This window comes from Mustela lutreola, chromosome Y, assembly GCF_030435805.1.
Source record: "Mustela lutreola isolate mMusLut2 chromosome Y, mMusLut2.pri, whole genome shotgun sequence".
Taxonomy (NCBI): domain Eukaryota; kingdom Metazoa; phylum Chordata; class Mammalia; order Carnivora; family Mustelidae; genus Mustela; species Mustela lutreola.
The window spans coordinates 5,517,246-5,805,603 of record NC_081309.1 but is presented as its reverse complement, the minus strand read 5'-3'; positions in this window follow the sequence as shown (position 1 = coordinate 5,805,603).

Sequence of the window (288,358 nt, the reverse complement as noted above, 5' to 3'; positions counted from 1 at the left end):
TGGAATTCTGGAACCACAATGCAGCCCTATGCTGGCTGTCCAGAAGAAAAACATTGCTTTATGGGGATCTGCATAAACCCCAAATGAGGATCAACCTGCTCGGTTCTCGACCTCACCCCAATTGGATTGTTCGGGTTGTCCATTCATCCCTCCCCAGAGCTCTGCTTTGTAATCCCTTTTGGTGGGACACCTGAGGTAACAAAACTAAAAGGACTCCTCCCATCCTTCATATTGACCCAAAAAAATTTGGATTGGTCCAAATTCACAGAGAAGAAGTCTCCTCCATGGCCCATGAGGCCTCCCCGAGATTCCACAGCCATCGTTGACAACAAATCCAGAGACAAAAGCCTGAGCAAGCGCCTCACACTCGCTCTTTTGTCGTATCCCGAAGAGTTCTCCTCACGGTCTGTAGATCGGGCCTGCCATACCTACGTCCCAAACCTAAGCCGAGTTTGTGTTTTCAGACTTCTGTCCCCACATTCCTGGCCCACAGACCCTTCACGCTGGGGCCCCTGGAGCCACACATCAGGACTCTGCCTGTCCATACCACGGGAATTCTGCCCATTCCATTGTCCACAATCATACAAATTATGAAAAACCTCCAGAGTCCCCAAGGACATCCCAATAATGTAGGCTGCCGAGGACAAACAAGGGTCATCTGAAACCAGCTGAGCATCTACCTCTACTCAGCATAGATGGATGTCCCCAGAGAAGAAGATTGAATCAGACAGGCCCCTAGACCTGAATCAGATTCATTGCTTTAGTTTACAGGTATCTCTCCTCAGAGGCCTGGTTTCCAATATTAGCATATGGGGATTTCATGAGGCACCAATCAGAACAAATCTCGTCTCCACATGGGAAAATTATCCTTTGAAGATGTCTCAAAACCTCCAGTTAGGAGAATCCTTCAGGGCCTGTGTGCCACTGCCCCATTACAAGGTCTCCATGGACAGAAATCTGCATTAGAACCCATCTGAAGGAAATTCCATTTCAACTCAGCTCCCTTGGTTGCTCCCCCAGAGCGAGCAGACTGAACCTGTATTTTTACTAGGAGACAATTGGAATGCAAGGCGGGCTGCCCAACCATCCATCCTTAGAGCTCAGCTCTGGCGTCATTCCGTATGGGATGTCCTGGAGCCATCCAACAGGTCTCAAATGTCCCCCAGAAGGAATCCTTGAGTTTTGGAACATCTCACAACACCCAACATTGGAAAATATATATGACTTTGTGATGCCCCCCTCCCCCATTTATGAAGGGGAAATCATGGACAGGAACTCCAACCTAAGCCAACGTCTGATCTTCACCCTGAATTCAGATGCACGAGATCTCGATGCAGCTCTGCAGAGTGTGCTTTCCTTGCTCTCGCCCTGAAACCTATGTCTGGCTTGTGTTCTCAGACTTCCGTCCTCACACTCCTGGCCCCCAAGCCCTCACATTTGGGAATTCGGGACACAAAATGCAGCATTCTGCCTGCCTTCCAGAAGAAAAATTTTGCCATATGGAGTTTCTCACAAAACCCAAATGAGGATAGACATACACGGCACTCGAATGTACCCAAATTAGATAGTCTAACCTGGCCACTAATACACTGTCTGATACAGAGTGAGGCCTGACCTCCTAACCAACACCAAGAGAGCTAACCGCACACTGAGAACAGCAGACCCGCCATGGCCTTAGCTCGTTATCTCTTCCCGACCTAACTTTTTAGGCTTCAGAACTTAGACCTTAACTCCAAGCCCTGAAAAGGGTTGAATGTGATGCAGAAATCAGAACTCCTCCTTACCCATGGCAAGAAACCTTGTGGTTGGCATGTTGTCCAACGTTCAGTGTAGGAGAAACCAGCATTCACCCTGAGGCCCCGCCCATTCTTGAGTGCGACGAGAGAATAAACACGCATTGTGACCCTCAGCGTGAGTCCTGTCTTCTAGTAAGTCCTCTCAGTGGATGGACCCTTAGATGTCATAATGGGCTTGACATGTCCCTAGGCCCCAATTTTTAACCAGATTTCTGGTTGTCCAGTCGCCCCTCCCCAGGGCTCTACTCTAGAATCCCTCATTTGGTGGGACACCTGAGGTTGAAAAACAAAACAACAACAACAACAAAAAAAAAAACAAAAAAAAAAGGACTTCTTCCATCCCACAGAAAGACCCCAAACTCTTTGGACGGGGCCAAACCCCCAGAGAGTAAGACTCGTCCATTTCCCATGAAGTCAACCGGAAATTTCACATCCATGAGTGACATGATATCCAAAGACAAAAACTTGAGCAAGAGCCTCACACTCGCCATTTTTTCATATCCCGAAGAGTTCTCCTCATGGCCAGTAGATCAGTCCTGCCATACCTATGACCCGAAACATAAGAAGAGTTTGTGTTTTCAGACGACTGTCCAAACAGCTCTGGCCTACACACCCTACAGGCTCAGGCCCCTGGAGCCAAACCTGAGGACTGTACTTGCCTCTCCAAGGGAATTGTATGTGCCCATTCCAATGGCCACAAACTTACTAATAGGATAAACCTCCAAAGTCCCTGAGGCCATCACAATAGTTGTGGCTTCCCAGGTCAACCGGGGGCAATCTGAGCCCATCTGAGCACCTACCTGCACTCAGACCCATAGACTGATGTCTCCAGAGGTGAAAAGGAACGAACAGGTCCCTAGGCACTAATCGGATCCATTGCTTTGGTTTGGAGGCATCTCGCCTCAGAGGCCTGGATTTCAATACGAGAATTTGGCTGTTTCTTGACTCACCCATCAGAACAAATCTCACCTACACATGGGAAACTTACACGTTGGATCTGTGTCAAAGCCTCTGTTTAGGAGAACCCTTCAGGGCCCCAGTGCCATCGCTTCTTTCCAAGGTCTCCATAGACACAAAAACACATTAGGACCCATCCACAGGAGAGTCCATTTCAACTCAGCCTCCTTGGTTACTCCCCCAGATCCTGCAGATCTTACCTGTCCTGTTGCTAGGAGACAATTGGATTGCCTGGAGGGCTACCCAGCCATCCATCCTTAGAACCCTGCTCTGAATCGGTGGCCTGGAGCCAACGAACAGGTCTCAATTGTCCTGCAGAAGAATCTTTGCAGATTGTAGGTTCTCACAACTACCAACGTGGGAGAAACCCCATGGCCTCGTGATCACCCCCCCTTCATGAAGGGGCCATCAGGACAGAAAGTCCAACCTGAGCAATCATCTGGTCTTCGACCTGATTTCAGATGTACGAGAACTCGATTCAGGTCTGTAGATTGTGCCTTCCATGTCCTCAGCCAGAATCCTAAGCCTAGATTTTATTCTCAGACTTTCATCCTTAGAATACTGGCCCACAAGCCCTCCAGTTTAGCAATCCAGAACTACAATGCAGCACTTTGCCTGCCCTCCAGAAGAAAAACATTGCCCTCTGGGGCTACCCAGAAACCACAAAAGAGGATCAACCTGCACGCCGCTTGACAGTACAACAAATATATAGGCTGACCTGGGCACTAATGCCCTTTCTGACACAGCCTGAGTCTGGACCTCCTGGCCCCATCCAGACAGCTGGCCTCACACTGAGCACATTGGACCCGCCATAGCCTTAGGTCGTCATCTCTTCCCAACTTCGGTGTTCAGGCTTCAGAACCTAGACATTATCTCCAATCACTGCCCAGGTTTGAAAATGATGCAGATATCAGAACTCCATATTCATGCCAGGAAACCTTGTGGTTGGCATGTTGTCTAACGTTCAGTGTAGTTGAAACGAGTGCTGCACATGAAGCCCCGTCCATGCTTGTGGGCCACCTCAGTCAAAAACACACATTGTGACCCTCAGCCTGAGCCCGGTCCTCAGGTAAGGCCTCTCAGTGGCTGGATGAAGAAACAGCATATAGGGCTTGCCATGCCCCTAGGCGCCAATTTTAAACCATAGTCTGGGTTGTCCCTTCACTCTTCCCCAAGGCTCTGCTTTGGAATTCCTCTTTTGGTGGGACACCTGAGGTAACAAACCTGAAAGGAGTCCTACCAACCCACAGATTGACGAAAAACAATTGGGAACAGACCAGATCCACAGAGAGGAAGATTCGTCCATGGCCCTTGAGGCCTCCCCGACATTCCACGGCCATCACTGATACAATATCCAGAGACATATCCTGACGAGTTCTTCTCATGGTTTGTAGATCGGGCCTGTCATACCTACGTCCCCAAACCTAGGCTGAGTTTGTGTTTTCAAAATTCTGTCCTCAAAGTCCTGGGCCACACCCCCCCCCCCAGGCTGGGGTCCGTGGAGCCACACATCAGGACTGTGCCTACTCAATCCATGGGAATTCTGCCCATTCCATTGTCCAAAATCGTACAAATTAGGAGAAACCTCCAAAGTCCCTGAGGCCATCCCAAAAGTGTAAGTTGTCCGGGACAAACAAGGGCGTTCTGAAACCAGCTGAGCATTTACCTCCACTCATACCATACATGGATGTCCCCAGAGAAGAAGATTGAACCAGACAGGACCCTAGGCCATAATCGGATCCATTGCTTTGGTTTACAGGCATGTCTCCTCAAAAGCCTGGATTCCAATACTAGCATAGGGGTTTTCCTGAGTCACCCATCAAAACAAAACTCATCTCCACAAGGAAACTTGTGCATGGGAGCTATGTCAAAAGCTTAGGAGAATATTTCAGGGTCCCGGTGCCACCGCCTCATTCCAAGGCCCTCATGGACACAAACACACATTAGGACCCATCCTCAGGAAAGTCCATTTCAACTCAGCCAGCCCGGTTGCTCTGGCAGAGCCATTGGATCTAAACTGTCTTGTTGCTAGGAGAAAATTGGAATGCGAGGCGGGCTTCCTACGCATGCATCCTCGAATGGTGCTCCGGAGTCATTCCATATGGGATGTCCTGGAGCTGTCCAACAGGTCTCAATTGTCCCGAAGAAGGAATACTTGAAGGGGGCATCCCACAACTCCCAACGTGGGAAATCCTCCTCGGCCTTGAGATTCCGCTCCCTTCATGAAGGGGCGGTCAGGCCCAGAAACTCCAACCTGAGCCAACGACTGATCCTCTCCCTGACATCAGATGCATGAGATATTGGTTCAGATATGCAGGGGGTACCTGTCGTGCCCTCACCCTGAAACCGAAGTCTAGTTTGTGTTCTCAGACTTCCGTCCTCACACTCCTGGCCCCGAAGCCCTCAAGTTTGGCAATTCTGGAAAAACAATGAAGCACTCTGCCTGCCCTCTAGAAAAAATATATTGCCTACTGAGCTGCCCAGGCAGTTTAAATGAGGATAAACCTACACGGCACTCGAATGTACCCAAATTATGTAGTCTAACCTGGGCACTAATGCAATTTCTGACACAACCTAAGCCCGGACCTCCTGACCAACACCCAGACAGCTGACCGCACACATCAGACCCGCCATGGCCTTAGGTCATCATCTCTTCCCGACCTCAGTTTTCAGGCTTCAGAAGCTAGACCTTATCTCCAATCCCTGCACAGGGGAGAGTGTGATGCAGAAATCAGAACTCCTCCTTACCCATGCCAAGAAACCTTGTGGTTGGCATGTTGTCCAACGTTCAGTGTAGGAGAAACCAGCATTCACCCTGAGGCCCCGCCCATTCTTGTGTGCGACGGGGGCTTAAAAACGCATTGTGAACCTCAGCGTGAGTCCTGTCCTCTAGTAAGTCCTCTCAGTGGCTGGACCGTTAGATGTCATAATGGGCTTGACATGTACCTAGGCCGCAAATTTTAACCAGATTTCTGGTTGTCCAGTCGCCCCTCCCCAGGGCTCTACTCTGGAATCCCTCATTTGGTGGGACACCTGAGGTTGAAAAACAAAACAATACAAATCAACAACAACAAAAAAACGGACCTCTTCCATCCCACAGAATGTCCCCAAACTCTTTCGACGGGGTCAAACCCCCAGAGAGTAAGACTCGTCCATTTCCCATGAAGTCACCCGGAAATTTCACGACCATGAGTGACACGATATCAGAGACAAAAAGTTGAGCAAGAGCCTCAAACTCGCCCTTTTTTCATATCCCAAAGAGTTCTCCTCATGGTCTGTAGATTAGTCCTGCCATACCTATGACCCGAAACAAAGCCGAGTTTGTGTTTTTAGACAACTGTCTAAACAGCTCTGGCCTACACACTCTACAGGCTCAGGCCCTGAAGCCAAACCTGAGGACTGTGCTTGCCCTCTCCAAGGGAATTGTATGTGCCCATTCAAATGGCCACAACCCTACTAATAGGATAAACCTCCAAAGTCCCTGAGGCCCTAATATTTAACCAGATTTCTTTCTTTCTTTTTTTTTTTAAGTTTTTATTTTTTATAAACATATATTTTTATCCCCAGGGGTACAGGTCTGTGAATCACCAGGTTTACACACTTCACAGCACTCACCAAAGCACATACCCTCCCCAATGTTCATAATCCCACCCCCTTCTCCCAAACCCCCTCCCCCCAGCAACCCTCAGTTTGTTTTGTGAGATTAAGAGTCACTTATGGTTTGTAACCCTCCCAATCCCATCTTGTTTCATTGATTCTTCTCCTACCCACTTAAGCCCCCATGTTGCATCACCACTTCCTCATATCAGGGAGATCATATGATAGTTGTCTTTCTCTGCTTGACTTATTTCGCTAAGCATGATACACTCTAGTTCCATCCATGTTGTCGCAATGGCATGATTTCATTTCTTTTGATGGCTGCATAGTATTCCATTGTGTATATATACCACATCTTCCTGATCCATTCATCTGTTGATGGACATCTAGGTTTTTTCCATAGTTTGGCTATTGTGGACATTGCTGCTATAAACATTCGGGTGCACGTGCCCCTTTGGATCACTACATTTGTATCTTTAGGGTAAAAACCCAATAGTGCAATTGCTGGGTCATAGGGCAGTTCTAATTTCAACATTTTGAGGAACCTCCATGCTGCTTTCCAGAGTGGCTGCACCAGCTTGCATTCCCACCAAGAGTGTAAGAGGGTTCCCCTTTCTCCGCATCCTCGCCAGCATCTGTCATTTCCTGACTTGTTGATTTTAGCCATTCTGACTGGTGTGAGGTGATATCTCATTGTGGTTTTGATTTGTATTTCTCTGATGCCGAGTGATATGGAGCACGTTTTCATGTGTCTGTTGGACATCTGGATGTCTTCTTTGCAGAAATGTCTGCTCATGTCCTCTGCCCATTTCTTGATTGGATTATTTGTTCTCTGGGTGTTGAGTTTGCTAAGTTCTTTATAGATTCTGGACACTAGTCCTTTATCTGATATGTCGTTTGTAAATATCTTCTCCCATTCTGTCAGTTGTCTTTTGATTTTGTTAACTGTTTCCTTTGCTGTGCAAAAGCTTTTGATCTTCATGAAGTGCCAATAGTTCATTTTTTTCCCTTGCTTCCCTTGCCTTTTGCGTTGTTCCAAGGAAGATGTTGCTGCGGCAGAGGTCGAAGAGGTTGCTGCCTGTGTTCTCCTCAAGGATTTTGATGGATTCCTTTTGCACATTGAGGTCCTTCATCCATTTTGAGTCTATTTTTGTGTGTGGTGTAAGGAAATGGTCCAATTTCATTTTTCTGCATGTGGCTGTCCAATTTTCCCAGCACCATTCATTGAAGAGGCTGTCTTTTTTCCATTGGACATTCTTTCCTGCTTTGTCGAAGATTAGTTGACTGTAGAGTTGAGGGTCTATTTCTGGGCTCTCTATTCTGTTCCATTGATCTATGTGTTTGTTTTTGTGCCAGTACCATGCTGTCTTGATGATGACAGCTTTGTAATAGAGCTTGAAGTCCGGAATTGTGATGCCACCAACGTTGGCTTTCTTTTTCAATATCCCTTTGGCTATTCGAGGTCTTTTCTGGTTCCATATAAATTTTAGCATTATTTGTTCCATTTCTTTGAAAAAGATGGATGGTACTTTGATAGGAATTGCGTTAAATGTGTAGATTGCTTTAGGTAGCATAGACATTTTCACAATATTTATTCTTCCAATCCAGGAGCATGGAACATTTTTCCATTTCTTTGTGTCTTCCTCAATTTCTTTCATGAGTACTTTATAGTTTTCTGAGTATAGACTCTGTGTCTCTTTGGTTAGGTTTATTCCTAGGTATCTTATGGTTTTGGATGCAATTGTAAATGGGATTGACTCCTTTATTTCTCTTTCTTCTGTCTTGCTGTTGGTGTAGAGAAATGCAACTGATTTCTGTGCATTGATTTTATATCCTGACACTTTACTGAATTCTTGTATAAGTTCTAGCAGTTTTGGAGTGGAGTCTTTTTTGTTTTCCACATATAGTATCATATCATCTATGAAGAGTGATAGTTTGACTTCTTCTTTGCCGATTTGGATGCCTTTAATTTCCTTTTGTTGTCTGATTGCTGAGGCTATGACCTCTAGTACTATGTTGAATAGCAGTGGTGATAATGGACATCCCTGCCGTGTTCCTGACCTTAGTGGAAAAGCTTTCAGTTTTTCTTCATTGAGAATGATATTTGCGGTGGGTTTTTCATAGATGGCTTTGATGATATTGAGGTATGTGCCCTCTATCCCTACACTTTGAAGAGTTTTGAACAGGGAGGGATGCTGTACTTTGTCAAATGCTTTTTCAGCATCTATTGAGAGTATCCTATGGTTCTTGTTCTTTCTTTTATTGATGTGTTGTATCACATTGACTGATTTGCGGATGTTGAATCAACCTTGCAGCCCTGGAGTAAATCCCACTTGGTCGTGGTGAATAATCCTTTTAATGTACTGTTGAATCCTATTGTCTAGTATTTTCTTGAGTATTTTCGCATCTGTGTTCATCAAGGATATTGGTCTATAGCTCTCTTTTTTGATGGGATCCTTGTCTGGTTTTGGGATCAAGGTGATGCTGGCCTCATAAAATGAGTTTGGAAGTTTTCCTTCCATTTCTATTTTTTGGAACAGTTTCTGAGAATAGGAATTAGTTCTTCTTTAAATGTTTGGTAGAATTCCCCCGGGAAGCCATCTGGCATTGGGCTTTTGTTTGTTTGGAGATTTTTAATGACTGTTTCAATCTCCTTACTGGTTATGGGTCTGTTCAGGCTTTGTATTTCTTCCTGGTTCAGTTGTGGTAGTTTATATGTTTCTAGGAATGCATCCATTTCTTCCAGATTGTCAAATTTATTGGCGTAGAGTTGCTCATAGTATGTTCTTATAAGAGTTTGTATTTCTTTGGTGTTAGTTGTGATCTCTCCTCTTTCATTCATGATTTTATTTATTTGGGTCCTTTCTCTTTTCCTTTTGAAAAGTCGGGCCAGGGGTTTATCAATTTTATTAATTCTTTCAAAGAACCTCCTCCTAGTTTCGTTGATTTGTTCTATTGTTTTTTTTTTTTTTTTTTTTTTGGTTTCTATTTCATTGATTTCTGCTCTGATCTTTATGATTTCTTCTCTCCTGCTGGGCTTAGGGTTTCTTTCTTGTTCTTTCTCCAGCTCTTTTAGGTGTAGGGTTAGGTTGTGTACCTGAGACCTTTCTTGTTTCTTGAGAAAGGCTTGTACTGCTATATATTTTCCTCTCAGGACTGCCTTTGTTGTGTCCCACAGATTTTAAATCGTTGTATTTTCATTATCATTTGTTTCCATGATTTTTTTTCAATTCTTCTTTAATTTCCCGGTTGACCCATTCATTATTTAGAAGGATGCTGTTTAGTTTCCATGTATTTGGGTTCTTTCCAAAATTCCTTTTGTGGTTGAGTTCTAGCTTTAGAGCATTGTGGTCTGAAAATATGCAGGGAATGATCCCAATCTTTTGTTACCGGTTGAGTCCTGATTTAGGACCGAGGATGTGATCTATTCTGGAGAATGTTCCATGTGCACTAGAGAAGAATGTGTATTCTGTTGCTTGGGGATGAAATATTCTGAATATATCTGTGATGTCCATCTTGTCCAGTGTGTCATTTAAGGCCTTTATATCCTTGCTGATCTTTTGCTTGGATGATCTGTCCATTTCAGTGAGGGGAGTGTTAAATTCCCCTACTATTATTGTATTATTGTTGATGTGTTTCTTTGATTTTGTTATTAATTGGTTTATATAGTTGGCTGCTCCCACGTTGGGTGCATAGATATTTAAAATTGTTAAATCTTCTTGTTGGACAGACCCTTTGCGTATGATATAGTGTCTTTCCTCATCTCTTATTATAGTCTTTGGCTTAAAATCTAATTGATCTGATATAAGGATTGCCACTCCTGCTTTCTTCTGATGTCCATTAGCATGGTAAATTCTTTTCCACCCCCTCACTTTAAATCTGGAGGTGTCTTCGGGCTTAAAATGAGTTTCTTGGAGGCAACATATAGATGGGTTTTGTTTTTTTTTATCCATTCTGATACCCTTTGTCTTTTGACAGGGGCATTTAGCCCATTAACATTCAGGGTAACTATTGAGAGATATGAATTTAGTGCCATTGTATTGCCTGTAATGTGACTGTCACTGTATATGGTCTCTGTTCCTTTCTGATCTACTACTTGTAGGCTCTCTCTTTGCTTAGAGGACCCCTTTCAATATTTCCTGTAGAGCTGGTTTGGTGTTTGCAAATTCTTTCAGTTTTTGTTTGTCCTGGAAGCTTTTAATCTCTCCTTCTATTTTCAATGATAGCCTAGCTGGATATAGTATTCTTGGCTGCATGTTTTTCTTGTTTAGTGCTCTGAAAATATCATGCCAGCTCTTTCTGGCCTGCCAGGTCTCTGTGGATAAGTCAGCTGTCAATCTAATATTTTTACCATTGTATGTTACAGACTTCTTTTCCCAGGCTGCTCTCAGGATTTTCTCTTTGTCACTGAGACTTGTAAATTTTACTAATAGGTGACGGGGTGTGGGCCTATTCTTATTGATTTTGAGGGGCATTCTCTGAATCTCCTGAATTTTGATGAGCGTTCCCTTTGCCATATTGGGGAAATTCTCCCCAATAATTTTCTCCAGTATACCTTCTGCTCTCCTCTCTCTTTCTTCTTCTTCTGGAATCCCAATTATTCTAATGTTGTTTCGTCTTATGGTGTCACATATCTCTCGAATTCTCCCCTCGTGGTCCAGTAGCTGTTTGTCCCTCTTTTGCTCAGCTTCTTTATTCTCTGTCATTTGGTCTTCTATATCACTAATTCTTTCTTCCGCCTCATTTATCCTAGCAGTGAGAGCCTCCATTTTTGATTGCACCTCATTAATAGCTTTTTTGATTTCAACTTGGTTAGATTTTAGTTCTTTTATTTCTCCAGAAAGGGCTTTTATATCTCTCGAGAGGGTTTCTCTAATATCTTCCATTCCTTTTTCGAGCCCGTCTAGGACCTTGAGAATTGTCATTCTGAACTCTAGATCTGACATATTACCAATGTCTGTATTGATTAGGTCCCTAGCCTTCAGTACTGCCTCTTGTTCTTTTTTTTGTGTTGAATTTTTCCGTCTTGTCATTTTGTCCAGATAAGGGTATATGAAGGGGCAAGTAAAATACTAAAAGTTTGGCAACAACCCCAGGAAAATAAACTTTAACCAAATTAGAAGAGACCCAATATCATGAGGGGGGAGTAAGGGGATAAAAAGAGGTTCAAAAAGGAAGAAAGAAAAAAGAAAAAAAAAGAAAAGAAAAGAATTAAAAAAAGAAAACACCTAAGAAAAATGTAAAAAAGAAAAAATATATATATTAGATAAACTAGTAAAAAATCATTAAAAAAGAAAAAGGTAACAGTTAAAAAAAAAAATTTACCCGAAGGCGAGAAAAAAAAAATGAAAAAGAAAAAAAATTAAATTAACTGCAAGACTAAAAAAAAATCACAGGTAAAAAGCCATGAGTTCCGTGCTTGGCTTTCTCCTCCTCTAGAATTCTGCTGCTCTCCTTGGTATTGAAACCTCACTCCTTGGTAGGTGAACTTGGTCTCGGCTGGATTTCTTCTTGATCTTCTGGGGGAGGGGCCTGTTGTAGTGATTCTCAAGTGTCTGCCCCAGGCGGAATTACACCGCCCTTACCCGGGGCCCGGGGTGAGTAATCCGCTCGGGTTTGCTTTCAGGAGCTTTTGTTCCCTGAGCGCTTTCCGTAGAGTTCCGGAGGACAGGAATACAAATGGCGGCCTCCTGGTCTACGGCCCGGAGGAGCCGAGAGCCCAGGGCCACACTCCTCAGTGCGCCCTCAGAGAACAGCGCACAGTTACTCCCGTCTGCCTGACCTCTGGCCGCGCCCTGAGCTCACCGAACCTGCAACCTGTGCAAGGTAACACCGAGCTGCGAGCTTACTGTTGGCTCTGTCTCTGTAGCCAGCTTTACCGTTCTAATACCTGCAAGCTCTGCGACACTCAGACACCCCCGATCCGTCTGTGACCCTGCGGGACCTGAGGCCACGCTGACCCCGCGTGGGCTTCACTCCGGTTTAGCCTTTGGAGCAATGTCCCTCAGCGGAACAGACTTTTAAAGTCCTGATTTTGTGCGCCGTTGCTCCGCCTCTTGCCGGGAGCCGGCCCCTCCCCCCGGGGTCTGTCTTCCCATCGCTTTGGATTCACTTCTCCGCCGGTCCTACCTTTCAGAAAGTGATTATTTTTCTGTTTCCAGAATTGCTGTTCTTCTTGTGTTCGATCTGCCGATGGATTCTCAGGTGTTTGCAATCTTTAGATAAGCTATCTAGCTGATCTCCGGCTAGCTGAAGTAGTCTCAGCCTGCTACTTCTCCGCCATCTTGACTCCTCCTTAACCAGATTTCTGGTTGTCCAGTCGCCCCTCCCCAGGGCTCTACTCTGGAATCCCTCATTTGGTGGGACACCTGAGGTTGAAAAACAAAACAAAACAACACCACCAACAACAACAACAGAAAAAAAAAAAAAACGGACTTCTTCCATCCCACAGAATGACCCCAAACTCTTTGGACGGGGCCAAACCCCCAGAGAGTAGGATTCATCCATTTCCCATAAAGTCACCCGGAAATTTCACGACCATGAGTGACACGATATCCAGAGACAAAAACTTGAGCATGAGCCTCACACTCCCCCTTTTTTCATATCCCGAAGGGTTCTCCTCATGGTTTGTACATCTGTCCTGCCATACCTATGACCCGAAACATAAGCCGAGTTTGTGTATTCAGACAACTGTCCAAACAGCCCTGGCCTACACACCCTACATGCTCAGGGCCCTGGTGCCAAACCTGAGGAATGTACTTGCCCTCTCCAAGGGAATTGTGTGTGCCCTTTCCAATGGCCACAAACCTACTAATAGGATAAACCCCCAAAGTCCCTGAGGCCATCCCAATAGTGGTGGCTTCCCATGACAAACAGGGGCAATCTTAGCCCATCTGAGCACCTACCTGCACTCAGACCAATAGACAGATGTCCCCAGAGGTAAAAATGAATGAACTGACCCCTAGGCACTAATCGGATCCATTGCTTTGGTTTCCAGTCATCTCTCCTCAGAATCCTGGATTTCAATACCAGCATAAGGCTGTTTCTTCACTCACCCATCAGAACAATTCTCATCTACACATGGGAAACTTGCACGTTGGAGCTGTGTCAAAGCCTCTGTTTAGGAGATCCATTCAGGCCCCCAGTGCCACCGCTTCATTCCAAGGTCTCCATAGACACAAAAACATATTAAGACCCATCCACAGGAAACTCCATTTGAACTCAGCCTCCTCGGTTGCTCCCCAAGATGCAGCAGATCTAACCTGTCTTGTTGCTAGGAGACAATTGGAATGCGAGGTGGGCTACCCAGCCATCCATCCTTAGAACCCTGCTCGGAATCGTTGTCCTGGAGCCAACCAACAGGTCTCAATTGTCCTGCAGAAGAATCTTTGCAATTGGGAGCTTCTCACATCTCCCATCGTGGGAAAACCCCCAATGGCCTCGTGATCCCACCCCCCTTCATGAAGAGGCCATCAGGCACAGAAAGTCCAACCTGAGTGATCGTCTGATCCTCGCCCTGACTTCAGATGCACGAGATCTCGATTCAGGTCTGTAGATGGTGCCTGCCATCTCCTCACCCAGAAACCTAAGCCTAGCTTGTGTTCTCAGACTTCCGTCCTTAGGTTTCCATGGGCACAAGGCTCTATCTGACACAGACTGAGCCACGACCTCTAGTCAGCCACCCAGAGATGTGCCCCATTTCCTGAAGGTGTGACTTCCTGTGGCGTGAAACCAACATCTCTACTCAACCTGGATATTCAGCCTTCTGTCCCAGACCGTAGTTCATATCCATGCCTATGGGTGAACCTGACACACAAGAGTACTCCTCCTTCCCAACTCTCTGAGTGGCAACCAGCTGCATGGCCCACGAGACCACGGTCACACCTGGAAGTCTCCCTGGATACAAACAGGCAGCATGAGCCTGCTTTCAAACAACACCCCGCAGTAGCTGGATCAGGAGCCCACAGAGTGGGACTTCCAGGACCCTAAGGGCAAATACTCACCCTTGTTAATGTTTTCAAGTCACGCATACCCAGAACCTGTCTCTGGAATCCCTATTTGGGTGTCCTCTGAGACGTGAAACAACAGTCTTCCCTTCCCTCAGAGACACCAAACTCTTGGGAGCTGAGCAGAATCCCCAGAGATGAAGAATTTCTCATGGACTCATGAAGCCACTCCTACCTTTTGCGACCATCCAGGACACACACCCGACAGAAGAACCTGCACTATGACACCTTAATTTCAGTACACTAGGAGCTGCCCTCTGGGCCTGAACATCGTACCTGTGATCACCTCGGCCCTCAATCTAACCCTAGTTTGCTTTTGCAGATATCTCTCCCCAAAGCACTGGCCCACATGCCCCCCCAGGATGGGGCCTATGGTGCCACACCAGATGACTGTCCTTACACTCCCAAAGGAAACTCAGCCCTTCACGGTTGCCCAAACCCCGAAGATTAGGAGCAAAGTAAAATCCCCTGAGCCCACCTCAATTTCTAAGAAGGCTCTGGACCCAAATGCACATTCTGACACACAATGAGCCACTGCCTCCAGGCAGACATCCAAATCCAAGGGCCTGAGTCAGAAGTTTGAACCTGCCATGACTATAGGACTTCATTGATACCCCAGTTTAGATTTTTAGGCACCTGTTCCCAGAGGCCTGTTCTCCAATACTGACTTATATTCCAATATGTGTTACTTGAGCCACACAACAGAACCGCTTCTTTCCCCAAAAGGATACCTTGCTCTTGGTAGCTGTGTCCATGTCTCAGTGAAGGAGAATCCTGCATGGCCTCTGACCACCCCAACATTCTAACGTCTCCCTGGATACAAACCAGCATTATGATCCAACAGCATGAAACTCCATGTCAACTCAGGCCGCTTGGAACTTCACCCCAAAGCCACCATATCGAAACTGCCATGTTCCTTGCCTGCAGTGGTCAATGGAGTTGTGCTTTTCAGGCATCCATGCGGGAGAGCTCTGCACCCAAACTTTCCATATGGGGGACACTGGAGCAAGCAAACCAGACTCACCCTGTCCAGTAGAAGGAAACCTTGCTATTTGGAGCATCTCACAAGCCTCAGGGTGGGAAATTCTCCATGGCCTCGTGACACCACCCCTCCATTTGGCGGTCATTGTAGACACAAACTCCAGTGTGAGCAAGCATCTGACATCTGCCCTTACTCAGGTCCTGGGTACCTCACATCAGCCGCTGCACACTGGAACTGTCTTTTGCTTGGCACTGAATTGAACCATAGATTATGTTTACAAGTCCATCTTCACCTTCCTCGTCGCCAAACCCTCTTGATAGAGAACTTTGGAGCCACAATGATGCATTCTGCCTACCACCAAGAAAGATGACGTGCCTGTAGAGTCTGCCTGAAACCCCACATGAGGATCCACCTGCCTGGGCCTTGACGGCACCTTAATATCATAGGCCAATCTGGGCACTCAGGCTCTGTCTGACACATTTTGAGCCATGACCTCCAGACAGCCACGCAGACAGTGGGCCCCATATCCTCTATGTGGGACATGTCATAGCCCAAAACCATAATCTCTATCCAACATGAGTATTCAGGCATCTTTCCTAGACCGTAGCTCAAATCCCTGCCTATGGGGACCTGAAGCACAGGAGAACTCCTCATTCCTGAGGGCAGGAAACCTGGCTGTTGAGATGGGTGTCCAACCTTCAGAGTTGGGCCCATGGGACCACTGTCACTCATGGGTGCCACCCTGGACACAAACAGGCATTGTGCCCCTAAGCCTGAGCATGCATTCAAATATGCCCTCTCAGTTGCACCACCAGGATACCGCATTGCAGGCCTGGTACTCCCCTAGTTCCAAATACTAACACTTGGCGGGATATTCCAGGCACCTAGACCCAGAGCCCGTCTCTTGAATCCCTGTTTTGAGGCACCTCTAATATGGAAAACAGCCCTATTCCCTTCCGCGAAAAGGCCACCAAACTATTGGGAGCCGCTAGAATCCTTAGAGAGGAAAAGTTTCCCATGTATCCATGAGAACACATCTGCATTCTGAGGCCATCCGGGACACACAATCCAGATATAATAGCATGTACTACCGCATTCGTATCACCCTCTTTACAGTTCCTGATGAGCTGCTCTCCAGGTCTACGCATTGGGCCTGCGATCGCCTTGACACTAACTCTAACCCACGTTTTTCTTTGCAGACGTCTCTCCCAAACCATAGCTCACATGCCCTCCAGGATCTCGTCTTTGGAGACACACCACAGGACTGTGCCTGTCATTCCCAAGGAAACTTCGCCCATCATAGTTGCCCCAAACCTCTAGATTAGGAGAAACCTGCAAGGTCCCTGAGCCCACCCCAATATTGTAGGACACTCTGCATGCAAATGCACACTCTGAAACACCCTGATTCCCTACGTCCAGTCAGACACCCAAGTCAATGGTCCTGAGTCAGAATATTGAACCAGACATTGAACAAGGACCTCATTGGAACCCCCCATTAGTTTTTAAGGCATCTGTCCTCAGAGGCCTATTCCGGAATAAAAACTTATGATACAACATGTGGTCCCTGAGCCACACAACAGAACAACTCTTGTCCCCAGAAGAAACCGTGCTCTTGGACATATGTCAAACTCTCAGGGTAGGAGAATCCTGCAAGGCCCCTTTGCCAACAGTGCATTGTAAGATCTCCCTGGTAACAAACCAGCATTGTGACCCATGTGCAAGATATTCCATGTCAGCTCAAGGCCTTGGTACTTCGCCCCAGAGTCATCAGAACGAAACTGCCATATTCCTCAGCTGCGATGGTCAATGGAGGTGTGCTTTCCAGGCATCCATGCCGAAGAGCTCTGCTACCCAAGCATGGGGTACTGTGGAGCAAACAAACCAGACTCCACCTGTCCAGTAGAAGGAAACCTTGCTGTTTGGAGCATCTCACAAGTCTCAGAGTGGGAAATCCTCCATGGGCTCTTGATGCCACCCCTCCATTTATTGGTCATTGTAGACACAAACTCTAGTGTGAGCAAACATCTGACATCCGTCCTAACTCAGGTGCTGGATATATCAAAAAAGACGCTTCACACTGGAACTGCGTTCCGCTTGGCACTGAATTGTACAGTAGCTTGTGTCTACAATTCCATCCTCACCCTACTGCTCCCCAAGGCCTCTTGATATTGAATTCTGGAGCCGCAATGCAGCATTCTGCCTCCCTCATAGGAAGAAGTGCCTGGTTAGTCTGCCCAGAATCCCCACATTAGGATCAGTCTGCTTGTACCTGGAGGGAACACCGATTTATAGACTTCTCTGGCCACTGGTGTTGTGTCTTACAGAGCCTGTGTCCCGACCTAGAGTCAGTCACAGGGAGTGCAGGTCCCATATTTAGCATGTGGGACTGGCCATGGCCCAAGTCTGTCATCTCTACCCATACTTGGTATTCTCGCACCTTTCCCCAGATTTTGCTGAAATCCTTCCAATGGGGGAACCTGAAACACTATAGAGTTCTACTCCTTTTCCATGGAAGGACACCTGGGTGTTGAAATGGGTATCCAGCTCTCAAAGTGGGAGCAAGGTACAAGGCCAATGTGACCACGCCAACTCCTGATGGCTCCCCAGGGCACAAACAGGCATTGTGACCCTCACCCAAGTATGCTTTCAAACAAACTCTCTCAGTTCCACCACAAGGTTCCTGCATTGCAGGCCTGGTACCTCCCTAACCCCAAATTCTAACCCTTGGTGGGATTTTCCAGGCGCCCAGACTTAGAACCCATATCTAAAATCCCTGTTTTGGGGCACCTCTAAGATGGAAAACAGCACTCTTATTTTCCCCGAAAAAGCCACCAAGCTAAGGGGAGCCGCCAGGATCCTTAGGGACAAAAAGTGTCCCATGGATGCATGAGACCTCACCTACATTCTGAGGTCATTCTGGACACACAATCCAGATGGAAAAGTCTGTGCTACTGTCTTCTAGTCATCCTAATTACAGTTGCTGATGAGCTGATCCCCAGGTCTATGCATTTGGCCTGTGATCACCTCGCGACTAATCCGAACCTGTATTTGTGTTTGCAGACTTCTTTCCCAAAACCATGGCTCACATGCCCTCCTGGATGGGGTCAGTCGAGGTGCACCAAAGGACTGTGGCTGAATTCCCCAAGGAAACTGTGCCTATCACAGTTGCCCAAACCTTCCAGATTAAGAGAAACCTGCAAGGCCCCTGAGCCCACTCCAATTTTGGCGGCTGTCTGGATGCAAATGCACTGTATGAAACACCCAGATTAGCTACATTCAGATGGACAGCCACGTCAATGGTCCTGAGTCAGAAGATTGAACCTCACATGCCATTGGACCTCATTGGAACACTTGATTAGGTTTTAAGGCATCTGTCCTCAGGGTTCTGTTCTGGAATACCATCTTATGATACAACGTGTCCCTGAGCCCGGAAAACGCCCGGCAAACTCTCTTCGGGCGCCACGCGTCTGAAGGGCAGCCCCACCGCGCATGGCCGGCATCGGGAGCGCTCGAACATGCACCTCACCAGGAAGCCCTCCGTGAGGCAGGCTGCAGTGAGGCCGACGCCTCCTGCTAATCCTTGACCTGCGAGGGTTCCCTCCCTGGTGCTGTCCCATGGGGCCGGGCCCACCAAGAAGACTGGGCTCAAAATTTCGCCTGCTTCACAGCCTTCTTCTTCCGGGGTCCTGTCCCTCAGTGCCTCCAACTGGGGAACCCTGGGTCCCGCAGCCACGCCTCCCCCTCCCACCCCAGCGCAAACGGTGCCTTTGGGTGCTTCGGACAAGACTCGGAGCGAGAGAAACCTGCATGCCCCAACTGAGGTCAGCCCCATCCTTGGGTGCCCCATCTGCCCTAAAGACGGAGGCGGAAGCCCGGCCGCCACCTGTCCTTCAACTCTGCTCTGGGAACGCTCCTATGCACTGGGGCCAATTCTCACGAGCGTTCTGCCCAATCCAGGATCGGTTTAGGCAGAACGCTCGTGAGAATTGGTCGGCGTTGGGCAGCCCTGTGTACTGCCCTGCTCTTCGTGGCCCAGGGCCCTTTCTCGCCCGGAGCATGGGGCGGCTGCCTGGAAAACGCACGGAAACGACGTGGCCCACGTGGGGCCTCTGGCCCAGGGGATGTTCCCGGAGTAGAGTTGAAGGAAGGGTGGCGGCCAGGTGTGCGCCTCCGTCTTTCGGGCAGATGAGGTGCCTAAGGATGCGGCTGACCTCTTTGTGGGCATGCAGGTTTTCTCGCTCCCATGGTTGTCCGAAATGCCAAAAGGCACCATTGGCGCTGGCGTGGTAGGGAGATGCGTGGCCGCAGGACTCAGGGTTCCTGATATGGAGGCCATGAGGGACAGGACGCCGGAAGCAGAAGGCTGGGGAAGCAGGCGATAGTTTGAGCCCGGGCTTCGTGACGGGCCCGGCCCCATGGTATAGCGCCAGGGATGCGACTCCCCGCAGGCCCAGGATTAGCAGGAGGTGTTGGCCTCGCTGTAGCCTGCCTCGCAGAAGGCTTCCTGGCGGGGTTCCTACTGGATTGCTCGCAATGCCGTGCCAAGCCCCGGGGGTGGGGAGGGGCAGCCTTGCAGACGTGCGGCACCCGAAGCATGTTTGCCGGGCATTTTCCAACCAATTCTCATGAGAGTTCTGCCCAACCCGGGATCGTTTTGGGCAGAGTGTCCGTGAGAATTGGCCGGTGTTTGGCAGCCCTGCCGACCGCCCTGCTCTCCGTGGACCAGGGCTCTTTCTTGCCCGGAAAACACACAGAAATGACGTGGCCCACCTGGAGGCCCTGGCGCAGGGGTGTGTTCCCGGAGCAGAGTTGAAGGACAGGAGGCTGCCCGGGCGAACGTCTTCATCTTTAGGGCGGATGGGGCGCCCAAGAATGGGGCTGACTTCAGTTGGGGCATGCAAATTTCTCTCTCTCTGAGGACTGTCCAAAGCACCCAAAGGCAGCTTTGGTGACGGTGTGGGAGGGGGAGGCGTGGCCGTGGAACTCAGGGATCCGAAGATGGAGGCACCAAGGGACAGGACCCCGGAAGCAGAAGGCTGGGAAGCAGGCAAAATTTCGAGCCTGGGATTCATGGCAGGCCTGGCCCCATGGGACAGCGCCAGGGAAGGGAACCCACTGGTCGATTCTTAGCAGTGAGGTTGGCCTCACTGCAGCCTGCTCGGGGAGGGCTTCGTGGCGATGTGCGTGCTCAAGCGCTCACGATGCCGGCCATTCCAGGTGGGGCGGCCCTGCAGACGTGCAGCGCCCAAAGCGAGTTCGCCAGGCGTTTTCCAGCCTATTCTCACGAGGGTTCTGCCCAAACTGGGATCGGGAGAATTGGCGGCGATGGGCAGCCCTGCGCGGCACCCTGCTCTCCATTACACAGGCCCCTTTCTCGACCAGAGCAAGGGTCGGCTTTCTGGAAAACACATGGAAACGAACCGAGTTTCCTCCAGGCCCACCCGGAGGCCCTGGCCAGGGAAGCATTCCCGGTGCAGAGTTGAAGGACGGGTGGTGGCTGGGCATACTGGGATCGGTTTGGGCAGAAAGCTCATGAGAATTGGCCAGCGTTGGGCAGCCCTGCGCACCGCCCTGCTCTCCGTGGCCCAGGGCCCTTTTTCGCCCGGGGCATGGAGCGGCTGCCTGGAAAAGGGGCAGGAAGCGGCGTGGCCCACGCGGGGCCCCCGGCACAGGGGAGTGTTCCCGGAGGAGAGTTGAAGGACGGGTGGTGGCAGGGTGTGCGCCTCGGTCTTTTCGGGCTGAAAGGACGCCCAAGGATGGGCTGTCCTCAGTTGGGTCATGCACGTTTCTCTCACTCGTAGCCTTGTCCGAAAGGTGAAGTGCACCGTTGGTATCGGGTTGGAGGGGGAGGCATGGCCGCGGGACTCCGGTTTCCTCAGATGGAGGCACGGAGGGACAGGACCCTGGAAGCGGAATGCTTGAAAGCAGGCGAAATTTCGAGCCTGAGTCTCGGGGCAGCCCTGGACCCATGGGACAGTGCCAAGGAGGGGACCCCCGCATGCCAAAGAGCAGGAGGCGTCGGCCTCCCTGCAGCCTGCGTCACGAGGGCTTCCTGGGGAGGTTCGTTCTCGAGTGCTTGTGATGCCGCCCAGGCCCGGGTGGGCGGCCCTGCAGAGGAGCGGCGCCCAAAGCGAGTTCGCCAGGTGTTTTCCGCATGCTGAGGAGCCGGAGGCGTCGGCCCCGCCGCAGCCTGTCCCACGTAGGGCTTCCTGGCGGTGTTCGGGGGGCAATTGCTCGAAAAGCCGGGCCAGGCCCAATGGGGCGTCCGTGCAGACGTGTGACACCCGAAGCGGGTTTGCCGGACATTTTCTAGCCAATTCTCACGAGCGTTCTGTCCAAACCGGAATTGGTTTGGGAAGAACGCTCGTGAGAATTGGCCGGCGTTGGGAAGCCCTGGGGACAGCCCTGTTCTCCGTGACCCACGGCCCTTTCTCGCCCGGGGCATGGGACAGCAGCCGGGAAAAGGTGCGGAAACAATGTGGCCCACGCGGGGCTCCGGTGCAGGGGACCGGTCCCGGAGCAGAGTTGAAGAACGAGTGCCGGCAGGGCGTGCGCCTCCATCTTTTTGGTCGGATGGGGCGCCCAAGGATGGGGCTTCCTCAGATGGGGCATGGAGATTTCTCTCGCTCTTAGGCTTGCCCGAAGCACCGAAATGCACCGTTGGCGCCAGGGTGGAAAGGGGAGGAGTAGCCGGGGCACTCAGGTTTCCCCAAATGGTGGTACGGAGGGACAGCGGAAGGCGAAGGCTGGGAAGCAGGTGAAATTTCGAGCCCGAGTCTCAGGGCATCCCTGGCCCCATGGGACAGTTCCAAGGAGGGGACCCTCAGAGGCCAAGGAGCAGGAGGCATCGGCCTCGCCGCAGCCTGCCCCGCGTAGGGCTTCCTGGCAGTGATCGGGCGCAATTGCTCGAAAAGCCGGGCCAGGCCCATGGGGGCGGCTGTACAGAAGTGCGACACCCGAAGCGAGTTCGCTGGACGTTTTCCGGCCAGTTCTCACGACCGTTCTGCCCAAACTGGGATCAGTTTGGGCAGAACGCTCGTGAGAATTGGCCGGCATTGGGCAGCCCTGCGGACCACCCTGCTCTCCGTGGCCCAGGGCCCTTTCATGCCGGGGCATGGGGCAGCCACCCAGAAAAGGCATGGAAAGGACATGGCCCATGAGGGGACCCGGGGCATGGGAGCGTTTCCACAGCAGAGTTGAAGGACCGGTGGCGGCAGGGCGTGCACCTCCATCTTTCAGGCGGATGGGGCGCCCAAGATTGGGTCTGACATCAGTTGGGGCATGCAGGTTTCTCTCACTCCGAGGCTTGTCCGAAGCACCGAAAGGCACCTTTGGCGCTGGTTGGTAGGGAGATGAGTGGCCGCGGGACTCAGGGTTTCCCATACTGAGGCCACGAAGGTAGGACACCAGAAGCGGAAGGCTCGGGAAGCAGGCGAGGGTTGGAGTCCGGCGAGGGTTGGAGTCCGGGCTTCGTGCCACGCCCGGCCCCATTGGACAGCACCAGGGATGGAACCACCGCAGGCCGAGGATCAGCAGGCATCGGCCTCGCCACATCCTGCCTCACGGAGGGCTTCCTGGCCGGTTTCCGGCGCGAGTGCTCGCGATGCCAGGCTAGGGCCGGTGGGGGAAGGCTGCAGACATGCTACACCCGAAGCGAGTTCGCTGGGTGTTGTCCGACCAATTCTCCCGAGAGTTCTGCCCAAACCGGGATTGGTCTGGGCAGAACACTCATGAGAATTGGCCGGCATTGGGCGGCCCTGCGGACCACCCTGCTCTCCATGGCCCAGGGCCCTTTCTCGCCCGTTGCATGGGGCGGCCGCCAGGAAAAACCGTGGAAATGACATGGCCCACCCGAGGGCCCTGGTGCAGGGGAGCGTTCCCAGAGCAAATTTGAAGGACAGGTGGCGGCCTGGCATTCGCCTCCGTCTTTTCGGGCTGATGGGGCGCCCAAGGATGGAGCTGACCTCATTGTGGGCAGGCAGGTTATCTCGCTCCGAGGGTTGTCCGAAGTGCTGTAAGGCACCATTGGCGCCGGTGTGGTAGGGAGATGCGTGGCTGCGGGACACAGGGTTCCCGATATGGAGGCCACGATGGATAGGACCCTGGAAGCAGAAGACTGGGGATGCAGGTGATGGTTCGAGCACGGGCTTGGTGCTGGGCCCGGCCCCATGGGACAGCGCCAGGAAGGGGACCCCTGCAGGCCATGAAGCAGGAGTAGTCGGCCTCAACACAGTCTGCCTCGCAGAGGGCTTCCTGACCATGTTCGGGCGGGAGCCCTCGCGATGCTGGGCCAGGCTGGGGGGGGGGGCCCTTCAGATGTGCCAGTCTGGGGGGGGGGGGCCTTCAGATGTGCGGCACCCGAAGCAAATTCGCCGGGCATTTTCCGGCCTATTCTCAGGAGCGTTCTGCCCAAACCGGGATCGGTTGGGCAGAACGCTCCTGAGAATTGGCCGGCGTTGGGCAGCCTTGGGGTTCACCCTGCTCCCCGTTACCCTGGGTCCTTACTTGCTTGAGACTTGTCACGGACACCTGGAATATGTGACAAATGACGTGACCCACATGGGGGCACCAGTGCAGAGGAGCATTCTTGGAGCAGAGTTGAGATACGGGTTCCCCTTTCTCCACATCCTCTCCAACACATGTTGATTCCTATCTTGCTGATTTGGGCCGTTCTAACTGGTGTCAGGTGCTATCTCAATGTGTTTTAATTGGAGTCTCCATGAGGGCTAGTGATGATGAACATTTTTTCATAAGTCTGATAGCCATTTGTATGTCTTCATTGGAGAAATGTCTGTTCCTATATTCTGCCCATGTTTTTATATGATTGTCTGCTTTGTGTGTGTTGAGTTTGAGGAGTTCTTTATAGATCCTGGATATCAGCATGTTGTCTGTACTATCATTTGCAAATATCTTCTCCCATTCCCTGGATTGCCTCTGTGTTTTGTTGACTCTTTCCTTTGCTGTGCAGAAGCTTTTGAATTGATGAAGTCCCAAAAATTCACCTTTGCTTTTCTTCACTTTGTTTTTGGAGACATATCTTGAAAGAAGTTGTTGTGGCCAGTGTTGAAGAGGTTACTGCCTATGTTCCCCTCTATGATTCTCATGGATTCCTACCTCAAGTTTAGGTCTTTTATCTATTTCGAGTTCTCTGTGTTTGGTGTAAGAGAATGGTCGAGTTTCATTCATCTACACATAGCTGTCCCAATTTTCCCAGCACCATTTATTGAAGAGACTGCCTTTATTCCACTGTATATTTTTCCTACTTTGTTGAAGATTATTTGACTGTAGAGTTTATTGGCCATATCTGAGCTCTCTACTCAGTTCCACTGGTCTATGGTTCTGTTTTTATGTGAGTCCCATGCTGTATTGGTGATCAGAGCTTTGTATAACACTGGAAATCAGACAACGTGATGCTCCCAGTTTTGTTTTTCTTTTCGTCATTTCCTTAGCAATACAGTGTCTCTCTGATTCTACACAAATTTTTGGCTTGTGTTGGCTCCAGCACTTTAAAACATACCGGTGGAATTTTTTTTTTTGGAATGTCATTAAAAGGATCAATTGCTCTAGGCAGTCCCTTAACATTAAATGTCTAGACCTATTAGCAATGTTTATGCTTCTGATCCATAAGCATGAAATGGGCTTCTGTCATTTTTGTTTTCTTCAATTTCTTTCATGAGTGTTGGATAGTTCCTCACTTACAGATCCTTTACCTCTTTGGTTTTGTTTATTCCCAGGTATGTTATTGTTTGGGTGTTGTAGTTAACGGAATCAATTCTCTAATTTCCCTTTCTGTATTTTCATTGGTAATGTAAGAAAGCCAATGAGTCCTGTAGCATGATTTTGTATCCTGCCACATCATTGGAGTGCTGAATGCGTTCTATTAGTTTGGGGGTGGAGACTTTTGGGTATTCCATATAAAGTATATCAAATGTGAAGAGAGAGATTGACTTCATTGCCAATTTGGATACATTTTATTTCTTTTTATTGTCTGTTTGCTGATGTGAGGACTTGAAATAATATGTTGAACAAGAGTGGTGAGAGTGGGCATCCTTCTCATGTTCCTGATCTCAAAGGGAAGGCTGTCAGCTTTTACCCATTGAGGAGGATATTTACTGTGAATTTTTCATATAAACATTTTAAGAGGTTGACAAATATTTCCTCTATCCCTATACTTCGAAGCGTTTTAATCAGGAACGGATGCTGCCAAATGCTTTTTCGTCATCAATTGAGAGGACCATGTGGTTCCCTCACCTCTCTTATTAATTTGTTCAATGACATTGATTTGCAAATGTTGAACCACCCTTGCAACCTAGGCATAGATCTCACCCGATCATGGCAGATAATCTTTTTAATGTACTGTTGGATTCTATTAGCTAGGATCTTGCTGAGAATAGTAGCATCCATATTCATCAATTATATTGGTTTGAAATTCTCCTTCTTGATGAGGACTTTGCCTGGTGTGTGGATCAGGGTAACGCTGGCTTCAAAAAAAACTGTCTGGAAGTATTCCTTCTATTTCAAATTTTGGAAAGAGCTTCAGGAGAAGAGGTGTTAGTTCTTTTTTTAAAGTTTGGTGCAATTCGCTAGGGCATCCGTCAGGACCTGGGGTCTTGTCTTTTGGTAGGCTTTTGATCACTGTTTAAACCCATTACTGGATAACGGTCTATTCGGGTTGAACATTTCTTCCTTGTGCAATTTTGGGATTTAAGAGTTTTCTAGGAATGCATCCATTTCACCTAGGTTGCTTAGCTTATTTCATATACTTTTTTCCCAATTTCTTTTCAGTTTAACCATATTCATTGTTTTAGCACCACACCCAGTGCTGCATGCAATCCATCCCCTCTCTATTACCCACCAAGTATTTCCCCAACCTCCCACCCCTGCTCTTTCAATGCCCTCTTAGATTCTTTTTCAGAGTCCATAGTCTCTCATGGTTCCCCTCCCCTTCCAATTTCCCTCCACTGCCTTCTCCTCTCCATCTCCCCTTGTCCTCCATGCTATTTGTTATACTCCACACATAAGTGAAACCCTATGATAGTTGACTCTCTCTGATGGATTTATTTCACTCAGCAGAATCTCTTCCGGTCCCGTCCAGGTTGCTGCAAAAGTTGGGTATTCATCCTTTCTGAATGGAAGCATAATCCTTCATAGTGTATATGGACCACATCTTCCTTATCCATTCTTCTAAGGGCATCTAGGTTCTTCCCACAGTTTGGCAAGCGTGGCCATTTCTGCTATAAATTTGGGTTAGATGGCCCTTCTTTTCACACCATCTGTATCTTTGGGTTAAATACCTAGGAGTGTAATTGCAGGATTATAGGGAAGTTCCATTTTTAATTTCTTGAGGAATCTCCACACCGTTCTCTAAGGAGGCTGCACCCCTTGCATTCCCACCCACAGTATAAGAGGATTCCCCTTTCTCCACATCCTCTCTAACACATATTGTTTCTCGTCTTGCTAATTTAGGCCATTCTAACTGGTGTAAAGTGACATCTTAATATGATCTTAAGTTAAATCTCACTGATGCCTAGTGACGATGAACATTTTTTTTCAAGTGTCTGATAGCGATTTGTATGTCTTCATTGGAGAAGTGTCTGTTCATAACTTCTGCCTATTTTTTTGATATAATTATCTGTTTTGTGTGTGTTTATTTTGAGGAGTTTTTCATAGATCCTGTATACCAACCTGTTGTCTGTACTGTCATTTGTAAATATCTGATTTTGACGAAGTCCCCGAAGTTTATTTTGGCTTTTGTTTCATTTGCCTTTGAAGACATATCTTGAAAGAATTCGCTGTGGTTGATATCAAAAGATTACTGCCTATGTTCTCCTCTAGGATTCTGATGGGTTCCTGTCTCACCTTGAGACAGGAATCTTTTTATCCATTATGATTTCCTCTTTGTGTATAGTGTAAGAGGATGGTCGAGTTTCATTCTTCTACATAGAGCTGCCCAATTCCCTGCACCATTTATTGAAGAGACTGCCTTTTTCCCAATGTATATTTTTTCCTGCTTTCTTGAAGATTATTTGTCCATAGAGTTGATAGTCCATATCTGAGCTCTCTATTGTGTTCCACTAGTTTAGGGGTCTGTTTTTATGCCAGTCCCATGCTGTCTTGGTGATCACAGCTTCATAGTAACCCTTTAAATCAGGCAACGTGGTGCTCCCGTTTTGTTTCTCTTTTCAGCAATTCTTAGCAATACGGGGTCGCTTCTATTCCCCACAAATTTTAGGCGTGTGCTTGGTCCATCTCTTTGAAAGATATCGGTGGAATTTTTATTGCAATGGCATTAAATGGATCAATTGCTCTAAGCAGTATACACATTTTAAGAATGTTTATTCTTCTGATCCATGAGAAATCAATGGTTTTCCGTCTCATTGGTTTTCTTGCACTTCTGTCATGAGTGTTCTCTAGTTCCTCGAGTATAAATCCTTTACCTCTTTGGTTTGGTTTATTCCCAGGTATCTTATGGTTCGGGTGCTGTAGTAAATGGCATTGATTCTCTAATTTCCCTTTCTGTATTTTCATTGATAATGTAGAAGAAAGCCACTGATTTCTGTATCATGATTTTGTATCCTGCCACATTCTTGAATTGCTATTTGAGGTCTGATAGATTGGGGGCGGGGTCTTTTGGGATTTCCATAACGATTATGTCATGCTTGAGGAGAGAAAGTTTGATTTCTTCGTTGCCAACTTGGATACCTTTTATTTCTCTTTGTTGTCTGATTGCTGTTGCCGAACTTCACAGCCTATGTTGAACAAGGGTTGTGAGAGTGGGTGTCCTTGTCATGTTCCTGATTTCAAAGCAAAGGCTGGGATCTTTTACCATTGGAGGAATCTCTACACTGTTCTCCAAAGAGACTGCACCAACTGGCATTCCCACCCACAGTGTAAGAGGATTCCCCTTTCTCCACATCCTCTCCAACACATGTTGTTTCCCGTCTTGCTAATTTAGGCCATTCCAACTGGTGTAAAGTGACATCTTAATGTGGTTTTCATTTGAATCTCCCTGATACCTAGTGATGACGGACATTTTTTCAGGTGTCTGGTAGCCATTTTTATGTCTTCATTGAAGAAGTGTCTTTTCAAGTGTTCTGCCCATTTTTTGATATGATTATCTGTTTTGTTTGTGTTGAGTTTGAGGAGTTCTTCATAGATCCTTGATATCAACCTTTGTCTGTCCTGTCATTTGCCAATATCTTATCTTATTCCATGAGTTGCCACGTTTCTTTCTTTATTGTTTCCTATGCAGTGCAGAATCTTTTGATTTAGGTGAGTTCCCAAAGTTTATTTTGGCTTTTTCTTTTCCTTTGGTTTGGAGGCATGTCTTGAAAGAAGTCACTGCGGCTGATATTGAAGAGATGCTGCCTATGTTCTCCTCTAGGATTCTGATGGATTCCTGTCTCACATATCCATTATGAGTTTATCTTTGTGTATGGTGTAAGAGGCTTGTCGATTTTCATTCTTCTAAATAGAGCTGCCCAGTTTCCCCTGCAACATTTATTGAAGAGACTGTCTTTTTTCCACTGTATATTTTTTCCTGCTTTCTTGAAGATTATTTGGCCATGGAATTGATGGTCCATATCTGAGCTGTCTACTGTGTTCCACTGGTTTATGGGTCTGTTTTTATGCCAGTCCCATGCTGTCATGGTGATCAGGGAGGCTCTCCTGGGACTTGGGACTTAAGCCCCTGTCCCTAGCTGCCCCGATTCCCACAATTTCCCCCCACGATCCCTTGCTCTTTTGGAGTGCTTTCAACCAGTCTCCAAGTTAATGCTGGTCCCCAGAAGCAGGGCACTCTTGCTCGTATTGGGGTATTACTTTCCAACCAATCACCTTTGGTGGCTCCCTCCCCCTTTTGTTTATCTTCCGATATCAGTCGCCATTCCCACTCTGCTTTACTTGCCCACTGGTGCCTTCTGCCCCAGTAGAGATCCAACGTGTATAATTCTGATCTCAGGCTGATTTCATGGGTGATCGGAGTTCTTTGGTGGGTAATCAGCTCACTTTGGTGTAAGGGCTGAAAAGGCGCCTCCTCTTACTTCCCTGCCATCTTGTCCCTCTGAATACCCAACTTTTATATTAACATAGATGGGACAGGAGGAGATTAAGCTGAGTGAAATAAGTCAAGCAGAGAAAGTCAATTATCATATGGTTTCACTTACTTGTGTAACATAAGGAATATCACGGAGGACATTCGGAGAAGGAAAGGAAATGTGAATTGGGATAAATCGGACGGGGAGATGAACCATGAGAGACTGTGGACTCTGAGAAATAAACTTAGGGTTTTGGAGGGGAAGGGAGTGGGGGGATGGGTGAGCCTGGTAGTGGGTATTAAGGAGGGCATGTATTACACGGAGCACTAGGTATGGTGCATAAACAATGAATCTTGGAACACTCAAAAAGTAAAATTAAAAAAAATTAAATGTGACTTTACTACAGATCCTAAGGGTCAGAGAGGGAATCACAATGGAGATTCTCAACCATTCTTACATCAGAGCTCACAATGACACTCTATCTCTGAAGAGCAGTATAAATAAGGTAGGCAGGATTTGAGCCTTAAGTCAGAGTTCTTCCTGCTTCAGCCATACCTGGCAGCCTTGGCCTGTGTCCCCCTCCCACGATGCCCTTTCTGGTGGCCCTGAGCTAGTGGGGACCGCATGGTCATATGGAGATGGGAAGCTTCACACCCCTATTGATGATGGCGCTATTGTATTGTTCTCACCAGTCCAACAACATGATTTCTGAGTGAAATAAATAGCAGCTTCTTGACCTTCTTAAGATTTGAAAATCATCTTGAGTCATCTATTAGAAATATGATTTCAACATGTCTTCTTTTTCTGAAAAAAGAAGGAAAGAAAGAAAAAAGAAAGAAAGAAAGAAAGAAAGAAAGAAAGAAAGAAACCCAAATAGTAATCATGGCTTCCTGAGCACCTGCTCTTGAGAGCCATAACAGTGGCTCTTTGTGGAATTGTCCCTCATAAACTTCTAAACTGTGATGTAGGTATTTTAGTAGGCACATTTTCTAGGTGGTTAGATAGGGGCTTAGAGATGACTCCAGTAAGAGTGAATTTTAGTGTCAGAAACCTAAATGGCATCCCCAAACTAATTGAAAATCCCTTGTTATTCCATACAGGGTACTATTTCCCTCCTATCCATGTGGTCTTCATAATCTGAAAACATCTCAAGTCTCAGGGTTTTCTTTCGTGGCCAACTGGAACAGATCCATCTGGCTTTTAACGTCTGCCCATCATGATCATTAAGATAATTATCTCAGTGGAGGACCTCCAGTAAGATACTCAAAGATCTTTAAGAATACAGACATTATAATACTTTTCTGATATTAAAGTAACTGAAATTACCTTTTTAAAATTAATTAACACTCTGGTATGTTCAGAATGTTCTATAAGACAGATCAGAGATAGTATTTAAAAACACTCAGCTCACCCTCTTCTACAAAGGGAGACAATGCTTGTAAACATTGCTGAACTATTCCTTTACCTACGGTTACTTATTACCAACCACCATAGTGTTTATATGGTATGACTATGACTTACATTAGTCAAAATCTGCAAGGAAAGAACATAGACATTGTACCCAACTTCAGGGACACTTCATGTTAATACTAGTGTTGTGACAATGAGCTATGCTGTTTTGTTCTATAGTACAAGGGAATGGTACCAGACAGCTTAAAATTCTGACTTTAAATTATCTGTGTGCTTCAGAGATTTGGGCAGGAGAAGGGTAGGAGCCCAGCGTCTGTGAACATTTCTGTTATCTGTGTTGACCATGGAACAGGTAAACTTCTGTAGACATCATTTTGATTTCTTGGTACTATTGTTAAAGATGCTTTTGTCTCAAGTTCTTCCCTTCAGAAGTACTTAGAATGATAAAGGGAATTTTTATCTTTGACCATCCATGGGGCCAGATCCTGGGCTCCCAGGGAAGCTATCCCTTAACATTTTACCAAGCTCAAAATGATGGGGAAAAACCTCAGTGCATAGGCCCTATTTCTGTCCTAAGCACATGTTTCACATCTGCTTTCAGCAGAAAAAGATCACCAAAGACTGCCATTGCAAACATAAAGATAAGAAAAAACAGAAGAACCTCTCCTGCTCCCATAAGATTAAAGTCATACTGATTTGCACAAACTGAAAACATATGAAAAAGTTCTGGAATGTTCTTCCTCATGATGATGTGTACAAACAAAACAGAATATAGAAATTTTCCCCAAATGCCCCTTCCCTGGAGTCCTCCTTTTCTTTAAGATTTTATTTATTTATTTAAGAGAGAGAGAGAGAGAGAGAGTGCACACAATCCAAGGGAGAGGGAGAATCAGGTTACCACTGAGCAGGGAGCCTGATGTGGAGCTCAATGCAGGGCTTGATTCCAGGACCCTGGGATCATGACCTGAGCTGAAGGCAGACACCTAAAGGCTGAGCCACCCAGGTGCCATGGGCTCTCCCTTTTTTGTGAAGATTGTGTCTCCCAGGCAGCTGTCTTGACTTGGGTTTGAATAAAACTGTCTTCCTTTCTCTCTAAAATGTTTAAAAGGGTTTGTCATTTAGTGTGAATAATAGCAATATGTTTTATTTTTAAGTGAAGAGTATTCCTGGTTTACAACTCCAACAGCACAGAAGGGCGGTTGTTCTCATTCATCCTGGAGCTTCCCTGCAGAAGCAAGCACATGTATATATATATTGCAGCACAAATGGCTCATCCTAGAGGGTGCATTGAAGGTCTAAGAAGTACTGCCCACTCTAGGGGTGAGAGTTCTTCCCACTTGGAGCATTACTATTTGGGTCTTAAAATTGTCTTGGAAATGTCGGAAACCATTGCATTTCCTGAAGCCCAAGCCTCAGAAGGTCTGAGAACAGCTGACCTGTTCAGGAGCCAGGCACAGCTCCTCAGGTAGTGTTGGTGCATGAATGGAAGGGGCAAGGCTCTGAGGGTGGTCTGCAGCTAGAGGGATGTGGGGAATGGGCCCTGTGTGAGGGGGCCCTGCTCCAAACTCCTCCCATGCCTGTGTGTCCTAGTCAGCTGTACACGTGGGAAGGGACTCTAGGACCACCTGCATATAGAGGAAGGCACCAGTATAAGTTCCAGTGGCTGGATGCAGGCAGTCACAGCAACCAATGGGCTTGGGGCACCACCCTCCCTTACCAATCATCCTGTGGGGGTGAAGCTACCTTTCTGTGGGTAGGCCCCCAGCTGCCCAGGATGCAGCAGTGAGGTAGGAGAAGGCAAGATTGACCTGTGGGGGTACCCTCGTGTGTGAATAGACACTGTGGACCAGGGTAGGGACCTGGGGGGTAGGTTAAGCCCCACGTGGGAGGTTGGGATATGGGAAGGGGGCATGGAATGAGCTAATTCTGGGAGCTCAAATGAGTTCTCCTTTTTCCCTTGAAAGTCTCTTCTGCCATATATCCGTTAATTGGCCGTATCCCCAAGATCCCTGAACTCTAGGGTGCCCACTCACTCCAGGTTTTGTGGGGTGAGTTGTGGACATTTCAGGTTTCCCAGTGTTCTCCAGGAAAAGTGGATGTAAGGATGGCACACAGTCCCCACGTCATTGAGTTGCACCCCGGTCTCTGACACAATGCAGGTAATGGACCTTGAGCAGCACCTCCAGTTCAGCAGGGTCCCCCTGTTTAGGCACAAGTGTGGCAGCACCAACCTCAGAGGCACCCCCCAACTTCAGCATTGTTCCCTGCGTCCCTAGGAGATGATGGTAATGTCCTGTCAGGATCATGCAGGTGGGTCCTCCAAGTTCCTTTCACTGGCCCCATTCACAGGTGTGGTGGTAACAGCCCCAGAGGCATCCACCCATTTTATCATTGTGCCCTGTGTCCCTCATGGATGGTGGCGATAGGCTGTCAGGATTGTGCAGGAGAGTCCTCCAAGTCCCTGTTCTCCCAGGCACAGGTGTGGTGGCAACAAACCTTAGAGTAGTACCCCATCTTCAACACTGTGCCTCGTGCCCTGGGGTTGGTGGTCATAGGCTGCAGGATCCTGCAGGAGAATCCTCCAGTTGGGGGCCTGGAAGCTGGAGTAAACCAGACCCCACTCAAGTTGCACAAGGAACAGGTGAGTTGAGGTGTTCATTTGGAAGAGTAATCTCACTTTTCCAACAAAGACAGAGTCATCAGTCTACTTTTGATGAACATAATTACTACTTAAGAAAAAAATGTGTGTGGGGCACCTGGGTGGCTCAGTGGGTTAAGCCTCTGACTTCCGCTGAGGTTGTGATCCCACGGTCCTGGGATCGAGCCTCAAATTGGGCTCTCTGATTAGCAGGGAGCCTGCTTCCTCTTCTCTCTTTGTCTGCCTCCCGGACTGCTTGTAATCTCTCTGTCAAATAAATAAATAAAATCTTAAAAAAAAAGAAACAAGTGTGTGTTTCCCCTTCTCCCAGGAACTGAAACAGATGTGCAGGCCATAGATTGCAGATGCCTATTTGCGCCCACCTGACAGCATTTCTCTGCTCTGGCTCCAGAAAACCTGAAGTTTTGAACACCAGCATCTGGGTCAGTGATGCAACTTGTCACAGGACATTTATGTTCAGAGAAAGCAGCAGATACAGTGGGCGCAATGTCACATCCATGTCAGGAGTAGAGGTAAAACTTCTCATTAACTCAAAATCTCCTGAACTTTTCTCTTTCCTCTAGTTGAGCCACGAAGTAAAACTTAAGTCATTGTCAGCATTCTGGATTTGGTTCAAGAGTTACTCACTTTCCCTGCAGGTAGACCATTTCAGGGAATACCCTTTTATCTGTTGATTTTTTGCTTACAAAATATCATCGGAACATCTGTTTCTGAGGAAATCACTTATTGGAAAGGAGTGATAAGATTTACCCCTTGTGCGTGTGTGTGTGTGTGTTTAAAGATTTTATTTATTTATTTGACAGACAGAGATCACAAGTAGGCAGAGAGGCAGGCAGAGAGAGAGAGAGAGAGGAGTTAGCAGGCTCCCCGCAGAGCAGAGAGCCCCATGCGGGGCTCAATCCCAGGACCCTGGGATCATGACCTGAGCCAAAGGCAGAGCCTTTAACCCACTGAGCCACCCAGGCGCCCCAGCTCTTTGTGTGTTTTTAACATACAATTTCATCCCTTATCTAACAAGGTTTATACCGTTGGGCCTAGGGTATAGTTAGGTGGCCAACATCTAGAGTTGGGTGGCTTTTTGTCATCAGATACAGACTTGGATGATGTCTTGTCATTTGTCAAAGGTGATGTTTCCTAATTTATCAGTGTTTTCATCAGAAGAGTTATAATTAACGTATAGGGAAAATTCAAAGTTATTCAAGGTAGCCATTTACTGTTTAAAAGTTGACCTTGGTTTTCTAATTTAACTAAATGCATCATCCAGATACTTTGCCGTGCTGTATTTTTTCTGCAGTTTCTTTGATGGTAGAGTCAGAAGGAGAGACTTTGGAAATTCTTATGGATAGATGCATGCTGTTGGCTCCAAGGAGCTTGGTTTCAGGAGCCCTGGGGTGAGTTCTGCAACTGCTTCCCTGACCTTAGGTGAGTCAGGTTATACCACAGAGTTTCTGTTTCCTCCTTATGAATCTGCTGGCAGGTAATATCTATGGAAAGGCTTTTTACACAGAAACTGTAATGTATATTGAAGAGCAAATTAAAATCAGATGATTTGGCTGTATTGTTCTGTAAATAATAGTTTTAATCCTTGCCCCCGACAGGATGCCTGGGTGGCTCAGTGGGTTAAAGCCTCTGCCTTCTGTAGAGATCAGATCATGATCTCAGGGTCCTGGAATTGAGCCCCACATCAGAGCCTGCTTCCCTTTCTCTCTCTCTGCCTGCTTGTGATCTCTGTTTAAATAAATAAATAAAATCTTTACAGAAATAGTTTTAAACCCTCCTGTCATGAGATATGGTATTTTATTGCACAAGGAGTCCTCAGAAGGCTATAATGAAAGTGTCAGATCACAGAGCACATTCAGGTTCCATTGGTAGGTTAGTGACCATTTACCAGGTAGGAGGTAAGGGGAGAGAAATATGACAGAAGGCAAAAGTAGGTGTTAACCATTCATTACGTAGCATTCTGCATTTCTCATGAAAGCCTTGGGCCAGTGTAATTTTGGAAGAAGGAGAAGGAATCCTGGAGCTTTCTGGCAGACAGGGGAATTCCAGGTCTGAGTAGAGCTGACAGGGGTCCCAGAGTAGAGCTGAGTGCATTCTGCAAGAGGTTGTGGGCAGGACTGGCTCCAGGGGGTGGTGTGTCTCCCGTGTGACGGTTGTGACAGGTCAGAGCTGTGAGCAGTTTCCTGGATGAGGACAAGTGAGCCACAGGCGGAGAACTGGCAGAACACCTTCTTCTGTGCCACCAGCCTCACCCAACACACACAACCTCATTGTCTGTCCCTGTCACTCCAATTCTGACTGCTCTGTGCTGCCAGGATGAGATGTTGGTTTGTGCTCCTTTCTTTGCATGTCAGTGAAGTTTCAAAACTTTGATTATGGAAGGGACGCCTGGGTGGCTCAGTTCGTTAAGCAGCTGCCTTCGGCTCAGGTCATGATTCCAGCATCCTGGGATTGAGTTCCACATCGGGATCCTTTCTCAGCAGGGAGCCTGCTTCTCCCTCTGCCTCTGCCTGCCTCTCTGTCTACTTGTGCTCACTCTCGCTCCTCTCTCTCTCTGAAAAATAAATAAAATCTTAAAAAAACAAACTTTGATTATGGAAATGGCGGGTCATCAGAATGGCTATTATTCTTATTTCCTGCTCTTTAATTCACCACAGTGAATCATACCTGCTAGTGGAAGGGGCGATCTGTGTGTTTTTATTTCCTGTTTAAATTAAACAATGGGAAAACAATCTTTTGAGGAATTAAAAAACCCTTCATGGGGACTCATGTTTTTCTCTTCTGTGAACCACTTTCTGATAGGAAAAATTTTTTTTTAAATTAAAGCTCAGACTCAGAGCTGTAACAGGGTGCTGTGCCCTTTGTGAGGGGGAGAAACAGAGGAGGAGTGTAGGTTGTTTAGGAGCTTGGGGGGTGGCTCATTATGCTCCCACTGGAACATAAGACCCTGTTAGCCTTCCTTGACAGTGGGTGGGGAAGATAGGGGTTGCTGCTCACCTGGTGGACCATCCTGGTCTCTGAAACCTGACCCAGTGAATCACTATTGACTTGAACTGGGGAATTTATGAAGAAAACAGAATGAACCCTGAAGGGTGCCTATATCCTTTGCACTCAGACAATTCCATGGAGCAAAGGAACTCATCACCCATGAGACATGTCAGGATCCCTGAGGGTGTGGGCTTTGCTCCCTGGGAAGAGGTTGTGTCTTCATCCTTATCTGAACCAGAACCATGTTGTCTGGTTACCAAGATCCAGACTTTTATGTGACCATGGAATTATGATTATTGTTATTTTAAGGAAGCAATGTAGGCACTGTCTTCAAGATACAAATGTCAAAAGGAAAAACAAAAGGAGATATATATATATATATATATATATATATATATATATATATATAATGACTAAACTTGTGTTATCTCTCATTAGTAAGGGTAACTTAGGGCTGCCCATATGAGAAAGACCAAGGAATTATATTTTGATCGAAGTGTGCTCTGCAAGTGTAGTGTATGTGTGGATTTTTTATTTATTTTGTTTTATTTTTTAATTTTTTTAAATGTTTAAAAATTTTTATATAAACATAAAAGGTAAGTTTAGCCCAAGGGGTACAGATCTGGGAATCACCACGTTTACACACTTCACAGCACTCACCATAGCACATACCCTCTCTGATGTCCATAACCCCACCACCATCTCCTGACACCCCCTAGAAACCATGTTTATTTTGTGAGATTAAGAGTCACTTATGGTTTGTCTCCCTCCCGATCCCATCATGTTACATTTATTATTTTCCTAACACCGAAGCACCCCCACGTTGCATCTCCACTTCCTCATGTCAGGGATATCATATGATAGCTGTCTTTCTCTGATTCACTTATGTCACTAAGCATAATACTCTCTAGTTCCATCCATGTTGTCACAAATGGCAAGATTTCATTTCTTTTAATGGCTGCATATTATTCCAGTGTGTGTGTGTGTGTGTGTGTGTGTGTGTGTGTGTGTGTGTGCCACATCTTCTTTATCCATTCATTTGTTGATGGGCATCTAGGTTATTTCCATAGTTTGGCTATTGTGGACATTGCTGCTAAAAACATTCGGGTGCACATGCCCATTTGGATCACTAGACTTGTATCTTTAGAGTGAATACCCTGTAGTGCAAAAGTTGGGTCATAGGGCAGTTCTATTTTCAACTTTTTGAGGAAATTCCATGATGTTTTCCAGAGTCGTTGCACCAGCTTGCATCACACCAACAGTGTAGGAGGGTTCCCCTTTCTTTGCATCCTTGCCAGCATATGTCACTTCCTGGCTTGTTGATTTTAGCCATTCTGACTGGTGTGAGGTGGAATCTCATTGTGGTTTTGATTTGTAATTACCTGATGCCGAGTGATTTGGAGCATTTCTTCATGTGTCCGTTGGCCATCTGGATGGCTTTATTGCAGAAATGTCTGTTCATGTCCTCTGCCCATTTCTTGATTGGATTATTTGTTCTTTGGGTGTTGAGTTTGCTACGCTCTTTATAGATTTTGGATACTAGCCTTTTATCTCACATGCGGTTCGCAAATATCTTCTCCCATTCTGTCAGTTGTCTTTTGGTTTTGTTAACTGTTTCTTTTGCTGTGATAAAGCTTTTTCACTTGATGAAATCCCTATAGTTCATCTTTGCCCTTGGTTCCCTTGCCTTTGACGATGTTCCTAGGAAGAAGTTTCTGCAGCTGAGGTTGAAGAGGTTCTTGCCTGTGTTCTCCTCAAGGACTTTGATGGATTCCTTTCTTACCTTGCGGTCCTTCATCCATTTTGAGTCTATTTTCATGTGTGGTGCAAGGAAATGGTCCAATTTCATTTTTCTACTTGTGACTGTCCAATTTTCCCAACACCATTTGTTGAAGAGGCTGTCTTTTTTTCCATTGGACATTCTTTCCTGCTTTGTTGAAGATTAGTTGACTATAGAGCGGAAGTCTACTTCTGGGCTCTCTCTTCTATTCCTTTGATCTGTATGTCTGTTTTTGTGGCAGTACCATACTGTCTTGATGATGACAGCTTTGTAATAGAGCTTGAAGTCCGGAATGGTGATGCCACCAACTTTGGCTTTCGTTTTCAATATTCCTTTGGCTATTCGAGGTCTTTTCTGGTTCCATATAAATTTTAGTATTATTTCTTCCATTTCTTTGAAGAAATGGATGGGATTTGGTAAGCATGGCATTAAATGTGCAGATTGCTTTAGGTATAATAGACATTTTCAAAATAATTGTTCTTCCAATCCAGGAGCATAGAACATTTTTCCATTCCTTTGTGTCTTCCTTAATTTCATTCATGAGTACTTTATAGTTTTCTGAGTATAGATTCTTTGCCTCTTTGGTTAGGTTTATTCCTTGGTATTTTACGGTTTGGGGTGCAATTGTAAATGGGATTGACTTCTTAGTTTCTCTTTCTTCTGTCTTGCTGTTGTTGTAAAGAAATACAACTGATCTCTGTGCATTGATTTTATATCCTGACACTTTACAGAACTCCTGTACAAGTTCTAGCATTTTTGGAGTGGAGCCTTTTGCATTTTCCACACAGAGTGTCATATATCTGCAAAGAGTAATAGTTTGTCTTCTTTGTTGATTTGGATGCCTTTAATTTCTTTTTGTTGTCTGATTGCTGAGGCTAGGACTTCTAGTACTATGTTGAATAGCAGTGGTGATTATGGACATCGCTGATGTGTTCCGGACCTTAGCAGAAAAGCTGGGTTTAGGCTTCCTTTGTTGTTCTTTCTCCAGCTCCTTTAGGTGTAGGGTTATTTTCTGTATTTCAGACCTTTCTTGTTTCTTGAGAAAGGCGTATATCACTATATATTTTCTTCTCAGGACTTCCTTGCTGTGTCCCACAGATTTTGAACTGTTGTGTTTTCATTATCATTTGTTTCCATGAATTTTTTCAATTCTTCTTTAATTTCCTGGTTGGCCCATTCATTCCTTAGAAGGATGCTGTTTAGTCTCCATGTATTTGTGTTCTTTCCAAATTTCCTCTTGTGATTGAGTTCTAGCTTCAGAGCATTGTGGTCTGAGAATATGCAGGGAATAATCCCAATTTTTTTAAGTTTATTTATTTATTTATTTATTTATTTATTTGACAGACAGAGATCACAAGTAGGCAGAGAGGCAGGCAGAGAGAGAGGAGGAAGCAGGCTCCCCACTGAGCAGAGAGCCTGATGAGTGTTTCGATCCCAGGACTCTGGGATCATGACCTGAGCCGAAGGCAGAGGCCTTAGCCCACTGAGCCACCCAGCCGCCCCGATCCCAATCTTTTGATACTAGTCGAGACATGATTTATGACCCAGGATTGATCCATTCTGGAGACTGTTCCATGTGTGCTAAAGAAGAATGTGTATTCTGTTGCTTTGGGATGAAATGTTCTGAAGAGATCAGTTATTTCCATTTGGTCCAGTGTGTCATTTAAGGCTTTTATTTCCTTGTTGATCTTTTGCTGGAAGATCTTTCCATTTCAGTGAGGGGAGTGTTAACGTCCCCTACTATTATTGTATCATTGTCAATTTTTTTCTTTGATTTTGTTACTATTAATTGGTTTATGTAGTTGGCTGCTCCCAAGTTAGGGGCATAGATATTTAGAATTGCTAGATCTTCTTGTTGGACAGACCCTTTGAGTATGACATAGTGTCCTTCCTCGTCTCTTATTATAGTCTTTGGCTTAAAATCTAATTGATATCCTATAAGGATTGCCACCCCAGCTTTCTTCTGATGTTCATTAGCATGGTAAATTGTTTTCCACCTCCTCATTTTAAATCTGGAGATGTCTTTGGGTCTAAATTGAGTTTCTTGTAGACAGCATATTGATGGGTTTTGTTTTTTTTATCCATTCTGATACCCTGTGTCTTTTGATTGGGGCATTTAGCCCATTTAGATTCAGGTTAACTATTGAGAGATACGAATTTTGTGCCATTGTATTGCCTGTAAGGTGACTGTTCCTGTGTATTGTCTCTGATCCTTTCTGATCTAGTACTTTTAGGTTCTCTCTTTGATTAGAGGACCCCTTTCAATATATCCCGCACAGCTGATTAGGTGTTTGCAAATTCTTAGCATATTCAGTTTTTGTTTGACCTGGAAGATTTTTATCTTTCCTTCTATTTTCAATGATAGCCTAGCTGGATATAGTATTCGTGGCTGCATGTTTTTCTCGTTTAGTGCTTTGAAGTTCTTTCTGGCCTGCCTGGTCTCTGTGGGTAAGTCCACTGCCAATCTAATATTTTTACCATTGTATGTTACAGACTTCTTTTCCTGGGCGGCTTTCAGGATTTTCTCTTTGTTGCTAAGACTTGTAAATTTTACTATTAGGTGACAGGGTGTGGACCTATTCTTATTGATTTTGAGGGGGGAAATCTCTTGATGCTTGTTCCCTTTGCCATATTAGGGAAATTATAATAATTCCCCCTAATATACTTTCTGCTCCCCTCTCTCTTTCTTCTTCTTCTGGAATCCCAATTATTCTAATAATTTCATCTTATGGTGTCACTTAACTCTCAAATTCTCTGCTCATGGTCCAGTATTTGTTTGTCTCTCTTTTGCTCAGCTTCTTTTTTCTCTGTCAGTTGGTCTACTATATCACTATTTTTTCTTCTGCCTCATTTATCCTAGCAGAAAGAGCCTCAATTTTTGATTGCACCTCCTTAATAGCTTTTTTGTTTTCAACTTGGTTAGATTTTAGTTATGTCATTTCTACAGAAAGGACTTTTATCTCTCCAGAGAGTGTTTCTCTAATATCTTCCATGCCTTTTTCGAGCACAGCTAGAACCTTGAAAGTTGTCATTCTGAACTCTAGATCAGACATATTACCAATATCTGTATTGATTAGTTCCCCAGCCTTTAGTACTGCCCTTGTTCTTTTTTTTTGTGATGAGTTTTTCTGCCTTGTCATTTTGTCCAGATAAGGAAAGTCTCAATCACTTCTTGAGATGGTTGATCTCAAGAAGGGTGGCAAAGGGTGGCAAAGACCCCAGGAAAATGTGCTTTTACTAAATAAGAAGAGACCCCAAATCGTTGAAGGGAGATATATATATATCTAATATATATGTATAATATATATTAGACTGGTGACTAGAACAGGGTCACCCACTTAATTACTTAATTTTGGGAGTATTTTGGTCTCTTAGAAGAAACTACCTCCCAAAATTTTAAAGAATGTAGAACATATTTAATGGTAAACACAATGAAGGGATGGAATATACCTATAAAGATGAAAAAAAAAATTTCTAAAAAAAGGAGTTGATAAAGTAAGTTGGTTGGGAGAAAAAAGAAAAAGAAAGTGGGGAGAATTTGCTCGGGCTGGAGACGAGAAAAAGCCCAAGATAGATTTAGAGTGTATTTTGATCTATTAGAAGAAATTGTACACCAAATCTTTTTAGAAGAAAAAACCCCATGTGTATACAAAAATAATGTTGGATACAATGAAGGATAAAATATGACTATAATAATGAAGGTTAAAAAAGATTATTTTTCAATGAAAGGCATTGTTAAGATAAACTAGTTAACATTAAAAGAAGAAAGGGTAAAAGTTAAAAAACAATTGCAGAAGAGAAAAAAGAAAATTAAAAAAAAATCATTAACTGCAAGACTAAAGAATCATGGGGGGAAAGCCATGAATTCTATGCTTTGCTTTCTCCTCCTCTGGAATTTTGCTGTTATCCTTGGTAAATGAAGTTGGTCTTGGCTGGATTTCTTGTTGATCTGCCGAGGGAGGGGCCTCTTGTAGTGATTCTCAAGTGCCTTGCCGGAGGTGGAATTACACCGCTTTTACCAGGGGACAGACTAAGTAATCTTCGGGAGCTTTTCTTCCCTGAACACTTTCTTTAGAGTTCTGGAGGACGGGAATGAAAATGCCGGCCTCCCAGTCTCTGCAGCCCAGAGTAGACGAGAGCTTGGGGCCCCACTCCTCAGTGCGCCCTCAGAGAAAAGTGCTCAATTACTCCCGTCTCCCTGGTCTCCAGCCACACTTGGAACTCACCCAGCCTGTGCCCGGTTCAACGTAACCCCGAGTTGAGAGCTCACTTCTCTGCTCTGACTCTGTAGCCGGCTTCCCCACTCTAATACCTGCGAGCTCTTTCATAATCAGACACCCCATATCCTCCTGTGACCAGAAGGATCTGTGACCGATCCTTCTGGGGCCAAGCAGACCCCGCATGGACTTCATCCCAGTTTAGCCTCTGGAGCAATGTCCCTCAGTGGAACAGACTTTTAAATGTCCTGATTTTGTGCTCTGTTGTTCTGCCACTTGCCAGGAGCTGGCTCCTCCCACCACAAGTCTATCTTGCTGTCACTTTGGATTCACTTCTCTGCTGGGCCTACCTTTCAGAAAGTGGTTGATTCTCTGTTTCTAGAATTGTTTCTCTTCTTCTATTTAATCTCCTGTTGGGTTTGTAGGTGTTCACAATGCTTTGACCAGCTTTGTAGCCCATCTCCTGCTACCTGATGTTGTCTTAACCAGCTGCTTCTCCACCATCTTGCGTGTGTGTGTGTGTGTTTGTGTGTGTTTAAAGATTTTATTTGACACAGAGGGAGAGACATCACAAGTAGGCAGAGCAGCAGGCAGAGAGAGGAGGAAGCAGGTTCCCTGCTGAGCAGAGTCTGATACGGGGCTCAACCCCAGGATGCTGAGATCATGACCTATTCTGAAGGCAGAGGCTTAACCCACTGAGACACCCAGGTGCCCAACACATGTAGTGTTTTATTATATCATTTTCCTTACTTTTCTGCAGGGAAAAGGAAGTGGTGACTGGAGCCTGGTTTCTGATTTGAAGGAATGGGATATAAGAGATTTGAAAAAATAGTGTTCATGCTGACATGGTCCTCAGTGCACAGTGAGGAAAGGTTTGAATCTTGGACTTGGAGGTGTTGGTGTTCTGGGAAGATGATGTCCAAGTTTCCAGCATGTAGAGTCACATGGCTGGTCTTCCTACTCGGACCAGTTACTGCCTTCCTAAGGGGAGCTTGAAAGTGGCTTGGAACCCTAGGGCACTTGAGGAATGGTTTGGAAGAGACACCTGGGTGGGCCAGTGTAGACAAACTAAGGGAATTCCAGAGCTAATGATGAATACATTTCTGAGGCTGGAGTTTTCTTCTCTGTGAGTAGCATTGAGCTTGGGCGGAAAGCAGTCTCTGGATCTTAGGACTCATCGTGTGAGCAGGTCTGAGCCGGGATGCATTGTCAGATCAGAGAGCTGGGAGATGGTGAGGCCATGGTGGTGGACCATTACTCTTGAGGGAAGGCCATACTGCTCCAGGGATAGAGCTCTACTACCTGGTCAGCCCTACTACTGCAGATGTAACACGAAAGTTATTTTCTCTTCGGTTCTCCTGCTCTTGGCTCAGCAGGGCGGTTGGTGGGAAGCCACCCACAGGCAACCTTATTGATTCTTGCCCAGGTGCCCCTTGCTTCCTCAGATGAGGCACAGCAGGTATTCTCTACCTGGTGCCTATTAATTCAACCATCAGAAGCACTTCTTCCAGAGCCACACCCCTGAGAAATCCTCCACTTTCCTGTGCTGTGTGGAAGAGGCCAGTTTTCATTTGGAACTGAAATCTCAGATCCTGCTATTAGATTCCAAGGCCACACAGTACTCCATTCTCCATGATGCTCTAGTTGTGCTTGAGTCCTGATGTGCAAGACTGAGGCCAAATCTGGGCAGCCTGCTGGTGCTGCTCAATTTGTTTCCCAGAGTCAAGAGTCTAATATGTTTTTTCTCCTTCTCAACTATCTTCCAATTCCGGTTTCCCACCCTGTCCCTATGATCCTCTCTGTTGTTCCTTATATTCCACATATGAGTGAAACCATATGATAACTGTCTTTCTCTGCTTGACGTATTTCACTTAGCATAATCTCCTCCAGTTCCAGCCATGTCAATGCAAATGGTAAGTATTCATCATTTCTGATGGCTGAGTAATATTCCATTGTATATATGAACCACATATTCTTCTTCTTTTTTTAAAGGATTTTGTTTATTTATTTGACACACAGAGAGAGAGACAACTATCACAAATAGGCAGAGAGGCAGGCAGGGATAGCAGGGGAAGCAGCTCCCCACTGTGTAGAAAGCCCTATGCATGCTCGATCCCAGGAACCTGAGATCTTGACCTGAGCCACAGGCAGAGGCTTAACACACTGAGTCACCCAGGGGCCCCTGAACCACATCTTCTTTATACATTAATCTGTTGAAGGACATCTCTGCTCCTTCCACAGTTTGGCTATTGTGGACATTGATGCTAGGAAAACTGGGGTGCATGTGCCTCTTCATTTTACCAAATCCATATGGTAGATACCCAGGAGTGCAATTGGTGGGTCATAGGGTAGCTTTATTTTTAATGTCTTGAGGAAACTCCATGCTGTTTTTCAGAGTGAGTGTACCAGCTTGCTTTCCAACCAACAGTGTAAGAGGGTTCCCTCTTACATTGTTGTGTAATATGTTTCACATCCTCATCAACATTTGTTGTTCCCTGTCTTTTAATTTTTGCCATTCTAACAGGTGTAAGGTGGTGTCTCATTGTGGTTTTGATATTTATTTCCCTGATGGCAAGTCATGTGGAGAATGATTTCATGTGTCTGTTAGTCATCTGTATGTCTTTGTGGAGAAGTGTCTTTTTAGGTCTTCTGACCATTTCTTGAGTGGACTCTTTGTTTTTTGGGTGTGTCTTTTTAGGTCTTCTGACCATTTCTTGAGTGGACTCTTTGTTTTTTGGGTGTTGAGTTTGAGAAGTATTGTGTAAATCTTGGATACCAGACCTTTAACTGTAATAGCATTTGCAAGTATCTACTCCCATTTTACAGGTTGCCGTTTAGTTTGCTGATTGTTTCCAAGCTTTTCATCTTGATGAAGTACTGAAAGTTTATTTTTGCTTCTGTTTCCCTTGTCTTTAGAGACTTGTCTTGAAAGAAGTTGCTGTGTTGGAAATCGAAGAGGTTGCTGCCAGTGTTCTCTAGGATTTTGGTGTGAGACAGGAATTAATCATCTTTCTTTCCTGATTGTATTTGAGACCTCTCTCCATCTTGGTGAGTCTAGCTAAGGGTTTCTTAGTTTTGTTTATCTTTCCAACAAAGGCAATTCTTATTTTCATTGATCTTTTGTCTTTTTAGTCATCATTATTCATTTTCACATTCCGTTTTGTTATTTCCTTATTCCTACTGATTTGGGGATTTCCTTGTTTTTTTTTTAATACTTCTTTATCATGTAAAATTACAATGTTTGTAGGAGAGCTATCTTGTGGACTGACGGCGACCAATTTCTGTGAACTTCCCCCTTAGAACTAATTTTGCTGTATCCCTTACATTTTTGTAGGTTTTTCTTTTTGTCTCGAGGTACTTTTAAAATTTCTTAATTTCTTATTTGACTGTTGGTAGTTTATTACCATGTTGTTAAATCTCTACATAAATTTGACTCTCGCATTTTCTTCTTGTGATTGATTTCTAGTTTCATATCATTGTGGTTGAACAATATTTGAATCAGAAGGTGAGGGTAACATTCAGGATAAAGTTTTGTTTACTGGGCTTTTTTTCTGAGGGCAGAGAATTAGCTCCATACAGTGGAAGGTGTTGGGTTGGCAAGTTCCAGGAGTGCAGGAGGAACAATGGAAATGACCGCCGCCGGGTCCCGCCGTCTTCCAGCCTCCACCCCCAGTTTCCTTCACCCTTGACTCTCCCGCCAAAAGGATGTATGCCCAGGTCATGTCCCCATAGGTAACCTGATACCTATGAGGGAAACAGATGAAAGACCCCTGCCAACTCCCTCCCAGTGTGACTTCCCCTACTCTCTTTCCGGAGTCAAGGAACCTTGACAGACAGTACCCACCTCCTCCCGGAGCAACTTTCCTGGTTCCCCTTCTCTTGAGTCCTGAAACTTTGCAGGAGAGTGCCTTTAATAAATCTTGCCTTGCGCCCACTTCGCCTGGCGTGTTTATCTCGCCTATAAAACCTTACATTTGGAGCCCAAAACCCGGGAGGGTTTTGAGAGCCTCCCACCCTGGTGAGGAGGCTCTCTCCTCTCCCTAGCCAGACCTGGACCTGCCTTTCCCAACGCCACTTCTGAAGCCATGGTGAGTTTCCCCGGATTCCGCGCCTCTGTCTGGAAAGCCCTGCCCTAATCGCGCCCACGTCAGGGCGGACCCCACTGGTCACCAGGTGACCTCCGTGACTCTGAGAAGCTGGGAGACATCCTAACCTCTAGGGTATTTGACACAGTTTTTCTGCAACCCAGTGGTGGATGAGGGGATGCCTTCCTCCTGCCATCGGGTTGTCTGACAAGGAGTCTTGGGGACCTCCCAATCTAAATTCAACCCTAAAACATCCCGGGGGTGTTTTAGGCCTGATGGACAATCTTAAAACCCTGGAACTGGACCAGGACCTGCAAAAATGACGTTACTATACTGTAGCTTGGCCACAATACTGATTAGACAGTCAGTCCCACTGGTCTCCAGAAGTCACGTATAATTATCAGATTTTCATGGACCTAAATAACCTCAATAGACACCAAGGCAGATGGGCCAAGGTCCCTTAAGTTCAGGATTTCTGAACCAGCGCCCTTGTTTACCCGTCCCTCTCCCCACTCCTATCCGAACTCCTGACAAATTTATCCACAGTAAATATGAAACTTTAATCAGTTTACTGAAGCTCTTGTTATTTGTTAATATCTGTTACCAAAGAAATGACTAAATGGATGGTTAATTGTCTGTCTCAAAGTTTTAATGGGTGATTGCTGAGATAGCTTTCAAAGTCTTTGGTAACCTGAAGGTTTATGTATTGCTTGGATGACAAATGGGATTAAATCTGTTGGATATTTAGGTCTTTTCCAAAGGGATAAAATGCCAAGTCATTTATTACTGAACATAGCTTTGTGCTTTTGACTTCTTACAGCAAAGAAAATAAGAATATTTAAATCTGTTAGTAAGCATGGTTTGTGCTTAACTGATTCATAAATTGGCATCTAAAGAATTCTGTTCTAGCCGTTCATGATTAATAACTGACTAGAGGTTAATAACTAAAGGTGTTTCTAAGAGTACAAAATTCTCCTAAATAAAGGAAGCAACTCTGTATGTAGGAAAGTAGAAGATATATGAGAAAGATTTAAGGAATGAGAGTATATTTTATCGAAAGTGAAAGGAGATAATTTTGTCCTAAGTGAGATGGCTTTTTGAGACAAAACCTGAATGCAAAGGAAAGTTGTAGAAGGTTTGTGAAGGGAAATCATTCAGGAACCCAAGGAAAACCCGGCCATGTTTCTTAACCAACTTACTGAGGCGCTGACTCAATACACTTACCTAGACCTGGCCTCTCCAGCAGGGGCGACTGTTTTAGCTACTCACTTTATTTCTCAGTCAGCCGCCGACATTCGGCAAAAATTAAAGAAAGTGGAGGAGGACCCTCAAACTCCCATTTTTGATCTGGTGAAAATGGCATTTAAAGTCTTTAACTCCCAAGAGGAGGCAGAACTTAAGCACCAAGCCAGACTCCAACCGAAGGTCCAACTGCGGACCCAAGCCCTGGTAGCAGCCCTAAGGCCGGCAGGTTCTGGGGGTCAACAGAAGGGAGCACCTAACTGTGTCCCTCTGGGGGCCTGTTTCACGTGTGGAGCCAAGGGATACTGGGCCCGTCAATGCCCCAATCCAAAAACGCCTACTAGGCCGTGCCCTCAATGCCGCATGATGGGCCACTGGAAATTGGACTGCCCCAGCCTCAGAGTATTGCGGCGCCTCCACGTGGGGGAGACTCTGAGACGGTAAGTTCTGTCTTCCAACTTCTCCTATTGGATGACTGATGGAGCCCAGTATCAGACACCCCTCTCACCCGTGCTGAGCCCAGGGTCATGCTCCAGGTAGTGGGTAAGTCCCTTTCCTTTCTATTGGACATGGCACATGCTGTCCTGCCTTTGTACTCAGCTCCTACTCATCCCTCCTCAGTTGCAGTTATGGGAATTGATGGTACTTCCTCCACTCCAAAGGCCAGCCAACCCCTTACCTGCAGCCTGTATGGGTTCCCCTTCTCACACTTCTTCCTCATTATCCCTTACTGCCCTGTTCCCTTACTAGGCAGGGACATTCTCCACAAACTTCAGGCCACCATTTGTCTCTCTCCCTCTCCCTTGACTTCTGTTCACCTCATCCTTCCTCTACTTCCCTATGACTCGTCCTCTATCCCAGAATGTCTCCCCTCTGTAGACCCACAGATATGGGACATTTCCAGACCTGTGGTAGCAACCCACCAGTGAGGACTCAAGTTCATCAGTGACCGCCTTTGGCAGCAGGGTCTCCTTATTCGCATTAACTCTCCAAGGAACTAGATGTCACTGTCCAGGGATGGCAGCCCTGCCTCAAGGCCCTAGCGGCAGCCACTTCTCTGACAAAGGAGGCCCTCAAACGTACCTTAGGACAGCCCATCATGGTCTTCTCCCCCCATAGACTGATGGACTGAATCAGCCAAAAATACTTGGCACAGATCACTCCTTCCCATCTCCAAGTCTACCACCTGCTGTTCATAGAAAACCCCCAGGTCACACTCTGTCTCCCTTCGCCTAAATCCCACCCCTCTCTTGCCGACACCTTCATCTACCCCCACTCCTCTCCACTCCTGTGCTCAACACCTGGAAGAACTCTCTCCCTCCCATCCAGGACTTTGGGACAAGCCGATGACTGAACCTGATCGCATTCTGTTCATGGATGTGAGCTCCCTCATAGCTCCATATGGACGGCGATGTGTGACCTATGCAGTGGTCACCCTGGATGCAGTCCTATAAGCAACCCCCCTTCCCATTGGGACTACTTCTCAAAAGGCAGAACTCCTGGCTCTTACCAAGGCCCTTCACTTATCTGAGGGCCAACGGGTCACTATTTATACTGACTCCAAATATGCTCTCCTTATTACCCACACTCACTCTGTCCTCTGGCGAGAAAGGGGATTTCTCACAACCAAGGGAACCCCCATAGTCAAAGGGCCTCTTATTGCCAAACTCCTTGACGCTCTCAAGTACCCTACTGAGGTGGCTATTGTCCACTGCCATGGCCGTCAGGACTCCAGAGACCCCATCTCTTTGGGGAACAACAAGGCTGACTCTGTTGCCTGACAGATGGCCTTAAACACCTCTCTAGCCCCTCTCCTGTTTCTCAACACTCCTCACAGACCCTGTACACTGATGAGGAGACTCGGGCCCCTATAACATTAGGTGGCAGCTTGGATGACAAGGGATGGTATTTTGTCCAGGACAAAATTGCCCTCCCAAACAGCCTAATCCACACCCTCTTTACTGACATTCACCAGTCTCTCCACACCGGTCCAAAGGCTCTATACCAACTTCTCCAACCTCTCTTTCACCACCCCCTCCTCCAAAAGACTATTAAGGAGGGACACAAGGCCTGTAGAACCTGTCCTGTGGTCAATGCCCAGGGCGGCCTCCTCAGACCAGGACCCACCCACCAGCTCCAAGGACATCAGCCAGGCAAGGTCTGGCAACTTGACTTCAATCACATGCCTCGACACAAAACCTTTAGTTATCTACTAACTCTTGTGGACACCTTCACAGGCTGGATCGAGGCATTCCCCACCACTAGGGAAACAGCAGAGGTGGTTGCCGCTGTTCTCATTAAGCACATCATTCCGAGGTTTGGACTCCCTCGAACCGTACAATCAGACAACGGACTGGCCTTCATCTCCAGCATCACACAACAGATCTCTGAGAGCCTCAACATCACCTGGAAACTCCATAACCCCTACCATCCCCAATCGTCGGGTAAGGTCAAGAGGGCCAATGGCCTCCTCAAGGAACAAATCATCAAACGCACTCTTGAAACCTGACTGTCTTGGCCAACCCTTTTCTCACTAGCACTCACCTGCCTTAGGGCCTCCCCTAGCCACCCATCAGGTCTCAGTCCCTTTGAGCTCCTGTACAGCAGGCCCTTTCTACTCAATCACAACATGCCTGCCTCTTCTCCACCCCTCCTATCCTATCTGCCCTATCAGACCCTCTTACAAGCACTCCTAAGGGCTCATGCAGGTTCAACCATCCTCGCCCCTGACAGCCCGAGTGGAGACTTCCCCCAGGCCCTAAATGCTGGGGACCAAGTTCTCCTAGGAGAACTTCACCCAAAATCCTTACAGCCCAGGTGGACTGGCCCCCATACTGTTATTCTTACAACTCCCACAGGGGCAAAATTCCTAGGAAACCACCCATGGGTACACATCTCCTCTCTAAAACCAGCCCTACAACAGGATGGCTGGACTTCCCAAACCCTGGGGCCCACGTGGTTGCAAATTTCCCGCACCACTTCTTCTCACACTCCTCCTTCTACACCCCCCATAGCTGTCCCTCAGGTGACCCTGAATTCAGGTGGTACTTCTTCCTAGTGGAAACTTGGGCACCACACGGTCTAGTCAGCTGGTCACCACAGATTACCAGTCTGGAGGGTGCCAGCCCAAGCGGAAATGGCCGTCCTCTCCACCCCCCTCCTGTGACAAAAAAGGGCTGTGTCTCTTCCTCTTGTTATGGGGTTCTCCTTGGTGTCTTCCCTAGTGGCCACCTGGCTGGGCACCGGGGCAATAGCTCACTCCACAGGTGCTACCTGAGATTTATCTGAACAGCTCTGAACAGCCATGGAAGTCTCAGCTGAGTCCTTTGCATCTCTACAATGACAGATTATTTCAGTGGCCCAGGTAGCCCTACAGAACCAGCGAGCCCTGGACCTGCTCCCTGCAGACAAGGGAGGAATCTGTTTATTCCTCAATGAAGAATGCTGCTATTATATCAACGAATCCAGTGTAGTTGAAACCAATATCAGTGCCCTGACAAAAATCTGCGACTCCCTTGGTGGCCAGCATCACCCTGTAATAAAACCCTCTCAATGGTGGTTCTCCCCCTTAACGACCTGGCTCCTTCCAATCCTAAGACCCATTATTCTCTTCCGCCTATTAGGACTTATCACCCCCTGTGTTCTTTGCTTCATTCAGGAACGCATACGTGAGGTTTCCAGGGTCACTGTCAACCAACTCCTCCTGGATCCCTATACCTGCCTATCCACATACAAAGGACCCTATGATGTCGCCCCTTTACCAGCAGGAGGTAGCCAGATCTGAGTCGCTGCCCCCATTACACCAAAAAGGTCGGAATGTTGGGTTGGCAGGCTCCGGGAGTGCAGGAGGAACAATAGAAATGACCACCGGCTCCAGAGGCACCTGGAGTGCAGGAGGAACAATGGAAGTGACTGCTGCCGGGTCCCGCCGTCTTCCAGCCCCCCATTTTCCTTCACCCTTGACTCTCCCACCAAAAGGATGTATGCGCAGGTCACATCTCCATAGGTAACCTGATACATATGCAGGAAACCGATAAAAGACCCCCACCAACTCCCTCCCAGTGTGACTTCCCCCTCTCCCTTTCCGGAGTCAAGGAACCTCTCCAGAGGGTGCCCACCTCCTCCCAGAGCAACTTTCCTGGCTCCCCTTCTCTTGAGCCCTGAAGCTTCGCAGGAGAGTGCCTTTAATAAATCTTGCCTTGCACCCACTTTGCCTGGTGTGTTTATCTCGCCTATAAAACCTTACAGAATGTTTTGCGAGATGGTGGGGAGTGGTCAACCCTTGTTAGAATTAATGATTACCATGAAGGCAGTGTACCACTGTTTACACCTTATTCCTGATGGATTTTCACTTCATTAGAAACATTTTCTTTTCTTTTTTTTTTTTTTTATAAGATTTCATCCATTTTTTTGACAGAGAGAGAGATCACAAGTAGGCAGAGAGGCAGGTAGAGAGAGAAGGGGAAGCAGGCCCCCTGCTGAGCAGACAGCCCAATGTGGGGCTCGATCCCAGGCTCCTGAGATCATGACCTGAGATGAAGGCAGAGGTTTAACCCACTGAGCCACCCAGGCGCCCCAATTATGAATATTTTCTATGAGTTGCAGGGTTGACCTTCTCTAATAGAAAGGTGCCATGTGGGTTCATGGCATGGCCCCAGGTCAGCAGCTTGGATGTATGGTATTGTACGGGAACAGATCTGTCTTTGAAAGTGATAGAAACACATCATGGTGAGCTCCATGACAATAGCCGAGGTCCAGAGTGACCCACTGGGTGTTGGTGGTGGGTGGGGTAGTGGGGTCTGTTAATCTGTCTCATAAGGTCCTGTGGAACTCAGGGACACCCTCCTGTCTGTTGAGTTGTGTGGATACAGGTAGACAGCAGTATCTGGTCAAGCACAAGGGTTGCACTGGACCACCACCAGAGGGGCAGTGTGCCCGGGTAGCACTCCATTTCCATAAAAATAGACCAGGGTCTGTGACCATGATTCTTAGCAGCAGCATGGGGAAAGGAGGTCGGTAGTGGTGCACACTTCCTAGGGTTGTGGTCAAGACTAGTTTGGAGCCCACTGACGTCAACCATACCTGGCACAGAATGCATCTAGTCACTGTAGCTGTGAGCACTGTGCCAGCTCTGATGCTGCTGCCTCCTATTTTTCATCATCTTTATGGACATGAGCCTCTGCTTTTGCCCCATGGCCTCCAGGGCATTGCCCTCCCTCTATCTGGCCCTCTCCTCTGCCCTGTGTAACCTGATGCCAGGGTACCTTCTCAAGAGGCAGCTCAGTCAGTCCCTTGATGGGACACTTCCATGGATCCTCTGTGAGGTGAGGACGATACCTTGCCCTGGAAGGGGGTTGCAGGTCCCCAGTCAAGAAAGCCACATCTCTCTTTTCAGCCTGACCTCCCCTCCCCTCAGTCTTCCTCAGGGAAGGTCTTCTCACTTCATGAGCTGAAAGCTCTGAACTTAAAAACGAATATCGTTTTATATTCCTCAATGCCTTAGTTCATCCATGGCATGACTTTCAAAACTGCCAGTGGGTTTTTAGCAGTCCTGGAGGTCTGCCTGCTCAAGGAGGGGATGACCTGGGAGTGGCAGCCTTCCTTCCCATCTTCCTCAGCATGTCCCTGATCCCTGGAGCCATCTGTCCCACTGAGGGTTGAGGGACCCAAGACAGCCCATCTTGAGCCCAGGTTGGGTCAGCTGCGTAGACTGATGTATATTAGTAGTGGTGGGAAGCTGGCATGGGCCAGGTGCAGACAATTTCTCCTTCTTTTTCCTTCTTCCCTTCCCACACAGAGGTAGCTCAGAACAGTCTTCAAGGCCTATATCTCAAGATCCCATGACCCAGGCTCCCTGCTTTCAGCTGGTGACCTTAGTGGTTTCCTGTCGCTTCTGCCTCCCATACCCACTCCCATGGCCATTCCTAGATCAGGGGAGGGATCCAACCCTTGACTGTACTTGGTCTTCCTCCTGTCCCACACCCAGCCCACCCACATTTGTCTTCCAGGTATGTGCTTGGAAGCAAGCCCATCAACAGGAACTTATCAGCCAACAGAACCAGGTAATGACCACTGAATTAGAGATCCAGGGTGCATATCAAACCTGCTCTGGAAGCTGTCCCATACTCTATGACAATCTCACACGAAAACAGAAACAATAATAGCTTTCTGGACAGTGAAGTGACATCCTTCTCTACTTACACTCTTGAAAGCATAGGTGCTGACCCTGGATGGAAAGGGACCGTGGCTCCTGTGGGCTACCATTAACAGGAGAAGTATAAGAATTCAGTGAAATTTGAATTCCAAGCATAGAGTGAATAATTATTGTACAGTAAATACTCTCACAAGTAAGTCTTTTGAACATTGCATATCAAAAGTTTACATCCAAATAGTTTACTGAAAGGAAAAAAACTTTTTTATTGTTTATTTTAATTCAGGGAGAGTTAACATACAGTGGTATATTAGTTTCAGGTGTACAATGTAGTCATTCAGTGATTCTATGTATTACTCAACGGATATCAAGAAAAGTGTACTCTTAGTCCCCGTCATCCATTTCACTCATCCCTCCATCCACTTCCACTCTGGTAACCACAGAGTCGGTATTTTGCTTTGTATCTTCTTTCTCCTTTATTTATGTATTTTCGTTTCTTAAATTCCATGTAAGAGTGACATTGAAAGGCATTTGTCTTGCTCCAACTGATGGGTTTCACTTAGGACAGTATCTCTAGCTCCATCCATGCGTCTGCAAATGGCAAGATCGCATTCTTTTTATGGCTGAGTAATTTCCCACTGTGTGTGTGTGTGTGTGTGTGTGTGTGTGTGTGTGTGTGTACATATATCATCTCATTAATCAAATTATCAAGAAATACTTGGATTGCTTCCATATTGTAATATTGTAAATAATGTTGCAAGAAATATAGGGGCTCATGTATCCTTTTGATTTATTGTTCTCATATTCTTCGGGTAAACACCCGGTAGCGTGATTGCTGGATTACAATGAAGTTCTATATTTAACGTTTAGAGGAACAGTCATACTGTTTTCTAAAGTGGCTGCAGCAGCTTGCATTCTCACCAACAATGTAAGAGGGTCCCCTTTTATCCACATCTTCCCAACATCTGTTTTCTTCTGCTGGTGCTGTCAGCCATTCTGATAGTGTGAGGTAGTATCTCATGGAACTTTTCATTTGGATTTTCCTGTTGATGGGTGATGGTGAACATATTTTCATGTGACTGTTGACATCTGTATTTCTTCTTTGGAGAAATGTCTATTCATGTCTTCTATTTTTTTAACTGGATTATTTGTATTTTGGGCGTTGCGTTGTATCAATTCTACATATTTTGACACTACCCCATTATTGCATATGGTATTCGCAAACATCTTCTCCCATTAAGTAGGCTGTCTTCTATTTATTACATTTTCATTGTTCTTCTGCTGTGTGGTAAGCTTTCATATTGATGTAGTTCCAGTAGTTTATTTTTGCTTTTCCTTCCTTTTCCTTAGGAGGCATGTTTAGAAAATGTATGGTTCATGGCAGAGAAGTTGCTTTCTGTGCCCTCTTGTAGGATTTTTATGATTTCAGGTCTCACATTGAAGTATTGAACCTGTTTTGAGTTAATTTGTCCATCTGGTGTAATAAAGCAGATTAATTTCATTCTTTTGTGCATAGCGGTCCAGTTTTCCCAAAACCATTTGTTGTAGAGCCTGTTCTTTTCCCTTTTAATACTTTTGCCTGTTTTGCAGATGACTACTTGGGCACGTGATTGTGGGTTTATGTCTGAGCTTCTATTCTGTTCCCTTGGTCACTGTGTATATTTCTGCACCAGTCCCATACTGTTAGGATGCCTGAAGCTTTGTACTATAATTTGAAATATGGAATTGTGACGCCTCAAGCTTTGTTTTCAATCATAACATTGTGTTGGTGCTTCAGTATCTTTTGTGATTTCATAGAAATTTTTAAGGTAGTTTCTTTGAGTTCTTTCATTTTTTAAAAAATTTAAATTCAATTAGCCAACTTATAATACATCATTAGGTTCAGATGTAGTGTTAAATAATATATCAGATGTGTATAACACCAAGTGCTCATTGCATCATGTGCCCACCTTAGTGCCCATCACCCAGGTACCCCCTGCCCCCATCCAGCAACCCTCAGTTTGTTACTACAGTTAGTTACTATTATGTTTTTTTCCCATCTCTGATGACTTCTCATTCTGTTTCCCTTTCCTTTTTCTATGGTTCTCTGCCCTATTTCTGATATTTGACAAATGAGTGAAACCATATGATAGTTGTGCTTCTTTCATTGCCATATTTTACTCAGCATAATATCTTCCACACCCATCCAGGTTGATGTGATGATAAATAATCATCCTTTCTGATGGCTGAGTAATATTCCATTGAATATATGAACCACATCTTCTTTATCCATCCCTCTGTCCATAGGTATCTGGGTTCTTTCCATAGTTTAGGTATAGTGGATATTGTTGCAATGAACACTGGGGTGCAGGTGTCAGTTCTTTTCATTACATCTCTATTTTTGTAGTAAAAGCCCTGTGGTGCAATTGCTGTGTTTTAGGGTAACTTTACTTTTAACTTCTTGAAGAAATCCTGTACTGTTTTCCAGAGCGGATGTAACAGTATGCATTCCCACCAGGAGGGTAGGAAGCTTCCCCATTTTCTGTATCATCACCAACACTTGTGGTTTCATGTCTTGTTAATTTTAGACGTTCTTCCTTGTGTGATAGGACACCTTAATGTGGTTTAGATTTGCGTTTCCCAGAAGCCATGTGATGTGGAACATTTATGCATATATCTGTTGGTCACATGTGTGTCGTCATTGGAGAAATGTCTGTTCATATTTTCACCTATATCTAGACCTTACATTGGGTTAAGGCCCTGAAGCCTGGAAGATACAATCATCCAGAACTGTGGAGATCTTCACAAGGTCTGAGTTAAAATGGAGTTTTAGGGTGTATATGAAGCTCAGGGATTGTGTTCGGAGTGTGCATGAAAGTGTAGGTTCACTGACATTGTCTCAGGTTTGCATTCAGATTTCTCATGCTCTGAATCCAGTCTGGAGTGAAAAAGGGAATTTCCTTTTGTGTGGCAGGCTGATCCTCTGGTGTTGTTCAAGTGTTCCCAATACCCGGTGCTTGGGAGCCAGGCCTCTACAGATGGTGCTCTCAGAACTCCAACTAGGGTTATGGTTAGCACATAGGAGCATGGAAGGTCCGAACTGCCAACCATGTGGTGAGTGTCCTGGAGGGCTGAGTTGAGGGCATGGGTTAAGGTGAGTGTGCGGCTCAGGGTTTCAATCCATGAGCCATTGAAAGTGGGAGTTCAGTGGGATGGAAAGAGATGGGCCTTCATATTTCTACTGACCTCTATACTTATTGGAGTCCATTATGGAAAGATTTCCTTCTGGGTGGGAGGCTGAGTCCTCTGGTATTGCTCAGCCATCCCCAAATCCTGGGGCTTTGGAGCCCTCCCTTAAGAGACAGTTACCTGAGAGCCCAACATAGGGATAGAGTTAGGGTCAAGGGGCATTGCAGGGCCAAAGAGCTGGCAGTGTGTGTGGAATTAAGAAATGAAAGATGAGTGTTCCCGTTCAGGTCAGGCACAGGGTTTTTAGCCTAGAGGCCACTGAAAGTGGTGGTTTGCTGGGATGGGCTCAGATGGGCAGGCATTTTCTCCTGATTTGAATATTTCTAGAAGTCTACATGGCACACTTTCCTCCTGTGTGTTAGGCTGAGTCCTGTTGTATGGCTAAGGTGACCCCAGTGCCTGGGGCAGGGGGCCAGGCCCCTAGGAATGGAATGCTCAGGACATGTCAGGCTCAAACTGCCACCCTGAGAGGAGCGACCTGGGGAGCAGAGTTGAGGACGTAGGTCTGTGTGAGTGTTAGGATCCAGGTAGTGAATAGGGGGTTGCTGAGAGTGGGATAGTCTCACGGGGCCACGAAATATTCTGGTATAGTTCAGGTGTAACCCATCAGTGGGGCTTTGGTGTGGATCCTCAGAGGACAGAAGACTGAAAGTATAGCCTAGGGCTAGGGATAGAGCACAGGGGCATGGCTGGCCTGATCTGCTGGTGCTGAGGCGGATGCCTAGGGCAATGAGTTGAAGGTCATGGTCAAGTGGTGCATTACACTCTGGGTTTGTGCCTGAGGGGTGGCCGATGGTGGAGGTTGCTTCATGGGCTGTTCAGGTTTCTCCCATTCTGAGGGTTCTGTGCAGCTCCAAACAGAACAGTTTCCTCCTGGGTGACAGACGGAGTCCTGGTTTGGGGATCAGGGGTCCAAATATAGAGGAAATGGGGGCCCAGCCTCTGGGGAGGAAGACTGAAAACCCAACCTAGCGTTAAGTTTAGGGCCAGGAGCATGGAAGACCTAATTTGCTGGCACTGAGGAGGGATCCCAGGGGGCTGAATTGAGGGCAGGGGTCTGGTGGCATGACAGGGTCCAGGTTTGTGGTCAGGGGACAGCTGACCACAGTGGAGGAGGGTGTGCTCAGGGGGACATGCAGTTTCTCCCACTCTGAGGGTTCTACTCAGCTTCAATTGGCACGGTTTCCTCCTGGGTGTCAGGCTGAGTGTCAGCCCCCGCATTTGTTGCCAATGGTGTGCAGAAGGTGGGGATGGTCTCAGGTGGGGCATGCAGATTTCTCCCGCTCTGAGGATTTGGCACAGCTCCAAACAGCATGTTTTCCTCCTGCATGGTGGGCAGAGTCCTGGGGTGTCACCAGGGGTCTTTAATATTGGGGGCTTGGGGTCAGGCCTCTTGGGATGGAAGCCTGAAAACCCAAATTAGGGATAGGGTTAAGGCCTAGGGGCATGGCAGACCTTATATGCCAGTGCTGAGGCATGTGCCCTGGTGTGCTGAGTTGAATTTGAGTTTCAGACAGTACGTTACACTCTGGGTTTGTGTCCAGGCATTCACATAACCTGGGAGTGACTTCAGGGCTCCATGGAAGTTTCTCCAGCTCAGAGGGTTCAGCGCAGCTCCAAACAGCACAGCTGTGCCCTGCGTGGCAGGCAGAGTCCCAGCATGAGTATCAGGCATCCTTAATCTGGACTTAAGGACCAGGCCTCTGGGTGCAGAAGCCTGTACACCCCACCTAGGATTAGGATTAGGACCTAGGGACATGGCAGGCCCGATCTGTCAGCACTGAGACACGATCCCCTTGGGGCTGAGTTGAGGGGATATGTCAGGCGGTGCCTCAGAATCCGGGTTTGTGGCCAGGGGGGCTGCAGATGGTGTGTGGGGGGGGTCACTTTAGTGGGGTATGCGGGTTTCTCCCTCTCTGAGGTTTCTGTGAAGCTTCATATGGCACATCTTCCTAGGACATGGGAGGCTGAATTCTGGGATAACACTCAGGGGTCCTTAATGAGGCTGGTTTGGGGGCTAGGTCTTTTGGGATGGAAGCCAGAAAACCCAAACTAGGATTAGGGTTAGGGCCTAGGACCATGGCAGGTTCTCTGGTGGGCTGAGTTGAGGGCACATGTCTGGAGGTGCATCAGATTCCAGGTTTGTGTCAAGGGGTTCCACAGAACCTGGGGTGGCCTCATGGGTTCATAGAGGTATCTCCCATTCTGAGGGTTCTGTGCAGCTCCAAGCAGCAGAGTTGTGCCCTCAGTGGGAGGCATAATCCTGGTGTGAGTCTCAGGGGTCCCCCGTCTGTCTGGGTTGTGGTCCAGGTCTCTGAGAATGATAACCTGTGCACCTCACCTAGGTTTAGGCTTAGGGCATCGGGGCATGGCAGGCCTGATCTGCCATTTCTGAGGCATGATCTGCTCAGGGCCAAGTTGAGGATTTGTCAGTCATTGCATCAGAGTCCGTTTTTGTGGCCGGGGGGCCACCGAAGTTGGTGCTGGCTTTACGAGGGAGTGCAGGTTTCTCCCACTCTGAGAGTTTGGCACAGCTCGAAATCGTCTGGTTTGCATCCACATTGTGGACTGAATTCTGGGGTGTTAATTGGGGTTCTTAATCTGGGGGGCTTTGGATCCAGGCCTTGAGGGTGGAATCCTGAAAACCCAAACTACTACGTTAGGGTTAGGGTCTAAGGGCATGGCAGGCCAGATCTACTGGTGCTGAGGCGGGCTCTCTGGTGGGCTGAGTTGAGGGAAGGCATCATGCAGGGCCTCAGTCTCTGGGTTGGTGACCATGGGTGCCACCGAAAGTGGGCGTGGCCTCAGGGAGGCATGGAGATTTCTTCTGCTCTGAGGGTTGGGCACAGCTCTAATGTCACAGTTTCCATCTGGGTAGCAGGTGGATCCTGGGGTGTGGCTCTGGAGTCCTCAATCTGTAGATGGAAGCCTGAAAACCCAACCTAGTGTTAGGTTTAGGGTCTGAGGCATGGCAGGCCTGATCTGAAATCGCTGGGACTGGCGCTCCAGGGGTATGAGTAGAGTGAGGGTATGGCCATGTATGCACCAGGATTTTAAACTGCTTTCTCATGGGATTTGGACCGTGACCACTTGAGATCATGGGCCAGGCCCAGGTGGCCGCCCTGCATGTCCGTGCTGCCAAAAGCCATTTCAGTGGGGGATTTTCTGGATAATTATCATGAGCGAGAAGCTCGTGAGAATTGGCCGGCATTGGGAGGCAATTTGGGATGCACTCACACCCATTGTTTAGAGTGCTTTCTTCCTAGATGCTCCTTATGACCATCCAGGAACTTGGACTGGTCCCACGGGGCTCCCCTGCGGTCCCCAGCTGATGGGAGATTTCCGGAGGTAGAGTTGTGGGAGGGTCTCGGGCTGAGAATGAGGCTTCATGTTTGTGGTTCCTTTGGGTGCTGAAGGTGGGGGTGGCCTCAGGAGGGTATGAAGGTTTCTCCCCATCTGAGGGGTTTTCTGCAGCTCTAAACAGTAATGTTTCCTGATTTCTGGCAGTGGAGTCCTGGGGTGCAGCTCTGGGGTTTCCAATCTGGAGGGCTTGGGGACCAGGTCTCTGGGAATGTAAGCCTGAACCCCCAACCTAGGCCTAGGTTTAGGTCCTAGGGGCATGCACACCCATTCTGCCAGTGCTGAGGCTGGCCTCCCAGGGGACTGAGTACAGGCCAGGACTGCCAGCATTCTGGGGCAACTCTGAGCATGTTTGCCTCTGGAGTTTAGAGCTCTTTCTGGCATGGTTTGGGCTGCGAACCCTCAGGAAAATGGTCCAGATCCAGGCAGCTTCTCTGAGGGCTCCCACCTCTGGATGCAATTTCAAAGGAGGTTTCTGGCCATTTCACATGAGATTTCTTCCCAAATCGATATTGATTTGGGCAGAAATTTTGTGGGAATTGGCCGGCAATGTGGAGTGATTTTGGTCACGTGTGCTCCTAACGTCTGGATTGCTTTGTTGCTAGGTTCACGTAGCAGCCACCCGTGACCATGGGCTGGGCCTGCACAGGTCCCTGAGAACTCACACTGATGAGGGCAGAATTGAGTATGGGGGTCAGAGTGAACACCAGGCACTGGTTTTTTGGCCTGTGCAGGCTCTGATTGTGGTGGTCACCTCAGGAGGCATACAGTTTTTTCCTGCTCTGAAGGTTTTGCACATCTCCAAAAGTCACAGTCTCATCCTGGGTGGCAAGTGCAGTTCTGTGGTCTGTCTCAGGGGCCCCCAGTCTGGAGGGACAGTGCCATTGTGGCTTGAGACCTGTGAGGCGTTGTGAGCTGGATTAGGAGACTCGTGCCAGTTCGTGAATCACAGATGAGATTGACTTGGTGTGTGTTTTGAACATAGAATGTGTTCCTTCATCTAACAGTGTTTATCCCAATTGGCCTACACGGTGGGGGAATGGCAGGCGTCTAGAGTTATGTGGCTGTTTGAGGTCAGATAGTGACTTGGATGATGTCTTTTCCTTTGTCAAAGGTGATGTAAACTTATGGATTCATCTTTCCATCCCAAGAGTTCCAGTGAGGGCAGAGAGCACATTCAAAATGATTCCAAGGAGGCTCGGATGATTTAAAAGGGAAACATGACCTTCTAGTTTTACTAAATAGATACTTGGACAGCTGTATTTTCTCTGCAGTTCATGGGTGGTGAAGTCAGAAGGAGAATCTTTGGGAATTCCCCCAGATAGAGGCATCCTGGTGGCTTCAAGGGGCTTGGCATCAGGAACCCTGGGGTGAATATCTGGGGCTGCTTGCCTGATACTTGCTGAGTCAGGTTATCCCACAGGTTTTCCATTCCCTCCTAGGGAATTGCAGGAAGGTAACGTTCTGCTTAAAGCAGAACCCTCCCGCACTGTCAGTGGGCATGCAGATTTTTGCAGCCTCTTTGGAAAAGAATATGGAGTTTTCTCCAAAAGCTAAAATCTGAACAACACTAGGACCTAGAAATTGTACTCCTAAGTATTTATCCAAAGGACACAAAAGTGCACATTCAATGGGGTACAAGCACCATGATGTATATAGCAGTATTATCAACAATAGGAAAACAAAGGAGGGAGTCCTTCTGTCCATTTTCTGATGAATGGAGAAAGAAGATGTGAGAGATCTATCTATCTATCTATCTATCTATCTATCTATCTATCCAATAGCATAGGACCCAGCCTCAAAAATAATGAAATCTTGCCATCAGCAAGAATGTGGAAGGATCTAGCGTGGATTAAAGTAAGCAAAACCAGTAAGAAAAGAACAATGGCCTATGATTTGACTCCTATGGAATTTCAGAAAGAAAACAGATGAACATAGTGAGGGGAGAAAGATAGGACAATGAGGGAGCAGTATCAGCCTTAGAGCACAAACTGAGGGTTGCTAGAGGGCAGGGGTGTTGGCAGGAAGGGTTAAATGGGTGACGGCTATTAGGGAGAGTACTTGTTGTGATGAGCTCTGGGTGTTCTATGCAGGTGAGAAATCACAAAATCCGAACTCCTGAAGCAAAAGAATGAACAGTGCATGGAAACGAATTGGAATGGAAGTCAAGGAAGGAAAGAAGAAGACCATGTTCTACTTCATGAGGAGTGGGGCAAAAATGGAGGGGTTATCGCTGTCCTGTTCTACTAATGATCATTTCCAAACATGGTATGGTACAATACACTAGTTTCTGTTTGCATAAGGAACCCTCAGAAAGCTTGCAGGAAGATTCAGATGTCAGAGCATATCCATGATCCATTGATATGTCCCTTCCAGTCTGCCCAGGTACAAAGGTAAATGGAAACAAATATGGCAGAAGAGGTAAGGAGGTGTTAAGCATTCAGGAGGTAGCCTTCCCCTTTCTCATGAATGCCTGGACGAGTGTAAATTAAGAAGAAGGATGGGGGATCCCTGAGCTTTGCCGCAGACAGGGGAATTCTAACTATGCCTAGAGCTGACGGGTTTACCGAGGAGAGACAAGCTATTAGCATGGCAGGCCAGAACTGCTGGTGCTGAGGTGAGTTCCCCGAGGGGCTGAATCGATGATGGGGGTCAGGCCATACATCAGGCTCCGGGTTTGTAACTAGGGAGCTGCACAATGTGGGGGAGTTCTCATGTGGGCATGCAGGTTTCTCCAGCTCTGAGGGTTCTGCACAGCTCCAAACAGACTGGTTTCCTGCTGGGTGGCAAGCAGACACCTACAGTGTAGCTCCAGGGCTCCCAATCTAGAGGTCTTGGGGGAAAGACCCCTGGGAACGGAAGCCTGAAAATGCAACATAGAGTTAGGTTTAGGGCCTAGGGGTATGGCAAATCTGATCTGCCAGTGTTGAGGCAGGCTCCATGGTGGGCTGAGTTGATGGTGGGCATCAGGTGACATGTCAGACTCTGGGTTTGTGTCCAGGGGTGCCGCAGAAGCTGAGGGTGCCTCGGGCGACATGCAGGTTTCTCCTGCTCTGAGGGTTCTGGACAACTCCAAAGGGACACGTTTTTCTCTGGGCAGCTGGTGGAGTCCTCGGGTTGAGTCTCAAGGGTCCCCAATCTGGTGGGCCGAGGGGCCAGGCCTCTGGGCATGGAAACCTATACACCATACCTAGGGTTCGGTTTAGGGCCCTGCGGCATGGAAGGCCTGATGATCTGATGAGGAGGTAGGCTCTCAAGTCAGCTGGGCTGACTTGGGGGCGGGCATCAGGCAGCATGACAGAGCCTGGGTTTGTGTCCAGGGGCTGTAGAAGCTGGGATAGCCTCAGGGTGACATGCAGGTTTCTCCTTGTCTGAGGGTAATGCGAAGCTACAATGGCATGGCTTCCTTCCGCGTGGTTGGTGCAGTCCTGAGGTGTCACTCAGGTGTCCTTAATCTGTGGGGCGTCGGGGCCAGGAATTTTTGGTTGGAAGCATGAAAACGCAAACTAGGGTTAGGGTTAGGGCCAGGGGGAATGGCAGGCCCAATCTTCTGGCACTGAGGCGGGATCACTGGGGGGCTGAGACAAAGAAAAGGGTCAGGCGGGGAGTCAGAGTCTAGCTTGAGGGAAGGGGTCCGGCAGAGGGTCAGCCACCGTGTTTGTGACCCACTCGAGTGCTGAAAGTGGGGGATGGCCTCGTGGGTGGGGCATGCAGGTTTCTCCTTCTCTGAGGCTTTTGGTCAGGTTGTAATTGCATGGTTTCCTCCTGGTGGCAGGCGGAGGCCTGGGGTGTGGCTCAGGGGTCCTTAATCTGGAGGGATTGGGGGTCAGTTCTAGGGGACAGAAGCCTGAGAGCTCACCTTATGGTTACCGTTAGGGCCTAGGAGAATGACAGGCCTGATCAGCCAACTCTGAGTCGGGATCCCCAGAGGGGGGTGTGTGTTGAGGATGAGGGTAACGCGGCGTGTCAGACTCCAGATTTTATGGATGGGGCGGGCCACCAAAGCTAAGGGTGGCCTCAGGGGTGCATGCAAGTTTCTCCCAGTCTGAGGGTTCTGCACAGCTCTGAAGGCCACGGTATCCTTCAGGGTGTCAGGTGGACTCCTACAGTGTGGCTCCGGGGCCCCCAATCTGGAGTGCTCAGGGGAGAGATCCCAGGGTCCGAAGCCTAAAAATCCAAAGGAGGCTTAAGGTGAGGGCCTGGGGCCCTGGCAGGCCCAATCCAACAGCCCTGGGGCAGGCACCCCACAGGACTGAATAACAGGAGTAGTAGGCTGTGCATGGCCCTGGCTCATAGAGGGCTATATCACAGGGTTTGTGTCACGACCACTCGGGATTCAAGGGCAGGCACAGGCAGCGGCCTGCGGCGCTGCCAGATAGTTCACTGGGGTTTTTCTGAACAATTCTCATGGGTTTTCTGCCTAAATCAATATTGATCTGAGTAGAAAGCTTATGAGAGTTGGCCAGTGTTGGGTGGCGATTTGGGCTGTGCTGGCGCCCATGGTCTAGGGCAGTTTCTCCCTAGGTGAGTGTCCTGGCCATCCGGGAGCACTGGCTGGGCCCACGTGGCTCCCCCAAGGGCCCCCATCAAGTGAAGCTTTCTGGGGGCTTTGCTGAGTCAGGGTGTCTTGCTGAACATCAGCCTCCATGTTTGTGGCCCCGTGGGGCAATGAATGTTGGGGTGGCCTCAGGGAGTCATGCAGGTTTCTTCTGCTCTGTGGGTTTTGTGCAGCTCTGAATAGCACAGTTTCCTCCTCGGTGGCAGGAGGAGCCCTGGGTTGTGGCTCAGGACTTCCCAATCTGGGGGGCTTGGGGGCCAGGTCTCTGGGGATGGAAGCCTAAAAAGCCAAACGAGGGTTAAGGTTAGGGCCTAGGAGCATGACAGGCCCGATCTTTTGGCACTGAGGCAGGATCCCCAATTGGCTGAATCAAGGATGGGTGACCAGCGTTATGTCAAGCTCTGGGTTTTGTGACTGAGGGGTCCCCAGATGTAGGGGTAGACTCAGGGAAGCATGTGATTTTACCCCAGTCTGAGGGTTTTGAGCAACTCTGAATAGCATGGTTTCTTCCTGGGTGCCAGGTAGACTTCTGCAGTGTGGCTCAGATATCCTCCATCTTGAGGGCTTGGGGGACAGGCCCCTGGAGATGGAAGTGTCAAAAGCAAACTGAGGGTTAGTACGAGGGCTTAGGGGCCTGGCAGGCCCGAACTGCCAGCGCCAGGGTAGGCACCCCAGAGAAGTGACTAGCAGGAGGGATTGGCCACCCATATGCCGGGCTCGAAGGGGGCTATCTCTCAGGGTTCAGGCTGCGACATTCGGGACCCTGGACCAGGCCCAGGCACAGCCCTGTGGCCCCATGACACCAGAAGCGAGCTCCTGGGTTTTTTGTGTCCAATTCTTATAAGCTTTCTGCCCAAATTGATATTGTGGTTGGGCAGCGAGTTGGGCCATGGTGGCACCCACTCTACAGCTCTTTCTAGCTAGGTGGGTGTCTCGGCCATCCAGGAACATGTGTCAGGCCCACCCGGTTCCCCTGAGGGCCCCCGTGCACCGGAGCTTTCCAGGGGTAGAGCTGAGGGAGGGTGTCTGGCTGAGTGTCACCCTCTGTGTTTGTTGCCCATTGGGATGCTGATGGTGAGGGTGGTTTCAGGGGGGTATGCAGGTATCTCCTGCTCTGAGGGTTTTGCACAGCTATTAATGGCATGGTTTCTTCCTGGATGGCAGGTGTACTCCTGGGATGTGGCTCTGGGGTCTCCAATCGTGAGAGCTCAGGGGACAGGCTCCTGGGGATGAAAGTCTGAAAACCAAACTAAGCTATGGGTCCAGGGCCTAGGGGCATGACAGATCTGATCTGCCAGTGCCACCGTGGGCATCCCAGGGGGCTGAGTAGCAGGAGTGGTTGACCCACATGCACCTGCCTTGCAGAGAGCTTTTTCTCAGGGTTTGGTCTGCAACCAATTGGGACTCTGGCCCAGGCCTAGGCCACAGCCTAGTTGCCCAAACAAGGTCTCTTGGCATTTTCCTGACAATTATGACAATTTTTCTGCCCAAATTGATATTGATTTGGGCATAAAGCTTATGAGAATTGGCCAGCATGGGCGGCTTTATGGGCTGCACGTGTGGCTTGGTCTAGAGCACTTTCTCACTAGGTGCATTTCACGGCCATGCGGGAACACGAGCTGGTCCCACGTGGCTCCACCGAGTAGCCCCACCAGGGGAGCATCCCAGGAGCAGAGTTGAGGGAGGGGTAAGGCTGAGCATCACCCTCTTTGTTTGTGGCCTGTTGGGCCAATGGATGTGCGTGGCCTTAGAAGGGCATGCAGGTTTTCTCTCACTCTGAGGGTTTTGGGCAGCTCTGAACAGCAGTTTTATCCTGGGTGGCACTGGAGTCCTGGGGTGTGGTTCAGGGGTCCGGAATCTGGAGGGCATGGGGGCCCAGGTCTCTGGGAACAGAAGCCTGAAAAACCAAGCTATGGTGAGACTCTCTAGAGGGTGAATTGAGGATGGTGGTTAGGCGGTATTTCAGGCGCCGGGTTTTGTGGCCAGGGGGCTGCCACAGGTGGGTCTTTCCTCAGGTTGGAATGCAGGTTTCTCCCTGTCTGAGTGTTCTGCACAGCTCCAAAAGGCCCGGCTGTCCTTCTGGGTGGCAGGCGGTCTCTTGGGGTGTGTTTTTGGTATCCCTAATCTGGAAGGCTCAGGGGACAGGCCCCTGGGGATGGAAGCCTGAAAACCCAATTGAGCATTAGGTTGAGGGTCTGGGGGCATGGCAGGCCTGATCTGCCAGCACCAGGGTGAGCACACCAGGGGACTGAGTAGCCAGAAGGGTTGGGCATATGTGCACCTGGCTCGTAGATGGCTTTCTTGCGGGGTTCGGGTTGCACTACTCCAGACCCCATGCCAGGCCCAGGCGGTTGCCCTCTGGCTCCGAGTCACTGGCAGCAAGTTTGCTGGGGGTTTTCCAGCCAATTCTCACAAGCTTTCTGTTCAAGTCGATATCAATTTGGCAGAGAGATCATGGGAAATGGTTGTTGTTGGGTGGCAATTCAGGCCACACTGGCACCCGCAGTCTAGAGCAATTTCTCACTAGGTGCTTATAGTGGACATCTTGGAAACATGGGCCAGGACCATGAGACTCCCTCGAGGGCCCCCACATAGAGGGTTTTCTGTGGACAGAGTTGAGGCAGGGGTTCTGGCTGAGCATCAGACTCCATGTTTGTGGCTCAGCTGGGCGCCGAAGGTTGGGGTGGCCTTGGGGGGACATGAAGATTTCTCCCGCTCTGAGGGTTTTGGGAGGCTCCAAAAGGTACAGTTTCCTCCTGGGTGGCAGGCAGAGTCTTGGGGTGTGGCTCAGGGGTCTGCAATCTGGAGGGCTCATGGGCCAGGTCTCTGGGGACAGAAGCCTGAATAGCTACTCAGCCTCCGTTTTTGCAGCCCAGTGGTGAGTCAAGGGTGGGGGTGGACTGGGAGGGCATGCAGGTTTCTCACCTTCTCCCACTCCCACAGCTCCTAACGACCCGGTTTCCTCCTGGGGGCAGGTGTACTCCTGCAGTGTGGCTCTGGGGTCCCTGGTGTGGAGGACTCAGGCTACTGGCCACTGGAGATGGAAACCTGAAAACCCAATCTAGGTTTAGGGCAAGGGCCTAGGGGCATCGCAGGTGTGATCTGCCAGTGCCAGGGCCCGCACCTCAAAGGGAGCAGGAGTGGTTGGCATCACGTGCACCTGCCTCACAGAGGGCTTTTTTGCAGGGCTTGGATTGCAAATATTGGGGCCCCAGGCCAGGCTCAGGCAGTGGACCTGACAGCCCATGCTGATAAATGCAAGTTCGCTGGGTTTTTCTGGCTAAATCTGATGTTTTTCTGCCCAAATTGATATCGATTTGGGCAGAAAGCTGTGAGAATTGGCCAGCATTGGGCAGTGATTCAGGCCATGCTGGCATATGCAATCTAGAGCTCTTTCTCACTCGTTGTTGACGTGGCCATCCGGGAACATGGGTCGGGCCCATGCGGCTCCCCTGAGGGCCCCCAGGAAGGGAGAGGGCCCCGCAGGCAGAGTTGAGGGAGGGGGATCCAGCTGAGCACCAGTCTGCATGTTTGTGGTCTGGTGGGGAGCCAAAAGTGGGGGTGGGTCTCAAGGAGGGTATGCAGGTTTCTCCCACTCTGAGGGTTTTGCACAGCTCCAAGCAGCACGGTTTCCTCCTGGGTGGCAGGCGGAGTCCTGGGCTGTGGCTCAGGGGTCCATAATCTGGAGGGATTGGTGGCTAGTTCTATGGGGACAGAAGCCTGAGAAACTACCCTAGGGTTACTATTCGGGCCTAGGAGTATGACAGGTCCAATATGCCCATATTGAAGCAGATCCCCAGGGGGTTGAGTTGAGGACAGGGGTCCAGTAGTGCATCAGGGGCTTGGTTTTGTGCCCGGGTGGGCTGCTGTAGGTGGGGGTGGTCTGAGGGAATCATGCGGGTTTGTTCTGTTCTGGGGGTTCTGCATGGGTGTGGTTTCCTCCTGAGTGGCAGGCGAACTCCTGGGGTGTGGCCCTGGGGACCCCAATCTGAAGAGATTGGGGGACAGGTCTCTGGGGACAGAAGCCTGAAAAGCCAACGTACGATTAGGGTTAGGGCCTAGGGCCATGGCAGGCCCAAACTGTCAGTGCTGAGGCGGGATCTCCCATGGGCTGAGTCAAGGATGGGGGTCAAGTAGTATGTTAATCTCTGGGTTTTGTTTCCATGTGGGCCATCAGAGGTGATGGCGGCCTCCGGAAGGCATGTGGGATTCTCCTGGTCTGAGGCTTCTGGTTAGCTCCGAAGGGCACCCAGGAGAACATGGATGGTAGGCGGAGTCCTTGGTTGTGGCTCAGGGGGTTCCCAATCTGGAGGGATTTTTGGCCATGTCTCTGGGCATGGAAGCCTGAAAACACAACCTAGGGTTTGGGTTAGGGCTTAAGGGTATTCTGGTGCTGAGGCTGGTGCTGAGGCTGGATCCCCAGGGGCTGAGTCAAACATGGGGGTCAGGAAGCACATCAGAATGAGTTTGTGACTGCGGGGACCATCGAAATTGGGGGTGTCCTTAGGGAGTCATGTGGGTTTGTTCCATTCTGAGGGTTTTGCTCAGCTTCGAATGGTACAGTTTCCTCCTGGGTGGCAGGTGGACATCTGGGGTGTGGCCCAGAGGACCCCAATCTGGAGGGACAGTGCCAGTGTGGTTTTACACCTGTGGAGGGTTTGGGGGCTGCTTTAGGAGTCTGTGGAAAGCCCAACAGTGCCAGTTCATGCCACTGGAGGTGGTGGGTGAGCTGTGGTGTGAGAGAGCACGGTAGGGGTGGCAATGCTGCTTGCGACCACTGGAGGCTGTGGTGAGCTGCCATGGGAAACCCACCTGAAGAAGAGTCAGTGCTGCCTGCTGGCTCTGAGGGCAGTGGGGAGGTGCTGGGTGAGAGACCCTGAATCCTGAGGAACTACAGATTGTTTCTGCAGGACGGAGTGGTGAGCTGTATAGTCTCTGTTTCTCCAGGCTTAAGAGTGGTCATAAGAAACACTGGAGCCGGGCCCCCACTCAGCATTGTGCCCTGTTTCCCCAGGTTTGCTGGTAGTCTGCTGTCAGGATGGCTCAGGAGGGTCCTCCCAACTGGGCTCTGGAGCCGGGGGAAACCAAAACTGACTCATGGTGCATTTGGAACTGAGGAGTTGAATGTTTGTTTGGAAGAGTATGTTTGTTTCTTTAAAAAGGACAAGGGCATTGGTCGGCTTGAGAAGTAAGTGGATGACCACTTAAGAAATAAGCATATGTCTCTCCTTCTCCCAGGAATTGGAGCAGGTGTGAAGACTAGGTGGGAGACGCCTGTTTATCCACACCTGACAACCCTTCTTCACTCTGGCTCCACAAGACCTGAACTTTGAAAATCAGCATCTGAGTTAGACATGCAGCTTGTCCCAGGACGTCAGCATTCAGACAAAACAGCAGGCCGGTGGGGCACAATGTCACATCCATGCCAGGACAGGAGGTAAAACTTCTCTTTCACCCCAAACCTCCTGGGCTTTTCTCTTGTCTCTGGTGGAGTTCACAATTGGCACACTGGACCAGCTGTAAGCAATCTAGTGTGGGTGCTAGAGTTCCCGAGTTTCTCTGCAGGGAACATCTGGCAGGGATATCATTTTCTCTGTTTATTTCTGGATTACAAAGGGATTTGGACCATATCTTTCCTAGGTAATCCCTTGGATTCGAAAGGGAAGATGAGATTGACTGGTGTGCGTTTTGAATATAGAAAGTATTCCTTCATCTAGCAGTGTTTATTCCACTGGGCCTAGGCTGTGGCCGGCATCTAGAGTGAGGTGGATGTTTGGGTCAGATAGAGACTTGGATGATGGCTTCTCCTTTGTCCAAGGTGATGTATCCTAATGGATTGGTCTTTGCATCCAAAGAGTTCCAATGAGGGCCGAGGGAAAATTCAAAATGATTCCAAGGAGCCTTGGACAATTTAAAAGGGATGCTTGTCTTCCTACGTTCACTCAAACAGCTATATATGGTTGGGCATTCTCTATTTTCTGTGCAGTTGGTGGGTTCTGTGGGTGGTGAAGGAGAGTGTTTGGGAATTTCCCTGGATAAAGGCATTCTGGTGGTTTCAAGGGACTTGGCATCAGGAACCCTGGGGTGAATTTCTGTGGCTGCTTGCCTGATGCTCAGTGAGTCAGGTTATCCCTCAGGTTTTACATTTCCTCCATAGGAAATGGCTGGCAGGGAATGTTCTGCTTAAAGTGGAACCCTCAGGAGCACCTGGGTGGCTCAGTGGGTTAAGCACCTCCCTTTGGATCAGGTCATGATCCTAGGTTCCTCTGATGGAACCCTGCCATAATCTCTCTGCTCAGCAGGGAGCCTGCTTCACGCTCTCTCTCTCTGCCTGCTTCTCTGCCTACTTCTGATCTATCTGTCAAATAAATAAATAAAATCTTTTAAAAAACACCCTAAAATGGAACGCTCCTACACTGTTGGTGGGCATGTGGGTTGTTGCAGCCACTCTGGAAAAGAAAATGGTGTGTCCTCCAAAACCTAAGAACAGAACAACACTAGGATTCAGCAATTGTCCTCCTAGGTATTTGCTTAAAGGGCACAAAAATGTACATTCTGTGTGGTACAAGCACCGTGATATTTACAGCAGCATTATCAACGATCGTAACATTATCAACCACAGCACATTATCAACCATAGTAAAACAATGGAGGGAGTCCAAATGTCCATTCAATGATGAGTGATTTTATATATATATATGTGTGTGTGTGTGTGTGTGTGTGTGTGTGTGGTGTGTATTCATTCACCCACATCATCTTCTTCTTTTTTTAATTAATTAATTTTTTATAGAATAACAGTATTTATTGTTTTTGCACCACACCCATTGCTCCATGCAATCCGTGCCCTCTCCAATACCCACCACCTGGTTCCCACAAACTCTCACCCCGCCCCTTCAAAACCCTCAGTTTGTTTTTCAGAGTCCATAGTCTCTCATGGTTCACCTCCCCTTCCAATTTCCCCCAACTCCCTTCTCCTCTCTAACTCTCCTTGTCCTCCATGCTATTTGTTATGATCCACAAATAAGTGAAACCTTATGATAGTTGACTCTCTCTACCTGACTTACTTCATTCAGCATAATCTCTTCCCGTCCCATCCATGCTGCTACAAAAGTTGGGTATTCATACTTTCTGATGGAGGCATTATACTCCATAGTGTATATGGACCACATCTTCCTTATCCATTCGTCTGTTGAAGGGCATCTTGGTTCTTTCCACAGTTAGGCGACCATGGCCATTGCTGCTACAAACATTGTCTCCCACATCTTCTTAATGGAATAAGAGCAAGTTTCAAAAAGGATGAAATCTTATCATCTGTAAGGATGTGGATGGATCTACAGTGGATTTAGCTAAGTAAAATCAGTAAGAAAAGACCAATAGCCTGTAACTTGGATTCTATAGATTTTCAGAACGAAAACAGATGAACATAGTGAGGGGAGAAGGCCAATGAAGAAACACACTCAAACTTAGAGCACAAACTGATCGTTGCTAGAGGACAGGGGTGTGGGTGGAAGGGTTAAATGGGTGACAACTATTAGGGAGAGTACTTGCTGTGATGAGCTCTGGGTGTTCTATGCAGGTGGGGAATCACAAAATCCTACCCTTGAAGCAAAGGAATGAACACTGCATGGAAACAAATTGGAATGGAAGTCAAGGAAGGAATGAAGAACACCATGTTCTACTTCATGAGGAGTGAGGTAAAAATGGAGGGATTTTTGCTCTACTGTTTTGTCAATGATCACTTTCCAACACACTGTTGTATGATACACTAGTTTCTGTTTGCATAAGGAGCCCTCAAAAAGCTTCCAGGAAGATTCAGATGTCAGAGCATGTTCATGTTCCATAGATATGTTCCTTCCAGTCTGCCCAGGTACAAAGGTAATTGGAGAAAAATATGGCAGAAGAGGAAAGGAGGTATTAAGCCTTCAGGAGGTATCTTTCCCCTTTCTCATGAATGCCTGGGACAGTGTAAATTGAGAAGGAAGAGGGGGGATCCCAGAGCTTTGCCGCAGACAGGGGAGTTCCAGGTCTACCTAGAGCTGACCGGGGTCTTTGAGGAGAGCTGAGCTAGTGGAATGGTGGGCCCGAACTGTTGGTGCTGAGGTGAGTTCCCCAAGGAGCTGAGTTGATGATGGGGGTCGGGTGGTGCATCAGGCTTTGGGTTTGTAGCAAGGGGGCTGCAGAACATGCAGGGGTCCTGATGGGGGCATACAGGTTTCTCTGGCTCTGAGGGTTCTGCACAGATCCAAAGGGACTAGTTTCCTGCTGGGTGGCAGGTGAACTCCTACAGTGTGGGTCCAAGGTTACGAATCTAGAGGGCTTAGGGGACAGGCCTCTGGGGAAGGAAGCCTGAAAATGCAACCAAGAGTTAGGGTCATGGCCTTGGGGCATGGCAGGCCTGATCTGCTGACACTGAGGTGGGATACCCTCGGGATTGAATTGAGGCTATGTGTCCTGCAACGTAGAAGAGTCAGGGTTTCTGGCCAGAGGGATGGCTGATGGTGGGGGTGGCTTTAGAGGGGCATGCTGGTTTCTCCCTCTCTGAGGGAACTGTGGAGCTCCAAATGACATGGCTTCCCCCTGCATGACAGTCAGGATTCTGGCTTGTTACAGAGGGGTCCTGAATCTGGGGAGTTTGGGGACCAGGCCTCTTGGGGGGAGCATGTATTCAGGAAGCCTGAATTCAGAAACTAGAGTTATGCTAAGGTCCTAGGGGCATGGCATGCTCAATCTGCTGTTGCTGAGATAGGCTCCCTGGTGGGATGACTTCAGGGTGGGTATCAGGGGGCATGTCAGACTCCAACTTTGTGCTCTGGGGGTGAACTCAGGGTTGCATGGAATTTTCTCCCACCCTGAGGGTTCTGCAGAGCTCCAAATGGCATGGTTTCCTCCTGTGTGGCGGACGCAATCCTGGGGTGTCACTGAGGCATCCTTAATCTATACCGGCATGAATCTCAGAAGTGGCCAATCTGGTGGGCTTGGGGGACAGGCATCTGAGCATGAAAGCCTGTACACCCTACCTAGGGTTAGGGTTAAGGGCTAAGGACATGGCAGGCCCAATGTGCTGGTGCTGATGTGGGCTCCTCTAAGGGCTGAGTTGAGGGCAGAGATATGGTATCACAGCAGAATCCGGTTTTATGGCCATGGGGGTGACTCATGGTAGGGATGGCGTTAGGGGGGTTTACAGGTTTCTCCTGGTCTGAAGGTTCGGTGCAGCTCCAAACCACAAGGTTTCCTCCCATGTGGGAGGTGGAGTCCTGTGGTGTCGCTCAGTAGTCCTTAATCTAGGGGATTTGGGGATGGAAGCCTGAAAACCCAAACAGTAAGGGCCTAGGGACATGGTGACCCAATCTGCTGATGTTGAGTTGGGGTCCTCTCAGGGCTGAGTTGAGGGCGTGTGTCCAGCAGCTCAGCAGAATCCGATTTTACGACCGGGGGGCCACAGATGGTGGGAGTGTCATTATAGGGGTAGGTTTCTCCCCCTCTGACGGTTCAGCACATCTCCAAATGGCATAGGTTTCTACTGTATGGCGAGCGGAGTCCTAGGGTGTATGTCAAGGTTCCTTAATCCAGGGGGTTTGTTGCCTGGAATCTCAGAATGGAAGCCTGAAAACCCAAACTAGGGTTAGGGTTATGGCCCAGGGGCATGCCAGGTCTGATCTGCCAGTGCGGAGGCGGGCTCCATGGAGGGCTGAGTTGAGGGCGGGTAATAGGTGGCTCGTGTGAATCTGGGTTTTTGTTCAGGAGGGGCTCAGATGCCGAGGCTTGCCTTAGGGGACACGAAGTTATTCCCTGCTCTGAGGTCTGACTAGCTACAAATGGCTCCATAACAACATAGGCAGCTGGCAGACTGCCAGAGTGAGTCTCAGGCATCTCCAATCTGGCCAGTTTGTGGGCTAGACCTAAGGCTACAGAAGCCTGTACATACAACCTAGGGTTAGGGTTAAGGACTAGTGGCATGGAAGCTCTGATATGCTGGTATTGAGGTGGGCTCCCTCGGGGCTTAGTGGACATGCATCTGGCTTGTGGCAGAATCCGGCATTATGTCCGGGGTGCTGCAGATGATGCGAGTGTGTGTAGGTGCTCATGCATCTTTCTTTCTGGAGGGCAGGCAGAGTCTCCTGGTGTGGATGTTGAATCCCCTGTCTGGAGGGTTAGAGTTAGGGGTATAGGTTAGGGATAGGGTTAGGGTTAGGGGTTAGGGTTAGTGTTATGTCTTAGGGACAAGAATTAGGGTTATGTCTTAGGGAAAAAGGTTAGGTTTAGAGTCAGAGTTAGGGATAGGGTGGGGTTAGGGTTTAAGATTAAGGTTAGAGTTAGGGATTAGGGTTACAGTTAGGCTTAGGGTTAGGATTATGTCTTAGGGACAAGGCATGTCGGATCTGGAAACACAGATATAGGCTCACACAAGCACTGAGTTGAGGACGGGACCCAGGAGGCTCCTCAGGCCATGGGTTTTTGGCTTGGAGGGGCAATAATGGCGGGAATGGCATCAGGGGAGCATGCTGGTTTCTAGGGCTCTGAGGGTGTTAGAGAGCACCAAATGAAATCGTCTCCTTTTGTCTGAGACTCTGAATATGGGTATCAGTCTGATGCTCCCATCCATGGAAGGGATTGGGTGTCATGTCTCGGGGTCCTGGTCCTTAGCACCCAACCTAGGGTTAGGGTTTGGTCCTGGGAGAACAGCAGGCCTGATGTGCCAGTGCAGACTTAGGCTCTCTGGAGGGCAGAGTTGAGGACATTGGTCTGGCTGTCCATCAGGCTCTGGGACTGTGGTGTGAGGGTCCTCGGAAGGTGGGAATCTTTTAGGGGCCTGGAGTTTTCTCCAGCACAGGAGGTACTGCACAGGGCCATGGGGTCCAGTTTCCTCGGGGTTGGCAGCCAGATCCTGCATTGGGAATATGGGGTCCCCAGTCTGGAGGGGTAGGGAGCCAGACCTCTGGGCGTGGGAAGCCAGAATACGCAAAGGAAGCTTAGGGTTAAGTCATAGAGGCATGTCATCCCCTACCTGCCAGTGCTGTGGTGACCCAGCTCAATGCCTGAGTTGGGGGCGCATGTCTACAAGACCGTGAGACTCGGTTCCTTGTCCTTGGGGCCGCCAGAAGTGGGGATGGCCTCAAGAAGTCATGCAGGTTTCTTCTGCTCCGTGGGTTCAGTACATTTCCAAATGGCAGTGTGTCCTCCTGGGATCAGGTGCAATGATGGTGTGCAGCTCACGGGTCCCCCATCTCGGGGCTTTGGGGACCAGGTATCAGAGGATTGACAGTGGAACACACAACCTGGGCTAGTGTTAGTATTAGGGTTTGGCTTAGGGATAGGGTTATTGTTATGTCTTAGAGACAAGGCAGGTCGGATCTGCCAGCACAGATATCGACACATCCAAGGGCATAGTTGAGGGCGGGCATCAGGAGGCTCTTCAGTCTTTGGTCTGGAGGATCAAAGATGGCAGAAATGGCCTCAGGGGAGCATGCCGAGTTCTAGGGCTCTGAGGGTGTTAGAGAGCACAAAATGAAATGGTCTCCTCCTGACTAAGAGTCTGATTAAGGCCATAAATCTGATCCTCCCATCGATGGGAGGGATTGGGTTTTAGACCTCTGGGGTCCAGAGCCTGAACACTGATGTACGGTTAGGGTTTGGTCCTTGGAGAATGGCAGGCCGGATATGCCAGTGCAGACCCAGGATCTCCAGATGGCTGAGTAGAGGGCATTGTTCTGGTGGCCCATCAGGCTCCAGGATTGTGGTGTGTGGGTCCTTTTAAGTTGTGGGTGTCTTTAAGAGGCATGGAAGTTTCTCTAGCCAGGAGGGTTTTGCACAGGGCCATGGGGTCCAGTTTCCTCATGGGTGGCAGCCAGAGTCCTTTGTTGGGAATATGGGGTCCCTAGTCTCAAAGTCTAGGGAGCCAGGCCTCTGGGGATGGCAGCTTGAACACCCAAACTAGGGTTAGGGTTAGGTGGTAGGGGCAGGGCAGCACCTATATGCCAACACTGTGGTGACCCACACGGAAGCCTTAGTTGAGGGTTAGGATCAACCCTGTAGAACTGGTGCGCCTAAAGTGAGTTAGCCAATAGGGCCGCCAATTCTCACAAGCATTTTGCCCATATTGTTATCTATTTGAGCAGAATGCTCATCAGAATAGGCCGGCATTGGGCAGCCCTGTGGATGCTATGTCCTCCATGCTGAGGGCCCTTTGTCGGCACCCGAAGCGAGTTCGCCAGGCTTTTACCGGCCAAATCAATACTGAGTTGGGCAGAACGATCGTGAGAATTGGCCAGCATTGGGCAGCCCTGGGGACCACCCTGTTACCCGTGGCTGAGGGCCCTTTCTTGCTTGGGAAATGTCCCGGCCGCCCGGAATATGCGTCAAGACGATGCAGAACACCCGGGGGCCCTGGTGAAGGGGAGCTTTCCAGGAGCAGAGTTGAGGGGTGGGTAGTAGCCGTTCATCTTCCTCCAACTTTTCGGGAGGCTGGGGAGCCCAGGGATGGGTCTGGCCTCTGTGGGGGAATGAATGAGAATGTATCTCTTGTTTGAAGGCTTCCCTAACCCTAACTTTAACCCTAACCCTAACTTTTATGGTTCCTCTGTGAAGTGAGGACAATACCTTGTCCTGGAAGGGGGCTAGAGGTCCCCAATCAAGAAATTCACATCTCTCTTTGCAACCTGACCTGCCCTTCCCTCAGTATTCCTCAGGGAATATCTTCTCACTTCATGAGCTGACAGCTCTGAACTTAAAAACGAATATTGTTTTATATTTTTCAAAGCCTTAGTTCATTTATGGCATGTCTTTCAAAACTGCCAGTGGGGAGGCACCTGGGTGGCTCAGTGGGTTGAAGCCAGGGTCCTTGGCTCAAACCCTGCATTAGGCTCCATGCTCAGTGTGGAGCCTGCTTCCTCCTATCTCTCTCTTCCTGCCTATCTGCCTACTTGTGAGTTCTGTCTGCCAAATAAATAAATAAAATCTTTAAAAAAACTGCCAGTGGGTTTTTAGCAGTCCTGGAGGTCTGCCTGCTCATGGAGGGGATGACCTGGGAGAGGCTGCCTTCGTTCCCATCTCCCTCAACATGTCCCTGAGCCCTGGAGCCATCTGTCCCTCTGAGGGCTGAGGGATCCAAGACAGCCCATCTTTACCCCAGGCGGTGTCAGCTGTGTAGACTGATGTGTACCAGTAGTGGTGGGAAGCTGGTATGGGCCAGGTGCAGACAATTTCTCCTTCTTTTTCCTTCCTCCTTTTCCACCCAGAGGTAGCTCAGAACAGACTTCAAGCCCTGCATCTCAATATCACTTGACCCAGACACCCTGCTTTCAGCTGGTGACCTTAGCGGTTTCCTGTTGCTTCTGCCTCCCATACCCACTCCCATGGCCATTCCTCGATCAGGGGAGGGATCCAACCCTTGTATGTACTTGGTACTCTTCCTGTCCCACACCCAGCCCACCCACATTTGTCTTCCAGGTATGTGCTTGGAAGCAAACCCATCCATAGGAACTTACCATCCAAACAGATCTAGGTAATGACCACTGAATTAGAGATCCAGGATGCATAACAAACCTGCTCTGAAATTTGTCTCATACTGTATGACAATCTCACATGAAAACAGAAACAATAATAGCTTTCTGGACAGTGAAGTGACATCCATCTCTACTTACACTCTTGAAAGCATAGGTTCTCACCCTGTTACAGTTAACAGGAAAAGTATAAGAATTCAGTGAAATTTGAATTCCAAGCATAGAGTGTATAATTATTGTACAGTTATACTCTCACAAGTATGTCTTATGAACATTGCACAGCAAAAGATTTTTCAAATAGTTTACTGAAAGAAAAACTTTTTTATTGTTTATTTTAATTCAGGTAGAGTTAACATACAGTGGTATATTAGTTTCAGGTGTACAATGTAGTGATTCAGTGATTCTATGTATACTCAGCTGTCATCAAGAAAAGTGTACTCTTAGTCCCCATCATCCATTTCACTCATCCCTCCATCCACTTCCACTATGGTAACCACAGATTCAGCATTTTGCTTTGTATCTTCTTTCTCCTTTATTTATGTATGTTCGTTTCTTTAATTCCATGTAAGAATGACATCACAAGGCATTTGTCTTTCTCCGAATGATGGATTTCACTTAGGACAGTACTCTCTAGCTCCATCCATGGGTCTGCAAATGGCAAGATTTCATTTTTTTATGGTTGAGTAATTTCCCACTGTGTGTGTGTGTGCATGTATCATCTCATTTATCAGTTTATCAAGAGATCCTTGGATTGCCTCCATATTGTAATACTGTAAATAATGTTGCAAAAAACATAGGGGCACATGTATCCTTTTGAGTTATTGTTCTCATGTTCATTGGGTAAACACACGGTAGTGTGATTGCTGGATCATAATGTAGTTCTATATTTAACGCTTTGAGGAACAGTCATACTCTTTTCTACAGTGGGTTCAGCAGCTTGCATTCCCCAACAGTGCAGGAGGGTCGCCTTTTATCCACATCCTCCCAACATCTGTTTTCTTGTGCTGGTGCTGTTAGCCAATCTGATAGTGTGAGTTAATATCTCATGGAGATATTTTATTTGGATTTTCCTGTTGATGGTCGATGGTGAACATCTTTCCTAGTTGGTTTTCTGGGGGAGGGGCCTGCCACGTGGGTTTTCAGTCAATGGTGTTCCCTGCGTTAAGTCCTCCAGTCCCCCTCAAGAGGGTGGGCTCTGAGGAAACCGTTTTTTTTTTTTTTTTCAGACTTTTGTTCTCTGGAGGCTTTTATGTTTGTTCACTTTTTTTTTTTTCCCTCTCGCCCTGACCACTTTTGATGGTTTTTGTAGTTTTAGAGGAAAACAGAATGCACCCTAACCTCCCTCTCAGAGAGAAACCTCAGTCTGGCTACAGGGCCCAGATGAGATCCCCCTTGGCCGCCTGCAGAGCAGGTTTTGAGTCACGGTCCCTGGAGACTCAGGATCTTCTGCTTGTACCACAACCCATGGCAGTGGTGGCTGTCTGGACAGCTCCAGACCTTCAGAGAGGTTCCAAGCAGCGATCGCACACTGAGATTTTCCCACTGGCCGGGGCTGGGAGTGCCTGGTCTTTCTGGGTCTAAGAGCGCCAGGCTTGCGCAGGACTCTCTCAGGAGGGCTGTGGGTCCTGCACATGTCTCAGGCTCTGAGAAGGGGCGCAGGTCCGAGAGCACCAGCCTGGCCCTTCACGCACCTCTCTCACAGGAGAGTTTGGTGCGCACGTCTTAGGCTCTGAAACAATGGCGCGGGTCAAAGAGCGCCAGCTGGGCTTTTGTGTACATCTCTCAGGGGAGGATGTGGGGTGCGTGCATCTCAGGCTCCGTAGCAGGGCTCGAGCATTCTGTCCTATGATGTGACTCCTGGCCCCTCCCAGGAGCCAGACCCCAGGCAATCTGGCATGATGGTGGCTCAGGTGCCAAAACCTGGTTTCTCAACCGCACTCCATCTGGCTCAGTGCCAGGGGAGGCTGTCCTGGGACCGGGGACTTAAGCCCCTGTCCCTCGCCGCCCCAAATTCCTACAGTTTCCCCCCACCATGATACTTTGCGCTTTTGGAGTGCTTTCAACCAGTCTCCAGTTAATGCTGGTCCCCAGACTCAGGGCACTCTCGCTCATATTGGGGGTATTAATTTCGAAACAGTCGCCTCTGGTGGCTCCCTCCCCCTTTTGTTTATCTTCCAATATCAGTATGCATTTCCCACCGCAATTTACCTGCCCACCGGCGTCTTCTGCCATTATAGAGATCCAGACGTGTATAATTCTGACCTCAGGCTGATTTCATGGGTGATTGTAGTTCTTTGGTTGGTAATCAGCTCACTTTAGGGAACAGGTTGAAAAGTCGCCTTCTCCTACTTGCCTGCCATCTTGTCCCCTCCCCCCAATGTTGAGCTTTTTTATCCATTTCGAGTTTATCTTTGTGTATGGTGGAAGAGAAGGGTCGAGTTTCATTCATCTACACAGAGCTGGCCCAATTTTCCCAGCACCATTTATTGAAGAGACTGAATTTTTTCCACTGTATATTTTACCGCTTTGTTGAAGATTATTTGACCATAGAGTTGATGGTCAATATATGAGCTCTCTACTCTATACCACATGTCTATGTGTCTGTTTTTATGCCAGTACCATTCTGTCTTGGTCATCACAGCTTTGTAGTTACCTTTGAAATTGGGCAAAGTGATGCTCCCAATTTTCTTTTTCTTTTTTTTTAATTTATTTTTTATTTCCAGCATAACAGTACCCATTATTTTGCACCACACCCAGTGCTCCATGCAATCCATGCCCTCTGTAATACTCACCACCTGGTACACCGACCTCCCACCCCCTGCCCCTTCCAAACACTCAGATGGTTTTTCAGAGTCCATAGTCTCTAATGGTTCACCTCTCCTTCCAATTTCCCCCAACTCTTTCTCCCTTCTATCTTCCCATGTCTTCCATGCTATTTGTTATGCTTCACAAATAATTGAAACCATATGATCATTGACTCTCTCTGCTTGACTTATTTCACTAAGGAGAATCTCTTCCAGTCCCATCCCTGTTGCTCCAAAAGTTGGGTATTCATCCTTTCTGATGGAGGCATAATACCCCATAGTGTATATGGACCACATCTTCCTGATCCATTCGTCCATTGAAGGGCATCTTGGTTCTTTCCACAGTTTGACGACCATGGCCATTGCTGCTATAAACATTGGGGTAGAGATGGCCCTTCTTTTCACTCCACCTGTATCTTTTGGGTCAATACACAGGAGTGCAATTGAAGGGTCATAGGGAAGTTCTGTTTTTAATTTCGCACAAGTTCTGTTTTAATTTGCACAAGCCAATATTAGTGGCTTCCCAGGACAAACAGGTGCCATCTGATCTCTTCTGAGCACCTACCTGCACTCAGACCCGTAGACAGATATCCCCAGAGGTAAAAAGGAACAGACAGGCCCCTAGCCAGAGATCGGATCCATTGCTTTGGTTTCTGGACATCTCTCAGAGGCCTGCATTTCAATACCAGCATATGGCTGTTGCCTGACTCACCCTTCAGAACAAACCTCTTCTACACATGGGAAACTTGCACGTAGGAGCTGTGTCAAAGCCTCTGTTTAGGAGTATCCTTCAGGGCCCCCATACCACCACTTCATTCCAGGTCTCCATAGACAAAACACATTAGGACCCATCCCCAGGAGAGTACATTTCAACTCAGCCTCTGCGGTTGCTCACCCTGATCCAGAAGATCTAAACTGTCTTGTTGCTAGGAGACAATTGGAATGAGAGGAGGGTTCCCAGCCATCCATCCTTAGAATCCTGCTCGGAATCATTGGCCTGGAGCCAACCAACAGGTCTCAATTGTCCTGCAGAAGAATCATTGCAGTTTGGAGCTTCTCACAACACCCATCGTGGGAAAACCCCCATGGCCTCGTGATCCCCCCCCTTCATGAAGTGTCCATCAGGGACAGAATCTCCAACCTGAGCGATCGTCTGATCCTGGCCCTGACTTCAGATCCACGAGATCTCTAGTCAGGTCCTTAGATTGTGTCTGCCATGTCCTCACCCAGAAACCTAAGCCTAGCTTGTGTTCTCAGACTTCCGTCCTCAGACTACGGGCCCACAAGCCCTCCAGTATGGCAATCCATAACTACAATGCAACACTCTGCCTGCCCTCCAGAAGAAAAACATTGCCCTCTGGGGCTACCCAGAAACCCCAAATGAGGATCAACCTGCACGCAACTTGGCTGTATCCCAAATATATAAGCTGACCTGTGCACTGATGCCCTTGCAGACACACCCTGAGCCTGTACCTCCTGACCCACCCAGACAGCTGGCCGCACTCTGAGCACATCGGACCCGCCATGGCCTTAGGTCCTCATCTCTTCTCAACCTCGATTTTCAGGCTTCAGATCCTATAACTTAGCACAAACCACTGCCCACGGTTGAAAATGATGCAGAAATCAGAAATCCAACCCCAAGGCAAGAAACCTTGTGGTTGCCATGTTGTCCAACGTTCAGTGTAGTTGAAACCAGTGTGGCCCATGAGGCCCCGCCCATGCTCGCGGGCCACAATGGTCACAAACAAACATTGTGACCCTCAGCCTGAGCCCAGTCCTCAAGAAAGGCCTCTCAGTGGCTGGACCCTGAGCCCGCATATGGGGCCTACAATGCCCCTGGCCCCAATTTTTAACCATAGTTCGCTTTGTCCCTTCACTCTTCCCTAGGGCTCTGCTTTGGAATTCCTCTTTTGGGGGACCCCTGAGGTAACAAACCTGAACGGAGTCCTCCCATCCCACAGATTGAAGAAAAACAATTGGGATCGAGCCAAATCCACAGAGAGGAAGATTCGTCCATGGCCCATGAGGCCTCCCTGACATTCCACGGCCATCGCTGATACAAAATCCAGAGACAAAAGCCTGACAAGCGCCTCAGACTCGCTGTTTCTTCATATCCTGAAGAGTTCTTCTCATGGTTTGTCGACCGGGTCTGCCATACCTACATCCCCAAACCTAAGCATAGTTTGTGTTTTTAGACTTCTGTCCTCAAAGTCCTGAACCACAAACCCTCCAGGCTGGGTCCCCTGGAGTCACACATTAGGACTGCGCCTACCCAATCCATGGGAATTCTGCCCTTCCATTGTACCAACTGTACAAATTAGGAGAACCCTCCAAAGTCCCTGAGGCCATCCCAATAGTATAGGTTGCCCGCCACAAACAAGGGCTGTCTGACACCAGCTGAGCATCTACCTCCACTCATTCCATAGATGGATGTCCCCAGGGAAGAAGATTCAACCAGACAGGACCCTAGGACATAATCAGATCCATACTTTGGTTTCCAGGCATCTCTCCTCAGAGGCCTGGATGTCAATTCCAGAATATGGCTGTTTCTTGACTCACCCATCAGAACAAATTTCCTCTACACATGGGAAACTTGCACGTTGGAGCTTGGTCACAGCTTCTGTTTAGAAGAACCGTTCAGAGCCCCAGTGCCACCGCTTCCTTCCAAGGTCTTCATAGACACAAAAACACATTAGGACCCATCCACAGGAGAGTCCATTTTAACTCAGCCTCTGCGGATGCTCCCCCAGATCCAGCAGATTTACATTTTCTTGTTGCTAGGAGACAATTGGAATGCGAGGTTGGCTACCCAGGCATCCATCCTTAGAAACCTGCTCGGAATCGTTGGCCTGGAGCCAACCAAGAGGTCTAAATTGTCCTGCAGAAGAATCTTTGCAGTTTGGAGCTTCTCACAACTCCCATCGTGGGAAAGATCCCACGGCCTCGTGATCCGCCCCCCCTTCATGAAGGGGCCATCAGGGACAGAAACTCCAACCTGAGCGATCGTCTGATCCTCACCCTGACTTCGATCCACGAAGTCTCGAGTCAGGTCTGTAGATTGTGCCTGCCATGTCCTCACCCAGAAATCTAAGCCTAGCTTCTGTTCTCAGACTTCCATCCTCAGACTACGGGCCCACAAGCCCTCCAGTTTGGCAATCCAGAACTACAATGCAACACTCTGCCTGCCCTCCAGCAGAAAAACATTGCCCTCTGGGGCTACCCAGAATCCCCAAATGAGGATCAACCTTCACGCCACTTGGCTGTACCCCTAATATATAGGCTGACCTGGGCACTGATGTCCTTGCAGACACAACCTGTGCCTGGACCTCCTGACCCACCCAGACAGCTGGCCGCACTCTGAGCACATCGGACCCGCCATGGCCTTAGGTCGTCATCTCTTCTCAACCTCGATTTTCAGGCTTCAGAACCTATAACTTATCTCAAACCACTGCCCACGGTTGAAAATGAAGCAGAAATCAGAACTCCAACCTCAAGGCAAGAAACCTTGTGGTTGCCATGTTGTCCAACGTTCAGTGTAGTTGAAACCAGTGTGGCCCATGAGGCCCTGCCCATGCTCGCAGGCCACATGGGTCACAAACACACATTGTGACCCTAAGCCTAAGCCCAGTCCTCAAGTAAGGCCTCTCAGTGGCTGTACCCTGAGCCCGCATATGGGGCCTGCCATGCCCCGGGCCCCAATTTTTAACCATAGTTCGCTTTGTCCCTTCACTCTTCCCTAGGGCTCTGCTTTGGAATTCCTCTTTTGGTGGGACTCCTGAGGTAACAAACCTGAAAGGAGTCCTCCCCTCCCACAGATTGACGGAAAACAATTGGGATCGGGCCAAATCCACAGAGAGGAAGATTCGTCCATGGCCCATGAGGCCTCCCGGACATTCCAGGGCCATCGCTGATACAAAATACAGAGACAAAAGACTGAGCAGGTGCCTCAGACTCGCTGTTTCTTCATATCCTGAAGAGTTCTTCTCATGGTTTGTCGATCGGGTCTGCCATACCTACATCCAAACCTAAGCTGAGTTTGTGTTTTTAGACTTCTGTCCTCAAAGTCCTGGGCCACATGCCCTCCAGGCTGGGTCCCCTGGAGTCACACATTAGTACTGCGCCTACCCAATCCCTGGGAATTCTCCCCATTCCATTGTCCCAAAACGTACAAATTAGGAGAACCCTCCAAAGTCCCTGAGGCCATCCCAATAGTGTAGGTCGCCCGGCACAAACGAGGGCGATCTGACACCAGCTGAGCATCTACCTCCACTCATTCCATAGATGGATGTCCCCAGGGAAGAAGATTCAACGAGACAGGACCCTAGGACAAAATCAGATCAATTGCTTCGGTTTCCAGGCATCTCTCCTCAGAGGCCTGGATTTCAATTCCAGAATATGGCTTTTTCTTGACTCACCCATCAGAACAAATTTCCTCTACACATGGGAAACTGGCACGTTGGAGCTTGATCAAAGCTTCTGTTTAGGAGAACCCTTCAGGGCCCCAGTGCCGACGCTTCATTTCAAGGTCTCCATAGACACAAAAACACATTAGGACCCATACACAGGAGAGTCCATTTCAACTCAGCCTCCTCGGTTGCTCCCCCAGATCCAACAGATCTAACATGTCTTGTTGATATGAGACAATTGGAATGCGAGGTGGGCTACCCAGCCATCCATCCTTAGAACCCTGCTCGGAATCGTTGGCCTGGAGCCAACCAACAGGTCTCAATTGTCCTGCAGAAGAATCTTTGCAGGTTGGAGCTTCTCACAACTCCCATCGTGGGAAAACCCCCATGGCCTCGTGATCCCCTCTCTTCATTAAGGGGCCGTCAGGGACAGAACCTCCAACCGGAGCGATCGTCTAATCCTAGCCCTGACTTCATATCCTCGAGTTGCGAGTCAGGTCTGTAGGTTGTGCCTGTCATGTCCTCACCCAGAAACCTAAGCCTAGCTTGTGTTCTCAGACTTCCGTTCTCATACTACGGGCCCCAAAGCCCTCCAGTTTGGCAATCCAGAACTACAATGCAACACTCTGCCTGCCCACCAGAAGAAAAACATTGCCCTCTGGGGCTAACCAGAAACCCCAAATGAGGATCAACCTGCAAGCCACTTGGCTGAACCCCTAATATATAGGCTGACCTGGGCACTGATGCCCTTGCAGACACAACCTGAGCCTGGACCTCTTGGCCCCAACAGACATCGGGCCTCACTCTGAGCACATCGGACCCGCCATGGCCTTAGGTCCTCATCTCTTCTCAACCTCGATTCTCAGGCTTCAGAACCTATAACAAATCTCAAACCACTGCACAATGTTGAAAATGATGCAGAAATCAGAAATCCAACCCCAAGGAAAGAAACCTTGTGGTTGCCATGTTGTCCAACGTTCAGTGTAGTTGAAACCAGTGTGGCCCATGAGGCCCCGCCCATGCTCCCGGGCCACATTGGTCACAAACACACATTGTGACCCTCAGCCTGAGCCCAGTTCTCAAGTAAGGCCTCTCAGTGGCTGGACCCTGAGCCCGCATGTGGGGCCTGCCATGCCCCTGGCCCCAATTTTTAACAATAGTTCGCTTTGTCCCTTCACTCTTCCTTAGGGCTCTGCTTTGAAATTCCTCTTCTGGTGGGACACCTGAGGTAACAAACATGAAAGGAGTCCTCCCATCCAACAGATTGACGAAAAACAATAGGGATCGGGCCAAATCCACAGAGAGGAAGATTCGTCCATGGCCCATGAGGTTTCCTCGACATTCCACGGCCATCGCTGATACAAAATCCAGAGACAAAAGCCTGAGCAAGCGCCGCAGAATCGCTGTTTCTTAATATCCTCAAGAGTTCTTCTCATGGTTTGTCGATTGGGTCTGCCATACCTACATCCCCAAACCTAAGCTGAGTTTGTGTTTTTAGACTTCTGTCCTCAAAGTCCTGGGACACACCCTCCAGGCAGGGTCCCCTGGGGTCACACATTAGGACTGCGCACACCCAATCCATGGGAATTCTGCCCATTCCATTGTCCCAAATCGTACAAATTAGGAGAACCCTCCAAAGTCCCTGAGGCCACCCCAATAGTGTAGTTCACCCGGCACAAAGAAGGGTGGTCTGACACCAGCTGAGCAACTACCTCCACTCATTTCATAGAGGGATGTCCCCAGAGAAGAAGATTGAACCAGACAGGACCCTAGGCCATAATCGGATCCATTGCTTTGGTTTACAGGCATGTCTCCTCAAAAGCCTGGATTCCAGTACTAGCAAAAGGGTTTTCCTGAAGCACCCATCAGAACAAATCTCGTCTCCACAAGGAAACTTGTGCATGTGAGCTATGTCAAAAGCTTAGGAGAATACTTCAGGGTCCCGGAGCCACCGCCTCACTCCAAGGCTCTCATGGACACAAACACACATTAGGACCCATCCTCAGGAAAGTCCATTTCAACTCAGACACCCAGGTTTCTCCCGCAGAGCCATCAGATCTAAACTGCCTTGTTGCTAGGAGACAATTGGAATGCGAGGCGCGCGTCCCAGGCAACCAATCTCGAATGGTGCCCTGAATTCATTCCATATGGGCTGCCCTGGACGTCTCCAACAGGTCTCCATAGACCCGCAGAAGGAATTCCTGAAGGGGGCATCCCACAACTCCCAACGTAGGAAAACCTCCATGGCCTCGAGATTCCGCTCCCTTCATGAAGGGGCCGTCATGCACAGAAACTCCAACCTGAGCCAACGTCTGATGCTCGCCCTGACTTCAGATGCATGACATCTTGGTTCTGATGTGAAGGGGGTACCTGCCGTGCCCTCGCCCTGAAACCAAATCTAGCTTGTGATCTCAGACTTCCGTCCTCACACTCCTGGCCCCAAAACCCTCAAGTTTGGTAATTCCGGACCCACAATGCAGCACTCTGCCTGCCCTCTAAAAAAAAAAACATATTGCCTAATGAGCTGTCCAGGCAGCTTAAATGAGGATCAACGTACACGGCACTCGAATGTACCCAAATTATATAGTCTAACCTGGGCACTAATGCACTTTCTGACACATCCTGAGGCCAGTCCTCCTGACCAACACCCAGACAGCTGACCGCACACTGAGCACATCAGACCCGCCATGGCCTTAGGTCATCATCTCTTCCCGACCTCAGTTTTCAGGCTTCAGAACCTAGACCTTAACTCCAATCCCTGCCCAGGGGTGAGTGTGATGTAGAAAGCAGAACTCCTTCTTACCTATGGCAAGAAACCTTGTGGTTGGCATGTTGTCCAACGTTCAGTGTAGGAAAAACTAGCATTCACCCTGAGTCCCCGCCCATTCTTGAGTGCGAGGAGAGCATAAACATGCATTGTGTCCCTCAGCGGGAGTCCTGTCCTCGGGTAAGTCCTCTTAGGCACTGGACCATTAGATTTCATAATGGGCTTGACATGTCCCTAGGTCCCAAAATTTAACCAGATATCTGGTTGTCCAGTCGCCCCTCCCCAGGGCTCTACTCTGGTGTCCTTCATTTGGTGGGACACCTGATGTTAAAAAACAAAACAAAACAAAACAACCACAACAACAACAACAACAAAAAAAAACAGACTTATACATCCCACAGAATGACCCCAAACTCTTTGGACGGGGCCACACCTCCAGAGAGTAAGACTCGTCCATTTCCCATGAAGTCACCCGGAAATTTCATAAACATGTGTGACACGATATCCAGAGACAAAAACTTGAACGAGAGACTCACACTCGCCCTTTTTCCATATCCCGAAGAGTTCTCCTCATGGTTTGTAGATCAGTCCTGCCATACCTATGACCCGAAACATAAGCCGAGTTTGTCTTTTCAGACAACGGTCCAAACAGCCCTGGCCTACACACCGTACATGCTCAGGTCCCTGGAGCCAAGCCTGAGGACTGTACTTGCCCTCTCCATCGGATTTCTGTGTGCCCATTCCAATGGCCACAATCCTACTAATAGGATAAACCTCTAAGGTCCCTGAGTCCATCTCAATAGTGGAGGCTTCCCAGGACAAACAGGGGCAATCTGAGCCCATCTGAGCGCCTACCTGCACTCACCAGTAGACTGAAGTCCCCAGAGTGAAAAAGGAACGAACAGACCCCTACGCACTAATCGGATCCATTGCTTTGGTTTCCAGGAATCTATCCACAGAGGCCTGGATTTCAATACCAGAATATGAGTGTTTCTTGACTCACACATCAGAACCAATCGCCTCTACACATGGGAAAATTGCACGTTGGTGCTTTGTCAAAGCTTCTGTTTAGGAAAACCCTTCAGGGACCCAGTGCCACCGCTTCATTCCAAGGTCTCCATAGACACAAAAACACATTAGGACCCATCCACAGGAGAGTCCATTTCAACTCAGCCTCCTCGGTTGCTCCCCCAGATCCAGCAGATCTAACATGTCTTTTGCTAGGAGACAATTGGAATGCGAGGAGGGTTACCTAGGCAAACATCCTTAGAACCCTGCTCGGAATCGTTGGCCTTGAGCCAACCAACAGGTATCAATTTTCCTGCAGAAGAATCTTTGCAGTTTGGAGCTTCTCACAACTCCCATCGTGGGAAAACCCCCATGGCCTCGTGATCCCCCCCTTTCATGAAGGGTCCATCAGGGACAGAACCTCCAACCTGAGCGATCGTCTGATCCTCACCCTGACTTCAGATCCACGAGATCTCGAGTCAGGTCTATAGATTTTGCCTGCCATGTCCTCACGCAGAAACCTAAGCCTAGTTTGTGTTCTCAGACTTCTGTCCTTAGACTACGGGCCCACAAGCCCTCCAGTTTGGCAATCCAGAACTACAATGCAACACTCTGCCTGCCCTCCAGAAGAAAAACATTGCTCTCTAGGGCTACCCAGAAACCCCAAATGAGGATCAACCAGCATGCCACTTGGCTGTACCCCAAATATATAGGCTGACCTGGGCACTGATCCCGTTGCAAACACAACCTGAGCCTGGACCTCCTCGCACCACCCAGACAGCTGGCCACACTCTGAGCACATTGGACCCGCCATGGCCTTATGTCGTCATCTCTTCTCAACCTCGATTTTCAGGCTTCAGATCCTATAACATAGCACAAACCACTGCCCACGGTTGAAAATGATGCAGAAATCAGAACTCCATCCCCATGGCAAGAAACCTTGTGGTTGCCCTGTTGTCCAACGTTCAGTGTAGTTGCAACCAGTGTGGCCCATGAGGCCCCGCCTATGCTCGCGGGCCACATTGGTCACAAATATACATTGTGACCCTCAGCCTGAGGCCAGTCCTCAAGTAAGGCCTCTCAATGGCTGGACCCTGTGCCCGCATATGGGGCCTGCCATGCCCCTGGCCCCAATTTTTAACCATAGTTCGCTTTGTCCCTTCACTCTTCCCTAGGGCTCTGCTTTGGAATTCCTCTTTTGGTGGGACACCTGAGGTAAAAAACCTGAAAGGAGTCCTCCCATCCAACAGATTGACGAAAAACAATTGGGATCGGGACAAATCTACAGAGAGGAAGATTCGTCAATGGCCCAATAGGTCTCCCCGACATTCATCGGCCATCGCTGATACAAAATCCAGAGACAAAAGCCTGAGCAAGCGCCTCAGACTCGCTGTTTTTTCATATCCTGAAGAGTTCTTCTCATGGTTTGTCGATCGGGTCTGCCATACTTACATCCCCAATCCTAAGCTGCGTTTGTGTTTTTAGGCTTCTGTCCTCAATGTCCTGGTCAAAACACCCTCCAGGCTGGGTCCCGTGGAGTCACACAATAGGACTGCGCCTACCCAATCCATGGGAACTCTGCCCATTCCATTGTCCGAAACCGTACAAATTAGGAGAACCCTCCAAAGTCCCTGAGGCCATCTCAATAGTGTAGGTCACACGGCACAAACAAGGGCGGTCTGACACCAGCTGAGCAACTACCTCCACTCATTCCATAGATGGATGTCCCCAGAGAAGAAGATTGAACCAGACAGGACCCTAGTCCATAATCGGATCCAATGCTTTGGTTCACAGGTATGTCTCCTCAAAAGCCTGGATTCCAATTCTAGCATAGGGGTTTTCCTGAAGCACCCATCAGAACAAATCTCATCTCCACAAGGAAACGTGTGCATGGGAGCTATTTCAAAAGCTTAGGAGAATACTTCAGGGTCCCGGTGCCACCGCCTCATTCCAAGGCCCTCATGGACACAAACACACATTAGGACCCATCCTCAGGAAAGTCCATTTCAACTCAGCCACCCAGGTTTCTCCCACTGACCCATCAGGTCTAAACTGCCTTGTTGCTAGGAGACAATTGGAATGCGAGGCGCGTGTCCCAGGCATCCATCCTCGAACGGTGCTCTGGAGTCATTCCATATGGGATGTCCTGGACCTCTCCAACAGGTCTCAATTGTCCCGCAGAAGGAATCCTTGAAGGGGGCATCCCACAACTCCCAACGTGGGAAAATCTCCATGGCCTCGAGATTCCGCTCCCTTCATGAAGGGGCTGTCATGCACAGAAACTCCAACCTGAGCCAACGTCTGATCCTCGCCCTGACTTCAGATGCATGACATCTTGGTTCTGATGTGAAGGGGGTACCTGCTGAGCCCTCACCCTGAAACCCAAATCTAGCTTGTGTTCTCAGAATTCCGTCCTCACACTCCTGGCCCCGAAATGCTCAAGTTTGGCAATTCAGGACCCACAATGCAGCACTCTGCCTGTACTCTAGAAAAAAAAATTAATATTGCCTAATGAGCTGCCCAGGCAGCTTAAATGAGGATCAAACTACACGGCACTCGAATGTACCCAAATTATATAGTCTAACCTGGGCACTAATGCAATTTCTGACACAACCTGAGCCCGGACCTCCTGACCAACACCCAGACAGCTGAGCGCACACTGAGCACATCAGACCCGCCATGGCCTTAGGTCATCATCTCTTCCCGACCTCAGTTTTCAGGCTTCAGAACCTAGACCTTATCTCCAATCCCTGCACAGGGGTGAGTGTGATGCAGAAATCAGAGCTCCTCCTTACCCATGGCAAGAAACCTTGTGGTTGGCATGTTGTCCAACGTTCAGTGTAGGAGAAACCAGCATTCACCCTGAGTCCCCGCCCATTCTTGAGTGCGACGAGGGCATAAACATGCATTGTGACCCTCAGCGTGAGTCCTGTCGTCTAGTAAGTCCTCTTAGGGACTGGACCATTAGATGTCCTAATGGGCTTGACATGTCCCTAGGCCCCAATATTTAACCAGATTTCTGGTTGTCCAGTCGCCCCTCCCCAGGTCTCTACTCTGGAGTCCCTCATGTGGTGGTACACCTGACGTTAAAAAACAAAACAAAACAAAAACAAAACAAAACAACAACAACAACCACAACAATTTGTACGGATTGGGACAATGGAATGGGCAGAATTCCCATGGATTGGGTAGGCACAGTCCTAATGTGTGACTCCAGGGGACCCAGCCTGGAGGGCATGTGGCCCAGGACTTTGAGGACAGAAGTCTAAAAACACAAACTCAGCTTAGGTTTTGGGATGTAGGTATGGCAGACCCGATCGACAAACCATGAGAACTCTTCAGGATATGAAGAAACAGCGAGTCTGAGGCTTTTGCTCAAGCTTTTGTATCTGGATTTTGTATCAGCGATGGCCGTGGAATGTCGCGGAGACCTCATGGGCCATGGACGAATCTTCCTCTCTGTGAATTTGGCCCGATCCCAATTGTTTTTCGTCAATCTGTGGGATGGGAGGACTCCTTTCAGGTTTGTTACCTCAGGTGTCCCACCAAAAGAGGAATTCCAAAGCAGAGCCCTAGGGAAGAAGGAAGGGACAAAGCGAACTATGGTTAAAAATTGGGGCCAGGGGCATGGCAGGCCCCTTATGCGGGCTCAGGGTCCAACCACTGAGAGGCCTTACTTGAAGACTGGGCTCAGGCTGAGGGTCACAATGTGTGTTTGTGACCAATGTTGCCCTCGAGCACGCGGGGCCTCATGGGCCACACTGGTTTCAACTACACTGAACGTTGGACAGACAACATGGCAACCACAAGATTTCTGCCATGGGGATGGAGTTCTGATTTCTGCATCATTTTCAACCCTGGGCAGTGGTTTGAGATAATTTATAGGATCTGAAGCCTCAAAATCGAGGTTGAGAAGAGATGACGACCTAAGGCCATGGCGGGTACGATGTGCTCAGAGTGTGGCCAGCTGTCTGGGTGGTGCGAGGAGGTCCAGGCTCAGGTTGTGTCTGCAAGGGCATCAGTGCCCAGGTCAGCCTATATATTTGGGGTTCAGACAAGTGGCGTGCAGGTTGATCCTCATTTGGGGTTTCTGGGTAGCCCCAGAGAGCAATGTTTTTCTTCTGGAGGGCAGGCAGAGTGTTGCATTGTAGTTCTGGATTGCCAAACTGGAGGGCTTGTGGGCCCGTAGTCTGTGGACGGAAGTCTGAGAACACAAGCGAGGCTTAGGTTTCTGGGTGAGGACATGGCAGGCACAATCTACAGACCTGACTCGAGATCCCGTGGATCTGAAGTCAGGGCGAGTATCAGACGATTGCTCAGGTTGTGGTTCTGTCCCTGATGGACACTTCATGAAGGGGGGGGATCACGAGGCCATGGGGGTTTTCCCACGATGGGAGTTGTGAGAAGCTCCAAACTGCAAAGATTCTTGCAGGACAATTGATACCTGTTGGTTGGCTCCAGGCCAACGATAACGAGCAGGGTTCTAAAGATGGATGGCTGGGTAGCCCACCTCGCATTCCAATTGTCTCCTAGCAACAAGACATGTTAGATCTGCTGGATCTGGGGGAGCAACCGAGGAGCCTGAGTTGAAATGGACTCTCCTGTGGATGGGTCCTAATGTGTTTTTGTGTCTATGGAGACCTTGGAATGAAGCGGTGGCACTGGGGCCCTGAAGGGTTCTCCTAAACAGAAGCTTTGACAAAGCACCAAAGTGCAAGTTTCCCATGTGTAGAGGAGATTGGTTCTGATGGGTGAGTCAAGAAACAGCCATATTCTGGTATTGAAATCCAGGCCTCTGAGGAGAGATGCCTGGAAACCAAAGCAATATATCCGATTAGTGCCTAGGGGTCTCTTCGTTCCTTTTTGCCTCTGCGGACACCAGTCTATGGGTCTGAGTGCAAGTAGGCCCTCAGATGGGCTCAGATTGCCCCTGTTTGTTCTGGGAAGCCACCACTATTGAGATGGCCTCAGGGACTTTGGAGGTTTATCCTCTTAGGAGGGTTGTGGCCATTGGAATGGGCACACAGAAATCCCTTGGAGAGGGCAAGTACAGTCCTCAGGTTTGGCTCCAGGGTCCTGAGCCTGTACGGTGTGTAGTCCAGGGCTGTTTGGACCGTTGTCTGAAAACACAAACTCGGCTTATGTTTCGGGTCAAAGGTATGGCAGGACTGATCTACAGACCATGAGGAGAACACTTCGGGATATGGAAAAAGGGCGAGTGTGAGTCTCTTGTTCAAGTTTTTGTCTCTGGATATCGTGTCACCCATGTTCATGAAATTTCCGGGTGACTTCATGGGAAATGGACGAGTCTTACTTTCTGGAGGTGTGGCCCCGTCCAAAGAGTTTGGGGTCATTCTGTGGGATGGAATAAGTCTGTTTTGTTGTTGTTGTTGGTTTGTTTTGTTTTGTTTTTTAACCTCAGGTGTCCCACCAAATGAGGGACTCCAGAGTAGAGCCCTGGGGAGGGGCGACTGCACAACCAGAAATCTGGTTAAATATTGGGACCTAGGGACATGTCAAGCCCATTAGGACATCTAATGGTCCAGTCACTAAGAGGACTTACTAGACAACAGGACTCACGCTGAGGGTTACAAGGCATGTTTATGCCCTCGTTGCACTCAAGAATGGGCGGGGACTCAGGGTGAATGCTGGTTTCTCCTACACTGAACGTTGGACAACATGCCATCCACAAGGTTTCTTGCCATAGGTAGGAGGAGTTCTGATTTCTGCATCACACTCACCCCTGGGCAGGGATTGGAGATAAGGTCTAGGTCCTGAAGCCTGAAAACTGAGGTCGGGAAGGGATGATGACCTAAGGCCATGGCAGTTCTGATGTGCTCAGTGTGCGGTCAGCTCTCTGGGTGTTGGTCAGGAGGTCCGGGCTCAGGTTGTGTCAGAAAGTGGTTTAGTGCCCAGGTTAGACTATATAATTGGGGTACATTCGAGTGCCGTGTAGGTTGATCCTCATTTAAGCTGCCTGGGCAGCTCATTAGGCAATTTTTTTTTTTTCTAGAGGGCAGGCAGAGTGCTGCATTGTGGGTCCGGATTTACCAAACTTATGGGTTTTGGGGCCAGGAGTGTGAGGACGGAATTCTGAGAACACAAGCTAGATTTGGGTTTCAGGGCGAGGGCACGGCAGGTACCCACTTCACATCAGAAAAAAGATGTCATGCATCTGAAGTCAGGGCGAGGATCAGACGTTGGCTCATGTTGGAGTTTCTGTGCATGACGGCCCCTTCATGAAGGGAGCGGAATCTCGAGGCCATGGAGGTTTTCCCACGTTGGGAATTGTGGTATGCCCCCTTCAAGGATTACTTCTGCGGGACAATTGAGACCTGTTGGAGAGGTCCAGGACATCCCATATGGAATGACTCCAGTGCACCGTTCGAGGATGGATGCCTGGACGTGCGCCTCGCATTCCAATTGTCTCCTAGCAACAAGGCAGTTTAGATCTGATGGCTCTGCGGGAGTAACCTGGGTGGCTGAGTTGAAATGGACTTTCCTGAGGATGGGTCTTAATGTTTGTTTGTGTACATGAGGGCCTTGAAATGACGCCGTGGCACCGGGACCCTGAAGTATTCTCCTAAGCTTTTGACATAGCTCCCATGCACAAGTTTCTTGTGGAGACGAGATTTGTTCTGATGGGTGCTTCAGGAAAACCCCTATGGTCGTATTGGAATCCAGGCTTTTGAGGAGACATGCCTGTGAACCAAAGCAATGGATCCGATTATGTCCTAGGGTCCTGTCTGGTTCAATCTTCTTCTCTGGTGACATCCATCTATGGACTGAATGGAGGTAGTTGCTCAGCTGGTGTCAGACCGCCCTTGTTTGTGCCGGGCGACCTACACCATTGGGATGGCCTCAGGGACTTTGGAGGGTTCTCCTAATTTGTACGGTTTGGGACAATGGAATGGGGAGAATTCCCAGGGATTGGGTAGGCGCAGTACAAATGTGTGACTCCAGGGGACCCAGCCTGGAGGGTGTGTGGCCCAGGACTTTGAGGACAGAAGTCTTAAAACACAAACTCAACTTCGGTTTGGGGATGTAGGTATGGCAGACCCAATCGACAAACCATGAGAAGAACTCTTCAGGATATGAAGAAACAGTGAGTCTGAGGCTTTTGCTCAAGCTTTTGTCTCGGGATTTTGTATCAGCGATGGCCGATGAATGTCGGGGAGACCTCATGGGCCATGGACGAATCTTCCTCTCTGTGGATTTTGCCCGATCCCAATTGTTTTTCGTCAATCTTTGGGATGGGAGGACTCCTTTCAGGTTTGTTACCTCAGGTGTCCCACCAAAAGAGGAATTCCAAAGCAGAGCCCTAGGGAAGAGTGAAGGGACAAAGCGAACTATGGTTAAAAATTGGGTCAGGGGCATGGCAGGCCCCATATGCGGGCTCAGGGTCTAGCCACTGAGAGGTCTTACTTGAGGAATGGGCTCAGGCTGAGGGTCACAATGTGGGTTTGTGACCAATGTGGCCCGCGAGAATGGGCGGGGCCTCATGGCCCACACTGGTTTCAACTACACTGAACGTTGGACAACATGGCAAACACAAGGTTTCTTTCCATGGGGATGGAGTTCTGATTTCTGCATCATTTTCAACCCTGGGCATTGGTTTGAGATAAGTTATAGGATCTGAAGCCTGAAAATCGAGTTTGAGAAGAGATGACGACCTAAGGCCATGGCGGGTCCGATGTGCTCAGAGTGAGGCCATCTGTCTGGTGGGGCCAGGAGGTCCAGGCTCAGGTTGTGTCTGCAAGGGCATCAGTGCCCAGGACAGCCTATATATTTGGGGTACAGCCAAGTGGCGTGCAGGTTGATCCTCATTTGGGGTTTCTGGGTAGCCCAAGAGGGCAAACTTATTCTTCTGGAGGGCAGGCAGAGTGTTGCATTGTAGTTCTGGATTGCCAAACTGCAGGTCTTGTGGGCCCGTAGTCTGAGGACGGAAGTCTTAGAGCACAAGCTAGGCTTAGGTTTCTGGGTGAGGACATGGCAGGCACAATCTACAGACCTGACTCGAGATCACGTGGATTTGAAGTCAGGGCGAGGATCAGACGATCTCTCAGGTTGGAGGGTCTGTTCCTGATGGACCCTTCATGAAGGGGGGGGGATCACGAGGCCATGGGGGTTCTCCCACGATGGGAGTAGTGAGAAGCTCCAAACTGCAAAGATTCCTCTACAGGCAATTTCAGACCTGTTGGTTGGCTCCAGGCCAACGATAAAGAGCACGGTTCTAAGGATGGATGTCTGGGTAGCCCACCTCGCATTCAAATTGTCTCCTAGCAACAAGACATGTTAGATCTGCTGGATCTGGGGGAGCAACCGAGGAGGCTGAGTTGAAATGGACTCTCCTGTGGAGGGGTCCTAATGTGTTTTTGTATCTATGGAGACCTTGGAATGAAGCGGTGGCACTGGGGCCCTGAAGGGTTCTCCTAAACCGAAACTTTGACCAAGCTCCAACGTGCAAGTTTCCCATGTGTAGAGGAGATTTGTTCTGATGGGTGAGTCAAGAAACAGCCATATTCTGGTATTGAAATCCAGGCCTCTGAGGAGAGATGTCTGGAAACCAAAGCAATGGTTCCGATTAGTTCCTAGGGGTCTGTTCGTTCCTTTTACCCTCTGGGGACATCAGTCTACTCCTCTGAGTGCAGGTAGGCGCTCAGATGGGCTCAGATTGCCCCTGTTTGTCCTGGGAAGCCACCACTATTGAGATGGCCTCAGGGACTTTGGAGGTTTATCCTCTTAGGAGGGTTGTGGCCATTGGAATGGGCACACAGAAATCCGATGGAGAGGGCAAGTACAGTCCTCAGGTTTGGCTCCAGGGTCCTAAGCCTGTACGGTGTGTAGTCCAGGGCTGTTTGGACCGTTGTTTGAAAACACAAAATCGGCTTATGATTCGGGTCATAGGTATGGCAGGACTGATCTACAGACCATGAGGAGAACTCTTCTGGATGTGGAAAAAGGGCGAGTGTGAGTCTCTTGTTCAAGTTTTTGTCTCTGGATATAGTGTCACCCATGTTCATGAAATTTCCGGGGGACTTCATGGGAAATGGCCGAGTCTTACTCTCTGGAGGTGTGGCCCTGTCCATAGTGTTTGGGGTCATTCTGTGGGATGGAATCCGTCTGTTTTTTTGCTGTTGTTATTTTGTTTTTTAACCTCAGGTGTCCCACCAAATGAGGGACTCCAGAGTAGAGCCCTAGGGAGGGGCGACTGGACAACCTAAATCTGGTTAAATATTGGGGCCTAGGGACATGTCAAGCCCATTATGACATCTAATGTTCCAGTCCCTAAGAGGACTTACTAGAGGACAGGACTCACGCTGAGGGTCACAATGCATGTTTATGCGCTCTTCGCACTCAAGAATGGGCCGGGCCTCAGGGTGAAGGCTGGTTTCTCCTACACTTAAAGTCGGACAACATGCTAACCACAAGTTTTCTTGCCATGGGTAAGGAGGAGTTCTGATTTCTGCATCACATTCACCCCTGGGCAGGGATTGGAGATAAGGTCTAGGTTCTGAAGCCTGAAAACTGGGGTAGGGAAGAGATGATGACCTAAGGCCATGGCAGGTCTGATGTGCTCAATGTGCGGTCAGCTGTCTGGGTGTTGGTCAGGATTCCGGGCTCAGGTTGTGTCAGAAAGAGCATTAGTGCCCAGGCTAGACTATATAATTGGGGTACATTCGAGTGCCGTGTAGGTTGATCCTCATTTAAGCTGCCTGGGCAGCTCATTTGGCAAATTTTTTTTTCTATAGGGCAGGCAGAGTGCTGCATTGTGGGTCCAGAATTGCCAAACTTGAGTGTTTCGGGTCCAGGAGTGTGAGGACGGAAGTCTGAGAACACAAGCTAGATTTGGGTCTCAGGGCGAGGGCTCGGCAGGTACCTCCTTCACATCAGAACCAAGATGTCATGCATCTGAAATCATGTCGAGGATCAGACTTTGGCTCAGGATGGAGTTTCCATGTATGACGGTCCCTTCATGAAGGGAGCGGAATCTCGAGGCCATGGAGGTTTTCCCACGTAGGGAGTTGTGGGATGCCCCCTTCAAGGATTCCTTCTGCGGACAATTGAGACCTGTTGGACAGATCCAGGACATCCCATATGGAATGACCCCAGGGCACCATTCGAGGATGGATGTCTGGGACACGAGCCTCGCATTCCCATTGTCTCATAGCAACAAGGCAGTTTATATCTGATGGCTCTGCGGGAGAACCTGGGTGGCTGAGTTAAAATGGACTTTCCTGAGGATGGGCCCTAATGTGTGTTTGTGTCCATGAGGGCCTTGGAATGAGGCGGTGGCACTGGGACCCTGAAGTATTCTCCTAAGCTTTGGACATAGCTTCCATGCACAAGTTTCTTGTGGAGACGAGATTTGTTCTGATGGGTGCTTCAGGAAAACCCTTATGGTAGTATTGGAATCCAGGCTTTTGAGGAGACATGCCTGTAAACCAAAGCAATGGATCTGATTATGGCCTGGGTCCTGTCTGGTTCAATCTTCTTCTCTGGGGACATCCATCTATGGAATGAGTGGAGGTAGTTGCTCAGCTGGTGTCAGACCGCCCTTGTTTGTGCTGGGTGACCTACACTATTGGGATGGCCTCAGGGACTTTGGAGGGTTCTCCTAATTTGTACGGTTTGGGACAATGGAATGGGCAGAATTCCCATGGATTGGGTAGGCGGGTCCTAATGTGTGACTCCAGGGGACCCAGCCTGGAGGGTGTGTGGCCCATGACTTTGAGGACAGAAGTCTTAAAACACAAACTCAACTTCGGTTTGGGGATGTAGGTATGGCAGACCCGATCGACAAACCATGAGAAGAACTCTTCAGGATATGAAGAAACAGCGAGTCTGAGGCACTTGCTCATGCTTTTGTCTCTGGATTTTGTGTCAGCCATGGCCGCGGAATGTCGGGGAGGCCTCATGGGCCATGGACGAATCTTCCACTCTTTGGAAATTGCCCGATCCCAATTGTTTTTCGTCAATCTGTGGGATGGGAGGACTCCTTTCAGGTTTGTTACCTCAGGTGTCCCACCAAAAGAGGAATTCCAAAGCAGAGCCCTAGGGAAGAGTGAAGGGACAAAGCGAACTATGGTTAAAAATTGGGGCCAGGGGCATGGCAGGCCCCATATGCGGGCTCAGGGTCCAGCCACTGAGAGGCCTTACTTGAGGACTGGGCTCAGGATGAGGGTCACAATTTGTGTTTGTGACCAATGTGGCCCGCGAGCATGGGCAGGGCCTCATGGGCCACACTGGTCAACTACACTGAACGTTGGACAACATGGCAACCACAAGGTTTCTTGCCATGGGGTTGGAGTTCTGATTTCTGCATCATTTTCAACCATGGTCAGTGTTTTGAGCTAAGTTATAGGATCTGAAGCCTGAAAATCGAGGTTGAGAAGAGATGCAGACCTAAGGCCATGGCGGGTCCGATGTGCTCAGAGTGCGGCCAGCTGTCTAGGTGGGGCCAGGAGGTCCAGGCTCAGGTTGTGTCTGCAAGGGCATCAGTGCCCAGGTCAGCCTATGTATTTGGGGTACAGCCAAGTGGCGTGCAGGTTGATCCTCATTTGGGGTTTCTGGGTAGCCCCAAAGGGCAATGTTTTTCTTCTGGAGGGCAGGCAGAGTGTTGCATTATAGTTCTGGATTGCCAAACTGGAGGGATTGAGGGCCCGTAGTCTGAGGAAGGAAGTCTGAGAACACAAGCTAGGCTTAGGTTTCTGGGTGAGGACATGGCAGGCACAATCTACAGACCTGACTCGAGATCTCGTGGATCTGAAGTCAGGGCGAGGATCAGACGATCGCTCACGTTGGAGTTTCTGTCCCTGATGGCCCCTTCATGAAGCGGGGGGGGGATCACGAGGACGTTGGAGTTTTCCCACGATGGGAGTTGTGAGAAGCTCTAAACTGCCATGATTCTTCTGTAGGACAATTGAGATCTGTTGGTTGGCTCCAGGCCAACGATTCTGAGCAGGTTTCTAAGGATGGATGCCTGGGTAGCCACCTCGCATTCCAATTGTCTCCTAGAAACAAGACAATGTAAATCTGCTGGATCTGGGGGAGCAACCGCAGAGGCTGAGTTGATATGGACTCTCCTGGGGATAGGTCCTAATGTGTTTTTTTGTCTATGAAGACCTTGGACTGAAGGGGTGGCACTGGAGCTCTGAAGGGTTCTTCTAAACAGAAGCTTTGACCTAGCTCCAGCGTGCCAGTTTCCCATGTGTAGAAGAGATTTGTTCTGAAGGGTGAGTCAGGCAACATCCATATGCTGGTATTGAAATGCAGGCCTCTCAGAGGAGATGCCCAGAAACCAAAGCAATGGATCCGATTTGTGGCTAGGGGCCTCTCCGTTCCTTTTTACCTCTGGGGATATCTGTCTACGTGTCTGAGTGCAGGTAGGTGCTCAGAAGAGATCAGATGGCACCTGTTTGTCCTGGGAAGCCACTAATATTGGCTTGTGCAAATTAAAACAGAACTTGTGCGAAATTAAAAACAGAAATTCACTATGACCCTTCAATTGCACTCCTGTGTATTTCCCGAAAGATACAGGTGGAGTGAAAAGAAGGGCCATCTCTACCCCAATGTTTATAGCAGCAATGGCCATGGTCGTCAAACTGTGGAAAGAACCAAGATGCCCTTCAATGGACGAATGGATCAGGAAGATGTGGTCCATATACACTATGGGGTATTATGCCTCCATCAGAAAGGATGAATACCCAACTTTTGGAGCAACAGGGATGGGACTGGAAGAGATTCTCCTTAGTGAAATAAGTCAAGCAGATAGAGTCAATGATCATATGGTTTCAATTATTTGTGAAGCATAACAAATAGCATGGAAGACATGGGAAGATAGAAGGGAGAAAGAGTTGGGGGAAATTGGAAGGAGAGGTGAACCATTAGAGACTATGGACTCTGAAAAACCATCTGAGTGTTTGGAAGGGGCAGGGGGTGGGAGGTCGGTGTACCAGGTGGTGAGTATTACAGAGGGCATGGATTGCATGGAGCACTGGGTGTGGTGCAAAATAATGGGTACTGTTATGCTGGAAATAAATAAAAAATAAATTAAAAAAAAAAGAAAAAGAAAATTGGGAGCATCACTTTGCCCAATTTCAAAGGTAACTACAAAGCTGTTATCACCAAGACAGAATGGTACTGGTATAAAAACCGACACATAGACATGTGGTATAGAGTAGAGAGCTCATATATTGACCATCAACTCTATGGTCAAATAATCTTCAACAAAGCGGTAAAATATACAGTGGAAAAAATTCAGTCTCTTCAATAAATGGTGCTGGGAAAATTGGGCCAGCTCTGTGTAGATGAATGAAACTCGACCCTTCTCTTCCACCATACACAGAGAAATTCGAAATGGATAAAAGAGCTCAACATTGGGGGGAGGGGACAAGATGGCAGGCAAGTAGGAGGAGGCGACTTTTCAACCTGTACCCTAAAGTGAGCTGATTACCAACCAAAGAACTACAATCACCCATGAAATCAGCCTGAGGTCAGAATTATACACGTCTGGATCTCTATAATGGCAGAAGACGCCGGTGGGCAGGTAAATTGCGGTGGGAAATGCAGACTCATATTGGAAGATAAACAAAAGGGGGAGGGAGCCACCAGAGGCGACTGTTTCGAAATTAATACCCCCAATATGAGCGAGAGTGCCCTGAGTCTGGGGACCAGCATTAACTGGAGACTGGTTGAAAGCACTCCAAAAGCGCAAAGTATCATGGTGGGGGGAAACTGTAGGAATTTGGGGCGGCGAGGGACAGGGGCTTAAGTCCCCGGTCCCAGGACAGCCTCCCCTGGCACTGAGCCAGATGGAGTGCGGTTGAGAAACCAGGTTTTGGCACCTGAGCCACCATCATGCCAGATTGCCTGGGGTCTGGCTCCTGGGAGGGGCCAGGAGTCACATCATAGGACAGAATGCTCGAGCCCTGCTACGGAGCCTGAGATGCACGCACCCCACATCCTCCCCTGAGAGATGTACACAAAAGCCCAGCTGGCGCTCTTTGACCCGCGCCATTGTTTCAGAGCCTAAGACGTGCGCACCAAACTCTCCTGTGAGAGAGGTGCGTGAAGGGCCAGGCTGGTGCTCTCGGACCTGCGCCCCTTCTCAGAGCCTGAGACATGTGCAGGACCCACAGCCCTCCTGAGAGAGTCCTGCGCAAGCCTGGCGCTCTTAGACCCAGAAAGACCAGGCACTCCCAGCCCCGGCCAGTGGGAAAATCTCAGTGTGCGATCGCTGCTTGGAACCTCTCTGAAGGTCTGGAGCTGTCCAGACAGCCACCACTGCCATGGGTTGTGGTACAAGCAGAAGATCCTGAGTCTCCAGGGACCGTGACTCAAAACCTGCTCTGCAGGCGGCCAAGGGGGATCTCATCTGGGCCCTGTAGCCAGACTGAGGTTTCTCTCTGAGAGGGAGGTTAGGGTGCATTCTGTTTTCCTCTAAAACTACAAAAACCATCAAAAGTGGTCAGGGCGAGAGGGAAAAAAAAAAAAGTGAACAAACATAAAAGCCTCCAGAGAACAAAAGTCTGAAAAAAAAAAAAAAAAACGGTTTCCTCAGAGCCCACCCTCTTGAGGGGGACTGGAGGACTTAACGCAGGGAACACCATTGACTGAAAACCCACGTGGCAGGCCCCTCCCCCAGAAAACCAACTAGGAAAGATGTTCACCATCGACCATCAACAGGAAAATCCAAATAAAATATCTCCATGAGATATTAACTCACACTATCAGATTGGCTAACAGCACCAGCACAAGAAAACAGATGTTGGGAGGATGTGGATAAAAGGCGACCCTCCTGCACTGTTGGGGAATGCAAGCTGCTGAACCCACTGTAGAAAAGAGTATGACTGTTCCTCAAAGCGTTAAATATAGAACTACATTATGATCCAGCAATCACACTACCGTGTGTTTACCCAATGAACATGAGAACAATAACTCAAAAGGATACATGTGCCCCTATGTTTTTTGCAACATTATTTACAGTATTACAATATGGAGGCAATCCAAGGATCTCTTGATAAACTGATAAATGAGATGATACATGCACACACACACACAGTGGGAAATTACTCAACCATAAAAAAATGAAATCTTGCCATTTGCAGACCCATGGATGGAGCTAGAGAGTACTGTCCTAAGTGAAATCCATCATTCGGAGAAAGACAAATGCCTTGTGATGTCATTCTTACATGGAATTAAAGAAACGAACATACATAAATAAAGGAGAAAGAAGATACAAAGCAAAATGCTGAATCTGTGGTTACCATAGTGGAAGTGGATGGAGGGATGAGTGAAATGGATGATGGGGACTAAGAGTACACTTTTCTTGATGACAGCTGAGTATACATAGAATCACTGAATCACTACATTGTACACCTGAAACTAATATACCACTGTATGTTAACTCTACCTGAATTAAAATAAACAATAAAAAAGTTTTTCTTTCAGTAAACTATTTGAAAAATCTTTTGCTGTGCAATGTTCATAAGACATACTTGTGAGAGTATAACTGTACAATAATTATACACTCTATGCTTGGAATTCAAATTTCACTGAATTCTTATACTTTTCCTGTTAACTGTAACAGGGTGAGAACCTATGCTTTCAAGAGTGTAAGTAGAGATGGATGTCACTTCACTGTCCAGAAAGCTATTATTGTTTCTGTTTTCATGTGAGATTGTCATACAGTATGAGACAAATTTCAGAGCAGGTTTGTTATGCATCCTGGATCTCTAATTCAGTGGTCATTACCTAGATCTGTTTGGATGGTAAGTTCCTATGGATGGGTTTGCTTCCAAGCACATACCTGGAAGACAAATGTGGGTGGGCTGGGTGTGGGACAGGAAGAGTACCAAGTACATACAAGGGTTGGATCCCTCCCCTGATCGAGGAATGGCCATGGGAGTGGGTATGGGAGGCAGAAGCAACAGGAAACCGCTAAGGTCACCAGCTGAAAGCAGGGTGTCTGGGTCAAGTGATATTGAGATGCAGGGCTTGAAGTCTGTTCTGAGCTACCTCTGGGTGGAAAAGGAGGAAGGAAAAAGAAGGAGAAATTGTCTGCACCTGGCCCATACCAGCTTCCCACCACTACTGGTACACATCAGTCTACACAGCTGACACCGCCTGGGGTAAAGATGGGCTGTCTTGGATCCCTCAGCCCTCAGAGGGACAGATGGCTCCAGGGCTCAGGGACATGTTGAGGGAGATGGGAACGAAGGCAGCCTCTCCCAGGTCATCCCCTCCATGAGCAGGCAGACCTCCAGGACTGCTAAAAACCCACTGGCAGTTTTTTTAAAGATTTTATTTATTTATTTGGCAGACAGAACTCACAAGTAGGCAGATAGGCAGGAAGAGAGAGATAGGAGGAAGCAGGCTCCACACTGAGCATGGAGCCTAATGCAGGGTTTGAGCCAAGGACCCTGGCTTCAACCCACTGAGCCACCCAGGTGCCTCCCCACTGGCAGTTTTGAAAGACATGCCATAAATGAACTAAGGCTTTGAAAAATATAAAACAATATTCGTTTTTAAGTTCAGAGCTGTCAGCTCATGAAGTGAGAAGATATTCCCTGAGGAATACTGAGGGAAGGGCAGGTCAGGTTGCAAAGAGAGATGTGAATTTCTTGATTGGGGACCTCTAGCCCCCTTCCAGGACAAGGTATTGTCCTCACTTCACAGAGGAACCATAAAAGTTAGGGTTAGGGTTAAAGTTAGGGTTAGGGAAGCCTTCAAACAAGAGATACATTCTCATTCATTCCCCCACAGAGGCCAGACCCATCCCTGGGCTCCCCAGCCTCCCGAAAAGTTGGAGGAAGATGAACGGCTACTACCCACCCCTCAACTCTGCTCCTGGAAAGCTCCCCTTCACCAGGGCCCCCGGGTGTTCTGCATCGTCTTGACGCATATTCCGGGCGGCCGGGACATTTCCCAAGCAAGAAAGGGCCCTCAGCCACGGGTAACAGGGTGGTCCCCAGGGCTGCCCAATGCTGGCCAATTCTCACGATCGTTCTGCCCAACTCAGTATTGATTTGGCCGGTAAAAGCCTGGCGAACTCGCTTCGGGTGCCGACAAAGGGCCCTCAGCATGGAGGACATAGCATCCACAGGGCTGCCCAATGCCGGCCTATTCTGATGAGCATTCTGCTCAAATAGATAACAATATGGGCAAAATGCTTGTGAGAATTGGCGGCCCTATTGGCTAACTCACTTTAGGCGCACCAGTTCTACAGGGTTGATCCTAACCCTCAACTAAGGCTTCCGTGTGGGTCACCACAGTGTTGGCATATAGGTGCTGCCCTGCCCCTACCACCTAACCCTAACCCTAGTTTGGGTGTTCAAGCTGCCATCCCCAGAGGCCTGGCTCCCTAGACTTTGAGACTAGGGACCCCATATTCCCAACAAAGGACTCTGGCTGCCACCCATGAGGAAACTGGACCCCATGGCCCTGTGCAAAACCCTCCTGGCTAGAGAAACTTCCATGCCTCTTAAAGACACCCACAACTTAAAAGGACCCACACACCACAATCCTGGAGCCTGATGGGCCACCAGAACAATGCCCTCTACTCAGCCATCTGGAGATCCTGGGTCTGCACTGGCATATCCGGCCTGCCATTCTCCAAGGACCAAACCCTAACCGTACATCAGTGTTCAGGCTCTGGACCCCAGAGGTCTAAAACCCAATCCCTCCCATCGATGGGAGGATCAGATTTATGGCCTTAATCAGACTCTTAGTCAGGAGGAGACCATTTCATTTTGTGCTCTCTAACACCCTCAGAGCCCTAGAACTCGGCATGCTCCCCTGAGGCCATTTCTGCCATCTTTGATCCTCCAGACCAAAGACTGAAGAGCCTCCTGATGCCCGCCCTCAACTATGCCCTTGGATGTGTCGATATCTGTGCTGGCAGATCCGACCTGCCTTGTCTCTAAGACATAACAATAACCCTATCCCTAAGCCAAACCCTAATACTAACACTAGCCCAGGTTGTGTGTTCCACTGTCAATCCTCTGATACCTGGTCCCCAAAGCCCCGAGATGGGGGACCCGTGAGCTGCACACCATCATTGCACCTGATCCCAGGAGGACACACTGCCATTTGGAAATGTACTGAACCCACGGAGCAGAAGAAACCTGCATGCCTTCTTGAGGCCATCCCCACTTCTGGCGGCCCCAAGGACAAGGAACCGAGTCTCACGGTCCTGTAGACATGCGCCCCCAACTCAGGCATTGAGCTGGGTCACCACAGCACTGGCAGGTAGGGGATGACATGCCTCTATGACTTAACCCTAAGCTTCCTTTGCGTATTCTGGCTTCCCACGCCCAGAGGTCTGGCTCCCTACCCCTCCAGACTGGGGACCCCATATTCCCAATGCAGGATCTGGCTGCCAACCCCGAGGAAACTGGACCCCATGGCCCTGTGCAGTACCTCCTGTGCTGGAGAAAACTCCAGGCCCCTAAAAGATTCCCACCTTCCGAGGACCCTCACACCACAGTCCCAGAGCCTGATGGACAGCCAGACCAATGTCCTCAACTCTGCCCTCCAGAGAGCCTAAGTCTGCACTGGCACATCAGGCCTGCTGTTCTCCCAGGACCAAACCCTAACCCTAGGTTGGGTGCTAAGGACCAGGACCCCGAGACATGACACCCAATCCCTTCCATGGATGGGAGCATCAGACTGATACCCATATTCAGAGTCTCAGACAAAAGGAGACGATTTCATTTGGTGCTCTCTAACACCCTCAGAGCCCTAGAAACCAGCATGCTCCCCTGATGCCATTCCCGCCATTATTGCCCCTCCAAGCCAAAAACCCATGGCCTGAGGAGCCTCCTGGGTCCCGTCCTCAACTCAGTGCTTGTGTGAGCCTATATCTGTGTTTCCAGATCCGACATGCCTTGTCCCTAAGACATAATCCTAACCCTAAGCCTAACTGTAACCCTAATCCCTAACTCTAACCTTAATCTTAAACCCTAACCCCACCCTATCCCTAACTCTGACTCTAAACCTAACCTTTTTCCCTAAGACATAACCCTAATTCTTGTCCCTAAGACATAACACTAACCCTAACCCCTAACCCTAACCCTATCCCTAACCTATACCCCTAACTCTAACCCTCCAGACAGGGGATTCAACATCCACACCAGGAGACTCTGCCTGCCCTCCAGAAAGAAAGATGCATGAGCACCTACACACACTCGCATCATCTGCAGCACCCCGGACATAATGCCGGATTCTGCCACAAGCCAGATGCATGTCCACTAAGCCCCGAGGGAGCCCACCTCAATACCAGCATATCAGAGCTTCCATGCCACTAGTCCTTAACCCTAACCCTAGGTTGTATGTACAGGCTTCTGTAGCCTTAGGTCTAGCCCACAAACTGGCCAGATTGGAGATGCCTGAGACTCACTCTGGCAGTCTGCCAGCTGCCTATGTTGTTATGGAGCCATTTGTAGCTAGTCAGACCTCAGAGCAGGGAATAACTTCGTGTCCCCTAAGGCAAGCCTCGGCATCTGAGCCCCTCCTGAACAAAAACCCAGATTCACACGAGCCACCTATTACCCGCCCTCAACTCAGCCCTCCATGGAGCCCGCCTCCGCACTGGCAGATCAGACCTGGCATGCCCCTGGGCCATAACCCTAACCCTAGTTTGGGTTTTCAGGCTTCCATTCTGAGATTCCAGGCAACAAACCCCCTGGATTAAGGAACCTTGACATACACCCTAGGACTCCGCTCGCCATACAGTAGAAACCTATGCCATTTGGAGATGTGCTGAACCGTCAGAGGGGGAGAAACCTACCCCTATAATGACACTCCCACCATCTGTGGCCCCCCGGTCGTAAAATCGGATTCTGCTGAGCTGCTGGACACACGCCCTCAACTCAGCCCTGAGGGGACCCCAACTCAACATCAGCAGATTGGGTCACCATGTCCCTAGGCCCTTACTGTTTGGGTTTTCAGGCTTCCATCCCCAAATCCCCTAGATTAAGGACTACTGAGCGACACCACAGGACTCCACCTCCCACATGGGAGGAAACCTTGTGGTTTGGAGCTGCACCGAACCTTCAGACCAGGAGAAACCTGTAAACCCCCCTAACGCCATCCCTACCATGAGTCACCCCCATGGCCATAAAACCGGATTCTGCTGTGATACCATATCTCTGCCCTCAACTCAGCCCTTAGAGGAGCCCACATCAGCACCAGCACATTGGGCCTGCCATGTCCTTAGCCCTTAACCCTAACCCTAGGTAGGGTGTACAGGCTTTCATGCTCAGATGCCTGTCCCCCAAGCCCACCAGATTGGCCACTTCTGAGATTCATGCCGGTATAGATTAAGGATGCCTCAGTGACACCCCAGGATTGCGTCCGCCACACAGGAGGAAACCATGCCATTTGGAGCTCTGCAGAACCCTCAGGGTGGGAGAAAATTCCATGCAACCCTGAGTTCACCCCCAGAGCACAAAGTTGGAGTCTGACATGCCCCCTGATACCCACCCTGAAGTCATCCCACCAGGGAGCCTATCTCAGCAACAGCAGATTGAGCATGCCATGCCCCTAGGACCTTAGCATAACTCTAGTTTCTGAATTCAGGCTTCCTGAATACATGCTCCCCCCAAGAGGCCTGGTCCCCAAACTCCCCAGATTCAGGACCCCTCTGTAACAAGCCAGAATCCTGACTGTCATGCAGGGGGAAGCCATGTCATTTGGAGCTCCACAGTTCCCTCAGAGAGGGAGAAACCAGCATGCCCCTCTAAAGCCACCCCCACCATCAGCCATCCCTCTGGCCAGAAACCCTGACTCTTCTACGTTGCAGGACACATAGCCTCAATTCAATCCCGAGGGTATCCCACCTCAGTGTCAGCAGATCAGGCCTGCCATGCCCCAAGGCCATGACCCTAACTCTTGGTTGCATTTTCAGGCTTCCTTCCCCAGAGGCCTGTCCCCTAAGCCCTCTAGATTCGTAACCTTGGACCCACACTGTAGGAGTTCACCTGCCACCCAGCAGGAAACTAGTCCCTTTGGATCTGTGCAGAACCCTCAGAGCCAGAGAAACCTGTATGCCCCCATCAGGACCCCTGCATGTTCTGCAGCCCCCTTGCTACAAACCCAAAGCCTGATGCACCACCCGACCCCCATCATCAACTCAGCTCCTTGGGGAACTCACCTCAGCACCAACAGTTCGGGCCCACCATTCCACTAGCTCAGCTCTCCTCAAAGACCCCGGTCAGCTCTAGGTAGACCTGGAACTCCCCTGTCTGCGGCAAAGCTCTGGGATCCCCCCTCTTCCTTCTCAATTTACACTGTCCCAGGCATTCATGAGAAAGGGGAAAGATACCTCCTGAAGGCTTAATACCTCCTTTCCTCTTCTGCCATATTTTTCTCCAATTACCTTTGTACCTGGGCAGACTGGAAGGAACATATCTATGGAACATGAACATGCTCTGACATCTGAATCTTCCTGGAAGCTTTTTGAGGGCTCCTTATGCAAACAGAAACTAGTGTATCATACAACAGTGTGTTGGAAAGTGATCATTGACAAAACAGTAGAGCAAAAATCCCTCCATTTTTACCTCACTCCTCATGAAGTAGAACATGGTGTTCTTCATTCCTTCCTTGACTTCCATTCCAATTTGTTTCCATGCAGTGTTCATTCCTTTGCTTCAAGGGTAGGATTTTGTGATTCCCCACCTGCATAGAACACCCAGAGCTCATCACAGCAAGTACTCTCCCTAATAGTTGTCACCCATTTAACCCTTCCACCCACACCCCTGTCCTCTAGCAACGATCAGTTTGTGCTCTAAGTTTGAGTGTGTTTCTTCATTGGCCTTCTCCCCTCACTATGTTCATCTGTTTTCGTTCTGAAAATCTATAGAATCCAAGTTACAGGCTATTGGTCTTTTCTTACTGATTTTACTTAGCTAAATCCACTGTAGATCCATCCACATCCTTACAGATGATAAGATTTCATCCTTTTTGAAACTTGCTCTTATTCCATTAAGAAGATGTGGGAGACAATGTTTGTAGCAGCAATGGCCATGGTCGCCTAACTGTGGAAAGAACCAAGATGCCCTTCAACAGACGAATGGATAAGGAAGATGTGGTCCATATACACTATGGAGTATAATGCCTCCATCAGAAAGTATGAATACCCAACTTTTGTAGCAGCATGGATGGGACGGGAAGAGATTATGCTGAATGAAGTAAGTCAGGTAGAGAGAGTCAACTATCATAAGGTTTCACTTATTTGTGGATCATAACAAATAGCATGGAGGACAAGGAGAGTTAGAGAGGAGAAGGGAGTTGGGGGAAATTGGAAGGGGAGGTGAACCATGAGAGACTATGGACTCTGAAAAACAAACTGAGGGTTTTGAAGGGGCGGGGTGAGAGTTTGTGGGAACCAGGTGGTGGGTATTGGAGAGGGCACGGATTGCATGGAGCAATGGGTGTGGTGCAAAAACAATAAATACTGTTATTCTATAAAAAATTAATTAATTAAAAAAAGAAGAAGATGATGTGGGTGAATGAATACACACCACACACACACACACACACACACACACACACACACACACACACACATATATATATATAAAATCACTCATCATTGAATGGACATTTGGACTCCCTCCATTGTTTTACTATGGTTGATAATGTGCTGTGGTTGATAATGTTACGATCGTTGATAATGCTGCTGTAAATATCACGGTGCTTGTACCACACAGAATGTACATTTTTGTGCCCTTTAAGCAAATACCTAGGAGGACAATTGCTGAATCCTAGTGTTGTTCTGTTCTTAGGTTTTGGAGGACACACCATTTTCTTTTCCAGAGTGGCTGCAACAACCCACATGCCCACCAACAGTGTAGGAGCGTTCCATTTTAGGGTGTTTTTTAAAAGATTTTATTTATTTATTTGACAGATAGATCAGAAGTAGGCAGAGAAGCAGGCAGAGAGAGAGAGCGTGAAGCAGGCTCCCTGCTGAGCAGAGAGATTATGGCAGGGTTCCATCAGAGGAACCTAGGATCATGACCTGATCCAAAGGGAGGTGCTTAACCCACTGAGCCACCCAGGTGCTCCTGAGGGTTCCACTTTAAGCAGAACATTCCCTGCCAGCCATTTCCTATGGAGGAAATGTAAAACCTGAGGGATAACCTGACTCACTGAGCATCAGGCAAGCAGCCACAGAAATTCACCCCAGGGTTCCTGATGCCAAGTCCCTTGAAACCACCAGAATGCCTTTATCCAGGGAAATTCCCAAACACTCTCCTTCACCACCCACAGAACCCACCAACTGCACAGAAAATAGAGAATGCCCAACCATATATAGCTGTTTGAGTGAACGTAGGAAGACAAGCATCCCTTTTAAATTGTCCAAGGCTCCTTGGAATCATTTTGAATTTTCCCTCGGCCCTCATTGGAACTCTTTGGATGCAAAGACCAATCCATTAGGATACATCACCTTGGACAAAGGAGAAGCCATCATCCAAGTCTCTATCTGACCCAAACATCCACCTCACTCTAGATGCCGGCCACAGCCTAGGCCCAGTGGAATAAACACTGCTAGATGAAGGAATACTTTCTATATTCAAAACGCACACCAGTCAATCTCATCTTCCCTTTCGAATCCAAGGGATTACCTAGGAAAGATATGGTCCAAATCCCTTTGTAATCCAGAAATAAACAGAGAAAATGATATCCCTGCCAGATGTTCCCTGCAGAGAAACTCGGGAACTCTAGCACCCACACTAGATTGCTTACAGCTGGTCCAGTGTGCCAATTGTGAACTCCACCAGAGACAAGAGAAAAGCCCAGGAGGTTTGGGGTGAAAGAGAAGTTTTACCTCCTGTCCTGGCATGGATGTGACATTGTGCCCCACCGGCCTGCTGTTTTGTCTGAATGCTGACGTCCTGGGACAAGCTGCATGTCTAACTCAGATGCTGATTTTCAAAGTTCAGGTCTTGTGGAGCCAGAGTGAAGAAGGGTTGTCAGGTGTGGATAAACAGGCGTCTCCCACCTAGTCTTCACACCTGCTCCAATTCCTGGGAGAAGGAGAGACATATGCTTATTTCTTAAGTGGTCATCCACTTACTTCTCAAGCCGACCAATGCCCTTGTCCTTTTTAAAGAAACAAACATACTCTTCCAAACAAACATTCAACTCCTCAGTTCCAAATGCACCATGAGTCAGTTTTGGTTTCCCCCGGCTCCAGAGCCCAGTTGGGAGGACCCTCCTGAGCCATCCTGACAGCAGACTACCAGCAAACCTGGGGAAACAGGGCACAATGCTGAGTGGGGGCCCGGCTCCAGTGTTTCTTATGACCACTCTTAAGCCTGGAGAAACAGAGACTATACAGCTCACCACTCCGTCCTGCAGAAACAATCTGTAGTTCCTCAGGATTCAGGGTCTCTCACCCAGCACCTCCCCACTGCCCTCAGAGCCAGCAGGCAGCACTGACTCTTCTTCAGGTGGGTTTCCCATGGCAGCTCACCACAGCCTCCAGTGGTCGCAAGCAGCATTGCCACCCCTACCGTGCTCTCTCACACCACAGCTCACCCACCACCTCCAGTGGCATGAACTGGCACTGTTGGGCTTTCCACAGACTCCTAAAGCAGCCCCCAAACCCTCCACAGGTGTAAAACCACACTGGCACTGTCCCTCCAGATTGGGGTCCTCTGGGCCACACCCCAGATGTCCACCTGCCACCCAGGAGGAAACTGTACCATTCGAAGCTGAGCAAAACCCTCAGAATGGAACAAACCCACATGACTCCCTAAGGACACCCCCAATTTCGATGGTCCCCGCAGTCACAAACTCATTCTGATGTGCTTCCTGACCCCCATGTTTGACTCAGCCCCTGGGGATCCAGCCTCAGCACCAGCCTCAGCACCAGAATACCCTTAAGCCCTAACCCAAACCCTAGGTTGTGTTTTCAGGCTTCCATGCCCAGAGACATGGCCAAAAATCCCTCCAGATTGGGAACCCCCTGAGCCACAACCAAGGACTCCGCCTACCATCCATGTTCTCCTGGGTGCCCTTCGGAGCTAACCAGAAGCCTCAGACCAGGAGAATCCCACATGCCTTCCGGAGGCCGCCATCACCTCTGATGGCCCACATGGAAACAAAACCCAGAGATTAACATACTACTTGACCCCCATCCTTGACTCAGCCCATGGGAGATCCCGCCTCAGCACTGACAGTTTGGGCCTGCCATGGCCCTAGGCCCTAACCCTAATCGTACGTTGGCTTTTCAGGCTTCTGTCCCCAGAGACCTGTCCCCCAATCTCTTCAGATTGGGGTCCCCAGGGCCACACCCCAGGAGTTCGCCTGCCACTCAGGAGGAAACCACACCCATGCAGAACCCCCAGAACAGAACAAACCCGCATGATTCCCTCAGACCACCCCCACCTACAGCAGCCCACCCGGGCACAAAACCAAGCCCCTGATGCACTACTGGACCCCTGTCCTCAACTCAACCCCCTGGGGATCTGCTTCAATATGGGCATATTGGACCTGTCATACTCCTAGGCCCGAATAGTAACCCTAGGGTAGTTTCTCAGGCTTCTGTCCCCATAGAACTAGCCACCAATCCCTCCAGATTATGGACCCCTGAGCCACAGCCCAGGACTCCGCCTGCCACCCAGGAGGAAACCGTGCTGCTTGGAGCTGTGCAAAACCCTCAGAGTGGGAGAAACCTGCATACCCTCCTTGAGACCCACCCCCACTTTTGGCTCCCCACCAGACCACAAACATGCAGACTGGTGCTCAGCTGGATCCCCCTCCCTCAACTCTGCCTGCGGGGCCCTCTCCCTTCCTGGGGGCCCTCAGGGGAGCCGCATGGGCCCGACCCATGTTCCCGGATGGCCACGTCAACAACGAGTGAGAAAGAGCTCTAGATTGCATATGCCAGCATGGCCTGAATCACTGCCCAATGCTGGCCAATTCTCACAGCTTTCTGCCCAAATCGATATCAATTTGGGCAGAAAAACATCAGATTTAGCCAGAAAAACCCAGCGAACTTGCATTTATCAGCATGGGCTGTCAGGTCCACTGCCTGAGCCTGGCCTGGGGCCCCAATATTTGCAATCCAAGCCCTGCAAAAAAGCCCTCTGTGAGGCAGGTGCACGTGATGCCAACCACTCCTGCTCCCTTTGAGGTGCGGGCCCTGGCACTGGCAGATCACACCTGCGATGCCCCTAGGCCCTTGCCCTAAACCTAGATTGGGTTTTCAGGTTTCCATCTCCAGTGGCCAGTAGCCTGAGTCCTCCACACCAGGGACCCCAGAGCCACACTGCAGGAGTACACCTGCCCCCAGGAGGAAACCGGGTCGTTAGGAGCTGTGGGAGTGGGAGAAGGTGAGAAACCTGCATGCCCTCCCAGTCCACCCCCACCCTTGACTCACCACTGGGCTGCAAAAACGGAGGCTGAGTAGCTATTCAGGCTTCTGTCCCCAGAGACCTGGCCCATGAGCCCTCCAGATTGCAGACCCCTGAGCCACACCCCAAGACTCTGCCTGCCACCCAGGAGGAAACTGTACCTTTTGGAGCCTCCCAAAACCCTCAGAGCGGGAGAAATCTTCATGTCCCCCCAAGGCCACCCCAACCTTCGGCGCCCAGCTGAGCCACAAACATGGAGTCTGATGCTCAGCCAGAACCCCTGCCTCAACTCTGTCCACAGAAAACCCTCTATGTGGGGGCCCTCGAGGGAGTCTCATGGTCCTGGCCCATGTTTCCAAGATGTCCACTATAAGCACCTAGTGAGAAATTGCTCTAGACTGCGGGTGCCAGTGTGGCCTGAATTGCCACCCAACAACAACCATTTCCCATGATCTCTCTGCCAAATTGATATCGACTTGAACAGAAAGCTTGTGAGAATTGGCTGGAAAACCCCCAGCAAACTTGCTGCCAGTGACTCGGAGCCAGAGGGCAACCGCCTGGGCCTGGCATGGGGTCTGGAGTAGTGCAACCCGAACCCCGCAAGAAAGCCATCTACGAGCCAGGTGCACATATGCCCAACCCTTCTGGCTACTCAGTCCCCTGGTGTGCTCACCCTGGTGCTGGCAGATCAGGCCTGCCATGCCCCCAGACCCTCAACCTAATGCTCAATTGGGTTTTCAGGCTTCCATCCCCAGGGGCCTGTCCCCTGAGCCTTCCAGATTAGGGATACCAAAAACACACCCCAAGAGACCGCCTGCCACCCAGAAGGACAGCCGGGCCTTTTGGAGCTGTGCAGAACACTCAGACAGGGAGAAACCTGCATTCCAACCTGAGGAAAGACCCACCTGTGGCAGCCCCCTGGCCACAAAACCCGGCGCCTGAAATACCGCCTAACCACCATCCTCAATTCACCCTCTAGAGAGTCTCACCATAGCTTGGTTTTTCAGGCTTCTGTTCCCAGAGACCTGGGCCCCCATGCCCTCCAGATTCCGGACCCCTGAACCACACCCCAGGACTCCAGTGCCACCCAGGATAAAACTGCTGTTCAGAGCTGCCCAAAACCCTCAGAGTGAGAGAAAACCTGCATGCCCTTCTAAGGCCACGCACATCCATTGGCCCAACAGGCCACAAACAAAGAGGGTGATGCTCAGCCTTACCCCTCCCTCAACTCTGCTCCTGGGATGCTCCCCTGGTGGGGCTACTCGGTGGAGCCACGTGGGACCAGCTCGTGTTCCCGCATGGCCGTGAAATGCACCTAGTGAGAAAGTGCTCTAGACCAAGCCACACGTGCAGCCCATAAAGCCGCCCATGCTGGCCAATTCTCATAAGCTTTATGCCCAAATCAATATCAATTTGGGCAGAAAAATTGTCATAATTGTCAGGAAAATGCCAAGAGACCTTGTTTGGGCAACTAGGCTGTGGCCTAGGCCTGGGCCAGAGTCCCAATTGGTTGCAGACCAAACCCTGAGAAAAAGCTCTCTGCAAGGCAGGTGCATGTGGGTCAACCACTCCTGCTACTCAGCCCCCTGGGATGCCCACGGTGGCACTGGCAGATCAGATCTGTCATGCCCCTAGGCCCTGGACCCATAGCTTAGTTTGGTTTTCAGACTTTCATCCCCAGGAGCCTGTCCCCTGAGCTCTCACGATTGGAGACCCCAGAGCCACATCCCAGGAGTACACCTGCCATCCAGGAAGAAACCATGCCATTAATAGCTGTGCAAAACCCTCAGAGCAGGAGATACCTGCATACCCCCCTGAAACCACCCTCACCATCAGCATCCCAATGGGCAACAAACACAGAGGGTGACACTCAGCCAGACACCCTCCCTCAGCTCTACCCCTGGAAAGCTCCGGTGCACGGGGGCCCTCAGGGGAACCGGGTGGGCCTGACACATGTTCCTGGATGGCCGAGACACCCACCTAGCTAGAAAGAGCTGTAGAGTGGGTGCCACCATGGCCCAACTCGCTGCCCAACCACAATATCAATTTGGGCAGAAAGCTTATAAGAATTGGACACAAAAAACCCAGGAGCTCGCTTCTGGTGTCATGGGGCCACAGGGCTGTGCCTGGGCCTGGTCCAGGGTCCCGAATGTCGCAGCCTGAACCCTGAGAGATAGCCCCCTTCGAGCCCGGCATATGGGTGGCCAATCCCTCCTGCTAGTCACTTCTCTGGGGTGCCTACCCTGGCGCTGGCAGTTCGGGCCTGCCAGGCCCCTAAGCCCTCGTACTAACCCTCAGTTTGCTTTTGACACTTCCATCTCCAGGGGCCTGTCCCCCAAGCCCTCAAGATGGAGGATATCTGAGCCACACTGCAGAAGTCTACCTGGCACCCAGGAAGAAACCATGCTATTCAGAGTTGCTCAAAACCCTCAGACTGGGGTAAAATCACATGCTTCCCTGAGTCTACCCCTACATCTGGGGACCCCTCAGTCACAAAACCCAGAGCTTGACATAACGCTGGTCACCCATCCTTGATTCAGCCAATTGGGGATCCTGCCTCAGTGCCAAAAGATCGGGCCTGTCATGCTCCTAGGCCCTAACCTTAACCCTCGTTTGGCTTTTTAGGCTTCCATCCCCAGAGACCTGGCCCCCAAGCCCCCCAGATTGGGAAGTCCTGAGCCACAACCCAGGGCTCCTCCTGCCACCGAGGAGGAAACTGTGCTATTCAGAGCTGCACAAAACCCACAGAGCAGAAGAAACCTGCATGACTCCCTGAGGCCACCCCAACATTCATTGCCCCACGGGGCCACAAACATGGAGGCTGATGTTCAGCAAGACACCCTGACTCAGCAAAGCCCCCAGAAAGCTTCACTTGATGGGGGCCCTTGGGGGAGCCACGTGGGCCCAGCCAGTGCTCCCGGATGGCCAGGACACTCACCTAGGGAGAAACTGCCCTAGACCATGGGCGCCAGCACAGCCCAAATCGCCACCCAACACTGGCCAACTCTCATAAGCTTTCTACTCAGATCAATATTGATTTAGGCAGAAAACCCATGAGAATTGTTCAGAAAAACCCCAGTGAACTATCTGGCAGCGCCGCAGGCCGCTGCCTGTGCCTGCCCTTGAATCCCGAGTGGTCGTGACACAAACCCTGTGATATAGCCCTCTATGAGCCAGGGCCATGCACAGCCTACTACTCCTGTTATTCAGTCCTGTGGGGTGCCTGCCCCAGGGCTGTTGGATTGGGCCTGCCAGGGCCCCAGGCCCTCACCTTAAGCCTCCTTTGGATTTTTAGGCTTCGGACCCTGGGATCTCTCCCCTGAGCACTCCAGATTGGGGGCCCCGGAGCCACACTGTAGGAGTCCACCTGACACCCTGAAGGATACCGTGGCCTTCAGAGCTGTGCAGAACCCTCAGACTGGGAGAAACTTGCATGCACCCCTGAGGCCACCCTTAGCTTTGGTGGCCCGCCCCATCCATAAAATCTGGAGTCTGACACGCCGCGTTACCCTCATCCTCAACACACACCCCCCTCTGGGGATCCCGACTCAGAGTTGGCTGATCAGGCCTGTCATTCTCCTAGGCCCTAACGGTAACCATAAGGTGAGCTCTCAGGCTTCTGTCCCCTAGAACTGACCCCCAATCCCTCCAGATTAAGGACCCCTGAGCCACACCCCAGGCCTCCGCCTGCCACCAGGAGGAAACCATGCAATTACAACCTGACCAAAAGCCTCAGAGAAGGAGAAACCTGCATGCCCCACCCACGAGGCCATCCCCCACTTTCAGCACTCGAGTGGGTCACAAACACGGTGGCTGACCCTCTGCCGGACCCCTTCCCTCAAGCTAGACTCTGACTCCCCGCCTGACCCTTTTCTTTGTCTCAGCCCCCCAGTGATCCCGCCTCAGTGCCAGAAGATTGGGCCTGCCATTCCCCCTGGCCCTAACCCTAACCCTAGTTTGCGTTTTCATGCTTCCAACCAAAAATTCCTGGCCCCGACGCCCCACAGATTAAGGACACCTGAGTGACACCTCAGGACTGCACCAACCACGCGGAAGGAAGCCATGCCATTGTAGCTTCGCATTACCCTCAGACAAGGAGAAACCTGCATGTCACCCTGAGGCTATCCCAGCTTCTACAGCCCCTGGACACAAACCCAGGCTCTGTCATGCTGCCTGATGCCCGCCCCCAAGTCAGCCCAGCTGACTTGAGAGCCTACCTCCTCATCAGATCATCAGGCCTTCCATGCCGCAGGGCCCTAAACCGAACCCTAGGTATGGTGTATAGGTTTCCATGCCCAGAGGCCTGGCCCCTCGGCCCACCAGATTGGGGACCCTTGAGACTCAACCCGAGGACTCCACCAGCTGCCCAGAGAAAAACGTGTCCCTTTGGAGTTGTCCAGAACCCTCAGAGCAGGAGAAACCTGCATGTCGCCCGAGGCACCCTCAGCTTCTGCGGCACCCCTGGACACAAACCCAGAGTCTGACATGTCACCTGATGCCCACCATCAACTCAGCCCACCATGGAGCCTGCCTCAACACTGGCAGATCAGATTTGCCATACCCCTAGGCCCTAAACCTAACTCTATGTTGCATTTTCAGGCTTCCGTTCCCAGGGGTCTTTCCCCCAAGACCTCTAGATTGGGAGCCCTGGAGCTACACTGTAGGTGTCTGCTTGCCACCCAGCAGGAAACCAGTCTGTTTGGAGCTGTGCAGAACCCTCAGAGCTGGAGAAACCTGCATGCCCACATGAGAACTCCCCCACATTGTGCAGCTCCCTAGTTACAAACCCGGAGCCTGATGTATGGCCTGACCCCCATCATCGATTCAGCCCCTCGGGGAACTCACCTCAGCACCAGCAGTTCTGGCCTGCCATGCTAATAGCTTGTCTCTCCTCGGTAAACCCGTCAGCTCTAGGCATAGTTAGAATTCCCCTGTCTGCGGCAAAGCTCAGGGATCCCCCATCCTTCTTCTTAATTTACACTCGTCCAGGCATTCATGAGAAAGGGGAAGGCTACCTCCTGAATGCTTAACACCTCCTTACCTCTTCTGCCATATTTGTTTCCATTTACCTTTGTACCTGGGCAGACTGGAAGGGACATATCAATGGATCATGGATATGCTCTGACATCTGAATCTTCCTGCAAGCTTTCTGAGGGTTCCTTATGCAAACAGAAACTAGTGTATTGTACCATACCATGTTTGGAAATGATCATTAGTAGAACAGGACAGCGATAACCCCTCCATTTTTGCCCCACTCCTCATGAAGTAGAACATGGTCTTCTTCTTTCCTTCCTTGACTTCCATTCCAATTTGTTTCCATGCACTGTTCATTCTTTTGCTTCAGGAGTTCGGATTTTGTGATTTCTCACCTGCATAGAACACCCAGAGCTCATCACAACAAGTACTCTCCCTAATAGCCGTCACCCATTTAACCCTTCCTGCCAACACCCCTGCCCTCTAGCAACCCTCAGTTTGTGCTCTAAGGCTGATACTGCTCCCTCATTGTCCTATCTTTCTCCCCTCACTATGTTCATCTGTTTTCTTTCTGAAATTCCATAGGAGTCAAATCATAGGCCATTGTTCTTTTCTTACTGGTTTTGCTTACTTTAATCCACGCTAGATCCTTCCACATTCTTGCTGATGGCAAGATTTCATTATTTTTGAGGCTGGGTCCTATGCTATTGGATAGATAGATAGATAGATAGATAGATAGATAGATAGATAGATCTCTCACATCTTCTTTCTCCATTCATCAGAAAATGGACAGAAGGACTCCCTCCTTTGTTTTCCTATTGTTGATAATACTGCTATATACATCATGGTGCTTGTACCCCATTGAATGTGCACTTTTGTGTCCTTTGGATAAATACTTAGGAGTACAATTTCTAGGTCCTAGTGTTGTTCAGATTTTAGCTTTTGGAGAAAACTCCATATTCTTTTCCAAAGAGGCTGCAAAAATCTGCATGCCCACTGACAGTGCGGGAGGGTTCTGCTTTAAGCAGAACGTTACCTTCCTGCAATTCCCTAGGAGGGAATGGAAAACCTGTGGGATAACCTGACTCAGCAAGTATCAGGCAAGCAGCCCCAGATATTCACCCCAGGGTTCCTGATGCCAAGCCCCTTGAAGCCACCAGGATGCCTCTATCTGGGGGAATTCCCAAAGATTCTCCTTCTGACTTCACCACCCATGAACTGCAGAGAAAATACAGCTGTCCAAGTATCTATTTAGTAAAACTAGAAGGTCATGTTTCCCTTTTAAATCATCCGAGCCTCCTTGGAATCATTTTGAATGTGCTCTCTGCCCTCACTGGAACTCTTGGGATGGAAAGATGAATCCATAAGTTTACATCACCTTTGACAAAGGAAAAGACATCATCCAAGTCACTATCTGACCTCAAACAGCCACATAACTCTAGACGCCTGCCATTCCCCCACCGTGTAGGCCAATTGGGATAAACACTGTTAGATGAAGGAACACATTCTATGTTCAAAACACACACCAAGTCAATCTCATCTGTGATTCACGAACTGGCACGAGTCTCCTAATCCAGCTCACAACGCCTCACAGGTCTCAAGCCACAATGGCACTGTCCCTCCAGACTGGGGGCCCCTGAGACAGACCACAGAACTGCACTTGCCACCCAGGATGAGACTGTGACTTTTGGAGATGTGCAAAACCTTCAGAGCAGGAAAAAACTGTATGCCTCCTGAGGTGACCACCACAATCAGAGCCTGCACAGGCCAAAAAACCAGTGCCTGGTGTTCACTCTGACCCCCATACTCAATTCTGCCCTCATCAGTGTGAGTTCTCAGGGACCTGTGCAGGCCCAGCCCATGGTCACGGGTGGCTGCTACGTGAACCTAGCAACAAAGCAATCCAGACGTTAGGAGCACACGTGACCAAAATCACTCCACATTGCCGGCCAATTCCCACAAAATTTCTGCCCAAATCAATATCGATTTGGGAAGAAATCTCATGTGAAATGGCCAGAAACCTCCTTTGAAATTGCATCCAGAGGTGGGAGCCCTCAGAGAAGCTGCCTGGATCTGGACCATTTTCCTGAGGGTTCGCAGCCCAAACCATGCCAGAAAGAGCTCTAAACTCCAGAGGCAAACATGCTCAGAGTTGCCCCAGAATGCTGGCAGTCCTGGCCTGTACTCAGTCCCCTGGGAGGCCAGCCTCAGCACTGGCAGAATGGGTGTGCATGCCCCTAGGACCTAAACCTAGGCCTAGGTTGGGGGTTCAGGCTTACATTCCCAGAGACCTGGTCCCCAAGCCCTCCAGATTGGAAACCCCAGAGCTGCACCCCAGGACTCCACTGCCAGAAATCAGGAAACATTACTGTTTAGAGCTGCAGAAAACCCCTCAGATGGGGAGAAACCTTCATACCCTCCTGAGGCCACCCCCACCTTCAGCACCCAAAGGAACCACAAACATGAAGCCTCATTCTCAGCCCGAGACCCTCCCACAACTCTACCTCCGGAAATCTCCCATCAGCTGGGGACCGCAGGGGAGCCCCGTGGGACCAGTCCAAGTTCCTGGATGGTCATAAGGAGCATCTAGGAAGAAAGCACTCTAAACAATGGGTGTGAGTGCATCCCAAATTGCCTCCCAATGCCGGCCAATTCTCACGAGCTTCTCGCTCATGATAATTATCCAGAAAATCCCCCACTGAAATGGCTTTTGGCAGCACGGACATGCAGGGCGGCCACCTGGGCCTGGCCCATGATCTCAAGTGGTCACGGTCCAAATCCCATGAGAAAGCAGTTTAAAATCCTGGTGCATACATGGCCATACCCTCACTCTACTCATACCCCTGGAGCGCCAGTCCCAGCGATTTCAGATCAGGCCTGCCATGCCTCAGACCCTAAACCTAACACTAGGTTGGGTTTTCAGGCTTCCATCTACAGATTGAGGACTCCAGAGCCACACCCCAGGATCCACCTGCTACCCAGATGGAAACTGTGACATTAGAGCTGTGCCCAACCCTCAGAGCAGAAGAAATCTCCATGCCTCCCTGAGGCCACGCCCACTTTCGGTGGCACCCATGGTCACCAACCCAGAGACTGAGGCCCTGCATGATGCCTTCCCTCAACTCAGCCCACCAGAGAGCCCGCCTCAGCACCAGTAGATCTGGCCTGCCATGCCCTTAGACCCTAACCCTAACGTAGTAGTTTGGGTTTTCAGGATTCCACCCTCAAGGCCTGGATCCAAAGCCCCCCAGATTAAGAACCCCAATTAACACCCCAGAATTCAGTCCACAATGTGGATGCAAACCAGACGATTTCGAGCTGTGCCAAACTCTCAGAGTGGGAGAAACCTGCACTCCCTCGTAAAGCCAGCACCAACTTCGGTGGCCCCCCGGCCACAAAAACGGACTCTGATGCAATGACTGACAAATCCTCAACTTGGCCCTGAGCAGATCATGCCTCAGAAATGGCAGATCAGGCCTGCCATGCCCCGATGCCCTAAGCCTAAACCTAGGTGAGGTGCACAGGTTATCATTCTCAGAGACCTGGACCACAACCCAGACAGACGGGGGACCCCTGAGACTCACACCAGGATTATGCCTCCCACTGAGGGCACAACTCTGCTGCTTGGAGCTGCACAGAACCCTCAGAATGGGAGATACCTCTATGAACCCATGAGGCCACCCCAGGTTCTGTGGAACCCCTTGACACAAACCTGGAATCTGATGCACCTCCAGACATGTGCCCTCAACTCAGCCCACCAGAGAACCTGCCATGGTCCTAGGCCCTAACCCTAATCCTAGTTTGGGTTTTCTGGCTTCCATCCCAAAAGACCTAGCCCCCAAACCAGCCTCATTAAGGACCCCTGAGTGTTATCCCAGAATTCAGCCTCCCATGTCCTAGGAAGATGTGCCATATGAAGCTTCACAGAAACCTCAGAGAGGGAGAAACCCGCATACCCCACTAAAGTGACCCCCCCCACACACCATCTGCAGCCCCCCTGGCCACAAACCCGGATTCTGAGGCACCGCCTGACATATCCCCTCAACTCAGCCCCAAGGGGATCGTGTCTCAGTGCTGACAGATCGGGCCTGCCATGTCCCTAGGTCCTAATCCTAATCCTAGGTGGGGTGTACAGGCTTCTGCACCCAGAGGCCTGGTCCTTAAGTCCAGATTAAGGATGCCTGATACTCATGCTGGGACTCTGCCTGCCACGCAGGGCACAGCTGTGCTGTTTGGAGCTGCGCTGAACCCTCTGAGCTGGAGAAACTTCCATGGAGCCCTGAAGTCACTCCCAGGTTATGTGAATGCCTGGACACAAACCCAGAGTGTAACGTACTGTCTGAAACTCAAATTCAACTCAGCACACCAGGGCACATGCCTCAGCACTGGCATATAAGGTCTGCCATGCCCCTAGGCCTTAACCCTATCCCTAATTTGGGTTTTCAGGCTTCCATCCCAAGAGGCCTGACCCCAAGCCCCCAATATTAAAGACCCCTGGTGACACCCCAGGACTCTGCCCACCATGCAGGAGGAAAACATGCTGTTTGGAGCTGTGCCAAATCCTCAGAGCGGGAGAAATCTGCATGCCCCACCTGAGACCATCCCCACCTTCTGCACACCATTGGCAACAAATGCGGGGGCTGACACTCAGCCTGACACCCAGGAGGAAACCGTGCCAATTGAAGCTGAGTAGAACCCTCAGAGTGGGAGAAACTGCATGTCCCCCTGAGCACACCCTCCTCCACTGTGGTCAGCTGTCCCCTGACCACAAACCTGGACCCTGTCATGCCACCAGACCCCTGCCCTCAATTCAGCCCCCTGGGATCCCTCCTCAGTGCCAGCAAATTAGGTCTTCCATGCTCCTGGCCCTAAACTTAACGCTAGGTTGGGTTTTCAGTCTTCCTCCCCAGAGGCTGGGCCCCCATTTCCTCTATATTTGGACCCCTGATCCCCAAACCAGGACTCCGTCTGTCACCCAGGAGGAAACTGTTCTGTTTGGAGCTGCACAGAACCCTCAGAATGGGAGAAACCTGAACAGCCCATGAAGCAACCTCCACCATCGGCCACCCCTCAGGCACAAACCCAGAGTGTAATGCACCACTTGACCATGACCTTCAACTCATTGCCCTAGGCATCCGCCTCAGCACCAGCAGATCAGGCCAGCCATGCCCCTGTGCTCTATCCCTAGCCCTAGGCTATACTTTCAGTCTTCTGTCCTCTGAGGATCCACACCAAAGCCCCACTGATGGGTTACACCTGAACTATACCAGAATATTTCGTGGCCCCGTGAGACTATCCCACTCTCAGCAACCCCCTATTCACTACCTGGATCCTAACACTCACACAGACCTACGTCCTCAACTCTGCTCCCCAGGTCGCTCCTCTCAGGGTGGCAGTTTGAGCCTGACATGTCCTGAGCATTCCATTCCTAGGGGCCTGGCCCCCTGCCCCAGGCACTGGGGTCACCTTAGCCATACAACAGGACTCAGCCTAACACACAGGAGGAAAGTGTGCCATGTAGACTTCTAGAAATATTCAAATCAGGAGAAAATGCCTGCCCATCTGAGCCCATCCCAGCAAACCACCACTTTCAGTGGCCTCTAGGCTAAAAACCCTGTGCCTGACCTGAACGGGAACACTCATCTTTCATTTCTTAATTCCACACACACTGCCAGCTCTTTGGCCCTGCAATGCCCCTTGACCCTAACTCTATCCCTATGTTGGGCTCTCAGGTAACTGTCTCTTAAGGGAGGGCTCCAAAGCCCCAGGATTTGGGGATGGCTGAGCAATACCAGAGGACTCAGCCTCCCACCCAGAAGGAAATCTTTCCATAATGGACTCCAATAAGTATAGAGGTCAGTAGAAATATGAAGGCCCATCTCTTTCCATCCCACTGAACTCCCACTTTCAATGGCTCATGGATTGAAACCCTGAGCCGCACACTCACCTTAACCCATGCCCTCAACTCAGCCCTCCAGGACACTCACCACATGGTTGGCAGTTCGGACCTTCCATGCTCCTATGTGCTAACCATAACCCTAGTTGGAGTTCTGAGAGCACCATCTGTAGAGGCCTGGCTCCCAAGCACCGGGTATTGGGAACACTTGAACAACACCAGAGGATCAGCCTGCCACACAAAAGGAAATTCCCTTTTTCACTCCAGACTGGATTCAGAGCATGAGAAATCTGAATGCAAACCTGAGACAATGTCAGTGAACCTACACTTTCATGCACACTCCGAACACAATCCCTGAGCTTCATATACACCCTAAAACTCCATTTTAACTCAGACCTTGTGAAGATCTCCACAGTTCTGGATGATTGTATCTTCCAGGCTTCAGGGCCTTAACCCAATGTAAGGTCTAGATATAGGTGAAAATATGAACAGACATTTCTCCAATGACGACACACATGTGACCAACAGATATATGCATAAATGTTCCACATCACATGGCTTCTGGGAAACGCAAATCTAAACCACATTAAGGTGTCCTATCACACAAGGAAGAACGTCTAAAATTAACAAGACATGAAACCACAAGTGTTGGTGATGATACAGAAAATGGGGAAGCTTCCTACCCTCCTGGTGGGAATGCATACTGTTACATCCGCTCTGGAAAACAGTACAGGATTTCTTCAAGAAGTTAAAAGTAAAGTTACCCTAAAACACAGCAATTGCACCACAGGGCTTTTACTACAAAAATAGAGATGTAATGAAAAGAACTGACACCTGCACCCCAGTGTTCATTGCAACAATATCCACTATACCTAAACTATGGAAAGAACCCAGATACCTATGGACAGAGGGATGGATAAAGAAGATGTGGTTCATATATTCAATGGAATATTACTCAGCCATCAGAAAGGATGATTATTTATCATCACATCAACCTGGATGGGTGTGGAAGATATTATGCTGAGTAAAATATGGCAATGAAAGAAGCACAACTATCATATGGTTTCACTCATTTGTCAAATATCAGAAATAGGGCAGAGAACCATAGAAAAAGGAAAGGGAAACAGAATGAGAAGTCATCAGAGATGGGAAAAAAACATAATAGTAACTAACTGTAGTAACAAACTGAGGGTTGCTGGATGGGGGCAGGGGGTACCTGGGTGATGGGCACTAAGGTGGGCACATGATGCAATGAGCACTTGGTGTTATACACATCTGATATATTATTTAACACTACATCTGAACCTAATGATGTATTATAAGTTGGCTAATTGAATTTAAATTTTTTAAAAAATGAAAGAACTCAAAGAAACTACCTTAAAAATTTCTATGAAATCACAAAAGATACTGAAGCACCAACACAATGTTATGATTGAAAACAAAGCTTGAGGCGTCACAATTCCATATTTCAAATTATAGTACAAAGCTTCAGGCATCCTAACAGTATGGGACTGGTGCAGAAATATACACAGTGACCAAGGGAACAGAATAGAAGCTCAGACATAAACCCACAATCACGTGCCCAAGTAGTCATCTGCAAAACAGGCAAAAGTATTAAAAGGGAAAAGAACAGGCTCTACAACAAATGGTTTTGGGAAAACTGGACCGCTATGCACAAAAGAATGAAATTAATCTGCTTTATTACACCAGATGGACAAATTAACTCAAAACAGGTTCAATACTTCAATGTGAGACCTGAAATCATAAAAATCCTACAAGAGGGCACAGAAAGCAACTTCTCTGCCATGAACCATACATTTTCTAAACATGCCTCCTAAGGAAAAGGAAGGAAAAGCAAAAATAAACTACTGGAACTACATCAATATGAAAGCTTACCACACAGCAGAAGAACAATGAAAATGTAATAAATAGAAGACAGCCTACTTAATGGGAGAAGATGTTTGCGAATACCATATGCAATAATGGGGTAGTGTCAAAATATGTAGAATTGATACAACGCAACGCCCAAAATACAAATAATCCAGTTAAAAAAATAGAAGACATGAATAGACATTTCTCCAAAGAAGAAATACAGATGTCAACAGTCACATGAAAATATGTTCACCATCACCCATCAACAGGAAAATCCAAATGAAAAGTTCCATGAGATACTACCTCACACTATCAGAATGGCTGACAGCACCAGCAGAAGAAAACAGATGTTGGGAAGATGTGGATAAAAGGGGACCCTCTTACATTGTTGGTGAGAATGCAAGCTGCTGCAGCCACTTTAGAAAACAGTATGACTGTTCCTCTAAACGTTAAATATAGAACTTCATTGTAATCCAGCAATCACGCTACCGGGTGTTTACCCGAAGAATATGAGAACAATAAATCAAAAGGATACATGAGCCCCTATATTTCTTGCAACATTATTTACAATATTACAATATGGAAGCAATCCAAGTATTTCTTGATAATTTGATTAATGAGATGATATATGTACACACACACACACACACACACACACACACACACACAGTGGGAAATTACTCAGCCATAAAAAGAATGCGATCTTGCCATTTGCAGACGCATGGATGGAGCTAGAGATACTGTCCTAAGTGAAACCCATCAGTTGGAGCAAGACAAATGCCTTTCAATGTCACTCTTACATGGAATTTAAGAAACGAAAATACATAAATAAAGGAGAAAGAAGATACAAAGCAAAATACCGACTCTGTGGTTACCAGAGTGGAAGTGGATGGAGGGATGAGTGAAATGGATGACGGGGACTAAGAGTACACTTTTCTTGATATCCGTTGAGTAATACATAGAATCACTGAATGACTACATTGTACACCTGAAACTAATATACCACTGTATGTTAACTCTCCCTGAATTAAAATAAACAATAAAAAAGTTTTTTTCCTTTCAGTAAACTATTTGGATGTAAACTTTTGATATGCAATGTTCAAAAGACTTACTTGTGAGAGTATTTACTGTACAATAATTATTCACTCTATGCTTGGAATTCAAATTTCACTGAATTCTTATACTTCTCCTGTTAATGGTAGCCCACAGGAGCCACGGTCCCTTTCCATCCAGGGTCAGCACCTATGCTTTCAAGAGTGTAAGTAGAGAAGGATGTCACTTCACTGTCCAGAAAGCTATTATTGTTTCTGTTTTCGTGTGAGATTGTCATAGAGTATGGGACAGCTTCCAGAGCAGGTTTGATATGCACCCTGGATCTCTAATTCAGTGGTCATTACCTGGTTCTGTTGGCTGATAAGTTCCTGTTGATGGGCTTGCTTCCAAGCACATACCTGGAAGACAAATGTGGGTGGGCTGGGTGTGGGACAGGAGGAAGACCAAGTACAGTCAAGGGTTGGATCCCTCCCCTGATCTAGGAATGGCCATGGGAGTGGGTATGGGAGGCAGAAGCGACAGGAAACCACTAAGGTCACCAGCTGAAAGCAGGGAGCCTGGGTCATGGGATCTTGAGATATAGGCCTTGAAGACTGTTCTGAGCTACCTCTGTGTGGGAAGGGAAGAAGGAAAAAGAAGGAGAAATTGTCTGCACCTGGCCCATGCCAGCTTCCCACCACTACTAATATACATCAGTCTACGCAGCTGACCCAACCTGGGCTCAAGATGGGCTGTCTTGGGTCCCTCAACCCTCAGTGGGACAGATGGCTCCAGGGATCAGGGACATGCTGAGGAAGATGGGAAGGAAGGCTGCCACTCCCAGGTCATCCCCTCCTTGAGCAGGCAGACCTCCAGGACTGCTAAAAACCCACTGGCAGTTTTGAAAGTCATGCCATGGATGAACTAAGGCATTGAGGAATATAAAACGATATTCGTTTTTAAGTTCAGAGCTTTCAGCTCATGAAGTGAGAAGACCTTCCCTGAGGAAGACTGAGGGGAGGGGAGGTCAGGCTGAAAAGAGAGATGTGGCTTTCTTGACTGGGGACCTGCAACCCCCTTCCAGGGCAAGGTATCGTCCTCACCTCACAGAGGATCCATGGAAGTGTCCCATCAAGGGACTGACTGAGCTGCCTCTTGAGAAGGTACCCTGGCATCAGGTTACACAGGGCAGAGGAGAGGGCCAGATAGAGGGAGGGCAATGCCCTGGAGGCCATGGGGCAAAAGCAGAGGCTCATGTCCATAAAGATGATGAAAAATAGGAGGCAGCAGCATCAGAGCTGGCACAGTGCTCACAGCTACAGTGACTAGATGCATTCTGTGCCAGGTATGGTTGACGTCAGTGGGCTCCAAACTAGTCTTGACCACAACCCTAGGAAGTGTGCACCACTACCGACCTCCTTTCCCCATGCTGCTGCTAAGAATCATGGTCACAGACCCTGGTCTATTTTTATGGAAATGGAGTGCTACCCGGGCACACTGCCCCTCTGGTGGTGGTCCAGTGCAACCCTTGTGCTTGACCAGATACTGCTGTCTACCTGTATCCACACAACTCAACAGACAGGAGGGTGTCCCTGAGTTCCACAGGACCTTATGAGACAGATTAACAGACCCCACTACCCCACCCACCACCAACACCCAGTGGGTCACTCTGGACCTCGGCTATTGTCATGGAGCTCACAATGATGTGTTTCTATCACTTTCAAAGACAGATCTGTTCCCGTACAATACCATACATCCAAGCTGCTGACCTGGGGCCATGCCATGAACCCACATGGCACCTTTCTATTAGAGAAGGTCAACCCTGCAACTCATAGAAAATATTCATAATTGGGGCGCCTGGGTGGCTCAGTGGGTTAAACCTCTGCCTTCATCTCAGGTCATGATCTCAGGAGCCTGGGATCGAGCCCCACATTGGGCTCTCTGCTCAGCAGGGGGCCTGCTTCCCCTTCTCTCTCTACCTGCCTCTCTGCCTACTTGTGATCTCTCTCTCTGTCAAAAAAATGGATGAAATCTTATAAAAAAAAAAAAAAAAAGAAAATGTTTCTAATGAAGTGAAAATCCATCAGGAATAAGGTGTAAACAGTGGTACACTGCCTTCATGGTAGTCATTAATTCTAACAAGGGTTGACCACTCCCCACCATCTCGCAAAACATTCTGTAAGGTTTTATAGGCGAGATAAACACACCAGGCAAAGTGGGTGCAAGGCAAGATATATTAAAGGCACTCTCCTGCGAAGTTTCAGGGCTCAAGAGAAGGGGAGCCAGGAAAGTTGCTCTGGGAGGAGGTGGGCACCCTCAGTAGAGGTTCCTTGACTCCGGAAAGGGAGAGGGGGAAGTCACACTGGGAGGGAGTTGGTGGGGGTCTTTTATCGGTTTCCTGCATATGTATCAGGTTACCTATGGAGATGTGACCTGCGCATACATCCTTTTGGTGGGAGAGTCAAGGGTGAAGGAAAATGGGGGGCTGGAAGACGGCGGGACCCGGCAGCAGTCACTTCCATTGTTCCTCCTGCACTCCAGGTGCCTCTGGAGCCGGTGGTCATTTCTATTGTTCCTCCTGCACTCCCGGAGCCTGCCAACCCAACATTCCGACCTTTTTGGTGTAATGGGGGCAGCGACTCAGATCTGGCTACCTCCTGCTGGTAAAGGGGCGACATCATAGGGTCCTTTGTATGTGGATAGGCAGGTATAGGGATCCAGGAGGAGTTGGTTGACAGTGACCCTGGAAACCTCACGTATGCGTTCCTGAATGAAGCAAAGAACACAGGGGGTGATAAGTCCTAATAGGCGGAAGAGAATAATGGGTCTTAGGATTGGAAGGAGCCAGGTCGTTAAGGGGGAGAACCACCATTGAGAGGGTTTTATTACAGGGTGATGCTGGCCACCAAGGGAGTCGCAGATTTTTGTCAGGGCACTGATATTGGTTTCAACTACACTGGATTCGTTGATATAATAGCAGCATTCTTCATTGAGGAATAAACAGATTCCTCCCTTGTCTGCAGGGAGCAGGTCCAGGGCTCGCTGGTTCTGTAGGGCTACCTGGGCCACTGAAATAATCTGTCATTGTAGAGATGCAAAGGACTCAGCTGAGACTTCCATGGCTGTTCAGAGCTGTTCAGATAAATCTCAGGTAGCACCTGTGGAGTGAGCTATTGCCCCGGTGCCCAGCCAGGTGGCCACTAGGGAAGACACCAAGGAGAACCCCATAACAAGAGGAAGAAACACAGCCCTTTTTTGTCACAGGAGGGGGGTGGAGAGGACGGCCATTTCCGCTTGGGCTGGCACCCTCCAGACTGGTAATCTGTGGTGACCAGCTGACTAGACCGTGTGGTGCCCAAGTTTCCACTAGGAAGAAGTACCACCTGAATTCAGGGTCACCTGAGGGACAGCTATGGGGGGTGTAGAAGGAGGAGTGTGAGAAGAAGTGGTGCGGGAAATTTGCAACCACGTGGGCCCCAGGGTTTGGGAAGTCCAGCCATCCTGTTGTAGGGCTGGTTTTAGAGAGGAGATGTGTACCCATGGGTGGTTTCCTAGGAATTTTGCCCCTGTGGGAGTTGTAAGAATAACAGTATGGGGGCCAGTCCACCTGGGCTGTAAGGATTTTGGGTGAAGTTCTCCTAGGAGAACTTGGTCCCCAGCATTTAGGGCCTGGGGGAAGTCTCCACTCGGGCTGTCAGGGGCGAGGATGGTTGAACCTGCATGAGCCCTTAGGAGTGCTTGTAAGAGGGTCTGATAGGGCAGATAGGATAGGAGGGGTGGAGAAGAGGCAGGCATGTTGTGATTGAGTAGAAAGGGCCTGCTGTACAGGAGCTCAAAGGGACTGAGACCTGATGGGTGGCTAGGGGAGGCCCTAAGGCAGGTGAGTGCTAGTGAGAAAAGGGTTGGCCAAGACAGTCAGGTTTCAAGAGTGCGTTTGGTGATTTGTTCCTTGAGGAGGCCATTGGCCCTCTTGACCTTACCCGACGATTGGGGATGGTAGGGGTTATGGAGTTTCCAGGTGATGTTGAGGCTCTCAGAGATCTGTTGTGTGATGCTGGAGATGAAGGCCGGTCCGTTGTCTGATTGTACGGTTCGAGGGAGTCCAAACCTCGGAATGATGTGCTTAATGAGAACAGCGGCAACCACCTCTGCTGTTTCCCTAGTGGTGGGGAATGCCTCGATCCAGCCTGTGAAGGTGTCCACAAGAGTTAGTAGATAACTAAAGGTTTTGTGTCGAGGCATGTGATTGAAGTCAAGTTGCCAGACCTTGCCTGGCTGATGTCCTTGGAGCTGGTGGGTGGGTCCTGGTCTGAGGAGGCCGCCCTGGGCATTGACCACAGGACAGGTTCTACAGGCCTTGTGTCCCTCCTTAATAGTCTTTTGGAGGAGGGGGTGGTGAAAGAGAGGTTGGAGAAGTTGGTATAGAGCCTTTGGACCGGTGTGGAGAGACTGGTGAATGTCAGTAAAGAGGGTGTGGATTAGGCTGTTTGGGAGGGCAATTTTGTCCTGGACAAAATACCATCCCTTGTCATCCAAGCTGCCACCTAATGTTATAGGGGCCCGAGTCTCCTCATCAGTGTACAGGGTCTGTGAGGAGTGTTGAGAAACAGGAGAGGGGCTAGAGAGGTGTTTAAGGCCATCTGTCAGGCAACAGAGTCAGCCTTGTTGTTCCCCAAAGAGATGGGGTCTCTGGAGTCCTGACGGCCATGGCAGTGGACAATAGCCACCTCAGTAGGGTACTTGAGAGCGTCAAGGAGTTTGGCAATAAGAGGCCCTTTGACTATGGGGGTTCCCTTGGTTGTGAGAAATCCCCTTTCTCGCCAGAGGACAGAGTGAGTGTGGGTAATAAGGAGAGCATATTTGGAGTCAGTATAAATAGTGACCCGTTGGCCCTCAGATAAGTGAAGGGCCTTGGTAAGAGCCAGGAGTTCTGCCTTTTGAGAAGTAGTCCCAATGGGAAGGGGGGTTGCTTATAGGACTGCATCCAGGGTGACCACTGCATAGGTCACACATCGCCGTCCATATGGAGCTATGAGGGAGCTCACATCCATGAACAGAATGCGATCAGGTTCAGTCATCGGCTTGTCCCAAAGTCCTGGATGGGAGGGAGAGAGTTCTTCCAGGTGTTGAGCACAGGAGTGGAGAGGAGTGGGGGTAGATGAAGGTGTCGGCAAGAGAGGGGTGGGATTTAGGCGAAGGGAGACAGAGTGTGACCTGGGGGTTTTCTATGAACAGCAGGTGGTAGACTTGGAGATGGGAAGGAGTGATCTGTGCCAAGTATTTTTGGCTGATTCAGTCCATCAGTCTATGGGGGGAGAAGACCATGATGGGCTGTCCTAAGGTACGTTTGAGGGCCTCCTTTGTCAGAGAAGTGGCTGCTGCTAGGGCCTTGAGGCAGGGCTGCCATCCCTGGACAGTGACATCTAGTTCCTTGGAGAGTTAATGCGAATAAGGAGACCCTGCTGCCAAAGGCGGTCACTGATGAACTTGAGTCCTCACTGGTGGGTTGCTACCACAGGTCTGGAAATGTCCCATATCTGTGGGTCTACAGAGGGGAGACATTCTGGGATAGAGGACGAGTCATAGGGAAGTAGAGGAAGGATGAGGTGAACAGAAGTCAAGGGAGAGGGAGAGAGACAAATGGTGGCCTGAAGTTTGTGGAGAATGTCCCTGCCTAGTAAGGGAACAGGGCAGTAAGGGATAATGAGGAAGAAGTGTGAGAAGGGGAACCCATACAGGCTGCAGGTAAGGGGTTGGCTGGCCTTTGGAGTGGAGGAAGTACCATCAATTCCCATAACTGCAACTGAGGAGGGATGAGTAGGAGCTGAGTACAAAGGCAGGACAGCATGTGCCATGTCCAATAGAAAGGAAAGGGACTTACCCACTACCTGGAGCATGACCCTGGGCTCAGCACGGGTGAGAGGGGTGTCTGATACTGGGCTCCATCAGTCATCCAATAGGAGAAGTTGGAAGACAGAACTTACCGTCTCAGAGTCTCCCCCACGTGGAGGCGCCGCAATACTCTGAGGCTGGGGCAGTCCAATTTCCAGTGGCCCATCATGCGGCATTGAGGGCACGGCCTAGTAGGCGTTTTTGGATTGGGGCATTGACGGGCCCAGTATCCCTTGGCTCCACACGTGAAACAGGCCCCCAGAGGGACACAGTTAGGTGCTCCCTTCTGTTGACCCCCAGAACCTGCCGGCCTTAGGGCTGCTACCAGGGCTTGGGTCCGCAGTTGGACCTTCGGTTGGAGTCTGGCTTGGTGCTTAAGTTCTGCCTCCTCTTGGGAGTTAAAGACTTTAAATGCCATTTTCACCAGATCAAAAATGGGAGTTTGAGGGTCCTCCTCCACTTTCTTTAATTTTTGCCGAATGTCGGCGGCTGACTGAGAAATAAAGTGAGTAGCTAAAACAGTCGCCCCTGCTGGAGAGGCCAGGTCTAGGTAAGTGTATTGAGTCAGCGCCTCAGTAAGTTGGTTAAGAAACATGGTCGGGTTTTCCTTGGGTTCCTGAATGATTTCCCTTCACAAACCTTCTACAACTTTCCTTTGCATTCAGGTTTTGTCTCAAAAAGCCATCTCACTTAGGACAAAATTATCTCCTTTCACTTTCGATAAAATATACTCTCATTCCTTAAATCTTTCTCATATATCTTCTACTTTCCTACATACAGAGTTGCTTCCTTTATTTAGGAGAATTTTGTACTCTTAGAAACACCTTTAGTTATTAACCTCTAGTCAGTTATTAATCATGAACGGCTAGAACAGAATTCTTTAGATGCCAATTTATGAATCAGTTAAGCACAAACCATGCTTACTAACAGATTTAAATATTCTTATTTTCTTTGCTGTAAGAAGTCAAAAGCACAAAGCTATGTTCAGTAATAAATGACTTGGCATTTTATCCCTTTGGAAAAGACCTAAATATCCAACAGATTTAATCCCATTTGTCATCCAAGCAAAACATAAACCTTCAGGTTACCAAAGACTTTGAAAGCTATCTCAGCAATCACCCATTAAAACTTTGAGACAGACAATTAACCATCCATTTAGTCATTTCTTTGGTAACAGATATTAACAAATAACAAGAGCTTCAGTAAACTGATTAAAGTTTCATATTTACTGTGGATAAATTTGTCAGGAGTTCGGATAGGAGTGGGGAGAGGGACGGGTAAACAAGGGCGCTGGTTCAGAAATCCTGAACTTAAGGGACCTTGGCCCATCTGCCTTGGTGTCTATTGAGGTTATTTAGGTCCATGAAAATCTGATAATTATACGTGACTTCTGGAGACCAGTGGGACTGACTGTCTAATCAGTATTGTGGCCAAGCTACAGTATAGTAACGTCATTTTTGCAGGTCCTGGTCCAGTTCCAGGGTTTTAAGATTGTCCATCAGGCCTAAAACACCCCCGGGATGTTTTAGGGTTGAATTTACATTGGGAGGTCCCCAAGACTCCTTGTCAGACAACCCGATGGCAGGAGGAAGGCATCCCCTCATCCACCACTGGGTTGCAGAAAAACTGTGTCAAATACCCTAGAGGTTAGGATGTCTCCCAGCTTCTCAGAGTCACGGAGGTCACCTGGTGACCAGTGGGGTCCGCCCTGACGTGGGCGCGATTAGGGCAGGGCTTTCCAGACAGAGGCGCGGAATCCGGGGAAACTCACCATGGCTTCAGAAGTGGCGTTGGGAAAGGCAGGTCCAGGTCTGGCTAGGGAGAGGAGAGAGCCTCCTCACCAGGGTGGGAGGCTCTCAAAACCCTCCCGGGTTTTGGGCTCCAAATGTAAGGTTTTATAGGCGAGATAAACACGCCAGGCGAAGTGGGCGCAAGGCAAGATTTATTAAAGGCACTCTCCTGCAAAGTTTCAGGACTCAAGAGAAGGGGAACCAGGAAAGTTGCTCCGGGAGGAGGTGGGTACTGTCTGTCAAGGTTCCTTGACTCCGGAAAGAGAGTAGGGGAAGTCACACTGGGAAGGAGTTGGCAGGGGTCTTTCATCTGTTTCCCTCATAGGTATCAGGTTACCTATGGGGACATGACCTGGGCATACATCCTTTTGGCGGGAGAGTCAAGGGTGAAGGAAACTGGGGGTGGAGGCTGGAAGACGGCGGGACCCGGCGGCGGTCATTTCCATTGTTCCTCCTGCACTCCTGGAACTTGCCAACCCAACACCTTCCACTGTATGGAGCTAATTCTCTGCCCTCAGAAAAAAAGCCCAGTAAACAAAACTTTATCCTGAATGTTACCCTCACCTTCTGATTCAAATATTGTTCAACCACAATGATATGAAACTAGAAATCAATCACAAGAAGAAAATGCGAGAGTCAAATTTATGTAGAGATTTAACAACATGGTAATAAACTACCAACAGTCAAATAAGAAATTAAGAAATTTTAAAAGTACCTCGAGACAAAAAGAAAAACCTACAAAAATGTAAGGGATACAGCAAAATTAGTTCTAAGGGGGAAGTTCACAGAAATTGGTCGCCGTCAGTCCACAAGATAGCTCTCCTACAAACATTGTAATTTTACATGATAAAGAAGTATTAAAAAAAAAAACAAGGAAATCCCCAAATCAGTAGGAATAAGGAAATAACAAAACGGAATGTGAAAATGAATAATGATGACTAAAAAGACAAAAGATCAATGAAAATAAGAATTGCCTTTGTTGGAAAGATAAACAAAACTAAGAAACCCTTAGCTAGACTCACCAAGATGGAGAGAGGTCTCAAATACAATCAGGAAAGAAAGATGATTAATTCCTGTCTCACACCAAAATCCTAGAGAACACTGGCAGCAACCTCTTCGATTTCCAACACAGCAACTTCTTTCAAGACAAGTCTCTAAAGACAAGGGAAACAGAAGCAAAAATAAACTTTCAGTACTTCATCAAGATGAAAAGCTTGGAAACAATCAGCAAACTAAACGGCAACCTGTAAAATGGGAGTAGATACTTGCAAATGCTATTACAGTTAAAGGTCTGGTATCCAAGATTTACACAATACTTCTCAAACTCAACACCCAAAAAACAAAGAGTCCACTCAAGAAATGGTCAGAAGACCTAAAAAGACACACCCAAAAAACAAAGAGTCCACTCAAGAAATGGTCAGAAGACCTAAAAAGACACTTCTCCACAAAGACATACAGATGACTAACAGACACATGAAATCATTCTCCACATGACTTGCCATCAGGGAAATAAATATCAAAACCACAATGAGACACCACCTTACACCTGTTAGAATGGCAAAAATTAAAAGACAGGGAACAACAAATGTTGATGAGGATGTGAAACATATTACACAACAATGTAAGAGGGAACCCTCTTACACTGTTGGTTGGAAAGCAAGCTGGTACACTCACTCTGAAAAACAGCATGGAGTTTCCTCAAGACATTAAAAATAAAGCTACCCTATGACCCACCAATTGCACTCCTGGGTATCTACCATATGGATTTGGTAAAATGAAGAGGCACATGCACCCCAGTTTTCCTAGCATCAATGTCCACAATAGCCAAACTGTGGAAGGAGCAGAGATGTCCTTCAACAGATTAATGTATAAAGAAGATGTGGTTCAGGGGCCCCTGGGTGACTCAGTGTGTTAAGCCTCTGCCTGTGGCTCAGGTCAAGATCTCAGGTTCCTGGGATCGAGCATGCATAGGGCTTTCTACACAGTGGGGAGCTGCTTCCCCTGCTATCCCTGCCTGCCTCTCTGCCTATTTGTGATAGTTGTCTCTCTCTCTGTGTGTCAAATAAATAAACAAAATCCTTTAAAAAAAGAAGAAGAATATGTGGTTCATATATACAATGGAATATTACTCAGCCATCAGAAATGATGAATACTTACCATTTGCATTGACATGGCTGGAACTGGAGGAGATTATGCTAAGTGAAATACGTCAAGCAGAGAAAGACAGTTATCATATGGTTTCACTCATATGTGGAATATAAGGAACAACACAGAGGATCATAGGGACAGGGTGGGAAACCGGAATTGGAAGATAGTTGAGAAGGAGAAAAAACATATTAGACTCTTGACTCTGGGAAACAAATTGAGCAGCACCAGCAGACTGCCCAGATTTGGCCTCAGTCTTGCACATCAGGACTCAAGCACAACTAGAGCATCATGGAGAATGGAGTACTGTGTGGCCTTGGAATCTAATAGCAGGATCTGAGATTTCAGTTCCAAATGAAAACTGGCCTCTTCCACACAGCACAGGAAAGTGGAGGATTTCTCAGGGGTGTGGCTCTGGAAGAAGTGCTTCTGATGGTTGAATTAATAGGCACCAGGTAGAGAATACCTGCTGTGCCTCATCTGAGGAAGCAAGGGGCACCTGGGCAAGAATCAATAAGGTTGCCTGTGGGTGGCTTCCCACCAACCGCCCTGCTGAGCCAAGAGCAGGAGAACCGAAGAGAAAATAACTTTCGTGTTACATCTGCAGTAGTAGGGCTGACCAGGTAGTAGAGCTCTATCCCTGGAGCAGTATGGCCTTCCCTCAAGAGTAATGGTCCACCACCATGGCCTCACCATCTCCCAGCTCTCTGATCTGACAATGCATCCCGGCTCAGACCTGCTCACACGATGAGTCCTAAGATCCAGAGACTGCTTTCCGCCCAAGCTCAATGCTACTCACAGAGAAGAAAACTCCAGCCTCAGAAATGTATTCATCATTAGCTCTGGAATTCCCTTAGTTTGTCTACACTGGCCCACCCAGGTGTCTCTTCCAAACCATTCCTCAAGTGCCCTAGGGTTCCAAGCCACTTTCAAGCTCCCCTTAGGAAGGCAGTAACTGGTCCGAGTAGGAAGACCAGCCATGTGACTCTACATGCTGGAAACTTGGACATCATCTTCCCAGAACACCAACACCTCCAAGTCCAAGATTCAAACCTTTCCTCACTGTGCACTGAGGACCATGTCAGCATGAACACTATTTTTTCAAATCTCTTATATCCCATTCCTTCAAATCAGAAACCAGGCTCCAGTCACCACTTCCTTTTCCCTGCAGAGAAGTAAGGAAAATGATATAATAAAACACTACATGTGTTGGGCACCTGGGTGTCTCAGTGGGTTAAGCCTCTGCCTTCAGAATAGGTCATGATCTCAGCATCCTGGGGTTGAGCCCCGTATCAGACTCTGCTCAGCAGGGAACCTGCTTCCTCCTCTCTCTGCCTGCTGCTCTGCCTACTTGTGATGTCTCTCCCTCTGTGTCAAATAAAATCTTTAAACACACACAAACACACACACACACACGCAAGATGGTGGAGAAGCAGCTGGTTAAGACAACATCAGGTAGCAGGAGATGGGCTACAAAGCTGGTCAAAGCATTGTGAACACCTACAAACCCAACAGGAGATTAAATAGAAGAAGAGAAACAATTCTAGAAACAGAGAATCAACCACTTTCTGAAAGGTAGGCCCAGCAGAGAAGTGAATCCAAAGTGACAGCAAGATAGACTTGTGGTGGGAGGAGCCAGCTCCTGGCAAGTGGCAGAACAACAGAGCACAAAATCAGGACATTTAAAAGTCTGTTCCACTGAGGGACATTGCTCCAGAGGCTAAACTGGGATGAAGTCCATGCGGGGTCTGCTTGGCCCCAGAAGGATCGGTCACAGATCCTTCTGGTCACAGGAGGATATGGGGTGTCTGATTATGAAAGAGCTCGCAGGTATTAGAGTGGGGAAGCCGGCTACAGAGTCAGAGCAGAGAAGTGAGCTCTCAACTCGGGGTTACGTTGAACCGGGCACAGGCTGGGTGAGTTCCAAGTGTGGCTGGAGACCAGGGAGACGGGAGTAATTGAGCACTTTTCTCTGAGGGCGCACTGAGGAGTGGGGCCCCAAGCTCTCGTCTACTCTGGGCTGCAGAGACTGGGAGGCCGGCATTTTCATTCCCGTCCTCCAGAACTCTAAAGAAAGTGTTCAGGGAAGAAAAGCTCCCGAAGATTACTTAGTCTGTCCCCTGGTAAAAGCGGTGTAATTCCACCTCCGGCAAGGCACTTGAGAATCACTACAAGAGGCCCCTCCCTCGGCAGATCAACAAGAAATCCAGCCAAGACCAACTTCATTTACCAAGGATAACAGCAAAATTCCAGAGGAGGAGAAAGCAAAGCATAGAATTCATGGCTTTCCCCCCATGATTCTTTAGTCTTGCAGTTAATGATTTTTTTTTAATTTTCTTTTTTCTCTTCTGCAATTGTTTTTTAACTTTTACCCTTTCTTCTTTTAATGTTAACTAGTTTATCTTAACAATGCCTTTCATTGAAAAATAATCTTTTTTAACCTTCATTATTATAGTCATATTTTATCCTTCATTGTATCCAACATTATTTTTGTATACACATGGGGTTTTTTCTTCTAAAAAGATTTGGTGTACAATTTCTTCTAATAGATCAAAATACACTCTAAATCTATCTTGGGCTTTTTCTCGTCTCCAGCCCGAGCAAATTCTCCCCACTTTCTTTTTCTTTTTTCTCCCAACCAACTTACTTTATCAACTCCTTTTTTTAGAAATTTTTTTTTTCATCTTTATAGGTATATTCCATCCCTTCATTGTGTTTACCATTAAATATGTTCTACATTCTTTAAAATTTTGGGAGGTAGTTTCTTCTAAGAGACCAAAATACTCCCAAAATTAAGTAATTAAGTGGGTGACCCTGTTCTAGTCACCAGTCTAATATATATTATACATATATATTAGATATATATATATCTCCCTTCAACGATTTGGGGTCTCTTCTTATTTAGTAAAAGCACATTTTCCTGGGGTCTTTGCCACCCTTTGCCACCCTTCTTGAGATCAACCATCTCAAGAAGTGATTGAGACTTTCCTTATCTGGACAAAATGACAAGGCAGAAAAACTCATCACAAAAAAAAAGAACAAGGGCAGTACTAAAGGCTGGGGAACTAATCAATACAGATATTGGTAATATGTCTGATCTAGAGTTCAGAATGACAACTTTCAAGGTTCTAGCTGTGCTCGAAAAAGGCATGGAAGATATTAGAGAAACACTCTCTGGAGAGATAAAAGTCCTTTCTGTAGAAATGACATAACTAAAATCTAACCAAGTTGAAAACAAAAAAGCTATTAAGGAGGTGCAATCAAAAATTGAGGCTCTTTCTGCTAGGATAAATGAGGCAGAAGAAAAAATAGTGATATAGTAGACCAACTGACAGAGAAAAAAGAAGCTGAGCAAAAGAGAGACAAACAAATACTGGACCATGAGCAGAGAATTTGAGAGTTAAGTGACACCATAAGATGAAATTATTAGAATAATTGGGATTCCAGAAGAAGAAGAAAGAGAGAGGGGAGCAGAAAGTATATTAGGGGGAATTATTATAATTTCCCTAATATGGCAAAGGGAACAAGCATCAAGAGATTTCCCCCCTCAAAATCAATAAGAATAGGTCCACACCCTGTCACCTAATAGTAAAATTTACAAGTCTTAGCAACAAAGAGAAAATCCTGAAAGCCGCCCAGGAAAAGAAGTCTGTAACATACAATGGTAAAAATATTAGATTGGCAGTGGACTTACCCACAGAGACCAGGCAGGCCAGAAAGAACTTCAAAGCACTAAACGAGAAAAACATGCAGCCACGAATACTATATCCAGCTAGGCTATCATTGAAAATAGAAGGAAAGATAAAAATCTTCCAGGTCAAACAAAAACTGAATATGCTAAGAATTTGCAAACACCTAATCAGCTGTGCGGGATATATTGAAAGGGGTCCTCTAATCAAAGAGAGAACCTAAAAGTACTAGATCAGAAAGGATCAGAGACAATACACAGGAACAGTCACCTTACAGGCAATACAATGGCACAAAATTCGTATCTCTCAATAGTTAACCTGAATCTAAATGGGCTAAATGCCCCAATCAAAAGACACAGGGTATCAGAATGGATAAAAAAAACAAAACCCATCAATATGCTGTCTACAAGAAACTCAATTTAGACCCAAAGACATCTCCAGATTTAAAATGAGGAGGTGGAAAACAATTTACCATGCTAATGAACATCAGAAGAAAGCTGGGGTGGCAATCCTTATAGGATATCAATTAGATTTTAAGCCAAAGACTATAATAAGAGACGAGGAAGGACACTATGTCATACTCAAAGGGTCTGTCCAACAAGAAGATCTAGCAATTCTAAATATCTATGCCCCTAACTTGGGAGCAGCCAACTACATAAACCAATTAATAGTAACAAAATCAAAGAAACAAATTGACAATGATACAATAATAGTAGGGGACGTTAACACTCCCCTCACTGAAATGGAAAGATCTTCCAGCAAAAGATCAACAAGGAAATAAAAGCCTTAAATGACACACTGGACCAAATGGAAATAACTGATCTCTTCAGAACATTTCATCCCAAAGCAACAGAATACACATTCTTCTTTAGCACACATGGAACAGTCTCCAGAATGGATCAATCCTGGGTCATAAATCATGTCTCGACTAGTATCAAAAGATTGGGATCGGGGCGGCTGGGTGGCTCAGTGGGCTAAGGCCTCTGCCTTCGGCTCAGGTCATGATCCCAGAGTCCTGGGATCGAAACACTCATCAGGCTCTCTGCTCAGTGGGGAGCCTGCTTCCTCCTCTCTCTCTGCCTGCCTCTCTGCCTACTTGTGATCTCTGTCTGTCAAATAAATAAATAAATAAATAAATAAATAAACTTAAAAAAATTGGGATTATTCCCTGCATATTCTCAGACCACAATGCTCTGAAGCTAGAACTCAATCACAAGAGGAAATTTGGAAAGAACACAAATACATGGAGACTAAACAGCATCCTTCTAAGGAATGAATGGGCCAACCAGGAAATTAAAGAAGAATTGAAAAAATTCATGGAAACAAATGATAATGAAAACACAACAGTTCAAAATCTGTGGGACACAGCAAGGAAGTCCTGAGAAGAAAATATATAGTGATATACGCCTTTCTCAAGAAACAAGAAAGGTCTGAAATACAGAAAATAACCCTACACCTAAAGGAGCTGGAGAAAGAACAACAAAGGAAGCCTAAACCCAGCTTTTCTGCTAAGGTCCGGAACACATCAGCGATGTCCATAATCACCACTGCTATTCAACATAGTACTAGAAGTCCTAGCCTCAGCAATCAGACAACAAAAAGAAATTAAAGGCATCCAAATCAACAAAGAAGACAAACTATTACTCTTTGCAGATATATGACACTCTGTGTGGAAAATGCAAAAGGCTCCACTCCAAAAATGCTAGAACTTGTACAGGAGTTCTGTAAAGTGTCAGGATATAAAATCAATGCACAGAGATCAGTTGTATTTCTTTACAACAACAGCAAGACAGAAGAAAGAGAAACTAAGAAGTCAATCCCATTTACAATTGCACCCCAAACCGTAAAATACCAAGGAATAAACCTAACCAAAGAGGCAAAGAATCTATACTCAGAAAACTATAAAGTACTCATGAATGAAATTAAGGAAGACACAAAGGAATGGAAAAATGTTCTATGCTCCTGGATTGGAAGAACAATTATTTTGAAAATGTCTATTATACCTAAAGCAATCTGCACATTTAATGCCATGCTTACCAAATCCCATCCATTTCTTCAAAGAAATGGAAGAAATAATACTAAAATTTATATGGAACCAGAAAAGACCTCGAATAGCCAAAGGAATATTGAAAACGAAAGCCAAAGTTGGTGGCATCACCATTCCGGACTTCAAGCTCTATTACAAAGCTGTCATCATCAAGACAGTATGGTACTGCCACAAAAACAGACATACAGATCAAAGGAATAGAAGAGAGAGCCCAGAAGTAGACTTCCGCTCTATAGTCAACTAATCTTCAACAAAGCAGGAAAGAATGTCCAATGGAAAAAAAGACAGCCTCTTCAACAAATGGTGTTGGGAAAATTGGACAGTCACAAGTAGAAAAATGAAATTGGACCATTTCCTTGCACCACACATGAAAATAGACTCAAAATGGATGAAGGACCGCAAGGTAAGAAAGGAATCCATCAAAGTCCTTGAGGAGAACACAGGCAAGAACCTCTTCAACCTCAGCTGCAGAAACTTCTTCCTAGGAACATCGTCAAAGGCAAGGGAACCAAGGGCAAAGATGAACTATAGGGATTTCATCAAGTGAAAAAGCTTTATCACAGCAAAAGAAACAGTTAACAAAACCAAAAGACAACTGACAGAATGGGAGAAGATATTTGCGAACCGCATGTGAGATAAAAGGCTAGTATCCAAAATCTATAAAGAGCGTAGCAAACTCAACACCCAAAGAACAAATAATCCAATCAAGAAATGGGCAGAGGACATGAACAGACATTTCTGCAATAAAGCCATCCAGATGGCCAACGGACACATGAAGAAATGCTCCAAATCACTCGGCATCAGGGAATTACAAATCAAAACCACAATGAGATTCCACCTCACACCAGTCAGAATGGCTAAAATCAACAAGCCAGGAAGTGACATATGCTGGCAAGGATGCAAAGAAAGGGGAACCCTCCTACACTGTTGGTGTGATGCAAGCTGGTGCAACGACTCTGGAAAACATCATGGAATTTCCTCAAAAAGTTGAAAATAGAACTGCCCTATGACCCAACTTTTGCACTACAGGGTATTCACTCTAAAGATACAAGTCTAGTGATCCAAATGGGCATGTGCACCCGAATGTTTTTAGCAGCAATGTCCACAATAGCCAAACTATGGAAATAACCTAGATGCCCATCAACAAATGAATGGATAAAGAAGATGTGGCACACACACACACACACACACACACACACACTGGAATAATATGCAGCCATTAAAAGAAATGAAATCTTGCCATTTGTGACAACATGGATGGAACTAGAGAGTATTATGCTTAGTGACATAAGTGAATCAGAGAAAGACAGCTATCATATGATATCCCTGACATGAGGAAGTGGAGATGCAACGTGGGGGTGCTTCGGTGTTAGGAAAATAATAAATGTAACATGATGGGATCGGGAGGGAGACAAACCATAAGTGACTCTTAATCTCACAAAATAAACATGGTTTCTAGGGGGTGTCAGGAGATGGTGGTGGGGTTATGGACATCAGAGAGGGTATGTGCTATGGTGAGTGCTGTGAAGTGTGTAAACGTGGTGATTCCCAGATCTGTACCCCTTGGGCTAAACTTACCTTTTATGTTTATATAAAAATTTTTAAACATTTAAAAAAATTAAAAAATAAAACAAAATAAATAAAAAATCCACACATACACTACACTTGCAGAGCACACTTCGATCAAAATATAATTCCTTGGTCTTTCTCATATGGGCAGCCCTAAGTTACCCTTACTAATGAGAGATAACACAAGTTTAGTCATTATATATATATATATATATATATATATATATATATATATATATCTCCTTTTGTTTTTCCTTTTGACATTTGTATCTTGAAGACAGTGCCTACATTGCTTCCTTAAAATAACAATAATCATAATTCCATGGTCACATAAAAGTCTGGATCTTGGTAACCAGACAACATGGTTCTGGTTCAGATAAGGATGAAGACACAACCTCTTCCCAGGGAGCAAAGCCCACACCCTCAGGGATCCTGACATGTCTCATGGGTGATGAGTTCCTTTGCTCCATGGAATTGTCTGAGTGCAAAGGATATAGGCACCCTTCAGGGTTCATTCTGTTTTCTTCATAAATTCCCCAGTTCAAGTCAATAGTGATTCACTGGGTCAGGTTTCAGAGACCAGGATGGTCCACCAGGTGAGCAGCAACCCCTATCTTCCCCACCCACTGTCAAGGAAGGCTAACAGGGTCTTATGTTCCAGTGGGAGCATAATGAGCCACCCCCCAAGCTCCTAAACAACCTACACTCCTCCTCTGTTTCTCCCCCTCACAAAGGGCACAGCACCCTGTTACAGCTCTGAGTCTGAGCTTTAATTTAAAAAAAAATTTTTCCTATCAGAAAGTGGTTCACAGAAGAGAAAAACATGAGTCCCCATGAAGGGTTTTTTAATTCCTCAAAAGATTGTTTTCCCATTGTTTAATTTAAACAGGAAATAAAAACACACAGATCGCCCCTTCCACTAGCAGGTATGATTCACTGTGGTGAATTAAAGAGCAGGAAATAAGAATAATAGCCATTCTGATGACCCGCCATTTCCATAATCAAAGTTTGTTTTTTTAAGATTTTATTTATTTTTCAGAGAGAGAGAGGAGCGAGAGTGAGCACAAGTAGACAGAGAGGCAGGCAGAGGCAGAGGGAGAAGCAGGCTCCCTGCTGAGAAAGGATCCCGATGTGGAACTCAATCCCAGGATGCTGGAATCATGACCTGAGCCGAAGGCAGCTGCTTAACGAACTGAGCCACCCAGGCGTCCCTTCCATAATCAAAGTTTTGAAACTTCACTGACATGCAAAGAAAGGAGCACAAACCAACATCTCATCCTGGCAGCACAGAGCAGTCAGAATTGGAGTGACAGGGACAGACAATGAGGTTGTGTGTGTTGGGTGAGGCTGGTGGCACAGAAGAAGGTGTTCTGCCAGTTCTCCGCCTGTGGCTCACTTGTCCTCATCCAGGAAACTGCTCACAGCTCTGACCTGTCACAACCGTCACACGGGAGACACACCACCCCCTGGAGCCAGTCCTGCCCACAACCTCTTGCAGAATGCACTCAGCTCTACTCTGGGACCCCTGTCAGCTCTACTCAGACCTGGAATTCCCCTGTCTGCCAGAAAGCTCCAGGATTCCTTCTCCTTCTTCCAAAATTACACTGGCCCAAGGCTTTCATGAGAAATGCAGAATGCTACGTAATGAATGGTTAACACCTACTTTTGCCTTCTGTCATATTTCTCTCCCCTTACCTCCTACCTGGTAAATGGTCACTAACCTACCAATGGAACCTGAATGTGCTCTGTGATCTGACACTTTCATTATAGCCTTCTGAGGACTCCTTGTGCAATAAAATACCATATCTCATGACAGGAGGGTTTAAAACTATTTCTGTAAAGATTTTATTTATTTATTTAAACAGAGATCACAAGCAGGCAGAGAGAGAGAAAGGGAAGCAGGCTCTGATGTGGGGCTCAATTCCAGGACCCTGAGATCATGATCTGATCTCTACAGAAGGCAGAGGCTTTAACCCACTGAGCCACCCAGGCATCCTGTCGGGGGCAAGGATTAAAACTATTATTTACAGAACAATACAGCCAAATCATCTGATTTTAATTTGCTCTTCAATATACATTACAGTTTCTGTGTAAAAAGCCTTTCCATAGATATTACCTGCCAGCAGATTCATAAGGAGGAAACAGAAACTCTGTGGTATAACCTGACTCACCTAAGGTCAGGGAAGCAGTTGCAGAACTCACCCCAGGGCTCCTGAAACCAAGCTCCTTGGAGCCAACAGCATGCATCTATCCATAAGAATTTCCAAAGTCTCTCCTTCTGACTCTACCATCAAAGAAACTGCAGAAAAAATACAGCACGGCAAAGTATCTGGATGATGCATTTAGTTAAATTAGAAAACCAAGGTCAACTTTTAAACAGTAAATGGCTACCTTGAATAACTTTGAATTTTCCCTATACGTTAATTATAACTCTTCTGATGAAAACACTGATAAATTAGGAAACATCACCTTTGACAAATGACAAGACATCATCCAAGTCTGTATCTGATGACAAAAAGCCACCCAACTCTAGATGTTGGCCACCTAACTATACCCTAGGCCCAACGGTATAAACCTTGTTAGATAAGGGATGAAATTGTATGTTAAAAACACACAAAGAGCTGGGGCGCCTGGGTGGCTCAGTGGGTTAAAGCCTCTGCCTTTGGCTCAGGTCATGATCCCAGGGTCCTGGGATTGAGCCCCGCATGGGGCTCTCTGCTCTGCGGGGAGCCTGCTAACTCCTCTCTCTCTCTCTCTCTGCCTGCCTCTCTGCCTACTTGTGATCTCTGTCTGTCAAATAAATAAATAAAATCTTTAAACACACACACACACACGCACAAGGGGTAAATCTTATCACTCCTTTCCAATAAGTGATTTCCTCAGAAACAGATGTTCCGATGATATTTTGTAAGCAAAAAATCAACAGATAAAAGGGTATTCCCTGAAATGGTCTACCTGCAGGGAAAGTGAGTAACTCTTGAACCAAATCCAGAATGCTGACAATGACTTAAGTTTTACTTCGTGGCTCAACTAGAGGAAAGAGAAAAGTTCAGGAGATTTTGAGTTAATGAGAAGTTTTACCTCTACTCCTGACATGGATGTGACATTGCGCCCACTGTATCTGCTGCTTTCTCTGAACATAAATGTCCTGTGACAAGTTGCATCACTGACCCAGATGCTGGTGTTCAAAACTTCAGGTTTTCTGGAGCCAGAGCAGAGAAATGCTGTCAGGTGGGCGCAAATAGGCATCTGCAATCTATGGCCTGCACATCTGTTTCAGTTCCTGGGAGAAGGGGAAACACACACTTGTTTCTTTTTTTTTAAGATTTTATTTATTTATTTGACAGAGAGATTACAAGCAGTCCGGGAGGCAGACAAAGAGAGAAGAGGAAGCAGGCTCCCTGCTAATCAGAGAGCCCAATTTGAGGCTCGATCCCAGGACCGTGGGATCACAACCTCAGCGGAAGTCAGAGGCTTAACCCACTGAGCCACCCAGGTGCCCCACACACATTTTTTTCTTAAGTAGTAATTATGTTCATCAAAAGTAGACTGATGACTCTGTCTTTGTTGGAAAAGTGAGATTACTCTTCCAAATGAACACCTCAACTCACCTGTTCCTTGTGCAACTTGAGTGGGGTCTGGTTTACTCCAGCTTCCAGGCCCCCAACTGGAGGATTCTCCTGCAGGATCCTGCAGCCTATGACCACCAACCCCAGGGCACGAGGCACAGTGTTGAAGATGGGGTACTACTCTAAGGTTTGTTGCCACCACACCTGTGCCTGGGAGAACAGGGACTTGGAGGACTCTCCTGCACAATCCTGACAGCCTATCGCCACCATCCATGAGGGACACAGGGCACAATGATAAAATGGGTGGATGCCTCTGGGGCTGTTACCACCACACCTGTGCCTGGGGCCAGTGAAAGGAACTTGGAGGACCCACCTGCATGATCCTGACAGGACATTACCATCATCTCCTAGGGACGCAGGGAACAATGCTGAAGTTGGGGGGTGCCTCTGAGGTTGGTGCTGCCACACTTGTGCCTAAACAGGGGGACCCTGCTGAACTGGAGGTGCTGCTCAAGGTCCATTACCTGCATTGTGTCAGAGACCGGGGTGCAACTCAATGACGTGGGGACTGTGTGCCATCCTTACATCCACTTTTCCTGGAGAACACTGGGAAACCTGAAATGTCCACAACTCACCCCACAAAACCTGGAGTGAGTGGGCACCCTAGAGTTCAGGGATCTTGGGGATACGGCCAATTAACGGATATATGGCAGAAGAGACTTTCAAGGGAAAAAGGAGAACTCATTTGAGCTCCCAGAATTAGCTCATTCCATGCCCCCTTCCCATATCCCAACCTCCCACGTGGGGCTTAACCTACCCCCCAGGTCCCTACCCTGGTCCACAGTGTCTATTCACACACGAGGGTACCCCCACAGGTCAATCTTGCCTTCTCCTACCTCACTGCTGCATCCTGGGCAGCTGGGGGCCTACCCACAGAAAGGTAGCTTCACCCCCACAGGATGATTGGTAAGGGAGGGTGGTGCCCCAAGCCCATTGGTTGCTGTGACTGCCTGCATCCAGCCACTGGAACTTATACTGGTGCCTTCCTCTATATGCAGGTGGTCCTAGAGTCCCTTCCCACGTGTACAGCTGACTAGGACACACAGGCATGGGAGGAGTTTGGAGCAGGGCCCCCTCACACAGGGCCCATTCCCCACATCCCTCTAGCTGCAGACCACCCTCAGAGCCTTGCCCCTTCCATTCATGCACCAACACTACCTGAGGAGCTGTGCCTGGCTCCTGAACAGGTCAGCTGTTCTCAGACCTTCTGAGGCTTGGGCTTCAGGAAATGCAATGGTTTCCGACATTTCCAAGACAATTTTAAGACCCAAATAGTAATGCTCCAAGTGGGAAGAACTCTCACCCCTAGAGTGGGCAGTACTTCTTAGACCTTCAATGCACCCTCTAGGATGAGCCATTTGTGCTGCAATATATATATACATGTGCTTGCTTCTGCAGGGAAGCTCCAGGATGAATGAGAACAACCGCCCTTCTGTGCTGTTGGAGTTGTAAACCAGGAATACTCTTCACTTAAAAATAAAACATATTGCTATTATTCACACTAAATGACAAACCCTTTTAAACATTTTAGAGAGAAAGGAAGACAGTTTTATTCAAACCCAAGTCAAGACAGCTGCCTGGGAGACACAATCTTCACAAAAAAGGGAGAGCCCATGGCACCTGGGTGGCTCAGCCTTTAGGTGTCTGCCTTCAGCTCAGGTCATGATCCCAGGGTCCTGGAATCAAGCCCTGCATTGAGCTCCACATCAGGCTCCCTGCTCAGTGGTAACCTGATTCTCCCTCTCCCTTGGATTGTGTGCACTCTCTCTCTCTCTCTCTCTTAAATAAATAAATAAAATCTTAAAGAAAAGGAGGACTCCAGGGAAGGGGCATTTGGGGAAAATTTCTATATTCTGTTTTGTTTGTACACATCATCATGAGGAAGAACATTCCAGAACTTTTTCATATGTTTTCAGTTTGTGCAAATCAGTATGACTTTAATCTTATGGGAGCAGGAGAGGTTCTTCTGTTTTTTCTTATCTTTATGTTTGCAATGGCAGTCTTTGGTGATCTTTTTCTGCTGAAAGCAGATGTGAAACATGTGCTTAGGACAGAAATAGGGCCTATGCACTGAGGTTTTTCCCCATCATTTTGAGCTTGGTAAAATGTTAAGGGATAGCTTCCCTGGGAGCCCAGGATCTGGCCCCATGGATGGTCAAAGATAAAAATTCCCTTTATCATTCTAAGTACTTCTGAAGGGAAGAACTTGAGACAAAAGCATCTTTAACAATAGTACCAAGAAATCAAAATGATGTCTACAGAAGTTTACCTGTTCCATGGTCAACACAGATAACAGAAATGTTCACAGACGCTGGGCTCCTACCCTTCTCCTGCCCAAATCTCTGAAGCACACAGATAATTTAAAGTCAGAATTTTAAGCTGTCTGGTACCATTCCCTTGTACTATAGAACAAAACAGCATAGCTCATTGTCACAACACTAGTATTAACATGAAGTGTCCCTGAAGTTGGGTACAATGTGTATGTTCTTTCCTTGCAGATTTTGACTAATGTAAGTCATAGTCATACCATATAAACACTATGGTGGTTGGTAATAAGTAACCGTAGGTAAAGGAATAGTTCAGCAATGTTTACAAGCATTGTCTCCCTTTGTAGAAGAGGGTGAGCTGAGTGTTTTTAAATACTATCTCTGATCTGTCTTATAGAACATTCTGAACATACCAGAGTGTTAATTAATTTTAAAAAGGTAATTTCAGTTACTTTAATATCAGAAAAGTATTATAATGTCTGTATTCTTAAAGATCTTTGAGTATCTTACTGGAGGTCCTCCACTGAGATAATTATCTTAATGATCATGATGGGCAGACGTTAAAAGCCAGATGGATCTGTTCCAGTTGGCCACGAAAGAAAACCCTGAGACTTGAGATGTTTTCAGATTATGAAGACCACATGGATAGGAGGGAAATAGTACCCTGTATGGAATAACAAGGGATTTTCAATTAGTTTGGGGATGCCATTTAGGTTTCTGACACTAAAATTCACTCTTACTGGAGTCATCTCTAAGCCCCTATCTAACCACCTAGAAAATGTGCCTACTAAAATACCTACATCACAGTTTAGAAGTTTATGAGGGACAATTCCACAAAGAGCCACTGTTATGGCTCTCAAGAGCAGGTGCTCAGGAAGCCATGATTACTATTTGGGTTTCTTTCTTTCTTTCTTTCTTTCTTTCTTTCTTTCTTTCTTTCTTTTTTCTTTCTTTCCTTCTTTTTTCAGAAAAAGAAGACATGTTGAAATCATATTTCTAATAGATGACTCAAGATGATTTTCAAATCTTAAGAAGGTCAAGAAGCTGCTATTTATTTCACTCAGAAATCATGTTGTTGGACTGGTGAGAACAATACAATAGCGCCATCATCAATAGGGGTGTGAAGCTTCCCATCTCCATATGACCATGCGGTCCCCACTAGCTCAGGGCCACCAGAAAGGGCATCGTGGGAGGGGGACACAGGCCAAGGCTGCCAGGTATGGCTGAAGCAGGAAGAACTCTGACTTAAGGCTCAAATCCTGCCTACCTTATTTATACTGCTCTTCAGAGATAGAGTGTCATTGTGAGCTCTGATGTAAGAATGGTTGAGAATCTCCATTGTGATTCCCTCTCTGACCCTTAGGATCTGTAGTAAAGTCACATTTAATTTTTTTTAATTTTACTTTTTGAGTGTTCCAAGATTCATTGTTTATGCACCATACCTAGTGCTCCGTGTAATACATGCCCTCCTTAATACCCACTACCAGGCTCACCCATCCCCCCACTCCCTTCCCCTCCAAAACCCTAAGTTTATTTCTCAGAGTCCACAGTCTCTCATGGTTCATCTCCCCGTCCGATTTATCCCAATTCACATTTCCTTTCCTTCTCCGAATGTCCTCCGTGATATTCCTTATGTTACACAAGTAAGTGAAACCATATGATAATTGACTTTCTCTGCTTGACTTATTTCACTCAGCTTAATCTCCTCCTGTCCCATCTATGTTAATATAAAAGTTGGGTATTCAGAGGGACAAGATGGCAGGGAAGTAAGAGGAGGCGCCTTTTCAGCCCTTACACCAAAGTGAGCTGATTACCCACCAAAGAACTCCGATCACCCATGAAATCAGCCTGAGATCAGAATTATACACGTTGGATCTCTACTGGGGCAGAAGGCACCAGTGGGCAAGTAAAGCAGAGTGGGAATGGCGACTGATATCGGAAGATAAACAAAAGGGGGAGGGAGCCACCAAAGGTGATTGGTTGGAAAGTAATACCCCAATACGAGCAAGAGTGCCCTGCTTCTGGGGACCAGCATTAACTTGGAGACTGGTTGAAAGCACTCCAAAAGAGCAAGGGATCGTGGGGGGAAATTGTGGGAATCGGGGCAGCTAGGGACAGGGGCTTAAGTCCCAAGTCCCAGGAGAGCCTCCCTGATCACCATGACAGCATGGGACTGGCATAAAAACAGACCCATAAACCAGTGGAACACAGTAGACAGCTCAGATATGGACCATCAATTCCATGGCCAAATAATCTTCAAGAAAGCAGGAAAAAATATACAGTGGAAAAAAGACAGTCTCTTCAATAAATGTTGCAGGGGAAACTGGGCAGCTCTATTTAGAAGAATGAAAATCGACAAGCCTCTTACACCATACACAAAGATAAACTCATAATGGATATGTGAGACAGGAATCCATCAGAATCCTAGAGGAGAACATAGGCAGCATCTCTTCAATATCAGCCGCAGTGACTTCTTTCAAGACATGCCTCCAAACCAAAGGAAAAGAAAAAGCCAAAATAAACTTTGGGAACTCACCTAAATCAAAAGATTCTGCACTGCATAGGAAACAATAAAGAAAGAAACGTGGCAACTCATGGAATAAGATAAGATATTGGCAAATGACAGGACAGACAAAGGTTGATATCAAGGATCTATGAAGAACTCCTCAAACTCAACACAAACAAAACAGATAATCATATCAAAAAATGGGCAGAACACTTGAAAAGACACTTCTTCAATGAAGACATAAAAATGGCTACCAGACACCTGAAAAAATGTCCGTCATCACTAGGTATCAGGGAGATTCAAATGAAAACCACATTAAGATGTCACTTTACACCAGTTGGAATGGCCTAAATTAGCAAGACGGGAAACAACATGTGTTGGAGAGGATGTGGAGAAAGGGGAATCCTCTTACACTGTGGGTGGGAATGCCAGTTGGTGCAGTCTCTTTGGAGAACAGTGTAGAGATTCCTCCAATGGTAAAAGATCCCAGCCTTTGCTTTGAAATCAGGAACATGACAAGGACACCCACTCTCACAACCCTTGTTCAACATAGGCTGTGAAGTTCGGCAACAGCAATCAGACAACAAAGAGAAATAAAAGGTATCCAAGTTGGCAACGAAGAAATCAAACTTTCTCTCCTCAAGCATGACATAATCGTTATGGAAATCCCAAAAGACCCCGCCCCCAATCTATCAGACCTCAAATAGCAATTCAAGAATGTGGCAGGATACAAAATCATGATACAGAAATCAGTGGCTTTCTTCTACATTATCAATGAAAATACAGAAAGGGAAATTAGAGAATCAATGCCATTTACTACAGCACCCGAACCATAAGATACCTGGGAATAAACCAAACCAAAGAGGTAAAGGATTTATACTCGAGGAACTAGAGAACACTCATGACAGAAGTGCAAGAAAACCAATGAGACGGAAAACCATTGATTTCTCATGGATCAGAAGAATAAACATTCTTAAAATGTGTATACTGCTTAGAGCAATTGATCCATTTAATGCCATTGCAATAAAAATTCCACCGATATCTTTCAAAGAGATGGACCAAGCACACGCCTAAAATTTGTGGGGAATAGAAGCGACCCCGTATTGCTAAGAATTGCTGAAAAGAGAAACAAAACGGGAGCACCACGTTGCCTGATTTAAAGGGTTACTATGAAGCTGTGATCACCAAGACAGCATGGGACTGGCATAAAAACAGACCCCTAAACTAGTGGAACACAATAGAGAGCTCAGATATGGACTATCAACTCTATGGACAAATAATCTTCAAGAAAGCAGGAAAAAATATACATTGGGAAAAAGGCAGTCTCTTCAATAAATGGTGCAGGGAATTGGGCAGCTCTATGTAGAAGAATGAAACTCGACCATCCTCTTACACTATACACAAAGAGGAAATCATAATGGATAAAAAGATTCCTGTCTCAAGGTGAGACAGGAACCCATCAGAATCCTAGAGGAGAACATAGGCAGTAATCTTTTGATATCAACCACAGCGAATTCTTTCAAGATATGTCTTCAAAGGCAAATGAAACAAAAGCCAAAATAAACTTCGGGGACTTCGTCAAAATCAGATATTTACAAATGACAGTACAGACAACAGGTTGGTATACAGGATCTATGAAAAACTCCTCAAAATAAACACACACAAAACAGATAATTATATCAAAAAAATAGGCAGAAGTTATGAACAGACACTTCTCCAATGAAGACATACAAATCGCTATCAGACACTTGAAAAAAAATGTTCATCGTCACTAGGCATCAGTGAGATTTAACTTAAGATCATATTAAGATGTCACTTTACACCAGTTAGAATGGCCTAAATTAGCAAGACGAGAAACAATATGTGTTAGAGAGGATGTGGAGAAAGGGGAATCCTCTTATACTGTGGGTGGGAATGCAAGGGGTGCAGCCTCCTTAGAGAACGGTGTGGAGATTCCTCAAGAAATTAAAAATGGAACTTCCCTATAATCCTGCAATTACACTCCTAGGTATTTAACCCAAAGATACAGATGGTGTGAAAAGAAGGGCCATCTAACCCAAATTTATAGCAGAAATGGCCACGCTTGCCAAACTGTGGGAAGAACCTAGATGCCCTTAGAAGAATGGATAAGGAAGATGTGGTCCATATACACTATGAAGGATTATGCTTCCATTCAGAAAGGATGAATACCCAACTTTTGCAGCAACCTGGACGGGACCGGAAGAGATTCTGCTGAGTGAAATAAATCCATCAGAGAGAGTCAACTATCATAGGGTTTCACTTATGTGTGGAGTATAACAAATAGCATGGAGGACAAGGGGAGATGGAGAGGAGAAGGCAGTGGAGGGAAATTGGAAGGGGAGGGGAACCATGAGAGACTATGGACTCTGAAAAAGAATCTAAGAGGGCATTGAAAGAGCAGGGGTGGGAGGTTGGGGAAATACTTGGTGGGTAATAGAGAGGGGATGGATTGCATGCAGCACTGGGTGTGGTGCTAAAACAATGAATATGGTTAAACTGAAAAGAAATTGGGAAAAAAGTATATGAAATAAGCTAAGCAACCTAGGTGAAATGGATGCATTCCTAGAAAACTCTTAAATCCCAAAATTGCACAAGGAAGAAATGTTCAACCCGAATAGACCGTTATCCAGTAATGGGTTTAAACAGTGATCAAAAGCCTACCAAAAGACAAGACCCCAGGTCCTGACGGATGCCCTAGCGAATTGCACCAAACTTTAAAAAAAGAACTAACACCTCTTCTCCTGAAGCTCTTTCCAAAATTTGAAATAGAAGGAATACTTCCAGACAGTTTTTTTTGAAGCCAGCGTTACCCTGATCCACACACCAGGCAAAGTCCTCATCAAGAAGGAGAATTTCAAACCAATATAATTGATGAATATGGATGCTACTATTCTCAGCAAGATCCTAGCTAATAGAATCCAACAGTACATTAAAAAGATTATCTGCCATGATCGGGTGAGATCTATGCCTAGGTTGCAAGGGTGGTTCAACATTTGCAAATCAATGTCATTGAACAAATTAATAAGAGAGGTGAGGGAACCACATGGTCCTCTCAATTGATGACGAAAAAGCATTTGGCAGCATCCGTTCCTGATTAAAACGCTTCGAAGTATAGGGATAGAGGAAATATTTGTCAACCTCTTAAAATGTTTATATGAAAAATTCACAGTAAATATCCTCCTCAATGGGTAAAAGCTGACAGCCTTCCCTTTGAGATCAGGAACATGAGAAGGATGCCCACTCTCACCACTCTTGTTCAACATATTATTTCAAGTCCTCACATCAGCAAACAGACAATAAAAAGAAATAAAATGTATCCAAATTGGCAATGAAGTCAATCTCTCTCTTCACATTTGATATACTTTATATGGAATACCCAAAAGTCTCCACCCCCAAACTAATAGAACGCATTCAGCACTCCAATGATGTGGCAGGATACAAAATCATGCTACAGGACTCATTGGCTTTCTTACATTACCAATGAAAATACAGAAAGGGAAATTAGAGAATTGATTCCGTTAACTACAACACCCAAACAATAACATACCTGGGAATAAACAAAACCAAAGAGGTAAAGGATCTGTAAGTGAGGAACTATCCAACACTCATGAAAGAAATTGAAGAAAACAAAAATGACAGAAGCCCATTTCATGCTTATGGATCAGAAGCATAAACATTGCTAATAGGTCTAGACATTTAATGTTAAGGGACTGCCTAGAGCAATTGATCCTTTTAATGACATTCCAAAAAAAAAAATTCCACCGGTATGTTTTAAAGTGCTGGAGCCAACACAAGCCAAAAATTTGTGTAGAATCAGAGAGACACTGTATTGCTAAGGAAATGACGAAAAGAAAAACAAAACTGGGAGCATCACGTTGTCTGATTTCCAGTGTTATACAAAGCTCTGATCACCAATACAGCATGGGACTCACATAAAAACAGAACCATAGACCAGTGGAACTGAGTAGAGAGCTCAGATATGGCCAATAAACTCTACAGTCAAATAATCTTCAACAAAGTAGGAAAAATATACAGTGGAATAAAGGCAGTCTCTTCAATAAATGGTGCTGGGAAAATTGGGACAGCTATGTGTAGATGAATGAAACTCGACCATTCTCTTACACCAAACACAGAGAACTCGAAATAGATAAAAGACCTAAACTTGAGGTAGGAATCCATGAGAATCATAGAGGGGAACATAGGCAGTAACCTCTTCAACACTGGCCACAACAACTTCTTTCAAGATATGTCTCCAAAAACAAAGTGAAGAAAAGCAAAGGTGAATTTTTGGGACTTCATCAATTCAAAAGCTTCTGCACAGCAAAGGAAAGAGTCAACAAAACACAGAGGCAATCCAGGGAATGGGAGAAGATATTTGCAAATGATAGTACAGACAACATGCTGATATCCAGGATCTATAAAGAACTCCTCAAACTCAACACACACAAAGCAGACAATCATATAAAAACATGGGCAGAATATAGGAACAGACATTTCTCCAATGAAGACATACAAATGGCTATCAGACTTATGAAAAAATGTTCATCATCACTAGCCCTCATGGAGACTCCAATTAAAACACATTGAGATAGCACCTGACACCAGTTAGAACGGCCCAAATCAGCAAGATAGGAATCAACATGTGTTGGAGAGGATGTGGAGAAAGGGGAACCCGTATCTCAACTCTGCTCCAAGAATGCTCCTCTGCACTGGTGCCCCCATGTGGGTCACGTCATTTGTCACATATTCCAGGTGTCCGTGACAAGTCTCAAGCAAGTAAGGACCCAGGGTAACGGGGAGCAGGGTGAACCCCAAGGCTGCCCAACGCCGGCCAATTCTCAGGAGCGTTCTGCCCAACCGATCCCGGTTTGGGCAGAACGCTCCTGAGAATAGGCCGGAAAATGCCCGGCGAATTTGCTTCGGGTGCCGCACATCTGAAGGCCCCCCCCCCCAGACTGGCACATCTGAAGGGCCACCCCCACCCAGCCTGGCCCAGCATCGCGAGGGCTCCCGCCCGAACATGGTCAGGAAGCCCTCTGCGAGGCAGACTGTGTTGAGGCCGACTACTCCTGCTTCATGGCCTGCAGGGGTCCCCTTCCTGGCGCTGTCCCATGGGGCCGGGCCCAGCACCAAGCCCGTGCTCGAACCATCACCTGCATCCCCAGTCTTCTGCTTCCAGGGTCCTATCCATCGTGGCCTCCATATCGGGAACCCTGTGTCCCGCAGCCACGCATCTCCCTACCACACCGGCGCCAATGGTGCCTTACAGCACTTCGGACAACCCTCGGAGCGAGATAACCTGCCTGCCCACAATGAGGTCAGCTCCATCCTTGGGCGCCCCATCAGCCCGAAAAGACGGAGGCGAATGCCAGGCCGCCACCTGTCCTTCAAATTTGCTCTGGGAACGCTCCCCTGCACCAGGGCCCTCGGGTGGGCCATGTCATTTCCACGGTTTTTCCTGGCGGCCGCCCCATGCAACGGGCGAGAAAGGGCCCTGGGCCATGGAGAGCAGGGTGGTCCGCAGGGCCGCCCAATGCCGGCCAATTCTCATGAGTGTTCTGCCCAGACCAATCCCGGTTTGGGCAGAACTCTCGGGAGAATTGGTCGGACAACACCCAGCGAACTCGCTTCGGGTGTAGCATGTCTGCAGCCTTCCCCCACCGGCCCTAGCCTGGCATCGCGAGCACTCGCGCCGGAAACCGGCCAGGAAGCCCTCCGTGAGGCAGGATGTGGCGAGGCCGATGCCTGCTGATCCTCGGCCTGCGGTGGTTCCATCCCTGGTGCTGTCCAATGGGGCCGGGCGTGGCACGAAGCCCGGACTCCAACCCTCGCCGGACTCCAACCCTCGCCTGCTTCCCGAGCCTTCCGCTTCTGGTGTCCTACCTTCGTGGCCTCAGTATGGGAAACCCTGAGTCCCGCGGCCACTCATCTCCCTACCAACCAGCGCCAAAGGTGCCTTTCGGTGCTTCGGACAAGCCTCGGAGTGAGAGAAACCTGCATGCCCCAACTGATGTCAGACCCAATCTTGGGCGCCCCATCCGCCTGAAAGATGGAGGTGCACGCCCTGCCGCCACCGGTCCTTCAACTCTGCTGTGGAAACGCTCCCATGCCCCGGGTCCCCTCATGGGCCATGTCCTTTCCATGCCTTTTCTGGGTGGCTGCCCCATGCCCCGGCATGAAAGGGCCCTGGGCCACGGAGAGCAGGGTGGTCCGCAGGGCTGCCCAATGCCGGCCAATTCTCACGAGCGTTCTGCCCAAACTGATCCCAGTTTGGGCAGAACGGTCGTGAGAACTGGCCGGAAAACGTCCAGCGAACTCGCTTCGGGTGTCGCACTTCTGTACAGCCGCCCCCATGGGCCTGGCCCGGCTTTTCGAGCAATTGCGCCCGATCACTGCCAGGAAGCCCTACGCGGGGCAGGCTGCGGCGAGGCCGATGCCTCCTGCTCCTTGGCCTCTGAGGGTCCCCTCCTTGGAACTGTCCCATGGGGCCAGGGATGCCCTGAGACTCGGGCTCGAAATTTCACCTGCTTCCCAGCCTTCGCCTTCCGCTGTCCCTCCGTACCACCATTTGGGGAAACCTGAGTGCCCCGGCTACTCCTCCCCTTTCCACCCTGGCGCCAACGGTGCATTTCGGTGCTTCGGGCAAGCCTAAGAGCGAGAGAAATCTCCATGCCCCATCTGAGGAAGCCCCATCCTTGGGCGCCCCATCCGACCAAAAAGATGGAGGCGCACGCCCTGCCGGCACTCGTTCTTCAACTCTGCTCCGGGACCGGTCCCCTGCACCGGAGCCCCGCGTGGGCCACATTGTTTCCGCACCTTTTCCCGGCTGCTGTCCCATGCCCCGGGCGAGAAAGGGCCATGGGTCACGGAGAACAGGGCTGTCCCCAGGGCTTCCCAACGCCGGCCAATTCTCACGAGCGTTCTTCCCAAACCAATTCCGGTTTGGACAGAACGCTCGTGAGAATTGGCTAGAAAATGTCCGGCAAACCCGCTTCGGGTGTCACACGTCTGCACGGACGCCCCATTGGGCCTGGCCCGGCTTTTCGAGCAATTGCCCCCCGAACACCGCCAGGAAGCCCTACGTGGGACAGGCTGCGGCGGGGCCGACGCCTCCGGCTCCTCAGCATGCGGAAAACACCTGGCGAACTCGCTTTGGGCGCCGCTCCTCTGCAGGGCCGCCCACCCGGGCCTGGGCGGCATCACAAGCACTCGAGAACGAACCTCCCCAGGAAGCCCTCGTGACGCAGGCTGCAGGGAGGCCGACGCCTCCTGCTCTTTGGCATGCGGGGGTCCCCTCCTTGGCACTGTCCCATGGGTCCAGGGCTGCCCCGAGACTCAGGCTCGAAATTTCGCCTGCTTTCAAGCATTCCGCTTCCAGGGTCCTGTCCCTCCGTGCCTCCATCTGAGGAAACCGGAGTCCCGCGGCCATGCCTCCCCCTCCAACCCGATACCAACGGTGCACTTCACCTTTCGGACAAGGCTACGAGTGAGAGAAACGTGCATGACCCAACTGAGGACAGCCCATCCTTGGGCGTCCTTTCAGCCCGAAAAGACCGAGGCGCACACCCTGCCACCACCCGTCCTTCAACTCTCCTCCGGGAACACTCCCCTGTGCCGGGGGCCCCGCGTGGGCCACGCCGCTTCCTGCCCCTTTTCCAGGCAGCCGCTCCATGCCCCGGGCGAAAAAGGGCCCTGGGCCACGGAGAGCAGGGCGGTGCGCAGGGCTGCCCAACGCTGGCCAATTCTCATGAGCTTTCTGCCCAAACCGATCCCAGTATGCCCAGCCACCACCCGTCCTTCAACTCTGCACCGGGAATGCTTCCCTGGCCAGGGCCTCCGGGTGGGCCTGGAGGAAACTCGGTTCGTTTCCATGTGTTTTCCAGAAAGCCGACCCTTGCTCTGGTCGAGAAAGGGGCCTGTGTAATGGAGAGCAGGGTGCCGCGCAGGGCTGCCCATCGCCGCCAATTCTCCCGATCCCAGTTTGGGCAGAACCCTCGTGAGAATAGGCTGGAAAACGCCTGGCAAACTCGCTTTGGGCGCTGCAGGGCCGCCCCACCTGGAATGGCCGGCATCGTGAGCGCTTGAGCACGCACATCGCCACGAAGCCCTCCCCGAGCAGGCTGCAGTGAGGCCAACCTCACTGCTAAGAATCGACCAGTGGGTTCCCTTCCCTGGCGCTGTCCCATGGGGCCAGGCCTGCCATGAATCCCAGGCTCGAAATTTTGCCTGCTTCCCAGCCTTCTGCTTCCGGGGTCCTGTCCCTTGGTGCCTCCATCTTCGGATCCCTGAGTTCCACGGCCACGCCTCCCCCTCCCACACCGTCACCAAAGCTGCCTTTGGGTGCTTTGGACAGTCCTCAGAGAGAGAGAAATTTGCATGCCCCAACTGAAGTCAGCCCCATTCTTGGGCGCCCCATCCGCCCTAAAGATGAAGACGTTCGCCCGGGCAGCCTCCTGTCCTTCAACTCTGCTCCGGGAACACACCCCTGCGCCAGGGCCTCCAGGTGGGCCACGTCATTTCTGTGTGTTTTCCGGGCAAGAAAGAGCCCTGGTCCACGGAGAGCAGGGCGGTCGGCAGGGCTGCCAAACACCGGCCAATTCTCACGGACACTCTGCCCAAAACGATCCCGGGTTGGGCAGAACTCTCATGAGAATTGGTTGGAAAATGCCCGGCAAACATGCTTCGGGTGCCGCACGTCTGCAAGGCTGCCCCTCCCCACCCCCGGGGCTTGGCACGGCATTGCGAGCAATCCAGTAGGAACCCCGCCAGGAAGCCTTCTGCGAGGCAGGCTACAGCGAGGCCAACACCTCCTGCTAATCCTGGGCCTGCGGGGAGTCGCATCCCTGGCGCTATACCATGGGGCCGGGCCCGTCACGAAGCCCGGGCTCAAACTATCGCCTGCTTCCCCAGCCTTCTGCTTCCGGCGTCCTGTCCCTCATGGCCTCCATATCAGGAACCCTGAGTCCTGCGGCCACGCATCTCCCTACCACGCCAGCGCCAATGGTGCCTTTTGGCATTTCGGACAACCATGGGAGCGAGAAAACCTGCATGCCCACAAAGAGGTCAGCCGCATCCTTAGGCACCTCATCTGCCCGAAAGACGGAGGCGCACACCTGGCCGCCACCCTTCCTTCAACTCTACTCCGGGAACATCCCCTGGGCCAGAGGCCCCACGTGGGCCACGTCGTTTCCGTGCGTTTTCCAGGCAGCCGCCCCATGCTCCGGGCGAGAAAGGGCCCTGGGCCACGAAGAGCAGGGCAGTACACAGGGCTGCCCAACGCCGACCAATTCTCACGAGCGTTCTGCCTAAACCGATCCTGGTTTGGGCAGAACGCTCGTGAGAATTGGCCCCAGTGCATAGGAGCGTTCCCAGAGCAGAGTTGAAGGACAGGTGGCGGCCGGGCTTCCGCCTCCGTCTTTAGGGCGGATGGGGCACCCAAGGATGGGGCTGACCTCAGTTGGGGCATGCAGGTTTCTCTCGCTCCGAGTCTTGTCCGAAGCACCCAAAGGCACCGTTGGCGCTGGGGTGGGAGGGGGAGGCGTGGCTGCGGGACCCAGGGTTCCCCAGTTGGAGGCACTGAGGGACAGGACCCCGGAAGAAGAAGGCTGTGAAGCAGGCGAAATTTTGAGCCCAGTCTTCTTGGTGGGCCCGGCCCCATGGGACAGCACCAGGGAGGGAACCCTCGCAGGTCAAGGATTAGCAGGAGGCGTCGGCCTCACTGCAGCCTGCCTCACGGAGGGCTTCCTGGTGAGGTGCATGTTCGAGCGCTCCCGATGCCGGCCATGCGCGGTGGGGCTGCCCTTCAGACGCGTGGCGCCCGAAGAGAGTTTGCCGGGCGTTTTCCGGGCTCAGGGACACGTTGTATCATAAGATGGTATTCCAGAACAGAACCCTGAGGACAGATGCCTTAAAACCTAATCAAGTGTTCCAATGAGGTCCAATGGCATGTGAGGTTCAATCTTCTGACTCAGGACCATTGACGTGGCTGTCCATCTGAATGTAGCTAATCTGGGTGTTTCATACAGTGCATTTGCATCCAGACAGCCGCCAAAATTGGAGTGGGCTCAGGGGCCTTGCAGGTTTCTCTTAATCTGGAAGGTTTGGGCAACTGTGATAGGCACAGTTTCCTTGGGGAATTCAGCCACAGTCCTTTGGTGCACCTCGAGTGACCCCATCCAGGAGGGCATGTGAGCCATGGTTTTGGGAAAGAAGTCTGCAAACACAAATTCAGGTTCGGATTAGTCGCGAGGTGATCACAGGCCAAATGCATAGACCTGGGGGTCAGCTCATCAGCAACTGTAATTAGGATGACTAGAAGACAGTAGCACAGACTTTTCCATCTGGATTGTGTGTCCAGAATGACCTCAGAATGTAGTTGAGGTCTCATGCATCCATGGGACACTTTTTGTCTCTAAGGATCCTGGCGGCTCCCCTTAGCTTGGTGGCTTTTTCGGGGAAAATAAGAGTGCTGTTTTCCATCTTAGAGGTGCCCCAAAACAGGGATTTTAGATATGGGTTCTAAGACTGGGCGCCTGGAAAATCCCACCAAGGGTTAGAATTTGGGGTTAGGGGAGTACCAGTCCTGCAATGCAGGAACCTTGTGGTGGAACTGAGAGAGTTTGTTTGAAAGCATACTTGGGTGAGGGTCACAATGCCTATTTGTGCCCTGGGGAGCCATCAGGAGTTGGCGTGGTCACATTGGCCTTGTACCTTGCTCCCACTTTGAGAGGTGGATACCCATTTCAACACCCAGGTGTCCTTCCATGGAAAAGGAGTAGAACTCTATAGTGTTTCAGGTTCCCCCATTGGAAGGATTTCAGCAAAATCTGGGGAAAGGTGCGAGAATACCAAGACTTGGGCCATGGCCAGTCCCACATGCTAAATATGGGACCTGCACTCCCTGTGACTGACTCTAGGTCGGGACACAGGCTCTGTAAGACACAACACCAGTGGCCAGGGAAGTCTATAAATCGGGGTTCCCTCCAGGTACAAGCAGACTGATCCTAATGTGGGGATTCTGGGCAGACTAACCAGGCACTTCTTCCTATGAGGGAGGCAGAATGCTGCATTGCGGCTCCAGAATTCAATATCAAGAGGCCTTGGGGAGCAGTAGGGTGAGGATGGAATTGTAGACACAAGCTACTGTACAATTCAGTGCCAAGCGGAACGCAGTTCCAGTGTGAAGCGTCTTTTTTGATATATCCAGCACCTGAGTAAGGACGGATGTCAGATGTTTGCTCACACTAGAGTTTGTGTCTACAATGACCAATAAATGGAGGGGTGGCATCAAGAGCCCATGGAGGATTTCCCACTCTGAGACTTGTGAGATGCTCCAAACAGCAAGGTTTCCTTCTACTGGACAGGTGGAGTCTGGTTTTTTTGCTCCACAGTACCCCATGCTTGGGTAACAGAGCTCTTCGGCATGGATGCCTGGAAAGCACACCTCCATTGACCATCGCAGCTGAGGAATATGGCAGTTTCGTTCTGATGACTCTGGGGCGAAGTACCAAGGCCTTGAGCTGACATGGAATATCTTGCACATGGGTCACAATGCTGGTTTGTTACCAGGGAGATCTTACAATGCACTGTTGGCAAAGGGGCCTTGCAGGATTCTCCTACCCTGAGAGTTTGACATATGTCCAAGAGCACGGTTTCTTCTGGGGACAAGAGTTGTTCTGTTGTGTGGCTCAGGGACCACATGTTGTATCATAAGTTTTTATTCCGGAATAGGCCTCTGAGGACAGATGCCTTAAAAACTAATGGGGGGTTCCAATGAGGTCCTTGTTCAATGTCTGGTTCAATATTGTGACTCAGGACCATTGACTTGGGTGTCTGACTGGACGTAGGGAATCAGGGTGTTTCAGAGTGTGCATTTGCATGCAGAGTGTCCTACAATATTGGGGTGGGCTCAGGGACCTTGCAGGTTTCTCCTAATCTAGAGGTTTGGGGCAACTATGATGGGCGAAGTTTCCTTGGGAATGACAGGCACAGTCCTGTGGTGTGTCTCCAAAGACGAGATCCTGGAGGGCATGTGAGCTATGGTTTGGGAGAGACGTCTGCAAAGAAAAACGTGGGTTAGAGTTAGTGTCAAGGCGATCGCAGGCCCAATGCGTAGACCTGGAGAGCAGCTCATCAGGAACTGTAAAGAGGGTGATACGAATGCGGTAGTACATGCTATTATATCTGGATTGTGTGTCCCGGATGGCCTCAGAATGCAGATGTGTTCTCATGGATACATGGGAAACTTTTCCTCTCTAAGGATTCTAGCGGCTCCCAATAGTTTGGTGGCCTTTTCGCGGAAGGGAATAGGGCTGTTTTCCATATTAGGGGTGCCTCAAAACAGGGATTCAAGAGACGGGCTCTGGGCCTGGGTGCCTGGAATATCCCGCCAAGTGTTAGTATTTGGAACTAGGGGAGTACCAGGCCTGCAATGCGGTATCCTGGTGGTGCAACTGAGAGGGCATATTTGAATGCATGCTCAGGCTTAGGGGCACAATGCCTGTTTGTGTCCAGGGTGGCACCCATGAGTGACAGTGGTCCCATGGGCCCCACTCTGAAGGTTGGACACCCATCTCAACAGCCAGGTTTCCTGCCCTCAGGAATGAGGAGTTCTCCTGTGCTTCAGGTCCCCATAGGCAGGGATTTGAGCTACAGTCTAGGAATTATGCCTGAATACTCATGTTGAATAGAGGTTATGGTTTTGGGCTATGACATGTCCCACATAGAGGATATGGGGCCCACTGTCTGCGTGGCTGTTTGGAGGTCATGGCTCAAACTGTGTCAGACAGAGCCTGAGTGCCCATAGTGACCTATGATATTAAGGTGCCGTCAAGGCCTAGGCAGGTGGATCCTCATGTGGGGTTTCAGGCAGACTCTACAGGCACGTCATCTTTCTTGGTGGTAGGCAGAATGCATCATTGTGGCTCCAAAGTTCTCTATCAAGAGGGTTTGGCGACGAGGAAGGTGAAGATGGACTTGTAAACATAATCTATGGTTCAATTCAGTGCCAAGTGAAAGACAGTTCCAGTGTGCAGTGGCTGATGTGAGGTACCCAGGACCTGAGTAAGGGCAGATGTCAGATGCTTGCTCACACTGGAGTTTGTGTCTACAATGACCGCCAAATGGAGGGGTGGTGTCACGAGGCCATGGAGAATTTCCCACCCTGAGGCTTGTGAGATGCTCCAAATAGCAAGGTTTCCTTCTACTGGACAGGGTGAGTCTGGTTTGCTTGCTCCAGTGTCCCCCATATGGAAAGTTTGGGTGCAGAGCTCTCCCGCATGGATGCCTGAAAAGCACAACTCCATTGACCACTGCAGGCAAGGAACATGGCAGTTTCGATCTGGTGGCTTTGGGGTGAAGTTCCAAGCGGCCTGAGTTGACATGGAGTTTCATGCTGTTGGATCATAATGCTGGTTTGTATCCAGGGAGACGTTAGAATGTTGGGGTGGTCAGAGGCCATGCAGGATTCTCCTACACTGAGACATGGACACAGCTACCAAGAGCAAGGTATCCTTTTGGGGAAAGAAGCGGTTCTGTTGTGTGGCTCAAGTAACACATATTGGAATATAAGTCAGTATTGGAGAACAGGCCTCTGGGAACAGGTGCCTAAAAATCTAAACTGGGGTATCAATGAAGTCCTATAGTCATGGCAGGTTCAAACTTCTGACTCAGGCCCTTGGATTTGGATGTCTGCCTGGAGGCAGTGGCTCATTGTGTGTCAGAATGTGCATTTGGGTCCAGAGCCTTCTTAGAAATTGAGGTGGGCTCAGGGGATTTTACTTTGCTCCTAATCTTCGGGGTTTGGGCAACCGTGAAGGGCTGAGTTTCCTTTGGGAGTGTAAGGACAGTCATCTGGTGTGGCACCATAGGCCCCATCCTGGGGGGGCATGTGGGCCAGTGCTTTGGGGAGAGATATCTGCAAAAGCAAACTAGGGTTAGATTGAGGGCCGAGGTGATCACAGGTACGATGTTCAGGCCCAGAGGGCAGCTCCTAGTGTACTGAAATTAAGGTGTCATAGTGCAGGTTCTTCTGTCGGGTGTGTGTCCGGGATGGTCGCAAAAGGTAGGAGTGGCTTCATGAGTCCATGAGAAATTCTTCATCTCTGGGGATTCTGCTCAGCTCCCAAGAGTTTGGTGTCTCTGAGGGAAGGGAAGACTGTTGTTTTCCGTCTCAGAGGACACCCAAATAGGGATTCCAGAGCCAGGTTCTGGGTCTGGGTGCCTTGAAAACATGAACAAGGGTGAGTATTTGCCCTTAGGGACCTGGAAGTCCCACTCTGTGGGCTCCTGATCCAGCTACTGCGGGGTTTTGTTTGAAAGCAGGCTCATGCTGCCTGTTTGTATCCAGGGAGAATTCCATGTGTGACCGTGGTCTCGTGGGCCATGCAGCTGGTTGCCACTCAGAGAGTTGAGAAGGAGGAGTACTCTTGTGTGTCAGGTTCACCCATAGGCATGGATATGAGCTACGGTCTGGGACAGAAGGCTGAATATTTAGGTTGAGTAGAGATGTTGGTTTCACGCCACAGGAAGTCACACCTTCAGGAAATGGGGCCCATCTCTGGGTGGCTGACTGGAGGTCGTGGCTCAGTCTGTGTCAGACAGAGCCTTGTGCCCATGGAAACCTAAGGACGGAAGTCTGAGAACACAAGCTAGGCTTAGGTTTCTGGGTGAGGAGATGGCAGGCACAATCTACAGACCTGAATCGAAATCTCGTGCATCTGAAGTCAGGGCGAGGATCAGACGATCGCTCAGGTTGGACTTTCTGTCCCTGATGGCCTCTTCATGAAGGGGGGGGGGGGATCACGAGGCCATTGGGCGTTTTCCCACGATGGGAGTTGTGAAAGCTCCAAACTGCAAAGATTCTTCTGCAGGACAATTGAGACCAGTTGGTTGGTGCCAGGCCAAGGATTCCGAGCAGGGTTCTAAGGATGGATGGCTGGGTAGCCCACCTCGCATTCCAGTTGTCTCCTAGCAACAAGACAGGTTAGATCTGCTGGATCTGGGGGAGCAACCGAGGAGGCTGAGTTCAAATGGACTTTCCTGTGGATGGGTCTTAATGTGTTTTTGTGTCTATGGAGACCTTGGAATGAAGCGGTGGCACTGGGGGCCTGAATGGATCTCCTAAACAGAGGCGTTGACACAGCTCCAACGTGCAAGTTTCCCATGTGTAGATGAGAATTGTTCTGATGGGTGAGTGAAGAAACAGCCTTATGCTGGTATTGAAATCCAGGATTCTGAGGAGAGATGACTGGAAACCAAAGCAATGGATCCGATTAGTGCCTAGGGGTCTGTTCATTCATTTTTACCTCTGGGGACATCTGTCTATGGGTCTGAGTGCATGTAGGTGCTCAGATGTGCTAAGATTGCCCCTGTTTGTCATGGGAAGCCACCACTATTGGGATGGCCTCAGGGACTTTGGACGTTTATCCTATTAGTAGGTTTGTGGCCATTGGAAAGGGCACACACAATTCCCTTGGAGAGGGCAAGTACAGTCCTCAGGTTTGGCACCAGGGCCCTGAGCATGTAGGGTGTGTAGGCCAGGGCTCTTTGGACAGTTGTCTGAATACACAAACTCGGCTTATGTTTCGGGTCATAGGGATGGCAGGACAGATGTACAGACCATGAGGAGAACCCATCGTGATATGAAAAAATGGGGAGTGTGAGGCTCTTGCTCAAGTTTTTGTCTCTGGATATCGTGTCACTCATGGTCGTGAAATTTCCGGGTGACTTTATGGGAAATGGATGAATCCTACTCTCTGGGGGTTTGGCCCCGTCCAAAGAGTTTGGGGTCATTCTGTGGGATGGAAGAAGTCCGTTTTTTTTTTTTTCTTGTTGTTGTTGTTGTTGTTGTTTTGTTTTGTTTTTCAACCTCAGGTGTCCCACCAAATGAGGGATTCCAGAGTAGAGCCCTGGGGAGCGGCGACTGGACAACCAGAAATCTGGTTAAGGAGGAGTCAAGATGGCAGAGAAGTAGCAGGCTGAGACTACTTCAGCTAGCCGGAGATCAGCTAGATAGCTTATCTAAAGATTGCAAACACCTGAAAATCCATCGGCAGATCGAACACAAGAAGAACAGCAATTCTGGAAACAGAAAAACAATCACTTTCTGAAAGGTAGGACCGGCGGAGAAGTGAATCCAAAAGGACGGGAAGACAGACCCCGGGGGGAGGGGCCGGCTCCCGGCAAGCGGCGGAGCAACGGCGCACAAAATCAGGACTTTAAAAGTCTGTTCCGCTGAGGGACATTGCTCTAAAGGCTAAACCGGAGTGAAGCCCACGCGGGGTCAGCGTGGCCTTAGGTCCCGCAGGGTCACAGAAGGATCGGGGGTGTCTGAGTGTCGCAGAGCTTGCAGGTATTGGAACGGGAAAGCCGGCTACAGAGACAGAGCCAACAGTAAGCTCGCAGCTGCAACCGGTTGCAGGTTCGGTGAGCTCAGGGCGCGGCCAGAGGTCAGGCAGACGGGAGTAACTGGGCGCTGTTCTCTGAGGGCGCACTGAGGAGTGCGGCCCTGGGATCTCGGCTCCTCCGGGCCGGAGACCAGGAGGCCGCCATTTGTATTCCCGTCCTCCAGAACTCTACGGAAAGCGCTCAGGGAACAAAAGCTCCTGAAAGCAAACCCGAGCGGATTACTCACCCCGGGCCCCGGGTAAGGGCGGTGTAATTCCGCCTGGGGCAGACACTTGAGAATCACTACAACAGGCCCCTCCCTCAGAAGATCAAGAAGAAATCCAGCCGAGACCAAGTTCACCTAACAAGGAGTGAGGTTTCAATACCAAGGAGAGCAGCAGAATTCTAGAGGAGGAGAAAGCCAAGCACGGATCTCATGGCTTTTTACCTGTGATTTTTTTTTAGTCTTGCAGTTAATTTAATTTTTTTTCTTTTTCATTTTTTTTTTTTTCCTCACCTTCGGGTAAATTTTTTTTTAACTGTTACCTTTTTCTTTTTAAATGATTTTTTACTAGTTTATCTAATATATATATTTTTTTCTTTTTTAGATTTTTCTTAGGTGTTTTCTTTTTTTAATTCTTTTCTTTTCTTTTTTTTTCTTTTTTCTTTTTTTTTTTTATTTCTTCCTTTTTGAACCTCTTTTTATCCCCTTTCTCCCCCCTCACGATATTGGGTCTCTTCTAATTTGGTTAAAGCATATTTTCCTGGGGTTGTTGCCAACCTTTTAGTATTTTACTTGCCCCTTCATATACCCTTATCTGGACAAAATGACAAGACGGAAAAATTCAACACACACACACACAAAAAAGAACAAGAGGCAGTACTGAAGGCTAGGGACCTAATCAATACAGACATTGGTAATATGTCAGATCTAGAGTTCAGAATGACAATTCTCAAGGTTCTAGCCGAACTCGAAAAAGGCATGGAAGATATTAGAGAAACCCTCTCGAGAGATATAAAAGCCCTTTCTGGAGAAATAAAAGAACTAAAATCTAACCAAGTTGAAATCAAAAAAGCTATTAATGAGGTGCAATCAAAAATGGAGGCTCTCACTGCTAGGATAAAGGTGGCAGAAGAAAGAATTAGTGATATAGAAGACCAAATGACAGAGAATAAAGAAGCTGAGCAAAAGAGGGACAAACAGCTACTGGACCACGAGGGGAGAATTCGAGAGATATGTGACACCATAAGATGAAACAACATTAGAATAATTGGGATTCCAGAAGAAGAAAGAGAGAGGAGAGCAGAAGGTATACTGGAGAAAATTATTGGGGAGAATTTCCCCAATATGGCAAAGGGAACGAGCATCAAAATTCAGGAGATTCAGAGAACGCCCCTCAAAATCAATAAGAATAGGCCCACACCCCGTCACCTAATAGTAAAATTTACAAGTCTCAGTGACAAAGAGAAAATCCTGAGAGCAGCCTGGGAAAAGAAGTCTGTAACATACAATGGTAAAAATATTAGATTGGCAGCTGACTTATCCACAGAGACCTGGCAGGCCAGAAAGAGCTGGCATGATATTTTCAGAGCACTAAACAAGAAAAACATGCAGCCAAGAATACTTTGTCCAGCTAGGCTATCATTGAAAATAGAAGGAGAGATTAAAAGCTTCCAGGACAAACAAAAACTGAAAGAATTTGCAAACACCAAACCAGATCTACAGGAAATATTGAAAGGGGTCCTCTAAGCAAAGAGAGAGCCTACAAGTGGTAGATCATAAAGGAACAGAGACCATATACAGTGACAGTCACATTACAGGCAATACAATGGCACTAAATTCATATCTCTCAATAGTTACCCTGAATGTTAATGGGCTAAATGCCCCTGTCAAAAGACAAAGGGTATCAGAATGGATAAAAAAATAATAAAACCCATCTATATGTTGCCTCCAGGAAACTCATTTTAAGCCCGAAGACACCTCCAGATTTAAAGTGAGGGGGTGGAAAAGAATTTACCATGCTAATGGACATCAGAAGAAAGCAGGAGTGGCAATCCTTATATCAGATCAATTAGATTTTAAGCCAAAGACTATAATAAGAGATGAGGAAGGACACTATATCATACTCAAAGGGTCTGTCCAACAAGAAGATTTAACAATTTTAAATATCTATGCCCCCAACGTGGGAGCAGCCAACTATATAATCCAATTAATAACAAAATCAAAGAAACACATCAACAATAATACAATAATAGTAGGGGAATTTAACACTCCCCTCACTGAAATGGACAGATCATCCAAGCAAAAGATCAGCAAGGATATAAAGGCCTTAAATGACACACTGGACAAGATGGACATCACAGATATATTCATAATATTTCATCCCCAAGCAACAGAATACACATTCTTCTCTAGTGCACATGGAACATTCTCCAGAATAGATCACATCCTCGGTCCTAAATCAGGACTCAACCGGTATCAAAAGATTGGGATCATTCCCTGCATATTTTCAGACCACAATGCTCTAAAGCTAGAACTCAACCACAAAAGGAAGTTTGGAAAGAACCCAAATACATGGAGACTAAACAGCATCCTTCTAAAGAATGAATGGGTCAACCGGGAAATTAAAGAAGAATTGAAAAAAAATCATGGATACAAATGATAATGAAAATACAACGATTCAAAATCTGTGGGACACAACAAAGGCAGTCCTGAGAGGAAAATATATAGCAGTACAAGCCTTTCTCAAGAAACAAGAAAGGTCTCAGGTACACAACCTAACCCTACACCTAAAAGAGCTGGAGAAAGAACAAGAAAGAAACCCTAAGCCCAGCAGGAGAGGAGAAATCATATAGATCAGAAATCAATGAAATAGAAACAAACAAAAAAAAAAAAAACCAAAAGAACAAATCAACGAAACTAGGAGCAGGTTCTTTGAAAGAATTAATAAAATTGATAAACCCCTGGCCCGACTTTTCAAAAGGAAAAGAGAAAGGACCCAAATAAATAAAATCATGAATGAAAGAGGAGAGATCACAACTAACACCAAAGAAATACAAACTATTATAAGAACATACTATGAGCAACTCTACGCCAATAAATTTGACAATTTGGAAGAAATGGATGCATTCCTAGAAATATATAAACTACCACAACTGAACCAGGAAGAAATACAAAGCCTGAACAGACCCATAACCAGTAAGGAGATTGAAACAGTCATTAAAAATCTCCAAACAAACAAAAGCCCAGTGCCAGACGGCTTCCCGGGGGAATTCTACCAAACATTTAAAGAAGAACTAATTCCTATTCTCCTGAAACTGTTCCAAAAAATAGAAATGGAAGGAAATCTTCCAAACTCATTTTATGAGGCCAGCCTCACCTTGATCCCAAAACCAGACAAGGATCCCATCAAAAAAGAGAGCTATAGACCAATATCCTTGAACACAGATGCGAAAATACTCAACAAAATACTAGACAATAGGATTCAACAGTACATTAAAAGGATTATTCACCAAGACCAAGTGGGATTTATTCCAGGGCTGCAAGGTTGGTTCAACATCCGCAAATCAGTCAATGTGATACAACACATCAATAAAAGAAAGAACAAGAACCATAGGATACTCTCAATAGATGCTGAAAAAGCATTTGACAAAGTACAGCATCCCTCCCTGTTCAAAACTCTTCAAAGTGTAGGGATAGAGGGCACATACCTCAATATCATCAAAGCCATCTATGAAAAACCCACCGCAAATATCATTCTCAATGAAGAAAAACTGAAAGCTTTTCCACTAAGGTCAGGAACACGGCAGGGATGTCCAGTATCACCACTGCTATTCAATATAGTACTAGAGGTCATAGCCTCAGCAATCAGACAACAAAAGGAAATTAAAGGCATACAAATCGGCAAAGAAGAAGTCAAACTATCACTCTTCATAGATGATATGATACTATATGTGGAAAACCCAAAAGACTCCACTCCAAAACTGCTAGAACTTATACAAGAATTCAGTAAAGTGTCAGGGTATAAAATCAATGCACAGAAATCAGTTGCATTTCTCTACACCAACAGCAAGACAGAAGAAAGAGAAATTAAGGAGTCAATCCCATTTACAATTGCATCCAAAACCATAAGATACCTAGGAATAAACCTAACCAAAGAGACACAGAATCTATACTCAGAAAACTATAAAGTACTCATGAAAGAAATTGAGGAAGACACAAAGAAATGGAAAAATGTTCCATGCTCCTGGATTGGAAGAATAAATATTGTGAAAATGTCTATGCTACCTAAAGCAATCTACACATTTAACGCAATTCCTATCAAAGTACCATCCATCTTTTTCAAAGAAATGGAACAAATAATGCTAAAATTTATATGGAACCAGAAAAGACCTCGAATAGCCAAAGGGATATTGAAAAAGAAAGCCAACGTTGGTGGCATCACAATTCCGGACTTCAAGCTCTATTACAAAGCTGTCATCATCAAGACAGCATGGTACTGGCACAAAAACAGACACATAGATCAATGGAACAGAATAGAGAGCCCAGAAATAGACCCTCATCTCTACAGTCAACTAATCTTCGACAAAGCAGGAAAGAATGTCCAATGGAAAAAAGACAGCCTCTTCAATGAATGGTGCTGGGAAAATTGGACAGCCACATGCAGAAAAATGAAATTGGACCATTTCCTTACACCACACACAAAAATAGACTCAAAATGGATGAAGGACCTCAATGTGCGAAAGGTATCCATCAAAATCCTTGAGGAGAACACAGGCAGCAACCTCTTCGACCTCTGCCGCAGCAACATCTTCCTTGGAACAACGCAAAAGGCAAGGGAAGCAAGGGAAAAAAATGAACTATTGGGACTTCATCAAGATCAAAAGCTTTTGCACAGCAAAGGAAACAGTTAACAAAATCAAAAGACAACTGACAGAATGGGAGAAGATATTTACAAACGACATATCAGATAAAGGACTAGTGTCCAGAATCTATAAAGAACTTAGCAAACTCAACACCCAGAGAACAAATAATCCAATCAAGAAATGGGCAGAGGACATGAGCAGACATTTCTGCAAAGAAGACATCCAGATGGCCAACAGACACATGAAAAAGTGCTCCATATCACTCGGCATCAGGGAAATACAAATCAAAACCACAATGAGATATCACCTCACACCAGTCAGAATGGCTAAAATCAACAAGTCAGGAAATGACAGATGCTGGCGAGGATGCGGAGAAAGGGGGACCCTCTTACACTCTTGGTGGGAATGCAAGCTAGTGCAGCCACTCTGGAAAGCAGCATGGAGGTTCCTCAAAATGTTGAAATTAGAACTGCCCTATGACCCAGCAATTGCACTATTGGGTTTTTACCCTAAAGATACAAATGTAGTGATCCAAAGGGGCACGTGCACCCGAATGTTTATAGCAGCAATGGCCACAATAGCCAAACTATGGAAAGAACCTAGATGTCCATCAACAGATGAATGGATCAGGAAGATGTGGTATATATACACAATGGAATACTATGCAGCCATCAAAAGAAATGAAATCTTGCCATTTGCGACAACATGGATGGAACTAGAGCGTATCATGCTTAGCGAAATAAGTCAAGCAGAGAAAGACAACTATCATATGATCTCCCTGATATGAGGAAGTGGTGATGCAACATGGGGGCTTAAGTGGGTAAGAGAAGAATCAATGAAACAAGATGGGATTGGGAGGGTTACAAACCATAAGTGGCTCTTAATCTCACAAAACAAACTGAGGGTTGCTGGGGGGAGGGGGTTTGGGAGAAGGGGGTGGGATTATGAACATTGGGGAGTGTATGTACTTTGGTGAGTGCTGTGAAGTGTGTAAACCTGGTGATACACAGACCTGTACCCCTGGGGATAAAAATATATGTTTATAAAAAATAAAAACTTAAAAAAAAAAGAAAGAAATCTGGTTAAATATTAGGGCCCAGGGACTTTGGAGGTTTATCCTATTAGTAGGGTTGTGGCAATTTGAATGGGCACATACAATTCCCTTGGAGAGGGCAAGGACAGTCCTCAGGTTTGGCTTCAGGGGCTAAGCCTGTAGAGTGTGTAGGCCAGAGCTGTTTAGACAGTTGTCTAAAAACACAAACTCGGCTTTGTTTCGGGTCATAGGTATGGCAGGACTGATCTACAGAAAATGAGGAGAAATCTTTGGGATATGAAAAAAGGGCGAGTTTGAGGCTCTTGCTCAAGTTTTTGTCTCTGGATATCGTGTCACTCATGGTCGTGAAATTTCCGGGTGACTTCATGGGAAATGGACGAGTCTTACTCTCTGGGGGTTTGGCCCCGTCCAAAGAGTTTGGGGACATTCTGTGGGATGGAAGAGGTCCGTTTTTTTGTTGTTGATTTGTTTTGTTTTGTTTTTCAACCTCAGGTGTCCCACCAAATGAGGGATTCCAGAGTAGAGCCCTGGGGAGGGGCGACTGGACAACCAGAAATCTGGTTAAAATTTGCGGCCTAGGGACATGTCAAGCCCATTATGACATCTAATGGTCCAGCCACTGAGAGGACTTACGAGAGGACAGGACTCACGCTGAGGTTCACAGTGCGTTTTTAAGCCCCCGTCGCACACAAGAATGGGCGGGGACTCAGGTGAATGCTGGTTTCTCCTACACTGAACATTGGACAACATGCCAACCACAAGGTTTCTTGCCATGGGTAATGAAGAGTTCTGAGTTCTGCATCACATTCACCCCTGGGCAGTGATTGGAGATAAGGTCTAGGTTCTGAAGCCTGAAAACTGAGGTCGGGAATAGATGATGACCTAAGGCCATGGCGGGTCTGATGTGCTCAGTGTGCGGTCAGCTTTCTGGGTGTTGGTCAGGAGGTCCGGGCTCAGGTTGTGTCAGACAGTGCATTAGTGCCCAGGGTAGACTACATAATTTGGGTATATTCGAGTGCCGTGTAGGTTTATCCTCATTTAAGCGGCCTGGGCAGCTCAGTAGGCAATATATTTTTTCTAGAGGGCAGGCAGAGTGCTTCATTGTCGGACCAGAATTGCCAAACTTGAGGGCTTCGGGGCCAGGAGTGTGAGGACGGAAGTCTGAGAACACAAACTAGACTTCGGTTTCAGGGTGAGGGCACGACAGGTACCCCCTGCAGATCTGAACCAATATCTCATGCATCTGATGTCAGGGTGAGGATCAGTCGTTGGCTCAGGTTGAAGTTTCTAGGCCTGACGGCCCCTTCATGAAGGGAGCGGAATCTCGAGGCCGAGGAGGTTTTCCCACGTTGGGAGTTGTGGGATGCCCCCTTCAAGTATTCCTTCTGCGCGACAATTGAGACCTTTTGGACAGCTCCAGGACATCCCATATGGAATGACTCCGGAGCACCATTCGAGGATGGATGCCTAGGAAGCCCGCCTCGCATTCCAATTTTCTCCTAGCAACAAGACAGTTTAGATCTAATGGCTCTGCCAGAGCAACCGGGCTGGCTGAGTTGAAATGGACTTTCCTGAGGATGGGTCCTAATGTGTGTTTCTGTCCATGAGGGCCTTGGAATGAGGCGGTGGCACCGGGACCCTGAAGTATTCTCCTAAGCTTTTGACATAGCTCCCATGCACAAGTTTCCTTGTGGAGACGAGTTTTGTTCTGATGGGTGCCTCAGGAAAACCCCTATGCTAGTATTGGAATCCAGGCTTTTGAGGAGACATGCCTGTAAACCAAAGCAATGGATCCGATAATGGCCTAGGGTCCTGTCTGGTTCAATCTTCTTCTCTGGGGACATCCATGTATGGTATGAGTGGTGGTAGATGCTCAGCTGGTGTCAGACCGCCCTTGTTTGTCCCGGGCGACTTACACTTTTGGGATGGCCTCAGGGACTTTGGAGGGTTCTCCTAACTTGTACGATTTTGGACAATGGAATGGGCAGAATTCCCATGGATTGGGTAGACACAGTCCTGATATGTGGCTCCACGGACCCCAGCCTGGAGGGTGTGTTGCCCAGGACTTTGAGGACAGAATTCTGAAAACACAAACTCAGCCTAGGTTTGGGGACCTATGTATGACAGGCCCGATCTACAAACCATGAGAAGAACTCATCAGGATATGAAGAAAGAGCGAGTCTGAGGCTTTTGCTCAAGCTTTTGTCTCTGGATATTGTATCCGTGATGGCCGTGGAATGTCGGGGAGGCCTCGTGGGCCATGGACGAATCTTCCTCTCTGTGGATCCTGTCTGTTCCCTATTGTTTTTCGTCAGTCTGTGGGTTGGTAGGACTCCTTTCATGTTTGTTACCTCAGGTGTCCCACCAAAAGAGGAATTCCAAAGCAGAGCCTTGGTGAAGAGTGAAGGGACAACCCGGACTATGGTTTAAAATTGGGGCCTAGGGGCATGGCAAGCCCTATATGCTGTTTCTTCATCCAGCCACTGAGAGGCCTTACCTGAGGACCGGGCTCAGGCTGAGGGTCACAATGTGTGTTTTTGACCAATGTGGCCCGCGAGCATGGGCGGGGCTTCATGTGCAACACTCGTTTCAACTACACTGAACGTTAGACAACATGGCAACCACAAGGTTTCCTGCCATGAATATGGAGTTCTGATTTCTGCATCATTTTCAAACCTGGGCAGTTATTGGAGATAATGTCTAGGTTCTGAAGCCTGAAAACCGAATTTGGGAAGAGATGACGACCTAAGGCTATGGCGGGTCCAATGTGCTCAGTGTGCGGCCAGCTGTCTGGGTGGGGCCAGGAGGTCCAGACTCAGTCTGTGTCAGAAGGGCATTAGTGCCCAGGTCAGCCTATATATTTGTTGTACTGCCAAGCGGCGTGCCGGTTGATCCTCTTTTGTGGTTTCTGGGTAGCCCCAGAGGGCAATGTTTTTCTTCTGGAGGGCAGGCAAAGTGCTGCATTGTAGTTCTGGATTGCTAAACTGGAGGGCTTGTGGGCCAGTAGTCTAAGGATGAAAGTCTGAGAATAAATTCTAGGCTTAGGATTCTGGCTGAGGACATGAAAGGCACAATCTACAGACCTGAATCGAGTTCTCGTACATCTGAAGTCAGGTCGAAGATCAGATGATCGCTCAGGTTGGACTTTCTGTCCCTGATGGCCCCTTCATGAAGGGGGGGTGATCACGAGGCCATGGGGGTTCTCCCACGTTGGTAGTTGTGAGAACCTACAATCTGCAATGATTCTTCTGCAGGACAATTGAGACCTGTTCGTTGGCTCCAGGCCACCGATTCAGAGCAGGGTTCTAAGGAAGGATGGCTGGGTAGCCCTCCAGGCAATCCAATTGTCTCCTAGCAACAGGACAGGTAAGATCTGCTGGATCTTGGGGAGTAACCAAGGAGGCTGAGTTGAAATGGTCTCTCCTGTGGATGGGTCTTAATGTGTTTTTGTGTCTATGGAGACCTTGGAAAGAAGCGATGGCACTGGGGCCCTGAAGGGTTCTCCTAAACAGAGGCTTTGACAGAGCTCCAACGTGTAAGTTTCCCATGTGTAGATGACATTTGTTCTGATGGGTGAGTCAAGAAACAGCCATATTCTGGTATTGAAATCCAGGCGTCTGAGGCGAGATGCCTCCAAACCAAAGCAATGGATCCGATTAGTGCCTAGGGGCCTGTTCGTTCCTTTTTACCTCTGGAGACATCAGTCTATGGGTCTGAGTGCAGGTAGGTGCTCAGATCGGCTCAGATTGCCCCTGGTTGACCTGGGAAGCCACAACTATTGGGATGGCCTCAGGGACTTTGGAGGTTTATCCTATTAATAGGTTTGTGGCCATTGGAATGGGCACATACAATTCCCTTGGAGAGGGCAAGTACAGTCCTCAGGTTTGGCTCCAGGGGCCTGAGCCTGTAGGGTGTGTAGGCCAGAGCTGATTGGATAGTCGTCTGAAAACACAAACTCAGCTTATGTTTCGGGTCATAGGTATGGCAGGACTGATCGACTGGCCATGAGGAGAACACTTAGGGATATGAAAAAAGGGCGAGTGTAGGGCTCTTGCTCACGTTTTTGTCTTTGGATATCATGTCACTCATGGACGTGAATTATCCGGTTGACTTCAAGGGAAATGGACGAGTCTTACTCTCTGGGGGATTGGCCCCGTCCAAAGAGTTTGGGGACTTTCTGTGGGATGGAAGAAGTCCGTTTTGTTGTTGTTGTTGTTGTTTTGTTTTATAACCTCACGTGTCCAACCAAATGAGGGATTCCAGAGTAGAGCCCTGGGGAGGGGCGACTGGACAACCAGAAATCTGGTTAAAAATTGGGGCGTAGGGACATGTCAAGCCCATTATGACATCTAAGTGTCCATCCACTGAGAGGACTTACGAGAAGACAGGACTCACGCTGAGGGTCACAATGCGTGTTTATTCTCTCGTCGCACTCAAGAATGGGCGGGGCCTCAGGGTGAATGCTGGTTTCTCCTACACTGAACGTTGGACAACATGCCAACCACAAGGTTTCTTGCCATGGGTAAGGAGGAGTTCTGATTTCTGCATCACATTCAACCCTTGTCAGGGCTTGGAGTTAAGGTCTAAGTTCTGAAGCCTAAAAAGTTAGGTCAGGAAGAGATAACGAGCTAAGGCCATGGCGGGTCTGATGTTCTCAGTGTGCGGTCAGCTGTCTCGGTGTTGGTCAGGAGGTCAGGGCTCACTCTGTATCAGACAGTGTATTAGTGGCCAGGTTAGACTATCTAATTTGGGTACATTCGAGTGCCGTGTATGTCTATCCTCATTTGGGTTTTGTGAGAAACTCCATAGGGCAAAATTTTTCTTCTGGAAGGCAGGCAGAATGCTGCATTTTCTGTCCCGAATTCCCAAATGTGAGGGCTTGGGGGCCAGGAGTGTGAGGACGGAAGTCTGAGAACACAAGCCAGACATAGGTTTCAGGGCGAGAGCAAGGAAAGCACACTCTGCAGAGCTGCATCGAGATCTCGTGCATCTGAATTCAGGGTGAAGATCAGACGTTGGCTTAGGTTGGAGTTCCTGTCCATGATTTCCCCTTCATAAATGGGGGAGGGGGGCATCACAAAGCCATCTATATTTCCAATGTTGGTTGTTGTCAGATGTTCCAAAACTCAAGGATTCCTTCTGGGGGACATTTGAGACCTGTTGGATGGCTCCAGGACATCCCATACGGAATGACGCCAGAGCTGAGCTCGAAGGATGGATGGTTGGGCAGCCCACCTTGCATTCCAATTGTCTCCTAGTAAAAAGACAGGTTCAGTCTGCTCGCTCTGGGGGAGCAACCAAGGGAGCTGAGTTGAAATGGAATTTCCTGCAGATGGGTTCTAATGCAGATTTCTGTCCATGGAGACCTTGTAATGGGGCAGTGGCACACAGGCCCTGAAGGATTCTCCTAACTGGAGGTTTTGAGACATCTTCAAAGGATAATTTTCCCATGTGGAGACGAGATTTGTTCTGATTGCTGCCTCATGAAATCCCCATATGCTAATATTGGAAACCAGGCCTCTGAGGAGAGATACCTGTAAACTAAAGCAATGAATCTGATTCAGTTCTAGGGGCCTGTCTGGTTCAATCTTCTTCTCTGGGGACATCCATCTACGCTGAGTAGAGGTAGATGCTCAGCTGGTTTCAGATGACCCTTGTTTGTCCTGGGCAGCTACATTATTGGGATATCCTTGGGGACTCTGGAGGTTTTTAATAATTTGTACGATTGTGGACAATGAAATGGGCAGAATTCCCGTGGTATGGACAGGCACAGTCCTGATGTGTGGCTCCAGGGGCCCCAGCCTGAAGGGTCTGTGGGCCAGGAATGTGGGGACAGAAGTCTGAAAACACAAACTCGGCTTAGGATTGGGACGTAGGTATGGCAGGCCCGATCTACAGACCGTGAGGAGAACTCTTCGGGATACGACAAAAGAGCGAGTGTGAGGCGCTTGCTCAGGCTTTTGTCTCTGGATTTGTTGTCAACGATGGCTGTGGAATCTCGGGGAGGCCTCATGGGCCATGGACGAGACATCTTCTCTGTGAATTTGGTCCAATCCCAATTGTTTTGGGTCAATCTGAAGGATGGGAGAAGTCCTTTTAGTTTTGTTTCCTCAGGAGTCCCACCAAAAAGGATTCCAAAGCAGAGCTCTGGGGAGGGATGAATGGACAACCTGAACAATCCAATTGCGGTGAGGTCGAGAACCGAGCAGGTTGATCCTCATTTGGGGTTTATGGAGATCCCCATAGAGCAAAGTTTTTCTTCTGGACAGCCAGCATAGGGCTGCATTGTGGTTCCAGAATTCCAACTCTTGAGGGCATGTTTGCCAGGAGTGTGAGGAAGGAAGTCTGAAAACAGAAGCTAGCATGAGGTTTGGGGCCAAGAGCATGGCAGGCCCACTGTGCAGAGGCTGAATTGAGATCTTCTGCATCTGAGGTCAGGGCGAGTATCAGATGTTGCCTCAAGCTGGAGTTTGTGTCCATGATGGCCCCTTCCTGAAGGGGGTGGTGGCGTCATGAGGCCAGGGAGGTTTCCCTACACTGGGAGTTGTGAGCTGCTCCAAACTTCAAAGTTTCCTTCTTCAGGACAGTCGAGTACTATTGGATGGTTCCAGGATGCCCCATACAGAAAGACTCGAGAGCAGGGGCCTAAGCATGGATGCCGAGAAACGCCAACTCACGTTCCCAATGCCTGGTCGAGACAAGGCACGCTCAGTCTGCAGGCTCTTGGGTGAGCTACCCAGAAGGCTGAATTTAAATGGACTCTCCTGAGGATAAGTCATAATGTGGGTTTGTGGCCATGGAGACCTTGGAATATGGCAGTAGCTAAGGGACTCTGCAGGATTCTCCAACCCGAAGGGTTTGACACAACTCCAACAAGGAAGCTTCCCATGTGGAGATGAGAGGTGTTCTGTCTGGTGCCTCAGGAAAGCCCCATATGCTGGTCTTCGAACCCAGGCCTCTGAGGAGTGATACCTGGACACCAAAGCAAGAGTTCATAATAGGGCCTAGGGGCCTGTCTGGTTCAATCTTCTGTCTCTGCGGATATCTGTCTGTGTGTCTGCAAGGATGTAGTAGTTGCTCAGATTGTGTCCTAATGCCCCTGTTTGTCAAGTGTGGCTTGCGGTAGTGGGATGTCCTTGGGGACCTTGAGGTTTCTACTATTTTGTAGAGTTGTGGCCAATGGAACGGGCAGTTTCTTAGGAGAGAGCAGGCACAGTTCTGTGGTGTGGCTCCAGATACCCCAGCCTGGAGGCTGTGTGGGCCACGGCTGTGCAGACAGACATCCAAAAACCCAAACTCAGCTCAGGTTTGGGGCCGAGGTTATGGCAGGCCTGATGTACAGTCCGTGAGGGGAGCTCCTCTGGATATGAAAGAAGGGTGAGAGGGAGGCAGTCGCTCAGTCTCTGGATGTTTTGTCCACAATGGCTGTTTAATGTAGGAGTTGCCTCATGGGTTGTAGATGTCTCCCTCTCTGGTAGTTTGTCCAGCCCCCAAGAGTTTGGGGTCATTCTGTGGGAAGGGAAGAGTCCTGTTTTCTGCTTCATGTGTTCCCCCAGTAGAGGGATTCTAGAGCATAGCAGTGGGTACTGACAACTGGAATACTCTCCCTCTGGTTATGCCTGTGGGCCTATGGATATGACAAGCCCCATATGCGGGATCTTGGTCCAGCCACTGAGAGGCGTTACTTTAATACGGGACTCACGCTGCAGGTCACAATGCATGTCTGTGCCCTAGGCGGCCCTCAAGCACTGGCGTGGCCTTTCTGACAATGCAGGTTTTCCCACATTGAACGTTGGACAACATGCCAACCACAAGGTTTCTGGCCATGGGGAAGGAGGAATTCTAATTTCTGCCTCACGTTCACCCCTGGGCAGAGATTGGAGATGAGGTCTAGGTTCTGAAGCCTGAAAACCGAGGTTGGGAAGAGATGACGACCTACGGCCATAGCGGGTCCTATGTGTCCAGGTTGCGGCCAGCTGTCTGGGTGTCGTTTGAGATGTCTGGTCTCAGACTGTGCCAGACAGGGCATTAGTATACAGGGTAGGCTGCATAATTGCTTTACAGTCGAGTGGCATGCATTAGATAATCATTTGGGGTTTCTTATTAGCAGCATAGGGCAAAGTTTTTCTTCTGGAGGGCAGGCAAAGTGCTGCATTGTGGCTTCGGAATTCCCAAATTGGAGGGCTTGTGGGCCAGGAGAGTGAGGACGGAAGTCTGAGAACACAAGCTAGGCTTAGGTTTCGGGGCAAGGACATGGCAGGCACATTCTGCAGAGCTGAATTGAGATCTCATGCGTCTGAAGTCAGGTCAAGGATCAGACTTTGGCTCAGGTTGGAGTTACTGTCCATGTTGGCCCCTTCATGAAGGGGGGCGCATTATGAGGCCATGGGGGTTTTCCCCACTATTGGAGTTGTGAGGTGCTCCAAACCGCAAGGATTCCTTCTGTGGGACAATTAAGATTTGTTGGATGGCTCCAGGACGTCTCATAAGGTATTTTTCCAGAACAGGGCTCTAAGGATGGATGCCTGGGCAGGCAGCCTCACATTCCAATTGTCTCCTAGCAACAAGAAACGTTTGATCTGCTGGCTTGGGGTAGCAACAGAGGGGGCTGAGTTGAAATGGACTTTCCTGAGGATGGTCTTAATGTTGGTTTGAGTCCATGGATACCTTGGTATGGGGCAGTGGCACCAGGGCCCTGAAGGATTCTCCTAACCAGAGGTTATGACAAAGCTCCAATGAGCAAGTTTTCCATGAGGAGACGAGATTTGTTCTTATTGGTGCCTCAGGAAACCACCATATGCTGGTGTTGGAAACCAGGCCTCTGAGGAGAGATGCCTGGAAACCAAAGCAATGGATCTGATTAGGGCCTAGGGGCCTGTCCGGTTCAATATTCTTCTCTGGAAACATCTGTTGTCTGAGTGGAGATAGTTGCTCAGCTGGTTTGAGATCATCCCTCTTTGTCCTGGGCGGCCTACACTATAGGGATGGCCTCGGTGACTTTGGAGGTTTTTCCTAATTTGCAAGGTTGTGGCCAATGGAATGGGAAGAATTCCCTTGAAAGGGAAGTAAAGTTCTGAGGTGTGGCTACAGGGACCCAAGTGTGGAGCGTGTGTGGTCCAGGGCTATTTGGACAAAAGTCTGAAAACACAAACTCCACTTAGGTTTGGGTCTGTAGGTATGGCCGGCCCGATCTATAGAGCGTGAGGAGAACTCTTTGGGCTATGAACAAAGGGCGAATGTGAGGTGCTTGCTCATGCTTTTTTTTTCTGGATATGTGTCACCGATTGCCATGGAATGCCGGGGTGTCCTCATGGGCCATCGATGAGGCTCCCTTTCTGGGGATTTGACCCGATCCCAAGAGTTTGGGGTCATTCTGTGGGAATGGAGGAGGCCTTTCTGTTTTTTTTTTTTTTTTTTTTTTTTTTTTTACCTCAGGTAGACCACCAAAAGAGGGATTCTAGAAGAGCAGAGTCCTGGGGAGGGGCGACTGGACAACCAGACCTCTGGTTAACATTGGGACCTAAGAACATGGCAAGACCCATATGTGGGCTCTTGGTCCAGACACTTAGAGGCCTTTCTTGAGGATAGGGCTCACACTGAGTTTCACAATGTGATTTTTTGCCCAAGGAGCCCGTCAAGTCAGGGCGTGGCCTAATGTACCATGTTGGTTTCTCCTACACTGAACATTTCACAATATGGCAACCACAAGTTTTCTGGCCATGGGGAAGAAGGAGTTCTAATTTCTGCAACACTTTCACTCCTGGACTGTGATTGGATTTAAGGTCTAGGTTCTGAAGCCTGAAAACTGAGGTTGGAAAGAGATGAAGACCTAAGGCCATGGTGTGTCTGATGTGCTCAGTGTTCGGCCAGCTGTTGAGTGTGGGTTGGGAGGTGCAGGCTCAGGCTGTGGCAGACAGGGAATTAGTGCCCAGGCTAGACTGTATCATTGGGGTGCAGTCGAGTTTCGTGCAGGTTGGTACTCATTTGTGGTTACTGTGTAGCGCCAGAGGGCATCGTTTTTCTTCTGGAGGGAAGACACAGTGCCACATAGTGGCTCCAGAATTCCCAAACTGGAAGGCTTGTGGGCCAAGAGCGTGAGGAATAAATTCTGAGAACACAAGCCAGACTTAGATTTCGGGGTGAGGGGACGGCAGGCACCCTCTTCAGAGATGATTCGAGATCCCGTGTACCTGAAGACAGAGCTGGCATCAGACGTTGGCTCAGGTTGGAGTTTCTGTCCATGACGGCCCCTTCATGAAGGGGAGGGTGTCACGAGGCCATGGAGGTTTTCCCACGATGGGAATTGTGAGATGCTCCAAACCGCAATGATTCCTTCTGTGGGACAGTCGAGACCTGTTGGATGGCTCCAGGACATCCCATAAGGAAGTTATCCAGAGCAGGGTTCTAAGGATGGATGCCTGGGCAGCCTGCCTCCCATTCCAGGTGTCTCATAGCGCCAAGGCAAGTTCGATTTGCTGGATCTAGGGGAGAAAACAAGGCGGGTGTGTTGAAATGGGTGAGTTGAGGATGGGTCATAATGTGCATTTGTGTCCATGGAGACGTTGGAATGGGGTGCTTGATCCGAGGCCCTGAGGGATGTTCATAACCGGAGGTTTTGATGGAGCTCTAAAGAGTACGTTTCCTATGTGGAGAAGAGAATTGTTTTGATGAGTGCCTAAGAAATCTGTCATATGCTGGTATTGGAATCCAGGCCTCTGAAGAGAGATGCCTGGAAACAAAAGCAATGGATATGATTAGGGCCTAGGTGCCTGTCCAGTTCAATCTCTTTCCTGGGGATACGTGTCTATGGATCTGAGGGGAGGTAGTTGCTCAGCTTGTGTCAGATCGCCCCTGTTTTTCCTGGGCAGCCTATAATTTTGGGATGGCCTCGGGACTTTGGAGTTTCTCCTAATCTATAGGGCTGTGGCCAATGGAATGGGCAGAAATCCCCTGGAGAGGGCAGGCACAGTTCTGAGTTTGGCTCTAGGGGCCCAGCCTTGAGGGTGTGTGGGCCAGGCCTGTGGGGACAAAAGTCTGAAAACACAAACTCCGCTTAGGATTGGGGACATAGGTATGGCACGCCCAATCTACAGACCGTGATAACACTTCGGGATATGAAAAAGGGTGAGTTTGAGGTGCTTGCTCAGGTTTTGTCTCTGGATTTGTGTCAATAATGTGGGTGGAATGCTGGCGTGGCATCATGGGTTGTGGACGGCTTTCCTTCTCTGAAGATTTGACCCAATCCCAAGAGTTTGGGTACATTCTGTGGGATGGGAGGAGTCCTTTCTGGTTTTTATTTTATTTTATTTTATTTTACTTTATTTTATTTTATTTTATGTACCTCATGTGTGCCAATAAAAGAGGGATTCCAGAGCAGAGTCCTTGGGAGGGACAACTGGATAACCCCCGCTCTGTTTATGTTTGGGGACCTAGGGGTATGGCAAGTCCAATATGTGGGCTCTTGATTCAGACACTGAGAGGCCTTCCTTGAGGACAGGGCTCATGCTGAGGGTCACAATGCCTATTTGTGCCCAACAAGGCCCTCAAGCATGGGAAGGGCCTCATGGGCCACGCTGGATTCTCCTACACTGAACGTTGGAGAATATGCCAACCACAAGGTTTCGGGCCATGGTGAAGGATGAGTTGTGATTTCTGCATCACGTTCACCCCTGGACAGTGATTGGAGTTTAGGTTTAGGTTCTGAAACCCGAAAACCGAGGTTGGGAAGAGATGAAGACCTAAGGACCTGACGGGTCCAATGAGCTCAGTGTGCGGCCAGCTGTTGAGCGTAGGTCTGGAGGTGTGGGCTCATGCTGTGTCAGACAGGGCATTAGACAGTGTAGACTGTATATTTGGGGTGCAGTCGAGTGGCGTTCAGTTGATCCTCATTCGGGCTTCTAGGTAGCTCCATAAGGCAACGTTTTTCTTCTGGAGGGCAGGCAGAATGCTGCATTGTGGCGCCAGTATTGCCAAACTGTAGGGCTTTTGGGCCAGGGGTGTGAGGACGGTAGTCTGAGAACACAAGCTAGGCTTAGTTTTTGGGGTGAGGGCACAGAAGGCACACTCTGCAGAGCTGAATCAAGATCTCATGCAGCTGAAGCCAGGGCGAATATCAGACGTTTGCTCAGGTTGGAGATTCTGTCCATGATGGCCTCTTTATAAAGTGGAGCTTCTCAAGAGGCCATGTAGATTTTCCCACAATGGGAGTTGTGTGATGCACCAGACTGCAAAGATTCCTTCTGTGGGACACTTGAGACCTGTTGGATGGCTCTAGGATATCCCATATGGAACGATTCCAGAGTAGGGTTCTAAGGATGGATGCCTGGACAGCCCACCTCCCATTGTAGTTGTCTCCTCTCAACAAGGCAGCTTTTATCTGCAGGCCCTGCGGGAGAAACCAAGGGGGTTGAGTTGACATGGACTCTCCCGAGGATAGATCATAATGTGGGTTTAAGTCCATGGAGACCTTGGAATGGGGCGCTTGATCCGGGGCCCTGAAAGATTCTCCTAAACAGAGGTTTTTATAGAGCTCCAAAGAGTACATTTCCTATGTGGAGACGTGATTTTTCTGATGAGTGCCTCAGTAATCCCCCATATGCTGGTATTGGAAACCAGGCCTCTGAGGAGAGATTACTGGAAACAAAAGCAATGGATCTGATTAGGGCCTAAGTGCCTGTCCTGTTCAATCTTATTCTATGGGGATATCTGTCTCTGGGTCTGAGTGGAGGTAATTTCCTAACTTGTGAAAGATCATACCTGTTTGTCCTGGGCAGCCAACACTATTGGGATGGCCCTGGGGAGTTTGGAGGTTTCTCCTAATCTATAGGGTTGTGGCCAATGGACATGGCAGAATTCCCCTGGAGAAGGAAGCCACAGTCCTCAGTTGTGGCTCCAAGGGCCCCAGCTTGGATGGTGTGTGGACCAGTACTGTGGGGACAGAAGTCTGAAAACACAAACTCAGCTTAGGTTTGGGGATGTATGTATGAAGGCTCGATCTACAGACCATGAGAATTTCCCGGGCTATGAACAAAGGGCGAGTATGTGGCGCTTGCTCAGGCTTTTGACTCTGGATTTTGTGTCAACGGTGGCCGTGGAATGTCGGGGTGTCCTCTAGGGCCATGGACAAGTCTTTCTCTGGTGACTTGGCCTGATCCCAAGTGGTTGGGATCATTCTGTGGATGGGAAGACTCCTTTCTGTATTTTTTTTTTTTTTTTTACCTCAGGTGTCCCACCAAAGAGGGATTCCAGAGCAGAGCCCTGAGTAGGGGTGACTAGACATCTCGAACTCTGGTTGAGATTGGGGGACTAGGGGCTTGGCAAGCCCCATATGTGGGCTGTTGTTCCAGTCACTAAGAGGCTTTACATGAGGATAGGGCTCACGCTGAGGGTCACAATGTGTGTTTGTGCAAATTGTGAGCCTCAGGGATAGGTGGGGCCTCATAGTCCATGCTGCTTTCTCCTACAATGAACGTTGGACAACATGCCAACCACAAGGTTTCTTGCCATGGCGAAGGAGAAGTTCTGATTCTTGCATCACGTTCACTCCTGAGCAGTGAGTGGAGATAAGGTCTAGGTTCTGAAGGTGAAAACTGAGGTTGGGTAGAGATGATGGCCTAAAGCCATTGTGGGTGTGATATGCTCAGTGTACGGCCAGCTGTCTGGGTGTTAGACTGGAGGTCTGCCCTCAGGCTGTGTCAGACAGGGCTTTAGTGCACAGGCTAGACTGTATAATTGGGGTATGGTCAGGTGGCATGCAGGTTGTTACTCATTTGGCATCTCTGGTTAGCCCTATATGGCAATATTTTTCTTCTGGAGGGCAGGCAGAGTGCTGCATTGTGTCTCCAGAATTGCCAACCTGGAGGGGTGTGGCCAGAATTGTGAGGACGAAAGTCTGAGAACACAAGTTAGGCTTAGGTTTTGGGGCGAGGGCACAGCAGGCACACTCTCAAGTGCTAAAACGAGATCTCGTGCTTCTGAATTCAGGGCGAGGATCAGACTTTGTCTTAGGATGGAGTTTCTGTCCATGATGGCCCATTTATGAAGGTGTGGGGCATCATGAGGAAATGGAGGTTTTCTCACAGTGGGATTGTGTGATGCTTCAAACCATAAGGATTCATTCTGCGAGACAGTCAAGACAGGTTGGTTGGATTCAAGACGTCCCATAAAGAAGTTCTCCAGAGCAGGGTTCTAAGGATGGATTCCTGGCAGCCCACCTCGCATTCCAACTGTCTCCTAGTGACAAGGCAGGTTTGATCTGCTGGCTCCGGGTGAGCAGCCGAGGGGGCTGATTTGAAAAGGACTCTCCTGAGGATGGATCCTAATGTAAGTTTGTGTCCTTGGAGACCTTGGAATTGGGCCATGGTGCCAGCACCCTGAAGGATCCCCCTAACCTGAGTTATTGACACAGCTCCAAAGAGCAAGTTTCCCATTTGGAGATGAGATCTGTTCTGATTGTTTCCTTAGGAAACCCCTATATTCTGATATTGGAAACCAGGCCTCTGAGGAGAGATACCTAGAAACCAAAGCAATGGATCAGAAGTTGGCTCAGGTTGGAGTTTCTGTCCATGATGGCCCCTTTATAAAGGGGAGCATCTCATGAGGCCATGTAGGTTTTCCCACGATAAGAGTTGTGAGATGCTCCAATCTGCAAGGATTCCTTCTACGGGACAGTCAAGACCTGTTGGAAGGCTCCAGGACATCCCATATGGAACGGCGCCAGAGCAGGATTCCAAGTATGGATGCCTAGAGAGTCTGCTTTGCATTCCAGTTGTCTCCTAGCGACAAGGCAGGTTTGATATTCTGGCTCTGGGGGAGTAATTGACGGGGCTGAGTTGAAATGTACTCTCCTGCCGAATGGTCATAATGCGGGTTTGTGTCCATGGAGACCTTGGAATAGGGCGGTGGCTCCGGTTACCTGAAGGTTTCTCCTAACTGGAGGTTTTTACAGAGCTCCAAAGGATAAGTTTCCCATGTGGAGACAAGATTTGTTCTGATTGGTATCTCTGGAATCCCCCATATGCTGGTATTGGAAAACAGGCCTCTGAGGAGAGATGCTTAGAAACAAAAGCAATGGAACCAATTACGTTCTAGGGGCCTGTCCAGTTTAATCTTCTTCTCTTGGGATATCTGTCTAGGGGTGAGTTGAGGTCGTTGCTCAGCTTGTGACAGATCACCCCTCTTTGTCCTGGGCGGCCTACACTATTGGAATGGCCTCTGGGACTTTGGAGGTTTCTCCTAATCTGTAGGGTTGTGGCCAATGGAATGGGAAGAATTTCCTTGGAGAGGGCAGGCACAGTCCTGAGGTGTGGCTCCAGGGGCCTCAGCCTGGAGGGTGTGTGGGACAGGGATGTCAAGATAGAAGTCTGAAAACACAAACTCGGCTTAGGTTTGGGGACGTAGGTATGGCAGGCCCGATCTACAGACTATGAGGAGAATTTTTTGGGCTATGACCTAAGATGTGAGTGTGATGCGCTTGCTGAGGCTTATGTCTCTGGATTTTGTGTCAATAGTGGCCTTGGAAAGTCAGGCTGGCCTCATGGGCCATGGACGAGTCTTTCTCTCTGGGGATGGCCCGATCCCAAGTGATTGGGTCATTCTGTGAGTGGGAGGAGTCCTTTCTGTGTTTATTTACCTCAAATGTCCCACCAAAGAGGGATTCCAGAGCAGAGCCCTGAGTAGGGGTGACTAGATGTCTCTACCTCTGGTTAAGATTGGGTGACTTGGGGCATGGCAGGCCCCATATGAGGGCTCATGATCCAGCCACTGAGAGGCTTTACTTGAGGACAGGGCTCAAACTGAGGGTCCCAATGTGTGTTTGTGCCCTCCGCAGCTCTTAAGCATGGGCAGGGCCTCAGGGACCCTACACTACCCTCAGGGGCCCTACTACTACCCCTGTAGGCCCTACAGGGGTCCTACACTGAACATTGGACAAGATGCCAACCACAAGATTCTGGCGAGAGGGAAGGAGGAGTTCTTAATTCTGCATCACGTTTACACATGGGAAGTGAGTAGAGATAAGGTCTAGGTTTCTGTAGCCTGAAAACCAGGTTGGAAAGAGATGGCCACCTAAGGCCATGGCGGTTCAGATGTTCTCAGTGTACGGCAAGCTGTCTGGGTGTCGGTTGGGAATTCAGGCCTCAAGTTGTGTCAGACAGGGCATTAGTGCACAGGCTAGACTATATAATTGGTGTACAGTTGAGTGGCGTGCAGGTTTTCCTCATTTGAGGTTTCTGGGTAGACCCATAGGGCAACGTTTTTCTTGTAGAGGGCAGGCAGAGTGCAGCACTGTGTCATCAGAAATCCCAAAATGGAGGGCGTGTGGTCCAGGAGAGTGAGGACAGAATTCTGAGAACACTAGCTATGCTTAGGTTTTGGGGTGAGGGCACAGCAGGTACACTCTGAAGAGCTTAATCAAGATCTCGTGCATCTGAAGTCAAGGCGAAGATCAGCCGTTGGCTCAGGTTGGAGTTTCTTTCCATAATCCGACTTCATGAAGATTGGGGGCAACATATGACCTTGGAAGCTTTCCATGATATGAGTTGTGAGGTGGTCCATGCACAAGGACTCCTGTGAGACAGTCGAGACCTGTTGGATGGCTCAAGGATGTCCCATAAGGAACGATGCAAAGCAGGGTTCTAAGGATGGATGCCTGAAGAGCCCAACTCACATTTCAATTGTCTCCTGGCGACAAGGCAGGTTCAATCTGCTTGCTCTGGGGTAGCAACCAAGGAGGTTTAGTTGAAATGGACTCTCCTGAGGATGGGTCATAATGTGGGATTGTGGCCATGGAGATATTCGAATGGGGCAGTGGCTCCGGTGACCTGAAGTTTTCTCCTAACTGGAGGTTATGACACGGCTCCATAGAGCAAGATTCCCATGTGGAGACGAGATTTTTTCTGATTGGTAGCTCCGGAGATCCCTTTTGCTGGTATTGGAATCCAGGCCTCTGAGGAGAGATGCCTTAAAACAAAAGCAATGGATCCAATTAGGGCCTAGGTGCCTGTCTTGTTCAATATTCTTTTCTATGGATATCTGTCTAAGGGTCTGATTGGATGCAGTGGCTCAGCTTGTGCTAGATGGTCCCTGTATGTCCAGGACATCCTACACTATTGGGATGGCCTCAGAGATTTTGGATGTTTCTCCTAATCTGTCAGGTTGTGCCAAAGGAATGAGCAGAATTCCCTTGGAGAGGGCAGGCACAGTCCTGAGGTGTGGCTCCATGGGGCCCAGCCTTTAGGGTGTGTGGGCGAGGACAATGGAGAAAGAAGTCTGAAAACACAAACTCGGCTTAGGTTTGGGGACATAGGTACGGCAGGCCCGATCTGCAGACCTTGAGAATTTTGGGGGCTCTGAACAAAGGGCAAGTGTGTGGCGCTTTTTCAGGTTTTTGTCTCCGGATTTTGTGTCAATGGTGGCCGTGGAATGTCAGGCTGGCCTCATCGACCATGGACGAGTATTTCTCTCTGTGGATTTGGCCAAATTCCAAGTGTTTGGGGTCATTCTTTGGATGGTATGAGTTCGTTCTTTCTTTCTTTTTTTTTTTTTTTCCTCATGTGTCCCACCAAAGAGGGATTCCAGAAAAGAGCTCTGAATAAGGTTTACTAGACTTCTCAAGCTCTGGCTAGGATTGGGGGATTAGGAGCATGGCAAGCTCCATATGCAGGTTCTTGGTCCTGCCCCGGAGAGGCTTTACTTGAGGCCAGGTTTCATGCTTAGGGTCCTAATGTGTGTTTGTGCCCATCGCAGCCCTCAAGCATGTCTGAGGCCTCATGGGCCATGCTGGGTTCTCATAAACTGAACGTTGGACAACATGCCAACCACAAGGTTTCTGGTCATGGGGAAGGCGAAGTTCTGATTTCTGCATCACGTACACCGCTTAGTTGTGAGTGGAGATAAGGTCTAGGTTCTGAAGCCTGAAGACCAAGGTTGGGAAGAGATGATGACCTAAGGCCATGGCATGTCCGATGTGTTCAGTGTGTGGCCAGGTGTCTGGGTGTCGGTCACGAGGTCTGGGGTCAGGCTGTGTCAGACAGGGCATTAGTGCCCAGGCTAGACTGTATAATTGGGGTACAGTCTAGAGAATTGCACGTTGATCCTCATTTGATGTTTCTGGGTAGACCCCTAGGGCAAAGTCTCTCTTCTGGAGGGCAGGCAGAGTGCTGCATTCTGTCTCCAGAATTCCCAAAGTGGAAGGCTTGTGAGCCAGAAGTGTGAGGACGGAAGTCTGAGAACACGAGCTGGCTTAGGTTTTGGGGCGAGGGCAAGGCAGGCACACTCTGCAGAGCTGAATTGAGATCTCATGCATCTGAAGTCAGGGCGAGGTTCAGACGTTGGCTCAGGTGGGAGTTTCTGTCCACTATGTCCTCTAACTGAAGGTGGAGGCATCACGAGGCCATGGAGGTTTTCCCACGGTGCAAGTGTGTGATGCTGCAAACCACAAGGATTCCTTCTGCAGGACAGTTGAGACCTGTTGAATGGATCAAGGACACCCCAATAGGAATTTCTCCAGAGCAGAGTTCTAACAACAGATACCTGGGCAGCGAACTCGCATTCCAATTGTCTCCTAGTGACAAAGCAGGTTTGATCTGCTGGCACTGGGTGAGCAACCACCAGGTTTGAGTTGAAATGAACTGTCCTGAGGATGGGTCATAATGTGGGATTGTGTCCATTGAGACATTGGAATGGGGCGGTGGCTCCAGTGACGTGAAATTTTCTCCTAACTGGAGGTTTTGACACAGTTCCATATAGCATGATTCCCATGTGGCATTTTATTTGTTCTGATTGGTAGCTCCAGAAACCCCCATGTGCTGGTATTAGAATCCAGGCCTCTGAGGAGAGATACCTGAAAACAAAAGCAATGGATCCGATTAGGGCCTAGGTACCTGTCCTGTTCAATCTTCTTTTCTATGCATATCTAACTACAGGTCTGATTGGAGGTAGTGGCTCAGCTTGTTCCAGATGGCCCCTGTATGTCCCGGACATATGTCCGGGACTTCGGATGTTTCTCCTAATCTGTCGGGTTGTGCCAAAGGAATGAGCAGAATTCCCTTGGAGAGGGCAGGCACAGTCCTGAGCTGTGGCTCCATGGGGCCCAGCCTTGAGGGTGTGTGGGCCAGGACAATGGAGACAGAACTGTGAAAACACAAACTCGGCTTAGGTTTGGGGACATAGGTATGGCAGGCCCGATCTACAGACCGTGAGAATTTTACAGGCTCTGAACAAAGGGCGAGTGTGTGGCACTTTTTCAGGCTTTTGTCTCTGGACTTTGTGTATGGTGGCCGTGGAATGTCAGGATGGCCTCATCGGCCATGGACGAGTATTTCTCTCTGTGAATTTGGCCCAATTCCAACTGTTTGGGGTCATTCTTTGGACGGTAGGAGTCCTTTCTCTATTTTTTTTTTTTTTTAACCTCATGTGTCCACCAAGGAGGGATTCTAGAGAGGAGATCTGAGTAGGGGTGACTAGACTTCTTGAGCACTGGTTAAGGTTTGGGGAGTAGGGGCATGGCAATCTCCATATGCGGGCTCTTGTTCCTGCCCCGGAGAGGCTTTACTTGAGGCCACGGTTCATGCTTAGGGTCCTAATGTGTGTTTGTGCCCATTGCAGCCCTCAAGCATGTCTGAGGCCTCATGGGCCATGCTGGTTTCTCCTACACTGCACGTTGGACAACATGCCAAACACAGGGTTTCTGGTCATGGGGAAGGAGGAGTTCTGATTTCTGCATCACGTACACAGCATGGCAGTGAGTAGAGATAAGGTCTAGATTCTGAAGCCAGAAAACCGAGGTTGGGAAGAGATGATGACATAAGGCCATGGCGGGTCCAATGCACTTAGTGTGCGGCCAGATGTCTGTGTGTCCATCATGAGGTCCGGGCTCAGGCTGTGTCAGGCAGGGCATTAGTCCCCAGGCTAGACTGTATAATTGGGGTACAGTCGACTAGACTGTATAATTGGGGTACAGTCGAGGGATGTGTAGGTTGGTCCTCATTTGGGGTTTCTGGTTAGCCCCATACGGCAACGTTTTTCATCTGGAGGGCAGGCAGAGTGCTGCATTCTGGCTCCAGAATTGCCAACTTCAGGGCTTGTGGGCCAGGTGTTTTAGGACAGAAGTCTGAGAACACAACTTCAGCTTTGAATTCACAGCGGTGACTTGGCAGGCACACTCTACAGACCTGAATTGAGATCTCGTGCATCTGAAGTCAGGGCGAGGATCAGATGTTGGCTTAGTTTGGAGTTTCTGTACATGATGTCCCCTTCATGAAGGTGGGTGGGCATCAGGAAACCATGGAAGTTTTCCCACTTTGTGAGTGTGTGATGCTCCAAACCACAAGGATTCTGTCAGTGGGACAGTCACGACCTTTTGGATGGATCAAGGACGTCCCATAAGAATTGCTCCAAAGCACAGTTCTAATGATGGATGCCTCGGCAGTCCAACTTGCACTCCAGTTGTGTCCTAGTGAAAAGGAGGATTCGATCTGCTGTCACTGGGGGAACAACCGAGGGGGCTGAATTGAAATGGACTCTCCTGAGGATCAGTCATGATGTGGATTTGTGTCCATGGAGCCCTTGGAATGAGGCCGTGGCTCTGTTGCCCTGAAGAATTCTCCTAACCTGAGGTTTTGATGCAGAACCAAAGAGCAAGTTTCCCATGTAGCGACGAGATTTGTTCTGAAACCCCCACAACCAGATTTCTGGTTGTCCAGTCGCCCCTCCCCAGGGCTCTACTCTGGAATCCCTCAATTGGTGGGACACCTGAGGTTAAAAAAACAAAACAAAACAAACCAACAACAACAAAAAAACGGACTTATTCCATCCCACAGAATGACCCCAAACTCTTTGGACGGGGCCACACCTCCAGAGGGTAAGACTCGTCCATTTCCCATGAAGTCACCCGGAAATTTCATGAACAAGTTGTGACACGATATCCAGAGACAAAAACTTGAACAAGAGACTAACACTCGCCCTCGTTCCATATCCCGAAGACTTCTCCTCATGGTCTGTAGATCAGTCCTGCCATACCTATGACCCGAAACATAAGCCGAGTTTGTGTTTTCAGAAAACGGTCGAAACAGCCCTGGCCTAAACACCGTACAGGCTCAGGCCCCTGGAGCCAAACGTGAGGACTGTACTTGCCCTCTCCAAGGGATTTCTGTATGCCAATTCCAAAGGCCACAACCCTACTAATAGGATAAACCTCCAACGTCCCTGAGGCCATCTCAATAGTGGTGGCTTCCCAGGACCAAGAGAGGCAATCTGAGCCCATTTGAGAACCTACCTGCACTCAGACGCATAGACTGATGTCCCCAGAGGGAAAAAGGAACTAACAGACCCCTAGGCACTAAAGGGATCCATTGCTTTGGTATCCAAGCATCTCCTCTCAGAGGCCTGGATTTCAATACCAGAATATGGCTGTTTCTTGAATCCCCCATCAGAACAAATCTCCTCTACGCATGGGAAACTTGTACGTTGGAGCTTGGTCAAAGCTTCTGTTTAGGAGAACCCTTCAGGGCCCCAGTGCCACCGCTTCATTCCAAGGTATCCATAGACACAAAAACACATTAGGACCCATCCACAGGAGAGTCCATTTCAACTCAGCCTCCTCGATTGCTCCCCCAGATCCAGCAAATCTAACATGTCTTGTTGCTAGGAGACAATTGGAATGCGAGGTGGGCTACCCAGCCATCCATCCTTCGAATCCTGCTCGGATTAGTTGGCCTGGAGCCAACCAACAGGTCTCAATTGTCCTGCAGAAGAATCTTTGCAGTTTGGAGCTTCTCACAACTCCCATCGTGGGAAAACCCCCATGGAATCATGACACCCCCCCCGTCATGAAGGGGCCACCAGGAACAGAAACTCCAAGCTGAGCAATCGTCTGATCCTCGCCCTGACTTCAGATCCATGAGATCTCGAGTCAGGTCTGTATATTGTGCCCGCCAAGTCCTAAGTCCTAACCCAGAAAACTAGCAGAGCTTATGTTCTCAGACTTCTGTCCTCAGACTACGGGCCAACAAGCCCTCCAGTTTAGCAATCCAGAACAACAATGCAACACTCTGCCTGCCCTCCAGAAGAAAACCATTGCCCTCTGGGGCTACCCAGAAACCCCAAATGAGGATCAACGTGCACGCCACTTGACTGTACCCCAAATATATAGGCTAACCGGGGCACTGAAGCCCTTTCAGACACAACCTGAGCCTGGACCTCCTGGCCCCACCCAGACAGCTGGCCGCACTCTGAGCACATCGGAACCGCCATGGCCTTAGGGCGTCATCTCTTCTCAACCTCAATTTTCAGGCTTCAGAACCCTTAACTTATCTCAATCCACTGCCCACGGTTGAAAATGGTGCAGAAATCAGAACTCCATCCCCATGGCAAGAAACCTTTTGGTTGCCATGTTGTCCAACGTTCAGTGTAGTTGAAACCAGTGTGGCCCATGAGGCCCCGCCCATGCTCGCGGGCAACATTGGTCAGAGTGTGTGTTTGTGGTCACAAACACACAGTGTGACACTCAGCCTGAGCCCAGTCCTCAAGTATGGCCTCTCAGTGGTTGGACCCTGAGCCCGCATATGGGGCCTGCCATGCCCCTGGCCCCAATTTTTAACCATAGTTCGCTTTGTCCCTTCACTCTTCCCTAGGAATCTGCTTTAGAATTCTGCTTTTGGTGGGACAGGGTCCACTGAGAGGCCTTACTTGAGGACTGGGCTCAGGCTGAGGATCACAATGTGTGTTTGGGACCAATATGGCCCGTGAGAAAGGGCGGGGCCTCACTGGTTTCAACTACACTGAACGTTGGACAACATGGCAACCAAAAGGTTTCTTGCCATGAGGATGGAGTTCGGATTTCTGCGTCATTTTCAACCGTGGGCAGGGGTTTGAGATAAGTTATAGGTTCTAAAGCCTGAAAATCAAGGTTCAGAAGAATTTCGCCCTAAGGCCATGGCGGGTCTGATATTTTCAGAGTGCGGCCAGCTCTCTGGGTGGGACCAGGATGTCCAGGCTCAGGTTGTGTCTGAAAGGGCTTCAGTGCCCAGGTCAGCCTATATATTTGGGGTACAGCCAAGTGGCGTGCAGGTTGATCCTCATTTGGGGTTTCTGGTTAGCCCCAGAGGGCAATGGTTTTCTTCTGGAGGGCAGGCAGAGTGTTGCATTGTTGTTCTGGATTGCCAAACTGGAGGGCTTGTGGGCCCGTAGTCTGAGGACGGAAGTCTGAGAACACAAGCTCGGCTTAGTTTTCTGGGTTAGGACATGGCGGGCACAATATAAAGACCTGACTCGAGATCTCGTGGATCTGAAGTCAGGGCGAGATTCAGACGATCGCTCAGCTTGGAGGTTCTGTCCCTGATGGCCCCTTCATGAAGTTGGGGGGATCACGATGCCATGGGGGTTTTCAAAGGATGGGAATTGTGAGAAGCTCCAAACTGCAAAGATTCTTCTGCAGGACAATTGAGTCCTGTTGGTTGGCTCTAGGCCAACGATTCCGAGCAGGGTTCTACGGATGGATGGCTGGGTAGCCCACCTCGCATTCCAATTGTCTCCTAGCAACAAGACAGGTTAGATCTGCTCGATCTGGGGAAGCAACCGAGGGGGCTGAGTTGAAATGGACTCTCCTGTGGATGGGTCCTAATATGTTTTTGTGTCTATGGAGACCTTGGAATGAAGCGGTGGCACTGGGGCCCTGAAGGGTTCTCCTAAACAGAAGCTTTGACAAAGCACCAAAGTGCAAGTTTCCCATGTGTAGAGGAGATTGGTTCTGATGGGTGAGTCAAGAAACAGGCATATTCTGGTATTGAAATCCAGGCCTCTGAGGAGAGATGGCTGGAAACCAAAGCAATGGATCCGATTAGTGCCTAGGTGTCTGTTCGTTCCTCTTTCCTTCTGGGGACATCAGTCTACGGGTCTGAATGCAGGTAGGCGCTCAGATGGGCTCAGATTGCCCCTGTTTGTCCTGGGAAGCCACCACTATTGAGATGGCCTCAGGGATTTTGGAGGTTTATCCTATTAGTAGGGTTGTGGCCATTGGAATGGGCACACAGAAATCCCTTGGAGAGGGCAAGTACAGTCCTCAGGTTTGGCTCCAGGGGCCTGAGCCTGTACGGTGTGTAGGCCAGGGCTGTTTGGACCGTTGTCTGAAAACACAAACTCGGCTTATGTTTCGGGTCATAGGTATGTCAGGACTGATCTACAGACCATGAAGAGAAGACTTCGGGTTATGGAAAAAGGGCGAGTGTGAGTCTGTTGTTCAAGTTTTTTCTCTGGATATCGTGTCACCCATGTTCATGAAATTTCCGGGTGACTTCATGGGAAATGGACGAGTCTTACTCTCTGGAGTTGTGGCCCAGTCCAAAGAGTTTGGGGTCATTCTGTGGGATGGAATAATTCTGTTTTGTTTTTGTTGTTGTTTTGTTTTGTTTTGTTTTTTAACCTCAGGTGTCCCACCAAATGAGGGACTCCAGAGTAGAGCCCTGGGGAAGGGCGACTGGACAACCAGAAAACTGGTTAAATATTGGGGCCTAGGGACATGTCAAGCCCATTATGACATCTAATGGTGCAGTCACTAAGAGGACTTACTAGAGGACAGGACTCACGCTGAGGGTCACAATGCATGTTTATGCCCTCGTCGCACTCAAGAATGGGCGTGGACTCATGGTGAATGCTGGTTTCTCCTACACTGAACGTTGGACAACATGCCAACCACAAGGTTTCTTGTCATAGGTAAGGAGTTCTGATTTCTGCATCCCACTCACCCCTGGGCAGGGATTGGAGATAAGGTCTAGGTTCTGAAGCCTGAAAACAGAGGTCGGGAAGAGATGATGACCCAAGGCCATGGCGGGTCTGATGTGCTCAGTGTGCGGTCAGCTGTCTGAGTGTTGGTCAAGTTTCCGGGCTCACGTTGTGTCAGAAAGTGCATTAGAGCCCAGGTTAGACTATATAATTTGGGTACATTCGCGTGCCGTGTAGGTTGATCCTCATTTAAGCTGCCTGGGCAGCTCATTAGGCAATATTTTGTTTTTTTCTAGAGGGCAGGCAGAGTGCTGCATTGTGGATCCGGAATTGCCAAACTTGAGGGTTTCGGGGCCAGGAGTGTGACGACGGAAGTCTGAGATCACAAGCTAGATTTGGGTTTCAGGGCGAGGGTACGGCAGGTACCCCCTTCACATCAGAACCAATATGTCATGCGTCTGAGGTCAGGGCGAGGATCAGATGTTTGCTCAGGTTGGAGTTTCTGTGCATGACGGCCCCTTCATGAAGGGAGCGGAATCTCGAGGCCATGGAGGTTTTCCCATGATGGGAGTTGTGGGATGCCCTCTTCTAGGATTCCTTCTGCGGGAGAATGGAGACCTGTTGGAGATGTCCAGTACATCCCATATGGAATGCCTCCAGGGCACCGTTCGAGATTGGATGCCTGGGACACGCGCCTCGCTTTCCAATTGACTCCTAGCAACAAGGCAGTTTAGATCTGATGGCTCTGTGGGAGAAACCTGGGTGGCTGAGTTGAAATGGACTTTCCTGGGGATCGGTCCTATTGTGTGTTTGTGTCCATGAGGGCCTTGGAATGAGGCGGTGGCACCGGTACCCTGAGTATTCTCCTAAGCTTTTGACATAGCTCCCATGCACTTGTCTCCTTGTGGAGACGAGATTTGTTCTGATGGGTGCTTCAGGAAAACCCCTATGCTAGTATTGGAATCCAGGCTTTTGAGGAGACATGCCTGTAAACCAAAACAATGGATACGATTATGGCCTAAGGTCCTGTCTGGTTCAATCTTCCTCTCTGGGGACATCCATCTATGGAATGAGTGGAGGTAGTTGCTCAGCTGGTGTCAGACCGCCCTTGTTTGTGCCGGGCGACCTACACTATTGGGTTGGCCTCAGGGACTTTGGAGGGTTCTCCTAATATGTACGGATTCAGACAATGGAATGGGCAGAATTCAAATGGCTTGGGTAGACGCAGTCCTAATGTGTGACTCCCGGGTTCCCAGCCTGGAGGGTGTGTGCCCCAGGACTTTGAGGACAGAAGTCTAAAAACACAAACTCAGCTTAGGTTTGGGGATGTAGGTATGGCAGACTCAATCGACAAACCATGAGAAGAACTCTTCAGGATATGAAGAAACAGCGAGTCTAAGGTGCCTGCTAAGGCTTTTGTCTCCTGATTTTGTATCAGCGATGGCTGTGGAATGTCGGGGAGTCCTCATGGGACATGGACGAATATTCCTCTCTTTGAATTAGGCCACATCCCAACTGTTTTTCGTCAATCTGTGGGATGGAAGGACTCCTTTCTGGTTTGTTACCTCATGTGATCCACCAAAAGAGGAATTCCAAAGCAGAGCCCTAGGGAAGAGTGAAGGGACAAAGTAAACTATGTTTAAAAATTGGGGCCAGGGGAATGGCAGGCCCCATATGCGGGCTCATGTTGCAGCCACTGAGAGGCCTTACTTGAGGACTGGGCTCAGGCTGAGGGTCACAATGTGTGTTTGTGACCAATGTGGCCCTGAGCATGGGCGGGGCCTCATGGGCCACACTGGTTTCAACTACACTGAACATTTGACAGACAACATGGCAACCACAAGGTTTCTTGCCATGGGGATGGATTTCTGATTTCTGCACAATTCTCAACCCTGGGCAGTGGTTTGAGTTAAGTTATATCTGAAGCCTGAAAATCGAGGTTGAGAAGAGATGGCGACCTAAGGCCATGGTGGGTCCGATGTGCTCAGAGTGCGGCCAGCTGTCTGGGTGGGGCCAGGAGGTCCAGGCTCAGGTTGTGTCTGAAAGGGCTTCAGTGCCCAGGTCAGCCTATATATTTGGGGTAGAGCCAAGTGGCGTGCAGGTTGATCCTCATTTGGGGTTTCTGGGTAGCCCCAGAGGGCAATGTTTTTCTTCTGGAGGGCAGGCAGAGTGTTGCATTGTAGTTCTGGATTGCCAAACTGGAGGGCTTGTGGGCACGTAGTCTGAGGACGGAAGTCTGAGAACACAAGCTAGGCTTAGGTTTCTGGGTGAGGACATGGCAGGCACAATCTACAGACCTGACTCGAGATCTCGTGGATCTGAAGTCAGGGCGAGGATCAGACGATCGCTCAGGTTGGAGGTTCTGTCCCTGATGGACCCTTCATGAAGGGGGGGGATCAAGAGGCCATGGGGTTTTCCCACGATGGGAGTTGTGAGAAGATCCAAAGTGCAAAGATTCTTCTGCAGAACAATTGAGACCTGTTGGTTGGCTCCAGGCCAACGATTCCGAGGAGGGTTCTAAGGATGGATGGCTGGGTAGCCCACCTCGCATTCCAATTGTCTCCTAGCAACAAGACATGTTAGATCTGCTTGATCTGGGGGAGCAACCGAGGAGGCTGAGTTGAAATGGACTCTCCTGTGGATGGGTCCTAATGTGTTTTTGTGTCTATGGAGACCTTGGAATGCAGCGGTGGCACTGGGGCCCTGAAGGGTTCTCCTAAACAGAAGCTTTGACAAAGCACAAACGTGCAAGATTCCCATGTGTAGAGGAGATTGGTTCTGATGGGTGAGTCAAGAAACAGCCATATTCTGGTATTGAAATCCAGGCCTCTGAGGAGAGATGGCTGGAAACCAAAGCAATGGATCCGATTATGGCCTAGGGTCCTGTCTGGTTCAATCTTCTTCTCTGGGTACATCCATCTATGGAATGAGTGGAGGTAGTTGCTCAGCTCGTGTTAGACTGCCCTTGTTTGTACCGGGCGACCTTTACTATTGGGGTGGCCTCAGGGACCTTGGAGGTTTCTTCTAATTTGTACGGTTTGGACCAATGAAATGGGCAGCATTCCCATGGATTGGGTAGGTTCAGTCCTAATGTGTGACTGCAGGGGACCCAGCCTGGAGGGTGTGTGGCCCAGGACTTTGAGGACAGAAGTCGAAAAACACAAACTCAGCTTAGGTTTGGGGATGTAGGTATGGCGGACCCTGCCTGGAGGGTGTGTGGCCCAGGATTTTGAGGACAGAAGTCGAAAAACACAAACTCAGCTTAGGTTTGGGGATGTATGTATGGCAGACCCAGCCTGGAGAGTGTGTGGCCCAGGATTTTGAGGACAGAAGTCGAAAAACACAAACTCAGCTTAGGTTTGGGGATGTAGGTATGGCAGACTCAATCGACAAACCATGAGAATAACTCTTCAGGATATGAAGAAACAGCGAGTCTGAGGCGCTTGCTCAGGCTTTTGTCTCTGGATTTTGTATCAGCGATGGCCGTGGAATGTCATGGAGACCTCATGGGCCATGGACGAATCATCTTCTCTGTGGATTTGGCCCGATCCCAATTGTTTTTCGTCAATCTGTGGGATGGGAGGACTCCTTTCAGGTTTGTTACCTCAGGTGTCCCACCAAAAGAGGAATTCCAAAGCAGAGCCCTAGGGAAGAGTGAAGGGACAAAGCGAACTATGGTTAAAATTGCGGTCAGGGGCATGGCAGGCCACTTATGCGGGCTTAGGGTCAAGCCACTGAGAGGCCTTACTTCAGGACTGGGCTCAGGCTGAGGTCACAATGTGTGTTTGTGACCAATGTGGCCCGCGAGCATGGGCGGGGCCTCTTGGGCCACACTGGTTTCAACTACACTGAACGTTGGACAGACAACATGGCAACCACAATGTTTCCTGCCATGGGGATGGAGTTTTGATTTCTGCATCATTTTCAACCCTGGGCAGTGGTTTGAGATAAGTTATAGGAACTGAAGCCTGAAAATCGAGGTTGAGAAGATATGACGATCTAAGGCCATGGCGAGTCCAATGATCTCAGAGTGCAGCCAGCTGTCTGGGTGGGCCAGGAGGTCCAGGCTCACGTTGTGTCTGCAAGGGCATCAGTGCCCAGGTCAGCCTATATATTTGGGTACAGCCAAGTGGTGTGCAGGTTGATCCTCATTTAGGGATTCTGGGTAGCCCCAGATGGCAATGTTTTTCTTCTGGAGGGCAGGCAGAGTGTTGCATTGTAGTTCTGGATTGCCAAACTGGAGGGCTTGTGGGCCCGTAGTCTGAGGACGGAAGTCTGAGAACACAAGCTAGGCTTAGGTTTCTGGGTGAGGACATGGCCGGCACAATCTACAGATCAGACTCGAGGTCTCATGGATCTGAATTCAGGGCGAGGATCAGACGATCGCTCAGGTTGGAGGTTCTTTCCCTGATGGAGCCTTCATGAAGGGGGGGGATCACGAGGCCATGGGGGCTTTCCCACGATGGGAGTTGTGAGAAGCTCCAAACTGCAATGATTCCTCTGCAGGACAATTGAGACCTGTTGGTTGGCTCCAGACCAACGATTCCGAGCAGGGTTCTAATGATGGATGGCTGGGTAGTCCACCCCCTTGAAGACACAACCTGAGCCTAGACCTCCTGGCCCCACCCAGACAGCTGGCCGCACTCTGAGCACATCGGACCAGCCAGGCATCCATCCTCGAACGGTGCCCTGGAGTGTAGGTCGCCCGGCGCAAACAAGGGCGGTATGACACCAGCTGAGCAACTACCTCCACTCATTCCATAGATGGATGTCCCCAGAGAAGAAGATTGAACCAGACAGGACCCTAGGCCATAATCGTGTCAATTGCTTTGCTTCACAGGCATGTCTCCTCAAAAGCCTATATTCCAATACTAGCATAGGGGTTTTCCTGTAGCACCCATCAAAACGAATCTCGTCTCCACAAGGAAACTTGTGCATGGGAGCTATGTCAAAAGCTTAGGAGAATACTTCAGGGTCCCGGTGCCACCGCCTCATTCCAAGGCCCTCATGGACACAAACACACATTAGGACCCATTCTCAGGAAAGTCCATTTCAACTGAGCCACACAGGTTTCTCCCGCAGAGCCATCAGATCTAAACTGCCTTGTTGCTAGGAGACAATTAGAATGCAAGGCGCGCGTCCAGGCATCCATCCTCGAACCGTGCCCTGGAGTCATTCCATATGGGATGTCCTGGACCTCTCCAACAGGTCTCCATTGTCCAGCAGAAGGAATCCTTGAAGGGGGCATCCCACAACTACCAACGTGGGAAAACATCCATGGCCTCGAGATTCCGCTCACTTCATGAAGGGGCCGTCATGCACAGAAACTCCAACCTGAGCAAACATCTGATCCTCGCCCTGACCTCAGACGCATGACATATTGGTTCTGATGTGAAGGGGGTACCTGCCGTGCCCTCGCCCTGAAACCCAAATCTAGCTTGTGTTCTGATACTTCCGTCCCCACACTCGTGGCCCCGAAACCCTCAAGTTTGGCAATTCCGGATCCACAATGAAGCACTCTGCCTGCCCTCTAGAAAAAAAAAAAAAAATATATATATATATATATATATATTGCCTAATGAGCTGCCCAGGCAGCTTAAATGAGGATCAACCTACACAGCACTCGAATGTACCCAAATTATATAGTCTAACTTGGGCAAGAATGCACTTTCTGACACAAGCTGAGCCCGGACCTCCTGACCAACACCCAGACAGCTGACCGCACACTGAGCACATCAGACCCGCCATGGCCTTAGGTCATCATCTCTTCCCGACCTCAGTTTTCAGGCTTCAGAACCTAGACCTTATCTCCAATCCCTGCCCAGGGGTGAATGTGATGCAGAAATCAGAACTCCTCCTTACCTATGGCAAGAAACCTTGTGGTTGGCATGTTGTCCAACGTTCAGTGTAGGAGAAACCAGCCTTCACCCTGAGTCCCCGCCCATTCTTGAGTGCGACGAGGGCATAAACATGCATTGTGACCCTCAGCGTGAGTCCTGTCTCTAGTAAGTCCTCTTAGTGACTGGACCATTAGATGTCATAATGGGCTTGACATGTCCCTAGGCCCCAATATTTAACCAGATTGCTGGTTCTCCAGTCGCCCCTCCCCAGGGCTCTACTACGGACTCCCTCATTTTGTGGGACACCTGAGGTTAAAAAACAAACAAAACAAAAGAACAACAACAAAAAACAGATTTATTCCATCCCGCAGAATACCCCAAACTCTTTGACGGGGCCATACCTCCAGAGAGTAAGACTCGTCCATTTCCCATGAAGTCACCCGGAAATTTCATGAACATGGGTGACACGATATCCAGAGACAAAAACTTCAACAAGAGACTCACACTCGCCCTTTTTCCATATCCCGAAGAGTTCTCCTCATGGTCTGTAGATCAGTCCTGCCATACCTATGACCCGAAACACAAGCCGAGTTTGTGTTTTCAGACAACGGTCCAAACAGCCCTGGCCTACACACCGTACAGGCTCAGGCCCCTGGAGCCAAACCTGAGGACTGTACTTGCCCTCTCCAAGGGATTTCTGTATGCCAATTCCAAAGGCCACAACCCTACTAATAGGATAAACCTCCAAAGTCCCTGAGTCCCTCTCAATAGTGGTGGCTTCCCACGAGAAACAGGGGCAATCAGAGCCCATCTGAGCGCCTACCTGCACTCAGACCCGTAGACTGGTGTCCCCAGAGGGAAAAAGGAACGAACAGACCCCTAGGCACTAATTGGATCCATTGCTTTGGTTTCCATGCATCTCTCCTCAGAGGCCTGGATTTCAGTACCAGAATATGGCTGCTTCTTGACTCACCCATCAGAACCAATCTCCTCTACACATGGGAAACTGTACGTTAGTGCTTTGTCAAAGCTTCTGTTTAGGAGAACCCGTCAGGGCCCCAGTGACACCGCTTCATTCCAAGGTCTCCATAGTCACAAAAACACATTAGGACCCATCCACAGGAGAGTCCATTTCAACTCAGCCTCCTCGGTTGCTCCCCCAGATCCAGCAGATCTAACCTGTCTTGTTGCTAAGAGACAATTGGAATGTGAGGTGGCTACCCAGCCATCCATCCATAGAACCCTGCTCGGAATCGTTGGCCTGGAGCCAACCAACAGGTCTCAATTGTCCTGCAGAAGAATCTTTGCACATCGGAGCTTCTCACAACTCCCATCGTGGGAAAACCCCCATGGCCTCGTGATCCCCCACCCTTCATGAAGGGTCCATCAGGGACAGAACCTCCAACCTGAGCGATCGTCTGATCCTCGCCCTGACTTCAGATCCACGAGATCTCGAGTCAGGTCTGTAGATTGTGCCTGCCATGTCCTCACCCAGAAACCTAAGCCTAGCTTGTGTTCTCAGACTTCCGTCCTCAGACTACGGGCCCACAAGCCCTCCAGTTTGGCAAACAGAACTACAATGCAGAACTACAATGCAACATGAGGCCCCGCCCATGCTCGCGGGCCACATTGGTCACAAACACACATTGTGACCCTCAGCCTGAGCCCAGTCCTCAAGTAAGGCCTCTCAGTGGCTGACACAACCTGAGACTGGACCTCCTGAGCAACACCCAGACAGCTGACCGCACACTGAGCACATCAGTCCCGCCATGGCCTTAGGTCATCATCTCTTCCCGACCTCAGTTTTCAGGCTTCAGAACCTAGACCTTATCTCGCCCTTTTTCCATATCCCAAAGAGTTCTCGTCATGGTCTGTAGATTAGTCCTGCCATACCTATGACCCGAAACATAAGCCGAATTTGTGTTTTCAGACAACGGTCCAAACAGCCCTGGCCTGCACACCATACATGCTCAGGCCCCTGGAGCCAAACCTGAGGACTGTATTTGCCCTCCCCAAAGGATTTCTGTTTGCACATTCCAATGGCCACAATGCTATTAATAGGATAAACCTCCAAAGTCCCTGAGGCCCTCTCAATAGTGGTGGCTTCCCAGGACAAACAGGGGCAATCTGAGCCCATCTGAGCGCCTACCTGCACTCAGACCCATAGACTGATGTCCGCAGAGGGAAAAAGGTACGAACAGACCTGTAGGCACTAATCGGATCCATTGCTTTGGTTTCCAGGCATCTCTCCTCAGAGGCCTGGATATCAATACCAGAATATGGCTGTTTCTTGACTCACCCATCAGAACCAATCTCCTCTACACATGGGAAACTTGCACTTTGGTGCTTTGTCAAAGCTTCTGTTTAGGAGAACCCGTCAGGGCCCCAGTGCCACCGCTTCATTCCAAGGTCTTCATAGACATTAAAACACATTAGGGAGAGTCCATTTCAACTCAGCCTCCTCGGTTGCTCCCCCAAATCCAGCAGATATAACATGTGTTCTTGCTAGGAGAGAATTCGAATGCGTGGTGTCAACAGTGCCGCATATGCGGGCTCAGTGTCCAGCCCCTGAGACGTCTTACTTGAGGATTGGTCTCAGGCTGAGGGTCACAATGTGTGTTTGTGACCAATGTGGCCCGCGAGCATGGGCGGGGCCTCATGGGCGACACTGGTTTCAACTACACTGAACGTTGGACAGACAACATGGCAACCACAAGGTTTCTTGCCATGGGGAAGAAGTTCTGATTTCTGCATCATTTTCAACCCTGGGCAGTGGTTTGAGATAAGTTATAGGATCTGAAGCCTGAAAATCGAGGTTGAGAAGAGATGACGTCCTAAGGCCATGGTGGGTCCGATGTGCTCAGAGTGCGGCCAGCTGTCTGGGTGTGGCCAGGAGGCCCAGGCTCAGTTTTTGTCTGCAACGGCATCTGTGCCCCGGTCAGCCTATATATTTGGGGTACAGCCCAGTGGCGTGCGGGTGGATCCTCATTTAGGGTTTCTGGGTAGCCCCAGAGGGCAATGATTTTCTTCTGGAAGGCAGGGAGTGTGTTGCATTGTAGTTCTGGATTGCCAAACTAGATGGCTTGTGGGCTCGTAGTCTGAGGACGGAAGTCTGAGAACACAAGCTAGGCTTAGGTTTCTGGGTGAGGACATGGAAGGAACAATCTACAGACATGACTCGAGATCTCGTGGATCTGAAGTCAGGGCGAGGATCAGACGATCGCTCAGGTTGGAGGTTCTGTCCCTGATGGACCCTTCATGAAGGGGGGGGATCACGAGGCCATGGTGGTTTTCCCACGATGGGAGTTGTGAGAAGCTGCAAACTGCAAAGTCTCCTCTGCAGGACAATTGAGACCTGTTGGTTGGCTCCAGGCCAATGAATCCGAGGAGGGTTCTAAGGATGGATGGCTGGGTAGCCCACCTCGCATTCCAATTGTCTCCTAGCAACAAGACATGTTAGATCTGCTGCATCTGGGGGAGAAACCGAGGAGGCTGAGTTGACATGGACTCTCCTTCGGATGGGACCTAATGTGTTTTTGTGTCTATGGAGACCTTGGAATGAAGCGGTGGCACTGGGGCCCTGAAGGGTTCTCCTAAACAGAAGCTTTGACAAAGCACCAAAGTGCAAGTTTCCCATGTGTAGAGGAGATTGGTTCTGATGGGTGAGTCAAGAAACAGCCATATGCTGTTATTGAAATCCAGGCCTCTGAGGAGAGATGCCTGGAAACCAAAGCAATGGATCCGATTAGTGCGTACGGGTCTGTTCATTCCTTTTTCCCTCTGGGGATATCAGTATACTGGTCTGAGTGCAGGAAGACGATCAGATGGGCTCAGATTGCCCCGGTTTATCCTGGGAAGCCACCAATATTGAGATGGCCTCAGAGACTTTGGAGGTTTATTCTATTAGTAGGGTTGTGGCCATTGGAATGGGCACACAGAAATCCGGTGGAGATGGCAGTACAGTCCTCAGGTTTGACTCCAGGGGCCTGAGCATATATGGTGTGCAGGCCAGGGCTGTTTGGACCGTTGTCTGAAAACACAAACTCGGCTTATGTTTCGGGTCATAGGTATGGCAGTACTGATCTATAGACCATGACGAGAACTCTTCGGGATATGGAAAAAGGGCGAGTGTGAGTCTCTTGTTCAAGTTTTTGTCTCTGGATATCGTGTCACCCATGTTTATGAAATTTCCGGGTGACTTCATGGGAAATGGACGAGTCTTACTCTCTGAAGGTGTGGCCCCGTCCAAAGAGTTTGGGGTCATTCTGTGGGAGGTATAAGTCTGTTTTGTTGTTGTTGTTGTTGCTTTGTTTTGTTTTGTTTTTTAACCTCAGGTGTCCCTCCGACTGGACAACCAGAAATCTGGTTAAATATTGGGGCCTAGGGACATGTCAAGCCCATTATGACATCTAATGGTGCAGTCACTAAGAGGACTTACTAGAGGACAGGACTCACGCTGAGGGTCACAATGCATGTTTATGCCATCGTCGCACTCAAGAATGGGCGGGGCCTCAGGGTGAATGCTGGTTTCTCTTACACTGAACGTTGGACAACATGCCAACGAAAAGGTTTCTTGCCATAGGTAAGGAGGAGTTCTGATTTCTGCATCACACTCACCCCTGGGCAGGGAGTGGAGATAAGGTCTAGGTTCTGAAGCCTGAAAACTGAGGTCGGGAAGAGATGATGACCTAAGGCCATGGCGGGACTGATGTGCTCAGTGTGTGATCAGCTGTCTGGGTGTTGGTCAGGAGGTCCGGGCTCAGGTTGTGTCAGAAAGTGCATTAGTGCCCAGGTTAGACTATATAATTTGGGTCCATTCGAGTGCCGTGTAGGTTGATCCTCATTTAAGCTGCCTGAGCAGCTCATTAGGCAATATATATTTTTTTTCTAGAGGGCAGGCAGAGTGCTGCATTGTGGGTCAGGAATTTCCAAACTTGAAGTTTTCGGGGCCAGGATTGTGAGGACGGAAGTCAGAGAACACAAGCTAGATTTGGGTTTCAGGGCGAGGGCACGGCAGGTACCCCCTTCACATCAGAACCAAGATGTCATGCATCTGAAGTCAGGGCGAGGATCAGACGTTGGCTCAGGTTGGAGTTTCTGTGCATGACGGCCCCTTCATGAAGGGAGCGGAATCTCGAGGCTATGGAGGTTTTCCCACGTTGGTAGTTGTGGGATGCCCCCTTCAAGGATTCCTTCTGCGGGACAATGGAGACCTGTTGGAGAGGTCCAGGACATCCCTTATGGAATGACTCCAGGGCACGGTTCGAGGATGGATGCCTGGGACGCGCACCTTGCATTCCAATTGTCTCCACGCAACAAGGCAGTTTAGATCTGATGGCTCTGCGGGAGAAACCTGGGTGGCTGAGTTGAAATGGACTTTCCTGAGGATGGGTCCTAATGTGTGTTTGTGTCCATGAGGGCCTTGGAATGAGTTGGTGGCACCGGGACCCTGAAGTATTCTCCTAAGCTTTTGACATAGCTCCCATGCACAAGATTCCTTGTGGAGAGGAGATTTGTTCTGATGGGTGCTTCAGGAAAACACCTATGCTAGTATTGGAATCCAGGCTTTGGAGGAGACATGCCTGTAAACCAAAGCAATGCATCCGATTATGGCCTAGGGTCCTGTCTGGTTCAATCTTCTTCTCTGGGGACATCCATCTATGGAATGAGTGGAGGTAGTTGCTCAGCTGGTCTCAGACTGCCTTTGTTTGTGCCGGGCGACCTACACTATTGGGATAGCCTCAGGGACTTTGGAGGGTTCTCCTAATTTGTACGGTTTGGGACAATGGAATGGACAGAATTCCCATGTTTTGGGTAGGCGCAGTCCTAATGTGTGACTCCAGGGGACCCAGCCTGGAGGGTGTGTGGCCCAGGACGTTGAGAACAGAAGTCTAAAAACACAAACTCAGCCTAGGTTTGGGGATGTAGGTATGGCAGACCCGATCGACAAACCATGAGAAGAACTCTTCAGGATATGAAGAAACAGCGAGTCTGAGGCGCTTGCTCAGGCTTTTGTCTCTGGATTTTGTATCAGCGATGGCCGTGGAATGTCGGGGAGTCCTCATGGGACATGGACGAATCTTCCTCTCTGTGGATTAGGCCAAATCCCAATTGTTTTTAGTGAATCTCTGGGATGGGAGGACTCCTTTCTGGTTTGTTACCTCATGTGTCCCACGAAAAGAGGATTCCAAAGCAGAGCACTAGGGAAGAGTGAAGGGACAAAGCGAACTATGGTTAAAAATTGGGGCCAGGGGCATGGCAGGCCCCATATGCGGGCTCAGGGTCCAGCCACTGAGAGGCGTTACTTGAGGACTGGGCTCTGGCTGAGGGTCACAATGTGTGTTTGTGACCACAAACACACATTGTGACCAATGTTGCCCGCGAGCATGGGCGGGGCCTCATGGGCCACACTGGTTTCAACTACACTGAACGTTGGTCACATGGCAACCACAAGGGTTCTTGCCATGAGGATGGGTTCTGATTTCTGCATCATTTTCAACCCTGGGCAGTGGTTTGAGATAAGTTATAAAATCTGAAGCCTGGAAATCGAGGTTGAGAAGAGATGACGACCTAAGGCCATGGCAGGTCCGATGTGTTCAGAGTGCGGCCAGGTGTCTGGGTGAGTCCAGGAGGTCCAGGCTCAGGTTGTGTCTGCAAGGGCATCACTGCCCAGGTCAGCCTATATATTTGGGGTACAGCCAAGTGGCCTGCAGGTTGTTCCTCAATTGGTGTTTCTGGGTAGCTCCGTAGGGCAATATTTTAATACTGGAGGGCAGGCAGAGTGTTGCATTGTAGTTCTGGATTGCCAAACTGGAGGGCTTGTGGGCCCGTAGTCTGAGGATGGAAGTCTGAGAACACAAGCTCGGCTTAGTTTTCTGGGTTAGGACATGGCGGGCACAATATAAAGACCTGACTCGAGATCTCGTGGATCTGAAGTCAGGGCGAGATTCAGACGATCGCTCAGCTTGGAGGTTCTGTCCCTGATGGCCCCTTCATGAAGTTGGGGGGATCACGATTCCATGGGGGTTTTCAAAGGATGGGAATTGTGAGAAGCTCCAAACTGCAAAGATTCTTCTGCAGGACAATTGAGTCCTGTTGGTTGGCTCTAGGCCAACGATTCCGAGCAGGGTTCTACGGATGGATGGCTGGGTAGCCCACCTCGCATTCCAATTGTCTCCTAGCAACAAGACAGGTTAGATCTGCTCGATCTGGGGAAGCAACCGAGGGGGCTGAGTTGAAATGGACTCTCCTGTGGATGGGTCCTAATGTGTTTTTGTGTCTATGGATACCTTGGAATGAAGCGGTGGCACTGGGGCCCTGAAGGGTTCTCCTAAACCGAAACTTTGACCAAGCTCCAACGTGCAAGTTTCCCATGTGTAGAGGAGATTTGTTCTGATGGGTGAGTCAAGAAACAGCCATATTCTGGTATTGAAATCCAGGCCTCTGAGGAGAGATGTCTGGAAACCAAAGCAATGGTTTCCATTAGTGCGTAGGGGTCTGTTGGTTCCTTTTTCCCTCTGGGGACATCAGTCTACGGGTCTGAGTGCAGGTAGGTGCTCAGATGGGCTCAGATTGCCCCTGTTTGTCCTGGGAAGCCACCAATATTGAGATGGCCTCAGGGATTTGGAGGTTTATCCTATTAGTGGTGTTGTGGCCATTGGAATGGGAACAAGGAAATCCCTTGGAGAGGGCAAGTACAATCCTCAGTTTGGCTCCAGGGGCCTGAGCCTGTAGGGTGTATAGGCCAGGGCTGTTTGGACCGTTGTCTGAAAACACAAACTCGGCTTATGTTTCGGGTCATAGGTATGGCAGGACTGATTTACAGACCATGAGGAGAACTCTTCGGGATACGAAAAAAGGGCCAGTGTGAGGCTCTTGCTCAAGTTTTTGTCTCTGGGTATCGTGTCACAACATGTTCATGAAATTTTCGGGTGACTTCATGGGAAATGGACGAGTCTTACTCTCTGGAGGTGTGGCCCCGTCCAAAGAGTTTGCGGTCATTCTGTGGGATGGAATAAATCCGTCTTTGTGTTGTTGTTGGTTTGTTTTGTTTTGTTTTTTAACCTCAGGTGTCCCACCAAATGAGGGATTCCAGAGTAGAGCCCTGGGGCGGGGCGACTGGACAACCAGAAATCTGGTTAAATATTGGGGCCTAGGGACATGTCAAGCCCATTATGACATCTAATGTTCCAGTCCCTAAGAGGACTTACTAGAGGACAGGACTCACGCTGAGGGTCACAATGCATGTTTATGCGCTCTTCGCACTCAAGAATGGGCCGGGCCTCAGGGTGAAGGCTGGTTTCTCCTACACTTAAAGTCGGACAACATGCTAACCACAAGTTTTCTTGCCATGGGTAAGGAGGAGTTCTGATTTCTGCATCACATTCACCCCTGGGCAGGGATTGGAGATAAGGTCTAGGTTCTGAAGCCTGAAAACTGGGGTAGGGAAGAGATGATGACCTAAGGCCATGGCAGGTCTGATGTGCTCAATGTGCGGTCAGCTGTCTGGGTGTTGGTCAGGATTCCGGGCTCAGGTTGTGTCAGAAAGTGCATTAGTGCCCAGGTTAGACTATATATTTTGGGTACATTCGAGTGCTGTGTAGGTTGATCCTCATTTAAGCTGCCTGGGCAGCTCATTAGGCAATATAAATATATATTTTTTTTCTAGAGGGCAGGCAGAGTGCTGCATTGTGGGTCCGGAATTGCCAAACTTGAGGGCTTCGGGGCCAGGATTGTGAGGACGGAAGTCTGAGAACACAAGCTAGATTTGGGTGTCAGGGCGAGGGCACGGCAGGTACCCCCTGCACATCGGAACCAAGATGTCATTCATCTGAAGTCAGGGCGAGGATCAGACGTTGGCTCAGATTGGAGTTTCTGTGTATGACGGCGCCTTCGTGAAGGGAGCGGAATCTCGAGGCCATGGAGGGTTTTCAACGTTGGGAGTTGTGGGATGCCCACTTCCAGGATTCCTTACGCGGGACAATTGAGACCAGTTGGAGAGGTCCAGGACATCCCATATGGAATGACTCCAGGGCACCGTTCCAGGATGGATGCCTGGGACACGCGCCTCGCATTCCAATTGTCTCCTAGCAACAAGGCAGTTTAGATCTGATGGCTCTGCGGGAGAAACCTGGGTGGTTGAGTTGAAATGGACTTTCCTGAGGATGGGTCCTAATGTGTGTTTCTGTCCATGAGGGCCTTGGAATGAGGCGGTGGCACCAGGACCCTGAAGTATTCTCCTAAGCTTTTGAAAGAGCTCCCATGCACAAGTTTTCTTGTGGAGACGAGATTTGTTCTGATGGGTGCTTCAGGAAAACCACTATGCTAGTATTGGAATCCAGGCTTTGGAGGAGTCATGCATGTAAACCAAAGCAATGGATCCGATTATGGCCTAGGGTCCTGTCTGGTTCAATCTTCTTCTCTGGGGACATCCGTCTATGGAATCAGTGGAGGTAGTTGCTCAGCTGGTGTCAGACCGCCCTTGTTTGTGCCGGGCGACCTACAATATTGGGATGGCCTCAGGGACTTTGGAGGGTTCTCCTAATTTGTACGGTTTGGGACAATGGAATGGGCAGAATACCCATGGATTGGGTAGGCGCAGTCCTAATGTGTGACTCCAGGGGACCCAGCCTGCAGGGTGTGTGGCCCAGGACTTTGAGGGCAGAAGTCTAAAAACACAAACTCAGCTTAGGTTTGGGGATGTAGGTATGGCAGACCCGATCGACAAACCATGAGGAGAACTCTACTGGATATGAAGAAACAGCGAGTCTGGGGCACTTGCTCAGGCTTTTGTCTCGGGGAGGCCTCATGGGTCATGGCCGAATCTTCCTCTCTGTGGATTTTGCCCGATCCCAATTGTTTTTCGTCAATCTTTGGGATGGGAGGACTCCTTTCAGGTTTGTTACCACAGGTGTCCCACCAAAAGAGGAATTCCAAAGCAGAGCCCTAGGGAAGAGTGAAGGGACAAAGGGACCTATGGTTAAAAATTGGGGCCAGGGACATGGCAGGCCCCATATGCGGGCTCAGGGTCCAGACACTGAGAGGCCTTACTTGAGGACTGGGCTCCGGCTGAGGGTCACAAGGTGTGTTTGTGACCACAAACACACCTTGTGACCAATGTTGCCCGCGAGCATGGGCGGGGCCTCATGGGCCACACTGGTTTCAACTACACTGAACGTTGGACAACATGGCAACCAAAAGGTTTCTTGCCATGAGGATGGAGTTCGGATTTCTGCGTCATTTTCTACCGTGGGCAGGGGTTTGAGATAAGTTATAGGTTCTAAAGCCTGAAAATCAAGGTTCAGAAGAATTTCGCCCTTAAGGCCATGGCGGGTCTGATATTTTCAGAGTGCGGCCAGCTCTCTGGGTGGGACCAGGATGTCCAGGCTCAGGTTGTGTCTGAAAGGGCTTCAGTGCCCAGGTCAGCCTATATATTTGGGGTACAGCCAAGTGGCGTGCAGGTTGATCCTCATTTGGGGTTTCTGGGTAGCCCCAGAGGGCAATGGTTTTCTTCTGGAGGGCAGGCAGAGTGTTGCATTGTTGTTCTGGATTGCCAAACTGGAGGGCTTGTGGGCCCGTAGTCTGAGGACGGAAGTCTGAGAACACAAGCTCGGCTTAGTTTTCTGGGTTAGGACATGGCGGGCACAATATAAAGACCTGACTCGAGATCTCGTGGATCTGAAGTCAGGGCGAGATTCAGACGATCGCTCAGCTTGGAGGTTCTGTCCCTGATGGCCCCTTCATGAAGTTGGGGGGATCACGATGCCATGGGGGTTTTCAAAGGATGGGAACTGTGAGAAGCTCCAAACTGCAAAGATTCTTCTGCAGGACAATTGAGTCCTGTTGGTTGGCTCTAGGCCAACGATTCCGAGCAGGGTTCTACGGATGGATGGCTGGGTAGCCCACCTCGCATTCCAATTGTCTCCTAGCAACAAGACAGGTTAGATCTGCTCGATCTGGGGAAGCAACCGAGGGGGCTGAGTTGAAATGGACTCTCCTGTGGATGGGTCCTAATGTGTTTTTGTGTCTATGGATACCTTGGAATGAAGCGGTGGCACTGGGGCCCTGAAGGGTTCTCCTAAACAGAAACTTTGACCAAGCTCCAACGTGCAAGTTTCCCATGTGTAGAGGAGATTTGTTCTGATGGGTGAGTCAAGAAACAGCCATATTCTGGTATTGAAATCCAGGCCTCTGAGGAGAGATGTCTGGAAACCAAAGCAGTGGTTTCCATTAGTGCGTAGGGGTCTGTTGGTTCCTTTTTCCCTCTGGGGACATCAGTCTACGGGTCTGAGTGCAGGTAGGTGCTCAGATGGGCTCAGATTGCCCCTGTTTGTCCTGGGAAGCCACCAATATTGAGATGGCCTCAGGGATTTGGAGGTTTATCCTATTAGCGGTGTTGTGGCCATTGGAATGGGAACAAAGAAATCCCTTGGAGAGGGCAAGTACAATCCTCAGTTTGGCTCCAGGGGCCTGAGCCTGTAGGGTGTATAGGCCAGGGCTGTTTGGACCGTTGTCTGAAAACACAAACTCGGCTTATGTTTCGGGTCATAGGTATGGCAGGACTGATTTACAGACCATGAGGAGAACTCTTCGGGATACGAAAAAAGGGCCAGTGTGAGGCTCTTGCTCAAGTTTTTGTCTCTGGATATCGTGTCACAACATGTTCATGAAATTTTCGGGGGACTTCATGGGAAATGGACGAGTCTTACTCTCTGGAGGTGTGGCCCCGTCCAAAGAGTTTGCGGTCATTTTGTGGGATGGAATAAATCCGTCTTTGTGTTGTTGTTGGTTTGTTTTGTTTTGTTTTTTAACCTCAGGTGTCCCACCAAATGAGGGATTCCAGAGTAGAGCCCTGGGGCGGGGCGACTGGACAACCAGAAATCTGGTTAAATATTGGGGCCTAGGGACATGTCAAGCCCATTATGACATCTAATGTTCCAGTCCCTAAGAGGACTTACTAGAGGACAGGACTCACGCTGAGGGTCACAATGCATGTTTATGCGCTCTTCGCACTCAAGAATGGGCCGGGCCTCAGGGTGAAGGCTGGTTTCTCCTACACTTAAAGTCGGACAACATGCTAACCACAAGTTTTCTTGCCATGGGTAAGGAGGAGTTCTGATTTCTGCATCACATTCACCCCTGGGCAGGGATTGGAGATAAGGTCTAGGTTCTGAAGCCTGAAAACTGGGGTAGGGAAGAGATGATGACCTAAGGCCATGGCAGGTCTGATGTGCTCAATGTGCGGTCATGTGTCTGGGTGTTGGTCAGGATTCCGGGCTAAGGTTGTGTCAGAAAGTGCATTAGTGCCCAGGTTAGACTATATATTTTGGGTACATTCGAGTGCTGTGTAGGTTGATCCTCATTTAAGCTGCCTGGGTAGCTCATTAGGCAATATATATATATATATATATATATATATATATATATATATATATATTTTTTTTTTTTTTTTTTTTTTTTTCTAGAAGGCAGGCAGAGTGCTGCATTGTGGGTCCGGAATTGCCAAACTTGAGGGCTTCGGGGCCAGGATTGTGAGGACGGAAGTCTGAGAACACAAGCTAGATTTGGGTGTCAGGGCGAGGGCACGGCAGGTACCCCCTGCACATCGGAACCAAGATGTCATTCATCTGAAGTCAGGGCGAGGATCAGACGTTGGCTCAGATTGGAGTTTCTGTGTATGACGGCCCCTTCGTGAAGGGAGCGGAATCTCGAGGCCATGGAGGGTTTTCAACGTTGGGAGTTGTGGGATGCCCACTTCAAGGATTCCTTACGCGGGACAATTGAGACCAGTTGGAGAGGTCCAGGACATCCCATATGGAATGACTCCAGGGCACCGTTCCAGGATGGATGCCTGGGACACGCGCCTCGCATTCCAATTGTCTCCTAGCAACAAGGCAGTTTAGATCTGATGGCTCTGCGGGAGAAACCTGGGTGGTTGAGTTGAAATGGACTTTCCTGAGGATGGGTCCTAATGTGTGTTTCTGTCCATGAGGGCCTTGGAATGAGGCGGTGGCACCGGGACCCTGAAGTATTCTCCTAAGCTTTTGAAAGAGCTCCCATGCACAAGTTTTCTTGTGGAGACGAGATTTGTTCTGATGGGTGCTTCAGGAAAACCACTATGCTAGTATTGGAATCCAGGCTTTGGAGGAGACATGACTGTAAACCAAAGCAATGGTCCGATTATGGCCTAGGGTCCTGTCTGGTTCAATCTTCATCTCTGGGGACATCCGTCTATGGAATCAGTGGAGGTAGTTGCTCAGCTGGTGTCAGACCGCCCTTGTTTGTGCCGGGCGACCTACAATATTGGGATGGCCTCAGGGACTTTGGAGGGTTCTCCTAATTTGTACGGTTTGGGACAATGGAATGGGCAGAATTCCCATGGATTGGGTAGGCGCAGTCCTAATGTGTGACTCCAGGGGACCCAGCCTGCAGGGTGTGTGGCCCAGGACTTTGAGGGCAGAAGTCTAAAAACACAAACTCAGCTTAGGTTTGGGGATGTAGGTATGGCAGACCCGATCAACAAACCATGAGAAGAACTCTACTGGATATGAAGAAACAGCGAGTCTGGGGCACTTGCTCAGGCTTTTGTCTCGGGGAGGCCTCATGGGTCATGGCCGAATCTTCCTCTCTGTGGATTTTGCCCGATCCCAATTGTTTTTCGTCAATCTTTGGGATGTGAGGACTCCTTTCAGGTTTGTTACCACAGGTGTCCCACCAAAAGAGGAATTCCAAAGCAGAGCCCTAGGGAAGAGTGAAGGGACAAAGGGAACTATGGTTAAAAATTGGGGCCAGGGACATGGCAGGCCCCATATGCGGGCTCAGGGTCCAGACACTGAGAGGCCTTACTTGAGGACTGGGCTCCGGCTGAGGGTCACACGGTGTGTTTGTGACCACAAACACACCTTGTGACCAATGTTGCCCGCGAGCATGGGCGGGGCCTCATGGGCCACACTGGTTTCAACTACACTGAACGTTGGACAACATGGCAACCAAAAGGTTTCTTGCCATGAGGATGGAGTTCGGATTTCTGCGTCATTTTCAACCGTGGGCAGGGGTTTGAGATAAGTTATAGGTTCTAAAGCCTGAAAATCAAGGTTCAGAAGAATTTCGCCCTTAAGGCCATGGCGGGTCTGATATTTTCAGAGTGCGGCCGGCTCTCTGGGTGGGACCAGGATATCCAGGCTCAGGTTGTGTCTGAAAGGGCTTCAGTGCCCAGGTCAGCCTATATATTTGGGGTACAGCCAAGTGGCGTGCAGGTTGATCCTCATTTGGGGTTTCTGGGTAGCCCCAGAGGGCAATGGTTTTCTTCTGGAGGGCAGGCAGAGTGTTGCATTATTGTTCTGGATTGCCAAACTGGAGGGCTTGTGGGCCCGTAGTCTGAGGACGGAAGTCTGAGAACACAAGCTCGGCTTAGTTTTCTGGGTTAGGACATGGCGGGCACAATATAAAGACCTGACTCGAGATCTCGTGGATCTGAAGTCAGGGCGAGATTCAGACGATCGCTCAGCTTGGAGGTTCTGTCCCTGATGGCCCCTTCATGAAGTTGGGGGGATCACGATGCCATGGGGGTTTTCAAAGGATGGGAATTGTGAGAAGCTCCAAACTGCAAAGATTCTTCTGCAGGACAATTGAGTCCTGTTGGTTGGCTCTAGGCCAACGATTCCGAGCAGGGTTCTACGGATGGATGTCTGGGTAGCCCACCTCGCATTCCAATTGTCTCCTAGCAACAAGACAGGTTAGATCTGCTCGATCTGGGGAAGCAACCGAGGGGGCTGAGTTGAAATGGACTCTCCTGTGGATGGGTCCTAATGTGTTTTTGTGTCTATGGATACTTTGGAATGAAGCGGTGGCACTGGGGCCCTGAAGGGTTCTCCTAAACAGAAACTTTGACCAAGCTCCAACGTGCAAGTTTCCCATGTGTAGAGGAGATTTGTTCTGATGGGTGAGTCAAGAAACAGCCATATTCTGGTATTGAAATCCAGGCCTCTGAGGAGAGATGTCTGGAAACCAAAGCAATGGTTTCCATTAGTGCGTAGGGGTCTGTTGGTTCCTTTTTCCCTCTGGGGACATCAGTCTACGGGTCTGAGTGCAGGTAGGTGCTCAGATGGGCTCAGATTGCCCCTGTTTGTCCTGGGAAGCCACCAATATTGAGATGGCCTCAGGGATTTGGAGGTTTATCCTATTAGCGGTGTTGTGGCCATTGGAATGGGAACAAAGAAATCCCTTGGAGAGGGCAAGTACAATCCTCAGTTTGGCTCCAGGGGCCTGAGCCAGTAGGGTGTATAGGCCAGGGCTGTTTGGACCGTTGTCTGAAAACACAAACTCGGCTTATGTTTCGGGTCATAGGTATGGCAGGACTGATTTACAGACCATGAGGAGAACTCTTCGGGATACGAAAAAAGGGCCAGTGTGAGGCTCTTGCTCAAGTTTTTGTCTCTGGATATCGTGTCACAAAATGTTCATGAAATTTTCGGGTGACTTCATGGGAAATGGACGAGTCTTACTCTCTGGAGGTGTGGCCCCGTCCAAAGAGTTTGCGGTCATTCTGTGGGATGGAATAAATCCGTCTTTGTGTTGTTGTTGGTTTGTTTTGTTTTGTTTTTTAACCTCAGGTGTCCCACCAAATGAGGGATTCCAGAGTAGAGCCCTGGGGCGGGGCGACTGGACAACCAGAAATCTGGTTAAATATTGGGGCCTAGGGACATGTCAAGCCCATTATGACATCTAATGTTCCAGTCCCTAAGAGGACTTACTAGAGGACAGGACTCACGCTGAGGGTCACAATGCATGTTTATGCGCTCTTCGCACTCAAGAATGGGCCGGGCCTCAGGGTGAAGGCTGGTTTCTCCTACACTTAAAGTCGGACAACATGCTAACCACAAGTTTTCTTGCCATGGGTAAGGAGGAGTTCTGATTTCTGCATCACATTCACCCCTGGGCAGGGATTGGAGATAAGGTCTAGGTTCTGAAGCCTGAAAACTGGGGTAGGGAAGAGATGATGACCTAAGGCCATGGCAGGTCTGATGTGCTCAATGTGCGGTCAGCTGTCTGGGTGTTGGTCAGGATTCCGGGCTCAGGTTGTGTCAGAAAGTGCATTAGTGCCCAGGTTAGACTATATATTTTGGGTACATTCGAGTGCTGTGTAGGTTGATCCTCATTTAAGCTGCCTGGGCAGCTCATTAGGCTATATATATATATATATATATATATATATATATATTTTTTTTTTTTTTTTTCTAGAGGGCAGGCAGAGTGCTGCATTGTGGGTCCGGAATTGCCAAACTTGAGGGCTTCGGGGCCAGGATTGTGAGGACGGAAGTCTGAGAACACAAGCTAGATTTGGGTGTCAGGGCGAGGGCACGGCAGGTACCCCCTGCACATCGGAACCAAGATGTCATTCATCTGAAGTCAGGGCGAGGATCAGACGTTGGCTCAGATTGGAGTTTCTGTGTATGACGGCCCCTTCGTGAAGGGAGCGGAATCTCGAGGCCATGGAGGGTTTTCAACGTTGGGAGTTGTGGGATGCCCACTTCAAGGATTCCTTACGCGGGACAATTGAGACCAGTTGGAGAGGTCCAGGACATCCCATATGGAATGACTCCAGGGCACCGTTCCAGGATGGATGCCTGCGACACGCGCCTCGCATTCCAATTGTCTCCTAGCAACAAGGCAGTTTAGATCTGATGGCTCTGCGGGAGAAACCTGGGTGGTTGAGTTGAAATGGACTTTCCTGAGGATGGGTCCTAATGTGTGTTTCTGTCCATGAGGGCCTTGGAATGAGGCGGTGGCACCGGGACCCTGAAGTATTCTCCTAAGCTTTTGAAAGAGCTCCCATGCACAAGTTTTCTTGTGGAGACGAGATTTGTTCTGATGGGTGCTTCAGGAAAACCACTATGCTAGTATTGGAATCCAGGCTTTGGAGGAGACATGCCTGTAAACCAAAGCAATGGTCCGATTATGGCCTAGGGTCCTGTCTGGTTCAATCTTCTTCTCTGGGGACATCCGTCTATGGAATCAGTGGAGGTAGTTGCTCAGCTGGTGTCAGACCGCCCTTGTTTGTGCCGGGCGACCTACAATATTGGGATGGCCTCAGGGACTTTGGAGGGTTCTCCTAATTTGTACGGTTTGGGACAATGGAATGGGCAGAATTCCCATGGATTGGGTAGGCGCAGTCCTAATGTGTGACTCCAGGGGAACCAGCCTGCAGGGTGTGTGGCCCAGGACTTTGAGGGCAGAAGTCTAAAAACACAAACTCAGCTTAGGTTTGGGGATGTAGGTATGGCAGATCCGATCAACAAACCATGAGAAGAACTCTACTGGATATGAAGAAACAGCGAGTCTGGGGCACTTGCTCAGGCTTTTGTCTCGGGGAGGCCTTATGGGTCATGGCCGAATCTTCCTCTCTGTGGATATTGCCCGATCCCAATTGTTTTTCGTCAATCTTTGGGATGGGAGGACTCCTTTCAGGTTTGTTACCACAGGTGTCCCACCAAAAGAGGAATTCCAAAGCAGAGCCCTAGGGAAGAGTGAAGGGACAAAGGGACCTATGGTTAAAAATTGGGGCCAGGGACATGGCAGGCCCCATATGCGGGCTCAGGGTCCAGACACTGAGAGGCCTTACTTGAGGACTGGGCTCCGGCTGAGGGTCACACGGTGTGTTTGTGACCACAAACACACCTTGTGACCAATGTTGCCCGCGAGCATGGGCGGGGCCTCATGGGCCACACTGGTTTCAACTACACTGAACGTTGGACAACATGGCAACCAAAAGGTTTCATGCCATGAGGATGGAGTTCGGATTTCTGCGTCATTTTCAACCGTGGGCCGGGGTTTGAGATAAGTTATAGGTTCTAAAGCCTGAAAATCAAGGTTCAGAAGAATTTCGCCCTTAAGGCCATGGCGGGTCTGATATTTTCAGAGTGCGGCCGGCTCTCTGGGTGGGACCAGGATGTCCAGGCTCAGGTTGTGTCTGAAAGGGCTTCAGTGCCCAGGTCAGCCTATATATTTGGGGTACAGCCAAGTGGCGTGCTGGTTGATCCTCATTTGGGGTTTCTGGGTAGCCCCAGAGGGCAATGGTTTTCTTCTGGAGGGCAGGCAGAGTGTTGCATTATTGTTCTGGATTGCCAAACTGGAGGGCTTGTGGGCCCGTAGTCTGAGGACGGAAGTCTGAGAACACAAGCTCGGCTTAGTTTTCTGGGTTAGGACATGGCGGGCACAATATAAAGACCTGACTCGAGATCTCGTGGATCTGAAGTCAGGGCGAGATTCAGACGATCGCTCAGCTTGGAGGTTCTGTCCCTGATGGCCCTTTCATGAAGTTGGGGGGATCACGATGCCATGGGGGTTTTCAAAGGATGGGAATTGTGAGAAGCTCCAAACTGCAAAGATTCTTCTGCAGGACAATTGAGTCCTGTTGGTTGGCTCTAGGCCAACGATTCCGAGCAGGGTTCTACGGATGGATGGCTGGGTAGCCCACCTCGCATTCCAATTGTCTCCTAGCAACAAGACAGGTTAGATCTGCTCGATCTGGGGAAGCAACCGAGGGGGCTGAGTTGAAATGGACTCTCCTGTGGATGGGTCCTAATGTGTTTTTGTGTCTATGGATACTTTGGAATGAAGCGGTGGCACTGGGGCCCTGAAGGGTTCTCCTAAACAGAAACTTTGACCAAGCTCCAACGTGCAAGTTTCCCATGTGTAGAGGAGATTTGTTCTGATGGGTGAGTCAAGAAACAGCCATATTCTGGTATTGAAATCCAGGCCTCTGAGGAGAGATGTCTGGAAACCAAAGCAATGGTTTCCATTAGTGCGTAGGGGTCTGTTGGTTCCTTTTTCCCTCTGGGGACATCAGTCTACGGGTCTGAGTGCAGGTAGGTGCTCAGATGGGCTCAGATTGCCCCTGTTTGTCCTGGGAAGTCACCAATATTGAGATGGCCTCAGGGATTTGGAGGTTTATCCTATTAGCGGTGTTGTGGCCATTGGAATGGGAACAAAGAAATCCCTTGGAGAGGGCAAGTACAATCCTCAGTTTGGCTCCAGGGGCCTGAGCCTGTAGGGTGTATAGGCCAGGGCTGTTTGGACCGTTGTCTGAAAACACAAACTCGGCTTATGTTTCGGGTCATAGGTATGGCAGGACTGATTTACAGACCATGAGGAGAACTCTTCGGGATACGAAAAAAGGGCCAGTGTGAGGCTCTTGCTCAAGTTTTTGTCTCTGGATATCGTGTCACAACATGTTCATGAAATTTTCGGGTGACTTCATGGGAAATGGACGAGTCTTACTCTCTGGAGGTGTGGCCCCGTCCAAAGAGTTTGCGGTCATTCTGTGGGATGGAATAAATCCGTCTTTGTGTTGTTGTTGGTTTGTTTTGTTTTGTTTTTTAACCTCAGGTGTCCCACCAAATGAGGGATTCCAGAGTAGAGCCCTGGGGCGGGGCGACTGGACAACCAGAAATCTGGTTAAATATTGGGGCCTAGGGACATGTCAAGCCCATTATGACATCTAATGTTCCAGTCCCTAAGAGGACTTACTAGAGGACAGGACTCACGCTGAGGGTCACAATGCATGTTTATGCGCTCTTCGCACTCAAGAATGGGCCGGGCCTCAGGGTGAAGGCTGGTTTCTCCTACACTTAAAGTCGGACAACATGCTAACCACAAGTTTTCTTGCCATGGGTAAGGAGGAGTTCTGATTTCTGCATCACATTCACCCCTGGGCAGGGATTGGAGATAAGGTCTAGGTTCTGAAGCCTGAAAACTGGGGTAGGGAAGAGATGATGACCTAAGGCCATGGCAGGTCTGATGTGCTCAATGTGCGGTCAGCTGTCTGGGTGTTGGTCAGGATTCCGGGCTCAGGTTGTGTCAGAAAGTGCATTAGTGCCCAGGTTAGACTATATATTTTGGGTACATTCGAGTGCTGTGTAGGTTGATCCTCATTTAAGCTGCCTGGGCAGCTCATTAGGCAATATATATATATATATATATATATATATATATATATATATATATTTTTTTTTTTTTTTTTTTTTTTTTTTTTCTAGAGGGCAGGCAGAGTGCTGCATTGTGGGTCCGGAATTGCCAAACTTGAGGGCTTCGGGGCCAGGATTGTGAGGACGGAAGTCTGAGAACACAAGCTAGATTTGGGTGTCAGGGCGAGGGCACGGCAGGTACCCCCTGCACATCGGAACCAAGATGTCATTCATCTGAAGTCAGGGCGAGGATCAGACGTTGGCTCAGATTGGAGTTTCTGTGTATGACGGCCCCTTCGTGAAGGGAGCGGAATCTCGAGGCCATGGAGGGTTTTCAACGTTGGGAGTTGTGGGATGCCCACTTCAAGGATTCCTTACGCGGGACAATTGAGACCAGTTGGAGAGGTCCAGGACATCCCATATGGAATGACTCCAGGGCACCGTTCCAGGATGGATGCCTGGGACACGCGCCTCGCATTCCAATTGTCTCCTAGCAACAAGGCAGTTTAGATCTGATGGCTCTGCGGGAGAAACCTGGGTGGTTGAGATGAAATGGACTTTCCTGAGGATGGGTCCTAATGTGTGTTTCTGTCCATGAGGGCCTTGGAATGAGGCGGTGGCACCGGGACCCTGAAGTATTCTCCTAAGCTTTTGAAAGAGCTCCCATGCACAAGTTTTCTTGTGGAGACGAGATTTGTTCTGATGGGTGCTTCAGGAAAACCACTATGCTAGTATTGGAATCCAGGCTTTGGAGGAGACATGCCTGTAAACCAAAGCAATGGATCCGATTATGGCCTAGGGTCCTGTCTGGTTCAATCTTCTTCTCTGGGGACATCCGTCTATGGAATCAGTGGAGGTAGTTGCTCAGCTGGTGTCAGACCGCCCTTGTTTGTGCCGGGCGACCTACAATATTGGGATGGCCTCAGGGACTTTGGAGGGTTCTCCTAATTTGTACGGTTTGGGACAATGGAATGGGCAGAATTCCCATGGATTGGGTAGGCGCAGTCCTAATGTGTGACTCCAGGGGAACCAGCCTGCAGGGTGTGTGGCCCAGGACTTTGAGGGCAGAAGTCTAAAAACACAAACTCAGCTTAGGTTTGGGGATGTAGGTATGGCAGACCCGATCGACAAACCATGAGGAGAACTCTACTGGATATGAAGAAACAGCGAGTCTGGGGCACTTGCTCAGGCTTTTGTCTCGGGGAGGCCTCATGGGTCATGGCCGAATCTTCCTCTCTGTGGATTTTGCCCGATCCCAATTGTTTTTCGTCAATCTTTGGGATGGGAGGACTCCTTTCAGGTTTGTTACCACAGGTGTCCCACCAAAAGAGGAATTCCAAAGCAGAGCCCTAGGGAAGAGTGAAGGGACAAAGGGACCTATGGTTAAAAATTGGGGCCAGGGACATGGCAGGCCCCATATGCGGGCTCAGGGTCCAGACACTGAGAGGCCTTACTTGAGGACTGGGCTCCGGCTGAGGGTCACACGGTGTGTTTGTGACCACAAACACACCGTGTGACCAATGTTGCCCGCGAGCATGGGCGGGGCCTCATGGGCCACACTGGTTTCAACTACACTGAACGTTGGACAACATGGCAACCAAAAGGTTTCTTGCCATGAGGATGGAGTTCGGATTTCTACGTCATTTTCCACCGTGGACAGGGGTTTGAGATAAGTTATAGGTTCTAAAGCCTGAAAATCAAGGTTCAGAAGTATTTCGCCCTAAGGCCATGGCGGGTCTGATATTTTCAGAGTGCGGCCAGCTCTCTGGGTGGGACCAGGATGTCCAGGCTCAGGTTGTGTCTGAAAGGGCTTCAGTGCCCAGGTCAGCCTATATATTTGGGGTACAGCCAAGTGGCGTGCAGGTTGATCCTCATTTGGGGTTTCTGGGTAGCCCCAGAGGGCAATGGTTTTCTTCTGGAGGGCAGGCAGAGTGTTGCATTGTTGTTCTGGATTGCCAAACTGGAGGGCTTGTGGGCCCGTAGTCTGAGGACGGAAGTCTGAGAACACAAGCTCGGCTTAGTTTTCTGGGTTAGGACATGGCGGGCACAATATAAAGACCTGACTCGAGATCTCGTGGATCTGAAGTCAGGGCGAGATTCAGACGATCGCTCAGCTTGGAGGTTCTGTCCCTGATGGCCCATTCATGAAGTTGGGGGGATCACGATTCCATGGGGGTTTTCAAAGAATGGGAACTGTGAGAAGCTCCAACCTGCAAAGATTCTTCTGCAGGACAATTGAGTCCTGTTGGTTGGCTCTAGGCCAACGATTCCGAGCAGGGTTCTACGGATGGATGGCTGGGTAGCCCACCTCGCATTCCAATTGTCTCCTAGCAACAAGACAGGTTAGATCTGCTCGATCTGGGGAAGCAACCGAGGGGGCTGAGTTGAAATGGACTCTCCTGTGGATGGGTCCTAATGTGTTTTTGTGTCTATGGATACCTTGGAATGAAGCGGTGGCACTGGGGCCCTGAAGGGTTCTCCTAAACCGAAACTTTGACCAAGCTCCAACGTGCAAGTTTCCCATGTGTAGAGGAGATTTGTTCTGATGGGTGAGTCAAGAAACAGCCATATTCTGGTATTGAAATCCAGGCCTCTGAGGAGAGATGTCTGGAAACCAAAGCAATGGTTTCCATTAGTGCGTAGGGGTCTGTTGGTTCCTTTTTCCCTCTGGGGACATCAGTCTACGGGTCTGAGTGCAGGTAGGTGCTCAGATGGGCTCAGATTGCCCCTGTTTGTCCTGGGAAGCCACCAATATTGAGATGGCCTCAGGGATTTGGAGGTTTATCCTATTAGCGGTGTTGTGGCCATTGGAATGGGAACAAAGAAATCCCTTGGAGAGGGCAAGTAAATCCTCAGTTTGGCTCCAGGGGCCTGAGCCTGTAGGGTGTATAGGCCAGGGCTGTTTGGACCGTTGTCTGAAAACACAAACTCGGCTTATGTTTCGGGTCATAGGTATGGCAGGACTGATTTACAGACCATGAGGAGAACTCTTCGGGATACGAAAAAAGGGCCAGTGTGAGGCTCTTGCTCAAGTTTTTGTCTCTGGATATCGTGTCACAACATGTTCATGAAATTTTCGGGGGACTTCATGGGAAATGGACGAGTCTTACTCTCTGGAGGTGTGGCCCCGTCCAAAGAGTTTGCGGTCATTCTGTGGGATGGAATAAATCCGTCTTTGTGTTGTTGTTGGTTTGTTTTGTTTTGTTTTTTAACCTCAGGTGTCCCACCAAATGAGGGATTCCAGAGTAGAGCCCTGGGGCGGGGCGACTGGACAACCAGAAATCTGGTTAAATATTGGGGCCTAGGGACATGTCAAGCCCATTATGACATCTAATGTTCCAGTCCCTAAGAGGACTTACTAGAGGACAGGACTCACGCTGAGGGTCACAATGCATGTTTATGCGCTCTTCGCACTCAAGAATGGGCCGGGCCTCAGGGTGAAGGCTGGTTTCTCCTACACTTAAAGTCGGACAACATGCTAACCACAAGTTTTCTTGCCATGGGTAAGGAGGAGTTCTGATTTCTGCATCACATTCACCCCTGGGCAGGGATTGGAGATAAGGTCTAGGTTCTGAAGCCTGAAAACTGGGGTAGGGAAGAGATGATGACCTAAGGCCATGGCAGGTCTGATGTGCTCAATGTGCGGTCAGCTGTCTGGGTGTTGGTCAGGATTCCGGGCTCAGGTTGTGTCAGAAAGTGCATTAGTGCCCAGGTTAGACTATATATTTTGGGTACATTCGAGTGCTGTGTAGGTTGATCCTCATTTAAGCTGCCAGGGCAGCTCATTAGGCAATATATATATATATATATATATATATATATATATATATATATATTTTTTTTTTTTTTTTTCTAGAGGGCAGGCAGAGTGCTGCATTGTGGGTCCGGAATTGCCAAACTTGAGGGCTTCGGGGCCAGGATTGTGAGGACGGAAGTCTGAGAACACAAGCTAGATTTGGGTGTCAGGGCGAGGGCACGGCAGGTACCCCCTGCACATCGGAACCAAGATGTCATTCATCTGAAGTCAGGGCGAGGATCAGACGTTGGCTCAGATTGGAGTTTCTGTGTATGACGGCCCCTTCGTGAAGGGAGCGGAATCTCGAGGCCATGGAGGTTTTTCAACGTTGGGAGTTGTGGGATGCCCACTTCAAGGATTCCTTACGCGGGACAATTGAGACCAGTTGGAGAGGTCCAGGACATCCCATATGGAATGACTCCAGGGCACCGTTCCAGGATGGATGCCTGGGACACGCGCCTCGCATTCCAATTGTCTCCTAGCAACAAGGCAGTTTAGATCTGATGGCTCTGCGGGAGAAACCTGGGTGGTTGAGTTGAAATGGACTTTCCTGAGGATGGGTCCTAATGTGTGTTTCTGTCCATGAGGGCCTTGGAATGAGGCGGTGGCACCGGGACCCTGAAGTATTCTCCTAAGCTTTTGAAAGAGCTCCCATGCACAAGTTTTCTTGTGGAGACGAGATTTGTTCTGATGGGTGCTTCAGGAAAACCACTATGCTAGTATTGGAATCCAGGCTTTGGAGGAGACATGCCTGTAAACCAAAGCAATGGTCCGATTATGGCCTAGGGTCCTGTCTGGTTCAATCTTCTTCTCTGGGGACATCCGTCTATGGAATCAGTGGAGGTAGTTGCTCAGCTGGAGTCAGACCGCCCTTGTTTGTGCCGGGCGACCTACAATATTGGGATGGCCTCAGGGACTTTGGAGGGTTCTCCTAATTTGTACGGTTTGGGACAATGGAATGGGCAGAATTCCCATGGATTGGGTAGGCGCAGTCCTAATGTGTGACTCCAGGGGAACCAGCCTGCAGGGTGTGTGGCCCAGGACTTTGAGGGCAGAAGTCTAAAAACACAAACTCAGCTTAGGTTTGGGGATGTAGGTATGGCAGACCCGATCAACAAACCATGAGAAGAACTCTACTGGATATGAAGAAACAGCGAGTCTGGGGCACTTGCTCAGGCTTTTGTCTCGGGGAGGCCTCATGGGTCATGGCCGAATCTTCCTCTCTGTGGATTTTGCCCGATCCCAATTGTTTTTCGTCAATCTTTGGGATGGGAGGACTCCTTTCAGGTTTGTTACCACAGGTGTCCCACCAAAAGAGGAATTCCAAAGCAGAGCCCTAGGGAAGAGTGAAGGGACAAAGGGACCTATGGTTAAAAATTGGGGCCAGGGACATGGCAGGCCCCATATGCGGGCTCAGGGTCCAGACACTGAGAGGCCTTACTTGAGGACTGGGCTCCGGCTGAGGGTCACACGGTGTGTTTGTGACCACAAACACACCTTGTGACCAATGTTGCCCGCGAGCATGGGCGGGGCCTCATGGGCCACACTGGTTTCAACTACACTGAACGTTGGACAACATGGCAACCAAAAGGTTTCTTGCCATGAGGATGGAGTTCGGATTTCTGCGTCATTTTCAACCGTGGGCAGGGGTTTGAGATAAGTTATAGGTTCTAAAGCCTGAAAATCAAGGTTCAGAAGAATTTCGCCCTTAAGGCCATGGCGGGTCTGATATTTTCAGAGTGCGGCCGGCTCTCTGGGTGGGACCAGGATGTCCAGGCTCAGGTTGTGTCTGAAAGGGCTTCAGTGCCCAGGTCAGCCTATATATTTGGGGTACAGCCAAGTGGCGTGCAGGTTGATCCTCATTTGGGGTTTCTGGGTAGCCCCAGAGGGCAATGGTTTTCTTCTGGAGGGCAGGCAGAGTGTTGCATTGTTGTTCTGGATTGCCAAACTGGAGGGCTTGTGGGCCCGTAGTCTGAGGACGGAAGTCTGAGAACACAAGCTCGGCTTAGTTTTCTGGGTTAGGACATGGCGGGCACAATATAAAGACCTGACTCGAGATCTCGTGGATCTGAAGTCAGGGCGAGATTCAGACGATCGCTCAGCTTGGAGGTTCTGTCCCTGATGGCCCTTTCATGAAGTTGGGGGGATCACGATGCCATGGGGGTTTTCAAAGGATGGGAATTGTGAGAAGCTCCAAACTGCAAAGATTCTTCTGCAGGACAATTGAGTCCTGTTGGTTGGCTCTAGGCCAACGATTCCGAGCAGGGTTCTACGGATGGATGGCTGGGTAGCCCACCTCGCATTCCAATTGTCTCCTAGCAACAAGACAGGTTAGATCTGCTCGATCTGGGGAAGCAACCGAGGGGGCTGAGTTGAAATGGACTCTCCTGTGGATGGGTCCTAATGTGTTTTTGTGTCTATGGATACTTTGGAATGAAGCGGTGGCACTGGGGCCCTGAAGGGTTCTCCTAAACCGAAACTTTGACCAAGCTCCAACGTGCAAGTTTCCCATGTGTAGAGGAGATTTGTTCTGATGGGTGAGTCAAGAAACAGCCATATTCTGGTATTGAAATCCAGGCCTCTGAGGAGAGATGTCTGGAAACCAAAGCAATGGTTTCCATTAGTGCGTAGGGGTCTGTTGGTTCCTTTTTCCCTCTGGGGACATCAGTCTACGGGTCTGAGTGCAGGTAGGAGCTCAGATGGGCTCAGATTGCCCCTGTTTGTCCTGGGAAGCCACCAATATTGAGATGGCCTCAGGGATTTGGAGGTTTATCCTATTAGCGGTGTTGTGGCCATTGGAATGGGAACAAAGAAATCCCTTGGAGAGGGCAAGTAAAATCCTCAGTTTGGCTCCAGGGGCCTGAGCCTGTAGGGTTTATAGGCCAGGGCTGTTTGGACCGTTGTCTGAAAACACAAACTCGGCTTATGTTTCGGGTCATAGGTATGGCAGGACTGATTTACAGACCATGAGGAGAACTCTTCGGGATACGAAAAAAGGGCCAGTGTGAGGCTCTTGCTCAAGTTTTTGTCTCTGGATATCGTGTCACAACATGTTCATGAAATTTTCGGGGGACTTCATGGGAAATGGACGAGTCTTACTCTCTGGAGGTGTGGCCCCGTCCAAAGAGTTTGCGGTCATTCTGTGGGATGGAATAAATCCGTCTTTGTGTTGTTGTTGGTTTGTTTTGTTTTTTAACCTCAGGTGTCCCACCAAATGAGGGATTCCAGAGTAGAGCCCTGGGGCGGGGCGACTGGACAACCAGAAATCTGGTTAAATATTGGGGCCTAGGGACATGTCAAGCCCATTATGACATCTAATGTTCCAGTCCCTAAGAGGACTTACTAGAGGACAGGACTCACGCTGAGGGTCACAATGCATGTTTATGCGCTCTTCGCACTCAAGAATGGGCCGGGCCTCAGGGTGAAGGCTGGTTTCTCCTACACTTAAAGTCGGACAACATGCTAACCACAAGTTTTCTTGCCATGGGTAAGGAGGAGTTCTGATTTCTGCATCACATTCACCCCTGGGCAGGGATTGGAGATAAGGTCTAGGTTCTGAAGCCTGAAAACTGGGGTAGGGAAGAGATGATGACCTAAGGCCATGGCAGGTCTGATGTGCTCAATGTGCGGTCAGCTGTCTGGGTGTTGGTCAGGATTCCGGGCTCAGGTTGTGTCAGAAAGTGCATTAGTGCCCAGGTTAGACTATATATTTTGGGTACATTCGAGTGCTGTGTAGGTTGATCCTCATTTAAGCTGCCTGGGCAGCTCATTAGGCAATATATATATATATATATATATATATATATATATATATATATATATATATTTTTTTTTTTTTTTCTAGAGGGCAGGCAGAGTGCTGCATTGTGGGTCCGGAATTGCCAAACTTGAGGGCTTCGGGGCCAGGATTGTGAGGACGGAAGTCTGAGAACACAAGCTAGATTTGGGTGTCAGGGCGAGGGCACGGCAGGTACCCCCTGCACATCGGAACCAAGATGTCATTCATCTGAAGTCAGGGCGAGGATCAGACGTTGGCTCAGATTGGAGTTTCTGTGTATGACGGCCCCTTCGTGAAGGGAGCGGAATCTCGAGGCCATGGAGGGTTTTCAACGTTGGGAGTTGTGGGATGCCCACTTCAAGGATTCCTTACGCGGGACAATTGAGACCAGTTGGAGAGGTCCAGGACATCCCATATGGAATGACTCCAGGGCACCGTTCCAGGATGGATGCCTGGGACACGCGCCTCGCATTCCAATTGTCTCCTAGCAACAAGGCAGTTTAGATCTGATGGCTCTGCGGGAGAAACCTGGGTGCTTGAGTTGAAATGGACTTTCCTGAGGATGGGTCCTAATGTGTGTTTCTGTCCATGAGGGCCTTGGAATGAGGCGGTGGCACCGGGACCCTGAAGTATTCTCCTAAGCTTTTGAAAGAGCTCCCATGCACAAGTTTTCTTGTGGAGACGAGATTTGTTCTGATGGGTGCTTCAGGAAAACCACTATGCTAGTATTGGAATCCAGGCTTTGGAGGAGACATGCCTGTAAACCAAAGCAATGGATCCGATTATGGCCTAGGGTCCTGTCTGGTTCAATCTTCTTCTCTGGGGACATCCGTCTATGGAATCAGTGGAGGTAGTTGCTCAGCTGGTGTCAGACCGCCCTTGTTTGTGCCGGGCGACCTACAATATTGGGATGGCCTCAGGGACTTTGGAGGGTTCTCCTAATTTGTACGGTTTGGGACAATGGAATGGGCAGAATTCCCATGGATTGGGTAGGCGCAGTCCTAATGTGTGACTCCAGGGGACCCAGCCTGCAGGGTGTGTGGCCCAGGAATTTGAGGGCAGAAGTCTAAAAACACAAACTCAGCTTAGGTTTGGGGATGTAGGTATGGCAGACCCGATCGACAAACCATGAGGAGAACTCTACTGGATATGAAGAAACAGCGAGTCTGGGGCACTTGCTCAGGCTTTTGTCTCGGGGAGGCCTCATGGGTCATGGCCGAATCTTCCTCTCTGTGGATTTTGCCCGATCCCAATTGTTTTTCGTCAATCTTTGGGATGGAAGGACTCCTTTCAGGTTTGTTACCACAGGTGTCCCACCAAAAGAGGAATTCCAAAGCAGAGCCCTAGGGAAGAGTGAAGGGACAAAGGGACCTATGGTTAAAAATTGGGGCCAGGGACATGGCAGGCCCCATATGCGGGCTCAGGGTCCAGACACTGAGAGGCCTTACTTGAGGACTGGGCTCCGGCTGAGGGTCACACGGTGTGTTTGTGACCACAAACACACCGTGTGACCAATGTTGCCCGCGAGCATGGGCGGGGCCTCATGGGCCACACTGGTTTCAACTACACTGAACGTTGGACAACATGGCAACCAAAAGGTTTCTTGCCATGAGGATGGAGTTCGGATTTCTGCGTCATTTTCCACCGTGGGCAGGGGTTTGAGATAAGTTATAGGTTCTAAAGCCTGAAAATCAAGGTTCAGGAGAATTTCGCCCTAAGGCCATGGCGGGTCTGATATTTTCAGAGTGCGGCCAGCTCTCTGGGTGGGACCAGGATGTCCAGGCTCAGGTTGTGTCTGAAAGGGCTTCAGTGCCCAGGTCAGCCTATATATTTGGGGTACAGCCAAGTGGCGTGCAGGTTGATCCTCATTTGGGGTTTCTGGGTAGCCCCAGAGGGCAATGGTTTTCTTCTGGAGGGCAGGCAGAGTGTTGCATTGTTGTTCTGGATTGCCAAACTGGAGGGCTTGTGGGCCCGTAGTCTGAGGACGGAAGTCTGAGAACACAAGCTCGGCTTAGTTTTCTGGGTTAGGACATGGCGGGCACAATATAAAGACCTGACTCGAGATCTCGTGGATCTGAAGTCAGGGCGAGATTCAGACGATCGCTCAGCTTGGAGGTTCTGTCCCTGATGGCCCATTCATGAAGTTGGGGGGAATCACGATTCCATGGGGGTTTTCAAAGAATGGGAACTGTGAGAAGCTCCAACCTGCAAAGATTCTTCTGCAGGACAATTGAGTCCTGTTGGTTGGCTCTAGGCCAACGATTCCGAGCAGGGTTCTACGGATGGATGGCTGGGTAGCCCACCTCGCATTCCAATTGTCTCCTAGCAACAAGACAGGTTAGATCTGCTCGATCTGGGGAAGCAACCGAGGGGGCTGAGTTGAAATGGACTCTCCTGTGGATGGGTCCTAATGTGTTTTTGTGTCTATGGATACCTTGGAATGAAGCGGTGGCACTGGGGCCCTGAAGGGTTCTCCTAAACCGAAACTTTGACCAAGCTCCAACGTGCAAGTTTCCCATGTGTAGAGGAGATTTGTTCTGATGGGTGAGTCAAGAAACAGCCATATTCTGGTATTGAAATCCAGGCCTCTGAGGAGAGATGTCTGGAAACCAAAGCAATGGTTTCCATTAGTGCGTAGGGGTCTGTTGGTTCCTTTTTCCCTCTGGGGACATCAGTCTACGGGTCTGAGTGCAGGTAGGTGCTCAGATGGGCTCAGATTGCCCCTGTTTGTCCTGGGAAGCCACCAATATTGAGATGGCCTCAGGGATTTGGAGGTTTATCCTATTAGCGGTGTTGTGGCCATTGGAATGGGAACAAAGAAATCCCTTGGAGAGGGCAAGTACAATCCTCAGTTTGGCTCCAGGGGCCTGAGCCTGTAGGGTGTATAGGCCAGGGCTGTTTGGACCGTTGTCTGAAAACACAAACTCGGCTTATGTTTCGGGTCATAGGTATGGCAGGACTGATTTACAGACCATGAGGAGAACTCTTCGGGATACGAAAAAAGGGCCAGTGTGAGGCTCTTGCTCAAGTTTTTGTCTCTGGATATCGTGTCACAACATGTTCATGAAATTTTCGGGGGACTTCATGGGAAATGGACGAGTCTTACTCTCTGGAGGTGTGGCCCCGTCCAAAGAGTTTGCGGTCATTCTGTGGGATGGAATAAATCCGTCTTTGTGTTGTTGTTGGTTTGTTTTGTTTTTTAACCTCAGGTGTCCCACCAAATGAGGGATTCCAGAGTAGAGCCCTGGGGCGGGGCGACTGGACAACCAGAAATCTGGTTAAATATTGGGGCCTAGGGACATGTCAAGCCCATTATGACATCTAATGTTCCAGTCCCTAAGACGACTTACTAGAGGACAGGACTCACGCTGAGGGTCACAATGCATGTTTATGCGCTCTTCGCACTCAAGAATGGGCCGGGCCTCAGGGTGAAAGCTGGTTTCTCCTACACTTAAAGTCGGACAACATGCTAACCACAAGTTTTCTTGCCATGGGTAAGGAGGAGTTCTGATTTCTGCATCACATTCACCCCTGGGCAGGGATTGGAGATAAGGTCTAGGTTCTGAAGCCTGAAAACTGGGGTAGGGAAGAGATGATGACCTAAGGCCATGGCAGGTCTGATGTGCTCAATGTGCGGTCATGTGTCTGGGTGTTGGTCAGGATTCCGGGCTCAGGTTGTGTCAGAAAGTGCATTAGTGCCCAGGTTAGACTATATATTTTGGGTACATTCGAGTGCTGTGTAGGTTGATCCTCATTTAAGCTGCCTGGGCAGCTCATTAGGCAATATATATATATATATATATATATATATATATTTTTTTTTTTTTTTTCTAGAGGGCAGGCAGAGTGCTGCATTGTGGGTCCGGAATTGCCAAACTTGAGGGCTTCGGGGCCAGGATTGTGAGGACGGAAGTCTGAGAACACAAGCTAGATTTGGGTGTCAGGGCGAGGGCACGGCAGGTACCCCCTGCACATCGGAACCAAGATGTCATTCATCTGAAGTCAGGGCGAGGATCAGACGTTGGCTCAGATTGGAGTTTCTGTGTATGACGGCCCCTTCGTGAAGGGAGCGGAATCTCGAGGCCATGGAGGGTTTTCAACGTTGGGAGTTGTGGGATGCCCACTTCAAGGATTCCTTACGCGGGACAATTGAGACCAGTTGGAGAGGTCCAGGACATCCCATATGGAATGACTCCAGGGCACCGTTCCAGGATGGATGCCTGGGACACGCGCCTCGCATTCCAATTGTCTCCTAGCAACAAGGCAGTTTAGATCTGATGGCTCTGCGGGAGAAACCTGGGTGGTTGAGTTGAAATGGACTTTCCTGAGGATGGGTCCTAATGTGTGTTTCTGTCCATGAGGGCCTTGGAATGAGGCGGTGGCACCGGGACCCTGAAGTATTCTCCTAAGCTTTTGAAAGAGCTCCCATGCACAAGTTTTCTTGTGGAGACGAGATTTGTTCTGATGGGTGCTTCAGGAAAACCACTATGCTAGTATTGGAATCCAGGCTTTGGAGGAGACATGCCTGTAAACCAAAGCAATGGATCCGATTATGGCCTAGGGTCCTGTCTGGTTCAATCTTCTTCTCTGGGGACATCCGTCTATGGAATCAGTGGAGGTAGTTGCTCAGCTGGTGTCAGACCGCCCTTGTTTGTGCCGGGCGACCTACAATATTGGGATGGCCTCAGGGACTTTGGAGGGTTCTCCTAATTTGTACGGTTTGGGACAATGGAATGGGCAGAATTCCCATGGATTGGGTAGGCGCAGTCCTAATGTGTGACTCCAGGGGACCCAGCCTGCAGGGTGTGTGGCCCAGGACTTTGAGGGCAGAAGTCTAAAAACACAAACTCAGCTTAGGTTTGGGGATGTAGGTATGGCAGACCCGATCGACAAACCATGAGGAGAACTCTACTGGATATGAAGAAACAGCGAGTCTGGGGCACTTGCTCAGGCTTTTGTCTCGGGGAGGCCTCATGGGTCATGGCCGAATCTTCCTCTCTGTGGATTTTGCCCGATCCCAATTGTTTTTCGTCAATCTTTGGGATGGGAGGACTCCTTTCAGGTTTGTTACCACAGGTGTCCCACCAAAAGAGGAATTCCAAAGCAGAGCCCTAGGGAAGAGTGAAGGGACAAAGGGACCTATGGTTAAAAATTGGGGCCAGGGACATGGCAGGCCCCATATGCGGGCTCAGGGTCCAGACACTGAGAGGCCTTACTTGAGGACTGGGCTCCGGCTGAGGGTCACACGGTGTGTTTGTGACCACAAACACACCGTGTGACCAATGTTGCCCGCGAGCATGGGCGGGGCCTCATGGGCCACACTGGTTTCAACTACACTGAACGTTGGACAACATGGCAACCAAAAGGTTTCTTGCCATGAGGATGGAGTTCGGATTTCTGCGTCATTTTCCACCGTGGGCAGGGGTTTGAGATAAGTTATAGGTTCTAAAGCCTGAAAATCAAGGTTCAGGAGAATTTCGCCCTAAGGCCATGGCGGGTCTGATATTTTCAGAGTGCGGCCAGCTCTCTGGGTGGGACCAGGATGTCCAGGCTCAGGTTGTGTCTGAAAGGGCTTCAGTGCCCAGGTCAGCCTATATATTTGGGGTACAGCCAAGTGGCGTGCAGGTTGATCCTCATTTGGGGTTTCTGGGTAGCCCCAGAGGGCAATGGTTTTCTTCTGGAGGGCAGGCAGAGTGTTGCATTGTTGTTCTGGATTGCCAAACTGGAGGGCTTGTGGGCCCGTAGTCTGAGGACGGAAGTCTGAGAACACAAGCTCGGCTTAGTTTTCTGGGTTAGGACATGGCGGGCACAATATAAAGACCTGACTCGAGATCTCGTGGATCTGAAGTCAGGGCGAGATTCAGACGATCGCTCAGCTTGGAGGTTCTGTCCCTGATGGCCCATTCATGAAGTTGGGGGGAATCACGATTCCATGGGGGTTTTCAAAGAATGGGAACTGTGAGAAGCTCCAACCTGCAAAGATTCTTCTGCAGGACAATTGAGTCCTGTTGGTTGGCTCTAGGCCAACGATTCCGAGCAGGGTTCTACGGATGGATGGCTGGGTAGCCCACCTCGCATTCCAATTGTCTCCTAGCAACAAGACAGGTTAGATCTGCTCGATCTGGGGAAGCAACCGAGGGGGCTGAGTTGAAATGGACTCTCCTGTGGATGGGTCCTAATGTGTTTTTGTGTCTATGGATACCTTGGAATGAAGCGGTGGCACTGGGGCCCTGAAGGGTTCTCCTAAACCGAAACTTTGACCAAGCTCCAACGTGCAAGTTTCCCATGTGTAGAGGAGATTTGTTCTGATGGGTGAGTCAAGAAACAGCCATATTCTGGTATTGAAATCCAGGCCTCTGAGGAGAGATGTCTGGAAACCAAAGCAATGGTTTCCATTAGTGCGTAGGGGTCTGTTGGTTCCTTTTTCCCTCTGGGGACATCAGTCTACGGGTCTGAGTGCAGGTAGGTGCTCAGATGGGCTCAGATTGCCCCTGTTTGTCCTGGGAAGCCACCAATATTGAGATGGCCTCAGGGATTTGGAGGTTTATCCTATTAGCGGTGTTGTGGCCATTGGAATGGGAACAAAGAAATCCCTTGGAGAGGGCAAGTAAATCCTCAGTTTGGCTCCAGGGGCCTGAGCCTGTAGGGTGTATAGGCCAGGGCTGTTTGGACCGTTGTCTGAAAACACAAACTCGGCTTATGTTTCGGGTCATAGGTATGGCAGGACTGATTTACAGACCATGAGGAGAACTCTTCGGGATACGAAAAAAGGGCCAGTGTGAGGCTCTTGCTCAAGTTTTTGTCTCTGGATATCGTGTCACAACATGTTCATGAAATTTTCGGGGGACTTCATGGGAAATGGACGAGTCTTACTCTCTGGAGGTGTGGCCCCGTCCAAAGAGTTTGCGGTCATTCTGTGGGATGGAATAAATCCGTCTTTGTGTTGTTGTTGGTTTGTTTTGTTTTTTAACCTCAGGTGTCCCACCAAATGAGGGATTCCAGAGTAGAGCCCTGGGGCGGGGCGACTGGACAACCAGAAATCTGGTTAAATATTGGGGCCTAGGGACATGTCAAGCCCATTATGACATCTAATGTTCCAGTCCCTAAGAGGACTTACTAGAGGACAGGACTCACGCTGAGGGTCACAATGCATGTTTATGCGCTCTTCGCACTCAAGAATGGGCCGGGCCTCAGGGTGAAGGCTGGTTTCTCCTACACTTAAAGTCGGACAACATGCTAACCACAAGTTTTCTTGCCATGGGTAAGGAGGAGTTCTGATTTCTGCATCACATTCACCCCTGGGCAGGGATTGGAGATAAGGTCTAGGTTCTGAAGCCTGAAAACTGGGGTAGGGAAGAGATGATGACCTAAGGCCATGGCAGGTCTGATGTGCTCAATGTGCGGTCATGTGTCTGGGTGTTGGTCAGGATTCCGGGCTCAGGTTGTGTCAGAAAGTGCATTAGTGCCCAGGTTAGACTATATATTTTGGGTACATTCGAGTGCTGTGTAGGTTGATCCTCATTTAAGCTGCCTGGGCAGCTCATTAGGCAATATATATATATATATATATATATATATTTTTTTTTTTTTTTTTTCTAGAGGGCAGGCAGAGTGCTGCATTGTGGGTCCGGAATTGCCAAACTTGAGGGCTTCGGGGCCAGGATTGTGAGGACGGAAGTCTGAGAACACAAGCTAGATTTGGGTGTCAGGGCGAGGGCACGGCAGGTACCCCCTGCACATCGGAACCAAGATGTCATTCATCTGAAGTCAGGGCGAGGATCAGACGTTGGCTCAGATTGGAGTTTCTGTGTATGACGGCCCCTTCGTGAAGGGAGCGGAATCTCGAGGCCATGGAGGGTTTTCAACGTTGGGAGTTGTGGGATGCCCACTTCAAGGATTCCTTACGCGGGACAATTGAGACCAGTTGGAGAGGTCCAGGACATCCCATATGGAATGACTCCAGGGCACCGTTCCAGGATGGATGCCTGGGACACGCGCCTCGCATTCCAATTGTCTCCTAGCAACAAGGCAGTTTAGATCTGATGGCTCTGCGGGAGAAACCTGGGTGGTTGAGTTGAAATGGACTTTCCTGAGGATGGGTCCTAATGTGTGTTTCTGTCCATGAGGGCCTTGGAATGAGGCGGTGGCACCGGGACCCTGAAGTATTCTCCTAAGCTTTTGAAAGAGCTCCCATGCACAAGTTTTCTTGTGGAGACGAGATTTGTTCTGATGGGTGCTTCAGGAAAACCACTATGCTAGTATTGGAATCCAGGCTTTGGAGGAGACATGCCTGTAAACCAAAGCAATGGATCCGATTATGGCCTAGGGTCCTGTCTGGTTCAATCTTCTTCTCTGGGGACATCCGTCTATGGAATCAGTGGAGGTAGTTGCTCAGCTGGTGTCAGACCGCCCTTGTTTGTGCCGGGCGACCTACAATATTGGGATGGCCTCAGGGACTTTGGAGGGTTCTCCTAATTTGTACGGTTTGGGACAATGGAATGGGCAGAATTCCCATGGATTGGGTAGGCGCAGTCCTAATGTGTGACTCCAGGGGACCCAGCCTGCAGGGTGTGTGGCCCAGGACTTTGAGGGCAGAAGTCTAAAAACACAAACTCAGCTTAGGTTTGGGGATGTAGGTATGGCAGACCCGATCGACAAACCATGAGGAGAACTCTACTGGATATGAAGAAACAGCGAGTCTGGGGCACTTGCTCAGGCTTTTGTCTCGGGGAGGCCTCATGGGTCATGGCCGAATCTTCCTCTCTGTGGATTTTGCCCGATCCCAATTGTTTTTCGTCAATCTTTGGGATGGGAGGACTCCTTTCAGGTTTGTTACCACAGGTGTCCCACCAAAAGAGGAATTCCAAAGCAGAGCCCTAGGGAAGAGTGAAGGGACAAAGGGACCTATGGTTAAAAATTGGGGCCAGGGACATGGCAGGCCCCATATGCGGGCTCAGGGTCCAGACACTGAGAGGCCTTACTTGAGGACTGGGCTCCGGCTGAGGGTCACACGGTGTGTTTGTGGTCACAAACACACCGTGTGACCAATGTTGCCCGCGAGCATGGGCGGGGCCTCATGGGCCACACTGGTTTCAACTACACTGAACGTTGGACAACATGGCAACCAAAAGGTTTCTTGCCATGAGGATGGAGTTCGGATTTCTGCGTCATTTTCCACCGTGGGCAGGGGTTTGAGATAAGTTATAGGTTCTAAAGCCTGAAAATCAAGGTTCAGGAGAATTTCGCCCTAAGGCCATGGCGGGTCTGATATTTTCAGAGTGCGGCCAGCTCTCTGGGTGGGACCAGGATGTCCAGGCTCAGGTTGTGTCTGAAAGGGCTTCAGTGCCCAGGTCAGCCTATATATTTGGGGTACAGCCAAGTGGCGTGCAGGTTGATCCTCATTTGGGGTTTCTGGGTAGCCCCAGAGGGCAATGGTTTTCTTCTGGAGGGCAGGCAGAGTGTTGCATTGTTGTTCTGGATTGCCAAACTGGAGGGCTTGTGGGCCCGTAGTCTGAGGACGGAAGTCTGAGAACACAAGCTCGGCTTAGTTTTCTGGGTTAGGACATGGCGGGCACAATATAAAGACCTGACTCGAGATCTCGTGGATCTGAAGTCAGGGCGAGATTCAGACGATCGCTCAGCTTGGAGGTTCTGTCCCTGATGGCCCATTCATGAAGTTGGGGGGATCACGATTCCATGGGGGTTTTCAAAGAATGGGAACTGTGAGAAGCTCCAACCTGCAAAGATTCTTCTGCAGGACAATTGAGTCCTGTTGGTTGGCTCTAGGCCAACGATTCCGAGCAGGGTTCTACGGATGGATGGCTGGGTAGCCCACCTCGCATTCCAATTGTCTCCTAGCAACAAGACAGGTTAGATCTGCTCGATCTGGGGAAGCAACCGAGGGGGCTGAGTTGAAATGGACTCTCCTGTGGATGGGTCCTAATGTGTTTTTGTGTCTATGGATACCTTGGAATGAAGCGGTGGCACTGGGGCCCTGAAGGGTTCTCCTAAACCGAAACTTTGACCAAGCTCCAACGTGCAAGTTTCCCATGTGTAGAGGAGATTTGTTCTGATGGGTGAGTCAAGAAACAGCCATATTCTGGTATTGAAATCCAGGCCTCTGAGGAGAGATGTCTGGAAACCAAAGCAATGGTTTCCATTAGTGCGTAGGGGTCTGTTGGTTCCTTTTTCCCTCTGGGGACATCAGTCTACGGGTCTGAGTGCAGGTAGGTGCTCAGATGGGCTCAGATTGCCCCTGTTTGTCCTGGGAAGCCACCAATATTGAGATGGCCTCAGGGATTTGGAGGTTTATCCTATTAGCGGTGTTGTGGCCATTGGAATGGGAACAAAGAAATCCCTTGGAGAGGGCAAGTAAATCCTCAGTTTGGCTCCAGGGGCCTGAGCCTGTAGGGTGTATAGGCCAGGGCTGTTTGGACCGTTGTCTGAAAACACAAACTCGGCTTATGTTTCGGGTCATAGGTATGGCAAGACTGATTTACAGACCATGAGGAGAACTCTTCGGGATACGAAAAAAGGGCCAGTGTGAGGCTCTTGCTCAAGTTTTTGTCTCTGGATATCGTGTCACAACATGTTCATGAAATTTTCGGGGGACTTCATGGGAAATGGACGAGTCTTACTCTCTGGAGGTGTGGCCCCGTCCAAAGAGTTTGCGGTCATTCTGTGGGATGGAATAAATCCGTCTTTGTGTTGTTGTTGGTTTGTTTTGTTTTGTTTTTTAACCTCAGGTGTCCCACCAAATGAGGGATTCCAGAGTAGAGCCCTGGGGCGGGGCGACTGGACAACCAGAAATCTGGTTAAATATTGGGGCCTAGGGACATGTCAAGCCCATTATGACATCTAATGTTCCAGTCCCTAAGAGGACTTACTAGAGGACAGGACTCACGCTGAGGGTCACAATGCATGTTTATGCGCTCTTCGCACTCAAGAATGGGCCGGGCCTCAGGGTGAAGGCTGGTTTCTCCTACACTTAAAGTCGGACAACATGCTAACCACAAGTTTTCTTGCCATGGGTAAGGAGGAGTTCTGATTTCTGCATCACATTCACCCCTGGGCAGGGATTGGAGATAAGGTCTAGGTTCTGAAGCCTGAAAACTGGGGTAGGGAAGAGATGATGACCTAAGGCCATGGCAGGTCTGATGTGCTCAATGTGCGGTCAGCTGTCTGGGTGTTGGTCAGGATTCCGGGCTCAGGTTGTGTCAGAAAGTGCATTAGTGCCCAGGTTAGACTATATATTTTGGGTACATTCGAGTGCTGTGTAGGTTGATCCTCATTTAAGCTGCCTGGGCAGCTCATTAAGATATATATATATATATATATATATATATATATATATATATATATATATATATATTTTTTTTTTTTTCTAGAGGGCAGGCAGAGTGCTGCATTGTGGGTCCGGAATTGCCAAACTTGAGGGCTTCGGGGCCAGGATTGTGAGGACGGAAGTCTGAGAACACAAGCTAGATTTGGGTGTCAGGGCGAGGGCACGGCAGGTACCCCCTGCACATCGGAACCAAGATGTCATTCATCTGAAGTCAGGGCGAGGATCAGACGTTGGCTCAGATTGGAGTTTCTGTGTATGACGGCCCCTTCGTGAAGGGAGCGGAATCTCGAGGCCATGGAGGGTTTTCAACGTTGGGAGTTGTGGGATGCCCACTTCAAGGATTCCTTACGCGGGACAATTGAGACCAGTTGGAGAGGTCCAGGACATCCCATATGGAATGACTCCAGGGCACCGTTCCAGGATGGATGCCTGGGACACGCGCCTCGCATTCCAATTGTCTCCTAGCAACAAGGCAGTTTAGATCTGATGGCTCTGCGGGAGAAACCTGGGTGCTTGAGTTGAAATGGACTTTCCTGAGGATGGGTCCTAATGTGTGTTTCTGTCCATGAGGGCCTTGGAATGAGGCGGTGGCACCGGGACCCTGAAGTATTCTCCTAAGCTTTTGAAAGAGCTCCCATGCACAAGTTTTCTTGTGGAGACGAGATTTGTTCTGATGGGTGCTTCAGGAAAACCACTATGCTAGTATTGGAATCCAGGCTTTGGAGGAGACATGCCTGTAAACCAAAGCAATGGATCCGATTATGGCCTAGGGTCCTGTCTGGTTCAATCTTCTTCTCTGGGGACATCCGTCTATGGAATCAGTGGAGGTAGTTGCTCAGCTGGTGTCAGACCGCCCTTGTTTGTGCCGGGCGACCTACAATATTGGGATGGCCTCAGGGACTTTGGAGGGTTCTCCTAATTTGTACGGTTTGGGACAAGGGAATGGGCAGAATTCCCATGGATTGGGTAGGCGCAGTCCTAATGTGTGACTCCAGGGGACCCAGCCTGCAGGGTGTGTGGCCCAGGGTTTGAGGGCAGAAGTCTAAAAACACAAACTCAGCTTAGGTTTGGGGATGTAGGTATGGCAGACCCGATCGACAAACCATGAGAAGAACTCTACTGGATATGAAGAAACAGCGAGTCTGGGGCACTTGCTCAGGCTTTTGTCTCGGGGAGGCCTCATGGGTCATGGCCGAATCTTCCTCTCTGTGGATTTTGCCCGATCCCAATTGTTTTTCGTCAATCTTTGGGATGGGAGGACTCCTTTCAGGTTTGTTACCACAGGTGTCCCACCAAAAGAGGAATTCCAAAGCAGAGCCCTAGGGAAGAGTGAAGGGACAAAGGGACCTATGGTTAAAAATTGGGGCCAGGGACATGGCAGGCCCCATATGCGGGCTCAGGGTCCAGACACTGAGAGGCCTTACTTGAGGACTGGGCTCCGGCTGAGGGTCACACGGTGTGTTTGTGACCACAAACACACCTTGTGACCAATGTTGCCCGCGAGCATGGGCGGGGCCTCATGGGCCACACTGGTTTCAACTACACTGAACGTTGGACAACATGGCAACCAAAAGGTTTCTTGCCATGAGGATGGAGTTCGGATTTCTGCGTCATTTTCCACCGTGGGCAGGGGTTTGAGATAAGTTATAGGTTCTAAAGCCTGAAAATCAAGGTTCAGGAGAATTTCGCCCTAAGGCCATGGCGGGTCTGATATTTTCAGAGTGCGGCCAGCTCTCTGGGTGGGACCAGGATGTCCAGGCTCAGGTTGTGTCTGAAAGGGCTTCAGTGCCCAGGTCAGCCTATATATTTGGGGTACAGCCAAGTGGCGTGCAGGTTGATCCTCATTTGGGGTTTCTGGGTAGCCCCAGAGGGCAATGGTTTTCTTCTGGAGGGCAGGCAGAGTGTTGCATTGTTGTTCTGGATTGCCAAACTGGAGGGCTTGTGGGCCCGTAGTCTGAGGACGGAAGTCTGAGAACACAAGCTCGGCTTAGTTTTCTGGGTTAGGACATGGCGGGCACAATATAAAGACCTGACTCGAGATCTCGTGGATCTGAAGTCAGGGCGAGATTCAGACGATCGCTCAGCTTGGAGGTTCTGTCCCTGATGGCCCATTCATGAAGTTGGGGGGAATCACGATTCCATGGGGGTTTTCAAAGAATGGGAACTGTGAGAAGCTCCAACCTGCAAAGATTCTTCTGCAGGACAATTGAGTCCTGTTGGTTGGCTCTAGGCCAACGATTCCGAGCAGGGTTCTACGGATGGATGGCTGGGTAGCCCACCTCGCATTCCAATTGTCTCCTAGCAACAAGACAGGTTAGATCTGCTCGATCTGGGGAAGCAACCGAGGGGGCTGAGTTGAAATGGACTCTCCTGTGGATGGGTCCTAATGTGTTTTTGTGTCTATGGATACCTTGGAATGAAGCGGTGGCACTGGGGCCCTGAAGGGTTCTCCTAAACCGAAACTTTGACCAAGCTCCAACGTGCAAGTTTCCCATGTGTAGAGGAGATTTGTTCTGATGGGTGAGTCAAGAAACAGCCATATTCTGGTATTGAAATCCAGGCCTCTGAGGAGAGATGTCTGGAAACCAAAGCAATGGTTTCCATTAGTGCGTAGGGGTCTGTTGGTTCCTTTTTCCCTCTGGGGACATCAGTCTACGGGTCTGAGTGCAGGTAGGTGCTCAGATGGGCTCAGATTGCCCCTGTTTGTCCTGGGAAGCCACCAATATTGAGATGGCCTCAGGGATTTGGAGGTTTATCCTATTAGCGGTGTTGTGGCCATTGGAATGGGAACAAAGAAATCCCTTGGAGAGGGCAAGTAAATCCTCAGTTTGGCTCCAGGGGCCTGAGCCTGTAGGGTGTATAGGCCAGGGCTGTTTGGACCGTTGTCTGAAAACACAAACTCGGCTTATGTTTCGGGTCATAGGTATGGCAAGACTGATTTACAGACCATGAGGAGAACTCTTCGGGATACGAAAAAAGGGCCAGTGTGAGGCTCTTGCTCAAGTTTTTGTCTCTGGATATCGTGTCACAACATGTTCATGAAATTTTCGGGGGACTTCATGGGAAATGGACGAGTCTTACTCTCTGGAGGTGTGGCCCCGTCCAAAGAGTTTGCGGTCATTCTGTGGGATGGAATAAATCCGTCTTTGTGTTGTTGTTGGTTTGTTTTGTTTTGTTTTTTAACCTCAGGTGTCCCACCAAATGAGGGATTCCAGAGTAGAGCCCTGGGGTGGGGCGACTGGACAACCAGAAATCTGGTTAAATATTGGGGCCTAGGGACATGTCAAGCCCATTATGACATCTAATGTTCCAGTCCCTAAGAGGACTTACTAGAGGACAGGACTCACGCTGAGGGTCACAATGCATGTTTATGCGCTCTTCGCACTCAAGAATGGGCCGGGCCTCAGGGTGAAGGCTGGTTTCTCCTACACTTAAAGTCGGACAACATGCTAACCACAAGTTTTCTTGCCATGGGTAAGGAGGAGTTCTGATTTCTGCATCACATTCACCCCTGGGCAGGGATTGGAGATAAGGTCTAGGTTCTGAAGCCTGAAAACTGGGGTAGGGAAGAGATGATGACCTAAGGCCATGGCAGGTCTGATGTGCTCAATGTGCGGTCAGCTGTCTGGGTGTTGGTCAGGATTCCGGGCTCAGGTTGTGTCAGAAAGTGCATTAGTGCCCAGGTTAGACTATATATTTTGGGTACATTCGAGTGCTGTGTAGGTTGATCCTCATTTAAGCTGCCTGGGCAGCTCATTAAGATATAGATATATATATATATATATATATATATATATATATATATATATATATATATATATATATTTTTTTTTTTTTTTTTCTAGAGGGCAGGCAGAGTGCTGCATTGTGGGTCCGGAATTGCCAAACTTGAGGGCTTCGGGGCCAGGATTGTGAGGACGGAAGTCTGAGAACACAAGCTAGATTTGGGTGTCAGGGCGAGGGCACGGCAGGTACCCCCTGCACATCGGAACCAAGATGTCATTCATCTGAAGTCAGGGCGAGGATCAGACGTTGGCTCAGATTGGAGTTTCTGTGTATGACGGCCCCTTCGTGAAGGGAGCGGAATCTCGAGGCCATGGAGGGTTTTCAACGTTGGGAGTTGTGGGATGCCCACTTCAAGGATTCCTTACGCGGGACAATTGAGACCAGTTGGAGAGGTCCAGGACATCCCATATGGAATGACTCCAGGGCACCGTTCCAGGATGGATGCCTGGGACACGCGCCTCGCATTCCAATTGTCTCCTAGCAACAAGGCAGTTTAGATCTGATGGCTCTGCGGGAGAAACCTGGGTGCTTGAGTTGAAATGGACTTTCCTGAGGATGGGTCCTAATGTGTGTTTCTGTCCATGAGGGCCTTGGAATGAGGCGGTGGCACCGGGACCCTGAAGTATTCTCCTAAGCTTTTGAAAGAGCTCCCATGCACAAGTTTTCTTGTGGAGACGAGATTTGTTCTGATGGGTGCTTCAGGAAAACCACTATGCTAGTATTGGAATCCAGGCTTTGGAGGAGACATGCCTGTAAACCAAAGCAATGGATCCGATTATGGCCTAGGGTCCTGTCTGGTTCAATCTTCTTCTCTGGGGACATCCGTCTATGGAATCAGTGGAGGTAGTTGCTCAGCTGGTGTCAGACCGCCCTTGTTTGTGCCGGGCGACCTACAATATTGGGATGGCCTCAGGGACTTTGGAGGGTTCTCCTTATTTGTACGGTTTGGGACAATGGAATGGGCAGAATTCCCATGGATTGGGTAGGCGCAGTCCTAATGTGTGACTCCAGGGGACCCAGCCTGCAGGGTGTGTGGCCCAGGACTTTGAGGGCAGAAGTCTAAAAACACAAACTCAGCTTAGGTTTGGGGATGTAGGTATGGCAGACCCGATCGACAAACCATGAGGAGAACTCTACTGGATATGAAGAAACAGCGAGTCTGGGGCACTTGCTCAGGCTTTTGTCTCGGGGAGGCCTCATGGGTCATGGCCGAATCTTCCTCTCTGTGGATTTTGCCCGATCCCAATTGTTTTTCGTCAATCTTTGGGATGGGAGGACTCCTTTCAGGTTTGTTACCACAGGTGTCCCACCAAAAGAGGAATTCCAAAGCAGAGCCCTAGGGAAGAGTGAAGGGACAAAGGGACCTATGGTTAAAAATTGGGGCCAGGGACATGGCAGGCCCCATATGCGGGCTCAGGGTCCAGACACTGAGAGGCCTTACTTGAGGACTGGGCTCCGGCTGAGGGTCACACGGTGTGTTTGTGACCACAAACACACCGTGTGACCAATGTTGCCCGCGAGCATGGGCGGGGCCTCATGGGCCACACTGGTTTCAACTACACTGAACGTTGGACAACATGGCAACCAAAAGGTTTCTTGCCATGAGGATGGAGTTCGGATTTCTGCGTCATTTTCCACCGTGGGCAGGGGTTTGAGATAAGTTATAGGTTCTAAAGCCTGAAAATCAAGGTTCAGAAGAATTTCGCCCTAAGGCCATGGCGGGTCTGATATTTTCAGAGTGCGGCCAGCTCTCTGGGTGGGACCAGGATGTCCAGGCTCAGGTTGTGTCTGAAAGGGCTTCAGTGCCCAGGTCAGCCTATATATTTGGGGTACAGCCAAGTGGCGTGCAGGTTGATCCTCATTTGGGGTTTCTGGGTAGCCCCAGAGGGCAATGGTTTTCTTCTGGAGGGCAGGCAGAGTGTTGCATTGTTGTTCTGGATTGCCAAACTGGAGGGCTTGTGGGCCCGTAGTCTGAGGACGGAAGTCTGAGAACACAAGCTCGGCTTAGTTTTCTGGGTTAGGACATGGCGGGCACAATATAAAGACCTGACTCGAGATCTCGTGGATCTGAAGTCAGGGCGAGATTCAGACGATCGCTCAGCTTGGAGGTTCTGTCCCTGATGGCCCATTCATGAAGTTGGGGGGATCACGATTCCATGGGGGTTTTCAAAGAATGGGAACTGTGAGAAGCTCCAACCTGCAAAGATTCTTCTGCAGGACAATTGAGTCCTGTTGGTTGGCTCTAGGCCAACGATTCCGAGCAGGGTTCTACGGATGGATGGCTGGGTAGCCCACCTCGCATTCCAATTGTCTCCTAGCAACAAGACAGGTTAGATCTGCTCGATCTGGGGAAGCAACCGAGGGGGCTGAGTTGAAATGGACTCTCCTGTGGATGGGTCCTAATGTGTTTTTGTGTCTATGGATACCTTGGAATGAAGCGGTGGCACTGGGGCCCTGAAGGGTTCTCCTAAACCGAAACTTTGACCAAGCTCCAACGTGCAAGTTTCCCATGTGTAGAGGAGATTTGTTCTGATGGGTGAGTCAAGAAACAGCCATATTCTGGTATTGAAATCCAGGCCTCTGAGGAGAGATGTCTGGAAACCAAAGCAATGGTTTCCATTAGTGCGTAGGGGTCTGTTGGTTCCTTTTTCCCTCTGGGGACATCAGTCTACGGGTCTGAGTGCAGGTAGGTGCTCAGATGGGCTCAGATTGCCCCTGTTTGTCCTGGGAAGCCACCAATATTGAGATGGCCTCAGGGATTTGGAGGTTTATCCTATTAGCGGTGTTGTGGCCATTGGAATGGGAACAAAGAAATCCCTTGGAGAGGGCAAGTAAATCCTCAGTTTGGCTCCAGGGGCCTGAGCCTGTAGGGTGTATAGGCCAGGGCTGTTTGGACCGTTGTCTGAAAACACAAACTCGGCTTATGTTTCGGGTCATAGGTATGGCAAGACTGATTTACAGACCATGAGGAGAACTCTTCGGGATACGAAAAAAGGGCCAGTGTGAGGCTCTTGCTCAAGTTTTTGTCTCTGGATATCGTGTCACAACATGTTCATGAAATTTTCGGGGGACTTCATGGGAAATGGACGAGTCTTACTCTCTGGAGGTGTGGCCCCGTCCAAAGAGTTTGCGGTCATTCTGTGGGATGGAATAAATCCGTCTTTGTGTTGTTGTTGGTTTGTTTTGTTTTGTTTTTTAACCTCAGGTGTCCCACCAAATGAGGGATTCCAGAGTAGAGCCCTGGGGCGGGGCGACTGGACAACCAGAAATCTGGTTAAATATTGGGGCCTAGGGACATGTCAAGCCCATTATGACATCTAATGTTCCAGTCCCTAAGAGGACTTACTAGAGGACAGGACTCACGCTGAGGGTCACAATGCATGTTTATGCGCTCTTCGCACTCAAGAATGGGCCGGGCCTCAGGGTGAAGGCTGGTTTCTCCTACACTTAAAGTCGGACAACATGCTAACCACAAGTTTTCTTGCCATGGGTAAGGAGGAGTTCTGATTTCTGCATCACATTCACCCCTGGGCAGGGATTGGAGATAAGGTCTAGGTTCTGAAGCCTGAAAACTGGGGTAGGGAAGAGATGATGACCTAAGGCCATGGCAGGTCTGATGTGCTCAATGTGCGGTCAGCTGTCTGGGTGTTGGTCAGGATTCCGGGCTCAGGTTGTGTCAGAAAGTGCATTAGTGCCCAGGTTAGACTATATATTTTGGGTACATTCGAGTGCTGTGTAGGTTGATCCTCATTTAAGCTGCCTGGGCAGCTCATTAGGCAATATATATATATATATATATATATATATATATTTTTTTTTTTTTTTTCTAGAGGGCAGGCAGAGTGCTGCATTGTGGGTCCGGAATTGCCAAACTTGAGGGCTTCGGGGCCAGGATTGTGAGGACGGAAGTCTGAGAACACAAGCTAGATTTGGGTGTCAGGGCGAGGGCACGGCAGGTACCCCCTGCACATCGGAACCAAGATGTCATTCATCTGAAGTCAGGGCGAGGATCAGACGTTGGCTCAGATTGGAGTTTCTGTGTATGACGGCCCCTTCGTGAAGGGAGCGGAATCTCGAGGCCATGGAGGGTTTTCAACGTTGGGAGTTGTGGGATGCCCACTTCAAGTATTCCTTACGCGGGACAATTGAGACCAGTTGGAGAGGTCCAGGACATCCCATATGGAATGACTCCAGGGCACCGTTCCAGGATGGATGCCTGGGACACGCGCCTCGCATTCCAATTGTCTCCTAGCAACAAGGCAGTTTAGATCTGATGGCTCTGCGGGAGAAACCTGGGTGGTTGAGTTGAAATGGACTTTCCTGAGGATGGGTCCTAATGTGTGTTTCTGTCCATGAGGGCCTTGGAATGAGGCGGTGGCACCGGGACCCTGAAGTATTCTCCTAAGCTTTTGAAAGAGCTCCCATGCACAAGTTTTCTTGTGGAGACGAGATTTGTTCTGATGGGTGCTTCAGGAAAACCACTATGCTAGTATTGGAATCCAGGCTTTGGAGGAGACATGCCTGTAAACCAAAGCAATGGATCCGATTATGGCCTAGGGTTCTGTCTGGTTCAATCTTCTTCTCTGGGGACATCCGTCTATGGAATCAGTGGAGGTAGTTGCTCAGCTGGTGTCAGACCGCCCTTGTTTGTGCCGGGCGACCTACAATATTGGGATGGCCTCAGGGACTTTGGAGGGTTCTCCTAATTTGTACGGTTTGGGACAATGGAATGGGCAGAATTCCCATGGATTGGGTAGGCGCAGTCCTAATGTGTGACTCCAGGGGACCCAGCCTGCAGGGTGTGTGGCCCAGGACTTTGAGGGCAGAAGTCTAAAAACACAAACTCAGCTTAGGTTTGGGGATGTAGGTATGGCAGACCCGATCGACAAACCATGAGGAGAACTCTACTGGATATGAAGAAACAGCGAGTCTGGGGCACTTGCTCAGGCTTTTGTCTCGGGGAGGCCTCATGGGTCATGGCCGAATCTTCCTCTCTGTGGATTTTGCCCGATCCCAATTGTTTTTCGTCAATCTTTGGGATGGGAGGACTCCTTTCAGGTTTGTTACCACAGGTGTCCCACCAAAAGAGGAATTCCAAAGCAGAGCCCTAGGGAAGAGTGAAGGGACAAAGGGACCTATGGTTAAAAATTGGGGCCAGGGACATGGCAGGCCCCATATGCGGGCTCAGGGTCCAGACACTGAGAGGCCTTACTTGAGGACTGGGCTCCGGCTGAGGGTCACACGGTGTGTTTGTGACCACAAACACACCTTGTGACCAATGTTGCCCGCGAGCATGGGCGGGGCCTCATGGGCCACACTGGTTTCAACTACACTGAACGTTGGACAACATGGCAACCAAAAGGTTTCTTGCCATGAGGATGGAGTTCGGATTTCTGCGTCATTTTCAACCGTGGGCAGGGGTTTGAGATAAGTTATAGGTTCTAAAGCCTGAAAATCAAGGTTCAGAAGAATTTCGCCCTTAAGGCCATGGCGGGTCTGATATTTTCAGAGTGCGGCCGGCTCTCTGGGTGTGACCAGGATGTCCAGGCTCAGGTTGTGTCTGAAAGCGCTTCAGTGCCCAGGTCAGCCTATATATTTGGGGTACAGCCAAGTGGCGTGCAGGTTGATCCTCATTTGGGGTTTCTGGGTAGCCCCAGAGGGCAAATGTTTTCTTCTGGAGGGCAGGCAGAGTGTTGCATTGTTGTTCTGGATTGCCAAACTGGAGGGCTTGTGGGCCCGTAGTCTGAGGACGGAAGTCTGAGAACACAAGCTCGGCTTAGTTTTCTGGGTTAGGACATGGCGGGCACAATATAAAGACCTGACTCGAGATCTCGTGGATCTGAAGTCAGGGCGAGATTCAGACGATCGCTCAGCTTGGAGGTTCTGTCCCTGATGGCCCCTTCATGAAGTTGGGGGGATCACGATTCCATGGGGGTTTTCAAAGGATGGGAATTGTGAGAAGCTCCAAACTGCAAAGATTCTTCTGCAGGACAATTGAGTCCTGTTGGTTGGCTCTAGGCCAACGATTCCGAGCAGGGTTCTACGGATGGATGGCTGGGTAGCCCACCTCGCATTCCAATTGTCTCCTAGCAACAAGACAGGTTAGATCTGCTCGATCTGGGGAAGCAACCGAGGGGGCTGAGTTGAAATGGACTCTCCTGTGGATGGGTCCTAATGTGTTTTTGTGTCTATGGATACCTTGGAATGAAGCGGTGGCACTGGGGCCCTGAAGGGTTCTCCTAAACCGAAACTTTGACCAAGCTCCAACGTGCAAGTTTCCCATGTGTAGAGGAGATTTGTTCTGATGGGTGAGTCAAGAAACAGCCATATTCTGGTATTGAAATCCAGGCCTCTGAGGAGAGATGTCTGGAAACCAAAGCAATGGTTTCCATTAGTGCGTAGGGGTCTGTTGGTTCCTTTTTCCCTCTGGGGACATCAGTCTACGGGTCTGAGTGCAGGTAGGTGCTCAGATGGGCTCAGATTGCCCCTGTTTGTCCTGGGAAGCCACCAATATTGAGATGGCCTCAGGGATTTGGAGGTTTATCCTATTAGCGGTGTTGTGGCCATTGGAATGGGAACAAAGAAATCCCTTGGAGAGGGCAAGTACAATCCTCAGTTTGGCTCCAGGGGCCTGAGCCTGTAGGGTGTATAGGCCAGGGCTGTTTGGACCGTTGTCTGAAAACACAAACTCGGCTTATGTTTCGGGTCATAGGTATGGCAGGACTGATTTACAGACCATGAGGAGAACTCCTCGGGATACGAAAAAAGGGCCAGTGTGAGGCTCTTGCTCAAGTTTTTGTCTCTGGATATCGTGTCACAACATGTTCATGAAATTTTCGGGGGACTTCATGGGAAATGGACGAGTCTTACTCTCTGGAGGTGTGGCCCCGTCCAAAGAGTTTGCGGTCATTCTGTGGGATGGAATAAATCCGTCTTTGTGTTGGTGTTGGTTTGTTTTGTTTTGTTTTTTAACCTCAGGTGTCCCACCAAATGAGGGATTCCAGAGTAGAGCCCTAGGGCGGGGCGACTGGACAACCAGAAATCTGGTTAAATATTGGGGCCTAGGGACATGTCAAGCCCATTATGACATCTAATGTTCCAGTCCCTAAGAGGACTTACTAGAGGACAGGACTCACGCTGAGGGTCACAATGCATGTTTATGCGCTCTTCGCACTCAAGAATGGGCCGGGCCTCAGGGTGAAGGCTGGTTTCTCCTACACTTAAAGTCGGACAACATGCTAACCACAAGTTTTCTTGCCATGGGTAAGGAGGAGTTCTGATTTCTGCATCACATTCACCCCTGGGCAGGGATTGGAGATAAGGTCTAGGTTCTGAAGCCTGAAAACTGGGGTAGGGAAGAGATGATGACCTAAGGCCATGGCAGGTCTGATGTGCTCAATGTGCGGTCAGCTGTCTGGGTGTTGGTCAGGATTCCGGGCTCAGGTTGTGTCAGAAAGTGCATTAGTGCCCAGGTTAGACTATATATTTTGGGTACATTCGAGTGCTGTGTAGGTTGATCCTCATTTAAGCTGCCTGGGCAGCTCATTAGGATATATATATATATATATATATATATATATATATATATATATTTTTTTTTTTTCTAGAGGGCAGGCAGAGTGCTGCATTGTGGGTCCGGAATTGCCAAACTTGAGGGCTTCGGGGCCAGGATTGTGAGGACGGAAGTCTGAGAACACAAGCTAGATTTGGGTGTCAGGGCGACGGCACGGCAGGTACCCCCTGCACATCGGAACCAAGATGTCATTCATCTGAAGTCAGGGCGAGGATCAGACGTTGGCTCAGATTGGAGTTTCTGTGTATGACGGCCCCTTCGTGAAGGGAGCGGAATCTCGAGGCCATGGAGGGTTTTCAACGTTGGGAGTTGTGGGATGCCCACTTCAAGGATTCCTTACGCGGGACAATTGAGACCAGTTGGAGAGGTCCAGGACATCCCATATGGAATGACTCCAGGGCACCGTTCCAGGATGGATGCCTGGGACACGCGCCTCGCATTCCAATTGTCTCCTAGCAACAAGGCAGTTTAGATCTGATGGCTCTGCGGGAGAAACCTGGGTGCTTGAGTTGAAATGGACTTTCCTGAGGATGGGTCCTAATGTGTGTTTCTGTCCATGAGGGCCTTGGAATGAGGCGGTGGCACCGGGACCCTGAAGTATTCTCCTAAGCTTTTGAAAGAGCTCCCATGCACAAGTTTTCTTGTGGAGACGAGATTTGTTCTGATGGGTGCTTCAGGAAAACCACTATGCTAGTATTGGAATCCAGGCTTTGGAGGAGACATGCCTGTAAACCAAAGCAATGGTCCGATTATGGCCTAGGGTCCTGTCTGGTTCAATCTTCTTCTCTGGGGACATCCGTCTATGGAATCAGTGGAGGTAGTTGCTCAGCTGGTGTCAGACCGCCCTTGTTTGTGCCGGGCGACCTACAATATTGGGATGGCCTCAGGGACTTTGGAGGGTTCTCCTAATTTGTACGGTTTGGGACAATGGAATGGGCAGAATTCCCATGGATTGGGTAGGCGCAGTCCTAATGTGTGACTCCAGGGGACCCAGCCTGCAGGGTGTGTGGCCCAGGACTTTGAGGGCAGAAGTCTAAAAACACAAACTCAGCTTAGGTTTGGGGATGTAGGTATGGCAGACCCGATCGACAAACCATGAGAAGAACTCTACTGGATATGAAGAAACAGCGAGTCTGGGGCACTTGCTCAGGCTTTTGTCTCGGGGAGGCCTCATGGGTCATGGCCGAATCTTCCTCTCTGTGGATTTTGCCCGATCCCAATTGTTTTTCGTCAATCTTTGGGATGGGAGGACTCCTTTCAGGTTTGTTACCACAGGTGTCCCACCAAAAGAGGAATTCCAAAGCAGAGCCCTAGGGAAGAGTGAAGGGACAAAGGGACCTATGGTTAAAAATTGGGGCCAGGGACATGGCAGGCCCCATATGCGGGCTCAGGGTCCAGACCCTGAGAGGCCTTACTTGAGGACTGGGCTCCGGCTGAGGGTCACACGGTGTGTTTGTGACCACAAACACACCTTGTGACCAATGTTGCCCGCGAGCATGGGCGGGGCCTCATGGGCCACACTGGTTTCAACTACACTGAACGTTGGACAACATGGCAACCAAAAGGTTTCTTGCCATGAGGATGGAGTTCGGATTTCTGCGTCATTTTCAACCGTGGGCAGGGGTTTGAGATAAGTTATAGGTTCTAAAGCCTGAAAATCAAGGTTCAGAAGAATTTCGCCCTTAAGGCCATGGCGGGTCTGATATTTTCAGAGTGCGGCCGGCTCTCTGGGTGTGACCAGGATGTCCAGGCTCAGGTTGTGTCTGAAAGCGCTTCAGTGCCCAGGTCAGCCTATATATTTGGGGTACAGCCAAGTGGCGTGCAGGTTGATCCTCATTTGGGGTTTCTGGGTAGCCCCAGAGGGCAAATGTTTTCTTCTGGAGGGCAGGCAGAGTGTTGCATTGTTGTTCTGGATTGCCAAACTGGAGGGCTTGTGGGCCCGTAGTCTGAGGACGGAAGTCTGAGAACACAAGCTCGGCTTAGTTTTCTGGGTTAGGACATGGCGGGCACAATATAAAGACCTGACTCGAGATCTCGTGGATCTGAAGTCAGGGCGAGATTCAGACGATCGCTCAGCTTGGAGGTTCTGTCCCTGATGGCCCCTTCATGAAGTTGGGGGGATCACGATTCCATGGGGGTTTTCAAAGGATGGGAATTGTGAGAAGCTCCAAACTGCAAAGATTCTTCTGCAGGACAATTGAGTCCTGTTGGTTGGCTCTAGGCCAACGATTCCGAGCAGGGTTCTACGGATGGATGGCTGGGTAGCCCACCTCGCATTCCAATTGTCTCCTAGCAACAAGACAGGTTAGATCTGCTCGATCTGGGGAAGCAACCGAGGGGGCTGAGTTGAAATGGACTCTCCTGTGGATGGGTCCTAATGTGTTTTTGTGTCTATGGATACCTTGGAATGAAGCGGTGGCACTGGGGCCCTGAAGGGTTCTCCTAAACCGAAACTTTGACCAAGCTCCAACGTGCAAGTTTCCCATGTGTAGAGGAGATTTGTTCTGATGGGTGAGTCAAGAAACAGCCATATTCTGGTATTGAAATCCAGGCCTCTGAGGAGAGATGTCTGGAAACCAAAGCAATGGTTTCCATTAGTGCGTAGGGGTCTGTTGGTTCCTTTTTCCCTCTGGGGACATCAGTCTACGGGTCTGAGTGCAGGTAGGTGCTCAGATGGGCTCAGATTGCCCCTGTTTGTCCTGGGAAGCCACCAATATTGAGATGGCCTCAGGGATTTGGAGGTTTATCCTATTAGCGGTGTTGTGGCCATTGGAATGGGAACAAAGAAATCCCTTGGAGAGGGCAAGTACAATCCTCAGTTTGGCTCCAGGGGCCTGAGCCTGTAGGGTGTATAGGCCAGGGCTGTTTGGACCGTTGTCTGAAAACACAAACTCGGCTTATGTTTCGGGTCATAGGTATGGCAGGACTGATTTACAGACCATGAGGAGAACTCCTCGGGATACGAAAAAAGGGCCAGTGTGAGGCTCTTGCTCAAGTTTTTGTCTCTGGATATCGTGTCACAACATGTTCATGAAATTTTCGGGGGACTTCATGGGAAATGGACGAGTCTTACTCTCTGGAGGTGTGGCCCCGTCCAAAGAGTTTGCGGTCATTCTGTGGGATGGAATAAATCCGTCTTTGTGTTGTTGTTGGTTTGTTTTGTTTTGTTTTTTAACCTCAGGTGTCCCACCAAATGAGGGATTCCAGAGTAGAGCCCTGGGGCGGGGCGACTGGACAACCAGAAATCTGGTTAAATATTGGGGCCTAGGGACATGTCAAGCCCATTATGACATCTAATGTTCCAGTCCCTAAGAGGACTTACTAGAGGACAGGACTCACGCTGAGGGTCACAATGCATGTTTATGCGCTCTTCGCACTCAAGAATGGGCCGGGCCTCAGGGTGAAGGCTGGTTTCTCCTACACTTAAAGTCGGACAACATGCTAACCACAAGTTTTCTTGCCATGGGTAAGGAGGAGTTCTGATTTCTGCATCACATTCACCCCTGGGCAGGGATTGGAGATAAGGTCTAGGTTCTGAAGCCTGAAAACTGGGGTAGGGAAGAGATGATGACCTAAGGCCATGGCAGGTCTGATGTGCTCAATGTGCGGTCAGCTGTCTGGGTGTTGGTCAGGATTCCGGGCTCAGGTTGTGTCAGAAAGTGCATTAGTGCCCAGGTTAGACTATATATTTTGGGTACATTCGAGTGCTGTGTAGGTTGATCCTCATTTAAGCTGCCTGGGCAGCTCATTAGGATATATATATATATATATATATATATATATATATATATATATATATATTTTTTTTTTCTAGAGGGCAGGCAGAGTGCTGCATTGTGGGTCCGGAATTGCCAAACTTGAGGGCTTCGGGGCCAGGATTGTGAGGACGGAAGTCTGAGAACACAAGCTAGATTTGGGTGTCAGGGCGACGGCACGGCAGGTACCCCCTGCACATCGGAACCAAGATGTCATTCATCTGAAGTCAGGGCGAGGATCAGACGTTGGCTCAGATTGGAGTTTCTGTGTATGACGGCCCCTTCGTGAAGGGAGCGGAATCTCGAGGCCATGGAGGGTTTTCAACGTTGGGAGTTGTGGGATGCCCACTTCAAGGATTCCTTACGCGGGACAATTGAGACCAGTTGGAGAGGTCCAGGACATCCCATATGGAATGACTCCAGGGCACCGTTCCAGGATGGATGCCTGGGACACGCGCCTCGCATTCCAATTGCCTCCTAGCAACAAGGCAGTTTAGATCTGATGGCTCTGCGGGAGAAACCTGGGTGCTTGAGTTGAAATGGACTTTCCTGAGGATGGGTCCTAATGTGTGTTTCTGTCCATGAGGGCCTTGGAATGAGGCGGTGGCACCGGGACCCTGAAGTATTCTCCTAAGCTTTTGAAAGAGCTCCCATGCACAAGTTTTCTTGTGGAGACGAGATTTGTTCTGATGGGTGCTTCAGGAAAACCACTATGCTAGTATTGGAATCCAGGCTTTGGAGGAGACATGCCTGTAAACCAAAGCAATGGTCCGATTATGGCCTAGGGTCCTGTCTGGTTCAATCTTCTTCTCTGGGGACATCCGTCTATGGAATCAGTGGAGGTAGTTGCTCAGCTGGTGTCAGACCGCCCTTGTTTGTGCCGGGCGACCTACAATATTGGGATGGCCTCAGGGACTTTGGAGGGTTCTCCTAATTTGTACGGTTTGGGACAATGGAATGGGCAGAATTCCCATGGATTGGGTAGGCGCAGTCCTAATGTGTGACTCCAGGGGACCCAGCCTGCAGGGTGTGTGGCCCAGGACTTTGAGGGCAGAAGTCTAAAAACACAAACTCAGCTTAGGTTTGGGGATGTAGGTATGGCAGACCCGATCGACAAACCATGAGAAGAACTCTACTGGATATGAAGAAACAGCGAGTCTGGGGCACTTGCTCAGGCTTTTGTCTCGGGGAGGCCTCATGGGTCATGGCCGAATCTTCCTCTCTGTGGATTTTGCCCGATCCCAATTGTTTTTCGTCAATCTTTGGGATGGGAGGACTCCTTTCAGGTTTGTTACCACAGGTGTCCCACCAAAAGAGGAATTCCAAAGCAGAGCCCTAGGGAAGAGTGAAGGGACAAAGGGACCTATGGTTAAAAATTGGGGCCAGGGACATGGCAGGCCCCATATGCGGGCTCAGGGTCCAGACCCTGAGAGGCCTTACTTGAGGACTGGGCTCCGGCTGAGGGTCACACGGTGTGTTTGTGACCACAAACACACCTTGTGACCAATGTTGCCCGCGAGCATGGGCGGGGCCTCATGGGCCACACTGGTTTCAACTACACTGAACGTTGGACAACATGGCAACCAAAAGGTTTCTTGCCATGAGGATGGAGTTCGGATTTCTGCGTCATTTTCAACCGTGGGCAGGGGTTTGAGATAAGTTATAGGTTCTAAAGCCTGAAAATCAAGGTTCAGAAGAATTTCGCCCTAAAGGCCATGGCGGGTCTGATATTTTCAGAGTGCGGCCGGCTCTCTGGGTGGGACCAGGATGTCCAGGCTCAGGTTGTGTCTGAAAGGGCTTCAGTGCCCAGGTCAGCCTATATATTTGGGGTACAGCCAAGTGGCGTGCAGGTTGATCCTCATTTGGGGTTTCTGGGTAGCCCCAGAGGGCAATGGTTTTCTTCTGGAGGGCAGGCAGAGTGTTGCATTGTTGTTCTGGATTGCCAAACTGGAGGGCTTGTGGGCCCGTAGTCTGAGGACGGAAGTCTGAGAACACAAGCTCGGCTTAGTTTTCTGGGTTAGGACATGGCGGGCACAATATAAAGACCTGACTCGAGATCTCGTGGATCTGAAGTCAGGGCGAGATTCAGACGATCGCTCAGCTTGGAGGTTCTGTCCCTGATGGCCCTTTCATGAAGTTGGGGGGATCACGATGCCATGGGGGTTTTCAAAGGATGGGAATTGTGAGAAGCTCCAAACTGCAAAGATTCTTCTGCAGGACAATTGATTCCTGTTGGTTGGCTCTAGGCCAACGATTCCGAGCAGGGTTCTACGGATGGATGGCTGGGTAGCCCACCTCGCATTCCAATTGTCTCCTAGCAACAAGACAGGTTAGATCTGCTCGATCTGGGGAAGCAACCGAGGGGGCTGAGTTGAAATGGACTCTCCATGGATGGGTCCTAATGTGTTTTTGTGTCTATGGATACTTTGGAATGAAGCGGTGGCACTGGGGCCCTGAAGGGTTCTCCTAAACCGAAACTTTGACCAAGCTCCAACGTGCAAGTTTCCCATGTGTAGAGGAGATTTGTTCTGATGGGTGAGTCAAGAAACAGCCATATTCTGGTATTGAAATCCAGGCCTCTGAGGAGAGATGTCTGGAAACCAAAGCAATGGTTTCCATTAGTGCGTAGGGGTCTGTTGGTACCTTTTTCCCTCTGGGGACATCAGTCTACGGGTCTGAGTGCAGGTAGGTGCTCAGATGGGCTCAGATTGCCCCTGTATGTCCTGGGAAGCCACCAATATAGAGATGGCCTCAGGGATTTGGAGGTTTATCCTATTAGCGGTGTTGTGGCCATTGGAATGGGAACAACGAAATCCCTTGGAGAGGGCAAGTACAATCCTCAGTTTGGCTCCAGGGGCCTGAGCCTGTAGGGTGTATAGGCCAGGGCTGTTTGGACCGTTGTCTGAAAACACAAACTCGGCTTATGTTTCGGGTCATAGGTATGGCAGGACTGATTTACAGACCATGAGGAGAACTCTTCGGGATACGAAAAAAGGGCCAGTGTGAGGCTCTTGCTCAAGTTTTTGTCTCTGGATATCGTGTCACAACATGTTCATGAAATTTTCGGGTGACTTCATGGGAAATGAACGAGTCTTACTCTCTGGAGGTGTGGCCCCGTCCAAAGAGTTTGCGGTCATTCTGTGGGATGGAATAAATCCGTCTTTGTGTTGTTGTTGGTTTGTTTTGTTTTGTTTTTTAACCTCAGGTGTCCCACCAAATGAGGTATTCCAGAGTAGAGCCCTGAGGCGGGGCGACTGGACAACCAGAAATCTGGTTAAGTATTGGGGCCTAGGGACATGTCAAGCCCATTATGACATCTAATGTTCCAGTCCCTAAGAGGACTTACTAGAGGACAGGACTCACGCTGAGGGTCACAATGCATGTTTATGCGCTCTTCGCACTCAAGAATGGGCCGGGCCTCAGGGTGAAGGCTGGTTTCTCCTACACTTAAAGTCGGACAACATGCTAACCACAAGTTTTCTTGCCATGGGTAAGGAGGAGTTCTGATTTCTGCATCACATTCACCCCTGGGCAGGGATTGGAGATAAGGTCTAGGTTCTGAAGCCTGAAAACTGGGGTAGGGAAGAGATGATGACCTAAGGCCATGGCAGGTCTGATGTGCTCAATGTGCGGTCAGCTGTCTGGGTGTTGGTCAGGATTCCGGGCTCAGGTTGTGTCAGAAAGTGCATTAGTGCCCAGGTTAGACTATATATTTTGGGTACATTCGAGTGCTGTGTAGGCTGATCCTCATTTAAGCTGCCTGGGCAGCTCATTAGGCAATATATATATATATATATATATATATATATATATATATATATATATATTTTTTTTTTTTTTTTTCTAGAGGGCAGGCAGAGTGCTGCTTTGTGGGTCCGGAATTGCCAAACTTGAGGGCTTCGGGGCCAGGATTGTGAGGACGGAAGTCTGAGAACACAAGCTAAATTTGGGTGTCAGGGCGAGGGCACGGCAGGTACCCCCTGCACATCGGAACCAAGATGTCATTCATCTGAAGTCAGGGCGAGGATCAGACGTTGGCTCAGATTGGAGTTTCTGTGTATGACGGCGCCTTCGTGAAGGGAGCGGAATCTCGAGGCCATGGAGGGTTTTCAACGTTGGGAGTTGTGGGATGCCCACTTCAAGGATTCCTTACGCGGGACAATTGAGACCAGTTGGAGAGGTCCAGGACATCCCATATGGAATGACTCCAGGGCACCGTTCCAGGATGGATGCCTGGGACACGCGCCTCGCATTCCAATTGTCTCCTAGCAACAAGGCAGTTTAGATCTGATGGCTCTGCGGGAGAAACCTGGGTGGTTGAGTTGAAATGGACTTTCCTGAGGATGGGTCCTAATGTGTGTTTCTGTCCATGAGGGCCTTGGAGTGAGGCGGTGGCACCGGGACCCTGAAGTATTCTCCTAAGCTTTTGAAAGAGCTCCCATGCACAAGTTTTCTTGTGGAGACGAGATTTGTTCTGATGGGTGCTTCAGGAAAACCACTATGCTAGTATTGGAATCCAGGCTTTGGAGGAGACATGCCTGTAAACCAAAGCAATGGATCCGATTATGGCCTAGGGTCCTGTCTGGTTCAATCTTCTTCTCTGGGGACATCCGTCTATGGAATCAGTGGAGGTAGTTGCTCAGCTGGTGTCAGACCGCCCTTGTTTGTGCCGGGCGACCTACAATATTGGGATGGCCTCAGGGACTTTGGAGGGTTCTCCTAATTTGTACGGTTTGGGACAATGGAATGGGCAGAATTCCCATGGATTGGGTAGGCGCAGTCCTAATGTGTGACTCCAGGGGACCCAGCCTGCAGGTTGTGTGGCCCAGGACTTTGAGGGCAGAAGTCTAAAAACACAAACTCAGCTTAGGTTTGGGGATGTAGGTATGGCAGACCCGATCGACAAACCATGAGAAGAACTCTACTGGATATGAAGAAACAGCGAGTCTGGGGCACTTGCTCAGGCTTTTGTCTCGGGGAGGCCTCATGGGTCATGGCCGAATCTTCCTCTCTGTGGATTTTGCCCGATCCCAATTGTTTTTCGTCAATCTTTGGGATGGGAGGACTCCTTTCAGGTTTGTTACCACAGGTGTCCCACCAAAAGAGGAATTCCAAAGCAGAGCCCTAGGGAAGAGTGAAGGGACAAAGGGACCTATGGTTAAAAATTGGGGCCAGGGACATGGCAGGCCCCATATGCGGGCTCAGGGTCCAGACACTGAGAGGCCTTACTTGAGGACTGGGCTCCGGCTGAGGGTCACACGGTGTGTTTGTGACCACAAACACACCTTGTGACCAATGTTGCCCGCGAGCATGGGCGGGGCCTCATGGGCCACACTGGTTTCAACTACACTGAACGTTGGACAACATGGCAACCAAAAGGTTTCTTGCCATGAGGATGGAGTTCGGATTTCTGCGTCATTTTCAACCGTGGGCAGGGGTTTGAGATAAGTTATAGGTTCTAAAGCCTGAAAATCAAGGTTCAGAAGAATTTCGCCCTTAAGGCCATGGCGGGTCTGATATTTTCAGAGTGCGGCCGGCTCTCTGGGTGGGACCAGGATGTCCAGGCTCAGGTTGTGTCTGAAAGGGCTTCAGTGCCCAGGTCAGCCTATATATTTGGGGTACAGCCAAGTGGCGTGCAGGTTGATCCTCATTTGGGGTTTCTGGGTAGCCCCAGAGGGCAAATGTTTTCTTCTGGAGGGCAGGCAGAGTGTTGCATTGTTGTTCTGGATTGCCAAACTGGAGGGCTTGTGGGCCCGTAGTCTGAGGACGGAAGTCTGAGAACACAAGCTCGGCTTAGTTTTCTGGGTTAGGACATGGCGGGCACAATATAAAGACCTGACTCGAGATCTCATGGATCTGAAGTCAGGGCGAGATTCAGACGATCGCTCAGCTTGGAGGTTCTGTCCCTGATGGCCCCTTCATGAAGTTGGGGGGATCACGATTCCATGGGGGTTTTCAAAGGATGGGAATTGTGAGAAGCTCCAAACTGCAAAGATTCTTCTGCAGGACAATTGAGTCCTGTTGGTTGGCTCTAGGCCAACGATTCCGAGCAGGGTTCTACGGATGGATGGCTGGGTAGCCCACCTCGCATTCCAATTGTCTCCTAGCAACAAGACAGGTTAGATCTGCTCGATCTGGGGAAGCAACCGAGGGGGCTGAGTTGAAATGGACTCTCCTGTGGATGGGTCCTAATGTGTTTTTGTGTCTATGGATACCTTGGAATGAAGCGGTGGCACTGGGGCCCTGAAGGGTTCTCCTAAACCGAAACTTTGACCAAGCTCCAACGTGCAAGTTTCCCATGTGTAGAGGAGATTTGTTCTGATGGGTGAGTCAAGAAACAGCCATATTCTGGTATTGAAATCCAGGCCTCTGAGGAGAGATGTCTGGAAACCAAAGCAATGGTTTCCATTAGTGCGTAGGGGTCTGTTGGTTCCTTTTTCCCTCTGGGGACATCAGTCTACGGGTCTGAGTGCAGGTAGGTGCTCAGATGGGCTCAGATTGCCCCTGTTTGTCCTGGGAAGCCACCAATATTGAGATGGCCTCAGGGATTTGGAGGTTTATCCTATTAGCGGTGTTGTGGCCATTGGAATGGGAACAAAGAAATCCCTTGGAGAGGGCAAGTACAATCCTCAGTTTGGCTCCAGGGGCCTGAGCCTGTAGGGTGTATAGGCCAGGCTGTTTGGACCGTTGTCTGAAAACACAAACTCGGCTTATGTTTCGGGTCATAGGTATGGCAGGACTGATTTACAGACCATGAGGAGAACTCTTCGGGATACGAAAAAAGGGCCAGTGTGAGGCTCTTGCTCAAGTTTTTGTCTCTGGATATCGTGTCACAACATGTTCATGAAATTTTCGGGTGACTTCATGGGAAATGGACGTGTCTTACTCTCTGGAGGTGTGGCCCCGTCCAAAGAGATTGCGGTCATTCTGTGGGATGGAATAAATCCGTCTTTGTGTTGTTGTTGGTTTGTTTTGTTTTGTTTTTTAACCTCAGGTGTCCCACCAAATGAGGGATTCCAGAGTAGAGCCCTGGGGCGGGGCGACTGGACAACCAGAAATCTGGTTAAATATTGGGGCCTAGGGACATGTCAAGCCCATTATGACATCTAATGTTCCAGTCCCTAAGAGGACTTACTAGAGGACAGGACTCACGCTGAGGGTCACAATGCATGTTTATGCGCTCTTCGCACTCAAGAATGGGCCGGGCCTCAGGGTGAAGGCTGGTTTCTCCTACACTTAAAGTCGGACAACATGCTAACCACAAGTTTTCTTGCCATGGGTAAGGAGGAGTTCTGATTTCTGCATCACATTCACCCCTGGGCAGGGATTGGAGATAAGGTCTAGGTTCTGAAGCCTGAAAACTGGGGTAGGGAAGAGATGATGACCTAAGGCCATGGCAGGTCTGATGTGCTCAATGTGCGGTCATGTGTCTGGGTGTTGGTCAGGATTCCGGGCTCAGGTTGTGTCAGAAAGTGCATTAGTGCCCAGGTTAGACTATATATTTTGGGTACATTCGAGTGCTGTGTAGGTTGATCCTCATTTAAGCTGCCTGGGCAGCTCATTAGGCAATATATATATATATATATATATATATATATTTTTTTTTTTTTTCCTAGAGGGCAGGCAGAGTGCTGCATTGTGGGTCCGGAATTGCCAAACTTGAGGGCTTCGGGGCCAGGATTGTGAGGACGGAAGTCTGAGAACACAAGCTAGATTTGGGTGTCAGGGCGAGGGCACGGCAGGTACCCCCTGCACATCGGAACCAAGATGTCATTCATCTGAAGTCAGGGCGAGGATCAGACGTTGGCTCAGATTGGAGTTTCTGTGTATGACGGCCCATTCGTGAAGGGAGCGGAATCTCGAGGCCATGGAGGGTTTTCAACGTTGGGAGTTGTGGGATGCCCACTTCAAGGATTCCTTACGCGGGACAATTGAGACCAGTTGGAGAGGTCCAGGACATCCCATATGGAATGACTCCAGGGCACCGTTCCAGGATGGATGCCTGGGACACGCGCCTCGCATTCCAATTGTCTCCTAGCAACAAGGCAGTTTAGATCTGATGGCTCTGCGGGAGAAACCTGGGTGCTTGAGTTGAAATGGACTTTCCTGAGGATGGGTCCTAATGTGTGTTTCTGTCCATGAGGGCCTTGGAATGAGGCGGTGGCACCGGGACCCTGAAGTATTCTCCTAAGCTTTTGAAAGAGCTCCCATGCACAAGTTTTCTTGTGGAGACGAGATTTGTTCTGATGGGTGCTTCAGGAAAACCACTATGCTAGTATTGGAATCCAGGCTTTGGAGGAGACATGCCTGTAAACCAAAGCAATGGATCCGATTATGGCCTAGGGTCCTGTCTGGTTCAATCTTCTTCTCTGGGGACATCCGTCTATGGAATCAGTGGAGGTAGTTGCTCAGCTGGTGTCAGACCGCCCTTGTTTGTGCCGGGCGACCTACAATATTGGGATGGCCTCAGGGACTTTGGAGGGTTCTCCTAATTTGTACGGTTTGGGACAATGGAATGGGCAGAATTCCCATGGATTGGGTAGGCGCAGTCCTAATGTGTGACTCCAGGGGACCCAGCCTGCAGGGTGTGTGGCCCAGGACTTTGAGGGCAGAAGTCTAAAAACACAAACTCAGCTTAGGTTTGGGGATGTAGGTATGGCAGACCCGATCGACAAACCATGAGGAGAACTCTACTGGATATGAAGAAACAGCGAGTCTGGGGCACTTGCTCAGGCTTTTGTCTCGGGGAGGCCTCATGGGTCATGGCCGAATCTTCCTCTCTGTGGATTTTGCCCGATCCCAATTGTTTTTCGTCAATCTTTGGGATGGGAGGACTCCTTTCAGGTTTGTTACCACAGGTGTCCCACCAAAAGAGGAATTCCAAAGCAGAGCCCTAGGGAAGAGTGAAGGGACAAAGGGACCTATGGTTAAAAATTGGGGCCAGGGACATGGCAGGCCCCATATGCGGGCTCAGGGTCCAGACACTGAGAGGCCTTACTTGAGGACTGGGCTCCGGCTGAGGGTCACACGGTGTGTTTGTGACCACAAACACACCGTGTGACCAATGTTGCCCGCGAGCATGGGCGGGGCCTCATGGGCCACACTGGTTTCAACTACACTGAACGTTGGACAACATGGCAACCAAAAGGTTTCTTGCCATGAGGATGGAGTTCGGATTTCTGCGTCATTTTCCACCGTGGGCAGGGGTTTGAGATAAGTTATAGGTTCTAAAGCCTGAAAATCAAGGTTCAGAAGAATTTCGCCCTAAGGCCATGGCGGGTCTGATATTTTCAGAGTGCGGCCAGCTCTCTGGGTGGGACCAGGATGTCCAGGCTCAGGTTGTGTCTGAAAGGGCTTCAGTGCCCAGGTCAGCCTATATATTTGGGGTACAGCCAAGTGGCGTGCAGGTTGATCCTCATTTGGGGTTTCTGGGTAGCCCCAGAGGGCAATGGTTTTCTTCTGGAGGGCAGGCAGAGTGTTGCATTGTTGTTCTGGATTGCCAAACTGGAGGGCTTGTGGGCCCGTAGTCTGAGGACGGAAGTCTGAGAACACAAGCTCGGCTTAGTTTTCTGGGTTAGGACATGGCGGGCACAATATAAAGACCTGACTCGAGATCTCGTGGATCTGAAGTCAGGGCGAGATTCAGACGATCGCTCAGCTTGGAGGTTCTGTCCCTGATGGCCCATTCATGAAGTTGGGGGGAATCACGATTCCATGGGGGTTTTCAAAGAATGGGAACTGTGAGAAGCTCCAACCTGCAAAGATTCTTCTGCAGGACAATTGAGTCCTGTTGGTTGGCTCTAGGCCAACGATTCCGAGCAGGGTTCTACGGATGGATGGCTGGGTAGCCCACCTCGCATTCCAATTGTCTCCTAGCAACAAGACAGGTTAGATCTGCTCGATCTGGGGAAGCAACCGAGGGGGCTGAGTTGAAATGGACTCTCCTGTGGATGGGTCCTAATGTGTTTTTGTGTCTATGGATACCTTGGAATGAAGCGGTGGCACTGGGGCCCTGAAGGGTTCTCCTAAACCGAAACTTTGACCAAGCTCCAACGTGCAAGTTTCCCATGTGTAGAGGAGATTTGTTCTGATGGGTGAGTCAAGAAACAGCCATATTCTGGTATTGAAATCCAGGCCTCTGAGGAGAGATGTCTGGAAACCAAAGCAATGGTTTCCATTAGTGCGTAGGGGTCTGTTGGTTCCTTTTTCCCTCTGGGGACATCAGTCTACGGGTCTGAGTGCAGGTAGGTGCTCAGATGGGCTCAGATTGCCCCTGTTTGTCCTGGGAAGCCACCAATATTGAGATGGCCTCAGGGATTTGGAGGTTTATCCTATTAGCGGTGTTGTGGCCATTGGAATGGGAACAAAGAAATCCCTTGGAGAGGGCAAGTAAATCCTCAGTTTGGCTCCAGGGGCCTGAGCCTGTAGGGTGTATAGGCCAGGGCTGTTTGCACCGTTGTCTGAAAACACAAACTCGGCTTATGTTTCGGGTCATAGGTATGGCAGGACTGATTTACAGACCATGAGGAGAACTCTTCGGGATACGAAAAAAGGGCCAGTGTGAGGCTCTTGCTCAAGTTTTTGTCTCTGGATATCGTGTCACAACATGTTCATGAAATTTTCGGGGGACTTCATGGGAAATGGACGAGTCTTACTCTCTGGAGGTGTGGCCCCGTCCAAAGAGTTTGCGGTCATTCTGTGGGATGGAATAAATCCGTCTTTGTGTTGTTGTTGGTTTGTTTTGTTTTTTAACCTCAGGTGTCCCACCAAATGAGGGATTCCAGAGTAGAGCCCTGGGGCGGGGCGACTGGACAACCAGAAATCTGGTTAAATATTGGGGCCTAGGGACATGTCAAGCCCATTATGACATCTAATGTTCCAGTCCCTAAGAGGACTTACTAGAGGACAGGACTCACGCTGAGGGTCACAATGCATGTTTATGCGCTCTTCGCACTCAAGAATGGGCCGGGCCTCAGGGTGAAGGCTGGTTTCTCCTACACTTAAAGTCGGACAACATGCTAACCACAAGTTTTCTTGCCATGGGTAAGGAGGAGTTCTGATTTCTGCATCACATTCACCCCTGGGCAGGGATTGGAGATAAGGTCTAGGTTCTGAAGCCTGAAAACTGGGGTAGGGAAGAGATGATGACCTAAGGCCATGGCAGGTCTGATGTGCTCAATGTGCGGTCATGTGTCTGGGTGTTGGTCAGGATTCCGGGCTCAGGTTGTGTCAGAAAGTGCATTAGTGCCCAGGTTAGACTATATATTTTGGGTACATTCGAGTGCTGTGTAGGTTGATCCTCATTTAAGCTGCCTGGGCAGCTCATTAGGCAATATATATATATATATATATATATATATTTTTTTTTTTTTTTCCTAGAGGGCAGGCAGAGTGCTGCATTGTGGGTCCGGAATTGCCAAACTTGAGGGCTTCGGGGCCAGGATTGTGAGGACGGAAGTCTGAGAACACAAGCTAGATTTGGGTGTCAGGGCGAGGGCACGGCAGGTACCCCCTGCACATCGGAACCAAGATGTCATTCATCTGAAGTCAGGGCGAGGATCAGACGTTGGCTCAGATTGGAGTTTCTGTGTATGACGGCCCCTTCGTGAAGGGAGCGGAATCTCGAGGCCATGGAGGGTTTTCAACGTTGGGAGTTGTGGGATGCCCACTTCAAGGATTCCTTACGCGGGACAATTGAGACCAGTTGGAGAGGTCCAGGACATCCCATATGGAATGACTCCAGGGCACCGTTCCAGGATGGATGCCTGGGACACGCGCCTCGCATTCCAATTGTCTCCTAGCAACAAGGCAGTTTAGATCTGATGGCTCTGCGGGAGAAACCTGGGTGCTTGAGTTGAAATGGACTTTCCTGAGGATGGGTCCTAATGTGTGTTTCTGTCCATGAGGGCCTTGGAATGAGGCGGTGGCACCGGGACCCTGAAGTATTCTCCTAAGCTTTTGAAAGAGCTCCCATGCACAAGTTTTCTTGTGGAGACGAGATTTGTTCTGATGGGTGCTTCAGGAAAACCACTATGCTAGTATTGGAATCCAGGCTTTGGAGGAGACATGCCTGTAAACCAAAGCAATGGATCCGATTATGGCCTAGGGTCCTGTCTGGTTCAATCTTCTTCTCTGGGGACATCCGTCTATGGAATCAGTGGAGGTAGTTGCTCAGCTGGTGTCAGACCGCCCTTGTTTGTGCCGGGCGACCTACAATATTGGGATGGCCTCAGGGACTTTGGAGGGTTCTCCTTATTTGTACGGTTTGGGACAATGGAATGGGCAGAATTCCCATGGATTGGGTAGGCGCAGTCCTAATGTGTGACTCCAGGGGACCCAGCCTGCAGGGTGTGTGGCCCAGGACTTTGAGGGCAGAAGTCTAAAAACACAAACTCAGCTTAGGTTTGGGGATGTAGGTATGGCAGACCCGATCGACAAACCATGAGGAGAACTCTACTGGATATGAAGAAACAGCGAGTCTGGGGCACTTGCTCAGGCTTTTGTCTCGGGGAGGCCTCATGGGTCATGGCCGAATCTTCCTCTCTGTGGATTTTGCCCGATCCCAATTGTTTTTCGTCAATCTTTGGGATGGGAGGACTCCTTTCAGGTTTGTTACCACAGGTGTCCCACCAAAAGAGGAATTCCAAAGCAGAGCCCTAGGGAAGAGTGAAGGGACAAAGGGACCTATGGTTAAAAATTGGGGCCAGGGACATGGCAGGCCCCATATGCGGGCTCAGGGTCCAGACACTGAGAGGCCTTACTTGAGGACTGGGCTCCGGCTGAGGGTCACACGGTGTGTTTGTGACCACAAACACACCGTGTGACCAATGTTGCCCGCGAGCATGGGCGGGGCCTCATGGGCCACACTGGTTTCAACTACACTGAACGTTGGACAACATGGCAACCAAAAGGTTTCTTGCCATGAGGATGGAGTTCGGATTTCTGCGTCATTTTCCACCGTGGGCAGGGGTTTGAGATAAGTTATAGGTTCTAAAGCCTGAAAATCAAGGTTCAGAAGAATTTCGCCCTAAGGCCATGGCGGGTCTGATATTTTCAGAGTGCGGCCAGCTCTCTGGGTGGGACCAGGATGTCCAGGCTCAGGTTGTGTCTGAAAGGGCTTCAGTGCCCAGGTCAGCCTATATATTTGGGGTACAGCCAAGTGGCGTGCAGGTTGATCCTCATTTGGGGTTTCTGGGTAGCCCCAGAGGGCAATGGTTTTCTTCTGGAGGGCAGGCAGAGTGTTGCATTGTTGTTCTGGATTGCCAAACTGGAGGGCTTGTGGGCCCGTAGTCTGAGGACGGAAGTCTGAGAACACAAGCTCGGCTTAGTTTTCTGGGTTAGGACATGGCGGGCACAATATAAAGACCTGACTCGAGATCTCGTGGATCTGAAGTCAGGGCGAGATTCAGACGATCGCTCAGCTTGGAGGTTCTGTCCCTGATGGCCCATTCATGAAGTTGGGGGGATCACGATTCCATGGGGGTTTTCAAAGAATGGGAACTGTGAGAAGCTCCAACCTGCAAAGATTCTTCTGCAGGACAATTGAGTCCTGTTGGTTGGCTCTAGGCCAACGATTCCGAGCAGGGTTCTACGGATGGATGGCTGGGTAGCCCACCTCGCATTCCAATTGTCTCCTAGCAACAAGACAGGTTAGATCTGCTCGATCTGGGGAAGCAACCGAGGGGGCTGAGTTGAAATGGACTCTCCTGTGGATGGGTCCTAATGTGTTTTTGTGTCTATGGATACCTTGGAATGAAGCGGTGGCACTGGGGCCCTGAAGGGTTCTCCTAAACCGAAACTTTGACCAAGCTCCAACGTGCAAGTTTCCCATGTGTAGAGGAGATTTGTTCTGATGGGTGAGTCAAGAAACAGCCATATTCTGGTATTGAAATCCAGGCCTCTGAGGAGAGATGTCTGGAAACCAAAGCAATGGTTTCCATTAGTGCGTAGGGGTCTGTTGGTTCCTTTTTCCCTCTGGGGACATCAGTCTACGGGTCTGAGTGCAGGTAGGTGCTCAGATGGGCTCAGATTGCCCCTGTTTGTCCTGGGAAGCCACCAATATTGAGATGGCCTCAGGGATTTGGAGGTTTATCCTATTAGCGGTGTTGTGGCCATTGGAATGGGAACAAAGAAATCCCTTGGAGAGGGCAAGTAAATCCTCAGTTTGGCTCCAGGGGCCTGAGCCTGTAGGGTGTATAGGCCAGGGCTGTTTGGACCGTTGTCTGAAAACACAAACTCGGCTTATGTTTCGGGTCATAGGTATGGCAAGACTGATTTACAGACCATGAGGAGAACTCTTCGGGATACGAAAAAAGGGCCAGTGTGAGGCTCTTGCTCAAGTTTTTGTCTCTGGATATCGTGTCACAACATGTTCATGAAATTTTCGGGGGACTTCATGGGAAATGGACGAGTCTTACTCTCTGGAGGTGTGGCCCCGTCCAAAGAGTTTGCGGTCATTCTGTGGGATGGAATAAATCCGTCTTTGTGTTGTTGTTGGTTTGTTTTGTTTTGTTTTTTAACCTCAGGTGTCCCACCAAATGAGGGATTCCAGAGTAGAGCCCTGGGGCGGGGCGACTGGACAACCAGAAATCTGGTTAAATATTGGGGCCTAGGGACATGTCAAGCCCATTATGACATCTAATGTTCCAGTCCCTAAGAGGACTTACTAGAGGACAGGACTCACGCTGAGGGTCACAATGCATGTTTATGCGCTCTTCGCACTCAAGAATGGGCCGGGCCTCAGGGTGAAGGCTGGTTTCTCCTACACTTAAAGTCGGACAACATGCTAACCACAAGTTTTCTTGCCATGGGTAAGGAGGAGTTCTGATTTCTGCATCACATTCACCCCTGGGCAGGGATTGGAGATAAGGTCTAGGTTCTGAAGCCTGAAAACTGGGGTAGGGAAGAGATGATGACCTAAGGCCATGGCAGGTCTGATGTGCTCAATGTGCGGTCATGTGTCTGGGTGTTGGTCAGGATTCCGGGCTCAGGTTGTGTCAGAAAGTGCATTAGTGCCCAGGTTAGACTATATATTTTGGGTACATTCGAGTGCTGTGTAGGTTGATCCTCATTTAAGCTGCCTGGGCAGCTCATTAGGCAATATATATATATATATATTATATATATATATATTTTTTTTTTTTTTCCTAGAGGGCAGGCAGAGTGCTGCATTGTGGGTCCGGAATTGCCAAACTTGAGGGCTTCGGGGCCAGGATTGTGAGGACGGAAGTCTGAGAACACAAGCTAGATTTGGGTGTCAGGGCGAGGGCACGGCAGGTACCCCCTGCACATCGGAACCAAGATGTCATTCATCTGAAGTCAGGGCGAGGATCAGACGTTGGCTCAGATTGGAGTTTCTGTGTATGACGGCCCCTTCGTGAAGGGAGCGGAATCTCGAGGCCATGGAGGGTTTTCAACGTTGGGAGTTGTGGGATGCCCACTTCAAGGATTCCTTACGCGGGACAATTGAGACCAGTTGGAGAGGTCCAGGACATCCCATATGGAATGACTCCAGGGCACCGTTCCAGGATGGATGCCTGGGACACGCGCCTCGCATTCCAATTGTCTCCTAGCAACAAGGCAGTTTAGATCTGATGGCTCTGCGGGAGAAACCTGGGTGCTTGAGTTGAAATGGACTTTCCTGAGGATGGGTCCTAATGTGTGTTTCTGTCCATGAGGGCCTTGGAATGAGGCGGTGGCACCGGGACCCTGAAGTATTCTCCTAAGCTTTTGAAAGAGCTCCCATGCACAAGTTTTCTTGTGGAGACGAGATTTGTTCTGATGGGTGCTTCAGGAAAACCACTATGCTAGTATTGGAATCCAGGCTTTGGAGGAGACATGCCTGTAAACCAAAGCAATGGTCCGATTATGGCCTAGGGTCCTGTCTGGTTCAATCTTCTTCTCTGGGGACATCCGTCTATGGAATCAGTGGAGGTAGTTGCTCAGCTGGTGTCAGACCGCCCTTGTTTGTGCCGGGCGACCTACAATATTGGGATGGCCTCAGGGACTTTGGAGGGTTCTCCTAATTTGTACGGTTTGGGACAATGGAATGGGCAGAATTCCCATGGATTGGGTAGGCGCAGTCCTAATGTGTGACTCCAGGGGAACCAGCCTGCAGGGTGTGTGGCCCAGGACTTTGAGGGCAGAAGTCTAAAAACACAAACTCAGCTTAGGTTTGGGGATGTAGGTATGGCAGACCCGATCGACAAACCATGAGGAGAACTCTACTGGATATGAAGAAACAGCGAGTCTGGGGCACTTGCTCAGGATTTTGTCTCGGGGAGGCCTCATGGGTCATGGCCGAATCTTCCTCTCTGTGGATTTTGCCCGATCCCAATTGTTTTTCGTCAATCTTTGGGATGGGAGGACTCCTTTCAGGTTTGTTACCACAGGTGTCCCACCAAAAGAGGAATTCCAAAGCAGAGCCCTAGGGAAGAGTGAAGGGACAAAGGGACCTATGGTTAAAAATTGGGGCCAGGGACATGGCAGGCCCCATATGCGGGCTCAGGGTCCAGACACTGAGAGGCCTTACTTGAGGACTGGGCTCCGGCTGAGGGTCACACGGTGTGTTTGTGACCACAAACACACCTTGTGACCAATGTTGCCCGCGAGCATGGGCGGGGCCTCATGGGCCACACTGGTTTCAACTACACTGAACGTTGGACAACATGGCAACCAAAAGGTTTCTTGCCATGAGGATGGAGTTCGGATTTCTGCGTCATTTTCAACCGTGGGCAGGGGTTTGAGATAAGTTATAGGTTCTAAAGCCTGAAAATCAAGGTTCAGAAGAATTTCGCCCTAAAGGCCATGGCGGGTCTGATATTTTCAGAGTGCGGCCGGCTCTCTGGGTGGGACCAGGATGTCCTGGCTCAGGTTGTGTCTGAAAGGGCTTCAGTGCCCAGGTCAGCCTATATATTTGGGGTACAGCCAAGTGGCGTGCAGGTTGATCCTCATTTGGGGTTTCTGGGTAGCCCCAGAGGGCAATGGTTTTCTTCTGGAGGGCAGGCAGAGTGTTGCATTGTTGTTCTGGATTGCCAAACTGGAGGGCTTGTGGGCCCGTAGTCTGAGGACGGAAGTCTGAGAACACAAGCTCGGCTTAGTTTTCTGGGTTAGGACATGGCGGGCACAATATAAAGACCTGACTCGAGATCTCATGGATCTGAAGTCAGGGCGAGATTCAGACGATCGCTCAGCTTGGAGGTTCTGTCCCTGATGGCCCTTTCATGAAGTTGGGGGGATCACGATGCCATGGGGGTTTTCAAAGGATGGGAATTGTGAGAAGCTCCAAACTGCAAAGATTCTTCTGCAGGACAATTGATTCCTGTTGGTTGGCTCTAGGCCAACGATTCCGAGCAGGGTTCTACGGATGGATGGCTGGGTAGCCCACCTCGCATTCCAATTGTCTCCTAGCAACAAGACAGGTTAGATCTGCTCGATCTGGGGAAGCAACCGAGGGGGCTGAGTTGAAATGGACTCTCCTGTGGATGGGTCCTAATGTGTTTTTGTGTCTATGGATACTTTGGAATGAAGCGGTGGCACTGGGGCCCTGAAGGGTTCTCCTAAACCGAAACTTTGACCAAGCTCCAACGTGCAAGTTTCCCATGTGTAGAGGAGATTTGTTCTGATGGGTGAGTCAAGAAACAGCCATATTCTGGTATTGAAATCCAGGCCTCTGAGGAGAGATGTCTGGAAACCAAAGCAATGGTTTCCATTAGTGCGTAGGGGTCTGTTGGTACCTTTTTCCCTCTGGGGACATCAGTCTACGGGTCTGAGTGCAGGTAGGTGCTCAGATGGGCTCAGATTGCCCCTGTATGTCCTGGGAAGCCACCAATATAGAGATGGCCTCAGGGATTTGGAGGTTTATCCTATTAGCGGTGTTGTGGCCATTGGAATGGGAACAACGAAATCCCTTGGAGAGGGCAAGTACAATCCTCAGTTTGGCTCCAGGGGCCTGAGCCTGTAGGGTGTATAGGCCAGGGCTGTTTGGACCGTTGTCTGAAAACACAAACTCGGCTTATGTTTCGGGTCATAGGTATGGCAGGACTGATTTACAGACCATGAGGAGAACTCTTCGGGATACGAAAAAAGGGCCAGTGTGAGGCTCTTGCTCAAGTTTTTGTCTCTGGATATCGTGTCACAACATGTTCATGAAATTTTCGGGTGACTTCATGGGAAATGAACGAGTCTTACTCTCTGGAGGTGTGGCCCCGTCCAAAGAGTTTGCGGTCATTCTGTGGGATGGAATAAATCCGTCTTTGTGTTGTTGTTGGTTTGTTTTGTTTTGTTTTTTAACCTCAGGTGTCCCACCAAATGAGGTATTCCAGAGTAGAGCCCTGAGGCGGGGCGACTGGACAACCAGAAATCTGGTTAAGTATTGGGGCCTAGGGACATGTCAAGCCCATTATGACATCTAATGTTCCAGTCCCTAAGAGGACTTACTAGAGGACAGGACTCACGCTGAGGGTCACAATGCATGTTTATGCGCTCTTCGCACTCAAGAATGGGCCGGGCCTCAGGGTGAAGGCTGGTTTCTCCTACACTTAAAGTCGGACAACATGCTAACCACAAGTTTTCTTGCCATGGGTAAGGAGGAGTTCTGATTTCTGCATCACATTCACCCCTGGGCAGGGATTGGAGATAAGGTCTAGGTCCTGAAGCCTGAAAACTGGGGTAGGGAAGAGATGATGACCTAAGGCCATGGCAGGTCTGATGTGCTCAATGTGCGGTCAGCTGTCTGGGTGTTGGTCAGGATTCCGGGCTCAGGTTGTGTCAGAAAGTGCATTAGTGCACAGGTTAGACTATATATTTTGGGTACATTCGAGTGCTGTGTAGGTTGATCCTCATTTAAGCTGCCTGGGCAGCTCATTAGGCAATATATAGAGGGCAGACAGAGTGCTGCATTGTGGGTCCGGAATTGCCAAACTTGAGGGCTTCGGGGCCAGGATTGTGAGGACGGAAGTCTGAGAACACAAGCTAGATTTGGGTGTCAGGGCGAGGGCACGGCAGGTACCCCCTGCACATCGGAACCAAGATGTCATTCATCTGAAGTCAGGGCGAGGATCAGACGTTGGCTCAGATTGGAGTTTCTGTGTATGACGGCCCCTTCGTGAAGGGAGCGGAATCTCGAGGCCATGGAGGGTTTTCAACGTTGGGAGTTGTGGGATGCCCACTTCAAGGATTCCTTACGCGGGACAATTGAGACCAGTTGGAGAGGTCCAGGACATCCCATATGGAATGACTCCAGGGCACCGTTCCAGGATGGATGCCTGGGACACGCGCCTCGCATTCCAATTGTCTCCTAGCAACAAGGCAGTTTAGATCTGATGGCTCTGCGGGAGAAACCTGGGTGGTTGAGTTGAAATGGACTTTCCTGAGGATGGGTCCTAATGTGTGTTTCTGTCCATGAGGGCCTTGGAATGAGGCGGTGGCACCGGGACCCTGAAGTATTCTCCTAAGCTTTTGAAAGAGCTCCCATGCACAAGTTTTCTTGTGGAGACGAGATTTGTTCTGATGGGTGCTTCAGGAAAACCACTATGCTAGTATTGGAATCCAGGCTTTGGAGGAGACATGCCTGTAAACCAAAGCAATGGATCCGATTATGGCCGAGGGTCCTGTCTGGTTCAATCTTCTTCTCTGGGGACATCCGTCTATGGAATCAGTGGAGGTAGTTGCTCAGCTGGTGTCAGACCGCCCTTGTTTGTGCCGGGCGATCTACAATATTGGGATGGCCTCAGGGACTTTGGAGGGTTCTCCTAATTTGTACGGTTTGGGACAATGGAATGGGCAGAATTCCCATGGATTGGGTAGGCGCAGTCCTAATGTGTGACTCCAGGGGACCCAGCCTGCAGGGTGTGTGGCCCAGGACTTTGAGGGCAGAAGTCTAAAAACACAAACTCAGCTTAGGTTTGGGGATGTAGGTATGGCAGACCCGATCGACAAACCATGAGGAGAACTCTACTGGATATGAAGAAACAGCGAGTCTGGGGCACTTGCTCAGGCTTTTGTCTCGGGGAGGCCTCATGGGTCATGGCCGAATCTTCCTCTCTGTGGATTTTGCCCGATCCCAATTGTTTTTCGTCAATCTTTGGGATGGGAGGACTCCTTTCAGGTTTGTTACCACAGGTGTCCCACCAAAAGAGGAATTCCAAAGCAGAGCCCTAGGGAAGAGTGAAAGGACAAAGGGACCTATGGTTAAAAATTGGGGCCAGGGACATGGCAGGCCCCATATGCGGGCTCAGGGTCCAGACACTGAGAGGCCTTACTTGAGGACTGGGCTCCGGCTGAGGGTCACACGGTGTGTTTGTGACCACAAACACACCTTGTGACCAATGTTGCCCGCGAGCATGGGCGGGGCCTCATGGGCCACACTGGTTTCAACTACACTGAACGTTGGACAACATGGCAACCAAAAGGTTTCTTGCCATGAGGATGGAGTTCGGTTTTCTGCGTCATTTTCAACCGTGGGCAGGGGTTTGAGATAAGTTATAGGTTCTAAAGCCTGAAAATCAAGGTTCAGAAGAATTTCGCCCTAAGGCCATGTAGGGTCTGATATTTTCAGAGTGCGGCCAGCTCTCTGGGTGGGACCAGGATGTCCAGGCTCAGGTTGTGTCTGAAAGGGCTTCAGTGCCCAGGTCAGCCTATATATTTGGGGTACAGCCAAGTGGCGTGCAGGTTGATCCTCATTTGGGGTTTCTGGGTAGCCCCAGAGGGCAATGGTTTTCTTCTGGAGGGCAGGCAGAGTGTTGCATTGTTGTTCTGGATTGCCAAACTGGAGGGCTTGTGGGCCCGTAGTCTGAGGACGGAAGTCTGAGAACACAAGCTCGGCTTAGTTTTCTGGGTTAGGACATGGCGGGCACAATATAAAGACCTGAGTCGAGATCTCGTGGATCTGAAGTCAGGGTGAGATTCAGACGATCGCTCAGCTTGGAGGTTCTGTCCCTGATGGCCCCTTCATGAAGTTGGGGGGATCACGATGCCATGGGGGTTTTCAAAGAATGGGAATTGTGAGAAGCTCCAAACTGCAAAGATTCTTCTGCAGGACAATTGAGTCCTGTTGGTTGGCTCTAGGCCAACGATTCCGAGCAGGGTTCTACGGATGGATGGCTGGGTAGCCCACCTCGCATTCCAATTGTCTCCTAGCAACAAGACAGGTTAGATCTGCTCGATCTGGGGAAGCAACCGAGGGGGCTGAGTTGAAATGGACTCTCCTGTGGATGGGTCCTAATGTGTTTTTGTGTCTATGGATACCTTGGAATGAAGCGGTGCTACTGGGGCCCTGAAGGGTTCTCCTAAACCGAAACTTTGACCAAGCTCCAACGTGCAAGTTTCCCATGTGTAGAGGAGATTTGTTCTGATGGGTGAGTCAAGAAACAGCCATATTCTGGTATTGAAATCCAGGCCTCTGAGGAGAGATGTCTGGAAACCAAAGCAGTGGTTTCCATTAGTGCGTAGGGGTCTGTTGGTTCCTTTTTCCCTCTCGGGACATCAGTCTACGGGTCTGAGTGCAGGTAGGTGCTCAGATGGGCTCAGATTACCCCTGTTTGTCCTGGGAAGCCACCAATATTGAGATGGCCTCAGGGATTTGGAGGTTTATCCTATTAGTGGTGTTGTGGCCATTGGAATGGGAACAAAAAATCCCTTGGAGAGGGCAAGTACAATCCTCAGTTTGGCTCCAGGGGCCTGAGCCTGTAGGGTGTATAGGCCAGGGCTGTTTGGACCGTTGTCTGAAAACACAAACTCGGCTTATGTTTCGGGTCATAGGTATGGCAGGACTGATTTACAGACCATGAGGAGAACTCTTCGGGATACGAAAAAAGGGCCAGTGTGAGGCTCTTGCTCAAGTTTTTGTCTCTGGATATCGTGTCACAACATGTTCATGAAATTTTCGGGTGACTTCATGGGAAATGGACGAGTCTTACTCTCTGGAGGTGTGGCCCCGTCCAAAGAGTTTGCGGTCATTCTGTGGGATGGAATAAATCCGTCTTTGTGTTGCTGTTGGTTTGTTTTGTTTTGTTTTTTAACCTCAGGTGTCCCACCAAATGAGGGATTCCAGAGTAGAGCCCTGGGGCGGGGCGACTGGACAACCAGAAATCTGGTTAAATATTGGGGCCTAGGGACATGTCAAGCCCATTATGACATCTAATGTTCCAGTCCCTAAGAGGACTTACTAGAGGACAGGACTCACGCTGAGGGTCACAATGCATGTTTATGCGCTCTTCGCACTCAAGAATGGGCCTGGCCTCAGGGTGAAGGCTGGTTTCTCCTACACTTAAAGTCGGACAACATGCTAACCACAAGTTTTCTTGCCATGGGTAAGGAGGAGTTCTGATTTCTGCATCACATTCACCCCTGGGCAGGGATTGGAGATAACGTCTAGGTTCTGAAGCCTGAAAACTGGGGTAGGGAAGAGATGATGACCTAAGGCCATGGCAGGTCTGTTGTGCTCAATGTGCGGTCAGCTGTCTGGGTGTTGGTCAGGATTCCGGGCTCAGGTTGTGTCAGAAAGTGCATTAGTGCCCAGGTTAGACTATATATTTTGGGTACATTCGAGTGCTGTGTAGGTTGATCCTCATTTAAGCTGCCTGGGCAGCTCATTAGGCAATATATATATATATATATATATATATATATATATATATATATATTTTTTTTTTTTTTCCTAGAGGGCAGGCAGAGTGCTGCATTGTGGGTCCGGAATTGCCAAACTTGAGGGCTTCGGGGCCAGGATTGTGAGGACGGAAGTCTGAGAACACAAGCTAGATTTGGGTGTCAGGGCGAGGGCACGGCAGGTACCCCCTGCACATCGGAACCAAGATGTCATTCATCTGAAGTCAGGGCGAGGATCAGACGTTGGCTCAGATTGGAGTTTCTGTGTATGACGGCCCCTTCGTGAAGGGAGCGGAATCTCGTGGCCATGGAGGGTTTTCAACGTTGGGAGTTGTGGGATGCCCACTTCAAGGATTCCTTACGCGGGACAATTGAGACCAGTTGGAGAGGTCCAGGACATCCCATATGGAATGACTCCAGGGCACCGTTCCAGGATGGATGCCTGGGACACGCGCCTCGCATTCCAATTGTCTCCTAGCAACAAGGCAGTTTAGATCTGATGGCTCTGCGGGAGAAACCTGGGTGGTTGAGTTGAAATGGACTTTCCTGAGGATGGGTCCTAATGTGTGTTTCTGTCCATGAGGGCCTTGGAATGAGGCGGTGGCACCGGGACCCTGAAGTATTCTCCTAAGCTTTTGAAAGAGCTCCCATGCACAAGTTTTCTTGTGGAGACGAGATTTGTTCTGATGGGTGCTTCAGGAAAACCACTATGCTAGTATTGGAATCCAGGCTTTGGAGGAGACATGCCTGTAAACCAAAGCAATGGATCCGATTATGGCCTAGGGTCCTGTCTGGTTCAATCTTCTTTTCTGGGGACATCCGTCTATGGAATCAGTGGAGGTAGTTGCTCAGCTGGTGTCAGACCGCCCTTGTTTGTGCCAGGCGACCTACAATATTGGGATGGCCTCAGGGACTTTGGAGGGTTCTCCTAATTTGTACGGTTTGGGACAATGGAATGGGCAGAATTCCCATGGATTGGGTAGGCGCAGTCCTAATGTGTGACTCCAGGGGACCCAGCCTGCAGGGTGTGTGGCCCAGGACTTTGAGGGCAGAAGTCTAAAAACACAAACTCAGCTTAGGTTTGGGGATGTAGGTATGGCAGACCCGATCGACAAACCATGAGAAGAACTCTACTGGATATGAAGAAACAGCGAGTCTGGGGCACTTGCTCAGGCTTTTGTCTCGGGGAGGCCTCATGGGTCATGGCCGAATCTTCCTCTCTGTGGATTTTGCCCGATCCCAATTGTTTTTCGTCAATCTTTGGGATGGGAGGACTCCTTTCAGGTTTGTTACCACAGGTGTCCCACCAAAAGAGGAATTCCAAAGCAGAGCCCTAGGGAAGAGTGAAGGGACAAAGGGACCTATGGTTAAAAATTGGGGCCAGGGACATGACAGGCCCCATATGCGGGCTCAGGGTCCAGACACTGAGAGGCCTTACTTGAGGACTGGGCTCCGGCTGAGGGTCACACGGTGTGTTTGTGACCACAAACACACCTTGTGACCAATGTTGCCCGCGAGCATGGGCGGGGCCTCATGGGCCACACTGGTTTCAACTACACTGAACGTTGGACAACATGGCAACCAAAAGGTTTCTTGCCATGAGGATGGAGTTCGGATTTCTGCGTCATTTTCAACCGTGGGCAGGGGTTTGAGATAAGTTATAGGTTCTAAAGCCTGAAAATCAAGGTTCAGAAGAATTTCACCCTAAGGCCATGGCGGGTCTGATATATTCAGAGTGCGGCCGGCTCTCTGGGTGGGACCAGGATGTCCAGGCTCAGGTTGTGTCTGAAAGGGCTTCAGTGCCCAGGTCAGCCTATATATTTGGGGTACAGCCAAGTGGGGTGCAGGTTGATCCTCATTTGGGGTTTCTGGGTAGCCCCAGAGGGCAATGGTTTTCTTCTGGAGGGCAGGCAGAGTGTTGCATTGTTGTTCTGGATTGCCAAACTGGAGGGCTTGTGGGCCCGTAGTCTGAGGACGGAAGTCTGAGAACACAAGCTCGGCTTAGTTTTCTGGGTTAGGACATGGCGGGCACAATATAAAGACCTGACTCGAGATCTCGTGAATCTGAAGTCAGGGCGAGATTCAGACGATCGCTCAGCTTGGAGGTTCTGTCCCTGATGGCCCCTTCATGAAGTTGGGGGGATCACGATGCCATGGGGGTTTTCAAAGGATGGGAATTGTGAGAAGCTCCAAACTGCAAAGATTCTTCTGCAGGACAATTGAGTCCTGTTGGTTGGCTCTAGGCCAACGATTCCGAGCACGGTTCTACGGATGGATGGCTGGGTAGCCCACCTCGCATTCCAATTGTCTCCTAGCAACAAGAGAGGTTAGATCTGTTCGATCTGGGGAAGCAACCGAGGGGGCTGAGTTGAAATGGACTCTCCTGTGGATGGGTCCTAATGTGTTTTTGTGTCTATGGATACCTTGGAATGAAGCGGTGGCACTGGGGCCCTGAAGGGTTCTCCTAAACCGAAACTTTGACCAAGCTCCAACGTGCAAGTTTCCCATGTGTAGAGGAGATTTGTTCTGATGGGTGAGTCAAGAAACAGCCATATTCTGGTATTGAAATCCAGGCCTCTGAGGAGAGATGTCTGGAAACCAAAGCAATGGTTTCCATTAGTGCGTAGGGGTCTGTTGGTTCCTTTTTCCCTCTGGGGACATCAGTCTACGGGTCTGAGTGCAGGTAGGTGCTCAGATGGGCTCAGATTGCCCCTGTTTGTCCTGGGAAGCCACCAATATTGAGATGGCCTCAGGGATTTGGAGGTTTATCCTATTAGCGGTGTTTTGGCCATTGGAATGGGAACAAAGAAATCCCTTGGAGAGGGCAAGTACAATCCTCAGTTTGGCTCCAGGGGCCTGAGCCTGTAGGGTGTATAGGCCAGGGCTGTTTGGACCGTTGTCTGAAAACACAAACTCGGCTTATGTTTCGGGTCATAGGTATGGCAGGACTGATTTACAGACCATGAGGAGAACTCTTCGGGATACGAAAAAAGGGCCAGTGTGAGGCTCTTGCTCAAGTTTTTGTCTCTGGATATCGTGTCACAACATGTTCATGAAATTTTCGGGTGACTTCAAGGGAAATGGACGAGTCTTACTCTCTGGAGGTGTGGCCCCGTCCAAAGAGTTTGCGGTCATTCTGTGGGATGGAATAAATCCGTCTTTGTGTTGCTGTTGGTTTGTTTTGTTTTGTTTTTTAACCTCAGGTGTCCCACCAAATGAGGGATTCCAGAGTAGAGCCCTGGGGCGGGGCGACTGGACAACCAGAAATCTGGTTAAATATTGGGGCCTAGGGACATGTCAAGCCCATTATGACATCTAATGTTCCAGTTCCTAAGAGGACTTACTAGAGGACAGGACTCACGCTGAGGGTCACAATGCATGTTTATGCGCTCTTCGCACTCAAGAATGGGCCGGGCCTCAGGGTGAAGGCTGGTTTCTCCTACACTTAAAGTCGGACAACATGCTAACCACAAGTTTTCTTGCCATGGGTAAGGAGGAGTTCTGATTTCTGCATCACATTCACCCCTGGGCAGGGATTGGAGATAAGGTCTAGGTCCTGAAGCCTGAAAACTGGGGTAGGGAAGAGATGATGACCTAAGGCCATGGCAGGTCTGATGTGCTCAATGTGCGGTCAGCTGTCTGGGTGTTGGTCAGGATTCCGGGC